The following is a 288,358-nucleotide window of genomic DNA, read 5'->3' as shown; positions in this document are numbered from 1 at the left end:
AGCCCAACGTCTCAACACCCGTCAAGCTCGATGGGCCTTGTTTTTTTCCAGATTTGATTTTGAACTTTGCTATCGCCCAGCCTTAAAAGATTTCCAGGCAGATGCACTATCACGATCTTCCAGCCTGAAGACACTCCGGAAGAACCTACTCATATAATAGACCTGGCCTGTATTTGTTTATCTGCCACTCATCCAGTTCCTGCTGGAAAGATGGTCGTGCCCCAACGACTTCAAGAAAGAGTTCTCCGCTGGGCACATGATTCAAAATTCGCTGGTTACCCAGGACGAGCACAGACCTTGGCACTGCTCCAATGGTTCTTCTGGTGGCCCACCATGGTCTCTGACGCTAAAGTATACAGCAAAAACCCCCGGTTGGTCGACCTTGGGGTCTTCTACAACCACTTCCAGCACCCGAAGAACTGTGGACTCACTTGTCTATGGATTTCATTGTGGATTTGTCGCCTTCAAAGGGTCAAACTGTAATATGGGTAACCATAGACCGATTTTCAAAAATGGCCCATTTTGTTCCTCTACCGGGCCTACCATCTGCTCCAGAGCTAGCATGTTTATTCTTCCACCATATCTTTAGACTGCATGGCCTACCAAGGACATTGTTTCAGACAGAGGTCCTCAATTCGCTGCCAGGTATTGGCACACCCTCTGCCAAAAATTTGACATTAACATCAGCTTAACGACTGCCTATCAACCCCAAGGCAACGAGCAAGCTGAGCGAATTAATTGCTCCTTGAAGGCCTTCCTGCGCGCTTACATCAATGACCGCCAAGACAATTGGTTTGATCTCACAACTCTCACAATGCCACTGCTACTCGAACATCACCAATCTCGGTTGTCTATCGGAAACAACCACGACCACCATTGCCCATATCTCTATCAGTACCGTCCCCTGTGGCACAGGCTACTGCAGATGCCCTTAAGACGTTATGGGAGCAGACAAATCTCCACTTGTGTCAGGCCGATTCCCGGGCCAAGAGAACTCCTGACAGTCGACGTCGCTTGGTTACGAGCGCATCCTCCGGCAGCTGTTACAACCCGAGGGCACGAGGCCTTCGGATCCTGTTACGCTCTGAGGCGCAGGGCCTTCGGATCCTGTTACAGGCACGGAGGTGCGGTCATCTCTAAAGCAGGGGATGTGAGCCCTTGGGCCACGGCATGACCCAGGGAGGAGCCCCAAGACACACCGCGGGAGGTGAGCTGGTGTGAGCACGGGTAGCAAGAGCAGGACAAGGCAGAAGCAAGGACATGGATCCTAAGTCTCACCCTCTTCCGGACCTGCACGCCCCAGGATGACCAACAATGCAATGTTGATCGATGAACAGTCCTCCGACCGTTACAAGCCCTTTTGGACCTGCAGCTGGGTATGGCAAGAGGCGGCAGGCTGGACAGAGGATGAGGGCAGACGGAGTCCTTAGAATACAGAAGACTTAGATGAGGACTGAAGCGAGGACACTGTGAACAAGGACTGAAGCGAAGATCAAGAGCTGGGTCGAGACTGTGACGCATAGCGCCCTACACAATCCACCCGCAGGACTGGTCGCGGACCACGCTGGGCTCGAAGCAGAGTTCAGGAGGGATAGTGGAAGTTGATACCGGAACATGACGAAGACACTGAAGAGGCCTGCACTGGGATGCGCCCTACACAGCCCCCCGTGGGACTGGTCGTGGACCACGCCGGTTTCAGAGCAGGTTCAAACAGAGACTTGACATGGACGGATGCAGGTTGCAAGACTGAAGCAGGATTCGATTCTCAAGGATTAAAAACAACGGACTGAAGCAAAGTGTTCCAGAGGGTTGCACTGTGGAGAAGAGGATGGCCTTGTACCGTGAGGCACCCTACACAGCCCACCTGTGGGACTGGTCACGGACCACGACAACGGTACGCCAGGAAAGTGACATCAGGGAACCAAGGCATGGAGGCAGAGGCTAGACAAAGGCATCAGGAAGGACATCGGACATTAGGGATATGGAGACATCTGAAGACACGGACGAAGGACATCAGGAACTGAAGACATCTGGAGGCAAGGACGAAGATCATCAGGAACATGGAGACATCAGAAGACACGGACGAAGGACATCAGGAACCTGAAGACATCTGGAAGCATGGACGAAGGACGTCAGGAACACGGAGACATCTGAAGACACAGACCTCAGGATCAGGAACAACAAGAAGCCATCATATCAAGGAGACCACGGAGGACCTGGATCGACGAAGGAGCATAGACGGGCGCGGCCCCCAGGCCGCAGAGAATGGAGTCAGCGGCGTCCTGCCGCATGAAGAGGCTCTGCTGGTGGCGCTTCCTGCGCATCTGAGGTGAGAGGCCTACTCGCGGAGGGTAGGTCCGCGGGCAGGAATCGTAACAGAGAAGGAGTTTAGAGTATCATTCACGAACAATTTACTACTGAACCAGGTGAGCAGCACTTGGCATTTAGAGGAGTGAAGAAGTGCAAGCTTGGTACTGCCAGGAGAAAGGTGGCTAGGGAAGGATACAGGAGAGTTGTGATACCTGGGACTTTTCATTCTGGTAATGAATGTGAATTAACTTGTACCCATTCTTCGATGGGAAGAGCTAAATATTCACTTTATTATCTTTGAAGGAGAAGGAAGTAAATTTTCACAGGAATTGGATTGCATATCTCAAAGCATTTTACTGGAAGCAGAAGGTCACAAATTTATCATAACTTCTGATTGTACATCAATTGAACTTTAACATAAATGAGCTGTAAAGAACTTTTATTTATTTATTTATTTATTTATTTTAAAGTTTTTATATACCACACAATAAGGCATATATATGTCCGTCTAGGCAGTTTACAGGAGTACAAACAAAATTTATGACAAAGGTTAAGACGCAATTAAAATTAAAATGCATATATTAAAATTTCGTTTCTGATAATAGTATAGTCGTAGGTATATATAACTGAGATTGTTATGTTCTATAGGCACTGTTAAACAGATAGGTTTTCAGTGTTTTCTTAAACTCTTTATGATTTGCTAACAATTGGATTTGTTCAGGAAGAGAGTTCCACAGGGTCAGACCTGCTACAGAGAAGGCCCTTTTCTGTATTAAAGCCAAGCTTAGTATTCTGGCTGAAGAAATTTCCAACATGCATTTGTCCATAGAGCGGAGTTGTCTTGGCGGATTATATATTCGCAATAGTGAGCAGAGCCATACCGAGTTAGAATTATAGAGGAGGTTATGAATAATGGACAGAATTTTGTATGTGATGCGATGGGTTATGGGAAGCCAATGCAGATGTTGTAAGATGGGTGTCATATGTTCCTTTCGTGGTAGATTGAATAGCATTCTCGCTGTTGCATTTTGGATGAGTTGCAGGGGATGTATTGTTGATAGTGGTAATCCTAAATATAGTGCGATGCAGTAGTCCAGGTTTGTTAGAATCAAAGCTTGTGTGACTGTGTGAAAATCAGATGATAATAGTAAAAGTTTGAGTCTTTTGAGCATATGTATCTGTTGCGACTGTCGCTGCCCGACGTCTCCATTCCGCCCACCTTACCTCTTTGGCAACTCCCTCTTTGGTTGATGGAAGTTTGGCTACCACGGCGTCATCTTGCCGACCTCCTCTGGCGTCCCCGAATCGGCTAGACACTGCCTTCCACCATGTTCTCCTGAGGCCTAAGGGCGCGCACAGCGCAGCTCCGACTCAAGTACCAGCTGTGGCGTGAAACTCAGGGGCATCCCCCTGAGATGACATCATCATCGCCAGATATTTAAGGTCTCTTGTTTTGCTAGATATTCGAGTTAGCAAAGGGTTTCCTACCTAGCTGCCTCCAGGTATGGGATTCACTCTCCGCTTACCTTGCTACTCTGCCTCTTCGGACTTTACCAGGGGTACCCGCTCCTCGGGGGCCTCGCTCTCTCTCTTGCTTTTCAGGTCACAGTCTGGAACCGGTACTCGCTCCTCGAGGGCCCACGTTCCCGGACCTGCTACTGAATATAACTTCTGCCAGGAAGTCACCGCTGCCTACAACACCAGTGAGTTACCATCTCTCTCTCAAAGCTTTCCCTGGAACCAGGTACTTGCTCCTCGAGGGCCTACTTCATTCCAGCTCCTGGGCTGTTCCAAGAGACTATTGTGTGAACGTACCATCAAGGTTCTGTTCCTGAACTCTGCATACCCTGCCTACTCACTATCTCAGTTTCTCTACAGCTCAGCCATCCTGGGATCGCTGTTCCAGTGCCTGAGGGACTACAGCCCAGCTGGGCTCTTCCAGCTCACTACTGCCACCTCTGGTGGTTCTCTAAAACAGTTTAATAAAAGAACTAGTGTGTGTCTGTCTCCCAACTCTGAGCCTGACCGGTGGTCCCTCTCGGGATCTTCCCCCGTGGGCGCGGTCATCTGCCACCAGCCCAAGGATCCACCCACAATTATCACAAATAATAACAGTATCTTGAAGAAGGATTTTTTAACTGTTTCCGAAATGTGATTGGTCATTGATAATCTTGAGTCTATGATCATACCTAAATTTTTTTTTTTTACATAATGTTTTATAGGTATATATTGTTTTCCAAATGTGAAAAGACTTGACAACCATCAGCAAAATTAAGTTGGAAATAATCCAGCTTCCAGCAGGATCATTGCTGCTGTTATGGCTCTGATCCAGGCAGAGTGTAGGAGATACCACCACAGGAGTGGCACAGGACAGCAGGTCAAAGCTTGGGTTAGTCTTCTGCCCAACCAGCCTGCTCCCCTACAGGTTGAGCACAGAGGTTCTAGGGACCAGTAGGTCTCTGTGATGGCAGACCATCATAGTGAGTCTGGTGCAAGGCTTGGACAGGTAAGTAAATCTGGAACAAGGCTTGGACAGGCTGATAAGGCTGGAGCAAGGCTAGGCAGGAACAGAGTGCAGGTAAGGCTGGAACTGAGACTTGGACAGGAGCAGTGTGCAGGTAAGGCTGGAACTGAGGCTTGGACAGGAACAGCATGCAGGTAAGGCTGGAACTGAGGCTTGGACAGGAACAGTGTGCAGGTAAGGCTGGAACTGAAGCTTGGACAGGAACAGCATGCAGGTAAGGATGGAACTGAGGCTTGGACAGAAACAAACTAATACAGGACAGGACTGACTAAGATAGGACAGGATGGAATATGGAACATACAAGCCTGAAGGCAGCAATACAGGAAGACCGCAAGGGGCAAGACAAGGAGAAGCCTAGATAGCCCAAAGGTCAGGGGAAGGCCTAGATAAGCCTCAAGGCTAGGCAAAGAGCAAGAAAGGCCCAAGGCCACAAGGCAAGGAGCAGGAGGCTGGATGGCCATAAGGCAAGACAAGGAGCAAGAAGGTTGGATGGCCACAAGGCAAGGCTAGGAGCAAGCATACCTGGGAATTTTTGATTTCCAGTCACCCTAAGATTGCTCTGGATTAGTAGGGGTGGAAAGGAGGGTTCACAAACTTTCTCCCCTCTCTCATACACATACACATATACTCCCTCTCTCTCAACCACATGTGCTTTTACACATACATATGCTTTCTTGCTCTCATACACACATTTTCAGTCTCTCACACATATGCTCTCATTCACATGTTCCCTCTCTCTCCCTCAAACATGCTCGAATACACACAAACTTTCCCTCTCTTATACACACATGCTCTCACACACACAAATGCTCCCTTTCTCTCATACACACATGGTCTCATACACACACGCTCCCTCTATCATATAGATATGCTCAAACACAAATGCTCCCTCTCTCATACACACATTCTCACACACATGCTTCCTCTATCATACACATATGCTCCCTCTCTCATACACACATGCTCTCACACACACATATGCTCCCTCTCTCATACACACATGCTCTCACACACACAAATGCTCCCTTTCTCATACACACATTCTCACACACATGCTTCCTCTATCATACACATATGCTCCCTCTCTCATACACACATGCTCTCACACACACAAATGCTCCCTTTCTCTCATACACACATGCTCTCACACTCACAAAAATTCCCTCTTTCTCAAACACACATGATCACACACACGCACACATACAAGCTCCCTCTCTCTCATTCGCGTAGGCTCTCTCTCAGACACATATACTTATACACACTCTCTGTCACCAGGCCTCGCCTTATCTTTTTCCTAGAGTCTTCAGGAAGAGAGTGGGACCCATGGCCTGCTCCTCACTTAGGCTGTCGGTGGCCCCGAGCCCTCCTTCACACTTCAGCCACTGGCGAGATCGGTGTGCCGGTGGCCCTGTGACCTCATTTACTCTTCAGCTGCCAATGAGATGGGGTGTGCCAGTGGCCCAGCAGCATCCTTCATTCTTTAGCCACTAGTGAGATGGGGTGCACCAGCGGCCCACGGCTTCCTTCACTCTCCAATCACCAGTAAGATGGAATATGCTGGTGGCCTGTGGCCATATCTGGGAACTTTCAATACACACACATATACACACATACAATGTCCTGTTACATGAGTGACCCTGGACTTGCCTTGGCAACAGGTCTCCATGCTTGTCGTGTGCTCGTTGCTTGTACCTGAGGCTGTCTACGTTCCTGGTTCCTGATCCTGTCTACGTTTCTGGTTTCTGCTTCTGTACCTGGTCCTTGTCTTCTATGTTCGGATTGATTTCTGGCTTGACCTCTGCTTTGCCTGACCACGTTTGGATTGACTTCTGGCTTGACACCTGCTTCACCTGTCTACTCTCGAACTGACTTCTGGTTTTGACCCTTGATCGTTTGACCGCCTGTCCTTGTCTGCTGCCTGCCTCGACCACAGCCTGCTCTCCTACATTTCTACTGGTACTACCCTGGACTTGATCTTTCAAGCTTTGGCCTTCTACTACTCGGGTGCCACTTGTCCTGCCTCCCATACTCCATTGGCGCCCAGGTATCTGGATCCCTGCCTCATCTGGACTCGCCTCCATCTTCCTGCTACCGCTGCTGGCCCTCGGCTGAACCCAACATTATACCCAGGGAGTCTTCGGCGGAGGCCCACCTAAGACCAGCCGGCCCTGGCACCCAAGGGCTCAACCTGCGGCGAACGAAGGATGGTATAGGCTAAGCTCCTGCTGGCCTCCGTCGCCCAGCCAGCTCGCCTTCCGACAGTGGGGACCCGTAGGTCTTGCCCTGTGGGTACCGTCAACCCCACCTCGGGCCAAGGGTCCACCTCCAGCGCAACAAGGAAGGTACGAAATGTCCCAGAGTAATTTATATTTCATCAATACATTTGTGACTATAGGTTTCAGTCAAACCTTGTTAACCTACGTTTTCTGTTGCATTTTATTACATTGGCAACAAATATACATTCATATTATAAATGAAATGTAAACAGTTACAGTTTCCATATATACCAAGTGACTCTAGCTCTATTTGTAGGGACCACTTAATGACCACCACCCCTGCCATGCACACCCTTACCTACCCTCACTACCCACATTATACTTACCCCATGTAGGTAGGAGGCTCCTCTGTTAAAGGCGTGGTGCACCATGCACCATGCCATCTTATTTCTGTGGAGGTTCCTCCAGATTCCAGGGATGAGGAAAAGGTAACATCCCTGACAGTGAAGTTTGGCTGCCTGGATGGTGGCAGCATTTTTTATGTGCATGCTCCTGAAGAACTGATGTTCCATGCTTGCAGAAGCATGCACATGCTGATGCACAATACATGCAAACTTGTGTGAACAGTGCAAAACCACACACAAATGTACACACATCTTCAAGTGCAATCAGCAAGATAAACGTACATGTAGCTTGTATCATGTGTGTACATTTGCACACATAATAGAAACATAGAAACATAGAAACATAGAAATGACGGCAGAAGAAGACCAACCGGTCCATCCAGTCTGCCCAGCAAGCCCCACACATTTGTTCCCATACTTAACTGTTTCTCCTGGCTCCCAGCAACCCTATGCTCCAATTCCCCCTTCACCCCCACCATCAATGCAGAGAGCAGTGCTGGAGCTGCCCCCAAGCGAAACACCAAGCCCGATTAGTTGGGTAAGCGGCAGCATAGCTCTCTGCCATGAAGCAGAGGGCAATGCTGGAAACGCGTGAAGTATCAGCCCCTCCCCTCCCCTGTCACCGAAGCAAGGAGTCACGCCGGACACGCACCGAAAGTGAAGAATGCCCTGAAAGTCACACCAACCATCACCAAACACTGAAAAGCCCAACAATTGGCAATACCTATAAGCCCATGAACCCATCCCTGTTTTTTTTTCTTTTTTTCTTTTCTTTTTTTAATTGGGAGATGGATGCCCTTCATCCTTCTACTCCGTGAAGGTGGACACCCACCACCGGCCACTGGCATCCCGCTCCGCCAATGCCTCCGTGGCCACTGCCGCTCCATGCAGTGTCTTACTACCTGCTCTTTATATGCGTCCTCTAGAACTGATGGATCCCATCCCTGGGTTTTTTTTATTATTTATTTAATTGGGAGATGACAGCCCTCCATCCTTCCGCTCCGTGAAGGTGGACACCTACCACTGGCCACTGGCATCCCGCTCCGTGAATGCCTCTGTGGCTACTGCCGCTCTGTGCAGTATTTTACTACCTGCTCTTTATATGGACACCTACCACTGGCCACTGGCATCCCGCTCCGTGAATGCCTCTGTGGCTACTGCCGCTCCGTGCAGTATTTTACTACCTGCTCTTTATATGCGTCCTCTGGACCTGATGGATCCACAATATTTATCCCATGCCCCTTTGAAGTGCTTCACAGTTTTGGACTTCACCACTTCCTCCGGAAGGGCATTCCAGGCATCCACCACTCTCTCCGTGAAGAAATTCTTCCTGACATTGGTTCTTAGTCTTCCTCCTTGGAGCCTCAGCTCGTGACCTCTGGTTCTGCTGATTTTTTTCTGTTGGAAAAGGTTTGTCATTGTCTTTGGATCGTTAAAGTTTTTCAAGTATCTGAAAGTTTGAATCATATCACCCCTGCTCCTCCTTTCCTCCAGGGTGTACATATTTAGATTCTTCAATCTCTCCTCGTATGTCAACCGATGAAGACCCTCCACCTTCCTGGTCGCCCTTCTCTGTACCGCCTCCAACTTGTCCTTGTCTCTTTGTAGATACGGTCTCCAGAACTGAACACAGTACTCCAGGTGAGGCCTCACCAAGGACCTGTACAAGGGGATTATCACTTCCCTTTTCTTACTCGATATTCCTCTCTCTATGCATCCCAGCATTCTTCTGGCTTTTGCAATCGCCTTGTCGCATTGTTTCGCCGACTTCATATCATTAGACACTATCACCCCAAGGTCTCTCTCCTGCTCCGTGCACATCAGCCTTTCCCCCCCCATCGAATACAGTTCATTCGGATTTCCACTCCCCAAATGCATGACTTTGCACTTCTTGGCATTGAATTTCAGCTGCCATATCTTCGACCACTCTTCCAGCTTCCTTAAATCCCGTCTCATTCTCTCCACTCCTTCCGGCGTGTCCACTCTGTTGCAGATCTTAGTGTCGTCCGCAAAAAGACAAACCTTACCTTCTATCCCGTCCGCAATGTCGCTCACAAAGATATTGAACAGGACCGGTCCCAACACCGATCCTTGCGGTACACCACTTAAAACCGCTCTCTCTTCAGAGAAAGTTCCATTTACCATCACGCATTGTCTTCTGTCCGTCAACCAGTTTGCAATCCAGGTCACCACTTCGGCACTCACTCCCAAGCTTTTTGTTTTATTCACCAGTCTCCTGTGCGGAACCGTATCAAAAGCTTTGCTGAAATCCAAGTAGATGACATCTAGCGCTCTTCCTTGATCCAATTCCTTGGTTACCCAGTCGAAAAAGTCAATCAGATTTGTCTGACAGGATCTTCCCCTGGTGAATCCATGCTGCCTCTGGTCCATCAATTCTCCGGACTGTAGATATTTCACTATTCTCTCTTTCAACAGTGACTCCATTACTTTTCCCACCACCGAAGTGAGGCTAACCGGTCTGTAGTTACCAGCCTCTTCTCTGTTCCCACTCTTGTGAAGCGGGACCACCACCGCTCTTCTCCAATCACTCGGCACCACTCCCGTTTCTAGGGATCTATTGAACAGGTCACACAGCGGACCCGCCAGCACATCTCTGAGCTCCCTCAGAATCCTTGGATGAATCCCATCAGGCCCCATGGCTTTGTCCACTTTCAGATTCTTTAGCTCTTCCCATACATTTTCTACTGTAAAATGATTTTCATCTATTCCACTACCCTCCAGCTTCTTGTGTAGAAATGGTCCTTCTCCAGGGTCTTCTTTAGTGAATACAGAGCTGAAGTATTCATTTAATATTTCTGCCATTTCTTCGTCTCTCTCCACACATTGATCATTTCCACCTTTCAATTTCACTATACCACTATGGACTTTTCTCTTTTCGCTGATGTATCTGAAAAATGTTTTGTCACCATTTTTTATCTCCTTGGCAATCCTCTCTTCCGCTTGACTTTTTGCCAACTTGATTAATTTCTTCGTCTCCCTCAGTTGAATCAAATATTCTTCTTTGTGCTCCTCCCTTTGGGATCTTTTATATTTTTTGAATGCTGTTCTTTTAGCTTTAATTTTGTCAGCCACCTCGTTTGAGAACCAGATAGGTTTCATTTTCCTTTTGCTTTTCTTTACATTTCTAACATAAAGAGTAGTTGCCTTGGTGATTGCTCCTTTTAGATTGATCCACTGCTGATCCACATCTCTCTCATTCTCCCATCCATTTAGTTCTTCCTCTAGGTACTTCCCCATTTCCTCAAAGTCTGTGTTTTTGAATTGTAAAACTCGGGTCTTTGTGGTTCTTTTCCCTATTCTTTTAGTGATATTAAACCATATTGTTTGATGATCACTGGTGCTGAGGTGGGTGCCCACCTCGACATCAGAGACATTATCTGCATTAGTGAGCACTAAGTCGAGTATATTTCCTTCTCTCGTGGGTTCTAATACCATTTGTTTGAACAAAGCTACTTGCATGGCATCCACTATTGCTCTACTATTTTTAGATTCTGCAGATGGGATTTTCCAGTCTACATCTGGCATATTAAAGTCACCCACGATCACCACTTCTCCCTTCTTACCTATCTTATGGATGTCTTCAACCAGATCTCTGTCCAGCTCTTCCTTTTGGTTCGGGGGCCTGTAAACCACTCCAATATAAATTGATGCTCCATCATCTGTTTTTAGGTCTACCCATAGTGCTTCTTCCTTGCCCCAACTTCCTTGTAGCTCAGATGCTTGGATATTGTTTCTGACATAAAGAGCCACACCTCCCCCTTTTCTATCCACTCTGTCCTTCCTTAACAAGTTATAGCCTGGTATTGCCGTATCCCAATCATGAGATTCTGTGAACCATGTCTCTGTGATAGCAACAATGTCCACTTCTGCCTCTATCATTAGGGCCTGCAGATCTGGTATTTTATTTCCCAAACTATGAGCATTTGTGGTCATAGCTTTCCAGGTACTCTCTTTAAGATTATTGCTTTTCCTGTACTCCTTATGAGACTTTAGTTACATGTGCACCCATCTATACACGTTACTGGGCATCCGCGTGGGTCTTTGAAAGTTATCCTTCCTGATTATTGTTTGTCCCTATAATGTTTTTATGTATGATTGATATTATCTATATTACAATTATTGCTGTTATACAAGGTATACTTGGATAAATATTGTGAAATGTTATAGCTAAAACAAATTGGAGACAGTATTTTTTCACTCAGGGTTAGATTTTAAAACCCGGGTGCGTGTAAATCCCGGGGTTTACGCACGTGGCTGGGCCTTACGCGCACCGGGCCCATTTTCAAATGGGCCCGGTCATGCGCATAAACCCCAGGATGCGTGTAAGTGCTAGGGCTTTAAAATAGGGCGGTCCGCGGGGCAGGGCCATTTGCTACCTTGCTGGGGGATCGCACGCCAGCAGGGTGCCGGCAGGAGCAAAAGGTAAAACAAAAAAAAACTGGGGTAGTTAGGATAGGGATAGGGGGATGGCAAGATAGGGGAAGGAGAAGGAAGGTTAGGGTAGGGGGTTGGGAAGTTCCCTCCCAGTCCGCTCCTTAATTGAAATGGACTGGGAGGGAACTGGGGAAGGCCCAGATGCTTCACCGAGCGTATTAGCAAATTTATACCCCTCCTTGCGCGCTCTGACCTGAAATTTTCTAACATGCGAACGCATGTTACAAAATCGCACGGCCATATGTGTGCACACTGGGTAGCGCATGCACATGGACACGAGTAAGTTTTTAAATTCTATCCCTCAGTGAACAATTAAACTGTGGAATTTGTTGTCAGAGGTTGTAATGAAAGTAGTTAGTGAAACTGTGTTTTTAGAAAGGATTTAAACAAGTTATTGAAGGAAAAGTTCATACATCATTGTTAGATGTATACACTTAGGAAATCTACTGCTTATCCCTCATTATGAGCAGAACGGATTGAATGTTTTCTGTGGGATGCCAGGCACTTATAGTAACATAGTAATGACTTCAGAAAAAGAACAAAATGGTCCATTTAGTCTGCCCAGCAAGCTTCCCAAGGTAGTAACTGCCGCTCCGTGCAGTTTACCCCCATGTGTCTCTTAAGGGTAGTAACTGCTGCTCCGTGCAGTTTACCCCCATGTTTCTCTTAAGGGTAGTAACTGCTGCTCTGTGCAGGTTACCCCCATGTTTCTCTTAAGGGTAGTAGCTGTCGCTCTGTGCAGGTTACCCCCATGTTTCTTTTAAGGGTAGTAACTGCTGCTCCTTGCAGTTTACCTCCATGTTTCTCTTAAGGGTAGTAACTGCTGCTCTGTGCCGGTTCAGCTTTTTTATTTATTCCCATCCTCTAGCCTAGATTGGCCACTATCGGAGACAGAATACTGGCCTGATGGACCTTAGGTCTGTCCCAGCATGCCATTTTTTATGTTGTGTTGTAGATTGAAAGATAAAGATAAAACAAAGCATTCCCTGTACCTACCCTGATCAGTCCAGACTCCTGGGTTTTGCCCCTCCTCTAGCAGATGGAGACAGAGAAGTTTTCAAAACAAAACTCTGCCTTATATAGGATGGTGCCACCTACAGTCCGGCAGTATTTCTCTGTCTCCAGCACATGGTGGAGGTGCAAGGCCTACAGTCTGTGCTGATTGCTTAGTGGAGTTAGTTAGAGTAGTGAGTTCTGTGAGTTTTAGAGAGTTTTCGGTTGGTAAAACGTTTTTACTCTGATTAAAAAAAAAAAAATGGAGCAGTTTCTGTCCTGAGCATCCCAGGGGGTTTGTAAGGGCCTGAGGGGACCATCCCCTGCTGGTTGTTGAGGCAGCTGCATTACAGGGTCAAGGGCCCTCTTGTTCCAAGCTAGCAGCTCTGGGTGCGACACCGGGGACCCTGGTTCACTCCCGCCGGATCAGGACTGTGGACCACTGCCAGGCAAGTCTTTAAAAAAAAAAAAAAAGTTTTTATTTTCTTTCATTTTCTGTCAGTGTCACGGGCGCTGTGGCTCTCTTCCCTCTCTGACTTGGTGCTTGGGCGGACCGCGATTATTTTTCTATTTTTTTACAGAATTGAATTTTAGCTTTCTCAGGCCCGCTGCCCGATGCCACGCTCGACTGCGTGCCTCACATGTGGCTCAGCCCGCGTGCGTCTTTCTCAGGAGGGGCTGTGCTCGGCATGTCTTCCCGGCGGGGGGGGGGGAGGGATCCTCCAGGGCCGTGAAAATACTTAAAGGCAAGGCTGCCCGAGCTCCTTCAGTGTTAGCTGCACCGAGATCAGCTGAGGCAGATCCGTTCCTGCTGAATGTGGGAACGGAGGCCATTTTGGAGTCTTTTAGATCAGCGACTCATGCAGCTATGAGGGAGGGGATTCTCCCACCTCCTCTCTCTCCTCAGCCAGGGTTTCCTGGAGGGAGCAAACCTTTACAGCCTCTCTCACCTACAATGAAGGATAGCCCCGAGGGGGCTTCTGACTCCTCCTCTTCCTCCTTCTCCTCGGAGTTTATTTTATTTCTCCATAAGGCTTTTAAAGCCAGGAGGGAAGGGAAGCTGCAGGCTGGGGGTAAAACTTCCTCTAGTGGTCTTAAGTCTCTTTCTCGAAAGTGGTCTAAGTCTAAGGGAGTTTCTGGGTCCTCCAAAGTTAAGCGCCCTTTGCGTACAGGGGCTCATCAGACCGATACTTATTCCACAGGTCAGGATATGAACCCAGGGGACCAGGACCCACAGGGCAAGCCTCCAATGGGGGTGGATACAGACCCTGAACAAAATCCACAGGATCCAGCACGAGGCTCTCACATTGTGGAAGGAGACGACCCTAAGGTAGTTTGTCTGTTTAGGAGGGAGGAGTTGGCTCCGCTTATCCCTGCCATACTCTGAGAGCTAGGCATAGATGGGCCACCAGAGGAGTCCAGGCTGGGGGCCATGGACCCAGTGTTGTTGGGTCTGAGGGGCCCGGCTACTTCCTTTCCTTTTCATTTTTCTGCCACGGATTTGCTATTTAGAGAATGGGATACCCCGGATCTGGGATTGAAAGTTAGCAAGGCTATGGATAAGTTATAACCTCTTCCGGAGGAAGCAATTGACATACTGCCGGTGCCCAAGGTGGACGCAGCAGTCTCCGCAGTCACCAGAAAGACCACAATCCATTTATGGGTGCTACAGCCCTGAAGGACCTGCAGGATAGAAAGTTGGAGCTGCAGCTCAAGAAAAGTTTTGAAGTCTCAGCACTGGGAGTGCAGGCAGCTATGTGCAGCAATTTTGCCTTGCGAGTGGGCCTTCGCTGGGTTCAGCAATTACAGGCTAATGCTGGTCTTTCCGATGCAGAAGCACACCAAGCAGGGCATCTGGATGCTTCGATCGCTTATAGTGTGGATGCACTTTGTGATCTGTTACGGAATTCGGCCAGATCCATGGTGTCGGCGGTCTCAGCTCTACGGCTCCTGTGGTTAATAAACTGGTCAGTGGATATTTCCTCCAAGGCTCAGCTGGGGTCGTTGCCTTTCAAGGGTAAATTGCTTTTTGGCAAGGACCTCGAGGATATGATTCAATCCCTGGGGGAGAACAAGGTTCACCGACTGCCAGAGGATAGGCCCAAGTTGAGGGGCTCCTTTTCTTCACGGTCTCGATTCAGACGGAATCGGAGATTTTGTCCGCCTAGAGCTCCAGCTTTTTCTTTTCGGCAAGCGTCCGGTCGCCAACAGTCCTGGTCTCAGCCCTTTCGTGTTCAGTGCTTTGGCAGAACCGGGGCTATCCAGTCCACATCTGGGGCCAAGTCTTCCCAAATGAAGGGACGCCGACCCATTCCTCGGTTCCAGCTGTCGGGGGCAGATTGTCCCTGTTTTACGAGGAATGGGTCAAGGTGACGTCAGACCAGTGAGTCCTTAATGTGATAAATCAAGGCTAAGCTTTAGATTTTGCACACCGCCTTCTGGATAGGTTTCTGGTCTCCCCATGTGGTTATGAAGAGAAACGAAAGGCAGTACAAGATACCTTGCAACGCCTTCTGCAACTTGGTGCCATCACCCCGATTCCTGAGGTGGAACAGCGAAAAAGGCGTTATTCCATTTACTTCATAGTCCCCAAAAAAGAGGGGTCCTTCCGACCCATTCTGGATTTGAAGCGCGTAAACCGCTGCCTCAGGGTGCCACGTTTTCCCATGGAGACGTTACTGTCAGTCATTGCCTCGGTAAGAAAAAGAGAGTTTCTGGTATCATTGGACCTAACAGAAGCGTATCTTCACATAGGCATACAGGCCGACCACCAGAAATTTCTGAGAGTCTCGGTTATGGGTTGCCATTTTCAGTTTCGAGCTTTGCCCTTCGGTCTTGCCACCGCACCCAGAACGTTTACCAAGGTAATGGTTGTGGTGGAGGCTCATCTGCGCAGAGAGGGGTTCCTGGTGCATCCATACATGGATGACGGGCTAATTTGGGCAAAGTCGGAGTCGCTTGTCCAGTGGAGAAACATTTAGTAAGTATTGCAGCATCTCCCATAGCAGGAGTCAACAACGTTCAGGTGGACTTTCTCAGTCGGCACCCCCTCGATCCCGGGGAATAGGAGCTCGCAGATGAAGCTTTCCAGCTCATATGCGACAAGTGGGGCGTACCCCGCCTGGATCTCATGGCAATGCTTCAGAATGCCAAGGCTCTGTGCTTCTTCAGTCGCTGCAGAGAAACAGGAGCAGAAGGGGTAGATGCCCTGGTGCTGCCCTGGCCAACCGATGTGCTGCTGTATGGCTTCCCTCCTTGGCCGCTGATAGGCAAAATGCTCAGGAGAGTGGAGATACATCCAGCAGAAGTCATCCTCGTAGCTCCAGAGAGACCGAGACGGCCTTGTTTGCGGACCTGGTCAATCTGGCAGTGGCGGGTTCCCTGTGGTTGCCACTGCTCCCGGACCTTCTCCATCAAGGGCCCATGTGTTTTGAAGAGGTTGATCGCTTTTGTCTAGCGGCATGGCTTTTGAGAGGCACCGTCTGAGGAGCAAAGGGTATTCGAATGCTATGATGGCAACACTTCTCCGGTTGCGCAAGACATCTACCAACCTCGCATATGTGCGCGTGTGGAGAATCTTTGAATCTTGGTGCATGGACCGGGTGATTGTTCCTACTCTGTCTTCAGTGTCAGATATTTTAGGTTTCTTACAATCTGGACTCGCCAAGGGCTTATCGTGTAGTTCCCTGAGGGTTCAGGTGGCAGCTCTTGCTTGTTTGCGTGGTTCCATTCAAGGCATGGCGTTGGCTGCTCACCCCGATGTGGCTCGTTGCCTAATGAAGGCAAAGCATTTACATCCCCCGATCAGGCACCCATGTCCTTTTTGGAATCTGAACTTGGTTCTCTCAGCTCTGTGTAAGGCGCCCTTTGAGCCTTTGAAAAAGGCTACAATAAAGGATCTCACGGTAAAGGTGATTTTCCTTATCGCTGTCACATCTGCTCGTAGGATATTGGAGCTCCAGGCTCTATCCTGTAGTGAGCCATTTCTGAGAATTTCAGATTCTGGTATGTCCTTGCGGACGGTTCCTTCCTTTCTTCCGAAGGTGGTGACTGCTTTTCTCGTGAATCAGTCAGTGAAGCTTCCGTCGTTTCTCGTTTTGGACCGGTCAGACCCTATTTCTAAAGACTTACGGAAGCTGGATGTTTGTCGGGCGTTGTTGCGTTATCTGGAAGTTACTAATGCGTTTCGTGTGATGGACCATCTTTTTGTGCTGTGGGCTGGTCCGAAATGAGGAAATATGGCATCTAAAGCTATGATTTTGCGCTGGTTGAAAGAGGCTATAGGCTCGGCATATTAGCTGCGTGGTAAGCCTGTACCGTTTGGTCTTTGGGCTCATTCTACCCGTTCGCAGGCGGCTTCTTGGGCGAAGTGTCAAATGGTCTCATCACAGGAGATCTGCAGGGTGGTGACTTGGAAGTCTTTGCATACCTTTGCCAGACACTACAGACTGGATGTTCAGGCACCGGGTGAAGGAGGTTTTGGAGAAGCAGTGCTTAGAGTGGGCCTCTCCGGGTCCCATCCGAGGTAAGAAAGCTCTGGTACATCCCAAGAGTCTGGACTGATCTGGGTACGTACAGGGAAAGGAAAATTAGTTTCTTACCTGATAATTTTCATTCCTATAGTACCATGGATCAGTCCAGAATCCCACCCGGGGAACGCACGGAAGTTAGGGAGAGTCCGCTCAGTTATTGATTGATTTGTTTTCAGATCTGCAGAAATTGGATTGACTGTCCTCAAGTGGTTCTACAGGTTCAGTTCCTAGGAGGGTTAAGTGAACTAGTTATTTCTTTTTCTTGTTGAAGGGTTATTGTACATAGTTATGGTGTTTTTTTGAGAGCCATTCTGCTTTGACATTGAGTAATATTGCCGGACTGTAGGTGGCACCATCCTATATAAGGCAGAGTTTTGTTTTGAAAACCTCTCTGTCTCCATCTGCTAGAGGGGGGCAAAACCCTGGAGTCTGGACTGATCCGTGGTACTAATCCGTGGTACTACAGGAACGAAAATTATCAGGTAAGAAACTAATTTTCCTTTACTGTGAGCTACGGATTTGTTTTTTTTTACATTTGCTCACCCTTCCATCTCTTTTTCCTCTCTTCCTCATCCTGTGATCTGGATAGCTGCATAACAGTGACCAAATACATTTTGTTTTTTAATGATCAACCAAGCTGTGTACTTTTGGATTGTTTGATTTAGCTAATGGTATACAGTGATTATCTTTTGATTATTATTTGACCTGAGAGGCTACACACAGTAACTGACTTGCTTTGCACTTTATGGCTTCAGAAGCTACTCATAGCAACTGTGCACTTTTGGATTGTTTGACCTGAGCAACTACACATAGTGATTTTGTAACTTTGGTCTGTTGATTCAGCTGTGGGGAGTGCCTCAACTTTTTTATTTGTTAATTCTATAACTGATAGTTATATTTAAGTGTGGAAACAACAATGCCCTCCTTCATGAATAGCTGACTATTCAAAGCAGGGCCGGTGCTAGCTATTTTGCTGCCCTGTGCAAATAATTACTGTGATGCCCCTCCCCTCCTGCCATTCATTCATTCTCTGTCCTGGGACCACCCAAAAAATGCCCTGCTCCTTCAGTGATAACTTTAAAAACTGACAGCATCCCCCCCCCCCAGCAACCCCCCCCCCCCCTGAACCCATGGCTGGTGCAAAAGTATTAGGTACCCTAGATGAACCTTATAACCTTGCACAATGCTCCCCGCCCCATTCCACACACATGGTTAAGAGTTATGCATTTATATTTTACATGAAAAATCTCAAAGTACAGTATTCTGTGGTAAAAATATCACTTACATTATATTTACATTCACTGCTGTGAAGTCAACCAGAAATCCCTGCAAAAAAGACACATGCTATTAGGCCTACAGTGATGTATGTTGGGTGTATTCTTGACCCTCCGAAAGCCTTAATACACCAATACACTTCCTATTAGGAGAATACCTCATCTCAGTCACACATGCAGAACATAAACCTACCCTCACCAAATAGAGAATAGAGCAACCATAAACTAGAAACTGAACTGGAAACTGCAAGAAGCCAGACACTCTATGCAGTACAACAATGAAAAAACAGAACCATCACCATTCCTCAAATATCAAACAATAAAATCAAGAAATATAATAAACACATAATCATAATACTAAAAACATACTAATAATATTTCAAAAAAAGCTGATGAATAAAATATCAAATAATTAAAAACTCATATAAACGCTTTTTTTAAAACTCCCAAACATCAATAAAATATTTCAAAAAAGCAGACACAGCAAATAACACTTGAAAAATACAATTAAAAAGGATTTTAAAAATTCACGCTCTCCATACCAGTGAACTTTGATTTCCAGTTGTCCCGAGATTGTCATGGATTAGTGGAAGAGAGATGCACAAACTTTTTCCTCTATTTCTTATACACACACACAAACACACACACACACACGTAGAAGCTCATACACACATACACTCCCTGTCAGACAAACCCGCAGGTGTCTCCAGCTTTTCTTTGACTGGGATCTACCAGCAGCGTCAGGCTCTCATCTTCATTTCAGCTGCTGGCAGGTTGGAATCCACCTGCTGTACCTAATCTCTTTCTCTCTTTCTCACATACCCACAGCTCCCATTCATACACATGCACACACTAAAGGCTGATCCCCTCTCTTTCTTTTGCCAGCAACCTCAGAGCCTTTCTCATTCCTCTGCTCCCACTGTCACTGCTGCTGCAAGACTATGGGGGAGGCACCAATCACTGCTTCTGGCACTGAAGCCCATTCTCCTGCCTCCTCTGTGCAGGCCCCATGGTATTAAAAATTTGCAGGGTTTCCAGTTCCTCCATGCTGATCTTGTATATCATGAGATCGGCAAAGAGAAAGTGCTACTCTTGTAGATTCCCAAAGATAACATATGCCAATCACTAAAAATTCAAAAAAAAAATTATTTTTTTTACCTTTGCTGTCTGATTTTAGTTTTCTAATTGGTTGGTCACAGGCCTTTTTTTTTTCCACCTTCCATTTCTCGGTCTTTTGCCAATTCCTTTCACAGGGTCTCTTTTTTTTCTGTTTCTTCTCTATCCACCTGACTTCTTCTTTTCTACCCTCAGACACATACTCGGGCTCTCATTCTCACATGCTGTCTCTCACACACACACACACTCAGGCTCTCATTCTCACTCGCTGTATCTCTCTCTCACACACACACACTCAGGCTCTCATTCTCAAATGCTGTCTCTCTCACACATACTTATACAGGCACAGACTCTCACGTTCACATGCTCACACACACAGCTCTTACTCTCAAATGCTCTCTCAAACATACACACTGTCTCTCTTTCATATGCTGTCTGTCTCACATACAGGCTCACTCTCACATGTTGTCTCACACAAACACACAGGCTCTCACATGCTGTCTCTCCAATCATACAGGCTCTCACTCCCACATAGTCTCTCAGGGGTAGATTTTAATAGGTGCATGTGCGTGTCCATGTATGCATGCTAACGGCGCGCACACATGGATGCGCCGATTTTATAATATGCGCACTATCCCAACCCGCCCCATCTATCCCCACCCAGAATATGCCCCTTGGCCCACCCCTTGCAGGAAGGCCGGCACATATGGTCGGGCCTTTTTGAAAATAGGCTTGGTGCAAGCAAGGCCCGGCCATGCGCGTAAAGGCTGGATTTTACGCGCAGGAGGGATTTAAAATCCGGCCAACAATCTCTCAACTCACTCTCACACACACACACACTGCGGCGGCCCTGATCTTCTCGGGCCATTGTGAGGTGGGATCTGCAGCGGCCCTGCTACTGGTCCTCCTCTTCTCGGGCTGCCGCGAGGTGAGATCTGCTGTGGAACCTGCTATACTCACTACTGCTTTTCCGCACATGGCCAATGCTCCTTCTCCTTCCTGCCCGCGTGGCTCCGGCAATGTTTTTCTTCCAAGGCCATGCGGGCAGGAAGGAGGAAGGGCACCTAGATGTGAATTTTTCTTCAGGCCGGGGAGGGATGAGCTGCACCATGGCCCCACTGATCTTCCTGCTATGCATGGCCAGCACACAGCATCAAAGTGACATGCGCCCCTGCCTCCATCCCCATCAGTACGAAACTGCTTCCTGCTTTTTCTGCCACCGGTACACCCGATCCACCGGTGGCAGAAAACGCAAAAACCTTCTGCCTCCAGTGGGATGGGGTCTACTGGCGGCAACACGGGCCTCTCCTTGCTCCCGACGCTGCCCCACTAGGTGTGCCACCTCATGCAATTGCATGGTTTGCAGCAATTATATTACACAATCCTGCTCAGTGCTCATGTAAAATCTAAATCAAACTAAGTGAAAAAAGTATGTTCATATACAGTATAAGCCAACATTCAAAATGTTAATGTTGGGGTATATACTCTCAATCATCACATAGAAAAAACACTTAGCAAGATTACAGTCACTATGGCACATCTAATTCATTAACACAATATCACTTATAATTCCTCAATCCCATGTGTTGAACAGTATAAAAATTTCCTTCATACAAGGTAGCTTATGGTTTCAACAAGAGGAGGATATGTCTGGTAGGCTGCAGTTGGAAAAAGATATAGTGAAACTTTTACATTTACATCTTTTGCCGGCTATGGTTCGTTATAAAAAATTGAGAGTGGCCCATTTTATGTACTATTTATTTTTATTTATTTATTTATTTTTATTTTTTTCTATACCGACATTCCTGACCGATATACAAATCATATCGGTTTACAGTGTAACGTTAACAATCGCTCGGAGGCGGTACAAGGAACATAGGTTACAGATAACAAAGAAAACGGTCCAAAACTACTTAAAACATAATGTAAAATAAAACATAATAAATAATAATATAATATAATATACTACACATTCTTGCTTGCTAGTGCTGGATAAGATTGCTGATATCAAATAGAATGATATGGGTAAATCTCCTTTATGGTTTAATCCTTATTTGAAAATTGAAAATAAATGTTTCTATTGGCAGATATGGTTTACAAGTGGTGTTTATTTTATTGAGGGTACAGTATTTGGGGTGATAACAGAGTCTTACCATTTCAGGAGATGGTGGAAAGATTTCATCTACCACTCACATAGTTTTATAGATCTGCCCAAATCAGACATTATGTTGGTCAATGGTTGAGAGGTAGTCTGTAGTGGGAATGGAGCCTAGTATAATTTCTTTATGTGTTTTCTTCTCTGGATCAATCACTTTCTAGATTTTAGGGGAAAAACAAAGTGTTGTGTGTTGGGTATTCAAAAGGTATGGGAACATGATGTGGGCTTGGTACTCACTGAAAAACAGTGGTCCTTATTGTTCTAATTATTGCTGGTTTTGTGGTTCAGACTTTGGAACATTTGAGCAATTGATTTTTTTCTTCTTCTTCAAACTTTTTTCCTTTTTGATACTAAGTTTGGGCTCAAATCAAAGTGATGCTGAATTTAGATCTGGATATTACCTTCCAATTAATAATGTTTCACTCAATCAGGTTACATTCTTCCTGCTCTATTTCCACCAAGAAATTAGTGGATATTGTTAGGAACATGGATCCTTGGACCGAGGGGGAGTTGCCGCTACCTATGGGGAGGAGCTCCACAGATCCCCACTGTCGACTGGCGAAGCTAGAGTGAGGCCGAGGAACCACTGGGGCTTCAATACTACCAGCCCTCGTTTCCCTCAGGTTGAGCCCTTGGGTACCGGGGCTGGCTGGACTTACGTGGGGTCTCAGGTCCGTAGAGTCTCGAGGTCCTGGTATGGCGTGGCGGTGGCAAGCAGCAGAGCACATGGTCCAGATACAAGCGTGAATCAGGGCAGGCAGCGAGTCTCGTAGTCCGAGGCCAAACATGAGTCAGGGCAGGCAGCGAATCTCGTAGTCCAGGATCAAGCATGGGTCACTGGTCCAACGGGTCAGAATGCAGAAACAGGAACAGGAACCTCCAGAAATTGGAACGGGAGCCAAAGGAAACCAAGGCAAGGTCTGGGGGCAGGCCTTGCCTTAATATAGGCCGAGGTCAGGAGGGAGGAGCAGGGGCGCCTCCCGACGCGGTCCCTTTAAATGTAGATCACAGGTGCGCATGTACGCCTTAAGGTATCCAGGAGGCAGAAGGGCCTGGATGGGCTTGGGCGCGCCGAGAAGGCCGTGTTTGTGGCAGAAGTCCGGTGCAGGACCCACGTTGCAGAGCACATCTACCACGGCTCCCTGCTGCCACCAGGGTCCCTGGACCAGCCGGGACACTGGCGCGAGAGCAGTAGGTGGAGGGAGCCAGCCGCGGCCTTCCATGGCCGGTTCTCATAACAGATATTTTTATTTCACTAGCCTTTAAGATATTTTTAAGTGATTGGAAAATGGGCAGTGTCATTACATTTAATTTGTGGTGGAATACAGTTATGTTGGTCATACAGATGTGAATTATTTGCTGCCAAAAAAATAAAATCATTCTAAAAAGATACAAAGTTTTGGGAACCAGTTAAGTTATATTATTTTTCTAATGACATCTATTTAATTGTCTTATGTAACCCCCTTGTTTTTTTCTGTTATTGCTGAGGTTTTTTTCTGTGTGTGTGTCTGTGTTATTTGTTGCTTTTAGTCTTTGTATTGCTGATGGTTTTTATAAATGCAATTTTAAAAAATTGAACTTAAAAAAAAATTCCCTTTGAAAAAATGCAAAGTCCAAAAAATTATTTTAAATGCTCCTAGAAAGGAAATTGTCTTCATCCAATAGTGTTCACCTTATCCAAATCAAAGTACCTTATTGGTGAAGTAATAGCAAATTACAAAATTCTCAAACAAAAGACTTATCGGTATTTCAATTTGATATGTGAATTTTTTCAAAACAGCTTTCTCTCAAAATGGTGTCTGAAGTCTTTCAAAACACCATCCTGTAGTGCTCGGGTGTTCCTTATCCTCTTAAAGGATTTTCATCCATTCTCCTTCAGCAATGTTAACCTCCGCTTCCTACATGGTCTATGTTTCACCTGCTCAGCTTCATCAAGGAGGTTCAGCACAAACATGCATACTAAACATATAAAGCACATAATCACTACTTCATAAATCAAAGCTGGTTATAAGTCTAAACTTTGGGAATAATAACATTATACAAAAATAACAAAAACCACTGCTGGAGTTCACTAATCTTTTCAGAGATGATCTTTTATACAATGAATGTGCATTCTAGTGCTGGACACGTAAGGAGCAAACTCCTGGGGGGTACCTGTATAAATGCCCAGAGGCTTATTCAATAGCCCCCCTTAATAGACTGTTTATACAAGGCAGATTTTGAGATGAGATATGTTTACACTTCTCCATATTGGAATTACATTGTTCTGTGGAAGCATTTTATAGATGACATTTTTATTGTATGGAATGGCACAGATGATCTTTCACTGATTTTTTACAGTGGTTAAATTTATGCAGTCTATACCTGCAGTTTATCTCTCAAGTAATTCATTAGGAAATATATTTTTTGAATATTTTTATTTCTTTGACAGCACAAGGTTTTTAAAGCCTGGGGCGTGTGTTATGATACCGATAGAAATGTGGACCCTTGGCCGGTGTTGGGATTGGCGCTACCTGGGAGGACGACCTGCTGCAGGTTCCCAACGACAGGAGGTGAGGCAGACGGACGACAGGGGCTGGCTGGAGCTTCACTAGTACCAATCCTGTTCCCTGCAGGTTGAGCCTTTGGGTGCTGGGACCAGCTGAATTTAGGAGGGCCCCTGTAGAGAGAGAGAAGGTAAAGGCGCAGAAAGCAGGCAAAGTAAGATCCGGTCCAGTGGTTGATGGCAGGCAGCAATCAGGAGATGAGAGGTCCAGTCCAGTAGTCAGTGCCAGATGGCAATCAGGCATCGAGAGGTCCAGTCAAGTCCAAAGGTCAAGCCAGGGAGATCCGTCCGAAGGAAAATAGGAACCAGGGTCCAGGACAGGCAAAGGGAGGCAGAGGCAGGAACAGGAACGGGAACAGGTGGGCAAAGGCAGGAACAGAAGGCAGAAGCAGGATCCAAATGCTGGAGCAAGCAAAAGCACGCAAGGGAGACCTGATGCCAAGTCATCCGGCAAAAGTACTACTGGGAGTTAAATAGGGCCGCTCCCGATGTAAATGAGCTGCACGTGAGCAGAATCAATGATATGGCGTTGTGGCTCCGGAACCTCATCAGGGATGAATGAGTGGGACAAGGCATCTGATATTGATATTCTTGGTCGCCGGTTGGTATCGGAGCACGAAATTGAACCGTGAGAAGAAGAGGGTCCATTGGGCCTGTCGTGGGTTCAGGTGCTGGACTTGGTGCAAATACTCTAGATTTTTGTGGTCAGAGTATACTGTAATGCAATGCTCTGCCCCTTCTAGCAAGGGTTGCTACTCCTCGAAAGCGAGTTTTATAGCGAGCAACTCCTTATCTCCGATACTGTAATTCCTTTCGGGCTGGCGAGAATTGCTTAGACAGGAAAGAACAGGGATGTAGCATACCAGGGGGGAATGTTGGCTTAGAACGGCCCCCATCCCTTTGGAAGAAGCATCTACTTCCACAATGAAGGGTCTGGGGATCTGGATGCCGGAGGCAGGGTCTGTCGAGGAAGGATGCCTTTAAGGACTGAAAGACCGCCTGGGCTTCCAGAGGCCATAGTTTGGGATTGGCTCCCTTCCGAGTCAGGGTCGTAAGAGGTTCAGCTAGGCTGGCGTAGTTATGGATGAAACTTTGATAGTAGTTAGTGAAACCAGGAAATCTTTGTAAGGCCTTGCGGCCATTTGGTTGTGGCCAACATTGAATACTGGAGAGTTTCTCCGGGTCCATGGAAAAGCCCTGTTTTGAGACTATGTAGCCCAAAAAGGGCAGGCTCTCTCGTTCAAAAGTACATTTCTCCAGTTTCGCAAAAAGTTGATGGTCTCTGAGGCGTTGGAGCACCCGGGCGACATCTCGGCGATGGGTGGCGAGGTCTCGGGAAAAAATCAAGATGTTGTCGAGGTAGATGACTATGCATTCGTAGAACATATCTCGAAATACCTAATTCATCATATTCTGAAAAACTGCGGGTGCATTACAGAGGCCGAAGGACATAACAAGAATCTTGTAATGCCCGTCTCTGGTGTTGAAGGTGGTTTTTCACTCGCCGCCGTTCCAGATGCGAATCAGATTATACGCCCCCCCGGAAATCTAGCTTGGAGAAGATGCGGGCTCCTTGTAGGCAGTCAAATAGTTCCGAGATAAGTGGCAAGGGATAGCGGTCCTTTTAGGTGATGGCATTAAGCCCGCGGTAATCGATAGACGGGTGGAGCACCCTGTCTTTTTTTTGCCACAAAAAAGAATCCTGCCCCTGCGGGAGAGTTGGAAGGCTCGATGAATCCTTTGGCCAGGTTTTCTCGGACTTAGAGACAAAGATTGTCCAGCTTCTCCACAGTAGAGACACAGTGCCGAACAGAGGCACTGGAGGCGTTCCTCTGGAGCTAACTTGCCTCGGCCTAACTGCATCGGTTCCTCAGGAGGGGACTAGGGTGGAGGGGTGGCCCGTCCAGGAGATGGTGAATGCCGCGGACGCAGGAGGGTGGAGGAAGATCTCCTGGAGGATTGCTTCTCTCGGGCCCGCTCCTGAAGACGATGATCGATGCGGCTGGTCAATTCAATGAGAACATCGAGGGAAGTCAGAAGTTCTCGGGCTGCTAATTCATTTTTTATGTGGGCTGAGAGACCATCCAAAAATATGGAACAAAGGCAATCCTCGCCCCAGTGAAGCTCTGTGTCCAAATTCCAGCAATTACCTTACCCTACTTTTAAAGCTCCGTCAGACCAAGTGGTCTGGTCTGAATTTGATCCCGTATCAGAGTCCACAATTTTGAAAATAATTCAAAAACAGAAAACAACTAACTCACCTTTTAATCCTTGCTCGGGTTCATTATTCAAAGCCATTGTCCCTTCTACTAGTAATTTCTTTTGTGATATGGTCAATCAATCACTTTCAACCGGTACTTTTCCTGACAATTTGAAAACCACTGCTATTTTACCTATTCAAAAAAATAAATCAAAAGATCCTTTAGATCCTAACAATCTTAGGCCTATAGCTTTAGTTCCTTCCCTTGCTAAATTAATCGAATCAGTGAACCTATGCCAACTCTCTGATTTTTTTATCTAACAACGATCTCTTACACTCAGGTCAGCATGGCTTTAGAAAAGGACATTCTACAGAGACTCTCTTACTATCTTGCTTTGACACAGTATTTTGTGGTTTTGATGCAAACGCTGATTACATTCTTATATCCTTAGACATTTTGGCAGCATTTGGACCATCATATACTCTTATCAGGTTTAACATCCTTAGGTATTCAGTCTACTGTGCTATCTTGGTTTCAATCTTTTCTAACTAATCGACAACAACAAATACAAGTCAAAAACCAATGCTCAGATCTCTATTCATTATTATCTGGAGTACCACAAGGCTCATGATTATCCCCTATACTTTTCAATATATATTTACTTCCACTTTGTCAAATTCTCGCAGCGTTAAATGTTTATTTTTGAATCTATGCGGATGATATTCAATTGCTTGTCCCCTATAAAAACTCTTGGTTAGATACACTTTCTTTAATCTCTCTGTATCTATCTACAATAAACTCTTGGTTAGACCACAACCATCTAAAACTGAACCCATCAAAAACTGTACTCACACATCTTTCATCTATTGCCAATTCTTCTATAGGACCTCCCTCTCATTTAAATTTCAAGGGACTTTCTATCCCAATTGGTACTTATACCAATAGTTTAGGAATCATAATTAATTCAGATCCTTCAATGTCTAATCACATTTCTAATATTACAAAAAAATCTTTTTCCAAATTACATCTATTGAAAAGAATTCGACCGTTTCTTTTTCTTCAGGATTTTCGTACAGTTTTACAATCTTTGATATTTTCAGGTCTGTATTATTGCAACGCATTATACTTAGGTTTGCCCGACTCTGCTATCTATCCTTTACAATTAATACAAAATTCTGCTGCTCGGATTCTTTCAGGCACCTCTCGTAGAAATCATATCACTCCAGTTCTATTTTCCTTTCATTGGTTACCGGTTAAATACAGAATCCAATATAAAGTATTGACTATTATACATGCTCTTATCAATAATGTAACATCAACATGGCTTTGTACCAATCTCCATATTTATAAACCTGCTAGACAACTTAGATCTACCTCAAAAAATCTATTAGATATACCCACTATCAAGTTGGCCAGACTTGAAATAATTAGAAAAAGGGCTTTTTCAGTGGTGGGCCCTATCCTATGGAATTCACTCCCAGACCCTCTACGCCTTATACCATCTACACAACAATTTAAGAAAACACTAAAAACGTATCTATTTCAAAAAGCTTATAGTACATTGATTAATTCTCAAACTTAGATCATCCATAATTGCATCCCTAACTCCTCAATTACTGACATACCTCATGTACATGAACCATAAGTTTTCTTGGAAGCGCCATTTTTTTCAGTGTTTGGTCCAATTTTATTATTTTATGTATTTATTTTATTTTTAATTAACAATTTTATTTTATTTTTAGTTTCACTCTTATGTATGTTTATTGTTAACCGTTTTGATTAATCCTCAAATTGTAAAAGCGGTATATAAACAATTTTAAATAAATAAAAATAAATAAATAAATAATTCAATAACATAGTCGAACAGTGACCGAGAACCCTGGCGTAGGTGTAGGAGTGAGGATTCAGAAGCGGCCTGTCATCCAGGATCTTCAAAGACATTGTGGAACCGAACAAGGAAGCCGGAGAGGTCCCAGAGTATGGGATCTGCCTGCTCCCATAGGGGAGAGGCCCATGCCAGAGCCTTGCCATCCAGCAAGGAAAGGATGTAGGTGGTCTTGGTGAGGTTGTCGGGGAAGAGAGCAGACTGGAGACTAAAGTGCATACTGCAATGGTTCAGGAACCCACGACAGGATACCGGGTTCCCCAGGAAGCGTGGAGGAACAGGGAGAGAAAGAACTGGCAGGTTCACAGGCATGGCAGCCGTGAACCCCAGTGCAGAAGAAACTGAAGGAGCCAGAGAAACCGCAGAATCCAGGCGAGAATTGAGTTGTTCCACTGCAGATGACAGAGCCTCTAGTGCCCTCTGCTGCTCGAGAATTTTCTGGGCCAGGCCGGGAATCACCTGCAAGATGGAGGCCTCGGCCATGCCCATGGACTTGGCAATCTGTTATGACGTCGATGGAAATGTAGACCCTTGGCCTGTGTTGGAATTGGCGCTACCTGGGAGGATGACCTGCCGCAGGTTCCCAACGACAGGAGGTGAGGCAGACGGACGATAGGGGCTGACTGGAGCTTCACCAATACCAATCCCATTCCCCGAGGGTTAAGCCTTTGGATGCCAGGACCGGCTGGACTTAGGAGGGCCCCTGTAGAGAGAGAAGGTGAAGGCACGGAAAGCAGGCAAAGTAAGATCCGGTCCAGTGGTCGGTGGCAGGCGGCAATCAGGCAAAGAGAGGTCCAGTCCAGTGGTCAGTGGCAGGTGGCAATCAAGCAATGAGAGGTCCAGTCTAGTGGTCAGTGGCAGGATGCAATCAGGCGATGAGAGGTCCGGTTCAGTGGTCATTGGTAGGCGGCAATCAGGTGATGAGAGGTCCGGTCCAAGGTCAGTGGCAAGCGGCAATCAGGCATCCAGTGGTCCAGTCCAGTCCAAAGGTCAAGCCAGGGAGATCTGTTCGAAGGAAAACAGGAACCGGAGTCCAGGACAGGCGAAGGGAGGCAGAGGCAGGAACAGGAATGGGAACAGGTGGGCGAAGGCAGGCAACAGAAGGTAGAAGCAGGATCCAAACGCTGGAGCAAGCAAAAGCATACAAGGGAGAATCCAAGTCATCTGGCAAAGGTACTACAGAGAATTAAATAGGGCCACTCCCAAAGTAAACGGGAGGGGTCCGCAGCGTCTCCCAGCTGCGGGCCCTTTAAATCTGGGTGGGCTGTATGTGCGCTCGTGCCTAGGGAGCAGGGCCAATGAGACCAACGTCAGCGGTGTCCCTGCCTGCGACAGGAGCGGAGCGGCCCCGGCGGCGCAAGGAGTAGGAGCGGTGGAGGAGGAGCGAGGAGACGTCTGGAGACTGGTAGGCCTAACCGCTTGTAAATATCGGGAGATGCAGATGTGGCTGGGCCGTACATGCCGAGCGCATTTTAGAAACGGCCTGACCATGCACGTATCTCTCGGTACACGCAGAAGTGCCGGGCCTTTAAAAAGGTCCAGGCCAGGGGTGGGGGCCAGCCGGGATAGCAGCCATTAGGCCCTGTCCCAGGAAAGCGTGAAACTTACTGCTGCTCCTAGGAGCAAGTAAGTTCAAAAATAAAAAAAATAAGGGTAGATAGGGTAGGTTTAGGAATAGGGGAGAGGGGAAAGGGAGGAAGGATAAGTAGGGGGATAGGCCCGATCCAGTCATCTCTACTAAAATTCCCTCCCCCTTGCCTGTGTGACTGGATACCCGCGCGCACATATACATCCTGATATATAATTGGGTGAGCATATGAGCGCGGGTATCCAATTTTATAATGTACGTGCTTTGGCGCGCACATGTTATCAAATCGGCGTGTCTATGTGTGCGCACTGGGAAACGTGCGCACATGGATGCGCACACGCTGCTTTTAAAATCTACCTTTTTTTTTTTTTTTGAGGATTCAGCTACTGAATTCTATGAGTGTGCCACACTAATGGTTTCTTTTATATCTGAAGGAGATCTCACTGAGATTATGAAACGTTACTTTAGAAATATAGATCTCCAGTTTCGGGGATCCCAGATACGTGTTTTTCCAGATTTCGTCCCTGTTACTCAGGACAGGAGATGACAGGATTTTCTTGCAATGAGATCACAGGTGGTTGCATTTGGGTTTTCATATGTATTAAAATATCTGTGCAAGTGCGTTGTAAAATCTTCAAAAGATTCCTTTGCTTTTTATTATCCTGAACAGTTAAAATCTTTCCTAAATGCAAGGAGGGTAATAATTATTACCCCCAATGTAAAACCTTAGGGGTGGATCAATTATACATTTTGCCTATATACCACGTTAAGCCTGATACTTGCATAAGTTTTCTTATTTTGTAGCTTCCTTAATTTCTGCCCCCCTTTAAAAAAGTTTTTTTGGGGAATGCAATAGGTGGTTTTGAAATAAGATTAAAATGTATTAAATTTCACGCATATTCATTGTATACATACTTCATTTCATTTTCTGTAAGTAAGTTTTGACTTGCTGTAAAGTTTAAAATGAGAAAAATTAAATTAAAAAAAAAAATCTACCTATTTTTAAGAAGCCCAAAGACCAAAATAATTTGCTACTATACCAAAGCCATCCTGAGGGACAACATCCTGACAGGCTAATTTCTGCACCTGAGACACTTATGATCAAGTATGGAAGATTTTAAGACAGAGGCTTGAGATATATTCTTGTGTTTTCAGGAATGGGGGTATCCACAAGGAATTCTAAAATGTGCTTTTAAACAGGCTTCACATACTTATTGAGAATGGCTACTGATTGTTCTAGAGATGAAAATCCACCAGTTGTATGTATGTTTCCTTATTTGTCCCAACTGCAACTTATTAAAAGAAGTTTTCTTCAGAATTGGAGAGTTTTGAAACACCCCCCAGTATTTCAGGAGAAATCCCACTTTGCATATTGACGAGGTAAAAATTTGCGTGATATTAGGTGTCATCTACAGAAATAACAGAACATAATCCGCTTTGAAGCACCTGAAAGATGGAATCTTTATTTATTTATTTTAAAATCTTTTCTATACCGTCGTTAAGTTATATACCATCACAACGGTTTACATGTAGGCACATAAATTAAAGTAGGTGAATGTGTATGGGAGCACATTCTAACAGGTGCCAAAAAGGTTCGGTTACATTATGTCGTAAAAATCTCAATTGTTTAGTGAGGTAGGTTTTGACCAAGTATACATGTAAGTTATTTCTTTACAGGTATAATTAACATGCTCTGTGTATTGCTATAAATAAAATAAATAAATAATGTAGACCTTGGGAGGGAAAAACCCTGCTACTGTCCCCAAAAGCTCACTTATACAGTTCTCACCAGGCTAGCATACCATTCAGAGTCCAGGATTCCCTGTGGGGGGAAGGTAACCTTCAAGACCCCTTTCTGTAAGTCTCTTGTTCCACATCTTCTAAACAACACTGATAATCTCCCAAGATAGGCAGCAGCAATAATCATGCTGGAAACTATATGGGTTCCAACTCAATTTTACTGATAAGTTGTAAAAGTGAATTTGATTTCTTTACAAACTCAAAAGTGAAAATAATCCAACAGATTTCTACAACTTGAAACCTAACAAATGTGTGACCATTCGTTTTCCAGCAACCAGTTGTCCAGTCATTTCAGCCAATCCCTTGAGTAAACTGACTACTTATTTTCTTTTCACTTTTCCTATTTATTGTCCCAATTACTCTTCAGATCCTCCCATTGCAATGGAAAGGAAAAACAGTTTATTTCAAATTAGTTCAAAAAATCACAACCAAAGTCCCTTTTCACATACTATTCCCATAGTCCCCACTATTCTTCATTCCGCTTTGTAGCAACTGATGGGCATAGTATCAAACTCTCTTCTCTGATGAATATCCTTTTCATACAGAATTCTTACACCATACTTCAACTTCTTCTCCCTTGAAATGTATAGAGCCCATTCTTCCTTGATGACACCTCTTCTCCCAGTCCTTTCAAAAGGAAAGGCACTTTTCCTCATACCAGCTGATGCTAAGCCCCTTTCAGTAATATGAAAAGACAAAATCTTACTCAACGGGGCAACTCAAAGGTGGCAGGAAGAGCGGAAAGAGCTTCCTCCTCTGGAAACTAAAAGTTACCAAAACATGGACAGAACACTACAGGGATATGTGGGCACTCTGTCTCCTTTCTTGTCCCAAGCCTCTATGTCTTTTCCTCCCTTTTTGACCCCACCATCTTCCCCTTCCTTCCATCCCCCCCCCCCCCCGACCCATTGTTACTTTTTTGTAACTATGTATAATTTATCTGTTTTTGTTTGACTTTGTAAACCGTTATGATGGCTGAACCGAATGACGGTATATAAAAATGAATAAATAAATAAATAAATGTAGAGGCTTAACCCAGAAAATAATCAGAGTGGTACAGGCGTTGGTATAGTGCCCCTTAACAGGTTAACTCAAACTTTCAACTCAAAGGTCCAACAGGAAATCTAACCTAAAATCCACACTCTAAGATGTTGGTAAGGGTTCATAAAGGCTCTGAGCACACAATCTGCTTCTCCCACCTGGGGAGCAACACCCAATCCTCTGCTTCACTACTCTCTCTGTACCTCCCCAGTAATTTGGTTCAGTCCCTCTCACCTATACCTTTGGTTTCCTTACCAGAAATGTGGTAACTGCATTGTGTTAGTTTACTATTGAAACATCTGTATTTCTTCATCCTACCTTATCTTAATGTCACTGCTTTAAAACATAGTAAAAAAGGTGGAGAGCCAACGGCAACACAAAATGGAATCCAAAAAACAGAAGGTATTGCCAAATATTTCAAGGGCTGTCTTTCCAAAGTTTCAGACAGAGGATAGAGACATTGATATTCCAAGCCAGCAGTTTTATTACATACTTCAAAGCATGACATCATCAATAATGTGTTATGAATCGCGCTGCCCGCGGGTCCCCCCCGCGAGCAGGCTCTGACTCACCACGCCATGTCTTCTTCGCTGACGCGGCAGGACACCGTCGTCGGCCTGCCCACGCGGCCTGGAGGCCGCCTGCATCTCTCCTGTGCTCCGCGGTTGGAGCCGCGGCTTTCCGGTGCCTCCCAAGGGGCTGGGAATTCCCCCGACATCATCGCCATCTTCACGGCGCTAGGCCGCAAGCCCCGGCACCATCCGGCGGCTGGAGCCGCCCCCGGGGCTCCCCGCAGCGGCTGGAGCCGCTGCCGACGTCAGGGCCTGCTCCTCAGGCCCTGCCCTGCTTCCTACGCAAGTACGTCGGTGCAGGCCGCTGTCCGCGGTCCTGCACAGTTCCTGCACTCCCTCTAGGTGCGTGGCCGCATCTTCCTTCTGTATTTAAAGGGCCAGACACAGGAAGTATCTGGGCCCCACCTTGCTGACTGTTTCCTGTACCAGCCCTATAAAGGGCTGCTCCGTCCTTTGTTCCAGTGCCTTGCATCATCGTGTGTCTTCGCTCTGGAGGCTCCAGCCTGCCAGAGCCTGTGTAAGGTCTTCTTCTCTTCGTGGATTCCTCGTTATGTTTATTGTTCCATGTCAAGTCTTCGAGCCTGAGGTCCTCGTCCAGGTGTCTTCATCCTCTATGTCCTGGTGTTCCTGCCTTCCGTGATGTTCCTTCCTACTCCATGCCTCGTCTTCGCTCTCAAGCCTTCTGGTCCGGTAGGCCGGGGGTCCCTCAGATGCAGTACTCCTGAGTGGACTAGCCTGCCAGTGGACGGTTGTCCTGTGCTCCTGGGCCGTCATGTCCTGGATGTGTCTTCCTGTGCTGTCCCGCTCCCGTCGTGGTCCGTGACCAGCCTTTGGGGCTGTGTGGGGCGCGTAACGGAGAGGGTGGTCCGCGACTCAGTCCCGCGCGTGGCCTGAGTAGGGCGCCCTGAGTGACAGTGCCAATGTCCATGCCTCGTGTTGTCTTTGTGGATGTCAAGAGTCTTCGTGCCATGTGATGCCGTCACATCAACCCAAGTCTTCGCCATGGATGCCATTGCATCAGCCATGTGTCTTCGTCCCTGGAAGCCGTTGCATCAGCCATGTGTCTTCATCCCTGGATGCCGTTGCATCAGCCATGTGTCTTCGTCCTTAGATGCCGTTGCATCTCTCCATAGTCATGTCTTCATGTCAAGGCCCGTCTGCCCTGAACCTCAGGCCAGGCCTGCTGCTCCATGCTGCTCGCAGCAGGTCCGAAAGGGCCCGGAATGGTTGGAGAACCATTCACCTTCCATCATCTTCGGATGTTGGCCATGGGAGCTTGCCGGCCTGGCCGAGGGCAGATTGTTCAGCTATGCGGAGCCACAGTCAACCCTTGGCTCGGTCCGGAAGGTCTGGGTCAGGCTGAGTCCTAAGGGCGCACTAAAACACCGTTCTCAACATAATGATCCCTGATGTGGAGCAGTATTTTGCCTGAAGGCTGCGTTGGGAGGGAGAAAACTATCTGAAACCATGAGAGTAAATAATATAAAATGATATAATATTGTCATGCTGGCTGGGGTTGGGGAATACTCCTTCAGGAACAGAGCAGGACCACAAGGCTGGACTGGGGTTTATCTTCTGCCTAGCCAGCCCCCTCTCCCGCAGGTTGAGCCCTTGGGTTCTGGAGGCCAGTAGGGCTTGGCTTCGGTGGCAGAACATCATGGTAAGACAGGCTGGATGAAGCTGGATAGGCAGTGCAGACCGGATTAGGCTGGGCAAGGCTAAACTGGTTGGGAAAGGCTGGAAAAACTGGAGAGGCTGGACCTGAGGGCTGGATACTGGGCATGGGCTAGGACTGGATACAGACACAGGCTAGGCAGGATACTGAGTAGAAGCTGGAATTGGATACAGATACAGACTGGGCAGGACACTGAACAAAGACTGGGACTGGATACACAGACTGGGCAGGATACCGAACAGAGACTGGGACTGGACACAGATGCAGACTCGGGCTGGTGACCAAATACAGGCTCAGGCTGGGGACTGGAACAGGCTCAAGCTGAGGACTGAAAGTGGTTACAGACATAAGCTGGGCAGGAGCATGATCAGGGACTGGGACTAGCTACAGATTGGGGCAAGACAAGGCAAGGAATGAATACTAGTAGGAACTGGGCTGAGCAGGGCAGGGCAGACCAGACAGACAAAGACAGGACAAGACAAGGACTAGACAAGATAACACAGAGCAGAGAACACTGAGGCCTGAAGGCAGCAAAGCAGAAGACCCAAAGGCCACTAGGCAAGGAGAGACCTGGATAGGCTGCAATGCAAGGAATAAGGTGAGAGGAAGCCCCGAGGCCACAAGTTAAGGAAAAGTCTGAGTAGGCTACAAAGCAAAGTACAAGACAAAATGTGCTCAGCTTTCTAAAAGTGTGCCAAAAGGACCACATGACAAAGATAATCAATCAAGGTAGAAAGAGAAAGTGGGAAGTTACGAAAACCATGAATGACAGAACTATATGACAGGAAAGAGCCAATAAAGAGCCAGCATCAGGTTTCTGAAATGCAGTGCTTATCTACCAGGTCGTATAGGCTAGAGGTTGATGAACACTAAATGGAGGTAAAGCAGGGGGGAAGTCAGTGAGGAAGATTTGTGTGTAGGTGGCCATATGCATAAATAATCAAATGTGTTCAAAGTGTACCAATACTCCAGAGGTTTAAAAATAGACAAGCCATTCAATTTCCTGATTAATCCCTTTCCCACCATTGTTCCTTGTGGATCAGAAAAGAAGAAAAATTCCCAACATGTGCACAGCATGGAACAGCCTCAATGGCAAAAAAATTCAAATCAGATATATGTCATGTTCTTGCTCCAATCAGTATGCTACCAGGGGAGCCTCAACCCTGGATTGGCAAATGAAACTGCAATGCTCAAAGATCTGAGTTTTCAGCATGCAGGTCGTTTTCCCCACTTACAAGAGGGGACAGGGGCACATGATAACATACACAACTCCTGTGGAGCCTCAATCAGTACAGCTGACCAATGTACAGTAGGGATGTGAATCGTTTTTCAACGATTAAAATTATCGTCCGATACTTATAATATCGTCTTAAATCGTTAAGAAACAGAATTCAATAGAAATTCTAACGATTTATCGTTAAAAATTGTTAAATCGTGTTAGTGCGCACTAATGGGAGTTAGTGCGCACTAACTGGGAGTTAGTGCGCACTAACTCCCGTTAGTGCGCACTAACAGAAAATGATACAAATTGACACTTTCCAGGTCAGTAAAGGTCAGTTAGGAATGAATATGTATTCCTATTGGCTGGCTGCCCTCTTATCTATTGATGTTACCAAGGTTCCCACTGAGGTGATGGTTGGGGGGATGGGAAATGGAAATGGAAACTCAGGAACACTAACAGAAAATGATACAAATTATTGACACTTTCCAGGTCAGTAAAGGTCAGTTAGGAATGAATACGTATTCCTATTGGCTGGCTGCCCTCTTATCTATTGATGTTACCAAGGTTCCAACTGAGGTGATGGTTGGGGGGATGGGAAATGGAAACTGTTGGTAGTTGACAAAAAAAGTAATGTGATCAGTCAATATGACTAGAACTTGTGCCCTATTCCTGATACCAGGGGTGTTGTGATCTTCCTGCACTCAGTGCCCTATCCCTGATACCAGGGGTGTTGTGATCTTCCTGCACACAGTGCCCTAACCCTGACACCAGGGGTGTTGTGATCTTCCTGCACACAGTGCCCTATCCCTGATACCAGGGGTGTTGTGATCTTCCTGCATGCAGTGCCCTATCCCTATTAATACCAGGAGTGTTGTGATTCTTTTGGAGGCCCTGTTAAGCACATACATTGAGCACAACCTTGCTTGACAGGGAAGTATGGACAAGACAAGATAAAACTCCGAGGACCAGGACACTGCAGCAGGAAAGCAAAGGCAAGGAAGGCAGAACAAGGACCCAAGCAAGGCAAGGCAAGACAGCAGGAACATGAAGCAGGAACCAGGTCACCAAGACACACAGGAACAGCGAAATGAGGCACTGGAAGTAGCAACATGCACTGAAAGGCAGGCGGACTTGTTGTTGAGGCATTGGAGGGAAGTGCGATTGGGCCTTAAGTACCCAGCCACGCTGATATCATCACCCGGTACCAACAGTGTTTTCTCACTCCAGGGCCTTTAACTGTAGAGCAGTGGAGTACGAGCGTTCCTAAGGCTGCCATGAGAGAGAGAAGGAGCGGCATCATGGTGGCGTTCCTACCGGTGAGGAACTGTGCGGCCTCCAGGGGTGAGATGGCTGGTCACAGGGCCATCCCACGATCGGCCCATGAATACACCAGTGCTGTTAGAGGACTAGACCAGCTTAGCCAGACCAGCCATTTTAAATAGTCCTATGTTCCCAAAGTGAGGCTGAGTGTAAGCCAATGAAAACCGAGATTTCCTCAGACAATCATTTCCTTGATAGGTCCATTAATATAGAATCTGCCACTCAACTTCCTGGTTTAAACCATTCACACCTCCACACCCTGGCATGACCATCCATCTGTAAATCCATTGCTGTACTCTCCATAATAGCGCAGGAGAAATCTCTGCCCCTCATCGTAAAGTGACACTTTCCAGGAGAGATTGCAGAGCCTGAGAAAGCCAATGCTCTATTAAGGGGACTTCTGTACGGGAATTTTGCTAACATGAGTTTTGACTTTGTGTTTTGTTTGACCAATATACAGTAAATCACAAGGATACTTGATGCCATAAATAACCTGACCTGAGTCACAAATGGTGTTATGATTTAAGTAGTCCAAAAAGCAAAAAATATTCCCAGTTATTTCAAGAGTTTTATTATATACTTCAAAGCATGAAATCAGTAGCTGGTCCCCCAACACAGAGTCGTGTTTTACCCCAAAGCTGCATTGGGACAGAACCATTTGAAACCAAGAGAGTGTGAACAATATAAAATTTTATTATATAGACAAATCCCATATAGGCTATACACTGCTGACCAGAGTATCAAAAACAAAAGTACATACCAGGTTGCTGAAATGCAACGCCATAGGCTAGAGATGATAGCTCCCTTACCAAAGTAGAGCATTACGGTCAGTGGGTTTCATAGATGATAGTTTATATAGATGAATATCCCAGGCTACTGATGTAGTAATAGCAGTGGCTATTTTCTAAGTCAACTTGATTAATAGCAGGTAATAGACTTATCCTCCAAGAACTTATCCAAATCTTTTTTAAACCCAGCTACACTAACTGCACTAACCACATCCCCTGGCAACAAATTCCAGAGTTTAATTGTGTGTTGATTGAAAAAGAACTTTCTCCGATTAATTTTAAATGTGCTACATGCTAACATCATGGAGTGCCCCCTTGTTGCGTTCGTGCCTGTTCTCACCCTTGCTCCACCCTCTCTACCTTTGTGGAGACTCCCTTCGGCTCTGACGGTCAGATGCTGCCGTGGCTTCTCCTCACCGCTTCTCCCCGGAATCCCCGGGCTGGCCTGACGCTGTGGATCCGTCATGCTCCTGATGACGTAAGGGTGTGTGTGCACACTCCAGAGTTTGTACCGGCAAGGGCGCGACTCTCGGGGGCATCCCCCTGTAGTGGCATCATCTGCTTCCAACTTAAAAGGTCTTCGTTTGCTACTATGAATCGAGTTAGCAAGGAGGAATCTTCTCTGCTGCTCTGCCTCCACAAACTTACCAAGGGATACCCACTCCTCAGGGGCCCCGCGCTCTCTTCTTGATTTCAGACTGCTAAGATGGGATCCAGGACTCGCTCCTCGAGGGCCTACGTCCCTGAATGCTCAGAAGACTCCTTACTGCCTGGAAGTGATCGCAGACATGAACACTGTGAGTTCTATTACAGATAGGAATCGGTACTCGCTCCATGAGGGCCCATGTTCCTAAAACCCTTCATAGACTCTCTTCTATCTCAGAAGCTATTGCATACCTATTTCTGGTACATTACTATTTCATATTGCAGATAGGAACTGGTACTCGCTCCACGAGGGCCCATGTTCCCTAAAACCCTTCACAGACTCTCTTCTATCTCAGAAGCTATTGCATACCTATATCTGGTACATTACTATTACAGATTGCAGATAGGAACCGGTACTTGCTCCACGAGGGCCTATGTTCCTAAAATTTTCCAAAGACTTTCTTCTATTCCAGAAACCATCTCATACACCGATATTCTGAGTTCTTATTCCAGACTGCATATAGGAACCAGTACTCGCCTACAGCTCTTGTTCCTGAATATACTGAAGACTCTCTGTTGCATATAAGCCATTACAGATATCTACAATTGTGAGTGTATCATCTACCACTGGTTATGTATTCTGCATACCCTGTCTACTCACTACCTATAGTCTCTCTCTACAGCTCAGCAACCCAGAGATCGCAGTTCCAGTATCTGAGGGACTTCAGCCCTGCCGGGGATATCAACTCACTACTGCCACCTCTGGTGATTCTACTTCCTGTCTAATAAAGAATTATCTGTGTTTGTCTCCATACTCCAGCCTAGCCGGTGGTCCCTCTCAGGATATCCTCCTGGGGGCGCTGTCATCTGCCATCGGCCCAAGGATTCACCACTAAGTGTTATTCCTTACAATACTAGAGTGGTATCATACAGACTGCCACACTGTGGGAGCCAACCCACAACAGATCATTGACCCCGCCTATGGAGTATTACAGATTGCTAGCTCCTCCCCTTGAGGGAGCAGCATTGATCAGATTACTCACTCCTCCCCTCTGGAGGAGGTGATCCATAACAGATTGCTAACTCCTTAGCAGATTCACAACAGATTGCTAACTCAGCCCTCCTGGCGGTGTGATCATCAACAGATTGCTAACTCCACCCCCCTGGCGGCGTGATCAATAACACCCCTAGTCCTTGTTATCCGAAAGAGTAAATAAATGATTCACATTTACCCGTTCTAGACCTCTCATGATTTTAAACACCTCTATCATATCTCCCCTTAGCCGTCTCATCTCCAAGCTGAAAAGTCCTAACCTCTTTAGTCTTTCCTCATAGGAGAGCTGTTCCATCCCCTTTATCATTTTGGTCGCCCTTTTCTGTACTTTCTCCATAGCAACTATATCTTTTTTGAGATGCGGCGACCAGAATTGTACACAAGGTGTGGTCTCATCATTGAGCAATAGAGGCATTATGACATTTTCCATTTTATTCACCATTCCCTTCCTAAAATGATGCCTAGATCTCTTTCCTGGGTGGTAGCTCCTAATATGGAACCAAACATCATGTAAATACAGCATGGGTTATTTTTCCCTATACACACCACCTTACACTTATCCACATTAAATTTCATCTGCCATTTGGATGCCCAATTTTCCAGTCTCACAAGATCCTCCTGTAATTTATCACAATCTGCTTGTGATTTAACTACTCTGAATAATTTTGTATCATCTGCAAATTTGATTACCTCACGTGTCGTATTCCATTGCAGATCATTTATAAATATATTAAAAAGCACGGGTCCTAGCACAGATTCTTGAGGCACTCCATTGTGTTCCCTTTTCCACTGATAAAATTGTCCATTTAATCCTACTCTCTGTTTCTTGTGTTTTAACCAGTTTGAAATCCATGAAAGGACATCGCCACCTATCCCATGACTTTTTACTTTTCTTAGAAGCCTCTCATGAGGAAGTTTGTCAAATGCCTTCTGAAAATCCAAATACACTACATCTACCGGTTCACCTTTATCTACATGTTTGTTAACCCCTTCAAAACAGTGAAGCAGATTTGTGAGGCAAGACTTGCCTTGGGAAAAGCCATGCTGACTTTGTTCCATTAAACAATGTCTTTCTATATGTTATGTGATTTTGATCTTTACAACACTTTCCACTATTTTTCCTGGCACTGAAGTCAGGCTAACTGTTCTGTAGTTTCCCAGATTGCCCTGGAGCCCTTTTTAAATATTTGGGTTACATTAGCCACCCGCCAGTCTTCAGGTACAATGAATAATTTTAATGATATGTTACAAATTTTAACTAATAGATCTGAAATGTCATTTTTTAGTTCCTTAAGAACCCTGGGGTGTATACCATCCTGTCCAGGTGATTTACTACTCTTCAATTTGTCAATTAGTCTTACCATATCTTCTAGGTTCACTGTGATTTGGTTCGGTCCATCTGAATCATTACCCATGGAAACCTTCTCCGGAATGTGTATCTCCCCAACATCCTCTTCAGTAAGCATCAAAGCAAAGAAATCATTTAATCTTTCCATGATGGCCTTATCTTCTCTAAGTGCTCCTTTAACCCCTCGATCCTCTAATGGTCCAACTGACTCCCTTGCAGGCTTTCTTCTTTGGATATATTTTTAAAAGTTTTTACTGTGAGTTTTTGCCTCTATGGCAACTTCTTTTCAAATTCTCTCTTAGCCTGTCTTATCAATGTCTTACATTTAACTTGCTAACACTTATGATTTATCCTATTTTCTTCTGTTGGATCCTTCTTCCAATTTTTGAATGAAGATCTTGTGGCTAAAATATCCTCTTTCACCTCACCTTTTAACCAGGCCAGTAATTGTTTTGCCTTCCTTCCACCTTTCTTAATGTGTGGAATACATCTGGACTGTGTTATATTTACCCAGTCAATATTCAGATAATTGAAATCTCCCATTATTACTGCACTATCAATTTGGTTAGCTTCCCTAATTTCTCTTAGCATTTCAGAGAATGCTACTCTGGAGGTTCTGGATTTCAGCTTTCTACCTAAGAACCTAAATTTGGCTTCCAGAACCTCCCTCCCACATTTTCCTATGTCAATGATGCCTACATGTACCACAATAGCCGGCTCCTTCCCAACACTGTCTAAAATCCTATCTAGGTGACACATGAGATCTGCCACCTTCGCACCAGGTAGGCATGTTACCAGGCAATCCTCACGTCCACCAGCCACCCAACTGTCTACATTCATAATAATCAAATCATCAACTATGACGGCCGACCTAACCCTTCCCTCCTGGGCAGTAGCTCTGGGAGACAAATCCTCGATACGAGAGGACAATGCACCACCTGGAGAGCAGGTCCTTGCTTACAGGATCCTTTCCTGCTGCACCAGGTTGATGCTCTCCGATCACGAGACCTTCTTCCGCCAAGGAAGCACCAGGGCTGCCAGTCTGAAGTTGGGACTTGGCTATTATGTCCCTGAATGTCTCATCTATATACCTCTCTGTCTGCCTCAGCTCCTCCAGGTCTGCCACTCTAGCCTCAAGAGATCAGACTCGTTCTCTGACACAGGAAACAGGATGCACACATACAACTTCTCACCAGCGGGTAAGAATAATTCTGTGTTCTTAATCCCTCTGCTAGACCAGTTCTCACAATAGGGATATACAAAAGCTAGTACTCTCTGGGGAGGCTGCAAGTGTGGTGCCTAGCACCCTTGCTCCAAAGGTAGCCTTCAAATTAGCCCAGACATCTCTATAATACTTGGTGAAGGCGTGCAGGGAAGCCCAAGTGGCTGCTCTGCAAATCTCCTCTGGAGACACCATTGACACCTCTGCCCATGATGTTGCCTTGGCCCTAGTGGAGTGTGCTCGAAGGCCTGATGGCACCTTTTTGCTTTGCAGGCTGTGCTTATTGCCTCCTTAATCCATCTGGCCAGAGTTGCTTTAGAGGCTGCCCCCCCCCCCCCCCCACACTTTGTGTGGGCCGCCAAATAATACAGTCTGTTAGATTTTCTGAATGAATTTGTGATCTTGAGATACCACAGTAGTGTCCGCCTAATGTCCAGGCAATGCAACTCGGCCTCCCCCTTGTCTGGTTTGTGCTTCTTGAAAGCTGGCAAGTTAATTGTCTAAGGTGAAAAGGTGACAAAACCATAGGTAAAATGGATGGACGTACTCTCTTGCAGAGATCCATACTTAGAAAACTAAGTATGGATTTCTACAAGAGAAGGCCTGTAACACAGACATTTGTCTAGCTGAGCAGACAGCCACTAAAAAAACTGCTTTGAGAGAGAGATCCTTAAGCAATGCCTATCTCAGCAACTCAAAGGGAGGGCCTTTCAAAGCCTTAAATACCAGCTTAAGGTCCCAAGGATGGACCAGGGGGCGGAAATGCGGTTTAAGACACTTTCCCTCTTTGAGGAAACACACCATGTCTGGGTGTGTGTTATACAGTGGCTCTTGACTGGGCCCCTAAATGCAGAGATGGCTGCTACCTGCACTCTCAGGGAGCTAAGCAATAAGCCTTTATCTAGTCCCCACTGGATAAATTCTAAAATGTGCTTGATCTCTGACCTCCACAGGGGCATTCTGTGATTGTGAAAGAAAGACTCAAATATGCGCCATACTTGAATGTAGGACAGGGACGTTGACTATTTCTAGTTTTCAGCATGGTGGATATGACTGAAGAGGAATACCCCTTCCTGATCAGGTGTGCACTTTCAAGGGCCATGCCGTAAGACAAAATGGAGGAGTAGTGCAAAGAAGGCCCTTCCCTTCTGGAAGGCACAAGGGAGGAACCACAAACAATCTTTGGAGGTTCGCGCACCATGCTCTCCTTGGCCAGTCCGGGGCTATCAGAATAGTCAGGGTTGCTTGATTCTCAATTTTCTCTAGTGTTTTCGTTATTAATAGCCATAGTGGGAACATGTTCAGCGGACCTCTGGTTGGCCAGGGCACAAGCAGGGTGTCTATTCCACTGGAGCCTGGTTCTTTTCTTCGGCTGAAGTCCCTTGTCTTTGCATTGGATTGAGACACCATCAGATCCATCATTGGCTGCCCCTATTTGCTAACAATCATGAGGAAGACTTCTTGGCTCAGTTCTCATTCTCCTTGGTTTAGCCTGTTCCTGCTCGGGAAGTCTGCCTCGGTACTGCATGTGCCTGCAATGTGAGCCACCATCAGCCCTTCCAGATTCCATTCTAGTGACTGACTGTACATGTCCCCCTGGCGGTTTATATAGGCCACTGCCATGGTGTTGTCCAAGAGAATTCTAACTGGCCTGTTTTATTAGCGGGGGAAAGGCCCTGAGGGCTAGACTGATGGCCCGCAGTTCCAGCCTGTTTAAGTGCTAGCTCTTCTCCTGCTGGCCCCACTGCCCTTGGGCCATCTGGCCTTGGCAGTGGGCTTCCCAATCTATGCTGCTGGCGTCTGCGATCAGAATGATCCATTCTGGCGTGGCTAAGCTTAACCCCTTTGAGAGGATGGGAAGGTGCATCCACCAGTTCAGGATATTCCTTATTGGTAGTTGTAAGGGGCAACTGCTGCTTGTAGCTCACTGAGATTGGTGATCACCTGGTCAGTAAAGAATCCTGTAAGGGGTGCATGTGTGCCCGGGCCCATGGGTTCAAATCTATAACTGCTGCCATGAGGCCTAAAAGATGAAGGTAGTCCGGGCAGTATGCACAGGCTCGGCTTAGAAGCTCTTTGTGTGGGAAATTAACTTTTCCTGTCTTTTGTGGGTGAGGAAGACATGCCCAGATTCTGTGTTGAAGAGAGCTCCCAGGAACCCCAAGGACTGCGTGGGCTCGAGACTGCTCTTTGCATAGCTTTTGAATTCTGTATTTGGTGATGGTCTGTCTGTGTTCTTCATGTGAGGTATTCTGCTACCATGTAGTTTCTGTGTAGGGATCTATAGCAGCCTGGCTTGTTCTGTTTTCCTAATAGTATTGCTGTTTTAGAACCTGGTGTAATATTTGCAGCATTACTTTTTAATGGTAAGATTGTTATTGTTTGAGTGCTGGCAATTAGTGCTGATTTGTTTTAGGAGGTTTGCTATATTGTAATTGTTCAGTCATGGCTTTCTGAAGGCCAAGCCCACATTCAATATGTGTTACAATAGGTCTAATACCATATGGGTATTTTTGCACGGTTTTCAGATTAGTGCCACAGCAGTACATGTAAAAATATACAGATTGCTGTAATTGATATTTTACCTTAGAAGTCTATGCTCTAAATGTTCTTTTTAATGTAAAATCTATTATAAATGCATAATTTTTAAGTGTGTGTGTGTGTGTGTAGAGGGCTGGGGTGGAGCGGTGGGGGCTTTAAAGTTCTCTAGAGCATCTAATATCCCTGCACTGACCATGGGTTCTAAAGGAGAGGGTGTGGATCTGGGTAGGGAGGAATATCAAATGTTAAATTTAGATTACTGGAGGGAGATAAATGAACTGGAGGAAACTGGGAGGGGGGGGGGCAGCAAAAAAGCTATCAACAACCCTGCTTTTGGTCTTTCAGAGCCAACCCTCCTTCCACAGGAATAGTGTGTTGTGGGTCCCGACCGTGCTTACCCGCGGCCAGAACCCCCTACCTCCTCCACTTTGCCAGCGCAGGGTCCCGATCATGGCGGGCAGCAGCGCACGGTCCGCGACGCAACTGCCTCTGGACGTCAGGGAGCAGCGTCGGTAAAGACACGGCAAGCCCCGCCTCTTAAAGGGGCCGTGACGCCAAGACCCCGGAAGATGACATCATCAGCCAGGGGGATTTAAACTCCCTCTGAAGAATGGAAGACGCCTTTGCAACAGGTTCCAGTGGTAGTCTGCTGTTCTTCTGGTTTTTCTGTCTTCTGGCTTGACTCGGATTGGATTTCGACATCGTTCGCTGCCTGCCCCGACCAGTGATTTGGATTTCTCTGTCTTCTGGCTAGACTCGGAGTGGAACCCGGACTGTGTTGTTTCCTGCCGGCCTTGACCCTTGCCTGGAACTCGGACTGTGTTGTTTGCCGCCTGCCTTGGACCTTTGCCTGGAACCCGAACTGCGTTGTCTGTCGCCTGCCTTGGACCCTTGCCTGGAACTCGGACTGTGTTGCTTGCCGCCTTCCTTGAGACCCCTTGCCGGATTGTGCTGCAGTACATTCCACCTTCCGGAGACGAGCACACCTAGATGCTATTGGTGGGTATCATCCCTCGTTCCGGACCAGGGATCCACTATCATAACAGATTGCAAAGGCCATGGATCCGGTGGATTTGACTGGTCTCCAGGCTATTCCAGGCCTAGCCCAACAGCTTATGCAGCAACGACAACAACAGCAACAACAGCAGCAGAATCTGGATGTGTTAACCGCCACCGTGGAATGCCTGGTCCGTCGTCTCGATTCTGCTCATGGAGCAGAGGCGGCCGATCCTGCACCAACGATTCCAAGTATCTCTACTTCAGTTTCCCACATGCCTACTCCTCCTCGCTTTTCCGGAGAAGCTAAACAGTGTCGAGGTTTCCTGAATCAATGTTTCATCAGATTTTCCTTGCAAGGGCAACAATTCCCTACTGACCAGGTGAAGACATCTTTCATCATTTCCTTGTTGGATGGAAAAGCCATGGCCTGGGCCTCTCCCATCTGGGAACGTGGGGATCCCATTTTGAGTGACCTATCCAGATTCGTTCAGACCTTCCGTCAGGTGTTTGATGAGCCTGGACAGCTTTCCATGGCTTCTTCTGAACTCCTCAATCTGCTTCAAGGTACCCGTACTCTGGCTGACTTCGCAATAGAATTTCTCACCCTAGCCTTCGAACTAGGATGGCATCCTGACTGTCTACGGGGCATATTTCTTGAAGGGTTGTCTCCCCGCATCGAGGACGAACTCGCAGGCCGGGAGATCCCTGAGGATTTGGATGCACTCATTGACTTGGCAGGCCGTATCAACCGACGTTTACAACAGCGCGCAAAGGAAACAAGACCACCCCGGCGAATGGTTTCCCTGGCTCCCACCTTCTCTCGGCCTTTGGTTACACATACCACTGCCGAGACATCACCAGAAAATAGGGAGGAACCCATGCAGTTAGGAAGAAGTCGGTTGACCGCCGAGGAGAAGCAACACCGGAGAAGGATGGGACTATGTTTATATTGTGGGAACAAGGGACACCTCTTGGCCCAATGCCAGGAGCACCCGGGAAACTATTGAACCTAGGTGTCTCTGACGAGCTGACCCTAGGGAGTAACCTGGCTCCTCATTTTATTGTTCCCGTTACGCTGCAGTATGGTCAAGGATCCCTCACCATATAGGCTCTTATTGATTCTCGAGCTGGAGGGAACTTTATCTTAGCTGAATTGGTCCATCAGCTGCAACTCCCGATACTTCCTCGCAAGATGCCATTATTCATCTCTTCTATCCAGGGGGAGAATCTCCCCGGTTGTGTCACATCCTGTACAGCTCTTATAACTGTCCAGACAGGGATCCTCCACCATGAAGAGATATCCTTCTTTATTTTGGAAAAGTCTGTCAGTCTTCCAGTGGTACTGGATCTTCCCTGGTTACAAAGACACTCCCCTACTATTGACTGGAAGACTCTCCATATTACTGCCTGGAGTTCGGACTGTTTTGGAACTTGTCTACAACAGAGACCTCAACCGGTGATGCCATTAACAACCACTAAGTTTTCCGTACCCCCACAATATGCTGAGTTCATGGATGTCTTCTCCAAAGAGAGAGCCGAAATCCTTCCAATCCATCGAAGATTCGACTGCGCCATTAATTTACTACCTAATACCAGCCCACCTAGGGGGCGGGTTTACCCACTTTCTGGTCCAGAATCGCAAGCTATGTCACAGTATATAAAGGAAAACCTCGAACGGGGGTTCATCCACCCCTCTACGTCTCCAGCTGGGGCAGGATTTTTCTTCTTCCCTAAAATGGACGGGTCCTTGAGACCTTGCATCGACTATAGAGGACTCAACACGATCACTCGTAAAGATCGATATCCCCTTCCATTAATACCAGAATTACTTGATCGATTGCACGGAGCCAGAATTTTCTCCAAACTAGATTTATGTGGTGCCTATAACCTGGTCCGAATTAAGCCTGGAGATGAGTGGAAGACCGCGTTCAATACCCGTGATGGCCATTATGAATACCTTGTTATGCCATTTGGCTTGTGCAATGCACCTGCGGTATTTCAGAACTTAATGAACGAGGTATTCCAGGACATGTTCACACTTTTGTTGGTATTCCAACAATCTTCACACTCAATCGCTCAACAACCAACACTCTCAACAGAACAACAACCATCGCACCCAACCGTACAACAACCTAACACCTCACCAATAGTTCTCAACTCTTTTGAGCCCACTTCCACATTAGAAATAGAGAATATTCTCAAGAAAATAAAACCATCCTCCCATCCATCAGACCATATTCCATCCAACAAACTGAGTCTGATCACAAACACTATAGCCAAACCTTTAGCAGACATCATTAACTGCTCTCTCACCCAAGGACATGTCCCGAACCAACTCAAGTTAGCCATGCTCAAACCGCTCCTCAAAAAACCCAACTTACCTACATCAGACCCAGCTAACTTCAGACCCATAGCAAACCTCCCTATGATAGCCAAAGTTATGGAGAAAGTTGTCAACAAACAACTTACAGAATTTCTAGACGAAAATAATATCCTCACCTCAAACCAATTTGGCTTTCGTAAGACTATGAATACCGAATCGTTACTAACATCTTTATCAGACACTATCATCTTCAACCTTGAAAAGGGCCAACCTTGCCTCCTCGCTCTCCTGGATCTCTCATCAGCGTTTGATACCGTAAACCACACGTACCTTCTGCAACGATTAATAGACATCGGCATTTCAGGAGCAGCTTTTAACTGGTTCAAATCGTTTTTGGAGAACAGATCATACAAGGTCAAGATAAATAACAAAGAGTCCCACACCATCGAATCCAAGAGGGGGGTACCGCAAGGATCATCCCTCTCTCCGACACTTTTCAATATTTATCTGCTCCCGCTATGTCAACTACTCACTAACCTTAAGCTAAGACATTACTTATACGCGGATGATATTCAAATCCTCATCCCTATAGAAGACTCCCTACACAAAGCCATATCATACTGGAATAAATGTCTGTCTGCTATCAACAATCTACTCACCAGCCTCAACTTGGTCCTAAACAAAAACAAAACCGAAATCCTCATTATAGCACCGGAAAACTATACCCCCCCTTCACATTCTAATACTAATCAACATCCGGACACCACCGGGCACTTCATCACGCAACAAGTTAAAGACCTGGGAGTCATCATAGACAGCAGACTCAATCTCAACAAATTCGTCAACAACACAACAAAAGAATGTTTCTTTAAACTTCAAACATTAAAGAAACTTAAACCACTCCTCCTATACAGGGACTTCCGCATGGTCTTACAAGCCATCATACTCCCAAAATTAGACTACTGTAACTCTCTCCTCCTAGGCCTACCAGCATGCACCACCAAACCACTTCAGATGGTCCTGAACGCCTCAGCAAGAATTCTCTCAAATGCCAAGAAAAGAGATCATATCACCCCAATCCTCCACTGGCTTCCAATCAAATACAGGATCCAATTCAAGTCTCTAATGATGATACATAAGGCCTTATACAACATCGCGCCTCTCAACTTAACATTTCAAATTCAACTACACACATCCGTAAAACCTACCAGCGCTTATCAGAACAGACTAATCACACAACCGGCGAAATCCGCTCTAAGGAAACGTGCACTGTCGACAGCGGGCCCTTCACTTTGGAACTCACTCTCTCCAGACCTGCGTCTGGAACCATGCCACACTACATTTAAAAAGAAACTTAAGACTTGGTTGTTCAAACTAGCTTTCCCCTAGAACCAAGAACAGGACAAAAGTCTTTTCACTCCCACAATGATATTTTTCAGATCTATCTTATTCTTCCTTATTCAATTAGAGATTCATATATTCATGCTGTCTACATACAGTCTACATACATATACTCATGTGGACTTACATATCTCCATGTTATTTATTGATTTATTAACCGCATGTTTATTAACGGTTTAATAGTATTTACTATTTGCTTACTTCTATTAATTTGTTTCAAAGTAAAAACTTGTTTACTTCGTTTGTTTCAATGTAAAAACTTGTTTACGTCTTTTGCTCAATGTAAAACTTCGTTGTTTAATCCTGTTCTATGTAATCCGCTAAATGTAGCGATTGTTACTGTTCTATGTAAACCGGGGTGATATGTATATTATACAGGAACCTCCGGTATATAAATTATTTAAATAAATAAATAAATGTTATACAAACAAGTGATCATTTATCTGGATGATATACCGTATTTTTCGCTCCATAAGACGCACTTTTTTTCCCCCAAAGGTGGGGGGAAAATGTATGTGCGTCTTATGGAGCGAATATAAAAAAAAAACCAAACAAAAATCTAACAAACCCCCCCCCCCCGACTCCCCCAAGACCTGCCGACTTAATTTCCTACAACCCCCCACCCTCCTGACCCCCCCCCCCCAAGACCTGACAAATTAATTTCCTGCAACCCCCAACCCTCCTGACCCCCCCAAGACCTGCCAAACATCCCTGGTGGTCCAGCGGGGGTCCGGGAATGATCTCCTGGGTGTGGGCCGTCGGCTGCCAGTAAACAAAATGGCGCCGACGGCCCTATGCCCTCACTATGTCACTGAGACCGACCGCTGCTATTGGTCGGTCTCAGTGACATAGTGAGGGCATAGGGCCGTCGGCGCCATTTTGTTTACTGGCAGCCGACGGCCCTATGCCCACACTATGTCACTGAGACCGACCAATAGCAGCGGTCGGTCTCAGTGACATAGTGTGGGCATAGGGCCGTCGGCGCCATTTTGTTTACTGGCAGCCGACGGCTCACGCCCAGGAGATCGTTCCCGGACCGCTCCTGGACCCCCGCTGGACCACCAGGGACGTTTGGCAGGTCTTGGGGGGGTCAGGAGGGTGGGGGGTTGCAGGAAATTAATTCGGCAGGTCTTGGGGGGGTCAGGAGGGTGGGGGGTTGCAGGAAATTAATTCGGCAGGTCTTGGGGGGTCAGGGGGGTGGAGGTTGTTAATTTAAAGGGATGGGGGGGGGGGTTTTGGGGGTTCCCAGAGAAAGAAAAGTTTTCTGATCTGGGGAGTGGACCGAAATGGCCCTCCCCAGACCCGAAAACAAAATGGGGAGAAAAAAAAAAGCTATGCACTCCCCTAATTTGCTCCACAAGATGCCCAGACGCAGAGCCGGTTTAGCACAATTTTTTTTTTTTTAAATTTTCCCCCTCTGAATCCTAGGTGCGTCTTATGGTCAGGTGCGTCTTATGGAGCGAAAAATACGGTACTTCTCTATTCGAAAGACCTGGCTACCCATTGCATGGACGTCAGACGTGTTCTACAATGACTAAGAGAGAACCAATTATTCGTTAAACTAGAAAAATGTCTTTTTGAGAGACAGCCCCTACCCTTTTTGGGATTCACTGTTTCCTCCACTGGGTTCCAAATGGACCCAGAGAAAGTGGCAAGTATTCGGGACTGTCCACAGCCAGTGGGACGTCGAGCGATACAACGTTTTCTTGGCTTTGCCAATTTTTACAGAAACTTTATCCCACAATACTTTTAAAGGGCCAACGACGGGAACCTCAGAGCCGTCTCCAGATGATGACAGCAGACCCCCGGGCTATTTAAGGACGGCCTCTCTCCCCCACTAACGGCAACAAGTTCCGTGGTTCCTGCTTCAGTGGTTCTGCCTTAGCGTTCCTAAGCTGCTGTTCCTGCTCTACGGATTCCTGCTTCAGCCCTCTTACTCCACGGGATCTTGCTACTGCACTCCTGCTCCACGGAGCCTGCCTCAGCACTTCTACTCTACGAGATCCTGCTTCACCGCTCCTGTTCCACAGAGCCTGCCTTAGCGCTCTTACTCCATGGGATCCTGCTACTGCGCTCCTGCTCCACGGAGCTAGCCTTAGCATTCCTAGTCCACGAGATCCTGCTTCAGCGCTTCAGCTCCACGAAGCCTGCTTCAGCGCCCCTGCTTCACTCTTTCCTTGGTGGCACCACGACCTCGGCCTCAACTGACCCTCGCTTCTTGCCAACTGCCCTCGACCTCGGACCGGACCTCCCTGGTTCTCCCTGTCTCATCTGGCCGCTTCTCCGGGACCAGCCACGCAGAGGCCCACCTAAGACCAGCCGACCCCGGCACCCAAGGGCTCAACCTGCGGGGAATGTGGGCTGGTACTGGCGAAGTTCCTGTTGGCTTTTGCTTCTCGGCCAGCCTCGCCTCCTGATGCTGGGGACCTGCGGGGCTCAACCCCCACAGATAGCGCCAACACCACCTCGGGCCAAGGGTCCACAATTCCTAACACTGGGACACTAGTGGAACAAGTAATCCCTCAACCAGGTAGCCAGAAGAATGAAACCAGTGTGTCCAGTTGTAAAATCATTCCTTATCATAGGCTGGGTGATCAAAAAAGGACTCAGTATACAAGTACCAATTGCTATCAACAGTATGCTGACAGAAACTTTTCTGGTTATCGGGGAAGAGGCCACCCTTGTATCAGAAGAGATATACTGCAGGATTCCTCAGCCAGAAGATATGAAAACCTTGCCTACAACCATCCAGAATGCAGATGCTGGTAATGTGATGAAGACCCAAGCAGGAGTCAAGAACCACAGGATCACAGGGGAAGTGCTAGAAGTTCTGACCTCCAATCCACTGTTATTGCAATTGAACTTCCTCTAAGCTGTAAATGTCCACATACAGGCTTGAGGGAAGCGCATTCCTTGGGACAGACCTTGTATACGCAAGCATCATTGAAGCTGACTACACTGCTATCTAACGGGCCGATACAGAAAGAAGCGCGGGAGAGCCGGCGAGCGCCCGCTCTCCCGATGCGCGCACAGGCCATTGTCCTGGGCGCGCGATTCAGTATCGGCCTGCATGCAAATGAGGGCCCACGGTAAAAGGAGGCGCAAGGGACACTAGCACATCCCTAGAACCTCCTTTTTGACAGAAGCGGCAGCTGTCAGCGGGTTTGACAGCTGACGCTCAATTTTACCGGCATCGGTTCTCGAACCCGCTGACACCCATGGGTTCGGAAAATGGATGCCGGCTAAACTGAGCGTCCGTCTTCCAACCCGTGGGCAGATTTGATTTTTTTTCTTTTTTTGGGGCCTCCAACTTAATATCGCTATGATATTAAGTCAGAGCATGTACAGAAAAGCAGTTTTTTCTGCTTTTCTGTACACTTTCCCAGTGCTGGCCGAAATTAAAATGTGCAGCTTCACTGCACATTTTGCTTTCTGTATTGCGCGGGAATGACTAATAGGCCCATCAACAGACATTTGCATGTTGTGGGCGCTATTAGTTTCAGGGGAGTTGGCCGTGCGTTTTCGATGTGCTATTACCCCTTACTGTATAAGGGGTAAAAATAGCGTGTCGAAAATGCCGTCCAAATGCGGGCTAACAGTGCACTTCACTGGAGCGCACTTTACTGTATCGGCCCAAAAGTGATGTTGCAAGCAGAGACCGCCCTACCCCCAGAGAGTGAATGTGGAGTATGAGAGACTGTAGAAACTTCCAAGTCTGAAGTTGAAGCTCTGCCTGTACCCCTAAGGCTGGAGAAGGGAATAACATCAGGCAACATGCTGGTAAAAAGAGAATTGAAAGTTTCAAATCAAGTGTGTAACCTGATATCAACAATGGCTGAACTACAGCAAGGTGCATATGAGGTAATTTAGGTAGAAGCAAACCCTAGCCCATTACCATCAGCCGACAAAAAAAATAACACCAAAGATAAGGATGTCTCCTTTGTGAGCTAAGCCCAGTGAAGTGATCCCATGGCTCTTCCTCTTCACCCAGAGGTCACTCTTCAAGCGAGTCCCAGACAAACAATAATCAGGACTGGTTGGCATCCATATTGCTGCAGTACCAGGACATGTTTGCTACCAGTGATCAAAACCTGGGAAAATACTTGGAGGTGGTCCACCACATTGATGTGGGCAGAGCTGAACTCATCCAACTGGCTGTCCGCAGGACCCCATTATGGTTCCAGGACAAAAAAGATCATTGTAAATGACCTCTTGTTTTGGGAACAGTAGGCTTAAAACTTTGTCTGCCACACTATTGTTGTCAACGTGTTTATACAAAATAAAACGTGTTGGATACCTCCACTGTGAACCTTCCTTTGTTACACGCTGCCACCAATCACATGGCATCAATGGCAGGAAGAGAAGAAGCAAATATATAACAATATATGTTTTAATATTTTACCTCAGAAGACTGTATTTTGAATATCCTTATTTCAGGTAAAAATCTGTTATATAATTTTTTATTGTGTGGAGAAGGCTAGGGTAGGGTTGCAAGGCTATAATGTTCACCTAGAATGCCTAATACCTTTGCACATGGTGATATGGGACCTCTCTGAATTTCTGCCAGGGGGCCCATTCATTGCTAGCTACACCCAGGTTAATATCATGAAAAGGCGTTTGAGGATTGTCAGATGTGATTTTGCTAATTTCCATTTGTTAGGTCAGAAAAAGATGTAAATACCAGTGATCTAGGCAAAAAAAACAACCCCATGATGCAGTATAGCTTGACTCTATTATGAAGAGATGAAATTTAGATGAGTGAAATAAAATGAGATGTTGGAGGAAGGAGGACTAATTAGGGCATTCACATTCCAAAAAAACACAACTCGGAACAAAATACACATTTTCAATCTTTTCATACTGCTTGAAACCAATTTAAAATGCTAAAACCTCGGACAGCATCCGTTTACTTTAAAACTAGTACAGTGCCAGTCGCCACTAAATTAAGTAATAAGAAATGGGAAGCCTTCCAAAAAGAAAGCATGAGCAAAAAGCCAACGTCTCCTCCCAAGAAAAGCCCAACTTTTGAGCCGAAACGTTTTCAGGCAGCCACTGGAGCGTGATCTGGCGCATATCCGGCTACCGCGCGCGTTGCCCCAGTTAAAAAAAAAAAAAAAAAAGATAAAACAGGCTAAAGAGAACCAAGCGGGCCTCTTCATGAGGCAAAGCATAGCACAGCACCTGCTCTCTCCTCCATGCGACACCCCTTCGTCAAGACTAAGCAACCCCCAGGGGCTCTGCACAACCGACCTAAGTTCAGGTCGAGGAGAGAGGGGGGGGCGCATGGTGCCGCGCGCGCGGCTACCCCCGCCCCCCGACTGTGAGGTCATGCGGAACACTGCACGGGACAGCAGAGGGGCGGCGCGCGAGCCCTTCGCCCACCCGCGCTGAGCAAACTTTTCACTCTCGTTCGTTTGTGCCCCACGCTACTGAGCGATGTGGAAGAACTTTTGCCATCGAGCCAGCAAATTGTGTTTTTTCCGATTCTTGTTTATTTTCTTTTATCTGGAAAACGAATCTTGACGCGCAGAAGATGTCAGATGCCATCACCCTTTAATCCCTCGATTTGGCTGTGCTGTCGCCCGTCCTCTGGTTTGTTTTTTTTCGTTCAAGTATTTGTGATAATGACTGGTTTAGAAGTTTTGCTTCCTGTAGCTGGCGGTGGCCGCTACCGAGAAACGTTATAAAAGCAGAAGAAGAAAGGACCAGCCCCGAAGCCTCCTTCCCGCGGCCGCTGAAAACTGAGTTTGGAGCCTCCAGCTCCTGTTCCTCGTACTCTTCGACTCGGGGCCCTCGCGCCGATCGCCTTCTCGGATATTTACCGTTTTTGAAAATACGTTTGTAGGCAGAAGTTGTTGTTGTTGTTGTTGTTCTTCAGGGTCGAAGGAAGATGAAGGAGCAGCTGGTGGCCGGCATGGGGGCGCTGCCAGGCGCCTCGCTGCAGAAAGCCTGCCGGCTGTTGGTGATCTTCTGTGCCCTGCACCTCCTTGTGACCATGGTGTACTACATGGCCGGCAGAGACCTGAACATCTTCCAGTACTTCACCGAAAATCAGCAGAGCCAGCACGACTGGAAAAACGCCAGCACTACCCCGGCGGCGGAGCTGCTCGCGTGCCCGGAGACCTCCCCGCTGCTGGGTAAGAGCCTGCGGTGCGCCCCCTCCCCCGAATCACATGAAAATCAACGGGGGCGCAGCATTCTTCGGTCACCACGCGGATGGGTGCTGTACCTTCCCTGGGCTTTTATTTCTATTTCCGTTAGAGCTCGGTCATTGTTTTGTATTTCTTTGTATGATTTACTCAGTTTACTTGAGCGTCTTATATTTGGAAGGATGGACCATCATTTTGGTTCAAAACAAAACGGTTTTTTTTTTCTCAGTGTAAAATTGTTTTGAATGCAGTAATCTTCATTTCTGCTAGATGTATGTTCTAACACCCTCCCCACCCAAGAAAGAGCTTTCTAATTCTTGAAAGTGGGCTCAAGGTTGGTTGTTTTTTTTTTTTTTGTTCTTTTCATGTTCGTTTGGGGCGGGAGCTGCAAAGTTGCCGCTGCTTGCGAACAGGAAGAACTTGAGAGAGACCCGCGTGCAGATTACCAGGAGGAGGCTGTTTCCTGGTGGTTGGGAGCATTCTTGGAAGGTATAGGAAGATCTTGGAGAAGGGTAATCGGCTTCTTTCTCTGACTGTAACCCCTGGTCGGAAGTATATGATCCCTTAGGTTTCGTTCCAAACCATGAGGTTGTAGTGGGTTCCCCAGCAAGAGGATAAATGCATGTTTTAAGCCTTTTAATCCTGCGAAAAACACTAGTGTCCAAAGATGGATTTCGGATATATATCAAATTCCATTTGTAGCCGCTAAAACACATTTTTCACTGTTTTTTTTCCCCCATTAATTTTTCTTGTATTTATTTTGTCTAACTACTTTTTGGGGTTTAAATACATTTTTAGATTTTGCTTTGCACAGTCTCTTTTGCTGTCTTTTTTTTTTTTTTTTTTACAGAATATGTTGAGCCACACAGTGTTTCTTGTCTAATGGTGACTGCCTAGGCAAATATACTAAGCGTTAAACATTCTGTTAGTCTGAGTACCAGAGAAATACGTAAAAACCCCTGAATATGTTTCTCAACTACTATTCACCTATGCTTTCAGGGGAAAACTTTGCTGCTTTGCTTTATCCTCCCGACAGAGCCTTCCATTCTTCTTCTGCTAGCTTGGGCTAGACTAAGGTGTGAGGCTTGACACATTCAGCTGCTTTGACCCCCAAATATCTGTAGTGGTATGCCTGCAAACTTAATCTTACTGATGGCAAAAAAAAAAAAGAAACAAACCCCAAAAAACATGACTGTTTAGCCAGGCCTTTCCCTAGGTTCCATAGCAGAGACTTTTCTCTTCTACAGTAATCTTCACTATTTTTCACAAGAAGGCCATTGTGGCAAAATAATATTCAATATGGGGGCAAGAACTATTGCCAGTCAAAGTGGCCAGTGTCTTGGCTGAAGAGGGAGGGGCTTGTCCCCTTCTAATGATGCAGTCAGCTTGGACAGGCATTCCCTTTTGATGATGCTGCCAGCTCAGATGCACTCAGGGCATACATGTGTTAACTAAAACATCTGCTGTCTAGGTCTCCCTTTCAGCCTGTCCTTCCTCTCTTCCCCCTCCCCTCCTCCCCCCAACCATTTTCTTCTTCCTGACACCCATTCTCCTCCTCCCCTCAATTCATTTAGCCCCAATCCGGTCTCAGCGCCACCCGGTTTAATTCCTGCCTACTGCACCCCCCCCCCCCCCCCCCCACACACACACACCTTCTCTGGAGGCTTGCAGTGTCACCTTTGGAACAACTGGCTCAGGAAAGCAGTGTGGGTGCTCAGATATTGCATGATTCAGACTTAATGAGAGCTGCTTGTTGCTAGAAGAAAACAGAATAGCCGCTTCAGAAGCGGCACAGGCAGTAATCCTCAGGTGAAGGTGGAGACAAATGTATAAATTGGAGGAAACAGTTGGTATACAGTACACTGTATGCCAACTGGAGGCTTGCTGCCAGTGCCACCTGAACAACTGGCTCAGGAAACAGTTGGCATACAGCTGCCTACCTGAGCTCCTCATACCCATAAGTTCCCTAGGGTTTGCCCTCTGCCAGGCTGCTTTTACCCAACAGGTTCTTATCTTCTGATACTACGTTTTTGTTTTTATATATTTATTATTTATACCCAATGTACCTCACTCACAGTCTACCCCCGATCCTTATGTATATGTTACTTATGTGCTAAATTCTTTTTTTTTTCCTCTTTTTGTGCAATCTGCCTTTACCTAAGTGGAAGCAAAAGACAGAATATCATTATTTATTTACTCTTTATAATTTGTGTCCAGAGGTCTTAAATGACCAAACTAGAGATGTCTCTAATATTAAAAATGTATGACTGTGGTATAAGACTCCATGGAAGGCGGAGTGCTTTTGGTGCCAGAAGATGATGTCTTAAAGCCTAGAGCCAAGTAACCCCAAAGAACAGTGTTCCGGGGCCGACAGTGCACACACTTCATCTTTTCTTGCTCCCAAAACACTTGGGCGCCGATGCAATAAATGTGTGCAGAAAACGGGCACTCAGTATTGAGCGCCCGTTTTCCTAACGCGCGCCCAGCCACCTCTCCTGAGTGTGCGATCCAATATTTAAATGAGGAGTCACACTAAAAAGGAGGTGCTAAAGGCCAAACGTGCGTCCCTAGCGCCTCCATGGCATCGGGCACACAGGAGAGGTGGCTGTTGAGTGGGGTTGGGAAAACGGATGCTCAATCTAGGAGCGCCCATTTTTTTGTTCCGCCACAGGCATATACACAGTCTGGACTGTGTATCTTATGTGTATTGGACATCCAGACATTTTTTTTTTTTTTTTAATAAATACTGCGTTATTTGGTTCCTCCTACTTAGTATCACTACGAGAAATCACAGAAAGCAGGATTTTTTTTTTTGTGCCCTTGAGCATGGCAATCCTCTTCGCCAGCTCTGGACTGGCATAAAATTTTCCGCATTGCAAGGATGCATTGGCCGCATGGAAAACTTATTGGAATGTGGGAATTAGCTAATAGCCTCGTCTACATGAATTTCCATATGATGAGCCCCTTAATCTTAGTGCAGTTAGTATAGATGGGTTCAAAAAAGGTTTGGATAAGTCCTTGGAGGAGAAGTCCATTAATGGCTATTAATCAATTATACTTAGGGAATAGCCACTGCTATTAATTGCATCAGTAGCATGGGTTCTTCTTAGTGTTTGGGTAATTGCCAGGTTCTTGTGGCCTGGTTTTTGGCCTCTGTTGGAAACAGGATGCTGGGCTTGATGGACCCTTGGTCTGACCCAGCATGGCAATTTCTTATGTTCTTATAAAAAAAAAACCCAACTTAGCTCTTGCTGAGTTCTAATTGATGGACCCAAAAAACAAAGCGGAAGCCGATCCAATATGCTGGTAAGCAAAAAGACAAAGGAGATTCTAATTGATGGTATTGCCTCTTGAACATCCTCATCTATCCCTGGTTTCGCCACTGAGGCCCCTAGTCCTCTTGCCCTTATGGGCAGTGCAGGGCATTTCCCCTGTGTCTGTTTCTTCATGGCCAAAGCAACCCCAGTACCTTTCTTGCTCTGTTGGGCCAGAACATCCAATCAGGATGCCAGCGTTTCTAATCTAACGCATGCTGGCAGTAAGTTGGTAAATGCAGCACACCATGCATGTTCCCTCAGGAGAACCACTCCCCACCCCCCACTTGTTCAAAAGAGAGGAAAGTGCCAACCCAGGAAGATAGAGCCCAGGGGCATCCCAGACTCTTTGATGTTGTGGTGTCGATGCTTTCCTGTCTATCCCTATTGACTAAGGCAGCGCTTCTCAACCGGTGTGTTGCCAAGCACCGGCAGGTGTGTCGCGTGCTCCCGGTCTCTCCTGCTGCTGTTACCGCCGGGCTAACAGCATGTTCAAGCCCAATGGGAACGGCAGCGTTGTTAGAGGAAGCTATGGCACCCGTGGATGGCCTTTTCTTTTTCCCGTGTCTGCCCCAGAAGGAGAAAGCCGTGCCGTGTGGGAAAAGTAGCGGCGGCAGCAGTATCAGCCCCTGAGCAGTAGCGTGGCCCGGAGCAATCGAAGCAGCCGGCAATCGGCAAAGGAGACAGCAGTATAAGCCTCCCTTGGCTGATGGGATTCTTCTGTCTTGGCCTGCAGGGGCTGGAGGAGGCTACTGCAGCTACCATTTGTGCTCGGAGTGGGGAGGAATTGAGTGAGAGAGAAGACAGCCAGCCTGTAAGTGAGAGAATGTGTGTGTGAGAGAGCATGTGTGTGATTGAGAGAAACCGGTCAAAGAGGTGATGTGTGTGTATATGTGAGAGACAATAAAAGTGACTGGTCAGGGAGTTGACTGGAGTGTGTGTGTGTGAGAGAGAGAGAAGAAGCATGGCAGTGAGAAAGCATGGGAGTAAGAAGCCTGGTGTTGTGGGGGTGTGTGTGAAAGAAAGCATGGGACTGAAAAGCCTGTATATGTGAGAGAGCATGGGAGTGGGAAGCCTGTGTGCATGCATGAGAGAGAGACTGGTTGGTAAGGTGACTGTGTGTGAGAGAGAGAGAGACTGGGGTGTGTGTATGTGAAAGAAAGTAATTAAGGGAATGAGAAGCCTGTGCATTTGGAGAGCGCAAGCATGGGAATGAGAGAGAGACTGGTGCGTGTGTGTGTGTAAGAGAGAGAAAGTGATTATGGGAATGAGAAGCCTGTGCATGTGGAGAGAGTGAACATGGGAGTGAGAAATCTGGGTGTGTGGGAGATACAGTATGGGAGTGAGAAGCCCATATATGTAAGAGAGAACAAGGGAGTGGGAAGCCTGTGTGTGTGTATGGCATGAGAGAAACTGTTCAGGAAGGTGACTGGTGTGTGTGTCAAAGACTGTTTGGGAGATGATTGGTGTGTGAGAGACAGAAACTGGTCATGGGCCCTAAGGAAAGGACCATGAGTATAGAGCTTAGCCACTACTGCTGCTTCTGGTGTGTGCTACGGCCTGCATGGAAGAGGACAGGAGTAGGAGGGGGTAAGTAAAGGTGGCTTTAAGTTTCTTTCTTGATTGACTGCCATTTTAATTATTTAATATTATGTGATGTGTCTGCTTTTTAAAAATATTTTATTGGTGTTTGGAGAATTTTTAATAGTTTTTATGAGTTTAATTGTTTGATATTATTCTGTTCATAGCTGTTTTGAAACATTCTGCTTATTAGTATAGTTTTACAATTTTTGTCTTTGTGGGGATCTATAGTTGCTTGCTAGTTCTGTTTTCGTAATAGGAGGTGTATTGGTGTTCAGGACCTGATTTAATATTTGTAGTGTTGCCTTTTCATAGATAGGGTTGCTCCTGTTTGAGTGTATTCCATAATACAGGTGTAACTGTGTGCGGATTAGTTTATGTACATAACTGCAGATCCTGGGAGTATGTTAGGTCGGTTCTGTGTCTGTTACCGAGATGAGATATTTTGCTAGCATGTAAGTGTTTGTATCAGGCTTATTTGTTTTATTTTCTCAAGAGGACCTTCATTGGTGGTAAACTGCTGTCTTTTCATAAGTAGGGCTATTGAGCCTGGTGGTAGAAGGAGTTTGAGTTGCTTTTACTGAGATGACACCAGAACCAGAATATCTTTTTTGTAGGGTGAGTTGTATGGGGAATGTTGTAATTCTGCTTTACAACCATTATTGTGGGTCAGGGGGGGTTCCCATGGATGCGGGTCAGGGGGGGTTCCCATGGATGCAAACTGTACTTTTACATCTAGCCCCGTGATGATCATGGGTTCAGTGTGTCATGCATGTGAGAACCATCTGTCAGGTGTGTCCTGACAGAAAAAAGGTTGAGAACCACTGGACTAAGGGACTCCAGTGCCTCCCCTGTTCAACTGGCTATACAACTATGAGTAATACCAATTTTTTTAAGTTGGAAAACTTTTAAAGGGTTTTTTGAGTGGAGAGAAATTGTGACGTGTATTGTTGCCAACCTCTTTGAATCTTTTTTGTTTACCAGAACTGGCCATAGGGTTGTCCAGGCATGATCATAGTCTGAGACCTGGCGAATTCTAGGTCATTGATTCCCAATCTTTTTTTTTTTTTGTATTGTGGCACATCCAGCACAGGGTTCATTTCATCATGGCACACCATCACCTTCATACTCATCTTCTCTTCCCTCTCACCCCGCATCTGTCATCACCTTCCCTTTCCTTCTACCCTTTGCTATCGCTCTCTTTCCTTTCCCCCACTCCTGGCACCATCACCTTCTTTTCTCTTCCTTCAACTCCCTAGCATCACCATCACCTTATCCTCCCTTCTTTCCCCTTCCCCACCACCCTGGCATCATCACCTTCCTTTTCCTCTCCACGCACACCTACTGGCATCTTCTTCTTTTCATTTCCCCTATCATCATCACTTTTTCTTCTCTTGTCTCACCCCCACACCCTGGCATCACCAAACCTTTCCCTCCATCCATATGGCATCGCCACCACCTCTTCCCTTTCTCTTGACATCACCTTCTTTGCTCCTCTCTCCCCCAACCCATCTTTCTCCATCCACCTTACATATTCACCACTTTCTCTTCCCTCTCTCTCTCCACCCTTCTGGAATCATCACCACCTTCTTTTCCATCTCCTCTGGCATCATCTTCTCTCTCCACTCCCTAGAATCACCCCCACTTTCTCTTCCCTCCATCCCTCTGGCACCACCATCATCTTAATCTTCCCTCTCCCCTGGCACCATCACCTTCTTTCCTTCCCTCTCCTTCTATCTCTCAGGTATATCATCACCTTCCTTGTCAGCCACCCAGCCCCTCTAGCCCTTGTCATAGACATTATCATCATCTTCCCTCCTCTTACCTCCCTGGCATCCTCACCACCTTCTCTTCCCTCTTCCCTCTCCCCCTACATCCTATGCCTTTGGGCACATTGATCTTTGCATCCCTTCCCACACCCCTTGGCACATTTAGCTATTTCTTCCCAACAGCACAAGTCTGAGCAGCACTTACCTGCTGCTGCTGCTGCTGCTGCTTCCTCCTCTGGCTTCTGCAATAGTAACAGCATGCAGCCAGCATGTTTTGCAAGAGAGAGTTAGCAGAGAGGGAAGCAGCAGCAGCAGCAGCAGATAGATGCTGCTCTCTGACACCCTCTGCTGGTAGGACATCCTGCATGCCAAGAAGGGAGAAAAACGTAAGACTGCTGCTGCCTCGTCTTTTCGTATCTGGTGGCTCTTGCGGCACTCCTGCAGATCAGCCATGGCACACCGGTTGGAAAACAGTTTCCCGTCGATAGCAGGCTGATTTAGCCATGCTGTATGGGAGCGCGTCGCAATCCTGGTAGGCGGAGCTTCCCTCAGTGAGTCACAGAGTTTTGAACTCTGTGCAGCTGTGCGGTGTGTTCCCGCACGAATCAGCCATCTCCTCAGTCTATCTTTTTCCGCAAGCCAAATGCATGCAGGGTTTTTCTCTCTCTCTCAGTGATATTTTTCAAATTCGATTTTTTTCTAGTTTTTTCCCCATAAAATGGCACCGAAACCATCAGGGTTTAAATATTGCCAATGTGGGAAGATTATGTCCCTCACGACGGACATAATTATTTGTGCCTCTGGCCCGATCACGACCAGGGATCTTGTGATTGCGGAAGAATGTCCCCCTGAGCGTGCCGACATCGTGCGGAGCGAATTGAACTTCTAAAATCATCCGCCACAATCTTCGCCCGGCCGGGTGAAGACACCATTGCAGCTCATCAAAAAAGGGCCTCCTCCCTGGGACCATGGGAGAAGCCGCAACACTTACCAGAAGTTGGGCCCAGGTACTTTTTGCCTACAGAGCCCAAGAAATCTCACCAGGGGTCGAGGATTGCTCTCCCTGCTCCCATTAAGAAACCATCTCCGTCATCCGAGGCACAGGGACCTGTCCTCGGCGTTTTGCGGCCTAGGGTACCGCCGCGTTGAAGTGCACAACAGACGCGCATCACATGCGACGCATGCGCTGTCTACGACTAATCGAAGCGTATTGAGCTGTACACGACTCCCACGAAGCAGCAGGCGCCATCCACGACGCCTTCGAAGCAGGCTGCGTCATTCACGACGCCTTCGAAGCAGCCTGCGTCGTTCACGATGCCTTCGAAGCACGATGCACCATGCAGGACACCATCAAAGCATGCAGAGCAGTCTAGGAAGCCATCGAAGCATATTGGGCTGTCTACACATGCGGACCCTACAGGGCATGTACCTTCCAAACACCATAAAATGAAGACACACTCAAAGTCCATACACAAACACCGTGGGTATAAAGGGAAACCAGATACATCATTTGTACATTCTGGCCACTCGTCTCATTCCCAAGCAACCCTTACAGGTGTGGATGTAAAATCTTTCTCCAACCCACCCCCCTCCCCTTCTCCTTCACCCAGGGCGAGCCCCAACTGTGCGGTCTCTCTATATTCCGACATGTCTTCCGTCTCCAAATGGAGAAGCCATTCGCCGGCCTTGCATCCACCTTCTCTTAAAAGATTGAAGCCTGGTCCTTCAATAAAACATCCGGCAGGTCTTCATTCTCAAGACATTCCGAATCCCCGCCCGTCTTCTAAAAAAAAGTCAGACTATAATGCCACGAGGCGCACTAGCATCAAAGGCTATGTCTACAATATCTCAGGCGTTAATCTACCTTCTTTGAAGATGTAGAATCCATGTAAGTACCACATTATCCACCAAAGGATTCTCCACCACCATCTTCTCTTACAGAAAAGATTCTTGCACCTCCAACAGGAGAGGATATTCCCGAGTTTCCAGGTCCGGATCACCCCTATAGCCCAGAATCGCCAATTACATCGGTTTCATCTCCCTCTTCCTCCACGGGTGGTAAGGTGTCCGTCCCACCAGACACCTTACCAGAACCCTATTCTCCTCCGGAGGATCTCTCCTACTCTAAATTTATTGAGAAGGTGGGGGCACTCCTCAGTGTGGAGACGGGGAAAGTATCTGACCCACGTTCAGAGACACTCTATATCCTTAACATTTTTGACATGCCACATGAGCCCACTGTGTTACCACCAAATGCAGTTCTACAAGGAGTTCTAGAAAAGATGTGGGAAGCTCCTTTTTCCACCCCTTCCACATCTAGGAAAATGGACTTAAAATTCTGTATGCGGAACTCAGCAATTTATAACTTGGCTCAGCTTCCTCATAACTCAATTGTTGTTGAATCTGCGATGTCCAAGGCAAAGCATCCAAAATTGCACACCAGCACTCTACCAGGTAAAGATAACAGATATCTGGACGAGTTTGGCTGAAAGTCTTATCACGCTGCAATGCTGTCATCAAAAATAAGTACTCATCAATTTTATGACTCAGTACTTACTTGAGTCTCTACAAAAGTTATGACCACTCTGCCTAGCAGACAACGATTCGTTACTACAACCCTTTGGATTTAGAGGAAGGCTTGCGTCATTTGTTACGTTCCATTTACGAAAACTTCGTAACATCTGCCAGGACCTCGTCAGCAGCATTTGCAGCTCGTCGCATAGCTTGGTTGCGAGCTAGCGCCATACGGGACGATGTCCATGAAAAACTGGCAGATCTCCCCTGCAAACCTCAAAATCTATTTGGAGACCAATTTGCAGAGACTGTTTCAAAGTTAAAGGAACAGAACTTAGTGGTACTCTCTCTAACTTCACCAACTGATTATCATTCTTCATTGAAAAGATATAACCCCTCGTATCGCTGTAGAACGTACCCAAGGGGCCAATTTCATTCTTATCCTTCATTCAGAACACAACCATTCACTCCATCAAGATCTGCTTCGCAGTCTTCGCTCCCGTGTCAGCGTTCCCAACAGCAGCATCCTTCTAAACAGGCTATAGTGCCCCCACAGAAGCAGCCTTCGGCTTTTTGAGAGCAGCAACACCATCCTCACTGCTACCAGTTGGGGGACGCCTACAATTCTTCCACAAGCATTGGGAATCCATCACTTCAGATCGTTGGGTCCTACAAATTATAAAGGAAGGTTACCAATTGAATTTCCTAACCAATCCTCCTCTGCCGCATATACCACCTCTGCACGGCTTCCAACATCAGATACCCTCATTAGAAATGGAGGTCTCAGAACTCCTTCTCAATGAATCCATTCAGCTCCTTCCATCTCATCAAAAAGATCAAGGATTCTACTCCCAATACTTCCTCATTCCCAGGTCTTCCACCCATTCTTGATCTTCGAGACCTGAACAAACATATTCAAAATGAACTCTCTTAAAAACATTCTTCCTTTCCTACAACGGAACGATTGGATGTGTTCCATTGATCTGAAGGATGCTTACTCGCACATTCCCATGCACCCATCTTCCTGGCGTTTCCTATGTTTCCGGGTCCAGAACACACATTACCAATACAAGGTCCTTCCGTTCGGCCTTTTCTCGGCACCCAGAGTATTCACGAAGTGCCTAGCGGTGGTGGTGGCGCATCTCAGACAACAGTCAATCCAAATTTTTCCTTACCTGGACGACTGGCTTCTAGTAGCCTCAGACCAAACTACGCTCAAGACCCATACAGCCACCACATTGCAATGTCTCCATGATTTGGGATTCATCATCAATTACGAGAAATCCCATCTCTAACCCACACAACTACTGCAGTTTATTGGAGCAGTGATACACACCGTACACAACAAAGCTTACCTGCCTCGGGACAGATCTCTCACTCTCTCTTGAATCTAGCACAACGTTTGCACAGGCAAACCTGCTCCTCTGCACGACGTGTTCTCCAATTACTTGGCCACATGGAGGCTTCAATCCATGTAGTCCCTCACACGAGACTCCATATGCGACAACTGCATTGGGGCCTAAAGCATCAGTGGTGCCAGTACAAACAGCCTTTATCCAAAAAGGTCCATATTACTGCACCAATGAAGTTGGACATTCAATGGTGGCTCTCCCATTCCAATGTCTCCATGGGTTCCCCATTCAGGACACCTCCTTATCAACTGATTCTCACCACGGATGCCTCTCGAAAGGGCTGGGCAGCACACCTAACCACCTTAAAAACTCAAGGGTTATGGTCCCTCAGGGAATCGACATTACACATAAATCTCCTCGAACTTCGAGCAATATGGAAAACACTCCAAACCTTCTCAGCTCAAGTAGTAGGGAGACGACTTATGATTTATATGGACAATCAAGTCGCCATGTTTTACATAAAGAAGGTGAGTCAGGTTCATGGACTTTTTGCCGGGAAGCCCTCCGGATACTTCATTGGGCGGAGTCCATGCATACGTCCCTCCAAGGCAACCTACTTGCCGGGATTAGACAACAGCACAGCGGACCGCCTCAGCAAGATTTTCCATCCACACAAATGGATGCTCAATCGAGAAGTGGCAGCATCTCTTTTTCGCGAATGGGGCTACCCCACACTCGACTTATTTGCGACAGAGGACAATCGTCAAGTCCTCTGCTTTTGTTCAATTTATTCCAGCATGCTTCGTTATGCGCCAGATGCGTTTCTCATTCCATGGACGGAGGGTTTCCTTTACGCTTACCCTCCAATTCCGCTAATTTCCAGGACAATCCAAAAATGTATACAAGATGTATCGGACATGATTTTGATAGCTCCAGTGAGGCCAAGGCAACCGTGGTATGCATATTTACTCCGGCTATCCATAGCTCCCCCAATTCCTCTGGGATCTCACCCAAATCTTCTGACATAGGAAAGAGGCAATCTTCTCCACCCAATGTACCACTCCCTTCACCTAACGGTGTGGAGATTGAAAGGCAAATATTAAGTCACCTTGCACTTACGTCTTCGGTTGAGGATGTATTTATCGCTTCCAGAAAAGCGATAAATACATTTACAAAGGTAAATGGCACCGCTATTCACAGTGGTGCGCTCACCGAAGACTTGATCTTTTCTCCACAAAGGTGACAGAGTTACTTCAATATCTACACCACCTTTACCATTCCGGTCTCGCTACTGCATCTGTGCGGGTCCATGTCAGTGCGATTGCTGCATTCCACCACATGGACAAGGGGCTTCCGATTTTCACATCACCCCCTAATTTCCAGATTCATGCGTGGGTTACTCCACCTCCGTCCACCAACAATGAAGCCTCAGGTTCTCTGGGACTTAAATATTGTTCTGGAGCAGTTAATGCTGTCCCCCTTCGAACCTCTAGACACTTCTCACATTAAATATTTATTATTTTATTTATTTATTTTTAATTTTTTATATACCGAGGTTCTTATAGAGACTACAAATCACTCCGGTTTACATATAACAATAAACTGCCCAACAAGATAAGGGGCTTTAAAACAGTGTTCTTGGTGGTGGTTACATCAGCAAGGAGAGTCAGCGAACTACAAGCTCTAGTTCACTACTCTCCATATCTGGAATTCTTCCATGACAGTCACACTTCGACCTCACCCAACCTTCTTACCGAAAATAGTCTCTGCGTTCCATTTGAATCAAACAATCACTCTACCAATCTTCAAACCGAAACCACATCTCCACGATAGAGATTGGCAGTTGCATTTACTTGATTACAAACAAGCTCTGGCTTACTATAAACAGAACTGAATTGCAGTCTAGACCATCACCGCTCTTCCTTTCTTTCAGTCCTAATGCTCCGGGACAGCCAGTCTCCAAAAGAACGATTGCCAGCTGGTTATCCCAATGCATCCAATTCCGTTATAACAAATGTTCCCTAAAATTGGACACTAAACCTCGAGCACACCAAATTAGAGCCATGGCAGCATCGGTGGCACACCTCAAGAGGATTCCATTAATAGATATTTACAAGGCTGCAACGTGGTCCTCTTTACATACATTTATGTTGCACTACTGCCTACAGCAACAATCCACCTCCTGATGCTGCACTGGGTTCAGCAGTCTTGTCCAACCTCCAACAACGATAAGACTGTCTACATTATAGAGATGAATGTCCTACACCATGACAAACAAAGGTGGACACCATCTATAACTTGGGACTCCCATACAGTATGGCTAAATCAGCCTGCTATCGATGGGAAAAAGCTAGTTTGCTTACCGTAAACTGATTCCGTAGATAGCAGATGATTTAGCCATGCGTTCCCGCCCTCCTCCCTAGACAGTTAAAAAAAAAACAACAAAAAAACAAACAAACTGTGGTCAGGTTAGGGATGCTCAATTAATGAGCGTTCATTTTCCTAACCCGCTGACTGCCATCTCTCCTGGGTGCCCACTGTCAAGGAGGTGCTAGGGGCACACAGTCGTCCCCAGTGCCTCCTTAGCGGCGCAACCCATCATCTAAATATTCGATCGTGCGCTCAGGAGAGGTAGTTGGGCACATGTTAGGAAAGCAGGTGCTCAACACTGAGCATCCGTTTTCCCGCATAGATTTATTGAATCTGCCCCTTTGTGGGCAGACTGGATGGCCCATTTTGCTCTTTATCTGCCGTCATTTAACTGTTAGGTCATTGGCTGCCTGCACATACTATTGCAGCTCAGTAAAGGAGAGGGGAATGGGGTTGACTGATGTGATGAGACAGTAACCCTGTACAGGATGAGAGAGCCAGTGTCCTTAAGTCATTTTGTGTTTGTTTCAAAGGGTTTGATCATCCCGATTTCCCTTCTTGTGTACTCCTAAAGTTCCTGCAAGTATCCTGATTGGGAGATCATTAAGGGAGTGATCTGTCTTCGAGAAATGTAAATCTCCTAGGCTGTAATTGGTTTTCTTTGTAAAGTTTCATGTCTGTATAAAGGTTATTCTTACTTTTTGGCTTCTTTCACAGATTAAGCATCCTGTTTCACACTTCTTGCATTGCGTCATGTACACAACGTTCATAGCGAAGCATGAATGTGAACCTTTTTATTCTGAATGTCTTTCCCATTTGGTTAGCTGTAGGGTTCTGTGAGATGATGTTGTGGCACAACCTGCATCATAGTGTCCTGCAGGGTTTTGTGTTGTTTTCTTCTGTTTGGGGTTTTGTTGGCAACTTACTTGGTGTAAGTTTTTGTTTCAGATTAAGTGGTTGCAGAAAGGCTAGAACAGGGGTACGTGGTTTTTTGTTTTTTTGTTTGTTTGTTTTTTAATCTTGTCCTGTCTTTGTGTCTCTTGGTACCTTCCTGTCTGTCTACAGTGCTCATCCCCCACATGGTAACTCTCTACTTCCCTGGCCAAGACACACGTTATAAACGAAGCAATAAATTCTGTTGTGATGAAGACATGAGGTGTTCTGACAGTGAAGATAAGAGTTTATTGGGTTGGTCAGTTTTATTCCCCACTTTCGCAAGCCTCCACCTGGTGTGTCTGTAAGAGCTGTCTACCTCTGAATTATGGTAATGCCTTGGGAATTAGGTCTGACTTCTAGGTACATGTGCTTATGGTGAAGAACATGGGCTTTAAAAATAGTATGGATTATTTTGCCTGTAAGATAAGTAGCACAATAATACATTTTTTTGGTAATTAATTTGCACTTCAAAGGAGTACAGGATGCAAGGCTAGAGGAGTTTCACATTTTATTAACATTTGATCCACAATGGTAGCATACTTAATACATTTCCCCATACTTTCTACTCTTCATGCATTTATTCCATATTTACAAGCATGACTTGCAGTGCAATACAGGATGTAAGTAATAAACTAAAAATAAGATGAGAAATAAAGAAAATATAATTTATTCCAACATATTTACAGAAAATAGGGGGGGGGGGGGAGATCCAGAAACCAGTGAGTATAACAAACTGAAATGAAAAATAGGAAAATTCTTCCCAGAGGACACATACTGTAACAATTATAGAGTCCTTCTCAATTCCTGCCCTCTACTACCTCAAACAGAATCTGGGAGGATTCCTCTGACTGGAAGTCTGGAATCAATAAAGCAACAAAGCTGAGAAGGTGCAGAAAAGACAAACTTTTCAGACGTAAATGTGGCCAAACATTTACAAGGAAATCTTAACACAAATTGGGCTTCAAGAGCAACAACTTATTTACATATGGTAAGAAATTTTTTCCTATGTTTTTGGGTAGTCCTACAAAAATCAGAGTATATCCAAACATTGAAACCCATATAAAGAATATGTTCACAAAGAATATACCGTCTAAGAACCATATCTCGATCACATAATGAAGTTGAGGATCACAGGGCTACTCTGCTCATTACCTTATCTATCACAGTTGACCCTAAAAATGCAGGAAGATTTAAATCAATTTCTTCTAGGTTTCCTTCATTCCCTTGACATTCTGTATCCATAGCATGGCCACCATTAGGGAGGTAGTAGGCCTTTAGGATAGGGGGTACAACCATGGAGGGTATTTTGAGAATGTCTCTCATTTAAGGTTTAAAATTTCTTCCGACAAGGTCATGGAGACTCCAGGAAATTTTAGAATCTGAAGATTAACATTTTTAGCCAAGTTTTCCAGCCTCTGATTAACTACAGTTTGTATTTACAATATCTGAATACTCTTTCCAAATATGATTTTAGGGCAGTTTACAATCCTTTTCTGAACCAAGGAGGCTTGCACAGAACCAACCCAGAGGTTGTTTGTGGTAAGGACTCAATCTGTGAAGTATGAGAATGAGAAAGTTCTTCATGAGCACTTATAGTAAGCGCAGTAAGGGAAATCGGAGACTGTTCCACAGAGGAAATAATTTCTCAGTTATTAAGAGTAATAGAGGGTTTAGAAGTCCCGATTTCAGTCCAAAAAGGCTGAACGTTTCCAACAGAGTATAGTGTGCCTCAGAAATAGGTCTTAACTGATCTACTGACCTCATTATCTGCTCCTGCTCTGTCTCCAAGCTCTGGCAAGCCATCATTGCTACTAGCCAAATGATGGCCAGCTAAGCAGCTCACAACAACAGTCTGCGACGATCTCCTCACTGTCGTCAGCCCCACCCCTAGCACCACCATCTGGGGCTTTAGCATCTGCTCCTCTGGTGTACACTGATATCATTTGTTGTGGCATTGAAGGGGAAACAAAGATTCTGTTATCAGGAGAAAATTCTTCCTTAGCCCCTGGGAGCTGTGCCTTTTCTACAGCGCAGATTGCAACCGGGGGGGGGGGGGGGAGGGGGAAATGCTTCTGAATTGACTATTGCCTGGAAGTTTCAGAATTGCCGATTGCTGCACAGGTACATAAGAAATTAAGATATGCCATACTGGGTTAGACCAAGGGTCCATCGAGCCCAGTATCCTGTTTCCAACAGTGGCCAATCCAAGTCACAAGTACCTGGCAAGTACCCAAAAATTAAATTAATAGATCCCAAGCTAATAATCCTTACTGATTATGGACGTCTGCTCTAGGAACTTACCCAAAACATTTTTAAACCCAATTACACTAATTGCTGTAATCACATCTGGCAATAAATTCCAGAGCTTAATTATGCATTGTGAGAATTTTCTACGATTTTTGTTTTAAATGATCTACTTGCTAACTTCATAGAGTGCTCCCTAGTACTTGTATTATCCGAAAGAATAAATAATATTCACATTTATCCGTTCAAGCCTTTCATGATTTTATAGACCTCTATCATACCCCCCTCACCCTCAGCTGTTTCTTCTCCAAGCTGAACAGCCTTAACCTCTTCAGCCTATCCTCATACGGGAGCTGTTCCATCCCCTTTATCATTGTCGCCCTTCTCTGTACTTTCTCCAGTGCAACTATATCTTTTTTTGAGATGCGGTGACCAGAAGTGTACACAGTATTCAAGGTGCAGTCTCGCCATGTAGCAATACAGAGGCATTATGTCATCCACCATTTTATTTACCATTCCTTTCCTAATAATTCCTAACATTGCTTTTTTGAACGCCGCAGCACACTGAGCCAACAATTTCAATGTTATCCTCTATGATGCCTAGATATCTTTCCTAGGTGGTAACTCCTAATGTGAAACCTAACATCGTGTAACCACAGCAAGGGTTATTTTTACCTATATGCATCACCTTGCACTTGTTCACATTAAATTTCATCTGCCATTTGGACGTCCAATCTTTGTCTCACAAGATACTCCTGCAATTTATCACAATCCACTTGAGATTTAACTACTCTGCAAAATTTTGTGTCATCTGCAAATTTAAGCACCTCACTCATCATGCCCATTTCCAGATCATTTATAAATATTTTAAAAAGCATCTGTCCTACTATACAATTCCCTGAGGCCTGCCACAGTTTACCTTTTTCCACTGTGAAAACAGACCGTTTAATCCTACTTTGTTTTCTGTCTTTTAACCAGTTTGCAATCCACAAAAGGATATCACCTCCTAACCCCTATCTTAGAAGCCTCGCATGAGGGACTTTGTTGAATGCCTTCTGAAAATCTAAATAGACAACAAAGGTTCACCTTTGTCTACATGTTTATTTACCTATTCATAAAAATGTTGGAGATTTCCCATGGGTAAATCCATGCTGGCTGTGTTGCATTAAACTATGTCTATCTAAGTACAAAATCTTAACACACTTATTAATGGTGAAAAAACAGACTGGCTCAATACTGCAATAAAAATACACATACCACAGCGAAATCTGCGATCCATGAATAAAAAAAAACTGTACAACTAATACAAGAGAGAGCAATTTCTTTAGTAAGTGCAAGTTTATGGAACTCACTACTGATCGAAATTCACCTGCAAAAAAACATAAAAAGTTTTTAAAAAGAAACTAAAACCTAGTTGTTCAGGAAGGCCTTTTCTGACATCAACTAACATATTTTCATTCAACAATAAGTTGTTCAGACTCCAGGTTACTTATTTCACTTTCATTTTATGAATTTTAGTAACAGTTTTACCTATCAGTTTAGTTTTATCACCTTTAATGAGTTCTCATACCCCCCCATTTCACTAATTTTCTATCATTTTATAATTTTTAGTAAGAATGTTTTTTACTTGGGTTTTTTTTATCATTGATTTAAATGCTTTTAGTGTATTTATATGCTATTAACATTTTAATTATGTTTTAGGAATATTGTATATTTATTAGTCTTGATAATGTGGTGATATGTTTTTAGGAACTGAAATATACTAGAAATTTTATGCCTTTGTTGTAAACCGTTGTGATGGAAGTTACTGAATGACGGTATACAAAAACTTATAAATAAATAAATATTCTGTGATTTTATTCTTTATAACAGTTTCCATGATTTTTCCCAGCACTGAAGTCAGGCTCACTGGTCTGTAGTTTCCCAGATCTCCCCTGGAGCCCTTTTTAAATATCGGGGTTACATTGGCCATTCTCCATTCTTCAGATACCATGGATGATTTTAATGATAGGTTACACATTTTTACTAATAGGTCTGAAATTTAATTTGAGTTCTTTCAGACTCCTGGGGTGTATACCTTCTGGTCCAGGCGATTTACTACTCTTCAGTTGTCAGTCTGGTCTACTACATCTTCCAGGTTCACCATAATTTAGTTCAGTTCATCTGAATCATCACCCTTGAAAACAGTCTCCAGAATGGGTATCTCCCCAACATCCTCTTCAGTAAACACCAAAGCAAATGATTCGTTTAGTCTTTCTGCAATGGCCTTATCTTCTCTAAGTGCCCCTTTAACCCCTCGATCATCTAATAGTCCAACTGACTCCCTCACAGGCTTTCTGCTTTGGATGTATTTTAAAAAGTTTTTATTGTGAGTTGTTGCGCCTATGCCAACTTCTTTTCAAATTCTCTCTGTAAGACACTGTCTGTCTTATCAGTGTCTTACTTTTAACTTGCCAATGCTTATGCTGTATCCTATTTTCCTCTGGATCCTTCTTCCAATTTTTGAATGAAGATCTTTTGGCTAAAATAGCGTCTTTCACCTCACTTTTTAACCATGCCGGCAATCGTTTGTCATTCCTTTCACCTTTCTTAATGCATGGGATACATCTGGACTACGCTTCTAAGATGGTATTTTTAAACAATATCCAGAAGCTGCACTTTCTAGGTTTGTGGTTTTTTTTTTTAAACTATTTTCCTCATTTTGTTAAAGTTTCCCTTTTGAAAATTTAGTACTAGAGCCATGGATTACTTATTATCCCCCTTCCTGTCAATTCAGATTTGATCATGTTATGATCACTAATGCCAAGCGTCCCCACCACCGTTACCTCTCTCATCAGATCATGGTCTTCACTGAGAATTAGATCTAAAATTGTTACGTCTCTTAGGGACTTAAGGGGCCATGGACTTCTCCTCCAAGAACTTATCCCAACCTTTTTTGAACCCAGCTACAGAAATTTTTTAAACAAATCTACTGGAGGTGTTATTTTTACAATAGGAAAATTCAAAACACAAATGTTCAAATTTCTCAAGGAATTCTCCATATATTCCATTTTCTTTGCTTGTACTTGTTCTGATATAATCAATTTTTGTTGTACCTTCTCAACATTTTCAAGCCTATCTGCAACTCCCTTAATCTTCATATCTTGTTCCTTAATCTTCTTCTCCGTAGCCATGCATCGTTTGTTTGTATCCATAAAGGTATATAAGCACATAAGAAATTGCCATGCTGGGTCAGACCAAGGGTCCATCAAGCCCAGCATCCTGTTTCCAACAGAGGCCAAACCAGGCCACAAGAACTTGGCACTTGCCCAAACACTAAGAAGATCCCATGCTACTGATGCAATTAATAACAGTGGCTATTCCCTAAGTAAACTTGCTGGGCAGACTGGATGGGCCGTTTGGTCTTCTTCTGCCGTCATTTCTATGTTTCTATGTAATAGCTGTTAATGGACTTCTCCTCCAAGAACTTATCCAAAGCTTTTTTGAACCCAGCTACACTAACTGCTCTAACCACATCCTCTGGCAACAAATTCCAGAGCTTTATTTTGTGTTGAGTGAAAAAGAATTTTCTCCGATTAGTCTTAAATGTGCTACTTGCTAACTTCATGGAATGCCCCCTAGTCCTTCTATTATTCGAAAGTGTAAATAAGAGTCACATCTACTCGTTCAAAACCTCTCATGATCTTAAAGACCTCTATCATATCCCCCCTCACCCGCCTCTTCTCAAAACTGAACAGCCCTAACCTCTTCAGCCTTTCCTCATAGGGGTGCTGTTCCATCCCCTTTATCATTTTGGTTGCTCTTCTCTGTACCTTCTCCATTGCAACTATATCTTTTTTGAGATGCGGAGACCAGAATTGTACATATTATTCAAGGTGCGGTCTCACCATGGAGCGATTATAGAGGCATTGACATTTTCTGTTCTATTAACCATTCCCTGACTAATAATTCCTAACATTCTGTTTGCTTTTTTGACTGCTGCAGCACACTGAGCCGACGATTTTAAAGTATTATCCACTATGATGCCTAGATCTTTTTCCTGGGTGGTAGCTTCTAATATGGAACCTAACATCGTGTAACTACAGCAAGGGTTATTTTTCCCTACATGCAATACCTTGCACTTGTCCATATTAAATTTCATCTGCCATTTGGATGCCCAATCTTCCAGTCCTCCTGTAATGTATCACAGTCTGCTTGTGATTTAACTACTCTGAATAATTTTGTATCATCCGCAAATTTGATAACCTCACTCGTCATATTCCTTTCCAGATCATTCATTTATTTATATATATATATATATATATATATATATATATAAGCACCGGTCCAAGTACAGATCCCTGAGGCACTCCACTGTTTACCCTTTTCCACTGAGAAAATTGACCATTTAATCCTACTCTCTGTTTCCTGTCTCTTAACCAGTTTGTAATCCACGAAAGGACATCACCTCCTATCCCATGACTTTTTAGTTTTCGTAGAAGCCTCTCATGAGGGACTTTGTCAAACGCCTTCTGAAAATCCAAATACATACATCTACCGGTTCACCTTTATCCACATGTTTATTAACCCCTTCAAAAAAAAATGAAGCAGATTTGTTAGGCAAGACTTCCCTTGGGTAAATACATGTTGACTGTGTTCCATTAAATCATGTCTTTCTATATGCTGTACGATTTTGGTCTTGAGAATAGTTTCCACTATTTTTCCCAGCACTGAAGTCAGGCTCACTGGTCTATATTACTCGGATCGCCCTGGAGCCTTTTTTAAATATTGGGGGTTACATTGGCCAGTCTTCAGGTACAATGGATGATTTTAATGATAGGTTACAAATTTTAACTAATAGATCAGAAATTTCATTTTTGAGTTCCTTCAGTACCCTAGGATGCATACCATCCGGTCCAGGTGATTTGCTACTCTTTAGTTTGTCAATCTGGCCTACTACATCTTCCAGGTTCACAGTAATTTTGTTCAGTTTGTCTGACTCATCACCCCTGAAAACCATCTCTGGAACTGTTATCTCCCCAACATCCTCATTAGTAACACGGAGGCAAAGAATTCATTTAGTCTTTCTGCAATGGCCTTATCTTCCCTAAGAGCCCCTTTAACTCCTCGGTTATCTAATGGTCCAACTGACTCCCTCACAGGTTTCTTACTTTGGATATATTTAAAAAAGCTTTTATTATGAGTTTTTGCCTCTGTGGCCAATTCATTTCAAATTCTCTTTTCTCCTGTCTTATCAATGTTTTACACTTAACTTGACAATGCTTATGTTTTATCCTATTTTCTTCAGATGGATCCTTCCAATTTTTGAAGGATTTTTTTTTTGGCTAAAATAGCCTCTTTCACCTCACCTTTTAACCATGACGGTAATCGTTTTGCCTTCCTTCCACCTTTCTTAATGCGCCTCTAGGATTGTATATTTAAACAATGTCCAAGCCTGTTGAACACATTTAACCTTTGCAGCTGCACCTTTAAGTTTTTTTCTAACTATTTTCCTCATTTTATCAAAGTTTCCCTTTTGAAAAATTAGTGTTAGAGCTGCAGATTTACTTATTGTCCCCCTTCCTGTTATTAGTTTAAATTTGATCATATTATGATCACTGTTGCCAAGTGGCCCCACCACCGTTACCTCTCTCACGAAATCCTGCGTTCCACTAAGAATTAAATCTAAAATAGCTCCCTCTCTTATTGGTTCATTTATTACATCCAGGAACTTTGTCTCTAGCAAGTCCTGATGTTACATTTACCCAGTCAATATTGGGGTAATTGAAATCTCCCATTATTATTGCACTGCCAAATTGGTTTGCTTCCCTGATTCTCTTAGCATTTCATCATCTCTCTGACCATTTTGTCCAGGTGGACGGTAGTATACTCTTACTCTTACCCAACACACATGGGATTTCTACCCATATAGATTCTACTGAGCATTTAGTCTCTTGTATGATCTTTATCCTGTTGGACTCTATACCCTCCCGGACATAAAGTCCGCCCCCCCCCCCACCAAGTTGATCCTCGCTATCATTGCGATATAATTTGTACCCTGATATAGCACTGTCCCATTGGTTATTCTCCTTCCACCAAGTCTTTGTGATGCCAATTTATGTCAATCTCATTTGCTGCTATGCACTCTAACTCTCCCATCTTACTTCTTAGACTTCTGGCATTGGCATACAGACATTTCAAAGTGTGTTTTTGTTTGTTTTACAACCTGCTTTTCAGTTGTTTGGGATAATTTGGAAATCATTAGCTTTGGTGATTTATTACATATAGGCATAAGGACTATGTTTGCTTTTAATGGAACCTCTCTGTTGGGATGCCCTAACTCTCCTGTTTCATTAGTATCCTTTAAGGATACATTTCTCCGAACCATGCACTGCTGAGTGACTGTCTGCTTTCCCCCTTGTTCTAGTTTAAAAGCTGCTCTATCTCCTTTTTGAAAGTTAGTGCCAGCAGCTTGGTTCCACTCTGGTTAAGGTGGAGCCCATCATTTCGGAAAAATCTCTCCTTTCCCCAGACGTTTCCCCAGTTCCTTACAAAGCTGAATCCCTCTTCCCTGCACCATCGTCTCATCCACGCATTGAAACTCTGGAGCTCTGCCTGCCTCTGAGGACCTGCACGTGGAACAGGAAGCATTTTCAGAGAATGCCATCCTGGAGGGTCTGGATTTCAGCTTCCTACTTAAATCCTAAATTTGGCTTCCAGAACCTCTCTCCCACATTTTCCTATGTCGTTCGTGCCCACATGTATCACAACAGCCGGCTCCTCCGCAGCACTGTCTATAATCCTATCTGGGTGACGTGTGAGGTCTGCCACATTCGCACCAGGCAGGCAAGTTACCAGGCGGTCCTCACGTCCACCAGCCACCCTGCTATCTACATTGTAATAATTGAATCACCAGCTATGATGGCCGACCTAACCCTTCCCTCCTGTGCAGTAGCCCTGGGAGACTTGTCCTCAGTGCGAGAGGACAATACATCACCTGGAGAGCAGGTCCTTGCTACAGGATCACTTCCTGCTTCACCAGGGTGATGTTCTCCTACTGGGAGACCTTTCTGATCCAAGGCAGCACTGGGGCTGCCAGACTGGATTTGGGACTTGACTACTATGTCCCTGAAGATCTCGTCAATGTACCTCTCTGTCTACCTCAGCTCCTCCAAGTCTGCTACTCTAGCCTCCAGAGATCGGACTTGTTCACTGAGAGCCAGGAGCTCTTTGCACAGAGTGCACACATACAATCTCTCATCGGCAGGTAAAAAATCATACATGTGACACTCAGTGCAAAAGACTGGAAAGCCCCCCTCTTGCTGCTGGACTGCTGCCTTCATCTTAGTTTTATTAAGTTCCTAGTTAAGTTTAGGATTCTAAGGGAGTTGGAATGAGAGTACTTTAATTACTAAATTCACCTGTAAATTTAATCAGCTAGTGTCCTATAAGGGGATGATTAAACTTTCAATAAGGGCTGGTATGATAGTATGATTTAGATAAGACCCTGATTGATTTTTAATGAGAAAGTGTCTCGTGCCTAAAAATCAAGGGTTGAGTGGGAGGGAAAGACAGACACTAGAATTAACTATTTCTGGCTTGCTTATTACCTCAGACACACACAAACTCTAAAGAATATATCCCTTAATTTCACCTTTCACCAAACTTTTATAAGCCCAAAAATTTCTGAAAGCTATACTTACCAATCCTCTTTAACCACTGTTAAATAAATCTTCACTCAGTTAATGGAAGGGTTTGAGATTTGCGCGCTGTGAGGCGCGGCTTCCGGTCCTCCTCTACTGCTTATTTGTTAAAGAAATTTATTGCTGTTTCAATTGAAGCCAATGCTTCCCATAAAAAGTCAAGAGTTATTGGAGGTTTTACTAGAAAAGGCTTTAAGCACATTTCCTGCTCATCCAAATGTTCAGCTCTTCTGTCAGCATCCTGAATCTGATCCACCAAGGCGGCCTCCGCGAATGAATATGGAAAAGAAGCCTGTTTTCCTTCAACCTGAAGAACCAGATTCTCTCCCATGGTTTCCTGCATCCTGATAGGCTCTCCCCTAGTATGTTGTAATGAGGTAAACTTTTCTCGTTCCCCTTTCGAACCCTCGGGGGAATCCATAATCAAAAAAAAATCCGCTACGATATGCCCATGGGGAGGAGACGGAGTCTCGGGCATGCTGAGGCTAAGCAAGATCTTGGCCTGTGAAGGTGATGTTTGCTCCGTGTCACCTCCATTCGCGGCCCTCGTTCCCGGCAAAGTCGGAGTTGAAGCAAAGAAGCTCAGTATTAAGGACTGTCCTGTCGAAGTAGATTCTGACATCGCCATGCTCTCCAGCTTGGCCTTCCTTTTGGTGTGTGGCATTCTGGCAGAGGTGCAGTAAAAGATGGAAATTCAAACCAGGTAAGAGGAGCGTTCCTTGCAATCTCTTCAATCAGACGCCATCTTGCCATCAGCTCCTTTTAATTTAGCCCACTGTTCCACCTCACCCAGCTTCTCCCAGTCTTCTAGGTTTTCCTCCAGATTTGTTCCCCTTTTTGACAAAGACCTTATTTTTGAAATTCAAAACTTGGATCTTTGTGCGACTTCTCTGCTATATCAAATTGTACCATCTAATCACTGGGGCTCAGGGGAACACCTACCCAGGCATTAGAGACAATATCCCCATTAGTGAGCATCAAGTCGAGTATCACACCTTCCCTCGTGGGTTCCATTACCATTTGTTTGACCAGAGCACCTTGAAGAGCATCCGCTATCTCTCTACTTCTTGTAGATTCTGCAGAAATGATACTCCAATTCACATCCAGTAGATTAAAATCTCCCACAAGCAACACTTTGCCTTTCTTTCTCTCCTTTTGGATGTCTTCGATGAGATCACTGTCTAGTTCTTCAGTTTTAGTTGGAGGCCTGTAGACCACACCAGTATAAACAGAAACACCATCTTTTTAAGGATAGCCCATTATGCTGCTTCTCTACCCCAAATCCTTTTTTTTCAGTTGCTTGAATATTATTTTTGACACAGAGCTGCTACTCCCCCCTTTTCTGTCCTCTGCCCTTCCTCAAGCAGTTATAGTCCACAATAGCCATAGCCCAACAATGAGACTCTGTGAATCAAGTTTCCGTAACAACAATGTTCAAGTCTACTTCCACCATTAAGGCCTGCAATTCTGAAATTTTATTGCTCAGACAACAAGCATTTGTGGTCATAGCTTTCCAACTTTTCTCCCTTTGTTTGCTGCTCTTTCTAGTCACCTATTTTGCTTTTTTGAGCTGATTGATTTTATTTTCACCTCCCATTTCCTGTATTGCTTGGGTGTGCATGCCAATTTCATTGGCCACCTCCTATCACTCCCAACTTCTAGTTTAAATGCCTAAAGTATGATTTGAATTTCTTGCTTAGCAACCTCTTTCTTGCTACAGACAAATGTAGGCCATTCTTACCACATAACTTTCTATTTCTTCATACACTGCTCCAGCCTCCAATGTATCCAAAACCACTTACTTTGCACTATGTTTTGAGCCATGAATTGAAGCTATCTATATGGCATAGCCTTTCCCTTTCCATGAACAGGTAAACAAGCCTTCTAAGAGCTGTTAATGATTTCAAACTATTGTTTTTATACAAGGTAATGTATATATTTTTTATTTTATTATCTCTTTTCTTACTTTACTGCCTCTCTAATTGTTTAAATTTTATGCCTACTATTTTATTTATTTACATTATAAAACTATGTATCTACTTCCTTTCTTCTTTTGGAAATGCAAATATTTTTAAATGAATATTTGCTAACTACTGTAAACCAATTTGATATGCTCGCATGAAAATTCGGTATATAAGAATTATTAAATAAAAAGGCAATAGTCTTTGCCATGTGTCATATCTTCCCTAGATTTTGGAAATCTTTCTGTATTGTATGGATATCATTTCTAATGAGGTCATTGGTCCTCAGATGGACAACATCGACTTCTGTTATTGCTTTGACTACCTGGTTTGCATTTCTATTAGCAGAGGATCCTGGAAGGCATTTAACTATTGTGTCCCCATCATAGAAACATAGAAATGACGGCAGAAGAAGACCAATAGGCCCATCCAGTCTGCCCAGCAAGCTTTCATACTTATTTTCTCATACTTATCGGTTACTCCAACCGCTGAGTTCAGGGACCTTATTGGTAGCTTTTTGATTCTAATTTCCTTCCACCCCCGCCATTGATGCAGAGAGCAGTGTTGGAACTGTAACAAAGTGAAGTATAAGGCTTAATGTTTGAGGGTAGTATCCGTTGTATCGAGCAAGTTAGCCTGATGTTTGTATATTCATACTGCTCAGATCAATGCCTTGTTAGATGTTGGCTGGATGTAAATTCTATTTCTTCATTCCCCCCCCCCCCCCCCCCCCCCCCCCCCCCCCCGCAGTTGAAGCAGTGAGCTGCGCTGGATATGTATTCAAAGTGAAGTATCAGGCTTAATTGGTTTGGGGTAGTAACAGCCGCAGTAAGCAAGCTACTCCCATGCTTGTTTGTTTACCCAGACTGTGCTACCTTGTTGGTTGTTGCCTGAATGCAAATCCGCTCTTCCACATTTCCTCTTGCTGTTGAAGCATAGAGCAATGTTGGAGTCTCATTAATCGTGTGAAGGCTTATTGAGTAAGGGTAATCACCAGGTAGTAGCCGTCAGTCCCGCAAGAGGTGCCCATACTTCTTCTCTTCATTCCCATCCTCCAGATTTTATGGATCCACAGTGTTTATCCCACGCCCCTTTGAAATCTTTCACAGTTTTGGTCTTCACCACTTCCTCTGGAAGGGCGTTCCAGGCATCCACCACCCTCTCTGTGAAGAAATACTTCCTGACATTGGTTCTGAGTCTTCCTCCCTGGAGTTTTAAATCGTGACCCCTGGTTCTGCTGATTTTTTTTTTTCTAACAGAAAAGGTTTGTCGGTGACTTTGGATCATTAAAACCTTTCAAGTATTTGAACGTCTGTATCCTATCACCCCTGCTCCTCCTTTCCTCCAGAGTATACATATTTAGATTCTCCAAGCATTTGCTTGGGGTTTTTCTGTCCATACCTGGGTGGTATTCTGCAGAGACATTCGGTCCTTCAGATGTCAGTGGACTGCAGTTTCTTCTGGTGGGTTTTCTTTAACACCGAAGGAAACGGTGCAGTTTTTGTCCAAGAGTCTTCTCTAGTCTACATTTTAGGGTTCTTCCTATATCCAGGAAGTTCTATACCTACTGTTATCAGGGTTTACTTTTCAGGAACCCTGCTTGTACTGTTTTCCATGATGCAGAGTTTGCTTCTGCTTGCACTTGCATCACTCCTCTGCCTTAGGCACCCTGCTGCGCATTAAGGTTTGTGTCGGTCTTTTCTATAGATTTTCTTTGTAGAACCCAACTCTTCTCCAGCCTGGACCCCTGGTGGGTAGGCTGCCTCACAGGCAAAGGAAAGAGATAATGTTTCAGCACTGGGAGGTTTGTTTATTGCTTTTGTATACTGTCATTCTGTGACCGTCATAACATTTACAATAAATAAAATAAAATCATAAACTTTAAATTCAAATTACAATAAATATGGCAAAGTTAAAAAAAAAATTCAAGAAATTAACTATTGGTTTTATATCGTTTTCTTATCAAATAAATCATAAATAACATAAAACAGATAACATACATGCCTCCATCATCAGAGAACTTTTTAACTTCTTTGCCTTAATAGATGATAGCCAATTAATCAGATCTTTCAATAGCCTTTTTAAAAAGCCAATTTTTTTAGATTTTTCTTTTTAAATCATAAAGTCTGTTTGCAGCCTTAAATCAGTAGGTAAAGAGTTCTATAATTTAGGCCTTGCTATTGAAATGGCTCTCTCCCTCACCTCACTCAGATGCGCAGCTCATACTGAGGGGACAACCAAAAGGCCTTTATTTGCTGGTCTCAAATTTCTCTGAGTATGTATAAAGATATAACTCAGTATTGAGTCATTCAGTTTTATCACTATTAATAAATGTGTAATTGATTCTAAAGTTCTGTCTGTCTTAAATTTTATTGGCAGGCAATGCAGAGAGACTTTCTACACCTAGTCAGAACCCTGGCTGTAGCACTCTATAATAACTGCAAAGGTCTAATTGTTCTTGCAATTAGACCAAATAAAAGGATGTTACAGTAATCTAAGTTGGAAGATATTAGCATTTGAAGTACTGTATGAAAGTCTTCATGAGTAAGAGGTTTTAAACGTTTTAATATATGTGATTTGTTATAATAATCTCTAATTTTCAGACTATGTTTTTTCATATTCAGGTTGCTATTGATTGTTCCCAGATCGTGCAGACAGCCTGTAGCTAGGGATTCATCCATGTGTTGAAGACTACCATCCTGCTTGTCCTAGGAGAAAGCAGAGTTGCTTACTGTAGCAGGTGTTCTCCTAGGACAGAAGGATGTTAGTCCTCACGAAACACACCCACCTCCCCTGGTAGTTGGATTTTCCTTGTATTACCTATATCATGGACTGAGGGTCTCTGCCTAGGGTGATGACTACAGCTGCACATGCTCAGTGGAGCATGTTTGAGAGTTCTAGAATCTTTGTGATCAAAGTTCCGTGCCGGGCTCCATCTGATGATGTCACCCATGTTTGAGGACTAACATCCTGCTGTCCTAGGAGAACACCTGTTACAGGTAAGCAACTCTGCTTTCCCTGTACGTACCAGGATCAGTCCAGACAGCTGGGTTATGCCTCCTGTCCAGCAGATGGAGTCAGAGAGAAAACTGAAAGCACCCCCTAGATATACTGGTGTGCCACCTGCGATCCCTCAGTATTATCTCTGACTCCAGCAGATTGAGAGGCATAACCTGCGGTCCTGGCCTGGTCAGTTTGTCAGTACTGGGAAACAAATTATTATAGTACGCTAGTTATGCTTAGGACCGGATCAAGTGGTTTCTTCTCTCTCTTGTGTTATTCTTGTTAGACTGTCTGTTTCTCTCTCTCTCTCCCTAGCAGCGCAGGAGCTTAGAGCGTGGCAGGCACAGAGGGCTTGCCCTCTTATTGTCCCCGGCTTACAGTGTCCATGAGGCTGGGGGAGAGTTTACCGGTGGGCCGGTCACCCTCCCCCCATTTTCCAGGGTCCTAGCCCTGAAGGGGGTTTAGAAGGAGAGCAAAGTTGAAAAAAAAAAAAAAAAAAAAAGACAAAAAAAAAAAGTGTTTGAGCCATTTAAGGCCTGTTGGTGACAGGCAGTGAGCTGGTTTGTTGCTTAGCCCCGGCCTGCCAGTGCCTCTACGGACGTCGGAAGGGGTGGCTGGGTCACCCAGCGCAGTTCTCTGGTACAATTTACTTACCTTCTTTTTTGGTGCGCTTTTCTGGCAGCTCCTCTGCCGCCGCGATGCAGCGTTCTTCGGCCTGCACGGCCTGTGGGGGGGCGGGGGCGCGACTCTCCCGGGAGGGTCTCTGCTCCCACTGTCTTCCTGGGGGCGGGGGACCTTCCCGGGGGTCGAGCGCTGCCCGCAGCGATTCTTCTCTGCCCCCGACGCCACGGCTTAGCACAGCTCCGAGCAGCCGTCCTCCGGCCCCTCCTCCTTCGGGGAGGTGAGCAGCGGCCATCTTGGCCACGAGGCAGGCAGATCACTCGGCTGCAGAGGAGGAAACCTCTCCTCCCCCTTCCCTTCCCGACCTCAGCCTGCGCCCACGGGGCGATTTGGGGGATTTCGGAGCCCCCCCTTCTCCCGGGCTCACATAAGTTGAATTCAAAAACAAAAAAAAAAAAAAAAAGGTCGGTGCCGTTTTCGTCTGTCTGTGTGCTCCTAAAGCACAAAGCTCTACTGCAGGCAGAATCTGGTGGGGAAGCAGCAGGTCCCTCTCCCCCGAAGACTCCCAGGACAGGAGACCCCGCTGGGGGCGGGGATCTACAGAGACGCAGGCCACCCGCCCGAGGGGGGGGGGGCCGGGAGTGCGGGGGACTCAGTAGCCGCTCCGGGCCCTCCAGGGGGGGCACCAGAGTTGCATGCAGCGGACGACCTAGAGGTCTTGGAAGGGATGCCCCCAGGTGCTACATTTATTTGGGAAGGATGAGTTAAGTCCCTCATCCTCCATGTCCTGCAAGGGCGGGAGCTGCCTGCTCCACCTTCCAATGTTGCTACCTCCACGGGGGATATTGCTATGGCCAGCCTTCGGGCCCCCCGATTTTCCCTTTACATCCCAAGGTTTTCTAAATTTTTTCTAGGGAATGGGAATTACCGGAGGCTTCCCTGCGGATGAACAGGGCCATAAATAAATAAATTAAAAAAAAAAAAAAAAAGAAAAAATTTGTATTCGTGACCCGCGGTATATTTGGATCTGTTCCAGACGCCCGCGGTGCATTCAGCGATCACGGCTGTGGTCAAACATACGGCTAGTCCGGTTACGGGGGGAATAGCCTTGCAGGATCTCCAGGACCCTAGGTTGGAGGCCTTATTGAAACGCATTTTTGATGTGGCGGCCTTGGGGGTACGAGCAGCCGCGTGCAGCAGTCTCGTCCAGAGGGCCATCCTGCGCTGGGTCCAACAGCCTTGACCGCGCAGGAGCTCCCTCCGGCTGTGGCGGAGCGGGCAAAATTGTATTGAAGCGCCGGTCGCATACGCAGCGGATGTTTTATATGATTGCTGCGCACTTCAGCGAGAATTATGTCCTCTACAGTTTCAGTGCGGCAATTGTTGTGGCTCCGTCGTTGGTCGGCAGACGCCTCCTCCAAGGCCAGGTTAGGCTCCTTCCCCTCTTAAGGGCAAGTTGTTATTCGGTGAGGAACTAGATCAGATTATTAAGGACCTGGGAGATAAATAGGTTTACAAATTGCCAGAGGACAAGCCCCATCGGTTTCGGCCCTCTGGGAATACCAGGGCTCGGTTTCTGGGTCAACGGCGTTTCCGTACGGGTATGGGTGATTTCTTCCCCAGATGCAGCAACCCACGACGTCCCAGTCCTGGTCTTCTTCCTTTCATGGTAGGCGGCCTCCGCAGGGAGGTGCCTCGCAAGGATTTCTGCCGGCAAGCCCGCTCATTGAAGACGCGCAGTCCCGCTCCTCCGTTCCTTTAACCGGAGATCGGCTGTCCCGTCTTTGGGAGGAGTGGGTCCAAATAACTTCGGATCTATGAGTGCAAGACGTGACTCGGCGAGGTTACGAGTTGGATTATGCACGTTCACTCCGGGATCTCTTCATAACATCACTGTGCGGGCCCCCGGAGAAGCAGCAAGCTGTACTTCAGTGGTCCCGGTCCCACCGGATGACATCAAGACAGGTCGGTATTCCATATACTTTCTGGTTCCCAAGAAGGAGGGCACCTTCAGACCGATCTTGGATCTCAAAGGGGGTGATCAAGGCCTTACGCGTGCCTCGTTTTCGGATGGAAACGCTACGGTCGGTTATTGCGGCCGTTTACAGGGGAGACGTTTGGCTTCTTGGCCCTGGCCGAGGCGTATCTTCACATCGGTATCCGAGAGCGGCATCTGAGGTACTTGTGGTTCATGGTGTTGGGACGTCATGGCCAATTTTGTGCCCTTCCATTCGGGCTGACGACCGCTCCTCAGGTATTCACCAAGGTTCTCGTAGAGGTTGCGGCCTCTCTCAGTCGGCAAGGGGTTCTAGTGCATCCCTATCTCGACGATTGCTTCCTCCGGACGAAGTCGCGAGACTCTTGCAATCGGGCGGTTCCTTGGTGGTGCGGCAACTTCAGTTGTTGGGTTGGGTGGTCAGCCTCGCGACGAGTTGACTCGAGACGACCCAACAGTTGGAATTTTTGGACGCTCGCTTCAATGCCCTAAAGGGCAAGGTTGTTTCTCCCACATCAACGCATGCTCAATCATGGCTCAGGTGGGGCGCCTGATTGCCCTTCCCATTCCTACGGCTTGGGATTATTTAAAGATCATTGGTCCTTTGGAGTCTACTGCGGAGTTAGTGCAGTGGACTTTTGCGCAAATGCGGCCGTTACAAACCGCATTGCTTTCTCGTTGGGATCTCAGGTCCGAGGTTTACGGCCTGGAACTGCCCTGGCTGGACCCGGCCCACTCCAGTCCTTCCAGGTGGCTAACTCCCGGTCTTCTCCTGCAGGGTGCAGACCTGGAGCCTCCGTCTTGGATTGTGGTGACGACGGATGCCAGCCTATCGGCCTGGGGGGGGCGTTCTGTCAGGCCCGAGCAGTCCAGGGCGCGTGGACAGTGCTCCAGTCCACTTGGTCCATCAATCGCCTGGAGACCAGAGCGGTGCTTCTGGCCTTACGCCGCCTCCTCCCGATCGTCCACGACCGAGCGGTCCGGATTCTGGTGGACAATGCAACTACAGTGGTGTAAGTAAATCGACAGGGGCGGCCCTTGTCGAGCATAGCGGCCACTCACATTGCCGGCGTGGACAACGGGCAGGCGGATTCTCTCAGTCGTTGGCATCTAGATCCCGGAGTATGGGAGCTGTCGGCGGAAGCGATGCACCTCATCGCCCAGCGTTGGGGGACCCCACGCTTGGATCTGATGGCGACCAGACTAAATGCGAAAGCGGTGCGTTTCTTCGGCCGAAGGCGGGAACACGGGTCAGAAGGAGTGGACACGTTGGTGCTTCCGTGGCCCCATCAGTTTCTTCTTTACGTGTTTTCCTCCATGGCCTCTGGTCGGAAAGGTGTTGCGGCGCATAGAGTATCACCAAGGCCTGGTGATTCTTGTACCTCTGGAATGGCCGCGCCGTCCGTGGTTTGCGGTTTCGTCAACCGGCCGGTCGACGGTCCACTACGGCTGGGGCATCTTCCAAATCTTCTCCGTCAGGGCCCGGTGTTTTCGATCTGGCGGATCACTTTTGGCTGGCGGCCTGGCTTATCAGCGGAAACAGTTGAGGTAGAGAGGCTATTCAGACGCGGTTGTTTCAACTCTCCCTCAGGCGCGAAGGTCTTTGGAAGATTTCTACGTTTGGTGCGTTGCGCTACCTGTTGCGCCCCGTCATTCGTCTGTGGGTCACATTCCTTCGTTTCTGCACGATGGCCTGCAGAAGGGGTTGGCGAACAATTCGCTCTGAGTTCAGGTTGCGGCGTTAGGTTACTTGAGAGGCAAGGTCGAGGGGTTTTCTCTTGCGAGTCACCCTGCTGTTGTGCGGTTTTGTTTTGAGAGGTGGTCGGAATTGGCGACCTCTGGTGCGTGTTCCTTGTCCTTCCTGGAACTTGAGCTTGGTACTCCGTGGCCTGTGTGCGGCACGTTTGAGCCTATCAGGATGGCTTCCTTGACGGACCTACCTCTCGAGACGGTTTTCCTAGTGGCCATCTCCTCGGTCCGTCGTGTTTCTGAGCTGCAAGCTCTTTCCTGCAGAGCACCATTCTAGCATGTTTCCACGTCGGGAGTCTCCTTACAGACCGTACGCTCCTTCTTACCTAAGGTGGTTTCTTCGTTCCATGTTAACCAGATGGTTGATTTGCCCTCTTTCTCGGAAGAGGAGCTCCGGTCGGCTCCAGGCAAAGACCTGAGGCGTTTGGACGTCCGTCGGGTCCTTCTGCGTTATCTGGAGGTTATCAACGACTTTAGTAGGTCAGACCACCTGTTTGTCATGTGGAATGGGCCCAAGAAGGGGCTTCAGGCATCCAAGTCTATTATCGCCGCTGGTTGAAGGGCGCTATCGCGTCCACGTATATTGGTTGCGGTAAACCGGTTCCAGATGGGCTTACGGCTCATTCTTTGCGTTCTCAGGCGACTTCGTGGGCGGAAAACGTCAATTGGTCTCTAGTCAAGAGATCTGCAGGGCGGCCACTTGGTAATCATGGTATACGTTTTCCCGGCATTATCGGTTGGATGTCCGTGGTCCGTCCGCTCAGTCGTTTGGGAGCAGCGTGATTCGAGCGGGACTCTCAGGGTCCCACCCCAGTTCAGGCGGCTCGGGTACATCCCAGCTGTCTGGACTGATCCTGGTACGTACAGGGAAAGGAAAATTAGGTTCTTACCTTTGCTAATTTTCGTTCCTGTAGTACCAAGGATCAGTCCAGACGCCCGCCCACGGTTCTGGGAGTCCGCTCATCTTCTCATATTCCACGGTCCTTCCTTGGCAGATTGTGTTCGCTACGTTCAGACCAGTTTTTAAGGGTAAGTTGTAATTCCTCAGTTTGTCTTTTACACTATTTGTGTTGAATTAGTTCTACCTGGTCTTCTATGTTGTCCAGGAAGTTTCTGTTTGATCTAGTCTTTAAGTACCTACATGCCTACAAAATTACAAGGGGGTACAGGAAATTTTTGAGGAAGTTGTCTGAAGTGGTCAATTACTTATTTCTGCTTTGATATCACATATACTGAGGGATCGCAGGTGGCACACCAGTATATCTAGGGGGTGCTTTCAGTTTTCTCTCTGACTCCATCTGCTGGACAGGAGGCATAACCCAGCTGTCTGGACTGATCCTTGGTACTACAGGAACGAAAATTAGCAAAGGTAAGAACCTAATTTTCCTTTACCCATCGTGCAGAATTAATCAGAAAATATGATCTGAACTTCTACTTTTATGGGGGGGGTTAAACTTTGCATGGGGGCCGCCGCTGCATGCATATTTCCACTAATTTTTCATTTTTAGGGGAGTTGGGGCCACCTCAGCTGGCGGTCCCAGGTTGAAATGGGGGTCAGCAGTGACCCCTGCGCAAACACTTTAAGATTATGACGATCCTATGAGGTTGGGGCCACTATTGCTTTAAAGAGCCGCTTGCTGTGTTCTTTTGTGTCACGGTGTTTGGCCATGACACAAAAGAGAGCGCCATACTGTCATGATGTGTGATTGGGGGAGGGGCCCCACAATCGAGGTAACATCCCCACACAATAGTGGGATCCTTCTTGCGAAAAAACATAGCGGCTTGATGAATCTAGGCCTAAATTTGTACCTGAAGCAACAGAGGGTAAAGTAAACACTGATCAATCACAGGCATCTGACCTCTGATACTATAAAAAAAACCTAAACACCCCCCCCCCCCCCACCTTTCCATATACTTGGTAGCTGTGTTTTTTTTTTGTTTGTTTTTTAATGCTGTAGCAATTTTGTGAATGCTGTGGAAGGGGAGGTGTAACCTGAATTTTTAAAAACTCTTGTTTGATTTGCTAGTACCAGCCAGCTAAAGTGCTTTGCGGTCATTGCGATTCAAAATGAAAACAGGCAGTCTTAGTTTTTGTATTGCCGGTCACAAATGTTATGGGTAAAACTGTTGTCCCAGTGCTATAAAGAGTGAAACCATATGTGTGCACTTTGTTCAGTGGGCAAAACGTTTAGCAGAACATGGGGAGGTAAGTAATAGAAGTTGCCTTAAGTTGCTGCCAGGACCTGTTTACCCGTGACATAGACAGAGGGGCTGGTTCTAGAGAGGTTCCGGATAGTGAAAAGTGTTAAATCTGTTTTATGGAGTGGATGGCAGAAGGGGGAAGGGCCTGAAGAGTGGTATGAGAGGGGACTCGAGGAGCAACAGCAGCAGTAAGCAAAGGGAGGTGCAGTGTTTAGGGGATTGCTGGCAGGTGGTATGACTGAGTTAGAACCAAGAAGCAGCAGAGTGGGAGTTTAGAGGAGCAACTATTCTGGGGAAGCACCTGAAGAATGGTGCAGTAATAGGATGGTTCAATAAGGGAACCACGAGTGACAATGGTGGAGAGATCGAGGATAGACAGCAGCAGTAACTGGAGGAAGTTGCTAGCTTACGGTGCTTTCTAATGAGCTGTGCAGCTCACCTTTGAGCTCTGTCACTGAGAGGTGCTTCTTGAGATACCACCTAAGAAAAGCAGAGATGGATGTGAACATGATGATCCCGCTGCTTAGAAGGTAACTTAAAAAAAAAAAAAAAAGTCACTTATGAAAAATCAGGAGCATAGTTTATGTGAATTTTACAAATTATTTTAACAGGATTCCTTGAAATAGAAAAAAAGCTATTCTAATATATTGAAAGCAGTATGTGGTATGTTGTGCAATATTTTTTTTCTTTTTTGTTTCTCAGATGTGCTTGTATATGTTTATATAATGTTATGAAGATGCACAAAGGGATTCTTCTATTGACTACCCCAAGCAGATAGTATTCCTTGGCAGCCCAGTGAGCCATAGGTTGGCTTGGTTAGACTACTTCTGTTTCAGGAGTCCTTAGATAATATCTTACATTTTACATTCATTTGGGGTATTCTAACAGCAACTCTCATGGGTTTAAGACACTTATGAATCAGTGGCATACCCCAGACAGAGCAAATGAGAAAAGTCTTCTCCATCTATCTCAATAATATAAAAACAGTATTCAATAGAGAAAAAATGTACATGTTAAATGCATTTTTCTATAAAACTTATCTAAGATTCTTTTGTGATCTTTAAATTGGCATGGTTAGATATTTCATACTTTTCATTCTTAAATTGATTTTAATCGCTTTTTCTTTTCTGGTTTTCCTCTAGCAAGGGGGTAGAGTGGCCATGGCAGCAGCATTCTGGCCATAACACAGAAACAGAATATGATGGTAATGAGGACCTGTAAGGCCCATTCAGCCTGTCCAGTTGATCCCTGGCTTTCACTCATTCGCAACCAGGGATTCTCTGTACTTATCCCATGCTTTCTTGAGTTCCATTACTATGTCTTCACCTCCTCCACTGGGAGAGGTTGCCATTACATCCACAGTCCTTTTTATAGAGAAATATTTTGTGATGTTGCTCTTGACCTAATTGTTTGGAGAGTTATACTGTGATAACCCACATCTCTCCTCTTAGGAGTTTACTTGTTGAAGTCCTGATCTCGTGTGACTTTTAGTGTAGATCCTGCACCATTTTTTGGAGCCTGTTTCTGAATTGCCTCCATTCTGTTACGGTTTCCACAAGTGGAGATACTATTTCAGGAAAGGTATTGTCAATCACCTGTGCAGAGGCATTATTACCTTATGGAATGTTGGAAAGAATTTATATAAAAGGGATCAAAGTCTGCATAAAAACTCTCCAAAGCAGGGGTGGAAATTTCCATATTTGGCATCCAGAAGCAACATATGAATATCTTGAATGAATTTGAAAACTAAAAACAATAAGTCCGTTTTTTTTCCTTTTTTTTAAATTTTTTTGAGAACAAAGCCTCCACAAAATTTCTCCACTGCTTTCTAAGGGAAATGGAGGTTGTAGAATATTGACCAGCACTCCGCTTCAAAAGCATCCCCTCACCATTCCAGCACTTTGGTTCAGAGCATTAAGGACAGACAGATAAGATAACTGAAGCAACTGATGGTAGGCACCGTCAAATCTCCCCCCCCCCCCAACATGCCAACACCACAAATTCCTAAACCCCATATATATGTACCGGAAATTATTTCCTCTGCTCTCCCTACACAGGGAAAATAAATGACAACTGGTAAAGGATAGTGCCAAAAAATGCCTTTCAAGCCTCCTCCCCCAACATGTTTCAATTCACACAGCTCTTGCTCCCCACAACCTCAAACAAGCACACATCGTCAGAACCACATGCCATAGTCACAAAGAACATTTCACTTCTCTCAAAATGCCTTGCCACTCCTCTCCCCCCCCCCCCCCCCCCCCCCCCAATATATTGCTGTGTTGGAAAGCATTCCCAAAGCCAAGCCTCTGCATGCTTTTCCCTTCATGTTTTGCTTTCCCACATGTGAAATGTAAAATTTTCTATAAAAGGGATTGATATCTATCTGCCCATCTTTGTTTGTAGGCACAATAATACTCCAAACAAAAAAACAGTCATCAAATTTGGTATGCAGGAAGAAAACGATGATCTTGGATGAGCTAATAAACTATAATAGTGTTGTGCTTATTACATGGTTTACCTCTATATAGCACTCCAAAATGTGTTGCAAAGAAATTTTGAAAACAGAATTAAAATATTGAACAATACACAGTACAAATAAACAAAACAAGCCCCCTAACATAATCAGGACCCCCAAGCTCTTATCAAAGCTAGCAAACTCAATAAACTACTATATTTCAGGATGTCCCGTCCCCTCCTCAAATTCCTATCAATGGTTAATGAGATTGTTGCGCTCTTCAATAGTCATGTTATATAACAATTTCAGAAAGGCAGGTCTTTTCCATCAAACAAATGTCTTGCATTCAGTCAAATTCTTGGGAGAATACCCAAGTCTTCAAATCACACCAGAATACCAGAGAGGCTTAAGCAGTGCATTCCAAATAGCTGGAACTGCATGCAGGAATGCTCCTTTCCTAGTTGAGATAAAATGTAGGTTCTTTTACTGTAGGGATAGGTAAACAAGCAGCCTGTGTAGATGTAAAGCTAATCCTTGGGTTGTACCTAATTAGGTCCTCCCATAAATAACTTGGTTTATTACTCTGCAGTAAACAAAACCCTAGCCACAAAGATTTAAAACACCCTGTAATAAACCGGCTACCAGTATAGCTGTTTAAGGTGCAGGAAAGAGCATTCTGTTTTAAATAGTACAGCCCCAACATCCCATTTGGTAATCAGAATCCTCAGTTTAACCTCTTATAGCCACCTATCTTTAAATCCGCTCAGTCATGGCCTTACAGTCTTATTCAAGGCCTCCTATTTTTCATTGTCTGTCTTGACCATAATGTAAGCTCCAAGGAAAAGGGCCTGTCCATTATTTGTCTCTGAATAGTGCTGCATACATCTGGTATGTGCCATACTAATCATGATGTTAATCACCCTCTGTTCTGATTGCTAAATATCTGAATCTTGCCCTTCCATTGTGTATTGCTCTGTTGAACATCAGTGCAAATGAATGATTCTGTACTTATTTTGGTGGTGATTAACTGAAAAGCATTCAACCATGCTTCACTTTCTTAGATCAATCCTTATTCTGTCTACTTTGTTATATAACACAGTGTCATCTGCAAAACTGTAAACTTCTGCATCTAACTCTTCTGTAATCACAAAAGCCCTCCTTCCACAGTAAAGGGCTACCAATTTGATATCTGTAGCAGAAGACATACCTGTGAGTCAGCAAACATCAACATGGGACATGTTGAGGCTATTGGGCCAAATAGCAGTAACTGTACATGTCATTTCCATGTGAAGAGAACCAAATGAACCTTAAGATCTCAGTGGCTGTAGGCCACTCAGGATCTATGAGACAGCATCCATGTCACATGGCCAATCTGGGACTCCCTGGCCTTGTGCTAGGACAATTCTAATCTGATCAGAGGAAATCCCTTACAAGTTTCTCTAATCCAGATTGTCTTCACGACTGATGCATCCAACCTGGGCTGGAGAGCTCATGTAGAGGGCTCTACCTAAGAAAAGTTCTGTCAGATAATTTTCCTGGAGCTCAGGGTGATCCAATATGTTCTAAAGACTTTAAGATTGGTTATCCAACAAAGTTACCTTCTTCCAAATGGATAGCAAAGTTGATGTACTGCATCAACAACTATGGACTTGTATCTGCTCTGAATACTAAGTGCAAGGATGAAGAAGAATATAAGCTTTTAAAAAATAAACACAATATTTCCTGTGCCAGGAGGATGTCCAGCTGTGAGGACTGAGTTATCTCTCGAGGGGAATGGTTCTCGGGGCCATGTATCTGGCAGGTATGGAAAATGTCCTCGTGGAGAGATTGAATCTGTCCTTGGAACCCCACGAGTGGTCTCAAACCAGAGAGTGGCGAGTCATGAAGGTAAAGTTTGTAAAGGCAGTTGCTTGCATGCAGTCTATGTAGGAGTAAAAGGTATGACAGGAGTGATAAACTATGGTTGGCTACTGGAATGGTCCAGTGCAATAAATGAGCTGTACATAGAATAATGCAGTGCTGCTCTGAAGTAGCTTTAAACGTGTGGGGAAAGCAAAGAAAGAATTGGAAGCAAGACAAGCTGATAAGACATTGGATGTGAGATCTGTGAAGTTTGTAAGAATTGTATGGCAAGAACATGCAGGGGCTTGGAAGAGCAAATCAGAAGGGGAATTTAGTATAGAAATGGTTGGGAAAAGATTTGAGGAAGTCAGAGGGAGGAAATTTCTGATCATCCTATAAAAGGAAACTTATTTTCTCACCTTTCTTCCTCTTTAAATTCTTTATTCATCTAAACAGACTTCAGACAATGCAGAGACTAGAAGAAATGTTATATGCCAAGTTTTTCGAACCTTTCTCTTCTTCCATTCTTTTAAGACTCTTTTACAGCCTTGAAAACAAACACAGATGGTGTTTGTCCAACTCAGTCCAACCTACCAATGACCTTTCATGTTAACACATCTTTAGTTCATTTTATACTGACCCAGTAAATTATAATTCCTTGATAGTTGGGAATGTATTTAATTTAAGGGCATTTCATGCAACTGTATTGACATTTGCCTTCACAGCAAATAATCTTGTTCTATCATAGAAACACAGAAATCTAGAAATGTAACAGCAAAAAGATCATATAATCTATCTAGTCTGCCTATTTTACACCAACTATTCAATTTAATAATCCTTACACCCTCTGAGATCCTCTGTTTATCCCATGCTTTCTTGAATTCATATATTGTCCTTGTCTCCACCACCTTCATGGGGAGGCTGTTCCATGCATCCATTATCCTTTCTGTAAAGAAATATTTCCTTAATTACTCCTGAGTCTACCCACTTTCACCTTCATCCAATGACCCCCTTCATTCCAGAGCTTTCCTTTGAAAGAAGCCTACCTCCTGTGTGTGGAAAACTTGGAGGTATTTAAATGTTTTTATTATATCTTCTCTGTCTTGCCTTTCCTCTAGGACAGTGATGGCAAACTCCAATCCTTGAGTGCCACAAACAGATCAGGTTTTCAGGATATCCACAGTGAATATGCATGAGATAGGTTTGTATGCACTGCCTCCATTATATGCAAATCTTTCTTATGCATATTCATTGTAGATATCCTGAAAACCTGGCCTGTTCGCGGCACTCAAGGACTGGAGTTTGCCATCACTGCTATAGGATGTGCATGTTCGGATCTTTTTAGTCTGTCTTTATAAAATAGCAACTTTAACTTTATTATAACATCAGCATACAGCATTTGTGGACTGCTTTTCTTGTAGCAGTGTACTCAACACTAGCTTACCAGAAAGGGTTCAGGAGCTTACTTCTCCTAGAGATGCGGGGTCTCCACTTCCTAGCTGAGCTTCGCCTCTTATCCTGCCCAGCCTGATGCTGCCTACAGAGTTCTCTCCCTCTGGATTTTAAGGTGGAGCCTGGTCCCACACAGATTAAGGAGGGGTAGCAGGACTACTCTTTTACAGTCCCCAGTGCTTTAAAACAAAGACCATTGACCATTTTAATAGCCAGCCTCTGAACAGATTCCAGCTGTTTTGTATCTGTTGAAGATGAGATCTTCACAAGTATACACAGTATTCCAAATGAGGTCTCAACATGGAATTATGTGGGGGCAAAATCACCTCCTTTTTCCTGCTGACAATTCTTGTCCCCATCCAACCTTGCATCTTTCTGGCTTTTGCCGCCACCGTAAGTTCATTCCATATGATCTTCTCCCAGATTCAACTCTTTCGTGCTTAAAAGAATTTCACCCCTAGACTGTATTACTTCCTTGGGACTTTGCAGCCCAAATGCATAAGACTGCATTTTTTTAGTTTTTTATAATTTTCTCTTTATTGAATTTTCAATTATCAATACAAAAATCACATTTCTGTGCATAATTCAGGTAAATAGTGTAACAGCTTATAGTTCTTAAATATTTGAAATTAATTCCACAAAAAATAAAATAGCATAGCCATTACAGTTAAAACAAATAATTGGGGGGGCCCAATATAAGGAACATCACTAAAAAAATAAAACAATATCAATGGAGGGTAGGGACAGTATCTATTCTATTCTATTTGTCTTAACATTGCTGATCCTACATTTCCCAATTTTTCCTCACTTTTGTCCCTCAAAAAAATTTCCATGTGTGAAAGTTCTAAAAACATTGCCCCTAATTCCAATGTTTTATTTTTCAGGGCTAAAAACTGTCTTCTCTTCGCCTGAGTTGGCTTGGAGACATCAGAGAAAATGAAAACCTTCTGCCCATAAAATAATATATCTTTATTCTTAAAGAACTTATCAAGAATGAATTCTTTATCCCTTTCTAAAACAAAAGATACAAACATTGTTGCTCTCCTTTTTATCAAGTCAATGGATTCCTCCAAAAAAGTAGATATACCTGGAGTGTTCTCTCCTCCCTTCCAGGTAAATAACTCGTTTGGGTGGGGAAATAAGTTTTTGAAATAGATAGTATCTCATTACATGCTAGAATTTCCCTCAAATATTTCACAAACATCTCGTATGGTGAAAGCAATCTGTAATTGGAAAATTTGCAAAGCGTAAATTCTTTACACTCATAAAATTTTCCAAGTCAGTGTGTAATACCATATTATCAGATGTATGTAAGCTTTCCAATGTTTTTTCATAATCTACTTCTAGAGACAAATTCTTAAGAGATGTTTCTATATCATTTAACCTTTTCCCCTGCTCTTAAATAACTATTTTATTCCAATTAACAGTGGCACCAAGGGATGAATTCATTTGAGACACATTAGAGTCCAGCTTGATCAGCATCCTCCAAAGATCCCCCAGCATTACATTGGTTGCGTCCATGGTATTCATTCGTGCACTTCCAATGTTAATCGTTAAAGTTCCCTCACCAGCTACTTGCTGTTCTAGCTCCAAGCAGGGGGATTCAGCAATTTTCGGTGACTGAGAAAAAATATCTAAGTCACTTACGTTTGCGTCTTCAACGTTGATTTTTCCTCTAGATGTTCCTGCTGGGGGCTGTAGAGGTGTTGGGCCTATGCTGGGACTCAGAGAGACATCTGATGTGTCCCTACCGCAGTCCCTCTGTGGCGATGTCCTGCGAACATAGGCATCCATGGGGCCGGATCTTTGTGGAGCCGGAGAGGAGGTGACAAACTTCACCTTCCTTTTATGCCCCATATAAACTAAAAAAAAAAACAAACCTCAAAAACAATCAAAGGCGATCAAAGCTGATCTAAGCTGCGCGCACGCCTCTTCAGAGCACCACAATCCCGCGGGCTTTTCAGCTCGCGGTCACTGGCTGATGTCAGCTTTTGGAATTCCCACAGCTGTTGCAGGTTTTTCCTCAGGGTCTCACCGCTCTGTTGAGCCAGGCAGGCTATGTCCACCCCTTTCCCTCCACACAACGCAGGCCCCAGACTGCATTTTTTTTATATTAAATCTTAGCTGCCATACTCTAGACCATTCCTCAAGCTTTGCTAGGTCCCTCTTCATGATTTTCACACTTTCCTGGCTGTATACTGTATTGCAAATTTTGGTATCATTTGCAAAAAAAACCAAAAACCTTTCCCAACAATCTTTCCCCAATGTCACTCATGAAAATGTTGAAGTGTCTGTTCAAGGACCCAACCCTATGGCACACTGCTAGTAAAGCCCCTTCTTAGAGTGAACTCAGTTTACCGTTACCCTTTGTCACCCATTTAACCGGTTTCTAACCTAGTCAGTCACTTGAGGGCCCATACCAAGGGCACTCAGTTTATTTATGTTTCCTATGTGGAATCGTGTAAAGACCTTACTGAAATCCATGTACACTATCTAGCGCAGTTCCTGATCCAACTCTCTCATATCACCTAAACAAATTGATCAGATTCATGTGACAAGACCTACTTCTGGTAAAACCATGCTGCTTCCAGACATTGAAATCCATTGGATTCTAGAAACTGCACAATCCTGTTTTAGCAGCGATTCCATTAATTTTTTCTCTTCAGAGGTCAGATTTAACCAGCCTGTAGTTCCCAGCCTCTTCCATATTTCCACTTTTGTAAAGAACCACACCTGCCTGTCTCCCGTTCTCGGGAACTGGAAATGGGCAGAAGTATTGAAAAGGTCAGCCAGCGGAGCTGCCAGAACTACTCTAAGTTCCTTTAATACCCTCAGATGTATAATGTTGGGCCCCATCGCTTTATCTACTGTAAGTCTAGCTAGCTCCTCACAAATTCACAATGTTAATGATCAATCATTTATTTTTTAGAATTGTTTTAATTTGTTATGACACCATGAAAATAGCTGTATTAAAACAATTCTCATATGGAATTTGGTTCAGACTGATTAATACATGGTGTACAATGCCATTTTTGGACATTGCATTTTGCATCAAATGAATCTAGAAGTGTGAAATAATTATTATTAACTATGGTTTCTGCTCTGAATTATGACAGAATTGCAGGGGAGCCCTTTAAAAAAAAAAAAAAAAGTACATGGTAGAGCCTGTATACCTATATTATATGTACTTTTGAAGTATTACACAGCTTTCTTAGGAAAATCTAGATAAATGGGTTATCCCAGAAACTTTTATCCTTATTCCTTCTTGATCATAATAAAATCTGTGTGCTGGTAAGCCTTATACTGCATTATAGTTTTTCCAAGGACAAGAAAGATGGCAGTGCTCACACATGGGTGTCATTAGATGGAGCCTAAAATTGAACATTGATATCCAAGCTTCTAGCATGCGCCACTACGTATGTGCAGCCCTAGCCACACTCCTACATCCCATGCAGTCTGACCTTTTCAGTGGCGCCTGCAGATCACAGTTCATTGCTCAGCTGCAGCAATGAAAGTTTCTGGAATTGCAGGACCTATTTCTCTCAGGGCACTGCAGCTTTTTTTCACCCTTTAGTCCTCTAGATATTTTTTTTCACAAGGGTTTAAGTTCTTATTTTTGTCTGCTGCATGATGCACTGGTACTGGTGCTCCAGGGTGGCACTGGTTGGGGGTTTTGCCCCACATTTAATAGTTTATTCAGGTTGCTTTTTTCATCTGATACATTGGAAGGTCTGTGGTTTACATAAGTGCCCCCTATATGATTGGGTTTGATTTACTGTGCCTCATCATTGGTGGGTGGTGCTGATCTTAACATCTCCGACTGCTCCTTCAGTGAGGCTAAGACATCATCTGGTGGGAGCGCCTACATTTTGGGAGACTAATCCTGACAATAGGTATCTGCATTGGAACACTGAAGGACCCAGGAACTGTACTGGACATCAGGGTGGCATGGATTCTCTCACCCTCCCACCCCCCACCTCCCTTGTTTTGAGATACTAGGAATTATTGAGGTATTAACATTGACTTGCTGAGGAGACTTTCTTGTGGCAGCCATCAATTTTCCCCTCCTCTAAAAGTATTCCCTTAGGTAGGAGAGTTCATTCTCACTAATCTCCTAAATCCCAATTGATCGTTTGACTTCCTGTGCCAGGGAAGACATGGCCTGCCTTCCTGCTTCCCAATCTGTGCTGGCATCGCCAGTTTTGAGGAGGACATAAGAAATTGCCATGCTGGGTCAGACCAAGGATACATCAAGTCCAGCATCCTGTTTTCAATAGAGGCCAAACCAGGCCACAAGAACCTGGCAAGTACCTAAACACCAAGAAGATCCCATGCTACTGATGCAATTAATAGCAGTGGCTATTCCCTAAGTAAACTTGATTAATAGCAGTTAAAGGACTTCTCCTCCAAGAACTTATCCAAACCTTTTTTGAACCCAGCTACTCTAACTGCTCTAACCACATCCTCTGGCAACAAATTCCAGAGTTTAATTGTGCATTGAGTGAAAAAGAATTTTCTTAAATGTACTACTTGCTAAACATCAGTGCATGGGCATCAAAATCTGTGTCTGTGGAGACTGACATCCAGTCTTTTCTGGTGCTGCTAAACTGATTGGGTGCCAGGTAACCAATGCTTCCCTAAAGTGCAGATGATCCGGTTGGGCCACTTAGGCATCAGTGGCCTTAAGTTTGGATGGAGTAATCCATAGAAGTGGGCTGTGATTAGGAAAAGTCTATATTCCTCCAACCCATCTCCTCTGCAGGAAAGGAGGGTCTCCTTCAAGGGATCTATCCTTGAAGACTTTGTGAAGAAAATGGCATCTGCCATTCTATTAGACTTGCAGGAGGAACAGTTTGGGATCTATGAGATCCTCAGGAAATCTAGATAAGAATGTAAGACTTCCCTTTCTGTTACCATATCAGTTTGTGATGGTTGATTCCACCTTCAAGAAGAACAAAAGGTTTAGGACCAACTCTGTTCTGGAGAGGAAGGTGTATCAAGGAGGAAGGCTTAATGTTTCTGTTGCCTCCTTTCAACCCTTCAGATGCCAGTAAGTCTGTAAAGTCGCTATTGTTGCTGTGCTGGAATGAGGAAATGGCATGGTCTGTTTGACTTATAATGTTTTGAATATCATGATATGGAGAGAATCTCTTTGACAATAGGGGCAAGGAGGCAGTGGCTCAGTAAGAACTATGTGTGTCTCTCTGCTGTTGCTCCAGCATTCCATCCACGGCTAGGGGGCTTGTGGGAGGAGATACTTCCTGCTTTTTCCCACCCTGGGCAGTAGAGGGTTGTAAAGCCACAGCCAGTAAAGACCTAATGGGGAGTTTTGACTGGATTATGGAGAGCATACCCAAGATTCCAGTGTTGGTGTTGGAGAAACTTCTATTGGGGAGAGCTTTCTTATTTTATTATCATTTACTATATATATATATATATATATATATATATATATATATATATATATATATATATAGTAAATGATTGGCCCTGACTGTGCTCACACTTGGGTCCTCAGCATAATCAGAACAAGAAAGTATGCCTGTTTGATATGCCTTTGAATAATCCATTGAGAAGCACATGGCAGCCTCTGTATTAGAGCTTCTTGGCTTTTAGAGGGCCATGGGGTTGAACTGGCACAAAGATTAAGAAGATGAGTTTCTTCTCCAGCTTTTCCTGATCCCCCAAGCTTATGGCGGGACTCTATCCCATCCTTGACTAGAGGGTGCTAAAAAGGGACTTGGTAAGCGTAAGCACAGAAGTGTTTCTCTTGGCACCTTTCCTGAGCCCCTAAACTTCAGGGACCCTTACTTCCTGAGAGCTGGAAGATCTCTTTGTAGGTGTGGTTCCCGGATTAAGAGTAGGAAATTACACTGCTTCCTTTTAACTTTGTGCCAGTACCCCCTGTACTTTATAAAATGCTTTGTAGTGGTGTCTGTGCACTTATTCAACTTGGGCAGAGTGAGGTGTGGTGGTGCATGTTTTTCTCTACCTGGATGGTTGGTCAAGAGCATATCTCAAGGCAATTTTGTATAATCAATCAGCAAGATCATCTGGGTGTCGGAATTGCTAGAATTTAATATTTACCCCAATATTTTATTTTAAAACATAATCTGCAATTTCCAACATAGTTTGATGTGGAGAATATACAGTAGTATACATTCATAATAAAATACAAGAGGCCAGTCTAGATTCTGACAGCCCTTCTTCTGCAAGAGAATTAACACGATATCTGCGGAGAGGATAGGAACGAGTCCACAGATGTGAGCACACAAAATTGTTTACCTTTTGGCTTTGACTGTACATATTTCTCCTATAGTGTATATTCACAGTCGAATCCAGTGGACCCTAAGATCTCGGTGGTGTCCAACCGCTCAGCATCTCTAGGGCAACATCTGCAAAATCCAGCATGGAGGCCACTCCGTCCTGGTGGCAGATTCTTCTGGTACAAATTGTCCTATCTACAGATGAGTTCATTCAGGTTGGGAAGGTCATATGGAGGGGCTCTGAACCTAGCATCTCTGACCTGCTTAGGTCAGATAAAATTCCTAGAACAAAAGCAATAAGCTATGCCCTATAGGTTTTCAGGTTTTGGTTGTCCAACAGATTTTGTCCTCATCCAAACAGACATTCAGGTATCTGTTCTATGAGATCGTACTGCCTATGGCGATAAACTATCTTAAATGTGGCACTGGGCCATCTCTAACAGAATAGTCCTCAGAGCAGCGTATCTGGTGGGAAGGGTGACTGTCGTCTTGCACAGACTGTTGGATCCCCTCAAATGATTCCTGGATAGGGGAGTAGCAGACCAGGTATTCCATGGATGGAGCACACCCGTGGTGATAGTTTGGGGACCATTCTGGTCCTTTGTTATAAGAGGAGCATGTGGCAACTAGTCTTGGATACCCTCACCTTAGTCTGGAGTCGGGGTCTTTTTTAAATATTTTCCAATTCCTCTGGTAGTAAAACCTTGTTTAAAAAAAAAAATCAGGAGAGATCAGGAAACTGGGATCCTTGTAGTTCCTAGGGATTTATACTGATCGTTCAGGATTGGGGGCTTCGATGCCACTCATCATTGGGTATCTGGCTCTTACAGCCTGGATGTTGAAGTGGTAGGTCTATGACACCTCCCCCCCCACACACACACACACACCCCTTTATCAGTCTAGTGTGTTTGGTTTTTTTTTTATTTTATTTTATTATTATTATTATTCTCCTGGCTTCCAGAAAGGATTTCAAGAGGAAATTCTGTGGTCTTTAATGGACAACTTCTGCCCTGTGGTGTGAGGGGAAGAACATAGCTCCTGTTTCACACACAAACTGCTTAAGTATCTTCAACATCTCTCTGAATCAGTTTTGGTTCAATTGACGCTGATCACCACTATGTAGAAAGTAAATCCATCTCCATACTGCCTTTATCTGTCCGATTTATGCAAGCTGACTTCAGTTGAAGCCTCCAATCAAGTCTCCTCCTATGTCATGGGTCTTCACGGTGGTACTTGCCCAATTGATGAAAGCATCTTTTTAACGTCTGGACACTTGCAAGCAGAAGAAGCTGTCCTGGAAGGTCATAATTTTAATGGCAGTCACTTCAGCATGTGTCATTGAGCTCCAGGCCCTAGTGCAGTGATGGCGACCTCCAGTTCTCGAGTGCCACAAACTGGTCAGGTTTGCAGGTTATCTACAATGAATATGCATATGAGAGATTTGCATGCATTGCCTCCATTGTATGTAAAATTATCATAGACCACACAGCTTTTTGTTTCGTTTGACACCAATGAGCATGGAATTAATCTAGTTAAGCACTCTACTTTATTTACTTTATTTACTTTATTTAAGACATTTATTATCTACTTATAATCATGCTGAGCAGAGTACAATTTCATGCATAAAAATACATAAAATTCAACATCAATTCATGTACACAATATACAACATAATTTATATATAGTCTACAATTAAACGATAGTGAAAGCTTCTTCAGAAAGCAATGAAGAATCTCTCTTGTAAATTTAAAACTAATGTGTTTTGTAGCATCCAATCATAAACTGATGCTAAGCAATTTGAAATCTGTTGCCTTACTATTAGAATATCATTGGAGACAGGAAAATAAAGCTAGATCTCATCAGCATGAACTTAAAATAACTGTTAAAAGATTCCAGTAATACACCTAGAGTTTGTAGATAAATATTAAAAAGTATTGAGGACAAGAGAGATCCTTGAGGGACTCCTTTACCAGCTCGAACATTCAGTCCCAATTCTTACTTCTTGTCGAGAAGATAAGTAAGAGCCAAACCACTGAGTTGCTTGTCCAGCTATTCCAAATTCTCTTAAGCGACTTGGCAAAATTGTATAGATCACACAATCAAAGGCTGATGTTATATCAAGATAGGAAAATGTAGTAATTGCAATCTATGTCCATAATTTGCAAAAGATAATCTTGTTCATTGAGACAAGTAGAGTCTGTATTGTGATTTGATCAAAATCCATTTGTCTTTGAAATACAGTGCTACTTGGAGAAGAGTATTACTTTAAAAAGTGATACCATTCAATATTAGCATTCAGACTGGCTGGTTGCATTGAATGTAAGCAAAAAATCCATTGTTCATGTTGTAATACAATTTTCTCTTGATTCCCACCCCTCCAATCATATTTGATGTGGACCATTTAATGTCAGAAAAAGAATGTCCGGCCATGACTAAATGCACCACAATCAGTGCCTGTAGTTTATTGGTCTTTAAACAGCTCTTATGTTCTAAGAGATGACACGAAAAGGTAGTGTTTTGTTTTTTTCCCCACATACAATAGTCCACAGGGGCATTGAAGTAAATAGACAACGAATCTCAATTTACAAGTAGGAGCAACAGTAAGTGTAATAGGCTTGCCAGTTGAGGTAGTAATTTGTCCCTCCGGGATTTGCAAATCAAGCGCACGGTAGTAATTCTTCTTGACTAGAGGGAATGTCTAGAGAAGAACTAGAATGGACAACAAAATCCTTGATGTGTGCTCTCAAAAAGGCAAAGCGAATGGAAGGTTGTGTGCACGTAAATTAATTTAGGATGTTCCAGTCTTGTGTTATATTACGGATCCTAGGGGACAAAGGAGAGTGCCCTAGTAAGCATATCAGCCTCTCAACATTTTCATCATAGGTTCTAGGGGTCAACAGCAGTTCTCTATGGTTATAAAGGGCCCTCTGAAAATCCCATTTAACAGTATAGTATGGATACCCTTTGTCAAGGACCCTGGTTGGTAAAAGCTGAGCCTGTTTTTTGTACTCTGTAATCACTGAACATGTACAACTTACTCTAAGAAATTGACCAACAGGTAAATTCCGTTTAAGAGCAGTGGGGTTAATTGAAGAAATGTATGTTGCATTCCATCCCAACTGTACAAAGAACAGATATCTGCTCTGTTTGCTGTATTCTTACAGGTAGTGATTATAAAACAAAAAAACTTTTTTTCCTTTCATATGTAATCCAGTGTTTTCTAGTGTGTAGACAGATGGACTCAGGACCAGTGGGTTATCCTCCCCTGCCAGCAGATGGAGATGGCGCAAGCTGACGTCACAGTATACATACTCCCTGCAGTGACACCAGCCTGCCAGTATTCTCAAGTCTCCAGCAGATGATGGACATGCATCTCCCTATGGGGATTGCTTCAGATTTTGAAAGGCATATTTAATATTGAAAAAGAAAAGCCCCATTCTCCTGTGGTGGTAACAGATGGTCCCTCCCTCAGTTGAAAATTCCTGAGGTGATTTCCGTGGTCCCTTGGATGTGTGCCTGGGTTTCCCGGCGTGGACTTAGCTGATTGTACAGCTTAAAAGCAACGGGTGCAGGAGGCTGAGCGCGGCGGTAATGGCACATGCCCTCTCTTCCTGCAGCTGGAGACTCTCTGTACTCGGCCGGTAAGGGCTGAGCTCAGGTAATTTGGGTTCTTTTTTGTATAAAAGAATTTAGAGGCAGAGACAATATAGAGCAGTTTGCAGGACTTCCTCTGGTCTCCGTGCTCAGTGCGCCGTTACAACATTCGTTCCCGCTCCCATGGGGGGTTAGAGAAACTGGGCAGTCCTATGGGCTAGACCCCCACAGTTAGGCTTTTCCTGCGCACCGTGGCGGCGTTCTCTCGTGCTTCTGTGCATGCATTACAGCCCTCTACAGGATGTCTGTGTGCATAGTACCCTCATACCAGGGCTAGTGCACATTTCCGCCCACCGGCGTCTTTTACTTTTATGTACTACCGCCAATTGGCTGCCCTATTAAATTGCAAAACCATGAATAGAATGTGACTTTTTCTTTCTATTGTTGTTATTTAGTCACATTGTTGCCAGTTTTTTCTAATATTGTGTGCATAGTACGTCAGCTCTGTGCACATGTGCGCTCCGTTTTGGATGTGTGTTTTGTGGCACTTACTTTTGAGGTGCCTGATTCTTGTGCACATAAATTTTGTGCATTTGAAAATTTCAGTGAGAGCTGTCTGGACACACATTCTCCATCGCCTGTGTACTGATGGTGCCGGTGAGCAAGAAACCTAAGCACCTTTCTCTCTGTGTTACCTATTATATCTCATAGCTCAGCCTGTAACATGTCAGCGCTGTTTAGAGACTCAGGAAGAACTGTCTTCCTCTGATTTTGCTAAGCCTGGAACCTCCTAGCCTGATGATGGTCTGGTTAAGGCTCTGACTGGAGGTATGCTGGATCTTGGAACTCCCTTGACTGGTTCCTCTATGGGAGATGGCAGTTCAGTGGCCCAGTTCTTTCTGGGTTTCGCCTGGATCTGGCTGCTTTTTCTTTGGTGGGGTTTTTTCAGTGCTTGCAATCCTTTCTTCAGACACAGACCTCAACTTTGCCCAAACCTGTCAGGTAGGACTCTCAACCGGTGGCCCCTCCCTCTTCCAGTCCTATGTTTAAGCGCCGGAGCACGCCTCTGTTCGCTGCAGGTAATCCCGACAGGAACCTGGATGACACTGATGATGAGGCAGATCCTGATTCCCTGGAAGATGGGGAAATTCCTCTGGGGCTGGGACCATATCAGACCATGTACCCCTGGATCCAGCAATGAGAGAGCGTTTGCGTTTTCCTAAAGTGGATGCACTGATCTTTACCGTCTCTAAGTAGACGACTATTCCCGTGGAGTGAGGAGCAGCCTTGAAGGATATGCATGATAGGAGGATTAAGGCTATCCTTAAGGAAGCCTTTGAAGCAGTAGTGTTGACTTTATAGATAGCTTCTTGTTGTGCCCTAGTGGCACGAACTTGTCTGCTTCTCTCTCAGGAAGTTGATGATTCTGAGCAGTTATGGAACCCGCTGCTGCCTTTTTAACAGATGCGGGCTGCAATTTGGTCCGTACTTCGGCCAGAGGAGTGGCTTCGGTGGTAGTGGCAAGGCGTCACCTATGGTTGCGAAATTGGTCAGCTAACGCAGCCTTCTAAGCTAATCTTATGAAGATGCCTTTTAAAGGCTCACTCTTGTTTGGGAGCCAGTTGGAGAAATTGGCCAGTAAGTGGGGCAAATCTCCGGTCCCTTGGTTGCTGGAGGATTAAAAAGAAGTTGCAGTACTCCTCTGGTATGAGGGGTCGTTTCTGGGGTTACAAGCGTTTTTGTCCTACAAAGGGTCAACCTTTCAGAGGTCTTGGGCTTTCAGTAGGTCTCAGTCCTTTCATCCTAGACAGCTCAAGAGAGGAGTGGGCTAGGTTCGTGGTTCCTCCAGAGCTTCTCAATGAAGGCTTGTTGACCCACCTTCGGGAGCAGGTGGTTCAAGATCACATCAGATCAATAGGCCCTGGAGGTGATATGAGAAGGCTATGCACTGGAGTTTCACAGAATTCCTCTGGACGTGTTCATGGTATCTCCTTGCCACTCCTCGCAGAAGAAGCAGGCAGTAGAATCTATGCTTCTAAGGCTCCTCCAGCTGAGGGCTGTGGTTCCAGTGCCCCTATATCTCAAAGTATGGGGCAATATTCCATTTATTTTGTTGTGCCCAAGGAGGACTCATTTCATCTCATCCTGGATTTTAAAAGTACCAGCCGTCATTTGAGGGTGACTCATTTTCACATGGAAACCTTACTCTCAGTGATAACGGCCGTGTAGTCTGAATTTCTGCCCTCCCTGGATCTGTCCGAGGCCTACCTTCATATTCCCATCTATTTGGAGCACCAACGTTTTCTGCGTTTTACGGTGATGGGGCACCATTATTAGTTTTGGACATTGCCTTTTGGTCTTCCCACCACTCCCAGCACGTTTTCCAAGGTTATGGTGGTAGTAGCAGCAGCGTTGAGAAGAGATGGGATCTTGGTACACCTGTATTTGGACTGGCTGATTTGAGTGAAATCTCAGGAAGAGAGCCACCTGATGCCCCACAAGGTGATCTCCTTGTTTCAGGAGCTCGATTGGGTGGTGACCCTGGCTAAGAGCAGACTTCAGCCATCTCAGTTGTTGGAGTATCTGGGTGTTCAGTTCGACTTGAGGCAAGACAAAGATTTCCTGCCAGAAGTTTGGATTCAGAAATTGATGTCTTAGGCGCGTCAGTTGGTGAGCACTATAAGCCAAACAATGTGGTGCTATCTACGGGTTTGATGGTGGCAACCTTGGAAGTGGTCCCATGGGCGAGGGTGCATATATGTCCCCTTCAGCGTTGTCTTGTTGGAACCCACAGTCTCAGGACTATTTGGTTCAGCTCCACTTGCCGATGGAAATCTGTTCTCGCCTCCAGCAGTAGTTGCAGGAGGCTCATCTGAGAGAGGGTGTTTTCCTTGACCTCCCCGATCTGGTTGATACTCACGACAAATGTGAGTCTCCAGGTTTGGGGAGCTCACTGTCAAGAGCTGACGGCCCAAAGAATGCTGAAAAGTCCTTCTGGAACATCAATCGTCTGGAAGCCCGGGCGATCTGCTTGGCATACTTGCAGTTCAGCCACAGACTGCAGGGTCAAGCAGTCTGAGTAATGTCTGACAACTTGATGGCCTACATCAATCGACAGGAAGGAACTTAGAGCCAGCAAGTGTTGCAGGAAATAGACAAACTTATGGAATGGGCAGAAGGACATCTACAGATGATTTTGGCCTTTTACATTGCAAGAGAAGACATCAGAGCAGACTTTCTCAGCAGGGAGAGTCTGGACTCAGGTTAATGGGTGGTGTTGGATGAGGCGTTTTGGCTGATTGTGGATCACTGGGGCCTTCGATTCTTGGACCTGCTGGCAACTTCTTGCAATGCGAAGGTTCCTCGATTCTTCAGTCACAGGAGAGAATGTCCCTGGGCATAGATGCTCTAGTACAGGTCTGGCCGGAAGACAAGTTGCTTTATGCCTTTCCTCCATGGCCCTTGATGGGCAGGATAGTTCGCAGGATCAAAGACCATAGGGGGCTGGTACTCCTGGTGGCACTAGATTGGCCCAGACGACCGTGGTGTGCAGATCTGTGAAGATTCCTGGTGGAGACCTCCCTTTGTCTTCCGCACTAGAATCTGTTGCAGCAAGGATCTGTCCTTCATGAAGATCCGACTTGGGTTTGTCTTACGCTTTGGCCCTTGAGGGGGCTCTCTTGTTGAAGCGTGGATATTCTTCTACAGTGATTGCTACCTTGCTCCGCATTTGGAATTTATCCCCTTCCTTGGCTTATGTGTGGGTTTGGAGAGTGTGTGAGGATTGAGGTATTCTTCCTCGTTCAGTTAAGATACCACTCATTCTGGAAGTTTTGGAGGATGGGTTGAATAAAGGACTGGCCCTTAATTCCTTGAAGGTACAGGTTGTGGCTCAAGCCTGTTTCAGAGGCCAGGTGAATGGTGATTCCTTATCTCATCCTGATCTGGCCCATTTTTTGAAGAGTGTGAAGCATCTTCAGCCTCCCTCGATGTTACCGGGTCCATTGTAGCTTAATTTGGTGCTGGAAATCTTAGTAGGACCTACGTTCTGACTGCTCTGTAGCCTTTCCTTGCGGTTATTGACCTTGAAGATGTGTCCCTGGTGGCTATATGTTCCCTGTGTCAAATTTCCAAGCTGCAGGCCTTATCTTGCTGGGAGCTGTTTCTTCAGTTGACTCCAGTGGTGTTACAGCTGTGTACTTTTCCATCCTTCTTGTCTAAGGTGGTCTTGGAATTTCATTTAAATCAGTCCATTTCCTTGCTTTTCCTGGATAAGGTCAGGGACAGTGAGGAGTATCACCTCCTGCGTCTCTTGGATGTCAAGAGACTTGTGAAGTATCTGGAGATTTCTGAACCTTTCCGAAAGATGGATCGCCTGTTTGTCCTTCATGGTGGAAGGAAGCAGGGCGAATCAGCTTCGCGGGCTACAATAGCTCACTGGATTAAGGAGGTAGTTACGACCGCCAATGTGGATGCTGAAAAGCTGTTGTCTACTCAGGTTAAGGCGTATTCCACTAAGGCGCAGGCAGTGTCATGGGCGGAGGTTAGCTTGTTTCCTGTCGACATTTGCCGAGCTGTGACATAGTCCTCCTACACACTTTTTCTAGGTTTTATTGTCTAGATGTGCAGGCTCGGGAGGACATAGCCTTTGCATGTACGGTGTTGATGGGACCATGGGCATCTTCCCACCCTGTGTGCAGGAGTAGCTTTGATATATCCCACGGGTCCTGAGTCCATCTGTCTACATACTAGGAAAGGAGAAATTACTACTTACTTGATAAATTTGTTTTCCTTACTGTAGACAGATGGACTCAGTTTCCCGTCCTCTGCTGCTGCATGGTTATGTCAGTGGTCCTCCTGTGGGGCTTCGTGCTCCAGGGGATTACTGGTAAGTGTTCATCCAGTCACTAGATTGAGGTACATAATTTGCTTGAGTTCAGTGTTTCTTGTTGGTTGAGTACAGTAATGATTGACTGTTCTTAATCGTTTTTTTGCTAATCTGTCCACAGTTGCTTTTGAAGAGAATACTGGCAGGCTGTTATCACTGCAGGAATGTATATATACTGCCATCAGCTTGCTCAGCCTCCATCTGCTGGCAGGAGAGCATAACCCAATGGTCCTGAGTCCATCTGTCTACACTAAGGAGAACAAAATTATCAGATAAGTAGTAATTTCTCCTTTCCCCAAGCTTTTCAAGCCCAAAACACACGTATATTAGCAAAAATGTTGTGTGGCACACCAGCCTCCACAGGGTAGACAATGAGAAGATTCATATAATCAAAAGAGCAACTATGGAAGGACTGAAAGCGTCACCAGTCTCTTCCACATTTTAACAAAAGGGAAGACAGGATAGAGAGACACATGAATTCATTATAATGGTCAGTTCTCTCTATATACAAGTGCAGGAGAAGGGAGAAGTTAGTATGATGTGGGCAGCCAGCTCGGTTAGTTACCTTGCCTGCCACATGTGACTGCCAGAGCTCCTCCACTGCTTCTGCTCCTTCTCCCAGCACTCAAAATGAATCACATCCAATGCTCAGTGCAGCTACCCAGTATGAAGATAAGACAGAGACTGGAAGGTCTTAAAAGAGGAAGCTCAAGGGGGGGTGGAGCTATGGTCTGGATATCCATACTCTGCATGCTGCCTATTAAGTACCATATTTCAGGGCTCTTGCTGTAGCTACGGTAAGAAGAGGCTTGCATGATTATATATGTCTTCCAGTGATGAGCAGGGCTGAATTAGCCATTATCTGTGGGTGATGTCATCTGGCGGCACTGAACAGAATTCACTGTCCAAGCTAGTAGAGCTTTGAGCTTCACTGAGCATGTGCAGGAGTTTCCTTAGAATATCCTCAGTCTGTTTTTGTCCATGCTTTACATGTATGGCTTTTTTGTGTCTCCCTCATATTTTTTTCTTCTCACAGTTCTAATTCTCTTGCCTCACTGATTTCAGCAACCACCCACAACAGCACTTTTCAGTGCTATTTTACTGCTGGTATAAAAAAAAAAAAAAGACGAAAAAAAAGGGGGACGTGAGTTCTTTGAGGACCTTCTAGAACCTTCCCGATGGCCTCTAAGAAAATCATCAGTGGCTTCAAATCCTCATGTGTTCAGATTATGTCCATCATAGACACCCACCAACTATGTTTCCTCTGCCTGGGTCCAGATCATGACCAATCAAACTACCTGGCATGCAGTTGGATGATCCCAACATTCCAGAGTGACCAAGATAATCAGCCTGAGGACCTGGAGCTAGAGGAGGTCAGAGTTGTCATTCTTCTCCTTCTTTGAAAAGCAGCAGGAGTAGAACCTCCAGTGCTAGCTACATCATTGTACTGGAATGATCCAAACTGGACATCCTGGAGTGCAGTGACTCCCCACCAGAATAAGTCCATAGAGTCAGTTAAACCGCCTCCCAAGACAAGTCACAGAGACTTCTCTATGCATTTGGTGCAATTAGTGCCATTCTGTCTATAAAGAGAGAATCTGCGATGCAGCATAAAGAAAAAGAGGCTGCCAAAGATCGATCAGCACCTTCAAAAGCATTGGTGCACGTTGTGTCAAAGTCCCCAAAAGAAGCCACTATATTGACCAAATCCAAACAGGAGGCATCTGGTCACTCAGTGCGTGGTGCATCGGACTACTCAATGGAAGGAACATAGCAATGCTTGACTCACAGTGCATTGGTGCGCTCTATGCACGGGTGCAACTGAAGCATGATACATCGAGAAAAATGACAGGTTCTGTATTGGGAAGAAATTGATACATAGTGAAGCACTGAAGCAGTCCTCAATGCTTGTAACATCAGTGTCTACCACTTCCTCCATCAAACATACTGATGGAATCTGCTTCAGTGTATTTGCATCAGAAGGCATCGATACAAGCACTGATGCAAGATACTTCAGATTTGATTCAACCAATGCACGCAGACAAGAGGCACTCCATACCAGTTCTGATGATGGACCAAAACTCTCCCCTTTGTCACATCGTTCCACAGCTTCTAAAAGATCCAAAGAAGGAGACCACTATTTCACAGTACTTCAGACCACCCTGGGGAATTTTATACACAGGGCATTTTGAAAGCAATTCTGCCAACATAATTATAAACAGCATATACTGCTTCTTTAGCAGAAGCCAAGCTACAGCTCCTACCCCCAGTCCCTAGAGCTCTGCCTTATCCCATCTTCTTACCCAGGGTGTCCATCCACAGTCTCCAGACCCTGTATGCACCATCCTCCCATTGCCATCCAATCCCTCTCCAATAACTGAGCACGAAACCGTTCTTGTGTCAAAGGAAGTTGCCCCACTGCTAACACCTTCACAAAGGTCCCAACAGGCTATGGAGCAGATAATGGGCATAGTTTGAGGGGGTTTTTTCGCATCCTTTGTTCCGGAACCAGAACAACCACCATTTCTAGCAGCATACCCAATAACCCTTTTCCCCTCAGAAGGTGATACCTGGTGTCTCACCTTTACTGACTTGTCATCTTCGGGTCATAGGAAAAATACTTCCAGCGAATGGCCTCTGCTTAACTTCAAATCCCTCAAGGGCTGTCAGCCCTCTGAACTCGCCACAGTCTTCCTGGTTTAGCGCACATTCTCCAGGGAAGTCCCCTGGCAGCTCCACAGACATCCCATCAGACCAGCCTCCAGGGCTACTGGATCATATGTCTCCACCAGAGGACTTAACATACTACAAGTTTGTAGAGAAGATGGGAACAGCATTAAATGTGGCATAAATAAGGACCCAGACCTCGGAGCAGGTCATGGGAATATAAAAAAAAATTCTGGACAGCAGAGTCTTTTGCCTTGCCCAATGCATGCTATATGGGATGTGCTCATGAAGATGTGGGAAACTCCTTACTTGAGCATTTCAGCGGCTCATAAATCGGATCTTAAATTCTGGATAAAAAAATCCCCAGATTATGGGGTGGTACAGCTCCCACATAATTCTGTGATGTGGAATCTGCCATGAAGGCAAAAAAGATCCATTTTCATACATTCCTCCTGGAAAAGGTCATCATAGCCTTAATGAGTTTGGCAAAAAGGTTTTCCAGGGCACCATACTTACAGCAAGAATCACATAACAATTCTATATGGTCTATACATTTATGATTGTGTTCAAAATTTAAAACCCTTCATTTGCTCAGAAACGTAAACACGTTTTTAGTAGCTGATGGGCCTTGGCTTTCCTCCTCCTCCCCCTGCCTGCTGGTTCCATTCACAGCTGCTCCCAGTGACAGGGGTGGGAAGAAAGTCCAGGACAAGCTAGTTTTATGTGGTAGGGCGAGTGCAGGGTGGGGCTAAGGGGAAGTCTGTGCTGGTTATTGGGAGCAGGGTGGGATGAGGGGATGTGAGTTTTATTTCGTTATGGTGATATATTTTGTGTTAAAGAAATTTTTGATTCAACCAGAAAAGGTGTGTAGCAGTAGTTACTTGCACTGAAAAAACCCTGCAGGCTTTTTTTGGGTGTTCTTAAATAACCTCTAATTAGCTGGAAAATAAGCTTCTACATTTGTTTATAAACACCAAAGAATAGAAACCCTACCTATAATCCACGTAGCCTGACCTTCCCAGTCACACCCATTCAATCAGATCCTTTTTCTCTCTCATCTAAATAGCAGATGATAAATGTTGAGTAGAATGTCTCTCATCTAGCCAAACAACAATGTTTTTCTATAACCTGATATCCAGGCCAGTGCATACAATCTCCCTGTTGCATCAGCTTAGCATAGTTTTGAGGCCTCCAGCATCTCTCGTCTTGCATACTTGTCTGATGCAGTGATATTCCTGCCCAAATGCTGGACTCCTGTGAGCTGTGGTTTTACGTCACTGCATATAAGCAACTTTAGTCTTCCAGGGCTGCGTACTTGTCTAGCTTTCAGGAAATCCACAATGAAAAGATAAATATGTGTATATTTAATCCATGAACCAGACTAATCTGCATACATTTCTAATCCTGAAAACTAGAGCAGCTTGCAGTCCTTGAGGTCTGGGATTGCCTACCCTTAGTAGAGTCTTTTGGGGATGGGAGTTTTGGGAGGGGGGTGTTAAGGTAGTTGAACTGTACATTCTGTAGGGCAAAAATGACTGGATCAGTTTGTACCTTTAATGTGTAATCTTTGCAGCAGTTGGTAGACAGCCCTGCTTTGGCTTCCCCAGTGAAATTATGAATCCCAGATATAAAGCACCTCTGCTGTGGATTGTGCATGCAGCATGTTTTTGTTTTTTTGTGGGGGGTGGGAGTTGTTTTTTCATATGAGGTGGCACCAGCTGCTACATCATCTGAGCTGTAGTTGTATGCAGATCAGAAAAAGCAAAACTTCCCAACTAACTGGCAGACGCATTCTCCATAGTCGTGCTCTGCTGTAATCACTGGAGAAGTTTGGTTTACTCCAGCTAAGTGTTTCATTTCTGCCAGGAATTATGCCCAAAAAAAGGGAAGACTGGAACTAGGGAGTAGATTGTGGTGCTTTCTGGTATTTGCAGTGAGTAGCCAGGGTCCCCACTTTTCTAATTTTAAAAGTCCTTCAGGTTCTCATAGAGGAGGAACTGATTGGCTTGCCAGATTTGTTCTTTCCCCCAAGGTTGTAGTGTTGTGTAAACCGGTTCCATTCCAGTCATGAATCCAGTAAACAGGCATTTACCTGTCCTGACTCCTAACCAAGTGCACCAAACCCATCGTTTCTATTGTGTAACCTCTGTTTCTCTTACAGCCCGGGGACACATTGTACATTTTTCCCAATTTTTTTAAAATTAATTACTTGGATTTATATCTTGCTTTTTCAAATATGTAATTCACTCAAAGTGGGCTACAGCAAATACAGGGTGGCCCATGGAAAAGTAGCTTGCCTCCAATACCAGTGCATTGGAGGCAGGTTACTTTTCCATGGGCCACCCTGTAGCATTTTTGTATTGCTTTTTGGCTGGGTAAGGTTTCATTAATTTGGGTATTTTGGGGGGTGTAATGTATTGGACCTTGAGGACTTGATGGGGGGAGGGGGCGTCTAGACAGTGTCCTTGGGTTTGTTTGTTTTTTTATTTTGTTTATAATTTTATTTAATGGATTGCATTGGTATTATGATTGCACTGTGATGTGCCTTGAGCACCGATGGCTGAAGAAGCGTGACATAAAATTAAATTTTATTTATTAGCTCTGTTGGCTTGGCTGCTGCCTTCGCTTACAGGTGGCTCTCAGATACAGCAGGAGTTGCTATACCAGAGAAGGCAGGTCACCAGAACATATTTCATGTCCATCTGCACTAGCCAAAATGTTCTCTCACCAGCAACCCTTCTTTTTCTCACCAGTGATAGACTGAAAGACTTGACCTTTTTTTTTTTTTTAAGACGGATACATGCCTGGCATATCTTATTTATGCTACTGTATTGTCTAGGATGAATTGCTGTAATGGATTGTTAAATGGCTTGCCTGAGAAATATATTTGAAAATTACAATCTGGACAAAATATTGCTAGATTTGATCGCATCTCCCTGGTGTTAAAAGGGTTTGCAGTGGCTGCCAGTTGTTTATAGATACAAGTTCAGAGCTTTGATGTTATAGAAAGGGGCCCCCAGTTACCTTAGAGATCAGCTAGTCTGTTTTGAAATCTGCAGGAAAAGGAGCTTTTGGAACATCCTACATTAAAAGCAGTTAAGGTTGTGTAAGCCTCTGCCTTTTCAGGTTATATTCCCAGGCTCTGGAATCAGCTGCCAAAAGAGGAATGCCAGACCAGTCCTGTCTTTTCAGTTTAGAGGTCTTAAGGTAAATCTCGGTTTTACCCATGGAAATGGCATATTTGAAAAATTGCTCCCCCTCTCCTCACTGTGGGTAAAAGTACCTGCCCTGGTCACATTTGTTTGCTGAAGACTGAGGCAAAGTAGTGGCCCGCCTTACAATGTATACTGTCTGCTGTTGTCATATGCACTGTTTCTCAGTCTCCCTGTTCTCCTTGCACACAATTGCCATTGCTCACCAGAAACTTTGCAAGCATGATAAATGCAGTTTAACTTCATTGATATGCCTTTTTTTTTTTTTATAGCTTTTGTTTTTCAAATTAACAAAAGTTAATGTTTTGCACAGAGAAAATAGCAATGCAGTTCTTCCCTATGCAGTCTCTTGTATAAATAGTTTGAAGGAGGAAACCTTACATATATGCAAAATTAGTGAAGTTTCACTGCTGTTCTTGGTAATTCCTGGCATGGACAGGTGAATGGCCAGATGGCTATGTAAGTTGTGCTTTTCAAAGTTTTGAAGCAAAGCTAGAGAGTAAATCTTATAAAAATATTTTCCCCCTGGTTCCTAAATAAATAAGAACATAAGAAAATGCCATACTGGGTCAGACCAAGGGTCCATCAAGCCCAGCATCCTGTGTCCAACAGTGACCAAACCAGGGCACAAGTACCCAAACATCAAATATATCCCATGCCAGCAACAAGTATGGCTATTCCCTATTTATTAATAGCAGTTTATGGACTTCGCCAAACCTTTTTTTAAACCCAGCTACACTGGCTATCTTAAACACATCCTCTGGCAACAAATTCCAGAGCTTAATTGTGCGTTGAATGAAAGAATTTTCTCCAGTTTGTTTTAAATGTGCTACTTGCTAACTTCAAGGAGTGCCCCCTAGTCCTTCTATTATCCGAAAGAATAATAAAGTTTCGCATTTACCCGTTCAAGTCCTTTCATGATTTTGTAGACCTCTATTATATCATAAGAACATGCCATACTGAGTCAGACCAAGGGTCCATCAAGCCCAGCATCCTGTTTCCAACAGTGGCCAATCCAGGCCATAAGAACCTGGCAAGTACCCAAAAACTGAGTCTATTTCATGTTTGTTGCTAGTAATAGCAGTGGCCATTTTCTAAGTCAACTTAATAGCAGGTAATGGACTTCTCCTCCAAGAACTTATCCAATCCTTTTTTAAACACAGCTATACTAACTGCACTAACCACATCCTCTGGCAACAAATTCCAGAGTTTAATTGTGCGTTGAGTAAAAAACAACTTCCTCCGATTTAGTTTTAAATGTGCCACATGCAAACTTCATGGCGTGCCCCCTAGTCTTTCTATTTTCCGAAAGAGTAAATAACCGGTTCACATCTACCCATTCTAGACCTCTCATATCCCCCTCAGACGTCTCTTCTTCAAGCTGAACAGCCCTAACCTCGTTAGCCTTTCCTCATAGGGGAGCCGTTCCATCCTCTTTATCATTTTGGTTGCCCTTCTCTGTACCTTCTCCATCGCAATTATCTTTTTTGAGATGTGGCGACCAGAATTGTACACAGTATTCAAGGTGGGGGTCTCACCATGGAGCGATACAGAGGCATTATGACATTTTCCTTTTATTAACCATTCCCTTCCTAATAATTCCTAACATTCTGTTTGCTTTTTTGACTGCCGCAGCACACTGAACCGACGTTTGCTGTCTCTTCTCCAAGCTGAGCAGCCCTAACTTTTAGTCTTTCTTCATAGGGGAGCAGTTTCATGCCTAATATTGCCAAATATTTTTCCATCCTTGTATGGAGCATAGTTGTGGAGAAAATACCTCTGGAGAGCCTGTGGCAGTGGCACTATCTGTGGCACTACAGGAGTCAGAGGAAGTGAAATTGCACTGGGAGAGGATAGCTCTGCCTGCATTAATAGCACCGTTACTTCATACAATTTACAGTTGATAAGTTTGGTGGAAATCTTGAGGGGTGCTAAACATACTAAATTGAGGAGTAGAGGGGTTTGGAATAAGCAAATATAAGCAGCTCAGGTTCAGCTTTTGTGCAGCTAAGTGCCACTAATGATAAAAGTGAAAAAAACTGGAAGAGACCAATCTTGGTGGCATCTACAACCCGTGATGTAAATTAATTTACTATTATTGTTGTTTTTAGTGGGGGGGGGGGGGCTGTCCACTAACACACATTAATGTGTGTCGTAGATTGAGAACTGATTATAGATCCGGTGTCCCAGAAAATGTTAATACTGTTTCCTCTCTCTGCTAAATTTTGTGCTTCTTCCCCACCACCTTTTTATTTTACCACCTTCACCGTTTCTGCCTTCTCTGACTTCATTTTTTCCTTCCCAAAGTGGTGCAGTTCCCCATCAGCTCCTCCTCCTCCTTCCCAGCCTCTTCCCTTTTTACTGACTATCTTCACCTTCTCTCCATTGCTTACTCGCTGCCTCACTCCTCCTCCTTGCCTCCCAAGCTGTTATAAATAGCACAGAGGTAGATAAAGTCCTCTTTCAAGTGTTCTTTGCTGTTCCTTCCATCTTTCATGGTCCGTGTCTGCAGGCCGTGGGAGACGTGCTTACTATCTATCCCGTAGCCTGCTCATGCAGTAGTAATGTTGGCTATCCCCAGCTTTCAGCTCCTGGTGGGAATTTTGCAACCTGCAGGTTTTCATTCTGTCTCTGTTCAGACTTCTTAGCTGAATTCACTTCTGATCCCCCTTCAGTTGGTTAATTATATTCAGTAGCTACCCATTGCTCACACCTTACGTTTTTGTGCTTCGGGGTCCCCCTACCCTTTGCCTAACTGATTGGCCACCTCCACTGCTACTTTCTGAGAAACATCAGGTTTATAAAGAGGGAATGGCTCCCTGCTGTCCTTTGTGCTGAGCTCATCAGGGTTTTAACCAGGCTCAGCCTTGGAGATTGTTGCTGGGAGTCATTCCTTTTCCAAAGAGACAATCTCCCTGAGTATGCCACACAAGCACTCGCACAGCTGCTCTCCTCAACTTTTCCCTCCTCCTTTTTATGGTGGAACATACAACAGGCTGTACAGTCCTTTCCTGTTCTCTCCTGCCCCGCTCTGCAGTCATCCTTACATGTGCATGGCTATAAGACTTGGGCAATACGGCTGAGGCCAATCATTCATTCAGCATCTGTTGCTGATTTATTCCGATTTTGTATTTCTTAAGAAAATAACCAAAACACAAAAAATAAAATGCAAAATAGCCAGTTGGTTTTTTTTTTTTTTTTGCTGGCACTGAAGTTTCTAAATATATTTCTACCCCTGCTGCTGTTACAAGACTAATTCTTAGAAATGTAAACCCTCTGTCAGGTGAATGATTTTATTTGAGCATCTGGGTAAGAATAGCTTCAAGTTAAGGAACTGAGATTTTGATAGATTCTTCTGGTCTAGATTTGCTTACAATACCTTGAAGCTTTGATTACTAAAAATGCAGTTTTTTAAGGCTGCCTACCTTCTTGTGTAGTCTGTCAAATGTATGGTTTGAATTACTTCTCCACCAGTGAAACACTTTTTAAAAGAAGTCATGATCAGGAGGCAGCATTCTGTATTGTTGATGTGAATTTGCCAGAACATTTTGTACAACTGTTTAGAAATTTGCCTGGTAATGTTTGTCTTTGAATCCTGACAGAATTTAGATATTCAGGATGTTTCATCAAAACAAAGAGAAATGGTTTCCGAGACAATTTACATTTTTATTTTTTTTTTTTTAGATATTCCAAGACTGCATAAAATCACAGGTAGTTGTTTGGTAAACTACTTCAAGGCTTTAATTCTGGAAGCTTGTTTTCTTTTTTCTGCACATGCAGGATTACCTATAATTAAAAGGTTTACATATATGCCGTTGAGTGTTCAAATTTTGATTTTGTTTCCATCCTAGGTAATTCTATAGAGATTTTTGGGATGTGTATTGATAAGGTGCTTGAACAGACTTATTCATGTAGATTAAAATTGAATAAAGAAAAAAAACTGAGGGTTTGTGGATAGGTTCTAATATTTGGCCAGAGATTTATTTACCATTCAGGGTGGTGGACTCTCAGTATGTGCTTTTGTCAGTAGTTAACTTTTTAGGTGTGTTTAGATTTGGCATTGGCGGTAGACAGGTGTACGCAGTTAGGAAATCTGGTCTTAAATTAAGGTTAATGAAATAGTTACAACTCTTACTCTGTCCTTCAGATGAGTGGTAATGAGGTCTGTGGTGCTTAGCCAGCTTGATTATTGCAATCTTGTTAAATAGGGTTGCCATAAAAGACAATTGCTAAACTACAAATGGTGGGATGGGGAAGAGGGAAGATCACTTTTATTGTTGATAGCATTATATTTGCTATCCATTAGTCTCCAGATGTAATTTAAATTCTTGGTCCTTAAGTTTAAGGTTTTAAAGCAGGTGGGCCCATCTTATTTGGTTCATATAGTCTGCTGGTATGTTCCCTCTCAATCTCTGAGTCAGGATAAATACTTGGATATCCCTAGGACCTGGAACCACCAGATATAAAAAATGTGAACTTGGTCTTTCACTGACAACATGCCTCATTTATGGAACCGTTTACCTCCTGGAGATTAAAGAATTTGAGTATTTCTTTATGAAAGACCTTAAAAACATAGTAGTTGGTCAAATGATAATAAGGAAAAAGAAAAACTTGATGGCAGAAAAAGATGGCCTGTCTAGGCCGTCCAGCCATGCAGCTGCTCAATCTATACCAATTTCTGAGATCCCATGTGCTTGTCCCATGCTTTCTTGAATTCAGATACTAACCTTACTTCAACCACCTCCACTAGGAGGCTGTTTGTGCATCCACCACCCTTTCTATAAAGAAATCATTCTATATATTACTATTGAGTCTACCACCTCATCCCATGACCCCTCGTTCCAGAGACTCTTTTCCATTGAAAGTGTCACACCTCCTGTATATTGATGTCTTTCGTATCGCCCCCATCTCTTCTCTAGGGTACGTTTAGATTTTTAAATCTGTCCCCATATGCTTTAGTAGCCACCCTTTGGACCAACTCTATCCTGTTTATATCCTATTGAAGTTCAGTGACCAGAATTGTACAGTGTTCCAAATGAGATCTTACCAGGGACTTGTCAATAGAAAAAGGGAGGTAATATTACCCTTGTAAAATTCCTTTTCTTACACACCAAAGCATATTTCTGGATTTTCCCTTTCCCTGTCCATCTGTTTGCCCCCTTGAGATCATCAGATGCGATCTCACCCAGATATTGCTCTTGTTTCATAGAATTTAATCCCCTAGACTATACTGCTCCCTTGGGTTTTTGCAGCCCAAATGTACGAGGCTACATTTTTTAGCATTAAAATCTTAGCTGCTTTATTCTAGACTAGTGGTTCTGAACAGGTGTGTCAGGATACACTGGTGTGTTGCGAGGTCCTGGGAGGTCTGTTGCAGGGCCAGCAGATGGCTGCCTCCTTATCAGTCCAGGTGAGAGTTGGTTGACTTCCCTTACATTGGGGGCCTGATGGGAGGCTACTCTCACTTCTTTTTCTCTTCTTTCTGGCCCACTGAGGGGCTGTTTCCTCCTTCACCCAGATCAGAGTGAGACATTGCCAGCTCCTGCTGTTCTGGGCCTGATGGGATGCAAATTTTATCTTCCCCTGCTGAATCTGGCTGTGATGCTGCTGCTGATCTCTTCACCCTGTGGAGGGTGGGGGAAAGGAGGTTGGGGATGCTGGGAAGATGAAGGTGGAATGGAGAAGGGAGTGTGGGGGCTGCTGAGCAGGAAGGAGTGGGAAACAGGGGGTTGGGGTAGTTGGGATGAAGGGAGTAGGCAGAGTCAAGTAGGGGGAGAGAGGGAGCACAGGGAAGAGGATGTGGGGGGGGGGGGGGGGGAGGTCAGGAATGCTGGGCAGAGATGTGAGTGGATGATTGAAAGGGAGTAATTGGGAAAAGTGAAAGATGATGGAGGAGAGTGATGGGATGCAAGAGCCATTATATGTCAGTTTTGGGAATATGCATTTCTTCAATCTTTCTACTTTGCTTAGTGTAAGAGGATATGTATTTCTGTTTCTAGTTCTCCAGTTTTGCACTGCATGCAGTGTGGCTTTTTGAGGTTTCCATTCCAGTTTTTGTCTCCACATTTATAATTTGTTTTCTTTAATTCTGTATTTGGTGAAGGTTGGATCTGTATGTGTGAATGAGGTGAGGTATTTTACTAGTAGGTAGGGATTTGTAGCAATCTTTGTTGTGTTTTCTTATTCCCAATAGGACATGCATTGGTGCTGCACTGCTGACTTTTCATAGGAAGGGCTATTGCTGTTTTGAGTTCTTGGAACTAGTGTTGCAATGATATGGCAAGTATGCTACAAGTGTGCTGAGTGGGTGGTTTTTTTTTTTTCAGGTTTTGTATTTTACAATGCGCCTCGTAGTAAGGGAGTTTGTGTTTCTGTTACTGAGATAGCATCAGAATATCTTTTTTATATAGTGTGTTGTATTTGAAATATCCTAGTTCTGTTCTTCATCCATTGGGGACCGGGAGGGGGAGCAGAGGGGCTGTGGGTCCCTATGGATGCAGATATATGTTTAATATTTAGCCCCATGATGGTCAAGTGTTTAGCATGTCATGCCTTTAAGCATTATTTGCCAGGTGTGTCCCAATAGACAAAAGGTTGAGAACCATTGCTCTAGACCATTCTTCAGGCTTAGATTACTCCTCATGTTTTCCCACACCTTCCTGAGTGTTTGCTTTGTGGCATATTTTGGAATCAAATATGCAAAAGAGAAACCTTTCCTGACAGTCCTTCCAGAATATTACTTACAAAAATGTTGAAAACTAGTTCAAGTATGATCCCTGTGACATACTACTAGTAATGCTTCATTCACAACTACTTTGCCTCCCACTCAATCAGTTTCTAACCCAATTGGTCTCTTTGGTGCCCACACTGAGGATGCTAAGTTATAAGTTGACTGTGGAACAATCGACCTTTAACTGAGGTAACAGGGAATTGGATTCAGACAGTAACCAATGAGAGCCCTGAGTTTTATGGTTTGGGAAACTGGTAAGCATGGGAGTAACCTGCACGGCAGATACTACCATAAGCTTGCTGGACAGACTGAATGGACCATTAGGTCCTTTTCTACCATCATTTCTATATAAGTGTCAAAGGCTTACTGAAATTTAGGTATGCTACATCTGATGCTTTCACCTGGTCATCCAGTCAAAGAAATTGATCAAATTTGTCTGACAAGTCCTACCTCTGGTAAAAACCACACTGCCTCAGATCTTGTAATACTTTGGATTCCATAATTGCACTATCCTCCGTTTTTTCAGCGATTCCATTAATTTGTTCACCACAGAGACTAAGCAGCCTGTAGTTTATAGGCCCCCTCCTTACTACTACTTTTATGAAGAAAAACCATGTCCTCCTATCTCCAGTTCACTGGAACTAACTCCAGACTCTAAAAAAGTATTGAAAAGGTCAGCCAGAGGAGTTGCCAGTTCCCTTAATACCCTCTGAGATATTCCATTTGACTCCATCGCCTTATCTATGCTTAAGCTTAGCCTCTCATAAACACACTTCTGAAAATGGAGGTTTTCCTTACTTTCAATCTTACTTGTGTTCATTTTATGTGGCGCTGCTCTTGGCTTTTCCACAATGAACAATGAATAGAAATTATGTAAGCAGTTCTACTTTTTCTCCTCAGCGTCTACATAGTCCTCCCCTTCACCTCAGAGTCTCAAAATGAAACTCCTGCACTTCTTTCTATCACTTACATATTTAAACAAAGAAAAAGCCTAGTCTCCCCCGTTTGCTGTATTTGCTTTTTTTTTTTTTTTTTACTTTCCTTTGTGTCTTTGCTTTCCCGACTACTTTCCCAGCTTCTTACTTTTCCAAATAGTTGCCTTTCCTTCTTTCTGTCCAAAATACACAAAGGGATTGAATTAGCACAAGTTTGAAACTTGTTAGCAGTAGCGTCAGTCATCAAGGCTTCTATGAATTGAAATTACTGTCCCTTCTGCCAGCTGTGAGATACAGAGAACACATCCAGGTCTATGCTCCTGGCCACATATGGAACTGCAAGAAAGATGAAAAATATTGTAGGGGGGAATCACTCTATATCCGTGAATTAAAACAAAACCATCTTTGGTTTGATTTAAGAGATCTTTGAGGAGTCAAACTCTCCAGGTGGCTCTCCTCAAGCAAATGGTAACGAATACCATGAGAGAATTGTCAATATGAGTCCGGTAACTACAAATGAATAGTGTGTTTGATGTCCAGCAAGGTGTCCTCAAAACTCCAGTGATCATCAGATGATATGGTTTGATATAAGAACCAAAGCGCAGATGAGTCATACAAAAGTCAGTCATGGACTTTAGGAGTATGAACCTTTTGTTAAAAGGAGAGAATACCAGATCCAGGATGGCGCTGACGTGAGAGGACGCTGAGTTTGGAGCTCCCGCAATCTGGTTTAAAAAATTGCCGAAGAGGGAGAAGGGGTCACCCCAAAAGTTTCATGAGAGGAGTTTGTGAAGACTTTTAAATATTGTGTTGCAATCGGTAACATTTCCCTCTTTGAAACCACTGGAGAAGCCTAATATTACGCTAGAATCATTGTGGTTTGCCATTTCAACATTACAAAATTCAATAATAACTTTAACAGAGGTAATAAAAGGAAACCAGGAACTTTATAATAATCTAAATCCTGTAGTAAATACACAGTTGGAAAAAATTGAACAAATGGAGGAAAAAATAGAACAAGTAAAAACTGTTCAAAATGTTATAATAAAAGGTGAAACAATGTTAAGCAGAAGAGTTGTAATTCTAGAAAATGAAGCTAGATACCGGAATATGAGTGTTAAATTTTCCTAGATGTAAAATGATATCACCAAAAGAACAATTCAAGCATTATTTAAAGGAAGTACTGCTGATTCCTATGGAAGAACAACAGACGTTAAATAAAGTATATTTTCTATCTGGATTTAAAGAAGGAAATGGAAATCAGCTAGAAACAAAGGAAAATATCCTGAAGTTACCGAATTCCTGGAAGCTTCACTTGATACACAAATAGAAGGAAGGGGAACATTGCTTGTAAATTTTGTTATCCCCTAATAGGGATAACATACTAAAAAAAATTTCTTCAGAAGAGAAGTTTCCTTTACCTTGGTCAAAAAATCTGGGTATACCCTGACGTTGCCAAAGAGACGCAAAGAAGGAGAAAAAGGTTTTTAACTTTAGTTCCCCCTCTGGGGATAGAGAAATACCTACAGAATGTAAACCGATGTGATATCTCAATCGAATGTCGGTATATAAAAATAGTAAATAAATAAAATAAATAAAGCTAGGCAACGCGGGGCCCAAATAATAGTACGGTTTCCGTGTAAATGCATTATGAAAGTAGAGGGTATTAGATATGTGTGTTATGAACCGGAGCAACTGGAAAGTTTTTTTGGAATCATATCCATGGACTCAAGATATAGGATGAAACAAATCGTTGGCATTGAATAAGTAGTCTGCCTTACTCTTTCTTTTTTTTTTTTTTAAATTCTTTATTTATATATTTTTACTAAATTACAAATCAAAGATTTATAACAGAAATCTCAGATGTCATTACAGAAATAAAATTAAAAAGGAAATTAGCAACAAAGGAAATATGTAATGTATGACTTCTTAATTAATACAGTCAATGATTCTAATACATCTCTTGATAGGGACAGAAAAAGGGAGAATTTTTAATCAATTATAACAAACTTCTTAGGAAATAGTTAAGAATACTACGGCATGGTCACCTACTTTTATATTCATGTCTCTGGGGAGGATGTGGGTGGTTTTTTTAACTCAATGAATCCTGCCAATTGTTCAGGAGAGAAGAAGATGTTACATTCGTCTCTCCTTTTAACTAAGCACTTACATGGGAAACGTAGTAAAAAGGTATATCCTAAAGCTAAAACTTCAGCACGCAAATTTAAGAATTGCTTACGCCTCTGTTGCGTTGCCAGGGCTAAGTCTGGGAAAATTTTTATGTTTAAATCATGAAATACAATTGGATATTTCCTGAAGTAACTCTTCATAATCTTATTCACCTCAAAGTTTGTAACTAACGATATCAATAAAGTACCTTTATCAATGATAGTCAATTCTGAGTTTTCTAGGAAATTCGTCAAATTGCCTTGAAAAGGCTCGTTTGACCTATTATTTTTGGAAATAGGTAAAAAATAACATGTATTTATTACCGGCATATCTAATTCAGCAAAACCCAGAATTTCTATAAGAAATTTCCTAAGAGTTATATATGGAGTCTCTCCAGCAATACGGGGAAAATTTAATATTCGAAGATTTAAACTTTTAAAGTTGTTTTCCAATAGTTCCATTCGTCTGTCCAGTCTTAGTCGGTCCTTAGCAACAATGGCTTTGAAATCTTTCGTTTTTTCAGTTTCTTTTTCCAATTCCGTTACCCTTTTATCTGTCTCAGTCAGTTTCAAATCTACAGCAGCCAATTCCTGTAGTTGTTTAGTGTTGGCTTGATTCATAGTTTGATAAGCATTTTTCATCTCCAGCCTAAACCCTACTACCAAATCCCAGAGTCCTTGCAGGGTCACACCGGCTGGGCTAGGGGGGAGGGAAGGAGTAGGAACGGCCCCTGTATCGCCGGTATTGCTGATGTCTCCCCTACCTGCTTCAACAAGCGGCTGGGGATCTCCAGCGGTTCCAGAGGCTAGCTGTATCAGCAGCGGCAATTCCCCCGCAGCTATCTCCTTTCCTCCTGCGGGTTCCATATCGCTGTTTGTAGCCATCGTTGTTCCCATCCTCGGCGTTTCAGGGGCTAAACTTTTCTCCAATGCGACGGTGACCCCGGAAGTACTTGGATTTTCCGGGTCAGCGACGCCTCCTCCAAGAGCGCAAGAGATTCTCCCTCATCTCTTCGCCCAACGGGATCATCGGTTCCTGGATGCATCGGTAGGGACAAGAAGCGTACTATTTCTTGTTGGATTGGTGAGGGTAAAGGTTCCATTGGAAATACCCTCACCTTTCCCTTACGTTTTGGAGGCATAATTTCCTTCACGAAATTTTGAAATTTGCCGCTAAGATGTTTCGCTGCGATGTTGCCAGCGTTACATACATGCCGCCATCTTAACCGGAAGTCCCCAACATCCTGCCTTACTCTTTCTTACTTTGGAAAATGATTATGTGAACTGCTCGGATTAACCTTATATCTCCTCCTTATATATGGAGCATAGCTGTGTTTAAAAAAGGATTGGATAAGTTCTTGGAGGAGAAGTCCATTACCCGCTATTAATTAAGGTGACTTAAAAAATAGCCACTGCTATTACTAGCATCGGTAACATGGAATAGACTTAGTTGTTGGGTACTTGCCAGGTTCTTATGGCCTGGATTGGCCACTGTTGGAAACAGGATGCTGGGCTTGATGGACCCTTGATCTGACCCAGTATGGCATGTTCTTGTGTTAACAGGTAGATTTGATTTGAATAGTTTGAAAGAAAATTGTATGATATATGTAATCTTTGAACCTAATTTCTAATGGCATTGTTTGAGGTCTGTTAAATTTGAAATTCATAAATAATAAAAAAAAAAAAAAAAAAGAGAGAATATCTTTAAGAAGGAGCTGGCATATAAGAAAGCTCTTTGTGAGATTGCACAGTAGGCTAAACTAAAAGTTATAGTATGGGGAACAGATCTTCATGTTAGAAAAGAGGAAAAAGACTAATATGATTTTTCCGAAGAGTTGGCTGAAAAGTGAGAGCAAAAATATAAGCATTCAGAAAGGACCAAGGGATCTTATAAAGTATTACAGGGAGGAATATATGTTTAAAAAAAAAAAAAAAGAATGCATGGAAATAAAGGCTAACAAAAAAAATATAGGAGGCTTTTTTTTTTTTTTATCAGACCAACTTAATACATTTCTTTATTAGTTTTTGGGAGTAGATCTCCTTCCTCAGGTACTAAACAGGGTGAACAAAAGATGGCATAGCTGAAAGAAGTGAGGAAAGTATTCAAGATACTGAATGTAAGAGTGGAATAAAAGATAGTTAAGGAAATAGTACATCATGGGGTGAGAGATACTAAAGTGCATCAACGAGGGGAGAGACCTTGGGGGGTGATCATAGCTGATGATCTCAAGGTAGTGTACTGTGAGAAGGCAGTGGCGAGAGCCAGAGGTATACTAGAGTGCATTGGTAGAGATGTAACCAGTAGTAAAAAGGAAGTGGTGATGCACCTGTAAGGATTGTTACAAAGTCATTTAGAATATTGTCCAATTCTAGAAACAGTTTCTCTGAAAGAATCTAGGCAGGCTGGAGATAGATCAGATAGAGGCTAACACCAAAAGTGATCTGAAACGACACTTAAGGACCTAAATTCATAAACCCTAGAGATGAGGCAGTAAGATAAATACCTAAGTTATACATCAGGGACATAAAGCCAATCATATTCGAAGGAAAGAATGCTCGAGAAAATGTCATAATATGAAGCTTAGGGGTTAGGGGAAGATTCATCAGATAATTTCTTAACAGAAAGGGGGAGAATGTACTAGAATGGCCTCCAGTGGAGACGTGCCTTATATGCATGGAATCCATGTGTCAGGGCTGGGCAGCCCTCTGGTAATTTGTGGGGATAGCCCTCCAGCCGCTCTGAAGCCCTTTTGGACTGACTAACAGGAACAGTGAACACGTGAGCCCCTGTGCCGCGGTGCAGCCTCAAGGCAAGGCCCAAGACCTGTGCCAACGGCAGGTGAGCATGTCCTGACATGGACCAGATAGAGTCCATGAGTCTGTACGACGGCAGGACGTATAGCTGAAGGCTTGACAAAGACAAGCTGAAGCAGAGAACTAGCAAGGGCAAGGCTGATGGCTTGAGATAAGACTTATGACTTATAATAAGGCTGATGGCTTGCACAATGCACAGCTGAACTGGAGCAGAACTGAAGAGAGGAACCAGGCCGAACTGAAGAGTTTGTGGAAAAGTGACATTGTGGGCTAAACTAACTTCGTGTGTGTGCCTTGACTAGAAGCCAGGAAAAGTAATTTCTTTTAGTGTATTTGTGTGCCTGTTCATGCACAAGTGTTCAGAGGTGGGTAGAGCTCCAGATTCTCAATATGTAGATGAGAAGACTGTGCAGGGAAGAACACTTCAGTTTCATAAGGAATTGGCCATCCTTTTAGGAAAGGGGGGAGTCTTGTCCGAAAGGATGGGCTCCACCTTAACCAGCATGGAACCAGGCTGCTGGCGCTTACTTTTAAAAAGGAGAGAGAACAGCTTTTAAAACAAAAACAAAGGGGAAAGCAGACAGCCGCTCAGCAGTGCATGGTTCGGAGGGAAGTATCTTCAAAGGATACTAATGAAACAGGGCATCCCAAAAGGGTTCCAATAAAAACAAAAGTAGTCCATGTGCCTATAAATAAAGAACCATCTGAGTTAAGATTCCAAATTAATCCTAGTCAACTGATAAGCAAGTTGTAATACCAACAAAAAGCATACTTTGAAATGTCTGTATGCCAATGCCAGAAGTCTAAGAAATAAGATAGTTAGTGTATTGTACTGAATGAAGAGGTAGACATAATTGGCATCTCAGAGACCTGGTGGAAAGAGGATAATCAATGGGACAGTGCTATACCAGCGTACAAATTATACGGCAATGATAGTTCGGGATGGAATGAGTGAAACAGGATAAAGATCCTGCAAGAGACTAGATACACAGGAGAGTCTTTATGGGTAGAAATCCCAGGTGTGTGTTGGGGAAGAATATAGCAATTGGAGTATACTACCGACCACCTAGCCAAAATAAGACTGACGATGAAATGCTAAGAGAAATAAGGGAAACTAAACAATTTTTGCAATGTAGTAATAATTGGAGATTTCAATTATCCCAATATTGACTGGGAAAAAGAATATAAACATCTAAATAAATATAATATCAGGACATGCTAGAGAGGTAAAGTTACTGTATGGAATAAATTACTTTCATGGAGCAATTAGTTCAGGAATTGAAGAACGAGAGCTATTTTAGATCTAATTCTTAGTGGAATGCAGGTTTTGATGAGAGATAACTATGGTGGGGCTACTTGGCAATAGTGGATTGCAAACATGTTAAAAGACAGGAAACAGAAAGTAGGATTAACGATCAGTTTACTTAGTGGACAGAGGTAAACAGTGGAGTGCCTCAGGGATCTGTACTTGGACCGTGCTTTTAATATATTTATAAATGATCTGGAAAGGGGAGTGACAAGTAATGTGATCAAATTTGCAGATAACACAAATATACAGAATAGTTAAATCGCAGGCAGATAGTGATAAATTGCAGGAGGACCTTTTGAGACTGGAATATTAGGCATCCAAATGGCAGATGAAAATTAATGTGGACAAATACATGGTGATACATAAAGAGAAAATAATTCATGCAGTAGTTACACAATGTTAGGTTTCATGTTAGGAGTTTCCACCCAGGAAAAATATCTAGGTGTCATAGTGGACAATACATTGAAATTGTTGACTCATTGTGTTGTGATGGTTAAAAAAGCAAACAATGTTAAGAATTATTAGGAAGGGATTGGTGAATAAAAAGGAGAATGTCTTAATGTTTCTGTATTGCTCCATGGTGAGACCACACCTTGAGTATTATGTTCATTTCTGGTCACCGCATTTCAGAAAATATATTGATGCACTGGAGAAGGTATAGAGAAAGGGCAGCCAAAATGATAAAGGGGGAGAAAGGCTAAAGAGATTAGGGCTGTTTAGCTTGGAGAAGAGACAGCTGAAGGGGGCTATGATAGAGGTCTATAAAATCATGAGAGGACTCGAATGGGTTAATATAAATTGTTTGTTTATTCTATCAGATAATACAAGGACTAGAGGACATCCATGAAGTTAGCAGGTAGCACTTTTAAAACAAATCAAAGAATTTTTTCACTCTATGCATAATTAAACTCTGGAATTTGTTGCCTGAGGATGTGGTAAAGACAGTTAATTTATCTGGGTTTAAAAAGGTTTGGACCAGTTCCTGGAGGAGAATTCCATAAACTTCAGTTAGTCAAGTTGATTTAGGAAATAGCCACTGCTTATTACTGCCATTGGTAGCATGGGATCTGTTTTAATATTTGGGTACTTGCCAGATACTTGTATCCTGGATTGGTCATTGCTGGAAACGGGATGCTGGGCTTGATGGACCCTCCGTCTGACCCACTATGGCAACTTATGTTCTTAAATACACTTTTTTCTGAAAATTGATTGAGGTTTACCTCAAGTTCCATCTTATCCGTGTTTTTTAGTTGGTCCTGCTCCTGGCTCTTTTACAGTGAACACCAAACATATATTTGTTAAGCAATTTTGCTTTTTTTTCATTAGCCTCAACATTTTTCCTTTTCTTCACCATCGAGTCTCTCAATGCTACTTTTGCACTTCCCTCTATCAATACCACTTCTAAAAAAAAGTCTCATCCTTCTGTTTTACTGTATTTGATATTTTTTTTCCATTTGAATTTTTGCATTCCTGTCTACTTCCCAGTTTCTTTTACATTTTGCAAATATTGTCGCCTGTCTTCCTCTTGCTGTGATCTCTTGTAGTTTATGAATGCCAACCTTTTCTGTTATCTTTTCAGCCACTTCTCTAGAAAACCACAAAAGCTTCTTTTCCTCTTTCCTCTATTTATTTACTTTCCTAACAAAAAAGATTAGTTGCCCTTATAATCTCCTTTTTAATATTTCCCACTACTCTTCTTCTTCCCCTAGATGTTCTCTTCTAGCCAACTACTGGATTTGAAAGGTTTTGGGATATACTTAAGAGTTTTTTCCAAAGACGTAAAAAGGGCAAAGTATGTCAGTATAGCTTGGCACTTGTTCAGCTAGAACTTAAGCTTGAGCCTTCTGAATGAGATGAATCACTCCGCTCAGTTAATGCCTTTTTGATGATCAGACTGTCTGCTGTATTACTTTTCTTTTTACATATTTGTTTGGGGTTGAGTATATTAATAATTCATTTGTTTCTCTAAGGAAAACAGTTTTGGCCAGTAAAGTAATGGGATGGCAGTGGACAATGTCTGTCTCTTTGTTTATAGAATTGAACCATAGCTGGTTCACGCAGGGACCTTGAGAAACAAATAACCAATTTACATGTTAAACATTTTTTGCTACATCTCCAGCAAACAAATCCGCAAAATGCTTATATAATTCATTTGCTCCTTTCAAGGAGAGAGAGACAGAGGGTTGGTTCTATTTTTTTTTTAAAGACTTAATGACTATGAATGTTCTAACTAAATCAGTGGACCCAACTTCTGACCTAGTGAGTCACCAAACATTTTAATTTTTTTAAATGACATAAGTGAATATTCATGAGGCATACTTGCATGCCTTTATCTAACAAATTGGCAAATTTGCATAGTTTGCACTCATTCAAAATGAGACCTGGGTGATGGTGGAGGGAGGATCAGAGTTGGGGATGACTGTCAGAGTAATAGGAGCTAATAGAATATTCTTAGGGACCTTTCATTTTCAGTTTTTATTTTATTTTTCCGAGGAATTAATCAGTGTTCATGTATAATGAACAAAACACGAGAATTTCAGTGGGGAAAAAGTGTAATATTTCCCCTACTGATTTCTCTCCTATGTATGTTTGTTATAATAAACATTGATAAATCTCAGAAAAAAATAAAATAAAAAACTGAAAACGAAAGTCCCTAAAATATCCTGTCAGTTGCTGAATAAAGGAACCTTACTATACTTAACAAAAAAAAAAAAATCTTTCCACTTTTATAAGAAAATCTCATATCAGTCAGTAGCTATTTTCAAATCTTCTATGCAGACTAAAGTCTCTGGGGGAGGGATTCCCAGCCCTCATACATTGGTGATGCCTGGGTGTCAAATTCAGTTCCCAAGACTGCAGTGTTCGGGAGGGAGCATTAATCTGTGTTCCCTGGCAAAGGATGGTCACTGCATTGACAAGGATATAAAATAGCAAAATAATACTCAGGTAGTTGCAAATTAAAGGTTTATGGTGCTGTAACCCAGCAGAGCCCAGTTCAGATTTTGAGCTGGTAATCCAAAGGAGCAGGAGGAAACTGCCAGGCCAAAAGACAAATAATCTGGTTGTGGTTGGTTCAGATGGTTTCTGCTTTGAAGCTCCTCTACAGTCTGGAGGATCAAAGCATGTGGTATTTATTGAATTTATATTCTTCCTTTCAGGCACTTCAAAGTGGATTGCATTCAGGTATGGTAGTAGTTTTTCCAGAGAAATAATCCAAAGATTGAAGTATTTAGTGATGCATCTCATACTGTCTGCTGCCAGGGAAACAAATAAAAGGAAAGATTTTCATTGTGCTCGATTGCTGAACTTAAAGGTCCTATCCGCACACCACACATAAATAAACACAGATGTGATCAGGAGGGTTGCATTCATCTAGTGTAAAATTCTATCTCGTCATATTGTTTCTTAATGCTGTGGTTACTTTTGTCCAATTAGTGGTGTACTCTTGAAGTTGGTTCATTCTTTTGTCTCAAGTACAAGACATCCCTTTCCTGGCTTCAACTATTCTCAAGTGCAGTTCTTCAGTTTGTTTATTTTAAAAAAATTTATATCCCACAAGATCCAACATACTCATTAGGTAACAACCATGACATACATAATCAAATTTGGAAAGAAAATACTAAACAAAACAGTAAAGCAATCTTAAAAATACAAACAGAAAAACAGCAAAATCACAAATTACCTGTTCCAGACTTTACTGTGCTTAAAACATCATGCAATAATAACTAAAAATGTTAACTTTCCATTATTGATGATGCAAAACCAATTTGCATGTTTCTCAAGGACAAGCAAAATGGTAGCCCTCACACATGGGTGACATCATCAGATGGAGCCCGGCATGGAAAACTTTGACTGGCACACTGAGCATGCCCAGCATGCTGCTAACCACGCATCCACGTGGTGTCCCTTTTCAGTCTGAGTTCGCAACAAAATAAAACAAACCGAGAGAAACCCAACTCTGTGGGGTAGCGGGCAGGTTTTGTGAGGACTAACATCCTGCTGTCTTTGGAAAACACCTGTTACAGGTAAGCAACTCTGCTTTCTCCTAGGACAAGCAGGATGATAGTCCTCACACATGGGTGATTATATAGCTCCAGGCTACTCCCAACATGTGCAGTATATGACAGGTGCCAACATGCACAATAACTAGAGCTGCAATAAGCAGAGGAGCAGGCCTGCACCCAAGGTTAGGGCCCATGGAGGGAGAGTTGGATTTCATGGCTGAAGAGATTATGGAGGACTGACTGTCCCGCTGGCCATCCTTATCCAGGCAATAATATGAGGCGAACATGTGAAGGGAACTACAGGTCACCACTCTGCAAATCTCGTGAATGGGGACGGCACATGAGTGAGCCACCGAAACAGACATGGCTTGAACGGAATGATCCGTGACATGACCTTCAAGCTGTAAACCCGCTTGAGTGTAGCAGAGGGAAATACAGTCCGCCAGCCAATGGGATAAGGTCTGCTTAGATTCTACGAACCCCCCCCCCCCCCCCAACTTATAGAAACATAGAAACATAGAAATCACGGCAGAAGAAGACCAAATGGCCCATCTAGTCTGCCCAGCAAGCTTCACACATTTTATCTCTCATACTTATCTGTTTCTCTTAGCTCTTGGTTCTATTTCCCTTCCTCCCCCACCTTTAATGTAGATAGCAGTGATGGAGCTGCATCCAAGTGAAATATCTAGCTTGATTAGTTAGGGGTAGTAGCCGCCGCAATAAGCAAGCTACACCCATGCTTATTTGTTATACCCAGACTATGTTATACAGCCCTTATTGGTTGTTTTTCTTCTCCCCTGCCGTTGAAGCAGAGAGCTATGCTGGATATGCGTGAAGTATCAGTCTTCTCCCATGCTGTTGAAGCAGAGAGCCATTCTGGATATGCATCGAAAGTGAAGTATCAGGCACATTTGGTTTGGGGTAGTAACCGCCGTAACAAGCCAGCTACTCCCCGCTTTGTGAGTGCCGAACCCTCTTTTCTTCTCCCCTGCCGTTGAAGCAGAGAACTATGCTGTATATCCATTGAAAGTGAAGTATCAGGCTTATTTGATTTGGGGTAGTAACCGCTGTAACAAGCCAGCTACTCCCCTCTTTGTGAGTGTGAATCCTTTTTACCACATTTCCTCTTGTTTTTGAAGCTTAGAGCGATGTTGGAGTCACAGTAAGCATGTGTATGTTTATTTAATAAGGATATTGTCTCCAGGCAGTAGCTATCATTCTGGCGAGTCACCCACTCTTCATTGGCGGCCTCTTGACTTTATGGATCCACAGTGTTTATCCCATGCCCCTTTGAAGTCCTTCACAGTTCTGGTCTTCACCACATCCTCCGGAAGGGCATTCCAGGCATCCACCACCCTCTCCGTGAAGAAATACTTCCTGACATTGGTTCTGAATCTTCCTCAAGATTCAGAACCAATGTCAGGAAGTATTTCTTCACGGAGAGGGTGGTGGATGCCTGGAATGCCCTTCCGGAGGATGTGGTGAAGACCAGAACTGTGAAGGACTTCAAAGGGGCATGGGATAAACACTGTGGATCCATAAAGTCAAGAGGCCTTTCACAAAAAACTCTGTTTTTTGTGAAAGGAGACAAAAAGCTGAGTGGACAGGCAGTGAGGTGCCGTCTGTTCCAAGTACATAAGAACATGCCATACTGGGTCAGACCAAGGGTCCATCAAGCCCAGCATCCTGTTTCCAACAGTGGCCAATCCAGGCCATAAGAACCTGGCAAGTACCCAAAAACTAAGTCTCTTCCATGTTACCGTTGCTAGTAACAGCAGTGGTTATTATCTAAGTCAACTTAATTAATAGCAGGTAATGGACTTCTCGTCCAAGAACTTATCCAAACCTTTTTTAAACCCAACTGCACTAACCACATCCCCTGGCAACAAATTCCAGAGTTTAATAAGTAAAAGGCCAGAGTCAGTCTCGCTCGCTCTCTTCACCACTTCTGCCTCACCCACCTGACATTATTATCCCTATTCACTACTTCTGGCTTTCTTTAAACACACACCCTCCTACTATCTGGCTTTCTCATACATTTCTTCTGCCACTCCCCTCAGTTCTTTTGAATCTTATTCTCCCATCCCTGGCTTTCTTGTCCACTTCATCCTCCCTCCCACACTTTCACCCTCAAAACCCCATCATAAATGGCTCTCATGCATTCCTCTATTCTGGCCCTTTCTCCTTGCTCTGCTTCCCCCCCCCCCCCCCCCCCCCCCCCTCATCTCAGCTATAGTACCCTCCCACTTGCTGTAGAATATATGTCAGAATGGACTTTGGGGAGGAATAAGATGCCAGATAGCCCAGTCTGCATGGTTGACTTCAGGGAGACATGGAGGAAGATAACATTAAGCCCTTTTTCATCTTTTTCCTACATGTACTGTCCAACTCAACTCTCCCACATGTCACTCCTCCAAAACCCCCTTGTGGATTGCTGTTTACCCAAGCCATTCATATCCTTACCTCCCACAATATTTACCACTTTTTGTACAGCTACCCCAAGCATTCATTCATTTTCTGCATTCACCCCCTTTGTCTTGCTGAAATCATTCTGGCCTGACTGATTGAAGCCTAGGTATGGCTTTAATCTACGATTACTCATAGCTTATAAAAGGCACACCTTACGTCATTCAGAGGCACATTGATTCATTCTTGCTGCTTGTATGTGACCAGAGAGAGGATGAAAACCTATACTGTCCCTTTAAAAAAAAACCTGTATTCACTGCAGATTTGCTTGTAACCATTGTGTCCAGCCACTCGCTGGAGGCGAGAGTGCTGTTGCCCAGAGCCCCGGGTGAATAAGAAGCTTTCTCTAGTAGAGTTGCTGTTGAGTTTTCACACACTCCATCACAATAATTTTTTTCTTGGAAGCATAAATTGGTTTTGCTGATTTTACTTAGATTCTCAATTAAAGGCCTGATTCACTAAGGCTCTTTCTCATTCTGTATCTTTGGGGTGGGAGGGGGGGGGGGAATAAATATGGCCTACCGTTAAGTGTGGTACTGGGACTGAAAGTTGAGGGGTTGTGACTACTATTTTGGGAGTCTGTTCACACCTTCACATCCCACTAATGTCTAGACATGTCCCAAGAGAAATTAACTTTGGTCAAGCAGTTCTGCCAGCTTCTTTATCCAATCTCCACTCTGTGGGGGCCAGGTTGCCTCTAAGTATTTAGTCCATTATATAATCCTCAGCTTGGGATTTCCCATACAGTATATTATGAATTAGAGAAAGCAAGTTTGCTTACCTGAAAACAGAGATTTTTTGTGGGCAGCAGGATGAATCAGCCATATTTATCATTTCCTAGCGTGTAGCAGATGGACTCAAGACAAATGGGTATAGCGTGCTCGTGCTAGCAATTGGAGACGGATCTGACGTCAGCACGGGTACATATACCCCGCAGGAAGTGCAGCAACTCAGTAATTTCCGTCTCCAAAGCAGTTTGGAGCTACCTTACACTCGCTGAGCGTTTTTCCAAATTATATCGACTAAATTATTTGCAGAAATCCTACCTAAGACGAGCCCCACTCTCCTGCGGGATACCCTCTGGTTCTTCCCCCATTTGAGTTTCCCGAGGTGATTTCCGTGGTCCCTCGGAGGTAAGCGCCTCGGTCCGGTGGCCGGATCGCGGCAGGGACCTAGCCCCCGAGTGAGAAGGGCTCGGGTGTGGCATAGAGGCAGCCTCGGTCCCGGTGAGGACTTAGCCCCCGAGCGAGACGAGTTCGGGCGTGGCATAGAGGCAGCGGGTGCACTTCCTCGAGCGCGGCGGTGACGGTACTTACCCTCTCCCCCCGCAGCCGGAGACCGCCCGGGTCACAGCCGGGAAGCGCCGAAGATCAGGTAAGGCGTACATCTTTACTTTACTGGTCTCCGAAGAGCGAGGATTAGCAGGGCCTGCCTACGTGGCAGCCCGCCAAGGAGGTCGCCATTTTGCCTGCCTACTCGCCGATCCGCCCTGGTTCACCGCCTCGAGGTACACTGGGCGACGGGCGCGTATGATAGGCGCACATTGCTACGCGCATTGTAAGCGCATACTGATAGGCGCACGTTACTAGGCGCACGCTGATAAGCAAGTTTATAGGCGCGCGTCATAGGCGAACGGTCATAGGCGCATATTCATAGGCACACGTTGATAGGCGCACGTTGATAAGGAATCAGACGTTATGGAGCGTATGAGAGCCCCTGCGGCCGCAGAGCCGGCACCTCCAGAGTCAGGCATAAGAGCTCTAGGCCTCTGCTCAGCATGCCACCTCAGAGCCACACAGAGCGAGGAAGCAGACTCCCTATGTGCCTAATGTGAGGAGGCCCTGGGAGTTCCAGGCCAGGGCCGGTCACAGCCCAGTTTGACTGCCAGTTCCTCAGGGAACACCCCGAACCTAGCAGGCCGTGGTGAGCAGCCAGGGAACCCCACGGACCTGGGGCCCCTACGGCTAGAACCTGCCTCACTCTCCTGGGTGGAATTATTTAAGGGGATTCATGCCTTCGTTAAAGATGCAGTCTGATCCCCGACCGGACCCTTACGTACCAGATGACCCTGCCCCTGGACCCTCAAGACCTAGCCACGGCCACCCGCCACCCGGAAGCCCCACTTATGGGGACTCGGATTATTCTGAGGAAGAAGGTGAACCCCCCGAGGAGGAAGAACTTCCCTCTGGGATAGAACCGTTTCGAACCATGAGACGCTTCTTTCCTAAGGAGGACCTTCCAGACCTGGTCTCTCAATGCCTGTCAGAGCTGGCTATCCCGGGCAGGGCACCCCAGGGGAACCTAGGATGAACCCCCTGCTAGAGGGCCTGCGCCAAACGGCTCCCCATTTTCCCCTTCTACAAGCGGCACAACAGTTAATCGATCTGGAGTGGAATGAGTCGGAGGCTTCATTCAAAGGGGGTCGGGCTTTGTCTAGTATGTACCCCCTAGACCCGGCAACAAAGGAGCTGCTGGCGTGCCCGATGGTAGACGCCATAGTCAGCACAATTGTGAAGCGTACCACTATTCCGGTGGAGGGAGGGGCGGCCCTCAAGGATGCACATGACCAGCGCATGGACGCCATTCTGAAACAACCCTTTGAGGTGGCAGCCATGTTCCTACGAATTGCGACCTGCTGCACCGTGGTGACGCGCTCCTGCTTATCACAAGCCAGAAACAACACCCCGGGAGAAGAAATGGAATCAGCCTTCTCGTTCCTCACTGACGCTGCCTCCGACCTAGTTCGAACGGCAGCCAAAGGAGTGTCATCCTCAGTAGCAGCCAGAAGACACCTCTGGCTATGAAATTGGTTGGCCGACTCCTCCTCCTAGTCTCACCTTACTAGAATGCCCTTTAAGGGATCCCTCCTGTTCGGCATCGACCTCGAGAAACTGGCTAACAAATGGGGCGCATCTCCCTTATCCCGTCTGCCCAAAGACAGGTTAAGGAGGACCCAGCGCCCTTTTCCTAGACCATCCAGAGGTAGAAGCTCTCAACGCTTCAATCCTTACAGGGCTCGCTACCAAGCACCTCGTTCTCAGACCAGGAACCAGTCCTTTCGGACCAGGCACAACAAGAGGGGAACTGGCTCTGTGTCGGGTCCCGGCCGCACCCCACAATGAGAATCAGCCGACCCATCTGGGGGAAGAGGCCATAGGGGGCAGGCTAACCCTATTTTACCGCAGGTGGGTCGAGATTACTTTGGACCAGTGGGTCCTCGCCATTGTCCGGGAAGGGTATTACCTGGACTTCCTTCATCTCCCTCCGGACAAGTTTGTGGAATCGCCGTGTCCGCCCCTCAAGAGGGCGGCTCTGGCAGCTACCTTGGAGAGACTCCTGTCCCTAAAAGCTATAATCCCAGTGCCTGCATGGGACATAAATTCTGGGCATTACTCCATTTATTTCATTGTCCCCAAGAAGGGGGGTACCTTCAGACCCGTCCTGGACCTCAAGTCAGTCAACCGGCACTTACGGGTCCCAGGATTTCGCATGGAAACTCTGCGGTCGGCCCGAAGCGCAATACAGCCAGGGGAGTATCTCACATCCCTGGATCTGTTGGAGGCCTATTTGCATATCCCAATTCATCGGGATCACCAGCGTTACTTACGCTTCAAAGTCCTGGGTCAGCACTTTCAGTTCCGGGCTCTACCCTTCGGGTTAGCCACCGCACCACGGACCTTTACCAAGGTAATAGTAGTGGTGGCAGCGTCACTCAGGAAGGAAGGCATTCTCGTCCATCCCTACCTAGACAATTGGCTGATCAGGGCAAAGTCACCGGAGGAGAGCCACCAGGCAACAAACCGAGTTATATCTCTTCTGGAAAGCCTAGGATGGGTAGTCAACACAAACAAGAGTTCCCTACAGCCTTCGCAGTCGCTGGAATACCTGGGAGTCCGATTCGACACCCAGGAAGACAAGGTCAGCCTGACCTCCAAGAGGAAATCAAAACTCCGGAATCGTTTGCAGAACCTGCTGAGCACCACCCGGCCCACAGCTTGGGATTACCTACAGGTCCTCGGCCTAATGGCCTCCACTCTGGAAGTGGTACCATGGGCACGGGCTCATATGAGACCGTTACAACGCGCCCTCCTATCTCGGTGGAGCCCACGGTTACAGAACTACACCGTGCATCTACCTCTACTGGCCAGAGTACAGAATCAGTTACGGTGGTGGCTGCAGCCCGGCCACACGAGCCGGGGGTCAAAGATGTCCTCCCCAACCTGGACCCTGCTCACAGCAGATGCCAGCCTGAGCGACTGGGGATCACACTGCGAAGAGCTAACCGCCCAAGGGCGGTGGAACAGGGAAGAGTCGGGGTGGAACATCAACCGACTAGAGGCACGGGCAGTCAGGTTAGCATGCCTGCGATTTGCCCACAGACTTCGAAACAGAGCAGTCAGAGTGATGTTGGACAATGCCACCACGGTGGCATACATCAACAGACAGGGTGGAACCAGAAGCCGACAGGTATCCCTAGAAGTAGCCCCCCTGATGGCTTGGGCGGAAGCAAATCTCCAGGACATCTCTGCCGTCCACATCGCCGGGAAGGACAACACCTCGGCAGACTTCCTCAGCAGAGAAAGCCTAAACCCGGGGGAATGGCAGCTGTCATCCACTGCCTTCCAGATGATTGTGGATCAGTGGGGGACTCCGGGCATGGACCTACTAGCGGACAGGTCCAGTGCTCAAGTACCCAGATACTTCAGTCGCAGACAAGATCCTCTCTCCCACGGAATCGACGCTCTAGTACAGCCATGGCCTCAGGGGATCCTGCTATATGCTTTTCCTCCATGGCCCCTGCTGGGCGCCATTATACACAAGATTCAGCGGCACAGAGGCCTAGTTCTTCTAGTGGCCCCGGACTGGCCAAGAAGATCCTGGTACGCAGACTGCTGGCAGGGAATCCACTACCCCTGCCTCCACCCAGGGACCTACTGAGACAAGGTCCCATCCTCCACGAGAATCCAGCTCAATTCTCTCTTACCATTGAAAGGGCTCGACTGAAGAAAAGGGGATGCTCGGGGCCGGTAATAGACACACTCCTCCGAGCATGCAAGTTCTCCACATCACTAACTTATATAAGGATCTGGAGAGTATTTGAAGCCTGGTGCGAAACTCGCAGCACTAATCCGCATGCCGCTAAAATCCCCATCATTCTGGATTTCCTGCAAGATGGACTTCAGAAGGGTCTGTCCCTCAGTTCAATCAAGGTTCAGGTGGCAGCGCTATCCTGCTACGGCCCCAGGAGTGCCGGCAATAGCATTGCCACACACCCAGACGTTTCACGTTTCCTGAAAGGAGTCAAACACATTCGCCCGCCACTGAAGTGGCCAGTGCCCCTGTGGAACCTCAATCTAGTCTTGGAATTCCTGGCGGGATCCGCCTTCAGACCCCTTCGAGGCCTGTCCCTCCGGTTGTTAACCTTGAAGATGGTGTTCTTGCTGGCCGTATGCTCAGCACGCCGCATCTCCGAGCTACAAGCGCTGTCCTGCCGCGATCCGTTTCTCAGAATCACTCCAGGGGCTATCCATCTTCGCACGGTTCCTTCCTTCTTACCCAAAGTAGTCTCACACTTCCACCTCAACCAAACCATATCCTTGCCAACCACTGAAGATTTGAAGAAGTCCGAAGAAGGTCGAAGACTGCGCCATCTCGTCATCGGCAGGCTGCTGTTCAGATACCTAGAAATGTCAGAAGCAGTACGAAAGACGGACCACCTGTTCGTCCTTCACAGCGGGAAGAAGCAAGGGGAAGCGGCCTCACGGGCAACCATTGCCCGCTGGATCAAAGAAGTTATTAAGGCGGCCTACGTAGAAGCGGGAAAACCACCACCTCTACGGGTCAAGGCTCACTCTACCAGAGCACAGGCGGCCTCCTGGGCAGAAACTAGGATGCTGTCGCTGGCAGAGATATGTAAAGCGGCAACGTGGTCCTCCCTCCATACCTTCTCCAGATTCTACCGTCTGGACGTTCAGGCTAGGGAGGACACATCATTTGAGAGGGCAATCCTAAACGGACCTCGGGCAGCCTCCCACCCAGTCCGGGAGTAGCTTTTGTACATCCCATTTGTCTTGAGTCCATCTGCTACACGCTAGGAAATGTAGAGATTACTTACCTGATAATCTCGTTTTCCTTAGTGTATGCAGATGGACTCAGCATCCCGCCCGGCTGCCGGTGTACATGGGGATTCACCGACTCACGGTAAGCCATGTTTTCTTATATAGGGCATCCACCCTGCCGGGTGTCGACGCCTTCCGGTTGAGAACACTGGCGGTCTCCAGCTACTATCAATCGGTCAGGGTAATCATGTTCCCTTAATCGATCGGTCAGTCACACATATATTCATAAAGCTTTTGCAAGGAAGATTAATGAGTTGCTGCACTTCCTGCGGGGTATATGTACCCGTGCTGAAGTCAGATCCGTCTCCAACTGCTAGCACGAGCACGCTATACCCATTTGTCTTGAATCCATCTGCATACACTAAGGAAAACGAGATTATCAGGTAAGTAATCTCTACAATTGCCCTCCTCCCTGGAGCGTCAACTAACTCGCTTAATCTCTGGAAGAGAGACTGAGGGGCTCAGAAGGCAGCATGCAGGTGCAATTTCCTGCACATGCGCAGTAAAATATTTACTGAGCTCTGGCAGCTGAGTCTATATTGGCATAGCGTTCCAAAAGAAGATCACAATGGTTTACAAAATTAGCATTAATATTCATGGGCAGCATTCACATACTATGTCAACATTCATGTTCTGTGTCAGCATTACAGCAAATCCATATTCTGGTTCATACTCATATATGTTCTAGGTCAACACAACAGCTAATAATCTAGTTCATATTCATACGTTTTCTAGATCAACCCAAATGCAAATAGAAGTTCTAATTCTACTAACAATCTACTTTACATCGTTCATTGCTTATTGTTCGCTTCACTAACATGATCTCTAGTATTGACGTTAAGATATCAGCATATTGGTGTTTTACATTAATTGTATGCATTTGTAAAGAGCCATGTTTTCAGTTTACGTTTGAAACTCTTTCTTTCTGTTATCAAATGTAATGACTGGAAGAGAGTTCCACACCTTGGGGCCCACTATGGAGGACATTCGGTCTCTTATTTGCATTAGGTGTGTGTTCCGAGTAGAAGGCACCATTAGAAGTCCTTTGTTTTGTGATCTTAGGGCTCTCTGCGGTGTGTATGGTTGATATGTCACTCCTAATAAGCATGGATTAATATTGTTGATGATATTGAAAATTAGAGTTAATACTTTATAATGAATTCTGGATTGTACAGGAAGCCAGTGTAGTGCTATTTGCAAACTTGCTCCCTCCCCCCCCCCCCCCCCTTTTTCTTGTGGTCGTAAAAATGTAGCACAAAATCTTAGTGTGAGAGGAGACGGGCTAAAATAATCACATAAAAACAGAAGAGGTGCTAGTAACTTCTAGTGCCTCAAGCTATTTGGCAAGCGGCCAAACATGTTCATTTTGTCACAATTATATATGAGCGTAAAGAAAAAATAGTCTGAAAGCAAGCAACCTAAGGCATCACTACAAGTAGTAATGTTTAGCCTAGAAGCAAAATGTAAAGGGGAGATGGTATAGAGATATTCAAATACCTCCCAGGAATAAATGCTCAAGAGGCAGGTATTTTTCAACAAAAAGGAAGCTCTGGAAAAAGGGTTGTGGCAATATCCTATTCCGGTTGTTGCATGCTCAGAATGAAGACCACCAGGAGCTGCCACCTCTGAAGAGAATGCAAGGGCTGCAAATACATTTAATGTTCATCTATGCGATTCTTCAATTCTGTAATATACTCCAAACGTTGTCCTTCAACCGCATGTTAAAACTTGGTTATTATAATTGTGCTTTTGGATGGAGATTTTTATACTACTGTAATTTCCTAAATCTGAACACGCTGTACATTTTTTGATAAATGTTGGGTTATTTTTATTGCTATCCTTGATGTTCATCTTAAAGAGAGTGAGTAGGGGCACAGATATATTGTAGGTTTTACGCTGTAGGGAAGGGCATAGTTATCTAACAAGGATTTTGTTACATTGTAATCATATATTTGTATGGGATACATTTTCAGCTTGAGGGATTCCAAAATGATCCCTATCTTTATTAGGTGGTCAGAGCAACCATGGTCATTTGGACTAGCTTGAGAGTTTTATCCTATGAGATGTAGGATTTTAACAATAGCATTTTTAATTGGCCCTCTGTTTGTTGATGGGGTCAATACTAGTATCTTTTTAGTGGTCCAAAGCCACCCTGTCCACACAACACTTCATCAAGAAATCATTTTATTTTTGACAATTGTTTTGTGATTTTTATTATTGGAGGTCTGCCTTTGCAAAAGACAGTTTGGATTTGGCATTTTATGTAGGATAGATCTTTGTAGTGTTCTACTTTGATCTTGTACATTATTTATGTATTAATGGTTTGCTAGCTAAGGGAATGTATGGTAATGATAGTGGGGTGAATTTCTGGTGATATTGGTAGTGGTTATGTGTGGTGGGGTGTTTTGGGTTTGTTTGTTTTTTTAGTATTGATCTTATGTAATTGGATTAATGGTTTGTTAGGGTCATGTTTTTCTCCAAGGACAAGCAGGATGGTAGCTCTCACAGATGGGTGACATCATCAGATGGAGCCCGGCATGGAAAACTTTTGTCGAAGTTTCTAGAACTTTGTCTGGCACACTGAGCATGACCAGCATGCCACTGTCTGCGCATCCACCCGGGGTCTCCCTTCAGTCTCTTTTTTTTTTTTTTTTTTCTTTCTGCGAAGTAGTTGCCTCGTGGTTCTGGAGCACTGCTCTTCGTTTTTTCTCAAAAAAATGTTCCCGGTTGTTTTTTTTACTTTTTTCCTGTGCCAGGTCCCTCTTCTCCAGTCGGCACTGACTGGAGAAGAGGGACCTGGCACAGGAATGGCATGGAAGGTGCTGTCTTTCCTCTTCATTGCGGTTGATTCCCGGCGTGTAACTCCTCATTGGCTGCCAGCCATTGACTGCTTGCTGGCTGTCTTTTATGGCGTCCAGTTTTCAACGGTGCTCCCAGTGACCAGGGACTATATCTATTACTAATCTGCACGAGGTCTGTATCCTCTGCCTGGGGGCATTGCACAATGTCCGCGGGTGCAATCTGTGTGATCAGATGACCCCCCCCAAGGGCCCGGCTGGATAAGAAGGAAAAGCTTTTTGGATCCAGAAAGTCTGATCCATCCACTCCGGCATTGGGGGCATCAACTCCTAGAGGCCAAGGGGAACCGTTGGATACGCCATCCCTTTCCACTCCCCTAGTGGGTCCATCTCGAGAGAGAGGAGCCGGAGATAGGCTGTTTCTGATGTTGTCGCATTCCAAGACATTGGGATCTTCAGCTTCCTTGGCGCCAGGGAAAGACCGGGCTGAGCACCCCGCAAACAGTCACCTGTCACCATCAAAGCACGGCCCCGGAACCGATGTGGTATCAGTGGCTGCCATGCCGCTATCAAAGCGACCCTGTGGGAAAGAGTCATCGTCCTCTATCAGATCCCAGGCATTCCCCACTGATAATGGTGCCAGGCACCAAGCCTCCTCGGGGCTCTGAGGAAGCTCTGGTGACGCCGCCCCCTCCTTTTCAACCTTTCCTCCTCATTTCACCGGACTTTTGGGAGGAGTTGGACCTCAGGGTTTAGATGGTGGTGCTCCGAGCCTTGTGGGGTATTGAACCGCCACTGGCATCTGCCCTCATGCAGGTGCCAGAGCCTGCGCCATCTTTTTTGGCATCCCTGCTAGGAAGGATGCCTAGAAGGACATCCAGATGCTTGATGCAGCTGGTGCCAGGTGGACCATCGGTTCCTCAGCAGCTTCTGATGCCCCCCTCTGGAGTGAGACCCATTATTGGATCCTCCGAGGAAGAAGACTTGCCACAGCTGTTGGCGCCTTCAGGACCACTGGGCCCGCGGCCAGAGTTTCCCGGTCCCATTCCTGGGCCGTCGGGGACTTCGGTGCTTTTAATACCCTTGGCCACATCGATGCCCCTGGTGCCTTCGATGCTCTCAGTGCCTAAATTAAGAGGTCTGGGCAGGGACCATCCTCACCAGCCCCCAGGGGTACCTTAGCGAGGAAGAGGCCCTGTACGACCCCTGGGGGGCGATACCTTCTTCAGAGGACTCCGAATATATTCTTTCAGAGTCTTCTTCTCTGGATGAGAGGCGTAGATTTCCCCTGGAGGATCTTTCCTTTGCAGGCTTTGTCTGGGCCATGGCTGAAGCCATTCCATTCCATCTCCTCATGGAAGAGGACGACCGTCACAAAACGCTGGAGGTCCTCCAGTTTGTAGATGCTCCAAAGGAAATAGTATTGTCCCAGTCCATGATATTTTTAAGGAACTGCTCAGGATCTGGGAACACCCTGTCTGTCTCTCCGGTTAATCGGAAGGTGGATGTCATCTGCCTGGCCCAACAAGCATTGGATTTTGAGAGATGCCATCTCCCACATCAATTGGTTGTGTTGGAGTGTGCTCTTAAAAAGGTCGAGTGCTCTCGCACCTATGCCTCTGCCCCTCCAGGGAGAGAGTGCAGAGCGTTGGATGCCCTGGGTAGGAAGGTGTTTCAGGGCGCTATGCTCATCACCCGTATCACCTCCTACCAACTATATATGACCCAGTATAACCGGTACCTGTGAAAGCAGGACCAGGAGCTGTCAGAGCGCTTGCCTCAACAACAACAAGATGCGTCCTCAGCAGTAGTACAGCAAGGTCTGAAGGCAGGAAAACATGAGGTAAAATCCACCTACAATGTTTTCGAGACAGCAGCGAGAGTGGCTACAGCGGGTATCGGCTCCCGTAGGATGTCCTGGTTCTGTGCCTTGGACCTTTGGCTGGAGATCCAAGAAAAGCTGGCAGATCTACCCTGTATGGGTGAGAATCTCTTTGGGGATAAGGTCAGGGACGTGGTGGCTCAATTGAAGGACCACTATGAGACCCTGCAACATCTGTAGGCTAGTGCTTCCGACCCGCCGTCCTCTGTCAGGAAATCCTCGAGAAAAAGCTTGAGGAAATCATTCTGTCACCAGAGGAAATACTATCCTCCTGCCTTGCAGGCCCCCAGTCCCCCAGTGGGGGTTCTACTCTCTGTATTTCCTGATACCAAAGAGAGCTGGGGGCCTATGCCCTATTATTGACCTGAAAGCCTTGAACAAATTCCTTCAAAGAGAAAGGTTCAAGATGGTTCCTCTGGGCACACTGATCCCGCTGCTGAGAAAAGACTGGCTCTGCTTCCTTGACCTGAAAGATGCCTATGCCCACATTGCAGTCTTCCCAGGTCACAGGAAGTATCTTTCCTTTATGGTGGGAAAGGATCACTTCCAGTATCAAGTGTTGCCATTCGGCCTTATGTCAGTGACCCCCTTCCCCCCACCAGGGTCTTCACCAAGTGCCTGGTGGTGGTAGGAGTACACCTCCGACGACAGAGACTGCATGTGTTCCCCTACTTGGATGACTGGCTGGTTAAAAGAGCCACTCAGCAGGGGGCACTGCACTCCTTACATCTGACCATCCAGGTGTTGCAATCTCTGGGGTTTGTCATCAATTACTCCCAAGTCCCACCTTAGCCCATCACCACACCTTTTCTGCCCCACGATCGAGCCCTTACCCTCTCGTCGCTGGCGAGCTTGGTCCGCAGCCATGAGCAGGTTACTGCTTGTCTGATACTTCGTCTTTTGGGCCACATGGCTGTGTCTGTCTGTTAGCCCCTAAGCCCACCTGTGCATGTGCAGGGCGCAATGGACCTTGCAGTCACAGTGGCAGTAGGCATCCAGTTCCTCTGGGCGTGTGTCCACGTCACGCTGCTTCTCTGATTTTCTCTGTCCTGGTGGGAGGATCTGTCCAACCTGGAGCAGGAGGTCTCTTTTCAGTGTTCCCCGTGTTTACCACCAATGCCCCCCCCCCCCCCCCCCGGATTGGGGGCGCATGTGGACGACCTCCATACGCAAGGTCGATGGATGGCTCAGGAAGCTCTATGTCAGATAAACTTCCTGGAGCTTCGAGTAATTCACTATGCCCTTTATCCAATCTCCACTTTGAAAAACAATATTCCCTTTGGCCAGATTTTAAGACTTCGGTGGCTATGCTCATCTAGATCTAAATTTACTACCCAAGCTAAGCAGATGCTAGTCCGGTTTAGAGAGAGAGGGTACCCCTATTTGATTTTGAAAAAGCTTTCAAACGCGCCTTGTATACCAACCGAGATCTCCTCCTTTTTTTTTTTACCACAGTCCCGCTCTTCTGAAGGTATTATTAATTGTATCCTGCCATTTTCAGTACAGAGCCAACGCTCTTATATCGATTATTCTCCGTTATTAACCCCTGTTATCAATGCATGAGGTATTTGCTCGCCCTATCCGGTTCACTTTTCATTGGGGAGAAAATCTTAGTTCAGAGTGGACTAAAAGATCTCTATCTCCAGTTACCCCTCCTATATCAGTTCTTAAAGGCCACAGTCCCTGTGGTTCCTGTTCTTTTTGTTCACACTCATTATCTTTGTCTACATTTTGTCATCCTTCTTTGAATAAAACACACTCTGCATTTCAATTCGGATTGTACTACATCTGGAGTTGTTTATATCATCATATGTCCTTGCCAAAAGCTCTGTCGGAAAAACAACTCGAAAGATCAAAACTAGGATTATTGAACATCGTTCTAGTCTTGTCAACCAGCGGGAAAATGCCCCTCTAGTCGCCCATTGAGTCGCCTTAGCTCACAGTATCTCGAACTTCAAATTTTGTGTAATCAACGTGTTATCTTCTCCATGTCGGGGGGGGTGGGGGGGTATTTTTCAGACACAGTCCATAGGGAACAAAGATGGATTTACTTTTTAAACAGTTTGGCCCCATTTGGCCTAAACAATGAAATTGAATGGGGTGTATTTACACAATTGTGATTTTCTCCTTTCATTGGCTGGCACCTTTTTGCGCCTTTTTTCAGTGCTAAAGGGCCCTCTGTTTTACCCCTCCAGTGCACTCCCGGTTAACTTGTGTGCAGAAGTTAGTTCAGGTATGTTTAAATTTTTTCTGTTTAAGCAGTTTCCCATTGTGATTTCTGTTTCCAGACCTCTTATTTTTTTTTGCTTGTTGCAGAACTGTTAAACTTTCTGCTGTCCCTCCTGACGCAGCCTCATGGCGAAACACGTGTCCGTGTCGGGAGATTGATTGAAATTTGATATGTTTAATGTAAATCGTGGCGTTGCCGTACCAACTAAAGAATTATCACATCTATTTTGACTCACGTGTGAATCTTTAATATAGTATTTTGCTCTTTTGTCCACAACTTCACATAGAGATGACAGTTTCAATGTATTATCCACTATGACCCCTAGATCTCTTTTCTGGATGGTAACTCCTAATATGAAACCTAACATCATGTAACTAAGCAAGGGTTATTTTTCCCTATATGCATCACCTTGTACTTGCCCATATTAAATTTCATCTGCCATTTGGAAGCCCAATCTTCCAGTCTCACAAGGTCCTCCTGCAATTTATCACAATCAGCTTGTGATTTAACTACCGTATTTTTCAGGGTATAGGCACAGTTTTTTACATTCAGCTCTGATGGTGCGACCTATACAAAAAAAATTGTCACATTTGTTTAAGAATTTTTGGCTCATGGCAGATGACAGGCAAGGCTCTGTCCCCATATTCTAAAAGCATAGACTAGTGAGCACTGCCCAGGATGTATTAGGCGAACTAGGCATGGCGCCATTTGGGAACGCATGGCTGCCATGTTTAAATGTGTAGATGGCGAATGCTTTTAAGAGGATTCCTGACTGTAGTGGAAGCATTGGATTATAAGAATTCTTGTGTTGGGAGAGCAAGGCTGATAAATTTTGATATTATCGGGGGAGCAAAGCAGTGCAGTTAGTATAGCTGTGTTTAAAAAATGGGCCAATGTTTTTTTTAAATGGTTGTAATCGCGCACGTGCGTGTGTGTGTGTAATAGGACAAACTATGCGATCAGTAGATTTTTTTTCTCTTTGTTTGCTAAGATCTCGCTTCTGTTCCTTCTGGAGGCTTTGTTATAGCCAGCAAATATGTGTTTCAAAGGATATGATTTTTCAATAAATCTTGCTTCATTTCTATTGATCCGGCATAAGTCTTCTCTCCACATAATCTTTTTAGTCTTAAAAATTGCGTGTATGGTAGGTTCTTAAGTAATGATTTGTTATGACAACTTTCATAATGCAATAATTTGTTAGTATCAGTCGGTTTTCTGTAGATGTCATACTAAATGACCCATTTTTAAAACTTAGTAAAACATCTAAAAACGGAATGCTGTCATAACTAAAATTAATTGAAAATTTAAGATTTTTGTCTAATTTATTCAACCAGATATGAAATTGACACAGTGTATCAGTGTTGCTTTTTTCCATATTATAAAAATATCATCTATGTAGTGTTTCCAAAGAAGGATGTTAGATTCAAAATTATGTTTGGTTAAAGAGGTTTGAACAAAGTTTGTTCAAACCTAGCGACATACAGATTAGCCACCAATGGGGCTGTTGGTGAACCCATTGCTTCTCCCTTGATCTGCATAAACATTTTTTTGTTAAAAGCAAAAAAGCTGTTTGTCAATGAAATGAGTGCGAAATCAATCAGAAATTGATTAGGTACTCTTGTGTGTGTTCCATACAAGAAGTTGGTGAGAAATAATTTTTAGGGCTGCATCCTGTGGAATATTGGTATATAAGGACTCTATGTCCATTGTTGCCATTATAGTGTCGTCTTTAAAAATTTTTAAATCATTTAAAATAGTGATAAAATGTGAGGAATCTCTAATGAATGACTGGATCTTTTGGATATGTGTTTTTAAGAAAAAGTTTCACTAAAAATGGAGAGCGGTTCGAGCAAGGACCCATTTGTCGAAATGATTGGCCTACCAGGTGAATCTGTGAGTGATTTGTGGATTTTAGGAAGAATATAGATGGTTGGTAATGTATTATTAACTGTTAAAAAAAATCAAATTCTTTGTTGGTCAGATAACCACCTCTGTGAGCTATTGCTAAAAGATCGTCGATTACTGTTTTAATTTCTGTAGTTGGATTTACTTTTAGTTTTTTATAAAGTGTGGTGTCAAGAGTACGCCCGTGCACAGCCTTTTAAAATCTACCCCATTATGTAGAGAGAAGACTTATATTGCCAGATCAATAGAAATGAAGCAAAGATTTATTGAAAAATCATATCCTCTGAAACACATACTTGCTGGCTATAACAAAGCCTCCGGTAGGAACAGAAGCGAGATCTTAGCAAACAGAAAAAAAATCTACTGATTGCATAGTTTGTCCTAATACACATACACACACATATGTCACATCAGATTACAACCATTTAAAAAAAACATTGGCCCATTTTGCAATTGCTACCTTGTTTTAAGAACAAAAATTTAATGATCACCAACAAAAGAGAAAAGAATATCAAAGAATTTGTATCAGTCTGCACTACCACAAAGAACGTTTGGTGATAAAAGACCACCAGGCCATCGACCTTGTGGTGGTTCTGTTTGCTGTGTGACTATGAAAAGTAACTAGTCTAAAGATTCCTGGTCAAGATAAAGAATCTAAATGTAAATCCTTTACCAATTGTAAAAGCAAGGGAGTAATTTACCTTGTACTTTGTCTTGCAATAAAATATATATTGGAAAAACAGTAAGACAGTTCAGCAAGAGAATAATCGAGCAAAAAAAAAAAATATATAAAAAGAGCAGTTGGATGTAAACCCTTAGTTTCACATACCATAGAAATGAATCACAAATTTAATGATTATAGATTTTGTGTACAGCAACAACCTGTTTTGAACAGGAGAGGTGGCAATCTGGACAGACTACTTTTACAATTAGAACAGAAGTACATTTTTTAATTTATGACAATGGAACCAAAAGGTTTGAACTTAGAAATAGATTATTCTGTATTCCTATGAAGGCGTTCACATCCGTGCTGCTATTACGGTATATTTTGTTGAAAGGGTTGAAACCTCTGTTTTTAATACGCACATAACTATTGAGTGAGTTAATTTAATGGATATTCAGGTCTATCCTGTAAAGTGCGGCCGCGTTTACCCTGCTCCTAAGCCGCTTTTTACTCCGTTTCCGGCCGCGTTAGCCCTTCCTGCGATCCCGAATCCCCTTTAACCTACTCCTACCGCATCCTAAATTCCCCGGGCAACCCCTTCCGCCCGCGGCATGTATATTGCATGCAAACGAGTGAATTAGCTATTCCCTAGCATCCCGTAACCCGCGCCCCGACTATCGCTATCTTTCCCTGCCGTTTGTCGCGCGTTTAACCTGCTAACTTACCGCCTACCCTGACCCAGGCGGTAGAGGCATGGGTAAGGGTAGGTGGAAAGTTTTCCCCCAGCCCCCGCTCACCTGCCCCCGCCGCGATCATGGGTGCCGGTCTCCGTGGCAGCCCCAGTCCTCTCCCCTGCTCCCGAAGCCAAAAAAAAAAAAAAAGCGAAAAAAACGTTGCAGCCCCCCTCCGATGTCCGGACTGGGGCTGCCACGGAGACTGCAACGGCAAAGCAAAAAAAACGGCGAAGCAAAAAAAAACCAAAAGCAATTTTGGGTTTTTTTTTTTCAAAAGCGACTTTTCTCTTTTTTTTTTGCTTCGCCGCTGTCAGTGTCCCCCCTCCTCTCGGAGCAGGGCGCGAAAAGCAGCCTTGCTCCGGGAGGAGAGGGAGACACTGACAGCGGCGAAGCAACGGCGAAGCTAAAAAAAAAAACCAAAAGCAATTTTGGTTTTTTTTTTTCAAAAGCGACAATTTTGTGTTTTTTTCCAAAAGCGACTTACTTTTGGGATCTGTCAAGATCCCAAAAGTAAGTCGCTTTTGGACAACTTACTTTTCTGAAGCCATCAGCAGGAACACGATCTACCTCCTCCAGGAAGATGGCTGCCAGCACGGGGGAAAGCGGCCCCTGTGCATTCAATTGGCTGCTCAAGACGTGACGTCACGACGTTTGGCGTCACGGCAGCCAATTGAATGCACAGGGGCCGCTTTCCCCCGTGCTGGCAGCCATCTTCCTGGAGGAGGCGGGGGAGCAACGATGCCGGACGGCTGCAAAAGTAAGGTCGGTCGGGTCCCCTTTTGGTTTTTTTTTCGCTTTTTTTTTGCTTCGCCGCTGTCATCTCTTCTCCCCTCCTCCCGGAGCAGGGCGCGAAAAGCAGCCTTGCTCCGGGAGGAGGGGAGAAGAGATGACAGCGGCGAAGCAAAAACAAAAGCGAAAAAACCAAAAGTGAAAAGTAAGTCGCTTCGCCGCTCCCTCCTCCCGGAGCAAGGCAGCTTTTCGCGCCCTGCTTCGGGAGGAGGGAAGAGTGAAGCGGCGAAGCGACTTACTTTTCACTTTTGGTTTTTTCGCTTTTGTTTTTGCTTCGCCGCTGTCATCTCTTCTCCCCTCCTCCCGGAGCAAGGCTGCTTTTCGCGCCCTGCTTCGGGAGGAGGGGAGGGGAGAATGGCAGTCCCGACGTCCTGGTATCTGTCATTTCAAATGACATTTGAAATGACAGATACCAGCGTGGCGTGAAGCCTTAGGCCCGCGCACCCAGGATACTGTATAGGCGCTCTATCCAGTAAAATGGGTTGCGCGGGTCTAAGGCATTACGGACGCCGTTTACATTTACATAAAATTATTGTTCAGGATCGAGCGGTAGGTGAGCTGCACTGTGCGTGCGGTAACCGCGGGTGCCGTAGGCACTAACGCAGCTCTTCCTACCGCTCGGTACTGGATAGACCCGTATGTTTTTACTTGCATACAGGCATTTTTAATTTTTTCTTTATCTATATAGAACCCGTTGGTTTTTATGATGATTCAGATTGCCATACCACACATCACATATTTTATTTTTACGAGGATTTTATATCATATTATTATCATATTTTATTTTTGTTCTAGTATTTTTAGTCATTTTCTGCGGTTTGGTTTTTCTATTTTTAATATTTTTCCTGCATTTTTGCTTTTTTATTTTTAATAGTTCTCTTTCATTCATCCAATTTTTATTTTTTTCCATTATCAGTGTTTCTCTGACTTACAAGATTCTTGCTGGTTTCTACAGTGCTTTAAATAGCGGATTGTAAGTTTTCTAATTCATTCAACATAGACTGGTTACAAAACTCATCACTACTTAAAAAGAGACTGTTTAAGCTACCCCATACTGAGATAATAGCTTCAGTGCGTTTTGCAGTCACCTATGGGGATTTGTTAGCCTCACCCCCCCTTTGACTGACAAGCTTTTTCATGGACTTTTACAGGGGCTGATGCAATACAGTGTGCAGAGCCCAGCGCACTGTATAATCTGGAGTTGGACGCATATTATACAGATTGTAGAGGTGCTAAATAATCCCCTAGCGCCTCTACAACGCACATCCAATGCTGAGTGAAACTAATAGCGCTCATCACATCAAATGCATGTGAATGAGGCTATTAGCTATTCACTCCCTATGCAAAAAAAAAAAAATGCGTCTAGGACGCACCTGTTTTAATAGCGCTCAGCAATTATCGCCTGCTCTGGGCAGGCGTTAATTCCTGATCGCTACTAAAACTAGTACAGAAAAGCAGAAAAAACTGCTTTTCTGTTCTTCCTCCTATCCTTGGGATATTAAGTGGGAGGAACAACTCTTTTTAAAAAAAACAAAACAAAAAAAAAAACAGTTTAAGAAAAGCACTGGCAGGGGTTTGGAAAATGGATGCTGGTTAATTCAGCGTCCATTCTCCGAACCTGACTACCTTTCACTGACAAGGAAAGTATCAATCAGCAATAAGTGAAGGAGTGAATATATTAATATTAAGTGCCCGACACTTTAATAATAATTTTATACACTCCTTCTGGTGCCGATAGTCAGGTTCGGAGAATGGACGCTGAATCAGCATCCATTTTCCTAACTCCTGCATGTGCGCTGGTTAGGAAAACGGGATGCTGTTAAATTCAGCGTCCATTTTCTTAACCGGCGGACAGCCACCATAGTGGACTTCTTTCTGGCTTGCGCTGTCAATGAGGCGCCAGGGGAGCCCTATCACCCCTAGCGAGCTCTAATTTAAATATTGCATTGTGCCCCAGGAAAGGTTCTTGGGGTTGCGTTATGAAAGCGGGCACTGAATACACAGCGCCCGCTTTCAGCGCATTTTTTTTGCATCGGCCCCACAGTTCTTTAAATAGCCGGCTGGTAGTTATCTCATTTGTTTAACGATCAGAACAGAGACTGTTTACAAACTCTTCACTGAGACAAGGTGAGTAATTTAAAGCATGTTCCATGTGTTTTCTCCCTGCCCTCGTTTCTTAAGTGAGCAAGGAAAGGTTCTTGTATATGTTGTTACTGTGTCACACAGGAATTATTTTGATATGTGTCTTGTCACATTAAGCTCCTTCCCTTTGTAGCTCAAAAAATATTTCATTTTATAGTCTCTATCAAGCATTGCGTTGTTTAGCACTATGTTGCCATGGTTTCATTTTAATAGTTTTTTATTCGCTGACCGCTTCTTTTCAGCATAGTCTTCGGGTTTGTTTTTAAGTTTATTTTTTGGTTTTATTTTGTGGTTGGTTTGTCAAGTTTTTTAATCTGGTTTAATTTGTATTTCCTCTTAACCATTTAATGCTTTCTCCGGTCACATTAGTGTATTCCCTAGCCACACTTTTATTTGTGTGTGATAGTGAGTATTTTAAAGCGCATTCGATGTTTCCTCCCCCCCCCCCCCCCCCTTGTTTTTAAATAAGTGAGCAAGAAAAGGTGCTTCTATATGTTGTCACTGTGGCACATAGAAAATGTTATTTTGATATGTGTCTTGTTGCATTAAGTTCCTTCTCTTTATAATACAGAATAGTTCTTTATTTAAGTCTCTAGGTATCAAGCTTTGCTCTATTTAGCACCATGTTGCTGTGGTTTAATTTTATTAGTTTTTATTTGCTTACCATTCTTAATATTTTTTGGATTTTTGTTTTTTAGTCTAGTTTCTTAATCAGGCTTATTTTTTTTATTTTTAATTTCTTACGTTATTACTTTTTCGTTCCTCTTACCAATTTAATGTATTCTCCTGTCACATTAGTGTATTCCTTTACCACACCCCTATTTGAGAGTGACATATCTTTTACGGTGTTTTATAGTAATTAAAAGAGGTGGCTTAAATATTTTGATTCCACTGAGGTGAGACTGTTCACACTACTCCATACTGTGACAATGTGAGTAATCCAAAGTGGTTTTGTTTATTATTTTCATGCCAATACGCCCTTCTTAGAGGACGCTTTAACAAAACTGTTAGGTTTAAGGCATATCACCGCGACAAATAGGTAGAACATAATTGCTTGTATACACAAGCATATATTTTTTATATAGTTCGCTTCCTCTCTAGTATATATACTATGTATTCACTTAGCTCCACAGTTATCACGTACAGCACTATATTTTGTCCCCACGGTGTTTTAGTTATTTTATTTATTTTTTAATCATCTATTTTTAACACCCCCATGTTTTTGCCACCGTGTATGAAATTAATATAATCAAAATTGCTTATTGCACACTGCATGTATTGTTTATGAACCTTATATTTTCATTATTTTTAATTAATTTTTTTAAAATATATTTTATAATTTTTTAATTACATTATTTTAGATTCATATGTTCTTACAAGACCATAGTACTCATTGTACTGCACCTTGAGTTCAATAAGCTTTTGACTGCACGCAGGTAAAAACAAAATTCTTTTTTCGCCTGATCAACATCAAATATTGTTTATGCTATCTAGTAATTTCATTTCCTTTCACTCAGTAATGTATTAGACTACCACCCTATGTTCAATGTGACCTACACACAAGTATATATGTTGCCATTTTATGTTGTCTTATTTGTCTTGTTTTAATTGTTTTCTAATATTATTTTAGTTTTGTAATGTGATTGAGTTACATTTATTTGTTTGTGTATTTTAGCCCCTGAGGCAGCCCCAGTGCAAGGGGTGAAACTCAGCCAGAGTCGGGCTTATTTTAATATCACGTCTCTATAGAATAAAGATTCTGATTGGACATCAGGCACCTATTCTACTTTGTTTCCCTCACGCAATTATAGATAGCCTTCCTTGCTGTTTTCTTGGACCATCAGTGCATTAGTCATCTACACATCATTCCCCAATGTCTCTGCAGGTAGACGTATCAACACATCAGGCTGCAACTGTCCCTACACAATTCTACATGGGTCACAAGAGTCTGTTTCTGGGATCAGAGGAGGATGATATACTTTTCCGAGGACAAAGTAGGATTGTAGTCTTCACACATGGATGACACCATTGGATGGATCCTGGCACGGAAACCTATGTTAGTTTCTAGAACTTTGACTTGGCCTCATTGAGCATGTGTCCACGTGGGGTCCCCTTCAATCTCTTCTTTTCTACAGAGCCGGCAACTTTGCGGATGACTGAGCCTCGATCATTGGGCCTTTTGGCCTTTGTTGGAAAACCTTCTTTTCCTCGCATTTTTACCTACGCATTTTTTCTCTTGCTGCATCGTACAGTTGTACTGGTTCTCCCTTGGTTCCCTCTCTAGTTCGCTAGATAGAAAACGTACCAGTAACGAAAACCCTTTTGTCTCTATTCCCCTGCGGTGGTGGTGCACTCTATACCCACTGGCTATTGACGCCCGTCTTTCTCTGTTTTGATCTCGTGTCCCTTTTATTTTGTCCTGTCCACCTCCGGCTTAAAACGATGCCCTTTGTGCATGAGGACTATGTCTTATCACAGACCCCCATGAAAGATGTGTCCTCTGCCTGGGAGCATCGCGTGACGTCTGGGGTTGCAGCAGATGCGCCCAGATGACCCCGATGGAATGTCTGATCCAACTCAGTAAGATGGAGTGCCTCTTCAAGTTGGAGAAGACCAGGACATTGCCACCAGTATTGGCAGCATAAGAACATGCCATACTGGGTCAGACCAAGGGTCCATCAAGCGCAGCATCCTGTTTCCAAAAGTGGCCAATCCAGGCCATAAGAACCTGGCAAGTACCCCAAAAACTAAGTTTATTCTATGTTACAGTTGCTAGTAATAGCAGTAGTTATTATCTAAGTCAGCATAATTAATAGCAGGTAATGGACTTCTCCTCCAAGAACTTATCCAATCCTTTTTTAAACATAGCTATACTAACTGCACTAACCACATCCTCTGGCAACAAATTCCAGTGTTTAATTGTGCATTGAGTGAAAAAGAACTTTCTCCGATTAGTTTTAAATGTGCCACATGCCAACTTCATGGAGTGCCCCCTACTCTTTCTATTATCTGAAAGAGTAAAAAACCAATTCACATCTACCCATTCCAGACCTCTCATGATTTTAAACACCTCTATCATATCCCCCCTCAGCCGTCTCTTCTCCAAGCTGAAAAGTCCTAACCTCTTTAGTCTTTCCTCATAGGGGAGCTGTTCCATTCCCCTTATCATTTTGGTAGCCCTTCTCTGTACCTTCTCCATCGCAATTATATCTTTTTTTGAGATGCGGCGACCAGAATTGTACACAGTATTCAAGGTGAGGTCTCACCATGGAGCGATACAGAGGCATTATGACATTTTCTGTTTTATTCACCATTCCCTTTCTAATAATTCCCAACATTCTGTTTGCTTTTTTGACTGCCGCAGCACACTGAACCGACGATTTCAATGTGTTATCCATTATGAAGCCTAGATCTTTCTTGGGTAGTAGCACCTAATATGGAACCTAACATTGTGTAACTATATCAAGTGTTATTTTTCCCTATATGCATCACCTTGTACTTATCCACATTTAAATTTCATCTGCATTAAGGGACCAGGGAAATGCACCGATGGACACCAAGCCATCAACATCGGCATTGCTGTCTGTTCCATCAGTGTCAGCTGCTGATAAGGGCATTGGAGACTGGCCATTGTCGAGCTCCTCTAGGCCAAGGACGTTGGGTTCCTCATCAAACCCCGCACCAGGGAAGTATCAAGAGAAGCCAACCAAGCATTGACACCTGTCGCCATCGATGCATGATGCTGTGCTCGGGGATGTGCCAGCTCATGCTGTGATGCACCAGAAGCGATTCCTGCGATGAGTCGAGCCACTCCTCCCTCGATGCCAGGAGTATGTCATGGACTCCATTGGTCTCGGTGCCAGCCACTGATCCTCCTCTCTTTCCGAAAAGGATCTGATCACACCTCCAACCCAGCCAGTACTGGCATCAGCAATGTTCAAGGAAGAGCTTGAGAGGCGAGGGCATTGCAGAACATTGGCACTGACAACGCCAGCACTGTGGCTGCTGGAGCCACCATTAGAATCTCTACACGCGCTCATTGGCATGTTACTGACCCAGCCAGTGTCTGTTCCTGGGATGGCTTTCTCTGAGGAGGAAATTCATCCAGACTGGCTGAGGCACCTAGGCCTGCAACCTTCCTCCCCCGTCCATTTCCATTGGTGCCTGCACCACTGGAAGAAGACCGAGCGTCCAGGGCCCCATCCCCACTCAGTGACAGTGAGGATGATGACACCTGGGGGGAGGGGGGGGGGGGGGAGACTCAACTGAGGTTTCTGACAATGCCTCTGATGATCTCCCCGCCTGAGGACCTCCCTTTTCAGGTTTTATTAGGTTGATGGCTGAGGCCATCCCTTTTCAATTGTTGACAGAGGATGCCAGGCACAAAATGATTGAAATACTCCCGTTCGTGGGAGATCCTTAAGGAGCTCCTATTGAGGATGAGGGAACATCCCCTCACAGTGGCTCCCTTAAACAAGAAGGCGGACACATTCTACCTCATCTAAAAGGCTTTTGGGTTCGACAGTCGAGAGCTGCCTCACCAATCGGTGATGGTCAAGTCTGCTCTCAAGAGAGCCAAGAGTTTTAGGACCCATTCTTTGGTGCCCCTGGTAAAGTATCACAGAGCGATGGATGCTCTTGGGAGGAAGGTTTTTCAGGGGCCTATGTTCATTGCAAGCATAGCTTCCTACCAGCTCTACATGAGCCAGTACTCGCGGGACATCTGGAAGTAGGTGCAGGAGGTGGCCAAGCAGTTACCTCAGCAGCAGCAACACAAGCTCATCTCAGTAGTGCATAAGGTCTTGGAGTGCGGAAAACACGAGGTCTGTGAGACCTATGATGTTTTTGAAATGGCATCAAGGGTCACTGCAGTGGGAATCGGTGCCCCCAGAATGGCATGGCTGCAGACCTCTGATCTCTGACCAGAGGTACCAGGAAAGACTCACTGATGTACTGTGCAATGGAGAACATCTCTTCAGAAATGCGGTTAAGGATGCGGTGGCCCAGATCAGGGACCACAATGAGACACTTCAACAATTCTCCACTATCACTCTGGACCTGTTATCCTCATCTAGGAGTTTGGCGAGATCGGAGAAGAAAGTCTTTTTTACCATATGATGTACTATACTTCACCCGCTCGCTCCCATCGGCAGCACCAGAAGTCTCACAGCCATCCCAGGCAGCAGAGAACTCCATAGCTCCAGCCGGCGCCTCAGTCAACTCCAGGGACTGGGTTTTGACTGGGTCGAAGGGAGCTTAGGCCAGTTTCCTGTACCAGAGGCGATAGATCTGCTAATCAGGGGGAGGCTATGGTGTTTCACAAACCAGTGGCCCAGTGGATTCTTTTCATCGTTCGTCAAGGGTACCATTTGAATCTATTGGGTGCCCCACTAAATTGCCCTCCAAACCCATTTTGGGGCCCAATAGCACATCAGGAGGTACTGTTAATGGAGCTGACCTCCCTCTTAAAGGCCAGAGCAGTTTAACCCATTCTATCAGGGCAAAGAGGGTGGGGATTTTACTTCAAGTACTTCCTGATTCCAAGGAAAACAGGAGGACTCTGTCCCATCCTAGATCTAAGGGTCTTAAACAGGTTCATCAAGAAAGAGAGAAAAGCTCAAGATGTTTTCCCTGGCCACCTTGAACCCTTTTCTAAAACAAGAGGACTGGCTGTACTCTCTCGATCTGAAGGACGCCTACATGCATATCAAGATCTTCCCCAGTCACTGGAAATATCTCCAGTTCATGATGGGAAAACAGCAATTCCAGTATAGTGTGTTGCCATTTGGGCTCACATCAGCCCCATGTGTCTTTACAAAGTGCCTCACTGTGGTGGTGGCACACCTTCAGAACGTGGGAGGGCATATTTTCCCTTATCTGGATGATTGGCTGGTCAAGAGCACATCTCAGGCAGGGGCAGTCAGGTCCATGTGCTTGACCATCCAGTTGCTGGAGTCTCTAGGATTCATCATAACAACCCAAAGTCCCATCTCAGCCTGTCACCTCAGTTGGACTTCATAGGAGCCCTGCTAGACATGGCTCAGGCCAAGGCGTTTCTGTCTCGAAAAAGGGCTATCAACCTGATGGCCATCACGGCAGAAATTCAGTAGAGCCATCAGGTGTCGGCTTGGCACATGTTGAGGTTGTTGGGCCACATGGCTGCAGTATTTCACATCACTTCCTTGGTATGCTTATACATGTGAAAGGCCCAATAGACCCTGAGGATGCAGTGACATCAGGCCTCGCAAAGCCTCCAGGACTGCATCCAGATCACTTGGCCCCTGTGGGACTCCTTGTCTTGGTGGCAAGTAATTTCAAATCTGGAACGGGGGATCTCTTTTTTCAAAGTCCGCCCACCCAAATTGTCCTAACCACAGATGCATCCACCCTGGAATGGGGAGCTCATGTAGATGGGCTCAGCACTCGGGGTATCTGGTCTGCCCAGGAATGTTGTCTGTGTCAGACAATAGCCAAATACGGTAATTGCTACAATAGCCTTTTTTTGCCAGAGCAATTGTCTGTATATTTGTTTATAATTTCTTAGCAACCACTTCCCAATCATTTTGCAAATTTAGGCCTGAATTTATCAAAATGCACTAAATATCGCATGTGATAGGAAAAGGGGTGTGTTTTATGGTAATAGGCAGTTATCACAATTTGCGCTAATACCTATGCAAAGCACTATCAGCACAAATTGCGATAACTTTTTCACACTTTGCGATAAGTGCCAGAATTTTATTTCCTACATACAACCACTGGGGGAGACCATGTTTAGTAGTTTTAAGCTCCTGGAGAGCCAGCCTGAAAGAGAGAAGCCATAATGCCCTCACACTAGATAGGTATTTATATCTCTATGGGAAGCCCACCTAGTAACTGGAGGTGAGGTTTAGGTATTAGTGTAGGGGTTAGGGGCCACTTTGACATTCAAAGTGAGACATACAAAGAGAGCAGTGCTCTCTTCTGAAGATTTTTGATGACCTTCGGAGTGAGGAAACTCACCCAAAGATGAGATTTGTGCAGTGTTCTCTCAACCTAGCTTGATTTTACCCAGGTAGAGAGTGTCTTTCTCTCTCTTTGACCTTAAACCAGCATGGTGGCATGAAGTTTTTATTTTAAGCAGTAGAGTCGTAAGTGGTATATGTACTCTTTGCAATATGCAATGCTGGATTGCTTTGCATATTGAAAGAAAATAAGCCCCTTTATTTTTGTTTTGATACTGAAATTATGTATAAATCTGGAACAGTGTAATCTACTTTCATACCTACTAGATATTTGTGTATTTTGATTTCAGTGCATTTCCCTACATAAACTTCATATTCTGAGATTTAGGGAGTAGTTTTGTAACAGCTCACACAGAATTTAAATCAATTAAGTGCATACATTTTATCAATTTTCAAAGGGAAATTAATTGCATACTTTTCCCTTGAAAATGTTCTCAGCAAAACTATCCCCACACAATTACACCTGCTAATCTATATGCATATATTTTTTTTGGCCTGGAAAATTTACACCCATACTTTAAAAATGCAGAAGTATGCCTGTAAGTGCAAACCTCTCCCCAATCCTGCTTCTTGGAAAGCTTCACTCAGTGTGGGTGAAATTAGGTGAATTTAGGATTATAGATACATATATTTACCTGCATACTAAATGGACAATTTTATAATGGGCCATTTCTGCAGGTAATTACTTGCAGAATACTTACCTTGTTGGTTTATATATGCTGTTGCATAAACCACCCATTCATAATGTATTTTCAATCCTGATAATTCAAAATCTAAATATTACATAAAAACATTCAGGTTAATAGTTGATATTTGAAATAGTGTTCTAGAACAAGAATGCCTCCTAGCACCTTGAAAGCCTTTTGCAATCTTTCCCCCTAGTGATTTGGCTCTGCTTTCTGGCCACACTCAAGAAAAAGAATGTCTTCTTACATGGGACCCTTGTTCTGGGTGGGGACAACCGCAATTGGCCTACAAACGACAGGTCCTGTAAAATAGGCATGTGTAAGCAATTGCAAATAAAAATCAAATCTGAAGGATTTCAGCCTCTTCATAGTTCAACAAGAATTGTTGATTTTCCTGAGAGCCACTGGGAAAATTCATTGGCTTTTTTATGTCTAATTTTGGGGAAAATCTGAAACTGATCTAAAGGCATGGTGGCTTCCTTGGGTCAGTTTGAGGTTTTACCATACGTAGAGCTTTTTCCTTTCCTTTTTCTTTTTTGGTTTAGATCTGGCAATTTCCTTCTGCTCCTTTAGTTCAGTTTGAATCAGGATTGGGATGTGACACCATGAGCTTTCATTTGCATCTACTCGGGGTTTTCGCTCCTCTTTTGTATCCCCTTCCAACTTGGTGCATGGTCCCCAGCCCAGTGGCAGTCCTGGGCTGGGGAAAATGCACCAAGGCTTCTAGGTATCAACCTTAAATGATGAGCATGGATCACCCCCTGCCCTCCAGGCAGGCGTTAATATCTGAACAATAAATGTGCGTCTGAGATGCACATTTATTTTTTTGAGTGCGGAGTTAATGAGTAATGGCCTCATTCACATGCATTTGCATTAGGGGGTGGATTAGTGCCTATTTAACCCGCTTACACGAGTGCACTGTATTGCATTGGCCCCAAAGAGATTCACTTCACTGCTCTGAAGCTTAGTGCTGCAGCTAAACCATGGATCCAGGCCATCTTTTACTGCTTGTTGCAGAACTAACTACTCAGGTGGATATTTTCTTGCTTTTTAAAGGTGTTCTGATCTCACATTTACATTCAAATCAATCTTTGTTAATTTAGGAGCTTAAAGCTTTGAAAACTGCATGATTTTTAAAGCCTAAGAATAAACAATTCTGTTTTTTTTTCTATTTTTTTCAGTTGGCCCACTGAATGTTGAATTCTCTAAACCTGTGGATCTGGAAGAAACTAAAAAGGAAAATCCTGCAGTAAGGGATGGAGGGCGTCATACTCCTAAGGACTGCCGAGCTCTACAAAAGGTAGCACTTATTATACCATTCAGGCACCGTGACGAGCACCTCAAATACTGGCTGTATTATCTGCACCCAATTCTTCAGCGACAACAGCTCGATTATGGTGTCTATGTCATCAACCAGGTGAGATTTATATTTATAATGAAATACCTGCACCTAAATCTTTTGTAATTCTTTTGCAGTTGAATGTATTCAGAATTGACCTTTGATCTGAACTAACCAGTAAGCATTTCCTGAAACTCTTTGTGTCAGAAAGCATTTCCATGAAAGAAAACTTATCTATGCTGACAATTCATACCCTCAGTGCTGTGCAAGGTTATTCATCGGATTATAATTTTAGTGCCGTTTAAAAAAAATAAATAAAATCTTGCAATACAAGTTTGAACACAGATTTAAAAAGAAATGTTAATTTTTTTCACCTTTTTTGAAAAATGTATTCATGGGGACTGTCCTGGATATTTCAGGTATATTGTTCTGGATTTGCACTAAAGATCTTTCTAATGAAGCAGTAAATTTTATCCTCAGAGGACAAGCAGGATTGTAGTCCTCACACATAGGTGACATCAGATGGAGCCCCGATGCAGAAACCTTATATCAAAGTTTCTAGAACTTTGACTAGGCACACTGAGCATGCCCAGCATGCCCTATATATATGCGTGAACATGCAGGTTCTCACAGGACAAGCAGGATGTTAGTCCTCACAAATGGGTGACATCGAGGATGGAGCCCAACCACGGAAAACTTCTGTCAAAGTTTCAGGAACTTTGACTGGCCCCTACTGGGCATGCCCAGCACGGCACTAACCCTGCAGCCAGCAGGGGTCTCCCTTCAGTCTTCTTTTTTCCGCGTAGCAGTTGCCACGCGGTTAAGGAGCTCTTACCACATTCCTGACAGGAATCTCTTCAACTTTATTCTTGAAGAAATAATTGCCCCTCAGGGGTCTCCCTTCTTCAATTTTTACTCCGCGGTACTTCGGTAAGTTTTTTGCCGTCGTTTTTGTCGACTACCGTCTAATTTGGCCCTCGAGGCCTGTTGGCAGTCGACCGTCCCGCGGCTAAATTTTTGGCCTATGGCCATGGCGTCGGGGTTCCGTCTGTGCCCGGACTGCACACGTACTATGTCCATCACAGACCCCCATAGAGTCTGTGTTTTGTGTTTAGGGAGTGAGCATGATGTCCTGACTTGCACCAAATGTGCCTTAATGACACCAAAAGGTCGCAAAGCTAGAATGGAGAAGATGGGACTCCTTTTCCATGCTCATACTCAGACGCCATCGATTGCATCAACGTCATCGGAACCGGCACCGTCGAAGTCCCATCGTCATCGACAGCCTCCCGGTGACCGTCCGCCATCGACGTGTTCACGGCCATCGACGCTTGTCCCTTCCCCCGAAGATCGAGGGGATCGGAAAGACAAACATCGCCATCGCCATCGACGTCATAAGTCTCGGACCGTCGAGGAATCAAAGTCATCGACCTCCGTGCTGTCCGAGCCTCCGTCGAAGAAGTCTCGACCAGAAGTGGCACCGTCTACTCCTGTCTCGCAGACACCGAGGCAACCCTCACCCCTCCGGGGTTTGGGAGCCGCGATTCCACCGGTGACGGTGGTCCCTCCAGCTCAGCCTCAGCTTCCCTCTCCCGTAGAGCCGGGTTTTGTTACCCCAGGTCTCCGGGTAGAACTGGACCGGCTGGTCCAGGAGGCCATCGATAAGGCGATGCTACGGTTCCAGACTTCTTCGGCACCGACCCCGGCACCGAGAGTGGAACCGGTCATCGACCCGATTCCAGCAGCACTGGCACCACTGCTTGCTCGGATGGAAGCGCTTATGAATGCCCTTCCACCGGCAACACCCGGGTCACCGACAGCCTTCTCATCAGGTGGAGAAACACCGTACCGAATTCCCCCTTCGGGGGTAGTTCCATCGGTGTCTTGTCGTCCCTCGCCACCGATACATTCCTCAGGGGCGATACGCACATCAGCTCCACCGATTCCTTCGATGCCGGCACCGGCACCGATGCCGGCACCAATTCCATCGAGGAAATTCTCGATGCCCCCAGTAATTCCTTCGAATCTCTCGGAGCCTCAACCGGGGCCTTCAGGTATACAGCCCCCTCATGATCCTACAGGTCAGCAGCCTGATCCTTATGACACCTGGGGTGATGATACCTCTACTGACACCGATGATTTGCCTTCACCACCCTCTCCTGCGGAGAGTAGAAAGCGTTCTCCCCCTGAGGACCTCTCTTTCATAAATTTTGTGAAGGACATGTCTGAGTTGGTCCCTTTTCAGCTTCAATCAGAACAAGATGACAGGCACCAGATGATGGAGTTGCTCCAATTCTTGGATGCCCCTAAAGTCATCACCTCTATTCCAATTCATCAGGTTTTTCTGGACCTTCTAAAAAAGAATTGGGAATCTCCTGGTTCTGTTGCTCCAGTGAACAAAAAAGCTGACTCTACTTGTACAGTCAGCACCTGGCTTTCAGAAACCACAATTAGATCATCACTCTGTTGTGGTAGAATCAGCTCAAAAGAAAGCTAAAAGATTAAAGCCACATTCTTCCATACCTCCTACTAAGGAAAATAAATTCCTAGATAGTATAGGTAGGAAAGTATACCAAGGAGCTATGCTAATTTCCAGAATAGCTTCTTATCAATTGTATATGACCCAATACAATAGGGTCATCCTGAAACAGATGCAGGAGTATGCAGATGCCTTACCAGAGCAGTTCCAGCCACAGCTTCAGTCCCTACTAAATAAAGGGTTTGAAGCTGGGAAGCATGAAATAAGAACAGCTTATGACATCTTTGATGCTTCCACTAGACTTTCTGCTACGGCCATCTCTTCCAGACGCTGGGCTTGGCTTAAGTCGTCTGACCTTCGCCCGGAAGTTCAGGACAGGCTCTCTGATTTGCCCTGCCTAGGGGATAATTTATTTGGTGAGCAAATTCAGCAAATTGTTGCAGAACTGAAGGATCATCATGAGACACTTAAACAGCTCTCATCTATTCCTTCTGACTTGCCTTCTAAACAACCATTTAAGAAGGACTCAAAGTCATTCTTCCGTCCACGGAAGTATTATCCCCCACTAGCCAAGTCTAGGCCTGCGAGGCCTTACCATAAAACTCAGCCTCGTCAGTCTCGAAAACAAAAACCCGCAGCAGCTCCACAACCTGGCCCTGCATCGGGTTTTTGACTTTCAATTAGAGAGCAGATGCCAAATCCCTCTTCCAACTATACCAGTAGGAGGTCGGTTAAGCCACTTTCTAGAAAAATGGCAGCATATCACCACAGATCAATGGGTGATAGCGATAATTGCACAGGGTTACCACCTCAACTTCCTGACTCTCCCTTCGGACTCCCCACCCCTGCAGGCGTGGAGACTCACCGATCACTCTATTATTCTAGAGCAGGAGGTTTCCCTTCTCCTCCAGTCAAACGCTATAGAACCCGTTCCTCCCTCACAACAAGGACTAGGGTTCTACTCCAGGTACTTTCTGATCCCAAAAAAGTCAGGAGGACTTCGACCAATCCTGGATTTATGAGTCCTCAACAAGTACCTTCACAAAGAGAAGTTCAAGATGGTAACCCTGGGCTCGCTTCTCCCTCTGCTGCAAAGAGGGGACTGGCTATGCTCTCTAGACCTAAAAGATGCCTATACTCACATTGCGATAGCTCAGTCTCATCGCAAATACCTCCGTTTTTTAGTAGGCCGAAATCACTACCAATACCGAGTGCTCCCTTTCGGCCTGGCATCCGCACCACGAGTTTTCACCAAATGCCTTGTGGTGGTTGCAGCTTTTCTCAGGAAGGAAGGTGTCCACGTCTACCCCTACCTGGACGATTGGTTAATCAGGGCCCCAACCCAGCAAATTGCTTGGTCCTCCCTGACCCTAACAATTCAAACTCTGCTTTCTCTAGGGTTTCTTGTCAATTACGAGAAATCCTACTTAGTCCCATCTCAGACCTTATCCTTCTTTGGGGCAGACTTGGACACCTTACAGGCAAAAGCCTTCCTTCCTCATCCACGGGTTCAAACCCTTGTGTCCCTAGCTCACCAGCTGCAGTCTCAACCTACAGCTACAGCTCGCCACTTCCTCATTCTACTGGGACACATGGCCTCCTCAGTTTATGTGACTCCCATGGCCTGTCTGGCCTTGAGAGTCACACAATGGACTCTGAGATTGCAATGGACCCAAGCTGTTCAGCCTCTGTCCTCCATTGTTCGCATCACCGATGCACTCCGTCTGTCTCTTGCCTGGTGGACAAATCAATTCAACCTCCTACAGGGCTTGCCTTTTCTTCCACCAGACCCTCAGGTAATCCTCACCACCGACGCTTCCAATATCGGTTGGGAAGCCCATGTAAACAATCTACAAACTCAAGGATTCTGGTCACTAGAGGAAGCCAAACACCAGATAAATTTCCTGGAGCTGCGAGCAATTCGCTATGCTTTCAGGACTTTTCAGGATTGCCTATCGAACCACGCAATCTTAATTCAGACGGACAACCAGGTGGCCATGTGGTACATAAACAAGCAGGGAGGCACAGGCTCCTTCCTTCTGTGTCAGGAAGCTGCGCAGATTTGGGCAGAAGCCCTCTCCCACTCCATGTACCTCAGGGCCACCTACCTGCCGGGAGTAGACAATGTATTGGCAGACCAGCTGAGCCGTGTCTTCCAACCACACGAGTGGTCACTCAATCCCTTGGTAGTGAACTCTCTGTTTCACAAATGGGGTTATCCCCACATAGACCTCTTTGCGTCCCCTCAGAACCACAAAGTAGACAATTACTGCTCTCTCATTCGGAGCCAGCACTCTCGGCCGAGGGATGCATTCTCCCTCACGTGGACAACCGGTCTGCTCTATGCATTCCCTCCACTTCCTCTTCTGTCGAAGACTCTCGTGAAGCTGCGTCAGGACAAGGGAACCATGATCCTGATAGCACCGCACTGGCCACGCCAAGTGTGGTTTCCCATACTCCAGGATCTCTCCATCCGCAGGCACATTCCTCTAGGAAAGCACCTGCATCTGATCACTCAAAACGACGGATGCCTCCTCCATCCCAACCTCCAAGCCTTGTCCCTGACGGCATGGATGTTGAAAGGTTAGTCCTTCAGCCTTTTAACCTTTCAGATTCAGTTTCTCGTGTCCTGATCGCTTCACGAAAGCCTTCCACAAGGAAATCTTATTCCTACAAATGGAAAAGGTATACATCATGGTGCACTTCTCAGTCCCTTGATCCCCTTTCCTGTCCAATCTCTAAATTCTTGGACTATCTCTGGCATCTATCAGAATCAGGTCTAAAGACCTCTTCCATTAGAATGCATGTCAGTGCGGTAGCCGCCTTCCATAAAGGTATCGGGGGTGTCCCTATTTCAGTACAACCCCTTGTTACACGTTTTCTTAAAGGATTGCTCCATTTGAAGCCACCTTTACGTCCTCCGGCCCCATCTTGGGACCTTAACCTGGTTCTTGGTCGCCTTATGAAACCACCCTTCGAACCTCTTTACTCCTGTGACTTAAAATATCTCACATGGAAAGTATTATTCCTTTTGGCTATCACTTCAGCTCGCAGGGTTAGTGAATTACAGGCCCTAGTTACCTATCCGCCTTACACTAAACTCCTGCAGGACCGGGCAGTACTCCGCACTCACCCTAAATTTTTACCTAAGGTAGTTTCGGAGTTTCATATTAATCAATCCATCATACTACCTATCTTCTTTCCCAGGCCCCACTCCAACTCCGGGGAACAGACTCTGCATACCCTAGACTGTAAACGGGCTCTAGCTTTCTATCTAGACCGTACAGTTGCCCACAGGAAGAGCACTCAATTATTCGTCTCTTTCCATCCTAACAAGTTAGGGCAACCTGTGGGTAAACAGGCTCTTTCCTCCTGGTTGGCGGATTGCATCTCCTTCTGCTATCAGCAAGCTGGCATTCTTTTTCAAGACCGTGTTAAAGCACACTCTGTGAGGGCCATGGCGACTTCAGTAGCACACCTTCGATCGGTGCCGCTTCCTGACATCTGCAAGGCTGCAACCTGGAGTTCCCTCCATACATTTGCAGCCCACTATTGTTTGGACAAAGCTGGAAGACAGGATTCCATCTTCGGCCAATCTGTCTTGCGTAACCTTTTTCCAACATGATGTACCAACAGCCTTCCACCTTCCCGGTAGGGTGCGGATGCCCTCTCCCAAATTCCACCCCAGTTGTTGTGCCTGTTGCACGCCGTTGGGTACATTTGGTGCATGTTAGGACATCCTCAGCACGGTACTCACCCATTTGTGAGGACAACCATCCTGCTTGTCCTGTGAGAAAGCAAATGTTGCTTACCTGATGTAACAGGTGTTCTCACAGGACAGCAGGATGTTAGTCCTCACGAAACCCGCCCGCCACCCCGCGGTGTTGGGTTCGTTTTTATTTTATTTTTCGGCACTGCCTGTAGCTTTGAAACAAGACTGAAGGGAGACCCCTGCTGGCTGCAGGGTTAGTGCCTTGCTGGGCATGCCCAGTAGGGGCCAGTCAAAGTTCCTGAAACTTTGACAGAAGTTTTCTGTGGTTGGGCTCCATCCTCGAAGTCACCCATTTGTGAGGACTAACATCCTGCTGTCCTGTGAGAACACCTGTTACATCAGGTAAGCAACATTTGCTATCCCTCTCGAGTCTCTCTTTTTTTCCATGAAGCTGTAAGCCTCATGAGTGATTGAGCTCACGTTGGCTGTTTTTTTGCCTTGTGGAAAACTTGTGCTCTTCACATTTTTTCATGGTTTTTCCTTCGATCTGTCGCTAGGTCACTCTCTGCCTTGCCATAGTGTCCCTAGACAGAGTTTTCGGCGTTTCGGGTAAGTTTCAATTCGCGATTGATTCCCCCTGTGGCTGCTGGCCTTCCACCATCATTTTCAACTTACGGCCCTTTTGTTTTACTCAGTCATGACCACGTCCAATTTTTGTTGATGCCCTCAATGCCTGAGGACCATATCTATCCCTCAGCTACATGAGGTTTGCATCTTCTGCCTGGGGGAATTACATGATGTCCGGGGTTGCCGCTTGTTCACCCAGAAGACCCTGAAGGACATAAGAACATGCCATACTGGGTCAGACCAAGGGTCCATCAAGCCCAGCATCCTGTTTCCAACAGTGGCCAATCCAGGCCACAAGAACCTGGCAAGTACCCTAAAACTGTCTATTCCATGTTACCGTTGCTAGTAATAGCAGTGGCTATTTTCTAAGTCAACTTAATTAATAGCAGGTAATGGACTTCTCCTCCAAGAACTTATCCAATCCTTTTTTAAACACAGCTATACTAACTGCACTAACCACATCCTCTGGCAACAAATTCCAGAGTTTAATTGTGCGTTGAGTAAAAAAGAACTTTCTCCGATTAGTTTTAAATGTGCCACATGCTAACTTCATGGAGTGCCTCCTAGTCTTTCTATTATCCGAAAGAGTAAACCGATTCACATCTACCAGTTCTAGACCTCTCATGATTTTAAACACCTCTATCATATCCCCCCTAAGCTGTCTCTTCTCCAAGCTGAAAAGTCATAACCTCTCTAGTCTTTCCTCATAGGGGAGCTGTTCCATTCCCCTTATCATTTTGGTAGCCCTTCTCTGTACCTTCTCCATCGCAATTATATCTTTTTTGAGATGCGGCGACCAGAATTGTACACAGTATTCAAGGTGCGGTCTCACCATGGAGCGATACAGAGGCATTATGACATTTTCCGTTTTATTCACCATTCCCTTTCTAATAATTCCCAACATTCTGTTTGTTTTTTTTGACTGCCGCAGCACACTGAACAGACTACGTCTAGATCTTTGACTCAGCAAAATGGATCAGCTCTTTGGGTCGAGGAAGTGCGAGCCATCAGAATCGAAGGACCTCTGAGCCCACACCAATGGACACCACGACATTGGCAGGACCATTGGTTCTGTCGATGGAGCTGGTGGATAGGGGAGCCGGACACTGACCATTGTCTTTCTCCTCCGGGCCGAGGCTTCCCAGTTTGTTGTATTTGACCTCGGCACCGGGGAAAGACCGTGCTGAGCATAGAGGGAAGCCTAAGAAGCATCGGCACAGGGCCGGGCACAGGGGTGCCCCAGCTTTTGCTGCAATTCCCCCGAAGTGACCCCTTTGGCGAGGAATGCCCATTGTCTATCAAAAGCTAGAGTCCGCGATGGTCTCTACTGGTCCTGTTGCCAGTCAACGATCCCCTCATGGGTCCAAAGAAGATCTGGTCACCCATCCTTTCAGTCATTGTTGACATCGGCAACATTTGAAGAGGAGTTGGAGCACAGATTCCAGCTGGCAATGGAGCAGGTGCTGCAGGGCTTCAGTCCTGTGGCATCAACGGCTCCAAAGCCAGTGCCGCCCGTCCTTGTACTACTTCTGGAGAAGCTTAGTTTGCTCATTGGTGCATTACCGACCCAGCTGGCTTCAGTTCCCGGGGCGGCATTGGTGCCCAGAGGGGAACAGAGGTCTCCCTCCTACTGATACGGTGGTTAAAGTTACCTCCAAGGAGGAAGCTCCGCCAAGGCCAGCAGAAACACTGAAGCCTTCATTCAGTTCTGTCAGTGCCTGCACCTCTGGACATAGGCCAAGCACCTAGGGCCCTATCCCTTTTAGCGTACAGTGAGAAAGAGGGTCCCTATGACTTCTGGGGGGATGATCTGACTGCATCCTCCTCTGAGGACTCTGGACTCCTGTCAGATCCTTCTCCAGATGAGCAAAGGAAGTCTCCACCTGAGGACTTAACTTTCAAAGGGTTTGTGAGGTTTATGGTGGAAGCCATCTCTTTCAGCTTTTGACAGAGGAGAATGAGATCCTCCAGTTCATGGAGCCTCCTAAGAAAATTGTGGCACTCCCGGTACCTGAGATCCTTAAGGAGTTGCTGCTGAGGATATGGGAACATTCCCTCACAGTGCCTCCCGTTAACAAGAAGGCAAACGGGGTCTATCTCATCCAGAAGGCTGCTGGATTTGATAAGCAACAGCTTCCTCACCAGTCACTGGTGGTCTAATCTGCTTAAGCAGGCCAAGTGCTCTCTGACCCATTCCTCAGCGCCCCCAGGCAAGGACCACAGAGTAGTGGACACTCTTCCGAGGAAGGTGTTCCAAGACACCTTGCTTGTTGCCTGCATCACTGCCTACTAGCTCCTCATGAGCCTCTACTCACAGGACATCTGGAGGAATGAACAGGAGGTGGCTGAGCAGCTGCCTCAACAACAGCAAGTCACCCTTATGTCACTGGTGCATAACTGTCTGGAGTGCAGAAAACACAATGTTTTCGAGATGGCATCAAGAGTCTGCAGTGGGAATCGGCGCCCACAGAATGACATGGCTGCAGGCCTCTGATCTCCGACCAGACGTACAGGAGAAAGACTCGATGTGCCATGCACTGGGGAGAATCTCTTCTGTGATAGGGTGAAGGATGCTGTGGCTCAGCTTTGGGACCACCCTGAAACCCCCAAACAACTCTCTGCTAGTACTTGGGACTCGTCGTCCTCATCCAGGAGACAGTAGAGACTGGGGCCCAGGAAGTCTATTCTCACAAGACAAGCAGGATGATAGTCCTCACATATGGGTGACATCACAGGATGGAGCCCAATCACGGAACACTTCTGTCAAAGTTTCCAAAACTTTGACTGGCCCCTACTGGGCATGCCCAGCATGGTACTAACCCTGCAGCCAGCAGGGGTCCCCCTTCAGTCGTCTTTTTTCCGCGCAGCAGTAGCCATGCGGATAAGGAGCTCTGCAGAGATTCCTGACAGGAATTTTCCTCACGGAATTACTAAAATTTAATTTACCCCACAGGGGTCCCTCCTTCAACTTTTTCAAGCCGCAGTACTCCGGTAAGTTATTTACCCATTTTCCATCTATTACCGTCGAGATTGGCCCTCGCGGGCTACTGGCCATCGACCGCACTACGGCTCAATTTTTTCATGGCCATGGCGTCGGGGTTCCGCCGGTGCTCGGACTGTAATTGCACCATGTCCATCACAGACCCTCACAAAGTCTGTGTAATGTGTCTCGGAAGTGAGCATGATGTCCTAACCTTCACCAAATGTACCCTTATGATACCAAAAGATCGCAAGGCTAGAATAGAGAAGATGGAACTTCCATTTGTAAGAAAACGATTTCCTCGTGGAAGGCTTCCGTGAAGCAATCAGGACACTGGAAACCGGCTCAGAAAGGTTGTTTGAAGGATTAACCTTTCAACATCCATGCTGTCAGGGACAAGGCTTGAAGGTTGGGGTGGCATAGGCACCCGTCGTTTTGAGTGATTAGAAGCGGGTCCTTTCCCAAGGAAATGTGCCTGCGAATGGAGAGATCCTGAAGTATTGGAAACCACACTTGGCACGGCCAGTAGGGTGCTAACAGGATCATGGTTCCCTTGTCCTGACGTAACTTCACGAGAGTCTTCGAAAGAAGTGGAGGGAATGCATATAGGAGACTGGTTGCCCATGATAGGGAGAACGCATCGCTTGGCTGATAGTGTTGGCTGTGAGTGAGAGAGCATAAGTTGTCTACTTTGCGATTTTGAGGTGACGCAAAGAGGTCTATTTGAGGATAACCCCATTGGTGGAAGATAGAGTTCGCTACTGAGGGGTTGAGAGACCACTCGTGCGGTTGAAAGGTGCGACTTAGCTTGTCTGCCAACACATTGTCCACTCCCAGCAAGTAGGTGGCCCTGAGGTACATCAAGTGGGAGAGGGCCTCCGCCCATATCTGCGCAGCTTCCTGACACAGAAGGTAGGAGCCCGTCCCTCCCTGTTTGTTGATGTACCACATGGGCACCTGGTTGTCCGTCTGGATCAGGATGACTTGGTTGGAGAGACGATCCTGAAATACCCTGAGAGCATATCTGATTGCTCGAAGCTCCAGGAAATTTATTTGGTGTTTGGCTTCCTCTGGAGACCAAGATCCTTGTGTCTGCAGATCGGCCACGTGGGCTCCCCAGCCAAGGTTGGAAGCATCGGTGGTGAGAGTTATTTGAGGGTCTGGAGCCTGGAAGGGCAAGCCCTGGAGGAGACTGACCTGATTTCTCCACCAGGCGAGAGACTGACGGAGTGAGTCTGTTACATGCACAATGGTCGACAGGGATTGAATGGGTTGAGGCCAATTGCCCGTACCAGTAACGATGGATCCTCTGGTCAGAGGCAGGCTGCAGTTCTTTGTGAACCAGTGGCCCAGTGTAACTTCAGACTAGTGGATTCTATCCATTATCTGTCAGGAGTACCAATTAAATCTATTAGGTGTCCCACCAAATTGCCCTCGTGCCCACTTTGGGGGCCCGAAGCGCATCAGGAGGTACTAAAAGCGGATCTGTCCTCCCTCTTAACGGCCAGAGTGGTCGAGCTCATTCCACCAGTGCAAAGAGGGCGGGGATTCTACTCCAGGTACTTCCTGATACCAAAGAGAACAGGAGGATTCTGTCCCATCCTAGACCTAAGGACCTTGAGCAAATTTCTAAAAAGAGAAAAGTTCATGATGGTTTCCCTGGGCACCTTGATCCCCCTTTTATAAAAAAAAAAAAAAAAAAAAAGGGACTAGCTATGCTCCCTCGACCTAAAGGGGACATAAGAACATAAGAAATTGCCATGCTGGGTCAGACCAAGGGTCCATCAAGCCCAGCATCCTGTTTCCAACAGAGGCCAAAACCAGGCCACAAGAACCTGGCAATTACCCAAACACTAAGAAGATCCCATGCTACTGATGCAATTAATAGCAGTGGCTATTCCCTAAGTAAAATTGATTAATAGCCATTAATGGACTTCTCCTCCAAGAACTTATCCAAACCTTTTTTGAACCCAGCTACACTAACTGCACTAACCACATCCTCTGGCAACAAATTCCAGAGCTTTATTGTGCGTTGAGTGAAAAAGAATTTTCTCTGATTAGTCTTAAATGTGCTACTTGCTAACTTCATGGAATGCCCCCTAGTCCTTCTATTATTCGAAAGTGAAAATAACCGAGTCACATCTACTCGTTCAAGACCTCTCATGATCTTAAAGACTTCATAGGAGCCCTGCTAGACACAGCTCAGGCCAAGGCCTTTCTGCCCTGCCAGAGGGTCATCGCCATGGTAGCAGAGATTCAATAGATCAGCTGGTATCAGCCTGGCATACAGGCCACTCAGATCCTCCAGGATTGCATCTGAGTCACCCTGTTTCTCAAGGACTCATTGTCCAAGTGGCGGGTACTTTCTAATCTGGAACAGGGAATCTCGTTTCAGAGTCTCCACACAAATTGTTCTAATCACGGATGTATCTACCCTTGAATGGGGGAGCTCATGTAGATGGGCTCGGTACCCAGTGTCTTTGGTCCAGTCAGCAACGTTGTTGTCAAATCAACTTCCTGGAGGTTCGGGCAATCCGGTATGTGCTATGGGCTTTCTGAAATTGGCTGTCAAAGTTGTTCTGATCCAGACTGACAGCCAAGAAGCCATGTGATATGTCAACAAGCAAGGAGGCACGAGATCATACCTTCTGTGTCAGGAAGCAGTCCAGATCTGGTCATGGTCCTGAACTACAGGATGGTGCTCAGGGCCTTGTACCTAGCCGGGATGGAGAACGTGGAAGCAGACAGGCTGAGTCATGCCTTCAGACCCCACAGGTGGTCCCTGGACCAGGTGGTAGCGAATCGGATATTCCACTTCTGGGAGAGCCCAGATGTAGATCTGTTCGCATCCCCCTGTAACAGGAAGGTGCCTTGATTCTGCTAAATGTACAGATCAGATGGCAAACCAGTCTTGGATACCCTTGCCCATATCCTCCGATTCCTTTAGTGGCGAAGATTCTTTTGAAGTTTTGCGAGGACGGAGGGACTATGATTCTCCAGGGTCCACAATCATACCAGAACATAACATTTTGCTTTATGAATAACAGTATATTTTTTTTGCCTGTAATCATATACTTTATATGCTTCCTCAGTTGGGGATTAAGTTCTTTAGCTTTATTTTTTCATTATTTCTTGCACTAGTAGGTCACTGTAAGCCCTGCAGTCCTGGATTAGTTGAAATTAATTTTATAAGAGAACAGACTTGATTTTTAAAGGCATATTATTACTTTTGACGCTCCATATTTTTTAAAGACTTGAAGTGATCTCGATTAATTCTGCTGCCATGAATGTTATGTTGCAAGTTTACAATGTTGTGTTTGACCAAGTAGAGGAATTTTCAGAAATTAAGATGATTGTGCCTAGGGAATGAAAATAAGTCCAAACAAATTCTTTATGGATTTTATGTTTTCACTTTTAACACATTTTCTTGAAGTTTAGTAATACTTTTGATTTAAAAAAATAAACCAAAGAAAAGCCTTTAAGATTCTTTGGTCTGGGGTTGGTGTTAAAAATGAAGAGTGAAATTTGACAAACTATTATACAAAAAAGAATTTCATTGCACTCCAAAATAAAATGATAGCTCTGAGATGAAACTGTCACATCAATGTTTTTTTGTTTCTGTATCTTTCTCTGGATTCTTTTGTCCTCTGTGAGGAATTTTCTTTCTTTTCCTCTTATTTTTGCAGTTTAAAATTGTATATTTCTTGAAAATTGAGTCCAGTCCAATGCAGATTAACCTATGTTCCTTTCCTCTGTCCCCCACCTAAAGGTAAAGTTCAGTGTTAGTGGGAGATCGCCAGGTCTTGAAGTAGGGGGTGGTAAGTGCAAGGAAATATGATGACCAAAATGAATAGTGTAGAGGAAATTGAGCAGACTGTGTAAGTCAAAGTGGTCCTTTCTCCCAGCATCTATCATGTATTAAATTATACCAAAATACAAGGTCTCATGTGCAGTTTCAGGGCTGACCTCTATTTCTAGTCTCCAAGTGAGCTAAGACAATCACCTCACTCAACTGTGAGAAAAATACCTACTTGTAAATTCTCTCTCCAACACATTATTCTTTAGGTTCTTTCTTATTTAAATCTGTTCAGTCTTGCTTGTACATTACTGTAATTTGGAACCAGATCCTGCTTGCCATCCTCCTGGCAGGGATATGGGAACAATTTTTCCCACTTAAAATAAATTCTGTGGGAAAGTAGAGAAATGTTTTTCTTTAAAGCTCTAAATATAGATGAGAAACTTTGTACTGTTAATCTATCATAAATATAAATGTTTGATTTCCTGAATAACTTATAGTGTGTACATTTAAAATACAGTAGCTCTATACTATTAAATTAAGGTAATGGAGATATACCAGAGGAGTGTACATAATTTTGTGTACACCGGACAGGGCAAATCAGAACACTTCGATTCAGAAAAAGATTTTAAAATATAATTTATTCAGCTGTTTCAAGACAAGTGTTCTGGGAGATGCAATGTGCCCTCTATCTATACCAACTAGCATCTCAGTGAATCTCTGCCATGCTCTGACTTATATAATCAAAATACAACATTCTCGAAGCTTCCAGAATGAATGACGTAACTGGCCAAAGACTTCCTTACAAAAATACCTTAGGCTATTGTCATGACAATCTATCATGTATAGGAAATGCTTGTGAGGTCATGCTCCATTCAATTGTAAAAATCATTCATTTACTAATCTTTCCTGATCCCATCCTCCCCTGATACCAGTTCCTGTATCACTCTGGCTTTGATGCAAGTATTCTCTTCTGTTCTTCTGTTGTTCTTCTTTGTTTATGTAAACAACTCGCAGTCTGGGTTTTGAATAGAGCTGAACTTAAATTCTGTGGGTTGGCACCAGGATTCATTCAAAACTGTCACCTCATAGGATCTCCTTTTCAAATTGGTTTCTGTTGCATCTGCAAGATAAAAGCTTGCATCCTGGACTCAGTTTCTCTGCATTGTGAAGTAAATGTGGCCATTAAAATAAGCCTCTCCCTTGTTGTTGCCAGCAAATCTGTCCCAGAGATTCTCTGCAAGCCATGCTTCAGAAAGCACCCAGAGTTCATTCACCTCTGACAGGCTCCAATACAGCAAAGGCATCTGGGAGTTCTTGGTTTTCTGCTCAGCCTATTCTTCATTTCCCTCTATGGGACACCTTTAATGGATAGGTGTCACATCAATCAGTCTTCGATGCTAAGCCATGACAGAGGAACTTAAAAGTGTAACCTAACCCCTAACCTTGGTATTTATCAGGTGTAGTGCATAGGTGTATGTCCCTCTAGATTCCCAATTAATATGAAGGATGCTCCCACAAGCATTCACTAATTAATTAAACATCATCATTCTAAGTGAATTACAAGAATAATTCTCCAGTTCTATAGTTAAAATACACAGGAGGCAAAACCTTACTTTTTTTTTTTTTTTGTATGGGTGACAGTGACTGTTGCCTGCACTAGGGGCTGGTGGAGGGAGGGATTGCAGAGCACTTAAGCTCCCCAATCATGTTTTCTCTTCCCTTTCCTAACACTCTGAAAACTTGCCCAACTCCATGCTCTGTTCTCCAGAAAACTCCCCCCTCATCATTCTTCAATTTTTATTTTATTTTTAACTTACACTAGTGGCCAGGATTCTTTGGCAGCCTTCTGGGTGCAAACACCAGCAAGAATCAATTTGAATGCCATATCTTACAAATATATTTATATTGCATATATTTCTTTTACTGATGCATATTTAGCATTGTAGTTTAATTGGAATTGCATAATACATGTTTTGTATGGACTTAACATGTGCAGCCTTGCATTGCTTCCAGAGTTTGTTCTTTCCATTGGACCAAGGACATGGCCTACAAAAGCTCTGTCAGTCTGTTATTCCAAACATGCATTTGGGGGCAGCAAGAAGGTGATTCTCACTGCATAGTGCAACAGGCCTGACTTTTAGATTTATGCAGACTTTAAAAAAAAAAAAAGTAGTGAAGAAATTGAGTAACATTTTCTGATCTAACTGTGGAAAGAGCAGAGGCTAGAGATGGCACCACAGATGAAAACACATGGATTTATCATGGGCTGGAAGAATAGTGTCCTGGGCCTAGTTTTGATCTGAAGGCCATAGTTTGCCCATGTCTGAGAAATACAGTGCTGTATTGTGTGATATAATTTCACATTTATCCCATAATATAAAATATATTCATTGGATCAGCAGGTACAGGAAAAAAAAAAAAGAAACGTTCTTAATATAAGATGTATAAACATTTCATGGTGCCTAGTTCCCTCCTTTGGTACAGAAATTTGCATATGTTTGACTATTAACCAGTGGCAGGACAGCTGTCAAAATCACCTGACTGTGCTCTGATGACTTGAAATTTCAACTGAACTGACCTGTTTCTGTATTGGAAATGAAGATAAAACAAATACTAAATGTATGGAGAGCTGGGGTTGAAGGATATTCTATTTTCTGTGGCAGAAATATAAATGAAATTAAATGTATGGCTCAGAAGTTATTGGGGTTGGGCATACTCTCTATGCATAACTTAGTTGTGTTTTCATAACAGCAAATGTGCGTAATAGTGAATGACCTAACATTCTTGTGTGACAGCTAATTAATGATATCAAATCCGATTTCTCTTTTTGCTTACGCCTTCTCACAGCTACTGCCTCAGAAATCAGCTTTTCTCGTAGGACAGCTTTAAAGTAATCCCAAAGAATCTGATCTGATAAATCATTAGTATCATTAAGCTGGAAATATTCTTTGATATCCATCCTCGGATCAGCACAGATTTATCGCATGAGTCGTTCAGTCTCTAGAAGTTTTTAGCCGCCTGGTGGTAAAAGCCTAAATAATCCAAATATTGGTGCCTGGTCAGACCACATAATCGGTCCTATACCTGAAGACACAAAGTATTCACCATAATGAAATCTATTCTTATAAGCCCTGGAATAAAATGTATAGTCCTTCACTGAGGAGTTCATCAACCTCCAAACATCATGTAATGCCTAGGAATCAGTGAGAAGTTTTAATTTCGTTCTCTGTGTTTTTAACTCATCCCCATGAAAGGAGTGATTATGTTGGGGTGTAGAGAGAGATTAAAATCCCCTCTTAGTATCACATGATCCTCAACCTCATCACTTAACTACTGACCAAGCTGCACAAAAAATTCCCTATAGTACCTGAATATAATCCGCTTTGATGTACACTTTGAAGTGCCAAAAAGTGGAACATAAAAATCCAAATAAAATAAAAATAAATAAATAAATAAAAATTCCCCTTGATCAGTATTCAGGGCATAGATATTTATCAAGGAAATTATTAAATTCCCTATCTTGTTGTTTAATGCTATATATCATCCCTCCTTGTCTGTACCCGCTGGGGTAAGGCCCTCCAAATTCACACTTACCCTCAGCCTCTCAGGCGCCGACCGCAAGGCACTCACTCCGGCCCCCCTGACCACTGCCGACCGCGTGGTCCGACGCTTCCTCCGTCCCCTCCGGGACCAGCCAATCCGTGTGGCCCTTCCTTTTCCTGAGCAGCCTATCAGCAGCCGCCCATCGGGGCTTTAAATTTCAGCACTAGTCTGGCGCCGGGTGTCGCGCGCTGAAGGAGCGCGACAAAGGGGCCCGCCCCTTCGTGCAGCCCCGAAGGACTTCATTGAATTTTTTTCCATTGAAACTGGACCTCTTCAACCACCTGCTCTCCCAGCCATTTATAACTTCCTCTTGAACACCAGGGCTACTGCACTGAAACTACCCAGACGCCAGTTCATTTTTAGTATCCAGCATCACTACTCCTCCAAAAGCGCTCTTAACACCCGTTTATCTCAGTAAGAACCACCAATACACCCAGCTGCCTCCCAACTTTCTCACACCCCTTCCCACCATTTCACCTGACATCATTTCTGACTCATCCAGCTTACTCCAAGACGCCTACAACAACTTCCAGACACCTCCAGCAATAATCTAGATGCCTTCCCAGCATCCATCCATTCGCCTCCAGCAACTCATACAAAACCTACCCAGCATTCTGTCAGACTTCCCCAGCACTTAGCTAGGCATCATTCTTCATGTATAACCTCGCTGTCCCGATCATTTCCAACCAACGGAGAAACCTCATAAAAAACCACACCACTCCCAGCTTCATTCAAAAAAGAATAATTCCAATCATGACATCACCACTGAACCAACTTCTGGGCCTCACGCTTCTCTCCTTAACCCTGCTGAATGCACAATCACTCTCTAAAAAAAACTCATCTCCTCTACGACTATCTAACAGAATCACAACAGGACTGCTGCGCAATCACCGAAACATGGCTGAAACATGAAGACACGGCACTAATCAACCAACTCCCTACACACACCTACAACTTTTTCTCCATCTCCAGACTTAAAAAGAGGCGGCGGCCTACTATTAGCCGCAAAAAAAGAACTAGGGCTATCTCTACAGATTTCAACCTCATCCACCTCACTCGAATTCGCCTTATTCAAATCTAAACACCTACAAATCTGCCTTACCTATGCCCCACCAGGAAGCCTAGAATCTGACCCGTCTCCGTTAATTGAACTCTTAGCCAAACATATCAACACAGAGACCCCTGCTATTATAATGGGAGATTTCAACCTCCAAGTAGATAAAACACCTCAATCCTCCAGCTGTGAAATCTTTCTCACCACCCTTAAATATATGGGCTTCAAACAAATCATAAAAGGTCTGACACACAAAGCGGGACACACACTGGATTTAATTTTCATAAATGAAAGCCTTACCCTGGCCTCAACTACAACTTGCACCCCAGTCCCCTGGTCGGACCACAGGCTGATCTCGACAACTCTGAAGCACACCCAACCCATTCGCCCACCATTACAAAAAACCACACTCCAATTCAGAAAGTTATGCAACCCAGAAACCCTTAGCCCACATCTAGCCATGGCATTAGACAAACTAGACCTCACGGATGCCAACTCAGCCACGTCCTCCTGGATCAAAATAACGAAGAACGTAGCAGACCTAACATGCCCTGTAACTATCAAAGCCCTCCACTCCACTCCAATTTGAAAAACAGGAAACCCTGGTACACCCCCCAACTAAAAACTATGAAACAAGAACTTAGAAGACTTGAACATACATGGCGCAAAATCTCTTCCCCATCAAACCTGGGAGCTTACAAATCTCTCATGCACCGCTACCGGACAGCCATCCTCCAAACTAAAAGAGATTTCTTCTCACAGAAAATCCACCACTTCATCTTCGATCCTAAAGCCTTATTCTCTCTTGTCTCATCTCTCACCAAATCGTCCCCCATGACCATCCCGGACGATCAAGCTGCTAACAAAGCCTCAGAATTAGCCATTTACTTCAAGAAAAAGATCACTGATCTGATCAGACCTTTAAATACAAACAACGCTCCTCTTCCTCCACCAGCCTACTATTCACATATTCAACAGAACACAAGTCTGGAAACCTTCGAACCGACCTCCTCATTAGAGATTGAAACAGTCCTAAAGAAACTTAAACCTGCTGCACACCCCACTGATGCCATCCCCCCCCCCCCCCCCCAACCTACTCATTGCCATCTCAAAAACTGTCGCCAAACCGATTGCCAACATCACCAATTGCTCTCTAATGCAAGGCGTAGTTCTGGACCCTTTGAAACTCGCAATTCTAAAACCACTTTTGAAAAAACCCAACCCAACGACCCCGCCAACTATCGCCCGATTGCTAAACTCCCTTTCATTTCCAAAATTTTAGAAAACATAGTTAATAAGCAACTTTCGGAGTATCTGGACGATAACAAAATATTAGCCCCATCTCAATTCGGCTTCCGAAAAGCCCGAAATACTGAAGCTCTCTTAATCTCCCTAACAGACACTATACTTATGAATCTAGATAAAAAACAACCTGGCCTACTCATTCTCCTCAACCTATCAGCCGCATTCGACACTGTGAACCACTCAACACTCCTAGACCGGCTATCTGACATCGGCATCAAAGGCATGGCTCTCAACTGGTTCAAGTCTTTCCTACATAACAGATTTTAAACAATAACGAATCACACCCAGTCTGCTCCACTCTAGGAGTTCCTCAAGGCTCTTCCTTATCCCCCACCCTTTTCAACATTTATCTTTTATCACTCTGCCAGCTCCTCACCAAACTAAAATTAACTCACTACATCTACGCAGACGATGTGCAAATATTCATCCCGCTGACCGAATCTCTACTAAAAACTATAGAATTCTGGAACAACTGCCTCCAAGTCATCAACAAACTTCTCTTGAGCCTTAACTTAATCCTTAATTCCAATAAAACCGAAAAAGTACTCGTCTCACAAGACGATAGCTATGCAATGTCGAACATTCACCCTACTAGTCTACCATCCTTTTCTACTCAAGTTAGAAACCTCGGAGTTATCATGGACAATCAACTAAACCTAAAGAGATTTATTAATAACACCACTAAGGATGGTTTCTATAAACTGCAAGTCCTAAAATGGCTCAGACCACTCCTCAACTTCCAAGACTACTGTTCAGTACTCCAAGCAATCATTTTCTCAAAAATTGACTATTGTAATTCTCTTCTACTCGGCTTCCCAGCTAACACCTTAAAACCCTTACAAATGCTTCAAAACGCTTCAGCCAGGATTCTGACTAAGTCCAATAAAAGAAATCATATTACCTCCATCTTGAGAAACCTACACTGGCTCCCAATCAAATTTAGAATCACTTACAAAGCACTAACAATCATTCATAAATCCATTCACAAGCTCATTACACTGGATCTCACTATCCCTTATCGACCACATATATCATCAAGACCGGTGAGAGCTGCCTATAGAGATACTCTCCTTGCCCCTCCCATCAAAACTTCTCTAAATAAACGATCTCTATCTACAGCAGGCCCGGCACAATGGAATTCTCTACCTCCAGAACTCCGGCAGGAACCTTGCCCGATCACATTTAAAAAGAGACTCAAAACTTGGCTATTCGAACAAGCTTTTAACTTATGCCAATAATTCCCTCTTACCACACCTATCGTTCATACAACCAATTCCATCAAACTCCTGTCTAAAATATTAGACTTCAATAAGACGCTTGTCCGCACGTATACAAGGATAACACAAGGAATTTAATTGAGGCAAATATAAATTTAATTTTGCATATCCTTGGAAGACACAGATGCAAGACCTTCAATATAGGCAGAGCATTACTGTGTCTTACAGTCTCTTGTGAAAACTGCATTATATATTTTCAAACCATACCTAGAAAATGCTTGTGAGAGGATCATTTACGTAATATGACAGTGTAATAAACTGACCTTCCCTAGCCTGAGAAACCTCCTCCCTTAAAAGTTCCTTTGTCTTAGCATTGCTTTGATGCACTCTGTTTTCTTCTGATCTTCTGTGTTTTGTAAATAGATAGGTCTGTGTTTTGTTGCTGGTTCCAGGCCTTTAATTAGTCTTGACCTCCGGGAATCTCCAGTTCACCTGCTTATTTCAGTGAGATAGGAATCTGTGAGAACCAAGCTTGTATGGCTCAGCTATCTGTCATAGATAACCTCATGGCCTTTAATTATAGGCTTTGCAGTGCCTACAGGTCTCCCAGATATCTTGCAGATTCTTGAGTCTGAGGTCAGTGAAAGGTTCACTGTATCCCAGCAGTTTCAGTTTAAAGCAGACAGCTAAGGACTCTGGGACAAACTGAATGAACCAAAGTCCTGAAACAAGATCTTCATTATATCATTTCCCTCTTGTGCCACTTTACATGGCAACAGTGGCACACCAACAGGTCCTCGACGATTAGCCATAACAAAGGAACTTAAAAGTGTGTCTTAACCACTAACCTTGGTATTTATCAGGTGTAGAGCATAATTGTGTGTGTCCCTCTAGATTCCTAATTAATGTAAGCGATACTCATACAAGCGTTCACTAGCTAATCAAACAATAACATTAAAACTAAATTACAATAGAAATCATCCAGTTCTATGGTTAAACTACAAGTGTAATAATAATGTCAACACTTTGTCTTAAACTAGAAATTACATTGCATAAGGAGGAAATACTATACTTAAACTAATAGTATGAAGTGAATGATTTGTTCCTATTAGAAAACAGTCTGTATGCTACAAATCACATAATATTAAATCACATACTAATATAAAGACAGGAGAGAAATAAAGAATTATTAAAGAAGAAAGTATGCATATTCTTGTTACACTATTCATAATGGGTGAGTCTCTGCAAGGAGAACTGTTGCATACTGAGAGAATGTTTTAGCTCACAGGTCGTGTTTATAGTGCTGGGGCCAAGATAAGGAGAAAAGAACAATAAGCAATTAGTATGCCAAAAGATATAGTAATAGAATAGTTGCAGATCCCTATAACAGTGCTCATCATGTGTAAGGGGTGTATTTGTTTCAAGAAGAACAATCTCATAGTAAGCATCAAAGGCCACACTACTGAGAAATATTTGTGAGAGGGTATAAACAAACTCTAAGCAAAATCTAATAGTATTACAGGAAAAATATTCAAAAAGTGTTTCAGGAAAGAAATCAGAGTAAAAAAGGGAATAAAGATCAGCAAAGCCATTACCATAAGTGCAAGCTGCAGAACAAAAAAATAGGAATAGCTTATAACAAACAGTATATATTTAATATATGCTGGTGTGGAAGAGAAATATATATATGATATCCCTCTTGAACTATCATATTTGAATCACACTGAGACATATCACCTTCTACGTGATCAAAGCAGCTTTCATAGATAAAAATAAAGAAACATAATACTTATTCATTTAGCTGATTCAGCCTAGAAATACATATAAGTATTAGAAATTCCAAGACTAGACTTGAACACCTAAGTACTGGCAGAGAATGAAAGAACCTAGATTCTGCATAAAGTCACTCCCACAGAACAAAGAGAAAAGCAAAGATCAGGTATAAATTGTAAGTATTTCAGTCCATATAGTATGTAATAACTTCTGTGGGCATGGATAATTTCTGCAGTCAGTGCGTATATAGTTCTTTTAGTAGGATTCAGTGCTGATGGCAGAGCAGAATCTCTTAGCTCCTTATTAGATTAGATGCATGTTTATGAATTCAAACCTAAATAAAAGTACAACAAATCAAAATAAGCAATAAGAAAATGCTATAAGGTCATATACTCCCTATATCTAATTTGCATAATAATCCCACATTATTTCAAAACATCATACACTGGTCCAAACTACAAACATAAATACTCAGACATTACATTAAAACATATATTTCACAGAACTAACTACATAATGCATGCATTCATTCATTCCACATTCTCAGTATTACACATTTAACACATAACAGACAACAGACACAACTTTTGAGCTCAAAATTAAAAATAAAAATAAAAAATACTTTAAAAAATTTAAAAGAATTGGATCGATCCACAAAAGAAAACAAAATCAGGATTAAAATTAAAAATAGATCTATTAAAAAGTGAAAAGGAATCAAACTGAAAAAAAACTATAATCTTCATCTTCCATGGGACAGAGACAGATGTGCTTTGTGCCTTCGTACCCTGGAAAGAAATCTAGCATATAACAATTAATATAATGATTAGAATTAAATTTAAAAATGACATTACAGTTTCCTTAAAATTCAGCATTCTGTTATACCTTAATTCAGCAGAAAGCAGTCATAAAGCTACTTTCCTGTCTATAATGGTCCACCTCTAGGAGGCGCTGTCCCCTATGATAAGAACTACTTCCATTTACAAATCTAAAACCTTTTTTTTTTCCTGTACTATAAACTCCTAACTCACGTCCTAAAAGAGAAACCTGAAACAGACAACTTTGTACTTAATTAGAATTTATTTTATGTCTTTCCTATACTCCATTGAGTTTGTAATACCAGATCCTGTAAATCCTGCAAATGACAGTGGGAGTCTGAAAGTCTTCCAAATAAAAGGATGGACTTTGTTATACCAGAGAGCAATTAATTCCCTACTGTGCACAACCTTGGGCACTCATTCATATGCATTAGCCAAGACCTACAACTGTATATGAAGGATTTCCCTGTTCTACCTTGCTGCTGTGTCAATCTATCTCTCCCTTCGGATATGTATACCCGAGCTCCCATCAAAAAATAAAAACCCAATCATTCCCTTCATCTAGCACCACATCCCTCTTCTAAAAGTTAGCATCTAGTGAGGTATAAGCAAAACTGAGCAATATCTCTCATCATTAGAATATAACACAAATGCTATAATTAACAAATACTGCAGCATGGAGTTCATGCATATTAGTGCCTTCTGTTTGTTTCTGACCTTTGTTTAATTTAAAATAAATCATATCTTTCCTAGCGTGTAGCAGATGGACTCAGAACAAATGTGTATAGTGTGCTCGTGCTAGCAGTTGGAGATGGATCTGACGTCAGCACGTGGTACATATACCCCTGCAGGAAGTGCAGAAGCTCAGTAATTTCCGTCTCCAAAGCAGTTTGGAGCTCCCTCACGCTCGCTGAGCGTTTTTCCAAATTCCAAATTTATAGAAGATTTCTACCTGAAGACGAACCCCGCACTCCTGCGGTGATACCCTCGGGTCCCTCCCCCAGTTGAGTTTCCCGAGGTGATTTCCGTGGTCCCTCGGAGGTAGGAGCCTCGATCCGGTGGCCGAATCGCGGCAGGGACCTAGCCCCCGAGTGAGAAGGGCTCGGGTGTGGCGTGGAGGCAGCCTCGGTCCCGATCCATTCGCGGTGAGGACTTGGCCCCCGAGCGAGACGAGTTCGGGTGCAGCCTAGAGGCAGTGGGTGCACTTCCTCGAGCGCGGCGGTGACGGTAATCACTCTCTCCCCCCGCAGCCGGAGACCGCCCGGTTTGCAGCCGGGAAGCACCGAAGAATCAGGTAAGGCGTAAATCTTTACTTGGTTGGTCTCCGAAGAGCGAGGATTAGTGGGGTCTGCCTACGTGGTAGCCCGCCAAGGAGGTCGCCATTTTGCCTGCCTGCTCGCCGTCTCCATCTGCCCTGGTTCGCCGCCTCGATCTAGCATTCAGACTAAGCGCACAGGCAACGGGTGCGTATGTTAGGCGCCCGAAAGTAATTAGGCGCACATTGATAGGCGCACATTAATAGGCGCACATCTTCGCGCATATTACAAGGCGCATACTTCTGCTGGGAGCACACCGGAGCGTAAAGATAACAGACGCGATGGAGCGTATGAGAGCCCATGCGTCCGCAGAGCCGGCACCTCCAGAATCAGACATAAGAGCTCTAGGCATCTGCTCAGCATGCCACCTCAGAGCCACACAGAGCGAGGAAGCGGACTCCCTATGTGCCCAATGTGAGGAGGCCTTGGGAGTTCCAGGCCAGGGCCAGTCTCAGCCCATATTAATTGCCAGTTCCTCAGGGAACACCCCGGACCTAGCAGGCCGCGGTGAGCAGCCAGGGAACCCTAGAGACCTGGTGCCCCTAAGGCTAGAACCTGCTTCGCTTTCCTGGGTGGAATTATTCAAGGGGATTCACGCCTTTATCATGATGCAGTCTGATCCCCGAATGGACCCATACGTACCGGATGACCCGGCCCCTGGACCCTCAAGACCTAGGCACGGCCACCCGCCACCCGGGAGCCCCACTTATGGGGACTCAGATTACTCTGAGCAAGAAGGCGAGCTACCCGAGGAGGGAGAACTTCCCTCGGGGATAGAGCTGTATTGAACCATGAGACGCTTCTTTCTTAAGGAGGATCTCCCAGACCTGGTCTCTCAATGCCTGTCGGAGCTGGCTATCCCGGGCCCAGGCACCCCAGGGGAACCTAGACTGAACCCCCTGCTAGAGAGCCTGCGTCAAACGGCTCACCATTTTCCCCTCCTACAAGCAGCACAGCAGCTAATCGATCTGGAGTGGAATGCGCCGGAGGCCTCATTCAAAGGGGGTCGGGCCTTGTCTAGCATGTACCCCCTGGACCCGGCAACCAAGGAACTGCTGGCGTGCCCCAAGGTAGATGCCATAGTTTGCGCAATTGTGAAGCGCACCACCACCATTCCAGTGGAGGGAGGGGCGGCCCTCAAGGTTGCACATGACCGGCGCTTGGACGCCATTCTGAAACAAGCCTTTGAGGTGGCAGCCATGTCCCTACGAATTGCGACCTGCTGCACCGTGATGACGCGTTCCTGTTTATCACAAGCCAGGAACAACACCCCGGGAGAAGAAATGGAATCAGATCTCTCGTTCCTCACTGACACTGCCTCCAACCTAGTCCGTACGGCAGCCAAGGGAGTGTCGTCCTCAGTGGCAGCCAGGAGACAGCTCTGGCTACGACATTGGTCGGCCGACTCCTCCTCCAAGACGCGCCTTACAAGAATGCCCTTTAAGGGATCCCTCCTGTTCGGCAGCAACCTCGAGAAACTGGCTAACAAATGGGGCGCCTCTCCATTACCCCGTCTACCAGAAGGCAAGTCAAGGAGGAACCAGCGCCCTTTTCCTAGGCCATCCAGAGGTAGAAGCTCTCAACGCTTCAACCCTTACAGGACTAGCTACCAAGCACCTCGTTCTCAGACCAGGAACCAGTCCTTTCGGACCAGGCACAACAAGAGGGGAACCGGCTCGGGTTTGGGTCCTGGCCGCACCCCACAATGAGAATCAGCCGACCCATCTGGGGGAAGAAGCCATAGGGTGCAGGCTAACCCTGTTCTACCGCAGTTGGGTCGAGATTACTTCGGACCAGTGGGTCCTCGCCATCATCCGAGAAGGGTATTACCTGGACTTCCTTCGTCTCCCTCCGGACAAGTTTGTGGAATCTCCTTGTCCACCCCTCAAGAGGGCTGCACTGGAAGCTACCTTGTAGAGGCTCCTGTCCCTAAAAGCCATAATCCCAGTGCCTGCATGGGAGATAAATTCTGGGCATTACTCCATTTATTTCATCGTACCCAAGAAGGGGGGCACCTTCAGACCCGTCCTGGACCTCAAGTCAGTCAACCGGCACTTAAGAGTCCCAAGATTTTGCATGAAACTCTGTGGTCAGTCCGAAGTGCAATACAGCCAGGGGAGTATCTCACATCCCTGGATCTGTCAGAGGCCTACTAGCATATCCCAATACATTGGGATCACCAGCGCTACTTACGCTTTAAAGTCCTGAAACAACACTTTCAGTTCCGGGCTTTACCCTTCGGGTTAGCCACTGCGCCGCGGACCTTTACCAAGGTAATAGTAGTGGTGGCGGCGTCACTCAGGAAGGAAGGAATTCTCGTCCATCCCTACCTAGACGATTGGCTGATCAGGGCAAAGTCTCCGGAGGAGAGCCACCGAGCAACCAACAGAGTTATATCTCTTCTGGAAAGCCTAGGATGGGTAGTCAACACAAACAAGAGTTCCCTACAGCCTTCGCAGTCGCTGGAATACCTGGGAGTCCGATTCGACACCCAGGAAGACAAGGTCAGCCTGACCTCCAAGAGGAAATCAAAACTCCGGAATCGTTTGCAGAACCTGCTGAGCACCACCCGGCCCACAGCTTGGGATTACCTACAGGTCCTCGGCCTAATGGCCTCCACTCTGGAAGTGGTACCATGGGCACGGGCTCATATGAGACCGTTACAACGCGCCCTCCTATCTCGGTGGAGCCCACGGTTACAGAACTACACCGTGCATCTACCTCTACTGGCCAGAGTACAGAATCAGTTACGGTGGTGGCTGCAGCCCGGCCACACGAGCCGGGGGTCAAAGATGTCCTCCCCAACCTGGACCCTGCTCACAGCAGATGCCAGCCTGAGCGACTGGGGATCACACTGCGAAGAGCTAACCGCCCAAGGGCGGTGGAACAGGGAAGAGTCGGGGTGGAACATCAACCGACTAGAGGCACGGGCAGTCAGGTTAGCATGCCTGCGATTTGCCCACAGACTTCGAAACAGAGCAGTCAGAGTGATGTCGGACAATGCCACCACGGTGGCATACATCAACAGACAGGGTGGAACCAGAAGCCGACAGGTATCCCTAGAAGTAGCCCCCCTGATGGCTTGGGCGGAAGCAAATCTCCAGGACATCTCTGCCGTCCACATCGCCGGGAAGGACAACACCTCGGCAGACTTCCTCAGCAGAGAAAGCCTAAACCCAGGGGAATGGCAGTTGTCATCCACTGCCTTCCAGATGATTGTGGATCAGTGGGGGACTCCGGGCATGGACCTACTAGCGGACAGGTCCAACGCTCAAGTACCCAGATACTTCAGTCGCAGGCGAGATCCTCTATCCCACAGGATCGACGCCCTGGTACAGCCATGGCCTCAGGGGATCCTGCTATACGCCTTTCCCCCATGGCCCCTGCTGGGTGCCATTATACACAAGATTCAGCGGCACAGAGGCCTAGTTCTTCTGGTGGCCCCGGACTGGCCAAGAAGACCCTGGAACGCAGACATGAGGAGACTACTGGCAGGGGATCCTCTACCCCTGCCCCCTCACAGGGACCTGCTGCGACAAGGTCCCATCCTCCACGAGGATCCAGCTCAATTCTCTCTTACGGTCTGGCCATTGAGAGGGCTCGACTGAAGAAAAGGGGATACTCGGGGTCGGTAATAGATACACTCTTCCGAGCAAGCAAGTTCTCCACATCACTAACTTATATAAGGATCTGGAGAGTATTTGAAGCCTGGTGCGAAACTCACAGCACCAATCCACATGCCGCTAAAATCCCCATCATTTTGGATTTCCTGCAAGATGGGCTTCAGAAGGGTCTGTACCTAAATTCAATCAAGGTTCAGGTGGCAGCGCTATCCTGCTACAGCCCCAGGTGTGACGGTAACAGCATTGCCACACACCCAGACTTTTCACGTTTCCTGAAAGGAGTCAAACACATTCGCTCGCCACTGAAATGGCCAGTGCCCCTGTGGAACCTCAACCTAGTTTTGGAATTCCTAGCGGGACCCACCTTCAGACCCCTCCGAGGCCTGTCCCTCCGTTTGTTAACCTTGAAGATGGTGTTCTTGCTGGCCGTATGCTCAGCATGCCACATCTCAGAGCTACAAGCGCTGTCCTGCCGCGATCCGTTTCTCAGAATCACCTCAGGGGCTATCCATCTCCGCACGGTTTCTTCGTTCTTAACCAAGGTAGTCTCACACTTCCACCTCAACCAAACCATATCCTTGCCAACCATGGAAGGTTTGAAGAAGTCTGAAGACGGTCGAATCCTGCGTCCTCTCGACATCGGCAGGCTGCTGTCCAGATACCTGGAAATGTCGGAAGCAGTACGAAAGACGGGACCACCTGTTCGTCCTTCACAGTGGGATGAGGCAAGGCGAAGCGGCCTCACGGGCGACTATTGCTCGCTGGATCAAAGAAGTTATCAAGGCGGCCTACGTAGAAGCGGGACAACCACACCTCTACAGGTCAAGGCTCACTCTACCAGAGCTCAAGCGGCCTCCTGGGCAGAAACTAGGATGCTGTCGCCTGCAGAGATATGTAGAGCGGCAACGTGGTTCTCCCTCCATACCTTCTCCAGATTCTACCATCTGGACGTCCAGGCCAGGGAGGACACAGCATTTGCGAGGGCAATTCTAAACGGACCTCGGGCAGCCTCCCACCCAGTCCGGGAGTAGCTTTTGTACATCCCATTTGTAATGAGTCCATCTGCTACACGCTAGGAAATGGAGAGATTACTTACCTGATAATCTCGTTTTCCTTAGTGTAGGCAGATGGACTCAGCATCCCGCCCGGCTGCCGATATACATGGGGATTCACCGATTCAGGGTAAGCCATGTTTTCTTACATAGGGCATCCACCCTGCCGGGTGTCGACGCCTTCCGGTTGAGAACACTGGCGGTCTCCAGCTACTATCAATCGGTCAGGTTAATCATGTTCAGTTAATCAATCGGTCAGTCACACATATATCCATAATGCTTTTGCAAGGAAGGTTACTGAGCTTCTGCACTTCCTGCAGGGGTATATGTACTACATGCTGACGTCAGATCCGTCTCCAACTGCTAGCACGAGCACACTATACCCATTTGTTCTGAGTCCATCTGCCTACACTAAGGAAAACGAGATTATCAGGTAAGTAATCTCTCCATTCACACAATTGTTTAAAAGCAAATCCATGGTGAGAGGTTTAAATGCAACTGACTCACAATTTTTTTCTAACAAAGACATTCCAAACCCCCTCCAAACATTACACTGTATCCCATAACCAATTCACCAACAAAGCACTCCACACACCTGCATGCAGCATAACAAAATAAATCTCTTCCCTCTTTAACATCACTATGTCCCTGCTAATGCCATCAAATTCACTTTCACCCACTTCCAACAACACAAATTTCAGTTTTCAAACTAAACAGATCAATTCATTGAAATGGAGTCACTCTCTTTTCTTTTTTTTTTCCTTTCTGTGTCTCTGCCCATGCACCTGACCACTAGTAATTTACTCCATGGGAATTCTAAAACAAGGAAAAAACAATACATCCCTTTCCAATGATAAATTAACTCTAATTATGAATGGCTATAAATAAACACAGTTTCATGCTTTCTTTCTTACCAAATGAAAATCTGGAATTTCTCAGAAATGAAACACACCTCACATTGTGCTAAAATCTCTTCACAATAAACTCTCATTAATAACACAGTTCTAAAAACTTAAATGAAACTATGCACATCATGATAACTGTGAACATAAGATTCCTTGTACCAAGCAAGGGTTAAATCACTGAGCCCTGTGCTGTTGTAAGGGGGAAACAAATGTCCAGATTTAAGTTTAACTGCAATCGCTAAACTGTTTTGGCAAGAAAACATTTTACACAAAATCTTAACCTATATAAATAGATTCATACAGACAAAGAAAATAGGCACCACATATGTTTATAATTATGAAGCAAAAAGGAACACAGAAATCTAATGAGCATGTTAGCCTGCTTTAGAACAATAAAGCCATTGTCACCTTCCTGTAAAAAAGAAACAAACGACCAAACTTTTCCTCATCAAACTAATTATAACTTTCAAACTTGCCTCCTGTGAGGATATTCACATGCAAACAACTTTGAAATGTCCTTAATATTACATGGCTTAGCCTCTAAAACTAACTCTAAAGGAGTTTTCATATCGTCCACTAGATGGCACCCCTACAACACAATACACCCACTGACTCTACTTACACCTAAATTATACCCTAAAAATGAAAAAAATTATTCTAATCCTCCTCTCCTTTCTTTCCTTCTTTTTTTTTTTAAACAGAAGCCCTAAAACGCAATATCTGATAGGAGATTTAACACACAATCACTATACACTGTACATGTGCACACAAACAATCAAACAATGGAAAATATATATACATATAGAATAAAAAAAAGCTATACTCAGATTTTTTTAAGATTAATTTACATACTTACACACTGGATCCAGCACTTCCTTAAGCCTCGTCTCTGAACTCAAATGTCTTCCGGGTACTACTAAGCCAGCAAGGCTCCTCCAGACCACTTAAGTCTGGGCACACTTCCTTCGGACTTAAAACCAAATTAAATGTCCAAGAACTTAGTGTGAAATTGAATTCTGTCCACCAGAATCCAATTTAAACACTACATCACAGAAACAATAGTGTCAGCTATTGATGTCCCTTCGTGCCATCGCCAAAAATGTCTAAAATATTAGACTTCAATAAGACGCTTGTCCACACGTATACAAGGATAACACAAGGAATTTAATTGAGGCAAATATAAATTTAATTTTGCATATCCTTGGAAGACACAGATGCAAGACCTTCAATATAGGCAGAGCATTACTGTGTCTTACAGTCTCTTGTGAAAACTGCACTATATAGTTTCAAACCATACCTAGAAAATGCTTGTGAGAGGATCATTTACGCAATATGACAGTGTAATAAACTGACCTTCCCTAGCCTGAGAAACCTCCTCCCTTAAAAGTTCCTTTGTCTTAGCATTGATTTGATGCACTCTGTTTTCTTCTGATCTTCTGTGTTTTGTAAATAGGTCTGTGTTTTGTTGCTGGTTCCAGGCCTTTAATTAGTCTTGACCTCCGGGAATCTCCAGTTCACCTGCTTCTTTCAGTGAGATAGGAATCTGTGAGAACAAAGCTTGTATGGCTCAGCTATCTGTTATAGATAACCTCATGGCCTTTAATTATAGGCTTTGCAGTGCCTACAGGTCTCCCAGATATCTTCCAAATTCTTGAGTCTGAGGTCAGTGAAAGGTTCACTATATCCCAGCAGTTTCAGTTTAAAGCAGACAGCTAAGGACTCTAGGACAAACTGAATGAACCAAAGTCCTGAACCAAGATCTTCATTATATCACTCCATCAGATTTGAGCTTAAGTTCAGAGTCCAACTCCACAAACAACCAATCCAAATATGTACTACATGTACCGAGACTTTAATTCATGTCAATATACATCTAGATCTTTAACCAGATTATTTTAATCTCTACAACAGACTCCTATTACTTGTCTATTTATTCGTTGCACGTTATTCCCCAGTTACTTTGATCCTAGTTTATCTCCCTTGTTGTATGTAATTGCATTCTTACATGCCTGTTCAATGTTCTAATGTAAACCAAAATGATATGTAACTCTGCTACATGAATTGCAGTATATAAAAATGTTAAATAAATAAGTACCGTATTTTCCGGCGTATAAGACGACCGGGCGTATAAGACGACCCCCAACTATTCTAGTTAAAATATAGAGTTTGGGATATACTCGCCGTATAAGACTACGCTTCTGTGTCACTACATAACCATACTGTATGTGGTACCCAGTATACAACAACCAGCCAGTCACGTCAAGCGATGTACCTTACCGGCGATTGACTGGTGGTTGTATACAAATCCTGCTTGGATTGGTCAGCTCTCCCTGCTTGCCCAGCACTCCCTGTCTCCAAGACTATCAGAGCGGTAACGCATCCCTCTGGCCCACCCTTGTATCCTATTACCGGTACCTTCTTCTCTGCCTCTCAGATCTCGCTCCTGAGGACTGCAGTGAAGCGACGCAGAAGTGCATGTGCAAGATCTGAGAGGCAGAGAAGGAGGTACCGGTAATAGATATGTGAACCGGAATCAGTTCTGATTCCGGTTCCGATTTCACATCGTGTTTTTTTTTTCGTCTGGCCCAATCGGGTTTTTTTTTTATCGGCTGCACCCGAGCCGATAAACAAAAAACCCACCCTGACCCTTTAAACTAATCTTTCAGCTTCCCCCACCCTCCTGATCCCCCCCCCCCCCCAAGACCTGCCAAATTAATTAAATACAACCCCCACCCTCCTGACCCCTCCAAGACCTGCCAGAAGTCCCTGGTGGTCCAGCGGGGGTCCAGGAGCGATCTCCTGGACTTGGGCTGTCGGCTGCCAGCAATCAAAATGGCGCCGACGGCCCTTTGCCCTTACTATGTCACTGGGGTCGACCAATGGCAGCGGTAGCCCCTGTGACATAGTAAGGGCAAAGGGCCGTCGGCTGCCAGTAATCAAAATATATTTTTCTACTAGTTGCTCCTTTTCATTTTTATATATTTTTATATTTATTTTAAAGATGTTTGATATATTTATAGACTTCTGGGAGCATATAATTCTAAATGTATAATACTTAAAACCTTGTGCTCAAGGTGTGATATCCTCTTATATAGATAATATTCATGGTACCTCGTCTTTAGATATTTTAGTGACCCCTTATTTATTTATTTAAAAATTTTTATATACCACCTTTACAATTCAAAAAGAATCAAAACGGTTCACAGCAAACATACATAATAAGTTAAAAGAAAATAAAAAATCATAAAATAACAATACAAAAACTAAAAAGACAGTCGTGCCCTGCAAAATTAAACATAAACTAAATTGGGTCTATATTATAGTTCAAAGAAAAAAAATATATCTGGACCAAAAAAATGATTGTAAAAAGAAAGTAAATGAATATTAACTTTGGGAATTTATAAATGGACTGTATGCTTTCTGAAATAGGTATGTTTTTAATGATTTTTTAAACTGTGACCTATGTTATCTTTTATATGACACTTGCAGATTAAATAGAACCCCCCTCTCCTGCCAAGTTAAAAGGACAAATGTGCAATAATTCTAAGGTGCATGTCTTTCATTAAAATGCAAACCTTATAAAAGATTCCAAATACCATGAGACAAAAAAAATGGGGAGAGAAAAACATGAGCTTGAGAGTGAACTTGAGCAAAGAAATGTGATGTATATTTCTTTTAGCAGAAATGGACTTAGAAACAATACTGTTTTGTAATAAATAAGAAATACTATGAGTTTAGTGAAGGGATTATGACAAGGGAGCGCTGTATTTTCAGAGATGCAGTAACTGTTGCAGTAAGTACCATGGGGAGACCTTGCACTGCTAATGGTTATCTTGATAACTTTTCTTTTTTTCTTGTCTGTCCTTCCCTTGCATCTATCCTTCCTTTATTTTTCCCTCCCACCCCCGTCATACTTGTTAATCCTGTCCTTAGCAAAAGAGTGAAGCAAGGAGAAATACTCTTGTGATCTGATTCTTACTCTGCACCTGCTCTTCTATACTCTGCATCTCATAGAACGAAAGAAGCTGTGATCCTTAAGACTGCTGTACTGGTAACGTGAACATATTTTCTTTTCCATGCGCAACTCATGGTTCCATAGCATCTGCACCAGTCAACATCTTTGCTTTCACATTCCTTAGGATCACAAAGAACAGCGCTATAATTTAATGTTCTCTCTAATGACTGAATGTGTAACTGAGAGTTTTCCAAAGTGTGACCCTGCAAGTCATGACACATAGCCTCACTAGAAATATTTAACTAGTAGATTAGTGTATGGGAAGCAGAAGAACTGGACAGCAGATAATGGCATCACATTAAAAGGGGAAAAACGCCAACCAGTCCTCGTGTCTACCTCCCCATCCCACCCCCATTCCCCTGGGTCCTAAGACAGGTTGGATGGAGTGTGCGGGAGGAAGGAGTTCATTTTTTAAGCTAAAAAGAGTACATTTTCTCTGTGCCATTTTTCAGTCTCCTGGTGAATTAGAAGTCTGAATTTTCATGATTTATTCATGCAGGTGATGTATTGTCACTATACTGCAGCTGTATTCCTTATAGGAACTGTAGCATTTTTTTTTTTTATTTCAAATGTTCCCAAGTAGTCTGGTAGGTCTGGTTTTCTCTTTTAAGCAATCTGGTAGGTGGGCCTCTGTTAGTGATGTGTTGATGGTCTGGAGGTGATTTAATATCCAGATTCGTTCGACTTGTTTAATTATCCAGGAGGGGCATTTGTCTTCCTGGCAGGTAATTGCTTTGAGCCTGGTGAGCAGGGTATCTGTCTTGTAGTGAGTTAAATGGTGAGTGAGTGAGAGAGTGTAATTTGTTGTACTCTACATAGACCCTTGGATATATTGACGATTAAATGTGTATGTAAATAAATGAAGGACGACTTATTGGAATCCTGTTTGGTTGAATGTGATTTTATCTGTAAGAAATGTTGCAAGTATCTTGCAGTGTGTCTTCCGTCACACTGCAACAAAATTGCAACAGACACATCTATGTCTGTGATGATTTCTGCCATCTTTGTTCCAGCTTCCTGCCAGTTTGTTTTAATTCTTTGTTCTGGTGTGAACGAGTTGAGCTGTCTTCTAGATCAGGGGTGCTCAAACTGGTCCTACAGACTCCCCACCACCTAAGCCAGTTGGGTTTTCAGGATATCCCTAATGAAGATGCATGAGATTTATTTGCATGCACTGTCTCCTGCATATGCAAATATTTCTCATGCAAATTCATTAAGGATATCCTGAAATCCGGACTGGCTGGGGGGGGGCTGTAGGACGGGTTTGAGCACCCCTGATCTAGATAATAGAACACAAAAAAATCTCCTGGATCTTTTGCTGAAACTACTTCTGCTATCAAGCTATGTGGAAGAATAAGCTTTCAGATTTGGCCTTATTTTTTAATACAGTGCCTGTGCAATTCGTGTACTCTGTTGGATTCTTGACAAATAGATGCTCAATTCCAGTTGTCGTATGTTTAACAGTTACTTATTAAATGCAGAATCTTTCAGCCTGGACTTGGAAAATCATAGAGAGACAGAGCTAAAAGGAATCTTAAAAGCTGTCTACCTACTTCCCAGCAAGATCTGCTTCACCTAAACCCTCTGGATAGATTTCTAATCTGTTTTAAAAACCCTCTAGTGTGTGAAACTTGTTTTAATACTTAACTACCCTTACAATTAGAAAGTCCTTCTCTGCACTGCATCAACGAATTGCGATACAGCATAGACAAATTCATTCAAAGGAGTCATAAGAGTAATGCTGTTTTGGATAATTAATTTGATAGTACACTAACGGGTATTGAATGGATATGTTTAATGCTAAAATATTTCTCATGAGGAAGCCCTTGACTTGAAGGGTGAAACGAAGAATATTTTGTACGGAATAGAAGGAAATAGGAATTCTGAAACCGTGAGGATTTTTACAAGCTATAAGTATCTTAAAAGAAGTTTCCAACTATTGAAAACATGTAAAACCATGAGGAACAGATAACACGAACGACACACAAGGAGTAGTTTCCACAACACTATTTTGAACATTTCATTACATTTTAGAACATTGTCTGTTAATACAGATGGTATGAATGTTGATGGATGATTTTATTGTGGTTTTAGGTGTTGCATATAATTCAGCGACAAGAGACGTGAAATGTAATTGTATATCAGAGCAGGTATGCAATTTTATAATAGATATTTTGTAAGAGTGTTATAAAATGTGCAAAAATATTTATTAAATTTGATTAAAGAAGAAATTGGTATAAACATTATAATTTTTCTCTCTTCTATTATACATTATCTAGATGTGAGAGACGGTATCTGGTTTATCCTTCATTGTTTTTTTGTACCATATGGGGGAGAGAGTAAACCAGAGTTTGTAAGGGATTCTTGGGGAGGGAGGAAATAGTAAACTAGGATTTGTGAGGGGGAGAGGAGGAAGTAAATGAGTGCTTTGATTTTAATTAAGTTTTAGGTTGGCCTCCTTGGACCTGTTGTCTTGCAGCTCACTTTGAACTCATTTGCTGGAAGAGTGTGTAATAAGCAATTGATGATGATGAAGGAAAGTAAAAGAGGGAGAGTGAGGATCAGAGGGGCTTTGGAAGGGGATAAAGAAAAAGAGGGGATGGGGTGTGATTTGGGGGAGGCCTCTAGCTACTTTCCTCCTCCTCCTCCTCCATCCCATCCCTAGTCTTCCCTCTTTCCTTCTCTTCATCTGTCTTCCCTCCTTCTCTTCCACTCCTATCCCCATTACTTCCTTTCTTCCCACATCCCCGGTACTGATCCCTTCTTACTCCCCTCTCATTCCCTTTCCTTATCCTCCCTGAATATCCCATCTTCTCCTCTGTTCTCCTTCATCTTTTTTCCCTTCAACCCCTTCTGCCTAAGTATCCTTATTAACTTTCCTACTTTTTCCATTCTCAGATCACATCCACTCCAATCACTAAGATTCTTTTTCCTCTAACAAATAACCAAATTAATTGAATACAGAATGTCAGAAAAAAGATTGTTTAATAAAATATAAAAGAATTGTATTTTAAGTTGCAAATATATGCAAAATGTATGCAAACTGTCCACATAATTGCCACATAATTTTGAAAAATCTGTCTTAGAATTTGCCAACTCTTGCTGCAGAATCTTGAAAAATCTGCCACAGAAAATTGGGGACTTTTTTTATAATTCTAAAATACTGATTCTCAAAGCCATAGTACTACATAGATATAATCATAAATATCCTTTAGACTCTGCCAAAGGCTTTTCAGCATCAGAACTGACCAAAAGAGACTCCCAATTATGTAAAGTAGATTATTCAGAAGAGTGGTTTTAAAAACATTGACTACAGGTTATCTTTCTAACAAAGTCAAACTGATCCTCTTCTGCTAAACAAGGTAAATTAGCTTATCTGCCATAATCTTAGTCAACATTTTTATATCAAAGTTTATTGAAGATATAAAATTCTGTCTTCAGAGGATCTTTACCAGGTTTAGGGATGACAGTAATTGCTGTTTTATTGGTGCCATATGAAAACTGTTCTTTGGCTATTGACGCTTCAAAAACCCGATCCAACGGAGCACACGTCTGGTCTGGCAATTTGTAAAACTCACTAGAATAGCCATCTGGGCCAGGGGTCTTAAAAAACTTGGCTTATGAGACTACCCTGTTCACTTCTTCTAAATTGGTTCATTCAAGAATAAATCTGTTACATAGATAGTTTCGGGAAACTCTGCATTGAAATATAGTTCATGGCTTCTGTAACATTACAGGAGTCTTCAGCATTTGTTTGTGTAATATTTATGAAAACAGATTTAATACCCTTGTTAGTTAACCACTTTACCAGAATCTTTTTCTTGGACTCATCCAGAAACTAGTAATCCATGCCAACATTCTAACTTCTTTATTACCATATTCAAAAAAATTATATTTATAATATAAAACCTTTTGGTTCTTTGATGTATTAGATATTCTCACAGGACAAGCAGGATGGTTGTCCTCACAAATGGGTGACATCGAGGATGGAGCCCACCACGGAAAACTTCTGTCAAAGTTTAAACAGAACTTTGACTGGCCCCTACTGGGCATGCCCAGCAAGGCACTGACCCTGCAGCTAGCAGGGGTCTCCCTTCAGTCTTCTTTTTTCCGCGCAGCAGTTGCCACACGGTGAAAGGAGCTCTCTAACCACGTTCCTGACAGGAATTTGGAAATTAATTTCCTAAGAAAATTTGCCCCTCAGGGGTCTCCCTTCGACAAATTTTTTAGTCATCTTACGGAATCCGGTAAGTTTTTTGCCTTCTTCCATCGACTGCCGTCGATTTTGGCCCTCGAGGCCTGTGGGCACTTACCGATCCCCAGCCTAAATTTTGGCTTCCAGCCATGGCAACGGGGTTCCGTCGTTGTCCGGATTGTACCCGGACTATGTCCATCACAGACCCCCACAGGGTTTGTGTAATGTGTTTGGGTAGTGGGCATGATGTCCTGACTTGCACCAAATGTGCCTTAATGACACCCAAGGGTCGCAAAGCCAGGATGGAGAAGATGGGGCTCCTCTTCCATGCACCAACCCCAACGCCATCGATAGCATCGACGTCATCGGAACCGGCACCGTCGAAGTTGTACCATCATCGTCAACCCTCCGGTGACCGTCCGCCATCGATCGCTTCTCGGCCGTCGACTCCCGTCCCTTCCCCAGATGGGCGAGGGGATCGGAAAGAAAAGCACCGCCATCGACGGCATAAGTCTCGGCCTGTCGAGGATCCACAGCCATCGATCTCTGCTCAAGCCGAGCCACCGACAAAGAAGCCGCGAACAGACCGGATGCCCTCCACGTCTCGTTCGCCGGCATCGAGGAAACCCTCACCCTCTCGGGGTGTGGGGGCCGTGATCCCACCGGTTACGGTGGTCCCTCCGGCCCTGCCTCAGCCTCCCTCTCCCGTCGAGCCGGGTATGGTTACCCCTGGTCTCCGGGCAGAACTGGACCGGCTGGTCCAGGAGGCCATCGAGAAAGCGATGAAGAAATTACAACCTCCATCGGCACTGTCTCCGGCACCGGTTCCAGTGCCGCCCCCGGCACCGACACCGGCACAGGCTTCGCCACCGAGGAGGGAACCGACCACCGAGCCGTTGATTCAAGCGCTAGCACCGCTACTGAGCCGCATGGAGGCACTCGTGACGGCCCTTCCATCGGTGATTCCAGTGCCATCGCCAACACCACCGTCTCCGACTGGTTTCTCATCGGCAGGAGAAACACCGTTTCGAATTCCCCCTTCCGGGGTAGTTCCATCGGTACCTTCTGGTATATCTCCACCGATTTATCCTTCGGCTCCATCGATTCCGCGCCGGGCACCGATTCCATCGGCAGCACCGAAGCCATCGATGCCATTTCTGGTTCCACCTACTGCACCGATTCCATCTCGGTTTCCATCGATGCCTTCAGAGCCTCAGCCAGGTCCATCAGGGCTACAAGCCACACATGATCCCTACGATACCTGGGGTGATGATGATGATACCTCTTCTGACACAGATCTGCCTTCGCCACCATCTCCTACAGAGAGTAGAAAAAGATCTCCTCCTGAGGATCTATCTTTCATTAATTTTGTGAAAGAAATGTCAGAAGTTGTACCTTTTCAACTACAATCTGAAGCTGATGATAGACACCAGATGATGGAACTACTTCAATTTCTGGATGCTCCAAAAATCATCGCTTCCATCCCTATACACCAGGTGTTTTTGGATCTGCTCAAGAAAAACTGGGAATCTCCTTCATCGGTGTCACCAGTTAACAAGAAAGCTGACTCCACATACCTTGTCCAGTCAGCACCAGGTTTCCAAAAGCCTCAACTGGATCATCGCTCTGTTGTGGTTGAGTCCGCGCAGAAGAAGGCCAAGCGTCTTAAGCCGCACTCTTCTACCCCACCTACCAGGGACAACAAGTTCCTGGATAGTGTAGGACGGAAAGTGTATCATGGAGCTACGTTGATTTCACGCATAGCTTCATATCAACTTTACATGACTCAATACAACAGAGCCATCTTTAAGCAGATGCAAGACTATGCTGACACGTTACCGGACCAATACCAACCACAGCTTCAAGCCCTTCTTCACAAGGGATTTGAGGCAGGGAAGCATGAGATTAGGACTGCCTATGACATATTCGATGCTTCCACGAAGGTTTCAGCCACAGCCATCTCAGCCAGACGTTGGGCTTGGTTAAAGTCATCCAACCTTCGCCCAGAAGTCCAAGATCGTCTTGCTGATTTGCCCTGCTTAGGCGACAATTTGTTTGGAGAGCAAATTCAACAGATTGTGGCGGAGTTAAAAGACCACCATGAGACGTTGAAACAACTCTCATCTGTCCCACCTGAGGTGACCTCCAAGCAACCGCAAAAGAAGGACTCTAAGAAGTCATTCTTTCGACCATGTCGCTACTACCCTCCGTCAACTAGGGCTCGTCCTGCACGGTCCTCTAACAGGCCTCAGCCTCGTCAGCCGAGAAAGCAAAGACCTACTGTAGCCCCACCTCCTGGGCCTACGGCGGGCCTTTGACTTCCCTGTATTGAGCACATGCCATCTCCCTCTTCCACACATCCCTGTGGGGGGTCGACTGTTCCACTTCTTACACCGTTGGAAACAGATCACCTCAGATCAGTGGGTGCTAGCAATTATCGCACAGGGTTACCACCTCAACTTCATAACACTTCCGCCAGACTCCCCGCCCCTTCAGGCATGGAGTCTAACCAGCCATTTCACTCAATTACATCAAGAAGTATCCCTTCTTCTACAATCAAATGCTATAGAACCCGTCCCTCCTTGTCAACAAGGGAAAGGATTCTATTCCAGATACTTCCTAATACCAAAGAAATCAGGGGGGCTACGTCCAATTCTGGACCTTCGGGCCCTCAACAAGTATCTGCAAAAAGAAAAGTTCAAGATGGTAACCCTGGGCGCCTTGCTCCCTCTGTTGCAAAAGGGGGATTGGCTGTGCTCTCTCGACCTCAAGGATGCTTATACCCACATTGCGATCACACAATCCCATCGCAAATATCTGCGGTTTCTTGTAGGCCACGACCATTATCAATACCGTGTCCTACCTTTCGGTCTGGCTTCTGCCCCACGAGTCTTTACCAAATGTCTCGTAGTGGTAGCAGCATTCCTAAGGAAGGAAGGTGTCCACGTCTACCCCTACCTGGACGATTGGCTAATCAGGGCCTCCTCCCAACACATAGCTCAATCCTCCCTAAAATTGACAATTCAAACACTCCTTTCCTTAGGGTTTCTTGTCAATTACGAGAAATCTTGCTTAGTCCCGTCTCAAACCTTATCCTTCATTGGAGCAGACTTGGACACCTTGCAGGCAAAGGCTTACCTTCCTCTTCAGAGGGTCCACACCCTAATATCCCTGGCTCGCCAGCTCCAGTCTCAAAACACTGCCACGGCTCGCCAGTTCCTCATTCTCCTAGGACACATGGCATCCTCGGTTCAAGTCACTCCCATGACCCGACTAGCCATGAGAGTAACACAATGGACTCTACGACACCAATGGATTCAAGCTTTTCAGCCTCTGTCCTCCATAGTCACAGTCACACAGGCCCTGCGCCTATCCTTAACCTGGTGGACAACTCAGGTCAACCTCCTTCAGGGCTTACCCTTTCTTCCACCGGATCCGCAAGTAATCCTAACCACCGACGCTTCTCACATCGGTTGGGGAGCCCATGTGGACGAATTACAAACCCAAGGGTTATGGTCCAAAGAGGAAGCCGAACACCAGATAAATTTCCTGGAACTTCGCGCAATCCGCTATGCACTCCGAACTTTCAAAGATCATCTATTCCATCAGATAATCTTAATCCAGACGGACAACCAAGTGGCCATGTGGTACATAAACAAGCAGGGAGGCACAGGCTCCTTCCTTCTGTGTCAGGAAGCTGCACAGATCTGGGCAGAAGCCCTCTCCCACTCTATGTACCTCAGGGCCACTTACCTGCCGGGAGTAGACAATGTATTGGCAGACCAGCTGAGCCGTGTCTTCAAGCCACACGAGTGGTCACTCGATCCTCTGGTAGTGACCTCTCTGTTTCACAAGTGGGGTTTTCCCCGCATAGACCTCTTTGCGTCCCCTCAGAACCACAAAGTGGACGATTACTGCTCTCTCATTCGAAGCCAACACTTTCAGCCGAGAGATGCCTTCTCCCTCAAGTGGACGACAGGTCTGCTTTATGCATTCCCTCCACTTCCTCTTCTGTCAAGGACTCTCGTGAAGCTACGCCAAGATGGAGGAACCATGATCCTGATAGCACCCCACTGGCCACGCCAAGTGTGGTTTCCCATACTCCAGGATCTCTCCATCCGCAGGCACATCCCTCTGGGAACGGATCCGCATCTGCTCACTCAAAACGACGGATGCCTCCTCCATCCCAACCTCCAAGCCTTGTCCCTGACGGCATGGATGTTGAAAGGTTAGTCCTTCAGCCTTTTAACCTTTCGGATTCGGTTTCTCGTGTCCTAATAGCTTCACGAAAGCCCTCTACCAGAAGATCCTATTCATATAAATGGAAAAGGTACACATCATGGTGCACTTCTCAGTCCCTTGATCCCCTTTCCTGTCCAATCTCTAAGTTCTTGGACTATTTATGGCACCTATCAGAATCCGGTCTAAAGACCTCTTCCATTAGGATGCATGTCAGTGCGGTAGCCGCCTTCCATAAAGGTATAGAAGGTGTCCCTATTTCAGTACAACCCCTGGTGACACGCTTTCTTAAAGGCTTGCTCCATCTAAAGCCACCCTTGCGTCCTCCGGCCCCATCCTGGGACCTTAACCTGGTTCTTGGTCGTCTAATGAAACCTCCTTTCGAACCTCTGCACTCCTGTGACTTGAAATATCTCACTTGGAAAGTGTTATTCCTTTTGGCTGTTACTTCAGCTCGCAGGGTTAGTGAATTACAGGCCCTAGTTACCTATCCGCCTTACACTAAGCTCCTGCAGGACCGGGCGGTACTCCGCACTCACCCTAAATTTTTACCTAAGGTAGTTTCGGAGTTTCATATCAATCAATCTATCGTACTACCTATCTTTTTTCCCAGGCCCCACTCCAACTCTGGAGAGCAGACCCTGCATACCCTAGACTGTAAACGGGCTCTAGCTTTTTACCTAGACCGTACAGTTTCTCACAGGAAGAGCACTCAATTATTCGTCTCTTTCCATCCTAACAAGTTAGGACAACCTGTGGGTAAGCAGGCTCTTTCTTCCTGGTTGGCGGACTGCATTTCTTTTTGCTATGAGCAAGCTGGCATTCCTTTTCAAGACCGTGTGAAAGCACACTCTGTGAGGGCCATGGCGACGTCAGTGGCACACCTTCGATCGGTGCCGCTTCCTGACATCTGCAAAGCTGCAACCTGGAGTTCTCTCCATACCTTTGCAGCCCACTATTGTTTGGACAAAGCTGGAAGACAGGACTCCATCTTCGGCCAATCTGTCTTGCGTAACCTTTTTCCAACGTGATGTACCAACACCCTTCCACCTTCCCGGTAGGGTGCGGATGCCCTTTACCAAATACCACCCCAGTTGTTGTGCCTGTTGCACGTCATTGGGTGCATTTGGTGCAAGTCAGGACATCCTCAGCTCGGTACTCACCCATTTGTGAGGACAACCATCCTGCTTGTCCTGTGAGAAAGCAAATGTTGCTTACCTGATGTAACAGGTGTTCTCACAGGACAGCAGGATGTTAGTCCTCACGAAACCCGCCCGCCACCCCGCGGTGTTGGGTTTGTTTTGTTTTTACTTTTTAGGCACTGCCTGTAGCTTTGAAAATCAGACTGAAGGGAGACCCCTGCTAGCTGCAGGGTCAGTGCCTTGCTGGGCATGCCCAGTAGGGGCCAGTCAAAGTTCTGTTTAAACTTTGACAGAAGTTTTCCGTGGTGGGCTCCATCCTCGATGTCACCCATTTGTGAGGACTAACATCCTGCTGTCCTGTGAGAACACCTGTTACATCAGGTAAGCAACATTTGCTATACATGCTGAAGGTTTTCAGAGATCAGTTGGAAATCAGTTACCTTCTTCCAGACAGACAAATCAAGTAACGCTATTCTTCATCAACAAGCAGGGGGGAGCAAAATTGTAATTCCTGTGTCAGGAAACTATCCAGATGTGCAACTGGGCCATTTCTCAGGGAATGATCCTTAGAACAATATATCTGGTAGGCAATGAAATTGTCCTGGCAGACAGACTAAGTTGGGTCCTGGAACCCCATGAATGGTCCCTGAACAGAGGGGTGGTAAACCAGATATTCCATGAGTAGGGCACATCTGTGATATGACTTGTAGGTGTGTGGGCCCTGGGCCGAGGTGAGAGATGGTTCCATCCACATGGAGGAGCTCTGTGAGCCTTACCATTGAGAGGCGCAGTCTCAGCGGACGTCAGACACAGCTGTGGAAAAGAGTCTTCATTGGAGAGGTAGAAAAGCACAGCCCGCAGAGCAGGGGGTGCAGGAAAGCAACAAGGTCTAAGTAGAGGGGTATACCCAGAGGGAATAACCTCAGACGTAGAGATTCGGTAATGGTCCACAGAGCGGGGTTCACCGAAGATGTCTCTCTGTAGTTGTGATGCGGTAGTGGCCTGCAGCACAGGGTACACCGAGGAATTCCTCACCCAGATATGGTATGGTAGTGGCGCGAGGTATGGGAATACTGGTGAGGGTCCTGTAGCGATGATGCAGTAGTGGCCTGCAGCGCAGGGTATATTGAAGTAGTTCCCCACTCAGAGATGACACAGTAGTGGAATGGGGTACACCGGAGAGGATCCCACAATAAGGCTGGTATAGTAGAGGTCCGTGGAGTCAAGGTACTCACAGAGTGGTAATTCCAGGAGATGTCCCGGGGAACGGGAACAGACAGTCCAAGGCAGAAGGGCCCCCGAGTAGTGGGTACCCAGAGCATCTCACGCCGAAGTGCAGCAACTGGAACAGGAAGTCTGTAAAAGTGAAGCAGATTCAGCAACGAGGGAACTCCTTGCTAACTCGGCAATTGGCAGGACCAGCCAGCTTAAGTGTAGCAGAGTTAATACGTCATACGGAGGGGATGCCCCTGAGGTTCCCGCCATGACGTGCTTAAAACTGGCTTGCGCCTAAGTGATCCCGAAGGCAAGATGGCGGTCGGCAGCGCCCATGCTGTCCCAATGCCAGGAAGGTCGGCAGTAGCTGGCGGAGGCCACCACTTTCCCCAGTGATGTCAAGGCAGCAAAGAAAGAGGTGAGCATTAGTGATCGCAGCCGACTGTGACCGGGCTTAACAACCTGTGGTAGATCTTTGTGTTTCCTCTGAACGGAAAGGTCCCTCTCTTACTGCAGAAATGGGACTCAACGTAAAAAGCTTCTGATGCCTTTGTCCTGAATTGGTGTCAGGGTCTATTGTATGCATATTCTCCAATTACCCTTGTGGCAAAGACCTTGTTGAAACTCAGAGACCAGGGAACTATGATTCTCATAACGTCCTATTGGCCAAGACAAGTTTGTTTTTCTACTCCTGCAGAAATGCCTATCCAGGAGTCCAGTTAGGCTGGAGAATTCCCCAACTCTCTCATCACAAAATTTGGAGGCTGTTGAGCCATCCCATCTCAGGTCCCCTAGCCCTCACAGCTGGATGTTGAGAGGGTAGCTCTGCAATCCCTGGTTCTTCCTGAGGATGTGTCTTTTGTTGTTTATCTGGCTTCCACTAAGTACTTCATGAGGAAGTCCTATGGGTTGGTGTAAGACGTTTGCCTTTTAGTGTGAGGGAAAGACACTAAATCCTTTCTCCTGCTCCACACAAAAACTTACCTGATTACCTTCTATATCTGAGTTGGGTTGTAAGACAATCTCGGTTAGGGTTCACCTTAGTATAATTGGTGCTTACTACTATCGTGTAAAAGTTAAACCCAACTGCGTATAAACTTTAGCTGTCCGTGTCATGCAGAGCTTGCTTCACTTGAAGCCTTCCGTTAAGCCTTCTGCAGTGTCATGGGACCTTCAAGGTGGTATTGACTCAGTTGATGAAAGCTTCTTTTGAGCCCATAAACTCTCGTGAGCTGAAGTGCCTGATCTGAAAATTCATATTTTGGAAGTGGTCACTTTGGCCTGCAGAGTCTGCAAGCTTCAGGCCCTAGTACTTATCCACCTTATATCAAAATAGGGTGGTTTTGCGCACACATCCTAAGTTCCTCCTTGAGGTAGTGTCAGGCTTTCATCTTAATCAGTCAGTCGTCCTTCTAGCATCTTCGTTAGGCCACATAATCACGAAGGTGAATAAGTGCTGCATGGTTTCCACTGCAAGAGCCTTGGCTTTCTGTCTGGAGAAGCTTTTTGTTTCTTTTGAAACTAACAAGTCTGGAATTGTCATTGCCAAGCAACATTTATTACCTTGAACAGAAGGCATGGGGTAATTTGTAAGGAGCGGCAGTTACTACCATAAGCAACTTACTGGGCAGACTAGATGGACCATTTGGTCTTTATCTGCCGTCATTACTATGTTACGTTACTATGCCACCCTTTCTAATCAACTAGCATTTCCTTCTGTTATGTCTAGACTCTGGAGGTTCATGTCAGTGCTCAGTATTAGAGCTTGGTTGATTTTGTCTTGGAATTTTTGATGGATGACCTAGAGAAAGGGCTTAGTGGGCTCTCTGAGTTGACATAGCAGCAATCTCTTTAGTTAGAGGGCCAGTTAAAAAATGCTTCTGTCTACTCACCAGAATTTATTTTGATTTTTAAAGGTAGCTAAACTGGTGACGTCCTTACCTTCCTGAAGGTTACATTTTAGTTGTTAAAGCACTAATGAAGCCTTTGTCTTTAAGCTGAAGAACTGTTTAATTTTGTATCTTTTTTTTTATTAAGACTGGTTTTCTGGTGCCAATTTTTTCAGCCAGGAGAACTGGTGAGCTTCAGATTTTCAGTCCCACTGTTCCTCTAGTTTAGTGTTCCTAAACCTTTTCAAGCCCAAGGCACACCTACATTAATGATGTTGTGTGGCACAACCACCTCTACAGGACAGGCAATACAGACTCAGAGTGAACTTGTATGGTCAGAAGAGTTAGGGAAGCACTAAAATCACCACCAGTCTCTCTCCCAAATTTTAAAACAAAGGGAGAGAGTGGTGGAAACACATAGGAACTCTTCACAGTGGACCAGCTCACTCTATATACAAATAAGAGAGGTGTCAATGTGGTGTGGGCAGCCAGCTCAGTTATCTTGGTTGCTGCTTCCAACACTCGGACTGAGTCACATCCAGTGCTCAGGGTATGCTCTCCCTGTCTCACTTAGCCTGGGAATAAGACAAAGGCTGCAAGGACTCTTAAGGGTAAGTCTAGAAGAGGGAAGATGAGGTGCTGAACCAAGTGGGGCACAGCTATCTATGCCCTGCATAATGCTTATTAATTACCACATTCCAGCTAGAAAGGAGAGGCATGCTTGACTATGCATGTTCTCAGAAAGGAGCTCCTAAATGTTTAAGAGCTACTACTGGTGTTTCTTGATTCTGCAAGGTGCTAAGAGTAGAGCCCATTTATTTGCCTGGATAATGCTCATCGTGGTGGTTTTTCCACGGCACAACTGATTAAGACAAATCCATGGCATACGTGTTGGGAAACATTGTTCTAGTTCTTTCCTGACAAGGCAATACTTAGGATAGATCTTGATTTTCATTCTTGTGGGTCAGAAAAGCTGCAGGCTCACTTTTTACCTTTGTTCTCAATGTTGGACATAACTTATGCCTCAGCCCACAGGTGCATAGTCTTGGAGTACTCATAGATGATGCCTTAAAATATGGAACAGAAAATCACTGCAATCTTCAAATGCTCCTTTTTACAACTGTAACATTTTGTTTTTTATGGGGGGGGTTTTGGCACAGTAAGACCTAGCTATGTTGACTCAATATCTTGTTTAGATTGCTGTAACTCATCATATATAAGTCTTCCTCTATAAAAGTGTCTATAAAATTCTAATGATCTAAAACAGCAACTCATATAATTAGCCAGATGTAAAATGTAGAGGCAGCCACTTTTAAATATTTGCACTGGCTGCCTGTATATTTTAGGGCTCAATTTAAAATGTTAGAACCAACATATAAAGCTTTAAACAACTTGGCTGCTTCCTATCTTTTTACACAGCTCCTGTGCTATATTCCTGCAAGGCCTTTTTGATATATTCAGTAGGTCCTTTTACAGATTCACCAAAGAACCTTTACTTATACTGTGTCCAGTTTATGAAATGTTCTGCCATTTTGCAGACCATCTTTGAAAATTTAGGGAAGCTGTCAAAACCATCTTTTAGAAATATAGCTTTTATTCCCTGATGATGTTTGTATTTGTAGCAGTGCTGTTACAGAACTATTCATTTGTATGCAGCGTTATAAAGTTTTTAGTGCAATGATTTTTTTAAATCTAAATTGTATTAGGTTTTCTTCATTGACATGCAGGCATAAACTTGTTATAATGTATGAGTAACCTCATCACACAGTGCTGACATGACCCCAGCTCTGAGCTCAGTAAAGACTTCACTGAGCATGCACGGAAATTTCTGCACATGCAAGGTACCTCTTGAGCTTCTGCATAGGTATGTCCCAGTCTTTTAAATTTGTTCTTCTTTTGGCCTTGTGCTGCCTTTTGCTGCCTCGTTGCTTTTCAAAAATCTTTACCACTGCTTCAGCAGCTCCTAAAATGGAACTTTTATTCTTATAAAACTTAGAGAGAAAAAAAAACAAGAAATGTCAAAGAGCACAGAGAAGGCCCAAGGCCAAGAAGCCTACAGTAAGCGGGTTTAAGGCCTCCATCTGTGATTGGTGGATGTCCAAAATGGATATACAGTGTCTCTTATTAATTCATAGGCTTGGACCACAACTGCTATGCTGGGGTTACATATCCTTCAGGGACTACCTGGAAGATGAAGGCCGTAAGGAATTTACCAGGAAATAAGAGCCACAAGCCTCAGCATGAGGCAGAACTGACCTTCGTCAGAGTAAAGCCCTGTTGAATTCCTAGTGCAAGAAGTTGAGGGGGTAAAGACCCCCCCCCCCCCCCACCTCAAGGGCACCAGCCTCCAGATCCACCTCATATCAGAGATCAAGTGTGGCATAGAAGCTAGAGGTACTGAGAAAAATGCTTAAGCGACACGAGGACCCTCTTCAGAGCCATTCTTATTGAGTCCGAAGAGAATATCAGCACCATCTGTGCAGGGCTTCACCAGCATGGGCCTTTCCTTGATGCTGAGGCAAGATATAGTCTTATCAGCACAGGTGCTGTCTTCATTCATGGCACAGAGCCATATGTTTTATCTGGACCCATGTCCCACAAGTATATCATCTGTGTCATTGGAAGAGAGTTCACATTACAAAGAGCAATCAGCACATTCTGCATGGCAGGTCATGGTGCTATCAGTTAGTGGAGCACTTTGGCACATTTGTCTAAAAGTCACACAGTGGATGTCATGGTGCAGACAGAACTACTGGCACCATCCTATGAAGCAGGGTGCTGATTAATGGAAGTTGTTGCCTTTAATTAATAGTTTGACAATATTAAGATACAGACAGCAGTCCAGAAGCAAGATGGGGGCCTTCCAGTCTTTTGTACTAAGTGCCACATATGATTATCTACCAGTTGGTGAGAGGTTGTATGTGCAGGCACGATGCAAAGAGCACCTGACTCTCAGTAAATGAATCTGACCTCTAGAGGAACTGATGCAGACAGAGGAGACCTTCAGGAACATAATGTCCCAGCTCCAATCTGATGACCCCTGTGCTGCCTAGAAAGTGCAAGGAAACCTAAAAGGAGAGCATCACCTTGATGTAGCAGGAAGTGATCCTGAGCTAAAACCTGCGGTCCAGGTAATGCAGTATCCTCTAGTACAGAGGGATGGGTCTTGAAGGGCTTGTACCTAGAAGGGAAAGGTTTGGATGGCCGTGGTAGATGGTGATTTGATCATTAAGAATATAGATAGCTGAGTGATCTGTGAATATGAAGATCACTTGGTAACTTCCCTGCCTGGTAAGAAGTTGGTGCACCTCACTTGTCACCTAGATAGGATTTTAGAGCATGCTAGGGATGAACCGGTTGTCATGGTACATGTGTATGCCAATGAGATAGGAAGGTGCAGGAGAGAAACAGGCTTTTAGGTAGAAAGCTGAAATCTAGAACTTCTAGGATAGCATTCTCAGAAATGTAGGACCTTAGAGGTAGGCAGAACACTAGAGTCTCAGTGTGTGGATAAAACAGGGAAAGAGGGCTTTGGTCTTGTTTAGAAACTGGGGAACATTTTAAGGAAGGGAAGGCTAGTCCAAAAGGATTGGCTCAATCTTAACCAGGGTGGAATTAGGCTACTGATGCTAACTATTTAAAAAGGAGATAGAGCAATATTTAAACTAGAACATGGGAATGCAAAAGTCCTTCAGAAGCACAAGATTCAGAGTGAGATATCTTCAAAGGATACTAATAAACAAGGAAGTTAGAGCAACCCAATAGGTTTGAAAAAAAGGCAAAAGTAGCCCAGGTGCCTTTAAGTAAAGAGTAGACTGAGTTAAAAGATTCTAAATTATCCCTGTCAACTGCTAGGAAGGTTGTAAATTGAACAAAAACCATACCTTGAAATGTCTATATGCAAATACCAAACGTCTTAAAAAAAAAAAAAATAAGATGGGAGAGTTAAAATGTATAGTATTGCATGAAGTGATAGACATTTATTGGCATCTCGGAGACCTGGCAGAAGAAGGATACCAAAGGAACACTGCTATACCAGAGTACAAATTATATTGCAAGAATGGGATGGATCAAATTAGTTGGGGGAGGCGTTCGGTTAAGGATGGCATAAGAGTCAAACAGGATAAAGATTTTGCAGGAAACCAAATGCAGTGTGAAATCTGTATGGAGTGAAATTCCATGTGTGATGGGGAAGAATATAATGGTGGGAAGATACTATCGTCCACCTGGCCAGAATGAACAAGCAGGTAATGAAATGCTAACAAAACTTAGGGAAGCTAACAAATTTTAGCAACATAATTATAATGGGAGATTTTAGTTATCCCAATATTGTCTAGGTAAATGTCATATTATGACATGCTAGGAAGTTAAAATTTCTAGATGAAATAAACTGCTTCATGGAACAGTTAGTCCAGGAAACGACAAGAGGGGGGAACTTGTTATTTTATTTATTTTTATTTGATGTATATCCCACTTTATCCCAGGACAAGCAGGATGCTAGTCCTCACATATGGGTGACGTCCCTGACGGAGCCCTATTGCGGGAAAACTTCTGTCAAAGTTTCTAGAAACTTTTGACTGGCACTGTGAGGCCACTGAGCATGCCCAGCATGCCATGATATTCTCTGCCACAGGGGTCTCACTCTAGTCTTCGTTTTTCCGTGCTGCTGTAAGCATTGCGGAGATAGGAGCCCTCTGAATTTCTATACTTAATTCTGACTGAAAAAGTCATTTCTTTAAAAAAAAATTATCTCCCATACGGGATCTCACTCTCACTTTATCTCACCGGACGGTGAGATATTCATAGCGTTTCTCATTGAAAAACGCTGATTTTTTTCTCTCAAAATATTTTTCAATTTTCATTGACCACTGTCGATACTGCCATGGCTTCGGGTTTTAAAAAATGCCCGACCTGTAATCAGACCATGTCAGTCACAGACCCACACCTCGAGTGTGTCGTCTGTCTAGGCAAAGAACATGATATTTCGTCCTGTCAGGGCAGGAAACTTCGGCAAGAAAAAATTGAACAACTTTTTCACCTGCAACTCATTCCTTCACCTTCGACATCGACAAAATCTTCCACAGCGGGGATTACAAAGAAAATCCTGCTGAAAAAACGTCGACTGGAAGGATCCGGAGATCAGGCATCTTGGCGTCATCGGTAACATCAGTAACCGAGGTAAGGCCTAAACACAAGCATCTGCATCATCATGCCCCGACATCTCCGTTAGTTCCCTCCCCAGAGGAACCGAGCGGGAAACGGCCAAAACATAAAGATACACCGCCGTCATCTAGGCCTCCCTCGGTACAGCCTACACAGCCTTCGCAGGAGATGTTGTCTCCTCCTCCACCGGCGCCAACCGTTCCACCCGTACCACAGGACTTGACTACACTCATTAAAGAAGCAGTATTGCAAGCCCTAAAAGAACAGCTTCCGGCGATACTGCCGATGCCAGTGACGTCTCCTACGCCGGTAACGTCACCGATGACGATGGCAGTATCGATACTGGCGACATCGCCGATGCCGGAATAACCTCCGATGCCGGAGAAAACCCCGATGCCAGTGACATTGATGCCACTGATGACCGCGCCGTCGATTCCAATCTCGATGCCTCCTCTCTTTTCAGAGATTAGGTCGATAATGATGGCTTCATCGATTCCGATACCGATGCCCATCTTCACCCTTGTACCAACACAAGGAAAAAATGGAAAAGCATCGATGACCATGAAAAAACCATCGAAGACACCAATTTCTTCTATACCAATGTTTCCAACAACGGTGCCACCCCTTCCTGGGTCTCCAGGATCCACAGAGGCAGCACTGCATAACATCCTGCAGAAAAGATACCAGGAGTTATTGGATTCTTTGCCATCTAATCCAAGGGAAGAGGACTCTTCTCCTGAAGACCCTTTACCAGGACCACCTGGCCTTCCTCCCCCACATAAAGCCTCAGCACCACCGCAGAAAACTCCAGAATATGATACATGGAGTGACACTGCTTCAGACACTTCATCAGAAGGCTTTGTCTGACCCATCACCACCACATCCCAGAAAACAATCTCCTCCAGAAGATCTCACTTTCATCACATTTGTGCAGGAGATGGCGGACTCCATTACCTTTAAATTGGAAACAGAGCAGGATACTAGACAACAGACCTTGGAGGTACTACAGTTCGTTGACCCTCCAAAACAAGTGGTGGCAATTCCAATTCATGATGTTCTCTTACAGCTACAACATCGTCTCTGGGAACATCCCTGCTCTGTTCCTGCAGTTAATAAAAGAATGGATAGTACTTATTTAGTACAATCCACACCTGGATACCAAAAGTCACAACTTCCCCACCAATCAGTGGTCGTGGAATCAGCGCAGAAAAGGTAAAAAAGAACAAGAGTTCATTCATCAAACCCCCCCCCCCCCCCCCCCCCCCCAGGTAAAGACCATAGGTTTCTGGATTCCCTGGGTCGTAAGGTGTTTCAAGGCGCAATGTTGAACTCTAGGATCGCGTCCAATACCAAAGAAACTTAAGGAAACAAATTGAAGAATTTGTTACATCTCTTCCCACTCAATACCAGGAAGCTGCATAGGCCATCATCAACAAAGGTCTAGAGGCCGGAAAACATGAAGTCCGAGCTGCCTACGATGGCTTTGAGATGGCTTCAAGGGTGGCTGCATCGGGCATCAGTGCCAGAAGATGGGCATGGTTCAAGGCCTCAGACCTTAGACCAGAGGTCCAGGATAAGTTAGTGGATCTCCCCTGCCTGGGAGACAACCTATTCGGATCCAAGGTGCAGGATGCTGTCTCTCAATTAAAAGAGCACACAGAAACACTGAGACAGCTATCTTCCCTCCCACAGGATCCCCTCGTACATGCTGGCCGTAGGCCTCCACAGAAGGACACCAGATGGCCTTTCTACCGGCAAAGGAGATATTACCCTCCTGCATCTAGACCCAGACCTTCTAGAATCCAGCAAAGACCGCAACCACGGCAACAGAGAGCAGCTAGGCCCCAACCTGCTCCACAAACAGGACCTGCTGCTGGTTTTTGAAATCCCATCCAGAGAACTCAGCCTTTTCTCAAATCCTTGGCCAGAACTTCCAGTGGGAGGTCGGATATCCAAATTTGATAACAACTGGATACCAATAAAGTCAGACCAATGGGTTCTGTCCAAAATATCTTGAGGATATCAACTCAAATTTCCTCTCAATTCCCAGAGATTTTCCTCCGACTCATTCTCATCTCAAAGAAAATCACATGCTTCAACTACAAGTAGAATTATCCACCCTTCTGAAAGCCAGGGCTGTAGAACCAGTGCCCCGGTCTCAGAGGGGCAGAGGATTCTATTCCCGTTATTTCCTCATTCCAAAGAAAACCGGAGGCCTTCGTCCCATACTAGACCTCAGAAATCTCAACAAGTTTCTAAAGAGAGAAAAATTCAGGATGGTCTCTCTAGGCACCATGCTTCCACTTCTTCAAATAGGAGATTGGCTTTGTTCTCTGGATCTACAAGACGCTTACGCTCACATTCCCATCTTCCCTCCTCATGACAAGTATCTGCGCTTCATGGTGGGTCATCAACATTTCCAAAACAGAGTACTGCCATTCGGACTTGCCTCTGCTCCCAGAGTGTTCACCAAATGTCTGGCAGTAATAGCAGCACACTTGCACAAGGAAAGTGTCCATGTCTTTCCATATCTAGATGACTGGCTCATCAGAAGTCAATCTCAACAAGGAGCAATAGCTTCCCTCAACAGAACAATTGCTCTACTTCATTCCATGGGCTTTCTCATCAATTATCAAAAGTCCCATCTCACACCGACACACCTGCTTCAATTCATAGGAGCAGAATTGAACACCATGCTCTAAGGCCTTTCTACCTGAAGATCGAGCAGAAACGCTTTCCTTATTGGCAAAATCAATTTACTTAAAGAAACAAGCAACAGCTCATCAGTTTCTAACCTTACTAGGCCACATGGCCTCCACAGTTCACATCACTCCTATGGCAAGGCTCGCCATGAGAGTTACCCAATGGACTCTAAGATCACAATGGATCCAAGCCATCCAACCACTACATTCTCCAATTCAAGTAACCCACCAGCTACGTTCCTCCCTTCTTTGGTGGGTGAACAGGGACAATTTGCACAAGGGCCTACCTTTCCAACAACCAGTCCCACAGATAACGTTAACTACAGATGCATCCACCTTGGGTTGAGGAGCTCACATAAACAATCTCCAAACCCAAGGTACTTGGACAAAACTCTAAGCAACATTTCAAATCAATTTCCTAGAGCTTCGAGCTATACGTTATGCGCTGTATGCATTCAAGGACTACCTTTCACACAAAACTGTTCTCATACAAACGGACAACACAGTTGCCATGTGGTACATCAACAAACAAGGAGGTACGGGCTCGTATCTCCTTTGTCAAGAAGCTGCACAGATTTGGGGCTGGGCCCTGAACCACTCAATGTTCCTCAGGGCCATTTATCTGGCAGGCATTCACAATGTAGTGACAGATCGACTCAGTCGTCAGTTCCAACCACACGAATGGTCCCTGGATCCCTCAGTAGCCACCAGGATTTTTCAACAGTGGGGGGGCATCCAACAATAGACTTCTTTGCATCACATCTGAATCACAAAGTGGACAGATTATGTTCTCTACACAAACAGAAAACCAGTCAGCCAAGGACGCCTTTGCTCGCTCTTGGAACTCAGGCCTTCTATACGCGTATCCTCCGATACCGCTCATAACCAAAACTCTAGTGAAGCTACAACAGGACAAGGGGTCCATGATACTCATAGCCCCGTATTGGCCTCGACAAGTATGGTTTCCCACACTTCTAGACCTCTCGATCAGGGATCCCATTCGCCTGGGAGTAGCTCCCACTCTCATAGCTCAGGGTCGGTTGCGCCATCCCAACCTTCAATCCCTATCCCTGACAGCATGGATGTTGAAAGCTTGATTTTACAACCACTCAATCTTTCAACCTATGTATCTCAAGTGCTCATAGCTTCACGTAAACCTTCCACACGAAAGAATTATTCTTCCAAATGGAAGAGATTCACTTTGTGGTGCAGACAAAAGAATATTGATCCTTTCACATGCCCCACTACTTCTCTACTAGATTACTTATACCATCTTTCAGACTCTGGTCTCCAGACCTCATCTGTAAGAGTACATTTAAGTGCAATCTCAGCTTACCATAACAAGATGGGAGATGCACCTATATCCTCACAGCCTCTTGTCAGTAGGTTTATGAGAGGTTTAACTCAAATTAGACCACCAATTCGGCCTCCAGTCACAGAATGGGACCTGAATCTGGTTTTAACAAGACTAATGCGTTCTCCTTTTGAACCCATAGATTCCTGTGATCTTAAATTTCTCACATGGAAGACTATCTTCCTCATAGCCATTACATCAGCTAGAAGGGTTAGTGAGTTACAAGCACTTGTCACGTACTCACCCTATACGAAATTCCTACATGACAGAGTGGTTCTCCGTACACATTCCTCCCCAAGGTAGTTACGGAATTCCACTTGAACCAATCCATAGTTTTACCCACATTCTTCCCAAGGCCTCATTCTCACCAAGAAGAAAGAGCTTTACATATCTTGGACTGTAAGCGTGCACTATCTTTCTGCTTAAACCGCACTGCAGTCCATAGGAAATCCAATCAGCTTTTTGTTTCCTATGATCCAAACAAACCAGGTAAAGCAGTGGGTAAACATACTCTATCCAATTGGCTAGCAGATTGCATACAGTTTTGCTATGAAAAAGCAGGCCTTCCTCTCCAAGGGCGAATAAAGGCACATTCAGTAAGAGCAATGTCAACATCAGTAGCACACTATCGTTCGGTGCCAATCCTTGACATATGTAAAGCAGCAACATGGAGTTCTCTTCATACCTTTGCAGCTCATTACTGTTTGGATAAAGGACGACAAGATTCAGCCTATGGACAATCTGTCTTAAAGAACTTGTTTCCCAACTCCTTCTACATCCAACTTGCTGTAATCTTTGGCTGATTCATTTTCAACAACAGCACTTCACTGTTGCTTCATTACAAAATGACTCAGCCTCTAGCTTGCTAATCACCCATATGTGAGGACTAGCATCCTGCTTGTCCTGGGATAAAGCAAAATTGCTTACCTTGTAATAGGTGTTATCCCAGGAAGCAGAATGTAGTCCTCACGAAACCCACCCGCCACCCCGTGGAGTTGGGTCTCATACCTTTTATTATTTTATTTTTGCTAAAGCTTATTGCTACTTTACGAGACTAGAGTGAGACCCCTGTGGCAGAGAATATCATGGCATGCTGGGCATGCTCAGTGGCCTCTCAGTGCCAGTCAAAAGTTTCTAGAAACTTTGACAGAAGTTTTCCCGCAATAGGGCTCCGTCAGTGACGTCACCAAAGGTGAGGACTACATCCTGCTGTCCTGGGATAACACCTATTACAAGGTAAGCAATTTTGCTTTATAGCGGATTACATTCAGGTCCTGGAGATTCTTGTGGCCTCTTTTGGCCTCTGTTGGAAACAGGATGCTGGGCTTGATAGATCCTTGGTCTGACCCAGCATGGCAATTTCTTATGATCTTATGTTATTTCCCTGTCCCCAGAGGGTATACGATCTAAGGGGTACATTTTACTAAGCTGCAATAAGCATATAACACTCATAAAAGAGAATGTATTTGAAGATAAATGCTGTTTTATCATATGATATACCCATATTGTGGAGCTGATATGCATTTTTCCCCAAAAATGTGCCCCCAATTGAAATTAGCTGCTTTGTATGCATACAATTTACTAATACATTGCAAAGCAGCTAATGCATAGGTAATCCTATCCAAATACAATAATGTGGCTTGCCTCAAAAAAGAAAGCTACATTATTGTAATGCAAATTGAGGAGTTGTAAATAAAAGATCCCAGGAGCATTAGGATGCGATCATGGATCCCAATGTCCCCGGCATGCTTCCCTAAGGGCCATGTGATCCAAAATTTACTCCCTCTCCCACCATTCAAACACCACCAGCACCACCACCCCACCCCACCAGAGTAGACCCCCACCGCATATCAAGGTAGTCCAGCAGACCCAAAAGGTTTTTTTGGGGGGTTTTTGTTTTGTTTTTTAATGTAAAAAGTAATCATGTTCAATGACCTGCCCCCTATCCAAACCGCTCCCCTTTGTTCAAAATTACCCCCTGCCCTCCACCCCCAAGTAGCAGGCTTCTCTCCCCCCACCAATATAAACAATAGTCTTTGGTAGTTTAGTGGCCCCCTCCACTCCCTTACACAGAAAATAGACCCTGATGGTCGGGGGGGGGGGGCCTGAACCCCCCTTAGACCAGTGAGGTGGGGCAAAGGCTGATTGGCACCATTTTGGGAAATGGTGTTGACCAACCCAGTGTTAAAGGGCATTTTTGTCTACTACTGGACCTCTACAGATTTATTTCTTAGGTAAAGGGAGAACTTTGAGCAATGGAAGACAAGAAGGAATATGAGAAGCACCTTATCTGTTCTGTTATATGAAGCTTTTGATGCTATAGCCACAATGTAACTGTCTCCTATCCTATGACTTTTTCATTTCCTGTTGTCTTTCATGGGGTTCTTTGTCAGAGGTCTCTGAAATTTCAAGTACATTGTATCAATCTGATCACATTTACATGTTTGTTTACATCTTGAAAACAATCTAAAAGATCGGTAAGACAAGACTTCCCTTGCTAAAACCATGTTGACTCTTCCCCATTAAGCCATTTCTATCTATATGGCCAGTGATTTTGTTTTTAACAGTGGCTTCTACCACTTTGCTGACCACCAGTCTATAGTTTTCCCAGTTCAACCCTGCAGCCTTTTAAAGAAATCTTTGTTACATTGGCCGCCACTTAATCTTCAGAAATTATGGTTGTGGATGTTTCTTGTTTGCTAACTGTCCTAGGGGAAGGTGTGGTTGAACAACATGCTTTTTTGTTTATTTTTCCGGAAAGTGAGGTAGCATAGTTTGAGGCAAAGGTATCTCATTCCAGATTTTGGGTGCATAGCAGCTGAAAGCTTGCAGTGTTGTGCAGGCCAGTTTCATGAAAGTCAGAGGAAGGAGAGAAGGGCTTTTTGGGAGGATGGGAATTCTCTGGTGTGGGTATAGGGAGTAAGAAGACAGGAGACATCCTTTGGGGCCTGTTTATTCACATGTTTAAAGACATTTATCCTGGTTTTTACCAGGAACTTGTGTTAATGTAAATGGCCCTTATGTGGTACATTGCTTTGGTGCATACCAAAATTCTAGCGCAGTACTTTGCAAGAGTTGAAGGCATTTTATACTATACTAAGATGCGCCATTCAGTAAAGAGTTTCAGTAATCAGTTTGGCTGGTGATTAGTGCATAAATTACAGTAGCTAGGTTCTGTTTATCAAGGTAGTTGAATAATTGGCAAATTTGTCGTGAAAACATAAAGGAGGCTCTTGCTACCTTTTGAGATGTGGGATTCCTTTGTAAGATTTTAGTCGAGTTGTGAACCCTGAGGCTTTGTACTGATTCTTTGGAGTTCAAGGAGATTCCTGACAGAAAGTAGAGATAACAGGGAATCACCTCAATGGCTTAGCCACAGAAGTTCCAATGTGAAGAGATTTTCAGTGGGCCCTTGGGTTACGAACTCTATTGGTTCCAGAGGGCTGGTTGTAACCCAGGTTGGTTGTAAGTCAAGACTATTTTTTCCATAAGAAATAATGGGAAAACCAATAATGCGTTCCGAACCTCCCAAAAGCACCCCTTACCCCTAACCATTTCTATAATACAAAATGGTTGCATAAGGTCATTGATTACCAGAAACACCAATACTTCCCTAGTGTACTCACAAGAAGGTTATAAAATGCGCTTAGCATACCAGAAACAACAATTAGAGTTTTTCTATGTATGTATTTATTTATTTAAAAGTTAACCATGGTTTGCAGGAAGGGAGGAGGGGGAGGATGAAATGGAGGTGGTTATTGTTCGGAAGGAGAGTCCCATTCCATTAGAACATCTGGAATCTGGCTCTCTGGTGTCCTTTCTCTACTTGGGGAGGTCTGTAGCCCTCTAGGACCTGTTTCTGGCTCACTTGGTCTCAACCTTTTCGCAACTAAAAACTGGTCTAAGGTTGTCTGTTTCTGTCTTTTCTTCAACACTGTTCTGTAGTATAACATGACATTACATTATCATTAAGCAAGTGAATACAATGATTGGCTTTTCCTCTGTCTGGGTGTGTCTTCTCTACAATTGTTTGTAGCTCTGTCCATTTTTTTAGGATTTCCTTGATTCCAGAAGAGGAAATTTGCTGCACTGATTGTTGCTCCTCCTCCTCCTCCTCTTCAGAAAGCTCCTCAGCTGCCATTCTCTGTTGCTCAGCCAGAAGTTGCTGAAGTTCCTCTGTAGACAGTTCCTCTGAGTGTTCCTCTACCAGTTCCTCAACATCAGCACACTCTACCTGCAAGCCTATGGTCTCTGCTATAGTGACAGTGTCATTGACCACAGGGTCAGTTGCAGGCTCAGACTCCTCTCCTTCGAAGTCTCACTCTTTTATAATTTTAGGCCACACTTTCTTCCAGGCAGATCTCAATGTCCTTTGAGAGACATTGGCCCAGGATTTCTCTATTAACCCCACACATGAAAGGATGCTGTAATGTTCCTTCCAGAATTCTTTAAGGGTTAAATCCGTATCTGAAACTATCTGGAAGCACTTCTGGAACAGTTCCTTGGTGTATAGCTTCTTAAAGTTAGCTAAGATCTGCTGGTCCATAGGCTGCAGTAGAGGAATTGTATTGAGTGGGAGGAACTCTACTGTGAGCCATGGGAATTCTTCAGCCAACTCGTCTACCTAGTCTCGTTGGTGAGCTGGAGCATTGTCCATGATGAGGAGAGCCTTGAGTGGTAAGCCTTTGTCCTCCAGATAATTCTGCACAGTAGGACAGAAAACCTCCCTTATCCACTCAAGAAAAAGGACTCTTGTCACCCAGGCTTTTCTGTTCGATCTCCACATGACCCCTAACCTATTCTTCATGACATTCTGTTTTCTGAACACTCTAGGGTTCTCAGAATGATAAACTAAGAGAGGCTTTATCTTGAGGTCACCACTCGCATTGGCACATAGCAATAAGGTTAGCCTATCCTTCATTGGCTTGTGGCCTGGCATTTTCTTTTCTTCCTGGGTAATGTATGTTCTCTTGGGTATTTTCTTCCAGAATAGTCCAGTTTCATCACAGTTGAAAACTTGCTGACAGGAAAAGCCATTTCTCTGTGTCATTGCTTCGAAGTGGGGTATGTAGTTTTCAGCAGCCTTTTTATCTGAACTGGCAGCTTCACCATGCCCAGCTACGCTATGAACCCCAGTTCTTGCTTTAAAATTATGAAACCACCCCTTACTGGCACGAAATAGTTCCAAAGGTTCACTTGGCAATGGCTTATCCTTTACGATAGTTGCATTTATAGCCCTAGCTTTTTCACAGATTAGACATTCAGATAGGCAATCACCTGCCATCTGCCTTTCATTTATCCACACTAGCAATAGGCTTTCTACCTCATCTATCACTGTTGATCGTTGCTTGGTAATTTGAGTGACACCTCTAGCCACACTAACTTCCTTGTACAAATCTTTTGTTTGTAAGATTGTGGAAATGGTGGGTTTTGACATGCTGTATATGAGAGCAAGATCGGTCACTCGAATGCCACTCTCAAATTTCTGCACAATTTCCTTCTTTTCAATAGTTATTGCTTTCTTTATCTTTGGGGCCATTTTTACCACTTCTTTGGTGTTCTGCAGGGAGAAGAAAGAAAAAAAAAAGAAATCTAAAAAGGTGTGCAACCAAAAATAAAACCAACCCCAGACACTCTTTTCCCCCTCTCCCTACCACTTATGAGAACATCTATGGCCCTCCAGAAACTCTTCTGTACCTTGCCAGCTGAGTGCTGTCCCCGATGCTGTTCCCTGATGTTGCTCCCGATGCAGTCTCCGATGCTGTCCCGATCTTGTTCCCCCATGCTGCCCCCGATGCTGTTGTTTGCATTTCCATGCCAGGTCTGCCCACGTGCAACACTAGCCAAGCAATCTCTGTTGAAATCCCGCCTTCCAAGACCAAAAAAATGTGATAGGCAGTAACAACGGGCTAATTACAACACAACCGCGAAAAAAAAACAAAACTGCACGCACGTGGTACGGGTCGTGACATGAACTTTGGTCGTAACTCAAAACCGAAAATTGTGGTCTTAACTCGAAATTTGTTCGTAACCCGAAACCTTGAATGTTGTTCGTAACCCGAGCCGTTCGTAACCCGAGGACCTACTGTAGTTTGCTTGTGATTAGTACTGCAGTAAGTCAGTTAATGAGATTAGCAATGGGAAGAGGCTTGGTCATATAATCACAATATACTTTTGAGTGGCTAAGACAGCTGCTCATTATAACCAAGAGTACTTAGACGTTTGTTATAAAACTAAATACCGTATTTTTCGCTCCATAAGACGCACTTTTTTTCCCCCAAAAGTGGGGGGAAAATGTATGTGCGTCTTATGGAGCGAATATAAAAAAAAAACTAAAAATTTAACAAACCCCCCCCCCCTGACTCCCCCAAGACCTGCCGACTTTACTACAACCCCCCACCCTCCTGACCCCCCCAAGACCTGCCAAACGTCCCTGGTGGTCCAGCGGGGATCCAGGAGCGGTCCGGGAGCGATCTCCTGGACTTGGGCCGTCGGCTGCCAGTAATCAAAATGGCACCGACGGTCCTTTGCCCTCACTATGTCACTGGGACGGACCAATGGCAGCGGTAGTCCCTGTGACATAGTAAGTGCAAAGGGCCGTCGGCTGCCAGTAATCAAAATGGCGCCGACGGCCCTTTGCCCTCACTATGTCACTGGGACCGACCGCTGCTATTGGTCGGTCTCAGTGACATGGTGAGGGCAAAGGGCCGACGGCGCCATTTTGTTTACTGGCAGCCAACGGCCGAAGCCGAGGAAATCGTTCCCGGACCCCCGCTGGACCACCAGGGACGTTTGGCAGGTCTTGGGGGGGTCAGGAGGGTGGGGGGTTGTAGTAAATTAAGTCGGCAGGTCTTGGAGGTGGGTCAGGAGGGTGGGGGTTGTTAATTAATTTAAAGGGTTGGGATGGGGGTTTTTTTGGGGGGGGAGGGGTTCCCAAAGAAAGAGAAAAGTTTTCTGATCTGGGGAGTGGACCGAAATGGCCCTCCCCAGACCCGAAAACAAAATGGGGAGAAAAAAAAAAAGCTATGCACTCCCCTAATTTGCTCCATAAGACGCCCAGATGCAGAGCCGGTTTAGCACAAATTTTTTTTTTTTTTTTTTCCCCCTCTGAATCCTAGGTGCGTCTTATGGTCAGGTGCGTCTTATGGAGCGAAAAATACGATAGTTCTTTTATTTTTAAATAAATTAAAATTCTCAAGCTTCATGCATCCTATTCATGATAGTATTGAAGCTTAACATGAAGATGCTGTGATCATGGAAAATTATTTTAACCTCCCTCAAAGTTGTAGGCAAGTCATGACAGGCAAGGTGTGTACTTTTTGGTGGCAAAGACAATTATGACCTAACTTTCCAGATAATTCTATAATTGCAGCTGGAGACATGCCCTGTGATCTAGCAGCTTTACAAAAGGGAAAAGGAGTTTTTCACTGCTGTCTGATAATTCCTTACAAGATACACAAAGCAGTGGCACCTTCTAGTGCTTTGTACTAGAACATGGCATAGGGGCCGATGCAATAAAAACACACTGAAAGCAGGCGCTGAGTGTTCAGTGCCCGCTTTCCTAAAGCGTCCCCAGACACCCCTCATGGGGGCGCCATGCAATATTTAAATTAGGGGTCGCGGTCAGTTGTCCACCGGTTTAAAAAAACAGAAGCCAAATTTATCAGCGTCCGTTTTCCTAATCGGCGCACAGCCAGGGGTTCGGGAAATGGGCACCTGTTAACTAAGCGTCCGTTTCCTGAACCTCACCGCTGGCACTTTTTTTAAACATTTTTTTTTACTTCAAAATTTTCCTTCTGTCTACTTAATATCACAACGATATTAAGTAGGATGTACAGAAAAGCAGTATTTTCTGCTTTTCTGTACAACTTTTGAGAGTGCTCAGCAATTAACGCCTGCTCTAGGCAGGCGTTAATTTTTAAGCATAAAAATATGCATTTTAGCCCCCTTTTTTTGTTTTTGCATTGAGGGTGATTCCCTAATAGCCTCATCAACATGCATTTGCATATGATTAGCGCTATTATTTTTAACCCGCGTCCAACTGCAGGTTAAACAGTGTGCTCGGCTGAGTGCACTGTATTGCATCGGCCCCATAGTGTTTTATTGTGCATTGCTTTGATTTATCCAGACACAGGCATTTCGTGACAGATTTCAGCCAAGAAAAATAAGACTAGCAGAAATGTGAAAATGTGAGGTGATTTATTTCAATGAAAACGAAAAGTGATTGTAATAAATTCTAGACAAAAAACCCCCTTTTGTATTTGTCATAAAGGAAGAAATGTTAAGAAAAGATTCAGACCTTTCACCAATCTATACCCCCAATTTTGAGGATTTATTTTCAGAAAAGGAGCAACTGGGATATCCAAACCACTGCTTTATTCTTTATTAGAAAAAATTCTGTATACATCAGGAGCACATCAAGCCAAAATGTTTGCATTTGTTGTATTCCCTCTTTTTATTTCTGTTTTCTGTGAATATTTTTCTCTGAAGACTTAATGTTTCATAAAAGTTTTGTTACTTCAGTCCAATAATCCTGTCATCTTTATGTAACTGTTTTCCTGATTCAAAACTGCTTAACCACAAATTTTCCTACCCTTTTTTTTACACAATAAGAGAAATTGGACGTTCAACCTATGCTGATCCTTGCATGTAATATCAACCTGCTGATCATTGTCTGGTGATGTGATGTAAAAATCGGCAGTGCTGGGAAGAGGTGGAATTTAATTAGTAAATGTCACCTAAGCCCCTGCTTGCAATATGGTCAGGAAGCGCAGTGCAGTTAGTATAGCTGTGTTTAAAAAAGGATTGGATAAGTTCTTGGAGGAGAAGTCCATTACCTGCTATTAAGTTCACTTAGAGAATAGCCACTGCCATTAGCAATGGTAACATGGGATAGACTTAGTTTTTGGGTACTTGCCAGGTTCTTATGGCCTGGATTGGCCACTGTTGGAAACAGGATGCTGGGCTTGATGGACCCTTGCTCTGACCCAGTATGGCATTTTCTTATGTTCTTAGTATTGCATTCTTAGTACATCACTTTATTGAAAGCACTGTTTAATTCTTAATTTTTCTTACGTTTACTTAAGTGTTTAACTTTGTTCTAAAGCAGGATGGAGAAGAAACATTCAACCGTGCTAAACTTCTGAATGTGGGCTTCGCAGAGGCTTTGAAAGACTATGACTATGACTGCTTTGTGTTCAGTGATGTGGACCTCATTCCTATGGATGATAGAAATATCTACAAGTGCTATAGCCAGCCAAGACACCTCTCTGTGTCCATGGACAAATTTGGATTTAGGTAAGAGTTTAATATAATCGGAAATATCTTTACTGATATTCTAGTATAAAGCAGTAGGCCAAGTGTGTATGTTTTAAAGTGTGGGCATAAATAGTTACGGAGCTAAAAGTAAAATTCTGTAAATGCCAATAGTTCATATCCAGTGCTGCAGTCTCATAACAGGTAGTATAAGTCATTTTTGTAGTTTACATCACAAAAAGGGGAGATAGATTTAATTTTTTTTGTTTACCAAAAACGTACTCTGATCTCTCTAACATTCCTATATTGGAAAATCCCTGTAACTGTTAGTCTTTGGCTTAATCACCACCTATTTCCAAATCTGAATACTTACATTTGTAAAAATATTAATAATAATAAATAAAACACCTTTTTACCTATGAAATTCTAAAGCTGGATAAGTACGATCCGAATTATAAGTCCTACAGTGAGTGGGATATATCTTAGTCCTACGTTCTTGGAACATAGCCACAGAGTAGCTAAAGTTGTCCTTCGCGATGACCAAGTATAATTGTACCCCTAAGAGCGTACTATGACATTGGAACTTGTTCTTTTGCCAGTGGCTGGTATTGCAGCCATTAAGGATTAACCATTTTTCCACCCTGTCCAGGAACTGCTGCCCACTTCACAATGCCTCATCAGGATACTTGTTTTTTTTTTTTCTTCTACTTAAGAACATAAGAACATAAGAAATTTCCATGCTGGGTCAGACCAAGGGTCCATCAAGCCCAGCATCCTGTTTCCAACAGAGGCCAAAACCAGGCCACAAGAACCTGGCAATTACCCAAACACCAAGAAAGATCCCATGCTACTGATGCAATTAATAGCAGTGGCTATTCCCTAAGTAAAATTGATTAATAGCCAATTGTTCATTTTATCAATTCAAGCATTTTTATTGGTTATACTAGTATGCTTCATTACACTGTGTGTTAATCTCTAGAAGTCATTTCACAAAATCCCCCCCATGAGACTGCTCAGGAAATTACATGGTCCTGGGATAGGATGCAGTGTCCTATTGCAGATTGATGAAACATAGAAATGACGGCAGAAGAAGACCAAACGGCCCATCCAGTCTGCCCAGCAAGTTTCGCAATTTTTTTTTTTTCGCATACTTATCTGTTACTCTTGGCTCTTAGTAACCTTTTGGTTCTATTTCCCTTCCACCCCCACCGTTAATGTAGAGAGCAGTGTTGGAACTGCATCTAAGTGAAATATCTAGCTTAATCAGTTAGGGGTAGTAACCGCCTCAATAAGCAAGCTACACCCATGCTTATTTGTTTACCCAGACTATGTAATTCAGTCCTTGTTGGTTGTTGGCTGTATATAGATCCAGTTTTCTTCATTCCCCCTACCGTTGAAGCAGAGAGTTATGCTGGATATGCATTGAAAGTGAAGTCCCCGATGACTGGTTAAAAGACAGGAAACGGCAGAAAGGACAAAATGGTTAGTTCTCCAAATGGAGAAAGGTCGTTAGTGGGTTACCCCAAGGATCAGTACTGATACCTGTGCTGTTTAACATATTTATAAATGATCTAGAAAAAGGAATAACTAGCAACGTGATCAAATTTGCAGATGACACGAAATTCAAGTTGTTCAAACAGCAGATTGTGAGGTACTTAAGGGGGGGACCTTATGAGATTAGGAGACTGGGCAACTGAATGGCAGTTAAAATTTAACATGGAAAAGTGCAAAGTGATGCACATAGGGAAGATCTCAACTACAGGTACACAATGCTGGGTTCTGTCAGGGCCGGTGCAAGCATATTTGGCACCCTAGGCGAACCTACCTTCATTCACCCCTTCCCTTCCCCCAGTTTAGCTATTGGTGGCAGCTCCAGCATAGTGTTCTCTTTTACCAGCAGCAGTGGATCCAGTACAGAACCACTCTGGATTTCAAGCTGATAGATTATGAAGGTGACAAAATCCTTGGCACTTTAGGCAATCATGTAGTTTGCCTAATGAAAGCACCAGGAGTGCGCACATTGACCACTTGGTGTGTGGTGGTGGTCAAAAAAGCAAATAGAATGTTAGGAATGATAAAACAGAAAATATCATATTGCCTTTGTATCAAGCCATGGTGCGAGTACCTTTAACATTGTGTGCACTTCTGGTCATCCCATCTCAAAAAGACATAGTACTAGAAAAGGTGCAGAGAAGGGTAGCAAAAATCATAAAGGGAATGGGATGCTGTCCTATGATAAGAGGTTACACAGGGTAGGGCTCTTCAGTTTGGAAAAGAGATGGCTGAGATCAGACATTATAGAAGTTCATAAAATCATGAATGGGATGGAACTGGTAAATAAAGGTCAGTTATTTACCTTTTGAAAAATATTAAACTAAGAGGACACGCCATGAAACTAAAACCCAGCACATTTAACATAAATTGCAGAAAGTACTTTTTCACTCTGTGCTTAATCAAATTGTGGAATCTGTTGCCAAATGACATGGTCAAGGTGACTAGCATAGCGGTGTTTTAAAAGAGGTATGGACAAGTTCTGGAGGTAAAGGATCACCCCTAGGGCCCTTTTTGAAAATCTGCATTACACTGGCCAGCCTTTAGCAGTTGTGCCTGTTTAAATGCTAGGTTACAAATTATTAGTAATAGGTTTGCAATTTCAGGTTTTGAGTTCTTTCAGGATGCTGGAGTGGATGCCATCAGGTCCTGGTGATAACATTTCTCAGAGAACAAGTAGGATGTGAAATCTTCACATGAGACTGAAGTCATCTGATGGAGTCTGGTGCAGGAAGATTATATGAAAGCTTCTAGAAGCTTTGACCATGGTTAATTGAGCACATGCAGCACAAACCATGTCTCACGGTATTTTTTCAGTTCTTCATTTTCCATAGAGTTCATAGTTGTGGGTCTCCTCTTGATAGGTTTTTTTTACTTTTTCAATATTTTCCATGCGATGACTTCCTGGTTCTTAAGATTCCAAACCCCTTTGCTACCCTGAGTAGGGTTTGCTTTTATTTTTCAAGTTCTATTTTTTCATAGACTGTTGCAGTACTGACATCAGGGTGCCTGATTTGTCAGTTTGATCTGTTATATCTTCCATTAGTTTAGAGATTTGTTTTAGTTACTCAGAATCAATATCAAAGAATGTTTCATGTGTGAATGTTCAATATTCTTTAGTTGGGGGGTGGGGAAAGGGAATAGGATTTACATGACAACCAATGCCGGGCCCTGACTTTTACGGTCGGGGATACTGATACGTGGATATTAGGGAAAAAGCACATGATTGCTTCTGTGGCCAAGTCCAAAAGCAAAGTATGTTCAAGCAGCATGTCTGAATTATCAAGAAAGCTGCTTATCCTGTAAAACTGTAAGCAGTAATTGTTATGGGTTTCACAGTGCTTGGTTTTGATTGTTAATATTACTACCCTTAACATAAGGCTTGGGGGTAACCTGCATGGAGCGGCAGTAACTACCCTTAACAAATTATGTTCCCGGTGTAGTCTTTGGTAAAAATCTAGGATAAGAATTAATTTGGTTTTTCTGCTATTTCCTTTCCTCTTTAAGCATCCCTTTTACCCTTCAGTCATCTTGCAACACAGGATTTTTGCTTCAAATGTACTTGGGAAAAATGTAGTTCCTGTTCATACCCCAAATCAGTCCAGACCCCCTGGGTTTTGCATTACTGCCAGCAGATGGAGACAGTTTTACTTACACTGCTACATAACCTAATGTGCTACCTGCAATCCCTCAGTATTTCTCTGTCTCCAGCAGATGCTAGATGGTGTAAAACCTGCATTCTGGAGAGAGGGAAAAAAAATTAAAATCAAAAGGAAATTGAGAAACTTTTAGGTTCTCCCAGGGGGTTGTGAGGTCCTGGTGGGGCCATCCCCCCTGGTTTGAGGCAGACAAGCAGGGGGTAGGTGACCCTTCTGAGAGCTCGATCTGGAGGTGCGTGGGGTGGACATCTGGTGGTCCATATCCCTCATCTCCCATGAGGCAGCGTTGGGACCTGTTGGCAATTCTGCACATCAAGCCCAGAGGAGCTGGGAAATATCCCTTTTAGGCTGTTGTCCTGGGCTGGCTCGCTAAAGTTTATTGAAAAAAAACAGCTTTGTTTTTTTTCTGTTTAATGGCGGCCTAGCGATTTGCTAGGCCGCCATAGTGTTTGGGTGTGCAGAGCTAGTGTCCGGCATTCCTCCCCGAGGCAGGCAGGTCTCCTGAGGTGAGCAGGATGGTGAGTGGTGGCATACAGCTCCAGGCCACGTGGTAATGGCAGTCGCTTTTGAATCGTGCAGGCTTGTGCTCCAGGTAAGTGTCTGGCAGGGAAGTACTTCAGGAGAGCTTACAGCATGTTCTAAGTCTGTTAGTGCATCATGCGTGGCCAGGCCTGCCTTGGAGGGGTGCCACGTCAGCGCAGGCATGATGGCCATGTTGATTTCTAGTTCATGGCTGTTGGTATCGGCTAGGGGATTTCCACCGTGGCTGTCACTTGCTGTGGCTGGCATCAGGGAGAACCAAGGAGATTCGGATTTAGATTTTCTCCTGCATCAGGAGAGCTCCGCTGTAGAAGGTTTTCCTCTAGATCAGGATTCTAATGAATCCTAGGCTTTCTCCTTTGAATTTGTTCTTCTCATGCACAAGACATATTTAGCCAGGTAAGCAGCAGATCACTCTTGGTCCTGGTTTCAGTCTGTGGTTGAACCCTGGTCGATGAAAGGCAGTCTAAGAGAAAAGTGTTCAGGGAGCATTTGCCGTGTTTTGGCCCTTTCCTCGCTGGCTGGTGGCACAGAGGGGGACGCTGATTACTCAGATGATCCCAATGCAGCGACAGGACAGTCCTCGGGTGCAGGAGCATTATCGGATGCAGCAAACCCAGATGGACCCAGAGGAGGTTTTGGTGGCTGAGGGAGATGATCCCAAGGTGGTGTGCCTCTTTTGCAGAGAGAAACTTTGGTCTTTAATTCCACATGTGCTTCAGGAACTGGGAATCAAGGTTTCACAAGAGGAGTCTAACTTTGAGGGAGCGGATCCTGTGTTGGACAGTTTGCGTGATCCAACAAAAGCCTTTCTTGTTCATAAGTCTATGAAGAAGTTGGTAGTTCGGAAGTAGGAGACTCCAGAGTCCGACTTAAGGGTTAGCAGAGCTATGGCGAAGCTTTATCCTTTACCAGAGGAGACATTGGAACTTTTAGCTCTTCCTAAAGTCGAAGCTTCAGTGTCGGTAGTCACCAAGAAGACCACTATTCCAGTAGCAGGGTCTACTGCTTTAAGAGATGTGCAAGATCGCAAGTTGGAGATTTATTTCAAAAGGATCTTTGAGGTCTCTGTCCTGGGCAGTTTGCAGCAGTTTTATGCAAAGGTCCAGCAATTGCAAGAAACACAGGCTTCAGCAGGCTGAGTGTGTAGAACTGGCTGTAGCATTCAGGATGGATACCTTTTATTACCTTCTCAACCGGTGTGTCGCCAAGCACTGGCAGGTGTGTGGCATGCTCCCGGTCTCTCCCTCTGCTCTTCCTTCCCTGTTGCCGTTGCCACTGGGCTATCAGCACGTTCAAGTCCAGTGGGAACAGCAGCGGTGGTAGAAGAAGCAGTGGCACCTGCGGCTGGCCTTTTCTTCTTCCCGTAGCGCCCCCCCCCCCCCGTGACCCGGAACAGGAAGTGATGCGCGGGAAGGGGAAGAGCCGTGCCGCATGGAAAACTAGCAGAGGTGGCAGCAGCATCGGGCCCCGAGCAATCGAAGCAGCCGGTAATCGGGAAAGGAGACAGCAGCATGAGCCTCCCGCAGCCGATGGGATTCTTCTTTCTTGGCCTGCGGGGGCTGGAGGAGGCCGCTGCAGCTACCATTTGTGCTTGGGGGGGGGGGGGGTGGAGAGGAAGTGAGTGAGAGAGAGAAGCAGCCAGCCAGCCTGTGTGTGATTGAGAGAAACTGGTCCGAGATCTGATGTGTGTGTATATGTGAGAGACAATGAAAGTGACTGCTCAGGGAGATGACGTATGTGAGAGTGTGAGACATTAGTCAGGGAGGTGACTGATGTGTGTGTGTGTGTGTGAGAGAGAAAAAGCATGGAAGTGAGAAATCTGGGTATGTGAGAAAGCATGGGCGTAAGAAGCCTGGTGTTGTGGGGGGTGGGGTGTGTGAAAGAAAGCATGGGAGTGAGAAGCCTGATTATGTGAGAGAGAGCATGGGAGTGGGAAGCCTGTGTGGGTGTGTGTGTGTGTGCGTGCATGAGAGAGAGAGAGAGACTGGTTGGTAAGGTGACTGTGTGTGTGAGAGAAAGAGACTGGTGTGTGTGAATGTGAGAGAGAGAATGTGATTCAGGGAATGAGAAGCCTGTGCACGTGGAGAGCGAGCATGGAAATGAGAGAGACTGGTGTGTGTGTAACAGAGAGAAAGTGATTATGGGAATGAGAAGCCTATGCATGTGAAGAGAGTGAGCATGGGAGTGAGAAACCTGGGTGTGTGTGAGACACAGCATGGGAGGGAGAGACTGGTGTGTGTGTGTGTGTGTGTGTGTGTGTGTGTGTGAGAGAGAGAGAAAGAAAGTGATTAAGGGAATGAGAAGCCTGTTCATGTGGAGATAACAAGCATGGGAGTGAGAGTCTGGTGTGTGTGTGTGTGAGACAGAGAAAGTGATTATGAGAGTGAGAAGCCCATATATGTAAGTAGAACACGGGGAATGGGAAGCCTGTGTGGGTGTATGGCATGAGAGAAACTGTTCAGGGAGGTGACTGGTGTGTGTGTCAAAGACTGGGAGATGATTGGTGTGTGAGAGACAGAAACTGGTCATGGGGGCATGACTGGTATGGTGTGCGTGTGTGTGAGAGATATGGGCACTAAGGAAGAGGACCATGAATATAGAGCTTAGCTTCTACTGCTGCTTCTGGTGTGTGCCACGGCCTGCATGGAAGGGGAGTAGGAGAGCTGCTGGAGGGGGTAAGTAAAGGTGGTTTTTAAGTTTATTTTTCTTGATTGACTGCCATTTTAATTATTTAATATTATGTGTTTTCTGCTTTTTTGAAATATTTTATTGGTGTTTGGAGAATGTTTAATAGTTTTTATGAGTTTTTAATTGTTGGATGTTATTCTGTTCATAGCTGTTTTGAAACATTTATTCTGCTTATTAATATAGTTTTACAATTTTTTCTGTGTGGGGATCTATAGCTGCTTGCTAGTTCTGTTTTTCCTAATAAGAGGTGTATTGGTTTTTAGGGCCTGATTTAATATTTGTAGTGTTGCCTTTTCATAGATAGGGTTGCTCTTGTTTGAATGTATTCCATAATACAGGTGTAACTGTGTGCGGATTAGTTTGTGCATTACTGCAGATCCTGGGAGTATGTTAGGTCGGTTCTGTGTCTGTTACCGAGATGAGATATTCTACTAGCATGTAAGCGTTTGTATCAGTCTTATTTGTTGTGTTTTCTCAAGAGGACATGCATTGGTGGTAAACTGCTGTCTTTTCATAAGTAGGGCTATTGAGCCTGGAAGTAGGAGTTTGAGTTGCTGTTACTGAGATGACACCAGAACCAGAATATCTTTTTTGTAGGGTGAGTTGTATAGGCCAGGGAATGTCATAATTCTGCTTTACATCCATTATTGTGGGTCAGGGAGGTTCCAGTGGATGCAAACTGTACTTTTACATCTAGCCCCGTGACTATCATGGGTCAGTGTGTCATGCATGTGAGAACCATCTGTCAGGTGTGTCCCGACAGAAAAAACGTTGAGAACCCCAGTGTAGTAGCGGACAAACTCAGTCGCATATTTCATCCCCACGAGCGGAGAACATATTCCAGAAGTGGGGGTATCAGAGTATAGACCTCTTTGCGTTGGTTCACAACCGCAAAGTAGAGAACTTCTGCTCCCTACATCGCAGTCACAAAACTTCACCAAGGGATGCCTTCGCCCTCTCTTGGGCAACAGGTCTCCTGTATGCCTATCCCCCACTTCCACTCATAAGAAAAGACTCTTGTGAAGTTACGACTGGACAAGGGCCTCATGATTCTCATAGCCCCTTACTGGCCGCACCAGGTGTGGTTTCCCTTCCTTTGCAACCTCTCAGTCCGTCAACAAATTCGTCTAGGCACAGATCCTTCTCTGATTTCTCAGAACAGCAGACAGCTGTGTCATCCAAACCTCCAGGCCTTGTCACTGACAGCCTGGATGTTGAAAGGCTAATCTTCCAACCCATCAACCTCTCGGACTCGGTATCCCAAGTCCTGGTAGCTTCACGAAAGCCTTCTACTAGGAAATCTTATCATTCCAAATGGAAACAGTTTTCCTCTTGGTGCACATCAAAGGAATTAGATCCCTTTCACTGCCCCACAACAAAGTTTCTAGACTAGCTCTGGCACCTTTCAGAGTCTGGTCTACAAACTTCATCCATTAGAGTTCATGTCAGTGCGGTGGCCGCCTTCCATAAAGGTACAGGTGATGTCTCGATTTCGACACAACCCTTAGTGGTAAGCTTTATGAAGGACTTGCTACACCTCAAGCCCCCTTCCGGCCCCTGCTTGGGACCTTAATGTGGTATTAGCACATCTCATGAAACCTCCGTTTGAGCCTCTGCACTCCTGCGAGTTACGTCATCTCACTTGGAAAGTGCTCTTCCTTCTTGCTTTGACCTCTGCTCACAAGGTCAGTGAGCTACAGGCGCTGGTAACATACTCCCCTTAACACGAAATTCATTCATGATCGGGTGGTCCTCCGCACTCATCCTAAATTTTTACCAAAGATAGTCTCTGAATTTCATTAAAACAATCCATTGTTCTACCTACTTTCTTTCCAAGACTACACTCTCACATCCCGGTGAGCGGGCTCTGCATTCCTTAGACTGCAAGCGTGCACTAGCCTTTTATTTGGAATGCACATCCCATAGGAAGTCCACCCAGCTGTTTGACTCTTGATAAAACTAAACTGGGAATCCCGGTGGGCAATCAGACCCAGTCCTGGCTGGCGGACTGTATTTTTCTGCTACCAGCAAGCAGGTCTTCCGCTCCAGGGACGCGTTAAAGCGCACTCTATTCGAGCAATGGCTACCTCGGTAGCATACCTTCGTTCTGTGCCTCTAGCTGACATCTGCAGGGCTGCTACATGGAGATCTCTCCATACCTTTGCACCTCATTATTGCTTGGACAAGGTTAGCAAACAAGATTCGATCTTTGGCCAGTCTGTTCTTTGCAATTTCTCAGCTTAATACCCAACTTCCTTCCAACAGCCCACTGGGATTTTCAGGCTGCCCTGTTAACCAAACCCACCCCTGTTGTTGTGCCTGTTGCACGTCTTTGGTGCTTTTGGTACATTACTCGGGCATCCTCCGCTTGTTATTCACCCATGTGTGAGGACTACCATTCTGCTTGTCCTGTGAGAAAGCAGAGTTGCTTACCTGTAACAGGTGTTCTCACAGGACAGCAGGATGTTAGTCCTCACGAAACCCGCCCACCACCCCACGGAGTTGGATTCGTTTGAGATTTGTTGTTTTATTTTTCGCACATATTTTTACTATATACAAGACTGAAGGGGGACCCCTGCTGGATGCAGGTTTGGTGGCATGCTGGGCATGCTCTGTAGTGCCAGTCAAAGTTCTAGAAACTTTGACAAAAGTGTTCCGTGATTGGGCTCCATCCTGATGATGTCACCCATGTGTGAGGACTAACATCCTGCTGTCCTGTGAGAACACCTGTTACAGGTAAGCAAGTCTATCAGTCAGCCAGTTTGTAATCCATACAACCACCTTAGCGCTCACTCCCAAGCTTCTTATTTTATTCACAAACCTCCTGTGTGGAAATGTATCAAAAACTTTGCTGAAATCCTAGTAGATCAGATTGAGCACTCTTCCTCAATCCAGTTCTCTAGTCACTCAATCAAAAAAGTCAATAAGATTTGTCTGACAGGGCCTTCCTCTAGGGAGTCCATGCTGCCTAGGATCCAGAAAAATCCACCTGATTGTAGATAGTTTACTATCCTTTCCTTCAGCAGCGTCTCCATTAATTTTCCCACCATCGTGGCAAGGCTTATCGGCCTGTAATTTACAGCCTCCTCTCTGCTACTACTCTTGTGAAGCAGGACCACCACCACCACCACTCTTCTTCAATCCCACGGCACTACTCCCGTTTCCAGAGACCTATTGAAAACGCCCTTCAGCGGACCCACCAGTACATTTCTGACCTCCCTCAGTATCCTGGGATGAACCTCATCCAACCCTCATGGCCTTGTCCACTTTGTTTGCCTAGCTCTTCCCATATATTCTGATCTGTAAACGGAGCTTCATCTAGTCCATTCCCAACTACATTCTTGTCTACCAGCAACGGTCCTTCTCCTGGGTCTTCTTTAGTGAACACCAAACTGAAGTATTTGTTTAATATTTCTGCTATTTCTTCATCTCTCTCCACATAATGCTCTTCATCACCTTTCAGTTTCACTATACCACTTCGGACCTTCCTTCTTTCTCTGATTATATCTGAAATATGTTTTGTCACCTCGCTTTACTTCTTTGGCAGTCCTTTCTTTCACTTGACCCTTTACTTTCCTGATTTCTTTCTTCGTCTCCCTCTTTCACCAGGTATTCTTCCCCATGTTCCTCTTTTTGGGATCCTTAATACTTCTTGAACCCTGTTTTGATGCCTTTATTTTATCAGCCACTTCCTTTGAGAACCAGATCGGTTTCTTTTTCCTCTTACTTTTTGTTACTTTTCTAACATATAGGTTTGTTGCCTTTGTAATAGCTCCTTTCAGTTTGGCCGTCTGTTCTTCCACCTCGGCCATTTTTTCCCAGTTCTTCTAGAAACATTCCCATTTTGACAAAGTCTGTATTTGTGAAATTCAAAGCTCAGGTCTTCGTGTGTTTTCTCTGTATCCTATTTGCAATATCAAACCGTTCCATCTGATGATTATTGGTGCTGAGGTGGGCACCTATTCGGACCTTTGAGATATTATCCCCATTTGTGAGCACTAGGTAAAGTATCACACCTTCCCTATTGGGTTCAGTTACCATTTGTTTAAGCAGAACCACTTGAAAAGCCTCCACTATCTCTCTACTACTTGTAGATTCTGCAGAAGGGATACTCCAATCCACATCTGGCAGATTAAAATCTCAAACTAGCAACTCTTCTCCCTTCTTTCCCACTTTTTGGATGTCTTTGACCAGATCTCTGTCCATTTCTTCTGTTTGTGACAGAGGCCTGTAGACCACACCGATGTAAATGGAAATACCATCTTGTTTCTTTAGGTAAGCCCATAATGCTTCTTCCCTACCCCATGTCGCTTACATTTCAGTTTCTGACATAGAGCTACCTCTTCACCTTTTATGTACTTTCTGTTCTTCCTAAGCAAGTTATTGTTAGGGACGACTGTATCCCAATCATGAGACTTGGTGAACCATGTCTCTGTAACAGTAACAATGTCCAAATCCACCATTAGAGCCTGCAGGTCTGGGATGTTGTTGCCCAGACTATGGGCATTTGTGCTCATAGCTTTCCAGCTGCTCTTCGTGGACATCATTTCTGCCCTATTCAGCTGATTTATGTTAATTTCTTCACATACTTTTTGGAGATGTTGGGGGTGACATTTCAATTTCCTTTTGCCACCCCTGCTCTCAAGTTTAAATGCCTTATGGTGTATGATTTGAATTTTTCACTTAGGATCCTTTTTCTTACCACAGACAGATGTAAGCTATCTTTGACAGAGCCTATTATTGTTCCCCAATATATCCAAAACTGTCTTCCTTACATCAGGTTTTGAGACATTTATTGAAATTATTTATTTGGCTTAGCCTCTTGTTCCCCTTTCCATGAACAGGCAATAGTTTTCACCATAGTCTGAAAAGTAAAAGGCAATAATCTTCACCATGTGCCTAATCTGCTTCGTCAGAGTCTGGAAATCTCTCTGTACAGCTTGGATGTTGTTTCTAGCAAGGTCATTGGTTCCAAGATGGATTATAAGATCAACTTCAGAGTCCTTACTTTCTTCATTGATTGCACTGATTATGGTTAGCATTTCAACCAGCTGAGGATCCTGGAAGGCATTTAACTATAGAGTCCCCCCTCAAATAAAGTTCCCAAATTAGGACCTCTGATAACTGAGTCTCCCAGCACAATGACCTGCTTCTTATGGTTTTTGGTTGTTAAGAATTTCTGTGCACATTGGGTTTCTTCTTTCCTTTCCGATCCCACATCAGTCTCCATTGCTAGAGCTTCTTCATTTTTCAATGCAGAGAAGGCATTTTGTACTTGTCACTTGAGAGACTGGTGTCTCTGCATCACAAGTCTTATCCTATCAAAACCCACTGTAATCCATTTATTCTTGGGTTTCTGGATGCTCTGTGGAAATGGAAAAGGGCATCTTGGCTGCACTGTTGTGAAGAATTGGTGTCTTTGGGTCACAGGTCATATCTTACCTGACCTTGTGCTCACACCACAGCCCTCCGGACTGAAATGAAGAAGTTTTCTCTGATGTGAGCAGAAGGTCCTAAATCCTTTCTTCTGCTCCCCACAAAATCTGCTTGACTACCTTCTATACCTTTCAGAAGCTGGTTTGAAGAACAGATCCTTTATGGTTCATCTGGGTGTGATTGGCACATATCACTATGGTGTAGTTGGTAAGCCCATCTCTGTACAGCCAGTAGTTGTACATTTCTTGCGGAGCTGCTTCAGTTGAAGTCTCCCCTAAGGACTCCTGCTGTCTTGGGACCTTGACATAGTGTTGGCTCATCTGATGAAAGCTCCTTTTGAGCCACTGCGCTCCTGTAACCTGAAGTACCTGGCCTAGAAAGTCATATTTTGATGGCAGTCACTTCAGCGTGCAGAGTCAGCAAGCTCCAGGCTTCAGTGACTTATCCACCTTACACTAAGGTTTTCCTTGACAGGGGTCTTAAGTAAACACCCTAAGTTCCTGCCTAAGGTGGTGTCAGACTTCCATCTTAACCAGTCCATCATTTTGTCAACATTTTTTCCCAGGCCCCATTCACACCAAGGCAAACCAGCCCTGCACAGACTGCAAACGAGCCTTAGCCTTCTATCTGGAGTAGATAGAAGCCCATAGACAGTCCATCCTTCTTGTTTCTTTTGATCAGAACAATTTGGGGATCACTGTTGCCAAGCAGACACTCTCTCGAATTGGCTAGCAGACTGCATCTCTTCTGTTATGCCCAGACGAGACTGCATCTTGTGGACCATGTCCAGGCGTATTCTGTTCAAGCCATGGCAGCATCAGCAACCCCCTTGCGAACAGTCCTCATGGAGTACCATCCACTCATTTACATCACATTACTGTCAGGAAAGGGATGGCTGAGACGACAGTAGGTTTGGCCAATCTGTTTTTTGGAACTTGTTTGAGGTGTACAACCCAGCTCTGTTCCCACCTAGGGCACGTTCTTTCTTTTCAAGCTGCCTCTCCCACTTGTTACCAACAAAACCAGTTGTGCCTGTTGGCACTTATTTTGGTGTTTTGTTGGTCCCCGTTTATGTCTGAGGGCAACCTGTACATAAGAACCAAAGAAATTGCATGCTGGGTCAGACCAAGGGTCCATCAAGCCCAGCATCCTGTTTCCAACAGAGGCCAAACCAGGCCACAAGAGCCTGGCATGTACCCAAACACCAAGAAGATCCCATGCTACTGATGCAATTAATAGAAGTGGCTATTCCCTTAGTCAACTTGATTTATAGCAGGTAATGGACTTCTCCTCCAGGAACTTATCCAAACCTTTTTTGAACCCAGCTACACTAACTGCACTAACCACATCCTCTGGCAACAAATTCCAGAGCTTAATTGTGCGTTGAGTGAAAAAGAATTTTCTCCGATTAGTCTTAAATGTGCTACTTGCTAGCTTTTTGGAGTGCCCCCTAGTCCTTCTATTATCGAACGTGTAAATAACCAATTCACATCTACTCGTTCAATACCTCTCATGATTTTAAAGTCCTCTATCATATCCCCCCTCAGCCATCTCTTCTCTGAGCTGAACAGCCCTAACCTCTTCAGCCTTTCCTCATATGGGAGCTGTTCCATCCCCTTTATCATTTTGGTTGCTCTTCTCTGTACCTTCTCCATCGTAACTATATCTTTTTTGAGATGCGGCAACCAGAATTGTACACAGTATTCAAAGTGCGGTCTCACCATGGAGCGATTCAGTGGCATTATAATAGTTTCTGTTTTATTAACCATTCCCTAACTAATAATTCCTAACATTTTGTTTGCTTTTTTGACTGCTGCAGCACACTGAGCTGATGATTTCAAAGTATTATCCACTATGATGCCTAGATCTTTTTCCTGGGTGGTAGCTCCTAATATGGAACCTAACATCGTGTAATTACAGCAAGGGTTATTTTTCCCTGTATGCAACACCTTGCACTTGTCCACATTAAATTTCATTTGCCATTTGGATGCCCAATCTTCCAGTCTTGCAAGGTCCTCCTGTAATGTATCACAATCCGTTTGTGATTTAACTACTCTGAATAATTTTGTATTACCCGCAAATTTGATTACCTCACTCGTCATATTCCTTTCCAGATCATTTATAAATATATTGAAAAGCACCGGTCCAAGTACAGATCCCTGAGACACTCCACTGTTTATCCTTTTCCACTGAGAAAATTGACCATTTAATCCTACTCTCTGTTTCCTGTCTTTTAACCAGTTTGTAATCCACGAAAGGACATCACCTGCTATCCCATGACTTTTTAGTTTTCTTAGAAGCCTCTCATGAGGGACTTTGTCAAATGCCTTCTGAAAATCCAAATGCACTACATCTACCGGTTGACCTTTATCCACATGTTTATTAACCCCTTCAAAAAAATGAAGCAGATTTGTTAGGCAAGACTTCCCTTGGGTAAATCCATGTTGACTGTGTTCCATTAAACCATGTCTTTCTATATGCTCTACGATTTTGGTCTTCAGAATAGTTTCCACTATTTTTCCCGGCACTGAAGTCAGGCTCACTGGTCTATAGTTTCCCGGATCGCCCCTGGAGCCTTTTTAAATATTGGAGTTACATTGGCCAGTCTTCATGTACAATGGATGATTTTAATGATAGGTTACAAATTTTAACTAATAGATCAGAAATTTCATTTTTGAGTTCCTTCAGTACCCTAGGATGCATACCCATCCGATCCAGGTGATTTGCTACTCTTTAGTTTGTCAATCTGGCCTACTACATCTTCCAAGTTCACAGTGATTTGGTTCAGTTCATCTGACTCTTCACCCTTGAAAACCATCTCTGGAACTGGTATCTCAACATCCTCATTAGTAAACACGGAAGCAAAGAATTAATTTAGTCTTTCCTGTACGTACCCGGATCAGTCCAGACAGTGGGTTGAGCCTCCTTTCCAGCAGGTGGAGATAGACTAAAACTTGCAGGATGCCCTATATCAGGACAGAGCCTATCCTCTAACTCTTCAGTATTCGTCTGTCTCCAGCAGGTGCAGCAGTCCCGGCTGACAGCCTGTCTTTCTTGTGGGCTGTCCTCTTCGTGTTTTTCGCATCAGGGCCTCTGCACTGCTTGCCTGCCGGGTGGGGAAGGTCCCTCCTCGACAGGACAAGCAAATTTAGCCCGGGGCTCCACTCCTCCCAGCATGGCTAGGCCGCCATCTTGGATTTTTCATCGGGGCCGATTTCAGTGCTCCCTGGGGCTGGGGGGCTGGATTTTTTTTATTTAACCCCCGATTTGGCCTCCGTGGGTCCCCAGGAAGGGGGGTCCTGACCTTCCCTCGCCCCCCCCCCCCCCCCCCGGCAAATCCAGGGTCCCTTTTTCCGCGGATTTCGTCCTCCTCATGCACAAATTTTATCTAGCTAGCCTGCATGAGCTGGATGAAAGCCCCCCCCCCTTACCCCCCCACCAAAAATCCCTCGTTCGGCGCCGTTGACCACTGGACCGGCCGCGGAGCCTCAGGGACCAGTTTGGGTGCGGGTGGTCCCGGGGGTGGCCCCCCCCCCCCCCCCCCCGTGGTCCTCCTGGGTCCTCGGACCCTGCTGCTTCCTCGGATTCGGCGGATGCCCCCCCCCCAGAGGGGAATGACCCCAGAGCCCTTCGTCTTTTTCGTAAGGAGGAAGAGCCCCTCCTCCCTTTTGTTTTGGAGGAGCTGGGTCTGGAAAGTCCCTCCGTGGATAATCTCATGGCCTCACTCCCTAAGGGTATGAACCCAGTTTGGGAGGGCTCCGGGCTCCGGCCTCGGCCTTTCCCTTCCACCCCATGCTTAAGCTCCTTATCCTGCGGGAATGGGAGGTTCCTGAGGGTGCGCTCTGGGTGGGGCGTGTGATGGATAAGCTCTATCCCCTCCCGGAAGAGGGCTTGGAGCTGTTGCGATATCCATCGGTGGATTCTTATGTTTCTGCAGTGGCCAAGCACACCACAATTCAGGTGGAAGGTTCCAGGGCCTTGAAGGATTCACAAGATCGTAAGCTGGAGGCTCACCTGAAGCGCATCTTTGACGTCCTAGCCCTCGGGGTTCGGGCGTCTTGCTGTAGCAGTCTCATGATGCGGGCGTGCCTCCAGTGGGTCCAACAGTTACTCTGCGCCCGGGAGCTTCCGCCAGGTGAGGCAGAACAAGCCGAATGTCTGGAGGCGGTAATCGCTTACGTGTCAAGACACCCTCTACGATTTGGTCCGTGTGCAGGCGAAGGCGATGGTTTTGGCAGTGGCTGCCCAGAGGCTCCTTTGGCTACGCCACTGGTCGACTGATCAGTCCTCGAAGACCCAGCTGGGCACGCTTCCCTTCAAAGGTAAGATGCTCTTTGGCGAGGACCTCAACAAGCTTATGGACTCCCTGGCTGACAACAAGGTCCATAAGCTTCCAGAGGACCGCCCTAAGTCTTCGCGGCCTCTCGCTTTCGCTTCAGGGGTCAGCGTCGCTCCGCTTCTCGTGGGCGGGGCAGTGCTGTGAGGGGGTCTTCTCGTGTGCAGTCCTGGTCGCAGTCCTTTCGTGGCAGGCGGCCTTTTCGCGAGGGCCAGCCCGTGCGTACCACTGCTAAACCTGCCATGCAATGAAGTTCAGCAGACCCATTCCTCGGTCCCTTACCTCGGCGGACGCCTCTCCCTGTTTTTCGAGGAATGGGTCAAAATCACGTCGGATCAGTGGGTCCTCGACACTATCAGAGACAGGTACGCTTTCGACCTCGTCGGGGAACTTCCAGATCTCTTTCTGTTCTCCCCTTGCGGCCGGGCCAAGAGGGATGCGGTGGTTCAGACTCTCTCCAAGCTTCTGGATCTGGGGGCTGTGGTCCCAGTCCCAAAAGGGGAAATTGGCGCCGGCCAGTATTCTATTTACTTCACCGTGCCAAAAAAGGACGGGTCCTTCTGCCCAATCCTGGACCTCAAGAGGGTCAATCGGGCCCTCAAGATCCCCCACTTCCGCATGGAAACCCTACGGGCGGTCATTGCGGCGGTCCGTCCCGGAGAGTTCCTTGCTTCCCTCGATCTCGCAGAAGCATATTTTCATATTCCCATCCACCGCGACTACCAGAAGTATCTCCGATTCCACATTCTCAACCAGGACTTCCAATTTCGAGCTCTCCCCTTTGGCCTCGCGACCGCTCCTCGCACCTTCACGAAGGTCATGGTAGTAGTGGCAGCGGCCTTGTGCCAGGAGGGGATTCTCGTCCATCCCTATCTGGACGATTGGCTCATCAGGCCAAGTCGGAGACTTCTTGCCGGCGGGCGGTGGATCGGGTCTTGGAGCTCCTTGCCTCTCTCGGGTGGATAGTGAACTTTTCCAAGAGCAAGCTTCAGCCCTCCCAGGAGTTGGAATTTCTGGGAGCACACTTCGACACCCGAGTAGGCAAGGTATTCTTACCTCGGGCACAAGCCCTCAAGCTGATCGATCAGGTCCAGAATCTGATTGCGCTATCTTCCCCGACGGCCTGGGATTATCTCCAAGTCCTGGGCTCCATGGCTTCTACCATCGATCTGGTCTCTGGGCCTTTGCTCATACGCATCCGATACAGAAAGCTTTGCTGTCTCGTTGGCAACCAGTGTCGGAGCAGTTCCACGTAGTCCTTCCGTTCTTGGAGTCTACTACCGACGAATTACAGTGGTGGCTGTCTCTTCCTCATCTCCTGCAAGGGATGCCTCTTCAAGCTCCACAGTGGACGATAGTAACCACGGACGCCAGCCTGTTGGGCTGGGGTGCGGTCTGCCTTTCTCAGTCCACCCAGGGGACATGGCACAGTCCACCCAGGGGACATGGCACATCAATCGACTGGAAACTTTGGCGGTCCGCCTGGCCCTTCAGGAGTTCCTTCCCCTGATCCGCAGCAAGGCGGTACGAGTCCTGTCCGACAACTCCACCACAGTTGCCTACATCAATCGCCAAGGGGGCACTCGCAGTCCCCTGGTAGCCTTAGAAGCCAGCTGTCTACTCGCTTGGGCGGAGCGTCACCTACAGTGCCTTGCGGCTTCTCACATCGCCGGAAAAGACAATGTTCAAGCCGACTTCCTCAGCCGGCAGTCACTCGATCCGGGAGAGTGGGAGCTCTCGGACGCGGCCATGGCTCTGCTAGTGGACAGGTGGGGTTCTCCTCACCTCGATCTCATGGCGACTGCACAATTCCAAGGCCAATCGGTTCTTCAGCCGCTGGAGGGAGCACGGCGCAGAGGGCGTGGATGCTCTGGCTCTACCTTGGCCAGCAGACATCCTTCTGTACGTGTTTCCCCCGTGGCCACTGTTGGGGAAAGTTCTCAGGAGAATCGAGCTCCACCGGGGACCGGTGATTCTCGTCGCTCCCGAGTGGCCGCGAAGGCCGTGGTTCGCGGATCTCATCAATCTAGCGGTGGACGGGCCCCTGCGCCTTGGTCATCTCCCTCGTCTCCTCCGGCAGGGGCCTGTATTTTTCGACCAGGCCGATCGCTTCTGTCTTGCGGCCTGGCTTTTGAACGGCGTCGCCTGAGGTGCAAAGGTTATAGGGAGGAGGTCATCTCCACCCTGCTGCGAGTCCGGAAGCAGTCGACTTCTCTGGCCTATGTGCGCATCTGGAAAGTTTTTGAGTCCGTGTGTACGGAGGCGGGTGTCCCTGCACGCTCCTCCTCGATTCCTTTGTTTCTTTCTTTTCTTCAGAAGGGCCTCTCCTTCAGTTCTCTACGCATTCAAGTCTCGGCGCTCGGCTCTCTCCTGGGTCGGGTGGACGGTCATGCCTTAGCAGTTCACCCTGATGTGATTCGTTTCCTGAGGGGCGTTAGACACCTCACCCCCCCTCTCGGGCCATGTGTCCGTCGTGGAGTCTCAACCTGGTCCTTTGTGCTCTCTGTGCGGCTCCCTTCGAGCCTCTTCACCACGCTACGCTCAAGGATCTTACTCTAAAGACTGTCTTTCTGGTCTCTTATTTCCTCTGCTCGCCGTATTTCCGAGCTTCAGGCGCTGTCCTGTCTGGAGCCCTTCTTGCGTTTCTCCGATTCCGGGGTTTCTCTCAGGACGGTTCCTTCCTTCTTGCCTAAGGTTGTCTCCGCTTTTCATGTCAACCAGTCGGTCAAACTCCCAGCGTTCTCTCCGGAGGAGCTTGCGGGTACGGCGGGTGGCGACCTTAGTTGGCTAGATGTGAAACGAGTCTTGGTTCGCTATCTCCAGGTCACCAGTGACTTCCGGGTTTCAGACCATCTCTTCGTCCTTTGGAGTGGTCCCAACCGCGGTAAGCAGGCTTCTAAGACCACGATTGCGCGGTGGTTGAAGGAAGCCATTTCCTCGGCATATCTTTGTCAAGGTCATCCGCTTCCTGAGGGTCTGAAGGCCCATTCTCTGCCTTCTCAGGCTACTTCGTGGGCGGAGAGTCAATCTGTCTCCCCGCAGGAGATTTGCAGGTCCGCCACTTCGACGTCTCTGCACACTTTTGCTCGGCACTACCGTCTGGATGTACACGCTCTGGTGTTCGGTTCCTTTGGGCGGCAAGTGCTTTGAGCGGGACTGTCTCGGTCCCACCCAGTTTAGGGAAGCTTTGGTAAATCCCACTGTCTGGACTGATCCGGGTACGTACAGGAAAGGAAAATTAGTTCTTACCTGTTAATTTTCGTTCCTGTAGTACCACGGATAAGTCCAGACGCCCTTCCCTGTCTGTCTTCTGTCCTCTCGAAGCTTGTTTTCTTGCAGGTCTGCAGATTTTCATATTTTCCTTGGTGCAAGATTACTGAGCATTTACACCGGAAGCCTTGGTGGTTATTTTATACCAAGTTTATGCAAGAGCGTATAGGTATACCATGCTTCTACATTAATCTATGGTTGCTCCATTGAGCTTTTTGGTTACTTGCTTGATCCTATTCTTGGGTTTATTGTTTTATGCTTTGACATACGTTATACTGAAGGGTTAGAGGATAGGCTCTGTCCTGATATAGGGCATTCTGCAAGTTTTAGTCTATCTCCACCTGCTGGAAAGGAGGCTCAACCCACTGTCTGGACTGATCCGTGGTACTACAGGAACGAAAATTAACAAGTAAGAACTAATTTTCCTTTCTGCAATGGCCATATCTTCCCTAAGAGCCTCTTTAACCCCTCTGTCATCTAACAGTCCAACCGACTCCCTCACAGGTTTCTTGCTTCGCATATATTTTAAAACGTTTTTATTATGAGTTTTTGCCTCTACGGCCCACGTAATTTCAAATTCTCTCTTCGCCTTTCTTATCAATGTTTTACACTTAACTTGACAATGTTTATGCTGCAGCTAGGGATTCACCCATATGTGAGGACTGCCGTTCTGCTTGTCCTTAGAGAAAGCAGAGTAGCTTACCTGTAATAGGTGTTCTCAGGGGTAGGATGCAAGTTGCCATCAACCTATCCACCTTCCCTTAGAGTTGGTTTTCTACTTTATGTATAAACAGTTATGTTATGAACTGAGGGAGCCGTGTTCAACGAGGTGATGCAGTTCATGCTGCAAATGCTCAATTCAGCATGCTAAGTTTCTAGAAGCTTTTGTATGACATCAACCTCATGTGAGGACTTACATTCTGCTGTCCTCAGAGAACACATGTCAATGGTAAGCAACTTCATTTTATTTACAGCTCTTTGGAGCTGGACCAGTGAAGGTCCAGCTTTCATTAAGCTGGAGGCTCAATGAAGTGCATAATTAAGCTCTGGAATTCATTGCCAGAGGATGTGGTTACTGCAGTTAGTGTAACTGTGTTTAAAAAAGGTTTGGATATGTTCCTAGAGGAGAAGTGCATAAACTATCAATAAGCAATAGTAGCTTGGGATCTGTTTAATGTTTGGGTAGTTGCCAGGTAATTGTGACTTGGATTGGCCACTGTTAGTAACAGGATGCTGGGCTTGATGGACCCTTGGTCTAACCCAGTATGGCATGTTTTAAAAAGAAAAAAAATGCAGAGTGACTTAGGTTCAATTCTCTCGGTCTGAAAATGCTATGAAGGCAGTGTTCACAGCCCTTGGGGTGGAGGGAGTAATAGTCATTGTGCAGTGATGACACCTAATAACTGGATTTAGAGCCCAGTACTGCAGAACTGATACTTTAGTCCAGTCATTGCAGCAAGTTCAGAGAAGAATATAAGGCAGGAGACAAATTCCCCAGATAGTTGCAAGTGAAGGCTTATGGATTCAGATCCCAACCCTGGTTCTTCTTGAACTAGAAAACCAAAGGAGCAGGAGGAATCAGCTAGTGAAAAAAAAATTCTGAAACTTTTATTGTTGATCCTCATTGTTTCAAGATCATGTCCTTTATCAAACAATAACGGACTTTGGAATTTTCTCTTTTTTTCTTGCAAAACTTTCAACTGTTCAGCTCTATAATATACCAAGTTTGTACATGTTTTTGTTTTGATTTTACGTTTATTTTTATACAGGTTACCTTACAACCAGTATTTTGGAGGTGTGTCTGCATTAAGCAAGGAACAGTTCCAAAAAATCAATGGCTTTCCAAATAATTACTGGGGATGGGGAGGCGAAGATGATGACATCTATAACAGGTAAACCTGCAAACATATTCTTTCATTTAAATGCTTGTTTAAGGAATTCAGAGAGAAAGATCAGTTCTTCACATTTCCACAGTATTGGCCTAAGAGCAGGCAAGTATGCTACTCTTTTCCCGTCGATAGCAGGGCTGAATTAGCCATGCTGTCATGGGATCTGTCAATCAGGCCCAGGAGGTGGAACTTGTCAAAGCAGAGAACAGAGCTTTGCTCTCTCGGCTGCGCGTGTGTTCCCACATCGCTCTAAGCTTCAACAGCAAGAGGAAATGTGGAAAAAAGGATTTGCACTCACAAAGACGGGAGTAGCTGGCTTGTTACGGCGGTTACTACCCCAAACCAAATAAGCCTGATACTTCACTTTCAATGCATATCCAGCATAGCTCTCTGCTTCAACGGCAGGGGAGAAGAAAAACTGATACTTCACGCATATCCAGCATAGCTCTCTGCTTCAACGGCAGGGGAAAAGAAAAACTGATACTTCACGCATATCCAGCATAGCTTCAACGGCAGGGGAGAAGAAAAAAGGATTCGCACTCACAAAGCGGGGAGTAGCTGGCTTGTTACGGCGGTTACTACCCCAAACCAAATGTGCCTGATACTTCACTTTCGATGCATATCCAGCATAGATCTCTGCTTCAACGGCAAGGGAGAAGAAAAACAACCAATAAGGGCTGTATAACATAGTCTGGGAAAAAACAAATGAGCATGGGTGTAGCTTGCTTATTGCGGCGGTTACTACCCCTACTACCCCTAACTAATCAAGCTAGATATTTCACTTGGATGCAGCTCCATCACTGCTCTCTACATTAATGGTGGGGGAGGAAGGGAAATAGAACCAAGAGCTAAGAGAAACAGATAAGTATGAGAGAAAAAATGTGTGAAGCTTGCTGGGCAGACTGGATGGGCCATTTGGTCTTCTTCTGCCGTCATTTCTATGTTTCTATGCAGGCAAGTAACGGAATCTCCCCAGTCTGTTTTTACCGCGAGTGGGATCGCACACGGAGCTGTCCTTCTCCTCAGCGTTAACAAAAACATGTCAAAATCGGGGTTTAAACTCTGTCATTGAGGCAAGGTAATGTCGGTCACGGACGGCCATGACTGATGTTACTGATGCCTAGGACCAGATCATAATCAGGAAGTTTATGAATTTTGCTCAAGGATGTCATCCAGAGCACTGAAGCAAAGGGCCTACAGGCTTCAGGAACTTTTTGCCTCAACGGAACCATCGGAGGCTCATTCGTCGCCTGGCCCGCCGATTTCATCGGCTCCCTCGAAAAAGAGAGCATCTTCGTGGGATCCTCATTCATCCACTCTTGGAGGTAAGGAGATGTCAAAACGACAAAGGCCAATGGATTGTCAAAAACCTCGGCGCCTACGCCTTCTGCGCATAAAAAAGTATTGGCGCATAATACTTCGGTGCCTAGAGAGGGATCGGCGCACAACATTTCTATGCGCATGACGCCAACAACACTTGTGCGTACGACACCGGAGAACCCTGCACGCACGGCACAGAAGAATGCTGCACGCAGGGCACCAAAGACATCGGCGCGCAAAGCGCTGAAGACGTTGGAACGCACAACCAAGGGTTTCGCTGCGCGCACGTCGCCTCTCTGTTCTGAAGAGAATGTGGTCATGTCTCCTACCTCTCAGTCAGTGTTGGCGTTGACTATCTTTGAGAAAGAATTAGATAAGAAAATCCAGCAGGCTTTGGAGAAGGCGCTGCAGGGCCTCTGTCAGGGCAGCCCTTGAGCCATTGCTAGATTCTCTCCAGGTGCTCACAGATAATGCATCAGGATCAGTGGCTTCCAGCCAATTGCTGCTTTCTGGCTCCTTGGGAGAGGAATTTCCTCTGGGTCTAGGCTAAAAAGGCCAACTTCACCAATTCAAGACCCGTTGGCTGAGGACAGACCACTGAGAGAGCCCTCTCTGGTAGATCAGGATGAGTTGGACTGTCAATATTCATGGGGTATGGCTATGACTTGGTAAACAACTCTGAAGAGGAGGTGTCTACAGGTTACCCCTCCAAACCCTCTCCTCCACAAGAGAAGTCCCCACTAGAGGACCTTCAATTCCCAGGTTTTGTGAGGAAAATGGCAGAAGCTATTCCCTTTACGTTATAGATTTAGAGTCCAGGACCGAGATGCTGGGCATCCTCCAGTTTGTGGAGCCTCCTAAGGAGATCATAGTAATCCAAGTTCACAAGATCCTTCAGGACGTGCAGATGAGGATGTGGGAGAACCCCCTTTCTGTAACTTTCATCAATAGGGAAGTTAGATGCAGTTTATCTGATCCAAAAAGCTTCCGGATTCAGCACTTTCTTTTCGACTCCACTCTCAAAAAGGTTAAATCTAGGATCCATTCCTCTGTGTCCCCAGGAATGATTCTAGAACCATAAATGCTATTGGGAGAAAAGTTTTTTTCAGGGTGCTAGGTTCATTTCCCCCATATCCTACCAACTCTTCATGGGCTAGTGCATGTTGGAAATAATGAAGCAACTGCAGGGAGTGGCCAAGCAGCTTCCTCAAAAGCAGCAAGATGCCCTCCAGTCATTGATGGACAAAGGATTGAGGTGTGGTCCATTCAACCATTAATATTTTTGAAACTGCATCAAGGGTTTCTGCTGTAGGGATAGGGGCACACAGATTGCCTGGCTGTGAGCCTTGGATTTCCGATCGGAAGTGCAAGAAAGACTTGTGGATGTGGCATGTGTAGGAGAGAATATCTTCGGAGATAGTCAAGTATGAAGTTGTACAAATCCAAGATCATTGTGCAATGCTGTAAAGGCTCTTTGGCACATCAGGCCTGGTTGTCTCTTCCAAGAGGTATCTGATACCAGTGCAGAGGAGACACTACTTCCACCTGAGAAGGTGCTATCCTCCACACTCTCAATCCTATCCACAGTAGACCCTTCTTGCCCATCCGAGGCAACAGAGGGTGCCTAAGCCCAGATGGCAACCCAGTGAACACTTAGGATGGACTTTTGCCAGGATCTCAGTACCGTGCCATTGAACAGGTTATGAAACTGTGTTTTTTACGTAAACTGGTGGTCAAGTGGTAACCTCTGATATGTGGGTCCTCAGCATCATAAAAGATGATGCAAATTAATTCTATTAGGTCTTCCGCCAAATCATCCCCCAGACCCCTGTTGGAGTCAGTCACCACATCAGGACTCTCCTCCCTCTTAATGGCCAGAACAGTCAAGTTTGTTTCTCCAGGGCAAAGAGAGCAGGGATTCTACTCCAAGTATTTCCTGATTCCAAAGAAAACAAGAGGACTCCGCCCTATCCTAATTCTAAGGACCTAGAACAAATTCATCAAAAGAGAAAAGTTCAAGACTGTTTCCCTCTGCACCTTAAATCCCTTCATTTCAAAAGGGACTGTCTGTACTCTATCTCAAGGATGCATATACTTGCATATTGAGTTTCCCCATTCACAGGAAATCTCAGATTTATCATAGGAGGCTATCACCTCCAGTAGTGCATTCTGCCTTTTGGGCTACAATCTGGCCCATATCACAAAATGCCTGGACATGGTTGTGGCATGCTTGTGCAAACTGGGGGCACATGTGTTTCCTTATCTGGATGATTGACTGACTGACCAAGAGCTCTTCTCAGGCAGGAGCTGAGGAATCAATGCATTGTCAACTACCCCAAGTCTCACCTCAGCCCATTACCTCAATTGGAGTTTATCAGAGCTCTGCTAGACATGACTCAGGTGAAAGACTTCCTTCTCAAACAAAGGGCCACCACTTAGATGGCCATGGTAAAATCCAAATAAGTGAGCAGACATTAGCTTGAAGCATGTTGAGGTTGTTGGGTCTCAGGACATCAATAGTACATGTAGCTCCCATGGCAAGTCTTTACGTGAGGAGAGACCAGTGGACCAAGACCAATGGGAGAATATTTGCATCATTCTGCTCAGGAACTCCCTGTCTTAGTGACAGTACACTTCTGATTTGGTCAGAGAAATCCCCTGCCAAATTTCTCTAATACAAATTGTCTTCTCGATGGATAAGTCCATTCTGAGTTGGGGAGCTTATCTAGATGGGCTATGCACCCCGGGTTCTTGATCTGCCTAGGAAAAGCTGCATTTAAATAAACTTCCTGGTGCTCCAGACAATCTGGTATGCCCTAAAGGGTTTCAGAGATTGACTATCAAACAGACAACTAAATGGCAATGTATTTCATCAACATACAGGGAGGTACAGGTTTATACCTTCTGTTTCAGGAGCTAGGCCATCTCTTGAGGGATTGTTCTCAGAGCCACTTACCTGGCTGAAGTGGAGAATGCGTTAATTGTCAGACTGAGTCTGTTCTTGCAACCACACGACTGGTCCCTCAACTGGGGACGAGAGGGGTAGCAAATCAGATCTTCCACTGCAAACTAGCCTTGGACACTTTTTTGCCCTGTATTCAGGCAAGGGTCTTCTGTATGTTTCCTCTGATAGCCCTAGTGGTGAAAACTTTGTTGAAACTCAGAGGACCTGGGAGGCTTATGAGTTTCATAGCTCTCTAATGACCGAGACAGGTGTACTTCCCGCTCCTGCGGGAGACATCCATGAGGACATCTACTCAGTCTGTCGATTTCCCCATATCTCATCACTTAGGATCAAGGCAAGTTCTGCCATCCCAACTCAAGTCCCTATCACTCACTGCTTGGATTTTGAGAGTTTGATTCTGCAACCCCTTGATTTGACTGATGTGTCTCGAGTTCTTTTAGCTTCCAGGAAGGATTCCACTAGAAAATTCTATTGATTTAAGTGAAGGAGATTTGCTGTGTGGTGTGAGCAAAAGGCCCTAGATACTTTCTCCTGCGCCACACAAAAACTTCTTAATTACCTTTTACATTTGTCAGAGACTGGTCTCAAGAAATATTTTGATAAGGATCTACTTTAGTGCAATTGGTGCATACCATCATCAGGTAGAAGGTAAATCATTCTCTGTACAGCCTTTAGTTAATATGTTTATGCAGGGTCTGTTTTATTTAAACCTCCCATCAGACCTCCTGCTTTGTCTTGGGACCTCAGTCTGGTTTTCTCCCAGCTGATGAAAGCTCCCTTTGAACCATTGTGCCCCTGTGACTTAAAGTACCTGACCTTGAAGGTTCTGGTTCTGGTGCAGGTTACTTGGGCATGCAGAGTTAGTGAATCTCAGGCTCTAGTAGCTTATCTACCTTATACCAAGTTTTTCCATGATAGGGTGGTCTTCTTGCCTAAGGTGGTATCAAAATTCCATCTTAAACAGTCAATTGTCTTTCCAACATTCTTTCCCAGTCCACATGTCCAACAAGGAGAACAAGCACGGCACAGTTTGGACTTCAAGAGAGCCTTTGTCTTCTCCCTGAAGCAGACTGAAGTCTATAGAAAATCCACCTAGTTTTTTGTTTTGACACAAACAAGCTGGGGGTCGCTGTTGCCAAACACAGTATATCTAATTGGCTAGCAAATTGCATCTCCTTCTGTTAATGTCCAGGGGGCCTGAATCTGGTGAGCCATATCAAGGCTTATTCTCTTCAAGCCATGGCAGTGTCTGCTTCACCTGTGATCAGTCCCGATGGAGAAGATCTGCAAGGCTACGATGCGGAGTTCTCTCCACTCATTCACATCTTGCTTCTGTTGGGACAGGGTTGGCCGACTCAATAATAGGTTTGGTGAATCTGTCCTTCAGAATTTGTTTGAGGTGTAGAACCCAACTCTTTTCCCTCCTAGGGCCCTTTGTTTTGTGGCCCTTTTTTCATTGGAGGCGGCCTGTAGCTAGGGATTACCTATTCTTCCTTCCTTCTTGTCCTCTGAGAAAAGTAGAATTGCTTACCTGTAACAAGTGTTCTCAGAGTACAGCAGGATGTCAGTCCTTACGAATTCCACTCACATCCCTGTGCAATTGGTTTCTCCATAATTTTGCTTTCTTTCGAGACTGAAGGGACCCTGTGTGGATACGTGGTATAATGGCATGTGTAGGCATGCCCAGTGAAACGCAGTCAGTTCTAGAAACTTGACACAGTTTTTCCAGGCTAGGCGCCATCAGATGTTGTCACCCATGTTTGAGGTCTGACATCCTGCTGTCCTTGGAGAACACCTGTTATAGGAAAGCAACTCTGCTTTATTTAGCTAAAATCTAGCTAGATTAAAAAGTCATTCAGGGCATTTTTGGAAGGAATTTAGTTACGCAGCTAACTTAGCTGAATTCAGTTCCATCCAACTAAGTTAATCGAACAACTTTTTACTTACTTCAAAGCAGATCTAAAGTTTTATAACGCCTTGTGTGGTTGGATAACTAGCTACTTAACCAGATATCTTCAAAGTTATCATTTTTGCCCTTCTTTCCCCCCTCCCCAAATTTAATATATTGCCATTTCGGGCTCTGCACCTCCCAAACCCCTCCATAATTAAATTATGTTCTCCAGGTTGGACCCCTTCCCAGGCTCTCTTAATATGTTTAAAATCCTTTCCCAGATCGTGCCTCCCTGCTCCCCCCCCCCCCCCCCCCACCCTCCACACACAAACAGTGGCAATGCCCCAATCCACCCCTGCCCTCCCCCAGCCCACTTGGATACCAAAAAGGAAACCCTGCTGGGAGCCAGTGTATCAACTCACCCACTCCCAGCATTCCAGCACTGCTTCTGTCAAAATCAGCTCTAGAAGCCTAAGTTACCCTCAATTTAAGTGTAACCTGAGGGTAACTTGTGCTTCCCATGCTATTTCTATTTAATTTTATGACTGTTTTATCTCTGAACCACCTTGAGCTGTAACAAGGGTTTCTGCTGAAGGGATAGGGGCACACAGACTTGCCTGGCTGCATATACATTTTGCAAATAAATAAGGTAATAAGTCTGTAGATGTCTGTGCTCCAAAATGAGCCAAGCAAAAGGACAATTTCTCCATGCTCCGTACAATCCCAAGATGCCGAGTATATCAGTGCCATTGCCATGTGCATCGAGTGACTCCCAGGAGTATTGATACCAAGTGCATTGATGTCATCTGCACCTCCTCAGTTGCCACAATTCCATCCCCTGTCTCTTCCAGGTCAGCATCACCTTTAGTAACATAAGAGGACATGGTAACTCCAGAAACTACATTAGAGCAGTTACCTGGAGTAGTATACAAGAATGACATAGACCAAATAATAATAAAGGATCTCATGACTAAGCTCAGAGCATGCTCATTTCAGCTATTTAGTGTGCCTGGAACCTACATTAGACTTAAATTATGAATAATTTTAATTGTATGGTGCAAATAGCTTGTTCCCAACTGAGCTCACCGCAAACAGGGAAATAGCTCCTTAAATTCCTTAAAAGGTACATACAGCTTTCCATTCAAATAGTTCACTCATCCTCCCCCTTTCTTGAGTCATAAGCTAACTTCCATGAGTGTTCTGACTGAATCATTTACAAGAGCTAGAATCAGCAGATTTATTTACACTATCTTATAATCCGCTATCTCCACAATGTTTGATGCACAGTACAGTACTTACATTCATAATGAATACAAACACAATATTAAAACCCAATAAAACAAAATCCAACATACACCAAGTTAGACACAATTGCACCTAAATTACTTCTGTTATGCTTTACAATCAAAAAGCCTGCTGAAACAAAGTTTTAACCTTCTTCCTTAATTTCATGAGATCTTATTTAACTTCCCCCCCCCCCCCCTCCTGCAAGGAGTACTTCCTCTCCGGAGGATCTCTCAAGAGCAGGACCACATAAAACGAGCACAAATAAGATTGGAAGTGAGATAAACCTCAGTGCATTTTCTGAAAATTGTTTGTGAGGGGCTAGCTATACTTAAAGTAGATAAGGTGATGGGGCCAGATGGGATACATCTGAGGGTACTAATGGAACTTAAAGAAAAGTCTGACATCTCCACTGGCTGACCTTTTCAGTGTTGCTTTAGAGGGAGTGATTCTAATGGACTGGGGATTGGCTGCTGCGGTTCCTCTTCGTAAAAATGAGGCTGGGAACTATAGGCCAGTTAGTCTTTTGTCTGTGATGAGCAAATTAATGGAATTGCTGCTAAAACAGAGGATAGTGCAGTTTCTGGAATCCAATGGATTGCAAAATCTGAGGCAGCGTAACTTCAGCAGAGGTAGATCTCTTCAGATTAATCTGAACAATTTCTTTTCTTGGATAACCAGAGAGCTGGATCACAGGAGTGCGCTAGATGTATGTAATTGGATTTCAGTAAGACATTTGACTTAGGTATAAATTTGAGTACGCTGGGTATGGGCCTAGAGTGACTAAAAGGGTTGACATCTGACAAAGTGGACTCTGTCCTTGGAAGCTCATGCCTCAATAAATTGATTAGTCAGCGCTTCTCAACTGGTGTGTCGCGACACACTAATGCGTCGCCAAGCACCGGCAGGTGTGTTGCGTGTTCCCAGTCTCTCCCGCTGCTCTTACCTTCCCTGCTGCCGTTGCCACCGGGCTAACAGCACGTTCAAGCCCAATGGGAACGGCAGCGGTGTTAGAGGAAGCTGTGGTTCCCTGTACGTACCAGGATCAGTCCAGGCGGTGGGTTATGTCCGCCGTCCAGCAGATGGAGTCAGAGCAAACTTCCGAGGGTGCTGGCATATAAGCTGGTGCAACCCTCTTAGCTCCTCAGTATCTCTCTGACTCCAGCAGATGTGAGGAGGGGAACCCGGTGCTTCCCCTAGCTAGTGGCTCTGTTCCACGCCTTTTTCTCATTATTCTTCTTAGTATTTTCACTTCAGGTTGGATCAAGCAGTTTTTGGAAAAAAAAAAAAAGTTTTATTATTTGTAGAGAGGAGGTTTGGCCTTGCCATCAGGACTGCCGCTTCTTTATTGTTCCTCTCTTCTCCTTCTTGTGCTTTCCCTTCACGACTCTGCAGTCTCCTCGGGGGGAAAGTTTGTGTGGTGAGTTTTTGTGTTCGTTTTACTTGCAGCTTGGGTTTTTCGGGCTGTGAGGAGGTGGATGCTGGTGGTGCCAGCCGCTCCCCTACCCTCAGTCGCGGTCTCTCTTCCCCCCCGCAGCCCCGCGACGCGCCAATTCCCCGGGGTCGCAGCGGCACGGAGGTTCGTTCTTCCCCTGCCGCTCTTGGGGGGAGGACCTTGAGTAGAGCGAGGGCGAGGCAGGCCTGCTCCTCCCGCGGCGCGACTCACAGCGTCGCTTCTTCAGGACCCCGTTCCCGCCCCCGGGCCCGTCGCGATGCAGCGCTCTCGCTGCCCGTCCTGCAGTTGCCCGGGACAGGGCGGCTCACGGGAAGGTCCCTACGCTCGGTGTCTCCCCGGGGGGGAGACAAGCGCCGCTCCCCCGACGATTTCGCCGCCGCGCTCCGAGCGCCGCGCTCCTCGGGGTGGAGCCCCGCCCCCTCCTTTGGCGGGAGCGGCAGCCATCTTAGAATTAGAGAGCAGCGTGGGCTCCGACCCGGAGGAGACTCAGGATGGATTTTTATCTCTGGCACCGCCGATCCCGGATCCGGGTACGCTCCCATCCACCTCCGGACCCCCCATGGACCCTCTAACTTCCCCTCCCCCGCTGTCTCTAGGATTTTCAGCGGATTTTGTGGTGCTTATGCACCAGGCCTATCTCCAAAGTCTTCACCCTACGGGGGGAGGGTCAGCTGCGGTTCCCTCGCCGGCCAAGTCCCCAAGGATCTCAAGTACTGCGGCGGTGGTACCGGGGGCCGCAGTGGGGGGTCCCAGGGTGCCCCTGGGCCTTCCGTTGCCCCTGGTGGCACGTCTCCCCTTCCGGACCCAGGGGGGGACCCAGCATCGCAGGGGGATGATGAGGCGACCTTGGCAGCCCACCTGGAATGTGATGACCCACGGGTCCTCCGGATTTTTCGCAAGGAGGAGTTGGCGGAGCTTATCCCCCATGTTCTGCAGGAACTGGACCTCGATCCCCCCGTTGAACCACTGGCTCCCCCGGCACCCTCTGTAGCTTCCTCCACCAAGAAGGGGGATCCAATGCTGGCGGGCCTGCGTCCCCTGGCCAGGACCTTTCCCATTCATGATTCGTTCTTCCAGCTGCTCGTGAGAGAGTGGGACACGCCGGAGGCGTCCCTCCGGGTTGGCAGAGCTATGGACAAGCTCTATCCTCTCCCTGGAGACTTCCTGGATCTCCTTAAAGTCCCTAAAGTGGATTCAGCAGTGTCCGCTGTCACGAAGAGAACCACGATCCCGGTCACAGGGGGCACAGCTCTCCGGGATCTACAGGACAGGAAACTGGAGGTCGCCCTCAAGAAGATCTTTGAGGTTTCAGCACTGGGGGTCCGAGCAGCCATCTGTGGTTCCCTGACGCAGAGAGCTGGTCTTCGATGGGTTCAACAGCTCCTAACCTCCCAGCAGTTGCCGCCGGAGGAGGCGGCTCAGGCGGACCGTCTGGAGGCGGTCATCGCCTATGGAGCAGATGCGTTACACGACTTGCTGAGGGTCCTTGCGAGGACTATGGTGTCGGCAGTCTCCGCCAGACGACTTTTGTGGCTCCGGAACTGGGCAGCGGACCCTTCCTCCAAATCTAGCCTGGGGGCACTACCTTTCAAGGGTAGGTTTCTCTTTGGCGAGGACCTCGATCAAATTATCAAATCTCTAGGAGAAAATTCGGTCCACAGGTTGCCTGAAGACCGCCAGAGGTCCTATCGTACTCCTTCCTTGGGCTCCAGGAACCGCGCCCGCCCTCAGAGGCGTTACAGGGGTGCTAGACAACAAGGTCCTAGGACGCCCTCAGGGAGGTCACAATCTTGGACTCTGCCCTTTCGGGGTCGCAGACCCCCCAGAGACTCCTCGGCTCAGGGAGCCTCGGGTAAGACACCTCAATGATGCCAGGCCAGTCCACTCCTCGCTACCCTCGGATTGGAGGTCGCATCGCCCTGTTTTACGAGGAGTGGATCAACATCACCACGGATCAGTGGGTCCTGGACATTCTAAGACACGGCTACGCATTGGAATTTGTCTGGTTTCCCAGGGACAGGTTCATCTTCTCTCCCTGCGGATCAGGCTCCAAGCGCCTGGAAGTCCAGCGCACGCTCGACAGGCTTCTGGACTTGGGGGCCATCTCGCCCGTCCCCTCAGGAGAGGTGGGCTCGGGGCATTATTCAATTTACTTCGTGGTCCCCAAGAAGGACGGCTCTTTCCATCCCATCCTCAAGGAAGTCAACAAGGTGCTCCGGATCTCCAGATTCCGCATGGAAACCCTCCGCTCTGTCATCGCGGCGGTACATCAGGGGGAGTTCCTAGCCTCTCTCGATCTGTCAGAGGCCTATCTGCACATTCCAATTCGGCCGGCCCATTGGCGGTTTCTTCGCTTCAAGATTTTGAGTCAACATTTTCAGTTCCAGGCCCTACCCTTCGGGCTGGCGACCGCGCCCAGACCTTTCACCAAGGTTATGGTGGTAGTGGCGGCCGCGCTACGGCGGGAGGGAATATTAGTCCATCCTTACCTGGATGACTGGCTCATCAGAGTGAAGACTTTTCCGCAGGGGCAGTCGGCGGTCGACAGAGGGGTGTCCTTCCTCCAATCTCTAGGCTGGGTGGTGAACTTCAGCAAGAGCAGTCTGCTGCCCTCCCAGCAACTGGACTTCTTGGGGGCTCATTTCGACACTGTGCAGGGCAGAGTCTTCCTCCGCCCAGACAAGGCTCAATCCCTGCGAGATCAGATAATCCAATTTGCCTCCCTTCCGGTACACACGGCACGGGACTACCTCCAGATCCTGGGCTCAATGGCCTTCGCAATAAACCTAGTACCCTGGTCTTTTGCACACCTGAGACCCTGCAAATGTCTCTGCTGTCGAGGTGGAAGCCGGTGTCGCGGGATTATCAGGCGATTCTCCCTCTTACTCCGACCGCCAGGTACAGCTTGCGGTGGTGGTTGGACCCCAAGAACTTGGCCCAGGGTTGCCCTCTGGAGGCTCCAGACTGGATAGTAGTCACTACCGATGCCAGCCTGTCCGGTTGGGGGGCAGTCTGCCTCAGGAGCTCGGCTCAGGGCCAGTGGACAAAACATCAAGTGATCTGGCCGATCAACCTCCTAGAGACCAGAGCGGTGCGTCTGGCGCTCAGACATTTCCTGCCTTTGATCAGGGGTCGGGCAGTGCACGTCCTCTCAGACAACGCGACTACGGTGGTTTACATCAATTGGCAAGGAGGCACCAGGAGCCGGCAGGTAGCCCTCGAAGCTGGTCATCTGATGGCTTGGGCGGAAAGTTTCCTTGCCCGCCTGGAGGCTTCACACATTGCCGGGGTGGAGAACATTCAAGCGGACTACCTGAGTCGTTCAGGCGTTGGACCCCGGAGAGTGGGCTCTCTCCGACGAGGTGATGGCTCTCATTGTCCGGCGCTGGGGGACGCCCTCAATGGATCTCATGGCAACCGCCTCCAACGCCAAGGCCCCCCGGTTCCTCAGCCGCAGAAGGGAGCGTGGCGCGGAAGGGGTGGACGCCCTAGTTCTCCCCTGGCCGTCCCGACTCCTCCTCTATGTCTTTCCCCCTTGGCCTCTGGTGGGCAAGGTGCTAGGGAGGATAGAGTTGCAATCCCGGATCAGTAATCCTAGTGGCTCCGGAATGGCCCGCGTCGGCCGTGGTTTGCAGATCTACTCAACACTGTGGTAGACGGTCCTCTCCGCCTCTCACACCTGCCTCGTCTTCTTCATCAGGGTCCGATATTTTCGGATCAGGCGGAACACTTCTGTCTTGCAGCCTGGCTTTTGAAAGGAGGAACCTCCTGCGTAAGGGCTACGCAGTCTCAGTGGTAGACACCCTCCTCAGAGCACATAAGACCTCGACCTCGGTCGCTTACGTGCGGGTGTGGAAGGTCTTCGACGTATGGTGTTCGGCACGGGGTGCCCACGCGACTGCGGCCTCGCGGCAACAGATCTTGGCGTTCCTCCAAGAGGGGCTGGAGAAGGGTGTCTCCTACAATTCCCTGCGAGTGCAAATGTCTGCGCTGACCTCCTTGGCTCGCTCCTTGGGTAGGCCTGACCCCTCGTCCCATCCGGATATCTCACGGTTCCTGAAGGGAGTCAAGCATCTGCGGCCGCCGTTGCGTCAGCTCTGTCCTTCATGGAATCTCAATCTGGTGTTGCGGGCTCTCGCGGGACCCCCTTTGAGCCTTTGCATCAGTCCTCTCTCAAGGATATCACTCTGAAAGCGATCTTCTTGGTGGCCATAGCCTCGGCGAGGCGCAGCTCTGAGCTCCAAGCTCTTTCATGCAGAGAACCTTTCCTTCGGTTCTCGGACTCGGGGGTCTACATCCGGACAGTCCCTTCGTTCCTGCCCAAGGTGGTTTCGGCGTTCCACTTGAACCAGGTGGTGGAACTACCGTCCTTTCCTCCGGACGCTCCAAAATCTCTCAGGCGCCTAGACGTGAAGCGAGTCCTCTTACGTTACTTGGAAGTGACGAATGAATTTCGTGTCTCCGATCATCTCTTTGTCCTCTGGTCCGGGAATAGGAAGGGCCATCAAGCGTCAAAGACTACCATTGCGCGCTGGCTCAAGGAGGCGGTGGCTTCGGCATACATCGGCTCCGGGAGGGACCCTCCGGTTGGAATCAAGGCACATTCCCTGCGTGCCCAGGCCACCTCCTATGCGGAGTCTCAGCACGTATCCGTTCAGGAAATTTGTAGGGCAGCGACCTGGAAGTCCTTGCACACGTTCTCCAGACACTACCGGCTTCACTTGCCGGCAGCGGAATCAGGCTCTTTTGGGGACAGGGTTATTCGAGCAGGGTTCTCAGGGACCCACCCGGTTTAGGGAAGCTTTGGTACATCCCACCGTCTGGACTGATCCTGGTACGTACAGGGAAAAGAAAATTATTCCTTACCTGCTAATTTTCGTTCCTGTAGTACTAAGGATCAGTCCAGACACCCGCCCTGGTCGTGTTCGGATCTGGGGGTATACCTGCTCGAAATTTCTCTCTCCTGTTCTATTGTCTAGCCTTCTTCTCCTGGTCTGTTTGTCTGTGTGTGTTTAGTATCAGTTGTCAGTTCTCTTTGCAAGTTGCATAGTTGTTCGTTGATCACAGTTTTACAGTTTGACATTTTGCATGTGCTTGATCCATCCTCCTCGGTCTGTCCAGTTTTTCTGACTTGGCTTTGATATTCTCGATACTGAGGAGCTAAGAGGGTTGCACCAGCTTATATGCCAGCACCCTCGGAAGTTTGCTCTGACTCCATCTGCTGGACGGGGGACATAACCCACCGTCTGGACTGATCTTTAGTACTACAGGAACGAAAATTAGCAGGTAAGGAATAATTTTCTTCTCCTGTGGCTGGACGTTTCTTCTTCCCGCGCCTGCCCCGGAACAGGAAGTGATATGCAGTGCAGTGCACGGGAAGGAGAAAGAGCCGTGTTGCGTGGAAAAGTAGCAGCAGCAGTATCTGCCCCTGAGCAGTAGTGTGGCCTGGAGCAATCGAAACAGCCAGCAATCTGCAAAGGAGACAGCAGTATCTCGCGGACGATGGGATTCTTCTTTCTTGGCCTGCAGGGGCTGGAGGAGGCTACGGCAGCTACCATTTGTGCCTGGGGGGGGGGGGGGGGGAGGAAGTGAGTGAAAGAGAGAAGACAGCCTGTGTGTGATTGAGAGCATGTGTGTAAGTGTGTGATTGAGCATGTGTGTGATTGAGAGGAACTGGTCAGAGAGGTGATGTGTGTATATGTGAGACAATATGACTGGAGTGTGTGTGAGAGAGTGAGAGATTGGTCAGGGAGGTGACTGTGTGTGTGAGAGAGAGAGAAAAAGCATGGAAATGAGAAATCTTGGTATGTGAGAAAGCATGGGAGTAAGAAGCCTGGTGGTGTGGGGGGTGTATGAAAGAAAGCATGGGAGTGAGAAGCCTGTATATGTGAGAGAGCATGGGAGTGGGAAGCCTGTGTGTGTTTTCATCATGAGAGAGACTGGTTGGTAGGTAACAGTGTGTGAGAGAGAGAGAGACAGGTGTGTGTGTATGTGAGAGAAAGAAAGTGATTATGGGAATTAGAATCCTGTGCATGTGGAGAGAGGAGTATGGGAGTGAGAAATCTGGGTGTATGTGACATAGTATGGGTGTGAGAAGCCCGTATATATAAGATGGAACATGGGGAGTGGGAAGCCTGTGTGTGTGTATGGCATGAGAGAAACTGTTCAGGAAGGGTGACTGGTGTGTGTGTCAAAGACTAGTTGGGAGATGATTGGTGTGTGAGAGACAGAGAGACTGGTCATGGGCTCTAAGGAAGAGGACCATGAGTATAGAGCTTAGCCACTACTGCTGCTTCTGGTGTGTGCTACGGCCTGCATGGAAGAGGACAGGAGTAGGAGAGCTGCTGGAGGGGGGTAAGTAAAGGTGGCTTTTTAAGTTTATCTTTCTTGATTGACTGCCATTTTAATTATTTAATATTATATGATGTCTGCTGTTTTGAAATATTTTATTGGTGTTTGGAGAATTTTTAATAGTTTTTATGAGTTTTTAATTGTTGGATGTTATTCTGTTCATAGCTGTTTTGAAACATTTATTCTACTTATTAGTATAGTTTTACAATTATTTCTGTGTGGGGATCTATAGCTGCTTGCTAGTTCTGTTTTTCCTAATAGGAGGTGTATTGGTGTTTAGGACCTGATTTAATATTTGTAGTGTTGCCTTTTCAAGGATAGGGTTGCTCCTGTGTGCGGATTAGTTTATGTACATAACTGCAGATCCTGGGAGTATGTTAGGCTGGTTCTGTGTCTGTTACCGAGATGAGATATTTTACTAGTATGTAAGTGTTTGTATCAGTCTTATTTGTTTTATTTTCTCATGAGGACATGCATTGGTGGTAAACTGCTGTCTTTTCATAAGTAGGGCTATTGATACTAGAAGTAGAAGGAGTTTGAGTTGCTGTTACTGAGATGACACCAGAACCAGAATATCTTTTTTGTAGGGTGAGTTGTATGGGGAATGTCATAATTCTGCTTTACATCCATTATTGTGGGTCGGGGGGGGTTCCTGTGGATGCAAACTGTACTTTTACATCTAGCCCCATGACGATCATGGGTCAGTGTGTCATGCATGTGAGAACCATGTGTCAGGTGTGTCCCGACAGAAAAAAAGGTTGAGAACCACTGGTCTATAAGGTGCCAACCGCCTTGTCTTATTTTTCTTCTACCAGACTAACATGACTATCCCTCTGAATATCTAAAGTATTAGGAGGTGAAATTCTAAGTACAAAAGAAGAGCTGAATCTGCTGTGATGTATCTGATGATCTTAAGGTAGCCAACGGGTGGATAAAGCAGTAGCAAAAGCCAACAATTTTTGGCTGCATAAGGAAAGGAATGGTCAGTAAAAAAAAAAGTGATATTGCTTCTGTGTGTGTCCCTGATAAGACCTCATTCATAATAATACAATTCTGGAGATTATACTTTCAAAAGGATATAAACCAATTGAGTCTGTCCCGAGGGAGGCTACTAAAATGGTCAGTCTTTGTTCTAAAGCATATGGGGACAGACTTGAAGATCTAAACATGTATACTATAGAGCAAAGGTAGAGACATTTAAATATCTACAAGGTTTCCAATACAAAATCAAGATGTACTGGAAAAGAAAATATCTACCCTACTTCATTTCAGGGCTATTGAGTATGTTGTCTTCCCATTAAAGAGGAAAAGAGTTTTCTCTAAAGACATACAAATTACATCAGATGAAGCCCGGACCTGGAACTTATATGTCAAAGTTTCTAGAGCTTTGACAATGCCCTACTGGGCAGGGAGAGCATGCCATGATGCCATGCATCCATGCAAGGGCTCCTTCACTCTTAGCTTTTCCGGAGCCCATCAGTCACATATCTTTGCTCTCAGATTCTTTTGAGTCCAGAACCAGCAGGAATTACTCAATAGTAGGACCCAGTGATCCATTTTGTTCCCCATAATATTTCTTAGGTGGGTTTTTTGGTCATTTTTTTAAAGTGTTTCAGCACTGTATCATAGCAAACCCAAATTGGTTCCAGTTCAAAAAATAGCCTTAAGGCTCATAGTAAGTTAAATAGCACCTACCTGTGTCCAGTCACTGTAGTTGAGCCAATTTGAAATGTTCCTGGATGAAAAATAAAGCTCTTTCTGTTGTATGAAGTGAATCTGAAGCAAAGCTCAAAACATGCCAAAAAAGGAGCTGCCAAAAGATCTCCAGGATAACTTTATACAAAGGTGTGGCTTGGGGGAAGGCTATAAGAACATTTCAGTGTTTTTTGAATATTCTTTGTAGTATTGTCAGGTCTATCATTGTAAATTGTTTGGCACTACCAGGACACTACTATGATCAGGCAGCCCCTCCTAAATTAGTAGTTGTGGAATAAGGAAACTGCTGCAGAAGGTCAACATGAGGCCTAGAATTACTTTAAAAGCACTACAGAGATCTCTCTTGAAAAATCAACATTTTCCCTAGTCTCAGCCAATTTAAAGTTTACTCTATAAACATGGCTTGGATGGGAGGGTGGCAAGAAGCCACTGTTGAAGAAAAGACATACGATATGCCATATAATATTTGCACAGAAACACATTGAAGACATTGCACTCATGTGGGAGAAGATTTGTGGAACCTTTTGGCCTCCGTGCTATGTGACATAAATCACAGCATCTCACCCTGTTAACACGATCCCTACAGAAAAATGTGGTGGCAGCAGCAGCATGTTGTGGGGATGTTTTGCAGCAGCGGGGACAGAGAGGCTTGTGTGACTGAGGGAAAGATGGATGGTGCAGAGTACAGGAGAATTCTGGAGGAAATCCTGCCAGTCTGGGGCTGGAGAGAAGATTCACTTTTCAGCAGGACAAGGATCCTAAGCACAAAGCAACAATGGAGTGGCTCAGGAAGAACAGAGTGAATGTCCTCCAGTGGCCCAATCAAAGTCCAGATCTGAATCCAAAAGAAAATCTGTGGCAAAACTTGACTGCAATTCACAGACAATCCCAATCAACCTGAAAGAGCTTGCACTCTTCTGCCAAGAAGGGGCAAAAGCTGCACCATCCCATTGTGCAAAAATGGTGGACACTTATCTGCAAAAGGGGGCTTCCACCAGCATTGAATGAAGGGGTTTTAAGATTAAGAACATAAGAACATGCCTTACTAGGTCAGACTAAGGGTCCATCAAGCCCAGCATCCTGTTTCCAACAGTGGCCAAACCAGGCTATAAGTACCTGGCAAGTACCCAAACACTAAGTCTATTCCATGTTACCGTTGCTAGTAATAGCAGTGGCTATTCTCTAAGTGAACTTAATTAATAGCAGGTAATGGACTTCTCCTCCAAGAACTTATCCAATCCTTTTTTAAACACAGCTACACTAACTGCACTAACCACATCCTCTGGCAACAAATTCCAGAGTTTAATTGTGCGTTGAATGAAAAAGAACTTTCTCCGATTAGTTTTAAATGTGCCACATGCTAACTTCATGGAGTGCCCCCTAGTCTTTCTATTATCTGAAAGAGTAAATAACTGATTCACATCTACCCGTTTTAGACCTCTCATGATTTTAAACACCTCTATCATATCCCACCTCAGCCGTTTCTTCTCCAAGCTGAAAAGTCCTAACCTCTTTAGTCTTTCCTCATAGGGGAGCTGTTCCATTCCTTTTATCATTTTGGTCGCTCTTCTCTGTACCTTCCCCATTGCAACTATATCTTTTTTGAGATACGGCGACCAGAATTGTACACAGTATTCAAGGTGTGGTCTCACCATGGAGCGTTAGAGGCATTATGACATTTTCCGTTTTATTCACCATCCCCTTTCTATTAATTCCCCACATTGTTTGCTTTTTTAACTGCCGCAGCACACTGAACAGACGATTTCAATGTGTTATCCACTATGATGCCTAGATCTCTTTCTTGGGTTGTAGCACCTAATATGGAACCCAACATTGTGTAACTATAGCATGGGTTACTTTTCCCTATATGCATCACCTTGCACTTATCCACATTAAATTTCATCTGCCATTTGGATGCCAACTTTTCCAGTCTCACAAGGTCTTCCTGCAATTTATCACAATCTGCTTGTGATTTAACTACTCTGAACAATTTTGTATCATCTGCAAATTTTATAACCTCACTCGTATTTCTTTCCAGATCATTTATAAATATACAAGTCGGGCTACATTAAAAAAGATTTTCGGTCCATTTTCGGACACTGTACCCATCCACACTTCTTTTCCCTCACTCCCCCTTCCCCTCGCTCATTTACCTCAGTCACTCATCCTCCTCCCCCTCGGTCACTCACCCCCCCTTCCCTCCCCTGCCCCCACTCAAACTCCCTTCCCTCACTCTCACCTCCCCCCATCCCTCATTCTCACCTTCCCCATCATTCTCTCTCCCACTCCCTCCCCGTCCCTCACTCTCACCTCTCCCCTCATTCTCCTCCCACTCCCCTTCCCTCACTCTCACCTCTCCCCTCATTCTCCCTCCACTCCCTTCCCTCACTCTCACCCTCCCCTCACTCTCCCCTCCCCCCTCACTCTCACCTCCCCCCTCATTCTCCCTCCCTCCCTCCCCACTCCCTCAGTCATTCCCCACCCTCTCTCAATCCCTTCCCTCACTCTCATCCCTTCCCTCTCCCTCTTATGCTCTTCAGCATGGCCTGCTCATGGAGACAGGAGGTCTCCGGGGATCCCTCCCCTGCACGCACCTCTCGATATCGCTGCCACCGCCGCCACTCCTCCCACCTATTGTAGCTCGGCCCCGCCTGACACTCGCATACCGCCGCTGCTCCGCCCGATATCGTCGCCGCCGATCCGCCGCTGCTGCTCCTCCCAGCGCCATCTTAGCTCCGCTCTAACCGACATGCTCTCCCGTCCGCGCATGCACAGTAGAGCTGCTGTCTTCTGCGCATTTGCGGGCCGTCGGTCAGAGCCCATTTATAAGGTAGATTGAAAAGTAAGGGTCCCAATACAGATCCCTGAGGCACTCCACTGCCCACTCCCTTCCACTGAGAAAATTGTCCATTTAATCCTACTCTCTGTTTCCTGTCTTTTAGCCAGTTTGTAATCCATGAAAGGACATCGCCACCTATCCCATGACTTTTTACTTTTCCTAGAAGCCTCTCATGAGGAACTTTGTCCTCATGAGAGGACAGTCTTGTGCAATCAAGACTGTTTGTTTTTTTTATTCCTAATTAATTTTGGAATTTTTGTTCTTTCATGGTGAAAGTGCAGAGTGTGATGTTTAGATTAGTGAAAGAAACTCCTACTTTAACACATTTTTATTTTTTAGATTGCAAAATGTGAAAAATGTACAAGGGTGTGAAGAGTTTTGCACAGCATTGCAGGTGCCATAATGTTATGACGTAATTCAGCTGACATTCACTCCAGCACCTGATACATTTGCAAGGTTGTAGAGTAAAACCACCCAGTTTATCATTCAGTTCATTTTGCCAAAGAGAATATTTGATATGTTTAAACCACACATAATAGAGCCCATAGTGTGTAGGTCGTTTATGCTAGTTTATAACATCCATAGAATCAAATGAGCCTAATGCTTAAAATTTGGAGTTTAAATAATCCATCAATTTAATGTGACTTTTTAAGATTTGACTGAGTGATGTGAACCACTTTGTTAGCTTCCAGTGTTAAGATTAATCAAAGTAGCCTATTAGCACTGTACATCATATGATTGAATTAAATGAAACATAAAATTAACTGAAAACATCTGGCTGTTTGAAACTGGGTAGGGTTTAGGAAGGCAAGTGTGCATATATGATAGTCATCTTTGACTCCTGTGATCTCTCAACAACCTCTTTTTTTTTTTTAAAGGGACATAGTTTCCAAAATTGCAGCTTCGATGGCAGTCAGTGACACATACCTCATCTTTAAACCTCTTCATATGATTCTAGTTTTGTTGCTAGCTTTTCACAGTACTTGCTGTGCTGCTTACCTTTATTATATCAACTGGATTTCTAATATTTTTAGAACTTCTAGTTGACAAGACAAAACTTGCAGATGTAATGAATGTTTCATTTTACCTTTCTAAGCCTAGAGATTTCAGAACTTTACCTTTAGTTCTACATCAGACAGGGTGTTTATAAGAAATAAAGGAAGTTTCTCATGATGCCTGCTGCCAGGGCACTGTCCCCATCTGAAAATTGAATTTTTTTTATGAGTACTTGAACTTATTTTAAATGTCACATCTGCTGAACATGACTGAATGGTTGAGTCTGATCCATTTCCTAGTACTTGAAAAGCCTGACCTTGGGCTGAAAGCTTTTAATGACCAAGCAAAAGATTGGTACTCAAACATTTGTCACCAAGTTGTCTTATTGTTTTTTCCTGGAAGTGTTTTCCATAAGATGACCTTCTAAGCTCTCGCAGATTTGGCAGCTGCTGATAAGGTCTCGTGTTAAATATATTTTGTCTAAATTAAGTTGAAAGAAGATTTTCATAAGATAGATAATTATCTAAGCCTTTAGAAAGGATGTTAAGGTTAGATTTTTTGAGATGGCCTTTTCTGATTAAGTAGCAATTGCTGTAAGATCTTTTACTCTTTGATTTAGTCTATATGTTTTGCTGAATTGTGTGTGATATGTTTACTTTTTTTTTTCTTCATTGTTTTTATTAAGTATTTTGAGTTTTATATTTGCTTTACTGCTGCTTTTGTAAAGTTTTGAGCATTATTTTTAGGGAAGGCAAGATATAAAACTGAATAAAGAAATTGTAGTAGTAGTAGTAGTAATAATACTTTAATGGTAATAAAATTGAAATATGCTCATTTTCACAGGATAACTTCTAGGGGTATGTCCTTATCTCGCCCAGATGCAATAATAGGAAAATGCCGTATGATTCACCATAACAGAGATGTAAAAAATGAACCCAATCCACAGAGGTAAGAGAACCTCCTTAAGGTACATTTTAGCTTATTTTACATATATATATATATATATGTAAAAGCTAGATTAGAATGCAGAGTTGAGGTTTTTTGAAAAGTAATTCCTCCATGAAAGAGTGTAATTTTTTTTTCCTTGTGTTCACAGGTTTGACAGAATTGCACACACCAAAGAGACGATGAACTCTGATGGTCTAAATTCACTGTCATATGAAGTGGTAAAAACTGAGAAAAAACCATTATATACAATTATAACAGTGAACATTGGTTTACCAAAAAGATAGTATTTCTGAGATTGGCCAGATCCTACAGCGCCTTCTAATTTCATAGTTATATTCAATCGTAGTGCCTTTTGACTTTTCTCAAGGACAAGAATGACCGTGAATGCCTTATTTGATTTTTCAAGTTTTTTCCAAGTAATTTGGACAGTGGGATTTTTTTGTCCCTATTGTGTTGATTTTATAGAACTTTCCAGCTCCCCTTTATCTTTGGAGACTATAAGTTAATTCATGCTGTTGGCAGTGCCTCTCGCTGTATAAAGTGTTACTGTGCCCACAGGTATGTCACAAGGATTGCAAAGCAAACAATTTACAAATCAAATGTGCCTGCAGGAGCACTCCTATATAGGAAGCGGCAATAGCATTATACATCTGTGCAAACAATAAGAATGTGACCGAAACAGGAAACCACTTGTGAAGATATGAAGTTTAAATGCAAACTAATACATCCCTGCAAAACAATGCCTACTTACAGAGACATTTGTGTTGTGACATCTGCACTGGAATAAGATCTTTTGGAGGATTGTGGGAAGCAAGTGCTCTGATGGCTGGAAGAAGAGATGTGTATAGTTCATATAACCAGAAAATGTTAGGTTTATATTTGTTGCAAAACTTTTGTCTCTTATAGTTTGACAAAACTGGTGCATATGAGCAATAGGGAATTGCAATGGTTTATTCACCAAATTTTCTTCCACCATATTTCAGATGTGTTGGATCAGGACATACATTGAATGTATTGTTTCTATGAAGGACTGGAAACTGCTGCTATATGTAGCTCATAAGTTTACATGCTTTAAAGCTTTTGTAAGGGAGGCAGTGTCTCCTTTCTCCAGCTGGCTGTGGCATGCATCACTTTGAGATCAGTACTAATTTTTAAAAATTAGCCTCAGATTCTTTAGCTGTAATAATAATTACCTAGTAGCATATGATTTTACATGATTAAATGGCAAGTGTAGTAAGAATGACCTTTATGGTACAACATTCACAAAAAGATTGACTCATGAAATAATTCCAGTTTAACTTATAATATAAAGCTTGTTTTCATTTTGCAGTTGAACTGTGTAATAAAGCATAGAAATATCAGGGTTTGATCATCATTTAAAGAAAAAATTTATTTCTACCACAGTTATTTAAAATGTTGTATAAATGTTTACTTTGTGTTCCATCAAATTAGTTTAAATCATTTGTAAGTCAGTTTTTTTCATGTGCTGTACTTGAGATGTGAATTCTGTATGTAATTACATTTATAATTGTAACATTGACAATATAATATTGGGGAGAGATTAGAATTTATTCTATTTGCTTAAATGTACAGGAAAACAAGCCAATTTTTGAGGGGGTTGCGAGGTTTACAAGGAGCAAAAACTAAAGTAGCTTTTTGACAACATTGGAATTAACTTGTGTTAATTTTTTAAATGTGAGCATAAACAAATTTATGCTGCTGAAAGTGTCATCTGGTCTGAGCACAATCCTGGCCAATCACAACCCTTACTTTTCTATGTATTTTATACTTGAAGTGGGGCTCACTGTTGGCTCAGTGGAAGCGTTCCCAGTTTGAGCTCCCAGACACGGACACCTGCTGAAGGCTGGCAGAGGGCAGATTTTAAGCAGGCTCTTTATGGGCTTGGAAGCCTTGGAATTGAAAGAATAGCCAGCAAATTGTATATTTAATTACTTGTCTTTAATTTGCATATTCCATGCTGTCAATGTTCTGTCAACATTCCTGTTTACTTAAAATAACCAGAATCCGGGTATTAGTGTTCCCATGTTTCATTTATTGCCTTTGTTTAGAACAGACCACTGACAGATGTTCAGTTCAGTCCAGAGGAAAGAGGTGAGAGCCACAAGAACCTTAAATGCTGCTGTTCAACAACTGTGCATTGTACTCTGCATCATTGTTCACAAAATTGTTTAAAGTCCTCTAAAGTGATAAGTCAGCTTAAATGGCTCATTTACCTCATTGCAGGTGTAAACTGGTGAAATATAGTATTATATGACCCCTGCAAAGGAAGAAAAATAATTTTTCTCTTTAAAATGTATCCATAATTCAGAGCTTTCATTCAGATATACATCAGTCCTTCCCTCTAACAGCCATCTCCTTTCATGAGGCTATCAGCGCATCAACGGAGGCATGCAGCCCTCTGTTAGACCCAGGAGGATGCTAGAGCAGCAGCGAGGGTGCATGCCAGGGCACAAGTCATGACAAAAATGTATCAAAATTATTTTTTAACTGTAGGCTGTACATAGTGATACTGTCACTGAGAGGGAGTGGGGGAAGGCAGCAGGTGAAAGGCCTTTTTAATGTTGATACTAACCAGAAGTATAAATGAACCTGCTTTCACCTAAATTCCACTGTAAAGATATGTAACAAATCAAGGATGCTGCTTAAAAAAAACCATGATTGGCAAGATAAAGGAAAAAAACCACACAGTACAGTGGAAGTGGTTACTTATGAGCATGGGTTTTGTAAGGTTTGATTCACTTGTTCCAAAAGCAAAGACATGAGGTAGATGGGGAGAGTGCACGTTGCCTATCACGTGTCACCTCATGGGTCTTCTGAAGTTTTTAGTGCTACTCATCAGCCAACTGCCAACTGTCGGTTGCAATTGTTAATCCACTTTTTCCACTGGAAAATGGATAGTATCATCAACCACAGGGACTGAATTAGTGGTTTGGACATTAGACTTACTCTGGAGAAATCCAGCATCTTGCGTTTGAATAATCTCTCCCATTTGGCACTCAGTGACCTTGGACAAGTCCTTTTCCTTTCTAGCTCTTGGACCTACTTGAAAACAAAGCATTTGTTTTAATTTGACTTTCCCATTTTATAAATTAAGGGGTAGATTTTAAAACATTGCCCGATTTTATAACATGCCGGGTCGGCGTGCGTGGGAGGGATAATTTTGCAAATTCGCGCAGCGACACATCAGGGGCCTTCCCCAGTTCTCTCCCAGTCAGTTCCAATTAAGGAGCGGACTGGGAGGGAACTTCACAACCTCCTAGCCCTAACCTCCCTTCCACTTCCCCGCCTTCTCCCTTTCCCTATCCTAAATCCCCCCCAAATTCTTTATCCCTATTTTTGCTTCTGAGCAGGAGCAAGTTGCATGCACTGGGATCCCCCGGCACAGCGCCTCTAGCCCCAGACCGCCCGTTTCGCTAACCCCAGGACTTACATGCGGGGCCGGGCCCTTTGAAAATTGGCCCGGCACTCGTGAGGCCCGACCTCGCGCGTAAACGATTTAAAATCCGGCCCTAAATGAACATTTTACACAATGGCTGCATTTCCTTGAGGAGTAAGGAATCTGGTAAGAACATAAGTGTCACTAAGCCTTTAAATGGGGACAGAAAACTATCTCAAACTCACTATTATAAAACAATCCTAAATGTAGTAAAATAAAAGGTCATAACAAAAGTAAAGAAAAATTTATAATCTTGAATCTTTCATGATTGTTAAAATATGACCTGTGTTAATAGTTTTTGTGTTAGTGTGCGCTGTATTACTTTCCATGTCAGCCTGAAGTTTGGTAGATTTTTTTTTTTTTTCCCCTGGTATTTTGCCCATTGCAGCTGTGTGTTCGTTTCCTACTTAATCAGCCTGAGGACTCGTTGAACAACCATCATTGTTACTTTCTTGAGATTTCTGGATTTAAGATTTGATTCCTTTCAATCTTAAGGAAACGAAATATGGGGACCCTGAAGCACTTTTACCTACAAATGAACACCATATATAACAAAAAGCTACAAGCCATAACTTTTCAGTAGTACATACAGAGGGGGAGAGACAGTTCCAGAAATCCCAGTTTAATGTTGCTAGAAATGTACAATTTCAGAAACTTCATATTTAAAAAATTAAAGCAGTTCTTAACATTTAAACCACTTTATTTTCTGAAATGGCTAAGTTTGTTTTTTTCTTTTGCTTCTTATTTTAGAATTGTGTTAAAATTAAAAATTGTGTATGGAGTACATTTTATGTTGCCCTTGGCCTTTTTTGACAGCAAACAAAAGATTATGGGGTAGACTTTAAGACCTGCACGCGCACATGTACGCCCGATTCGGGGGTCAGCACGCTGCCTTCCCCTGTTCCCTCCCAGGCCACTCTGAAATTGGAGCGACCTGTGAAGGAATTTCCATTCCCCCTAACCTAAGCTTGTGACTTCCCCCCCCCCCCCCCCCCCCCCCCCCCCCAATTCTCATCATACCTTTTGCGCCTGCCTGCGCCGGCAGCCTGTCGGAGGCCTCTGGCCCCGCCCCCGGACCGCCCCTTTAGTAAATCCCCTTTATAAAATAGGCCCGGCGCACATAAGGCTTTTAAAATCCGGCCTTATATTCCTATCAGCTTTGCTTGTATTTAAATTTAGTAAGCCAGTCAATCATAAACAACCATCATCAGCCTTTGTTTGATCATCCAAACATTGAATTTAGACTGGATTAGTTTTCTGGGTCATTCTACAGTTGTGTGCCTTTTCAGATGTAAATTAGTATCTTTTTATTTTAAGTTGACATTCATCCCACTGTGACACACTCTCCTTCCACCGTCTGCCTTTCAGGAGCAATTCTAATGCTCGTTACCAACAGCTATGTCTAGTTTGCCTAGTGTAGGAATGAGCCCACTAAACTAAAATACAGTAATTCAGATGGTGATGTGATGTGGATGCTTTTTGTGCCCAGACCCAGATGTTCCAAAGAATAAAAAGGCGGAAGGTCGTCTTTCAGATCCTATAGTTCTTGATCCAATGACCAAATAAGCAACAAATATCTGCCAAGAGCATTCCTAGTAGTTTGCTTCGTAGAAGAAATAAATTATAGAAAACTATTAGGATTTTTTTTTTTTTTGTTGTGTGATTTCTGGATGCATACCTGAAGAAAATTTTTTTGTAGAAAATTTAAATGTTGAACTGTTTCTATTTAATGGCCAATGTACAAGCTGCAACCAAAATGTATGGTGGTGTCTCTTCTCTGTCATTTGCTGTATTCAAGTGCCTTTTCTGCTTTGATTTGTGATTAAAAATCTGGCGAAACTGCTTTTGTTTCAGCCTTTTTGGTGGTTATAATCTATTAAAGTAAAACTGAGGGTACAATCTGTATGCTGTACTTCTTCACATGGGGTGACTTATGGTAATACGATATCACACATGTTAAAAAAAACACTGAATGCTGTACCCAATTAAATTTTTTTGTATAATGTTTTTAAATTTTATTTGAGTAGTGTACATTCCTCTGGTAACACTGATTTGTGTGCTCATGGCTCTAAAAATTCAATTGCCTTAGTCCTGCTATAAAAAAAATAACCTTGCCATGTATAAAAAATTGGGGGGGGGGGGGGGGGGGGGAGAGGGGAAGAAGGAGAGAATTGAGAAATAAAAATATTCTCCTGATCTTTTTTTCCCCCTAAATGCCCAGTGCCAAGCTGAACTAGCTAACTTCTGAGAATATGCTGACAACTGTCCACAAGCATCTCATGTTCTCTGTCACTGGCTTCTCAACAGTGTCAGAAGGTAAATCAACCATTTTATGGCACAGCATCCAGTTGAAAATTTGCCTTGTGATAAGCCATGGAGAAGGAACTGAGGCATTTAGAGGGTAAGGAGATAGGGCACTAAATAAATGTATATATGTATATATAGTACAGTGTGAAAATATTTTTGTATCAGTCCATGAAATGTTTACCTTCTCTGGGACGTTTTTTATTTTTAAATAGTGATTCTGCACTTGGTGAAATTTTGAAGTTCATTCTCTTTCTAAAACACCATCTTTCTTATGTATTGTATTTGAGTACGGAATAAAAACACCTTGCTGTACACGTGTTTATATTGGAAAATACAGAACAGGTTTTATGATCATTAGAAATCTTCACATCCTTAATGGGATAGTATGTATTTTAAACCTTGTTATGTGGCTTTCTAATGTTACCTAGCACTGCGTTATTTCATTGTATTTTTGTCAGTTACACAATCACCATGGTTTCCTTAACTAGTAATGTTTTGCTTAGTTATGTTAATTGTACACATTTAAAGATTAAATTGCTGGGAGTACCATGCAAAAATATTCAAATCAAATAAATATATTTTCTTTCTTAAAAATGTATTCATATTGATTTGTCTTTGGTAATATTAACTGCTGATACAAAATGAAGCCTCCATTTTGAAAATCTTCACCCAGTCCTTGAGAAGTCATCCAGAAATTCAAAATAAACAGTAAGCTCTGGCTTTGCTTCTATTTTGACTTACCTAGTAAATACTTAAATCTTGATGGTAGAGTGAGTTGAATGCTTGTATAGAAAAGAATGCCACTGTAGTTGAAAATTCAAGACCAGGAGGTAGAGAACAGCAAAACAGAAGCTAAATTTGGATACAGCTAATATTACTACACTCAGTTCATGCTGCACAATAAAATTGTGTTCATGAAACACCACAGAATATCTTGACGCTTATATCAGATCCTTGAGCTTTATTGCCTGGAATCTAAGATTTCATTTGTTGTAATGCACTCTGAGCTATTGAGTGATTTTTGCCCAATTGAATCCTAATAGTTTCTTCTTCGTTATAAATCGTAAAACTAAAATTGGAAGCCAAGTTTGCATGTAGATTTTCAAAGTAATTCTGATGGTGAACACTAGGCTTTGTTTTAAATTAGGGCATTGCATAGAAATAAAAAAATATTATGAAAGGAAGACAGCCTATACTGCAGATGTGGTCACAATACAGTGTCTGATCCATCAGTAGATTTCCCATTGATACATTAGAGCATTATCCCCATCATTCATCAAAAAAAGTTAACGCATGTGTTATCAAAAAGAGGCATGTTTATGGAAATTTGTAAGTTACCACACCATATGATAACTTACTACTTTGCATAGATATTATTGCATGGTGCAGTAAACTTAGCACGCACACTGCAAGAATCCCTATTTTTCACATCCTGGAGTGAGTCAGAGAGAGACTATCTACAAGGCCCTCATAGTAGTTAAGAATTTACATCTCAATAGGCGGGCCACCTGATAGGTCGAGGTGAAGTGTTAGTGATGGTTTAGGAGTTAGTTTTGCATGTAAAGTGAAACGTATGAACAGCACGGTACACCTTAAGAACATAAGAACATGCCATACTGGATCAGACCAAGGGTCTATCAAGCCCAGCATCCTGTCTCCAACTAAGTCTATCCCCTGTTACTGTTGCTAGTAATAGCAGTGTCTATTTTCTATGTCAGCTTAATTAATAGCAGGTAATGGACTTCTCCTCCAAGAATGTATCCAATCCTTTTTTAAACCCAGCTACATTAACTGCACTAACCACATACCCTGGCAACAAATTGCAGAGTTTAATTGTGCATTGAGTAAAAGAACTTTTTCCGATTAGTTTTAAATATGCCACATGCTAACATCATGGAGTGCCCCCCTAGTCCTTCTATTATCTGAAAGAGTAAATAACCAATTCACATTTACCTGTTCTAGACCTCTCATGATTTAAACACCTCTATCATATCCCCCCTCAGCTGTTTCTTCTCCAAGCTGAAAAGTCCTAACCCCTTTAGTATTTCCTCATAGGGGAGCTGTTCCATCCCCTTTATCATTTTGGTCTCAATTTATCACAATCTGCTTGTGATTTAACTACTCTGAACAATTTTGTATCATCTGCAAATTTGATTACCTCACTCGTCTTATTTCTTTCCAGATCATTTATAAATATATTGAAAAGTACGGGTCCCAGTACAGATCACTGAGGCACTCCACTGCCCATTCCCTTCCACTGAGAAAATTGTCCATTTATTCTTATGCTCTGTTTCCTGTCTTTTAGCCAGATTGTAATCCACAAAAGGACTTCGCCACCCATCCCATGACTTTTTACTTTTCCTAGAAGCCTCTCATGAGGAACTTTGTCAAATGCATTCTGAAAATTCAAGTACACTACATCTACCGGTTCACCATTATCCACATGTTTATTAACTCCTTCAAAAAAGTGAAGCAGATTTGTGAAGCAAGACTTTCCTTGGGTAAAGCCATGCTGACTTTGTTCCATTAAACCATGTCTTTTTATATGTTCTGTGATTTTGATATTTAGAACTTTCCACTATTTTTCCTGGCACTGAAGTCAGGCTAACCGGTCTGTTGTTTCCTGGATCGCCCCTGAAGTCCTTTTTAAATATTGGGGTTACATTAGCCACCCTCCAGTCTTCAGGTACAATGGATGATTTTAATGATAGGTTACAAATTTTTACTAATATGTCTGAAATTTCATTTTTTAGTTCCTTCAGAACCCTGGGGTGTATACCATCCGGTCCAGGTGATTTACTACTTTTCAGTTTGTCAATCAGGCCTACCACATCTTCTAGGTTGACCGTGATTTGGTTCAGTCCATCTGAATTATTACTCATACAAACCTTCTCTGGTACGGGTATCTCCCCAACATCCTCTTTAGTAAATACCGAAGCAAAGAAATTGTTTAATCTTTCCGCCATGGCCTTATCTTCTCTAAGTGCCCCTTTAACCCCTCGATCATCCAACAGTCCAACTGACTCCCTCACAGGCTTTCTGCTTCAGATATATTTTTAAAAGTTTTTACTGTGAGTTTTTGCCTCTATGGCCAACTTCTTTTCAAATTCTCTCTTAGCCTGTCTTATCAATGTCTTACGTTTAACTTGCCAATGTTTATACATTATCCTATTTTCTTCTATTGGATCCTTCTTCCAATTTTTGAATGAAGATCTTTTAGCTAAAATAGCTTCTTTCACCTCACCTTTTAACCATGCCGGTAATCGTTTTGCCTTCCTTCCACCTTTCTTAATGTGTGGAATACATCTGGACTGTGCTTCTAGAATGGTATTTTTTAAAAATGACCACGCCTCTTGCACACGTTTTACCTTTGTAGCTGCTCCTTTCAGTTTTTTCCTATTTTTCTCATTTTATCAGTTTCCCTTTTGAAAGTGTAGCACGAGAGCCGTGGATTTGCTTACTGTCCCCCTTCCAGTTATTAATTCAAATTTGATCATATTATGATCACTATTGCCAAGCGGCCCTACCACAGTTACCTCTCTCACCAAATCCTGTGCTCCACTGAGAATTAGATCTAAAATTGTTCCCTCTCTTGTCGGTTCCTGAGCCAATTGCTCCATAAAACTGTCATTTATTCCACCCAGGAGCTTTTATCTCTCTAGCATGTCCCGATGATACATTTAGCCAATCAATATTGGGGTAATTGAAATCTAACTTGGAAAAGAAGAGTCTAAAACAGTTACCCAAAATAATAAACTGTATCCACAAATGGGAACCACAAAATATATTTACCAAAACCTAAATGGAAGGTGTCAGCAAGCCTGACGTTGTGTATTTCAAAAGAAACCAACTGGCCTTTTAATCATTCACCTTCAAAAAATTATTTTTAATTTTATTAATCGAAAAATTAGCTTTTTTATATTTTTGTTCTTTTTTTGTAAAAGTTCCTGATCCTCAGAGTAAAAAAACAGTAGACTTTCTTTAATATTTATCAGTTTTTGAACAGCCCAACACGGCCAATGTTTCACAAAACTGTTTCATCAGGGGCATATAAAATCATTGCATCAAGAGTCTGAACCGTCTCAAAATGGACTCAGCGTCTCGAACGTCTCTTCACTGGAAGCTAATTTTTCGATTAATAAAATTTAAAAAAATTTTTTGAAGGTGAATGATTAGAAGACCGGTTGGTTTCTTTTGAAATACACAACGTCAGGCTTGCTGACTCCTTCATTTAGGCTTGGGAACCACAAAATGTATTTACCAATTTGTGGATACAGGTAATTGAAATCTCCCATTATTACCACACTACCAATTTGGTTTGCTTCCCTAATTTCTCTTACCATTTCACTGTCCATCTCACTATCTTGGCCAGGTGGACAGTAGTATACTCCTATTACTATATCTTTCCCAACACACAAGGGATTTCTACCCATAAAAATTTGATTGTTCATTTAGTCTCATGCAGTATGTTTTTTATCCTGTTGGACTCTATGCTTTTCTGGACGTAAAGCGCTACACTGCCTCCCAGGTGCTCCTCTGTCATTGCAATATAATTTGTACCCCGGTATAGCACTGTCCCATTGGTTGTCCTCCTTCCACCATGTCTCTGAGATGCCAGTTAAGTCTGTCATCATTCACTGCTATACAATCTAATTCTCCCATCTTACTTCTTAACTTCTGGAATTAGCATACAGACATTTCAAAGTTTGTTTTTTGTTTGTATTTTCATTCTGCTTTTTAATTGATAGGGATAAGTTAGAATTTTTGAGATCAGGTGAGATTTTAGTAACAGGCACTTGGACTGCTTTTCTTATTACTGGAACCTCACTGTCGAGATGCCCTAATTCTAATGCATCATTAGTATCCTTTGAAGATACCTCTCTCCGAACCATGCGCTGCTGAGTGACTGCTGGCTTTCCCCTTAGAGCAGCTTTTAAACTAGAACAATCTCCTTTATAAAGGTTAGCGCCAGCAGTCTGGTTCCACCCTGGTTAAGGTGGAGCTCATCCCTTCAGAAGAGACTCCCCCCCCCCCCCCCCTTTTCCCCAAAAAGTTCCCCAGTTCCTTACAAAACTGAATCCCTCTTCCTTGCACCATCGTCTCATCCACGCATTGAGATTCCGGAGCTCTGCCTGCCTCTGGGGACCTGCGCATGGAACAGGGAGCATTTCAGAGAATGCTACCCTGGAGTTTCTGGATTTGAGTTTTCTATCTAAGAGCATAAATTTGGCTTCCAGAACCTCCTTTGCACATTTTCCTATGTCGTTGGTGCCTACATGTACCATGACAGTCGGCTTCTCCCCAACACTGTCTGAAATCCTATCTAGGTGATGCGTGAGGTCTGCCACCTTCGCCCCAGGCAGGCAAGTTATCAGGCAGTCCTCACACCCACCAGCCACCTGGCTGTCTACATTCCTAATAATCGAATCACCACCTATGACGGCTGACCTAACCCTTCCCTCCTGGGCAGTAGGCCTTAGAGAGACATCGTCTGTGCGAAAGGATAATGCACCGTCTGGAGAGGAGGTCCTTGCTACAGGATCCTTTCCTGCTGCACCAGGTTGATGCTCTCCGATCATGAGACCACCTTCCTCCAAGGCAGCACCAGGGCTGCCAGTCTGAAGTTGGGACTTGGCTACTATGTTCCTGAAGGTCTCATCTGTATACCTCTCTGTCTGCCTCATCTCCTCCAGGTCTGCCACTCTAGCCTCCAGAGATCGGACTTGTTCTCTGAGACAGGAGCTCATTGCATCACATGCACATGTACAATTTCTCACCGGTGGGTAAAAAAATCATACATGTGACACCTGATGCAAAAGACTGGGAAGCCCCCCTCTTGCTGCTGGACTGCTGCCTTCATCTCAGATTTGTTCAGTTCCTAGTTAAGTTTTAGGTTGTTATGGGAGTAGGAATGTGTCTAATTAGCGTCCTTTAAATGTATTAGTGAATTCACCATATGTCTGGGAATAGCCTACAGGAGAATGATTAAACTCTCAATAAGGTGTGGGGAATTCATGAAGTGAAGTTAAAAGGCTGTTTTGTTTTTTTTGGGGGGAGGGTTAGTGTGAAAGTGGCATCTCCCTATAAATTAAATGATGAGCTAGGGGCGGGTGGGGGAGAGATGGGAGGGTTGGGAAATAGTCTAACTTCTGTTTCTTCCCTGCCTTACTGACTATTAAAAGCACAAACACACTAAATAATATTACCCAATAGTTAACCACCCCAATACTTTTAGAAAAGAAAATTTCCCAAGCAAAACTTACTGATTCCTTTCAGCCACCAGCAAGGTAATCCTATTGCAGAGTCCATTAAGCTAGGGTGAGAGAACATAGTTGAAATTTCATCTTTGTGAGACTTTCCTCACTCCAAATGACGTCAAATCTTCACCAAGATGTACTGTGCTGTTCGTACATCTCACTACATGCAAAACTGGCCCCAAACCCTAAACCACCACTAACACCTCACCTCAACTGATCAGGTGCCCCTCCTATAGAGAGAGAAATGTGTGCACAGTGAGGCCCTCCCCAAAGTCTATCTCTTAGTCTCCCCAGCAATGGCCAAACTGCAATTCCAAAAATGTATTGCGAATTGTGTTATGGCCATTTCAGACACATTGCACAGCTTATCACCAGAGAAAAAAACTAGTTATTTCCAGCATTAAAACCGTTCGATAGCATGCGTTAAGCTATCGTACGGCGTGATATGGCCCCTAATTTTACTAAAACCTTCCCAAGCTCCTCCCACGATACCACCTCCCTCAAACATTTGCATTCACACCATGCGGTACTATACTTTTCATATGTGTTATGGTGTTAACGTCCTAATGCATTTTGATAAATGA

The 288,358-nt window shown here is 44.8% G+C and overlaps 1 protein-coding gene across 3 annotated transcripts; it reads left to right on the top strand.

The window, feature by feature from the left end:
- Positions 1-55,298: 55,298 nt before the first annotated feature.
- On the top strand, positions 55,299-279,996 carry LOC115092847 (beta-1,4-galactosyltransferase 1-like). 3 transcript variants are annotated; one of them, XM_029604211.1, is made up of 7 exons: positions 55,300-55,744; positions 56,031-56,289; positions 166,529-166,764; positions 231,967-232,157; positions 253,868-253,990; positions 275,649-275,753; positions 275,902-279,996. In XM_029604211.1, exons 2-7 carry the CDS (start codon positions 56,043-56,045, stop codon positions 276,035-276,037), a joined length of 1,038 nt encoding a protein of 345 aa, XP_029460071.1. In that variant the 5' UTR covers positions 55,300-55,744; positions 56,031-56,042; the 3' UTR covers positions 276,038-279,996. The 3 variants fall into 3 exon arrangements, with proteins under 3 accessions (XP_029460079.1, XP_029460071.1, XP_029460061.1); XM_029604219.1 differs by having other exon boundaries at positions 55,299-56,289; positions 231,970-232,157; XM_029604201.1 differs by having other exon boundaries at positions 55,300-56,289.
- The last annotated feature ends 8,362 nt before the right edge of the window (positions 279,997-288,358 follow it).

Source organism: Rhinatrema bivittatum, chromosome 1, assembly GCF_901001135.1.
Source record: "Rhinatrema bivittatum chromosome 1, aRhiBiv1.1, whole genome shotgun sequence".
NCBI lineage: Eukaryota > Metazoa > Chordata > Amphibia > Gymnophiona > Rhinatrematidae > Rhinatrema > Rhinatrema bivittatum.
This window is presented reverse-complemented; position numbering and strand designations above follow the sequence as displayed.

Bases quoted from the DNA above. Each gene is read 5' to 3' on its own strand.
- LOC115092847 (XM_029604211.1), top strand. From the start codon at position 56,043: ATGAAGGAGCAGCTGGTGGCCGGCATGGGGGCGCTGCCAGGCGCCTCG. The intron at 166,765-231,966 runs GTGAGATTTATA...TTTGTTCTAAAG, and splicing joins GTGTCTATGTCATCAACCAG to CAGGATGGAGAAGAAACATT. The intron at 253,991-275,648 runs GTAAACCTGCAA...TCATTTTCACAG, and splicing joins GATGATGACATCTATAACAG to GATAACTTCTAGGGGTATGT.